The sequence below is a fragment of the Microtus pennsylvanicus genome, chromosome 7 (assembly GCF_037038515.1).
Source record: "Microtus pennsylvanicus isolate mMicPen1 chromosome 7, mMicPen1.hap1, whole genome shotgun sequence".
NCBI lineage: Eukaryota > Metazoa > Chordata > Mammalia > Rodentia > Cricetidae > Microtus > Microtus pennsylvanicus.
In genome coordinates, this window is record NC_134585.1 from 62,685,537 (window position 1) to 62,973,894 (window position 288,358).

The 288,358-nt window shown below is 40.8% G+C and overlaps 3 protein-coding genes, 1 long non-coding RNA gene and 2 pseudogenes across 7 annotated transcripts; 3 read left to right on the forward strand and 3 right to left on the reverse strand.

Annotated features, from left to right (window-relative positions):
- Window positions 1-7,410: 7,410 nt before the first annotated feature.
- On the reverse strand, window positions 7,411-8,306 carry LOC142853784 (small ribosomal subunit protein eS4, X isoform-like; annotated as a pseudogene).
- Window positions 8,307-14,382: 6,076 nt separating this feature from the next.
- On the forward strand, window positions 14,383-137,424 carry Kat2b (lysine acetyltransferase 2B). Its single transcript, XM_075980981.1, has 18 exons — window positions 14,383-14,713; window positions 54,830-54,956; window positions 66,926-67,071; window positions 70,289-70,381; window positions 72,484-72,665; window positions 81,832-82,023; window positions 87,949-88,055; window positions 91,216-91,338; window positions 102,381-102,517; window positions 119,969-120,177; window positions 120,692-120,818; window positions 126,037-126,147; window positions 126,690-126,833; window positions 129,981-130,095; window positions 131,644-131,680; window positions 131,875-131,938; window positions 132,031-132,115; window positions 135,310-137,424. The coding sequence occupies exons 1-18, from the start codon at window positions 14,465-14,467 to the stop codon at window positions 135,501-135,503; spliced, it is 2,442 nt and encodes an 813-aa protein (XP_075837096.1). The 5' UTR covers window positions 14,383-14,464; the 3' UTR covers window positions 135,504-137,424.
- Window positions 74,409-74,509, forward strand: LOC142855165 (U6 spliceosomal RNA; annotated as a pseudogene).
- Window positions 127,966-158,775, reverse strand: Sgo1 (shugoshin 1). Of its 3 annotated transcripts, XR_012911364.1 has the most exons (9): window positions 158,593-158,751; window positions 157,068-157,215; window positions 156,449-156,645; window positions 149,465-149,541; window positions 147,561-147,604; window positions 146,408-147,211; window positions 144,173-144,362; window positions 143,833-143,999; window positions 127,966-128,083 (listed from the first exon to the last, which is right to left on the reverse strand). XR_012911364.1 is itself a non-coding variant. In XM_075980982.1 (8 exons), exons 2-8 carry the CDS (start codon window positions 157,207-157,209, stop codon window positions 143,888-143,890), a joined length of 1,566 nt encoding a protein of 521 aa, XP_075837097.1. In that variant the 5' UTR covers window positions 157,210-157,215; window positions 158,593-158,775; the 3' UTR covers window positions 141,071-143,887. The 3 variants fall into 3 exon arrangements, 2 of the variants coding, with proteins under 2 accessions (XP_075837097.1, XP_075837098.1); XM_075980982.1 differs by lacking the exon at window positions 127,966-128,083 and having other exon boundaries at window positions 141,071-143,999; window positions 158,593-158,775; XM_075980983.1 differs by lacking the exon at window positions 127,966-128,083 and having other exon boundaries at window positions 143,890-143,999; window positions 144,173-144,253; window positions 158,593-158,755.
- Window positions 158,776-158,951: 176 nt separating this feature from the next.
- LOC142854763 (uncharacterized) lies at window positions 158,952-197,741 on the forward strand. The gene is made up of 3 exons (XR_012911366.1): window positions 158,952-159,333; window positions 174,265-174,327; window positions 197,456-197,741. It is a non-coding gene; the product is annotated as an uncharacterized LOC142854763 (long non-coding RNA).
- Window positions 197,742-199,154: 1,413 nt separating this feature from the next.
- LOC142854762 (uncharacterized) lies at window positions 199,155-231,730 on the reverse strand. Of its 2 annotated transcripts, XR_012911365.1 has the most exons (6): window positions 231,598-231,730; window positions 211,334-211,460; window positions 211,071-211,131; window positions 209,853-209,927; window positions 204,048-209,736; window positions 199,155-203,917 (listed from the first exon to the last, which is right to left on the reverse strand). XR_012911365.1 is itself a non-coding variant. In XM_075980984.1 (5 exons), exons 1-5 carry the CDS (start codon window positions 231,700-231,702, stop codon window positions 208,851-208,853), a joined length of 1,254 nt encoding a protein of 417 aa, XP_075837099.1. In that variant the 5' UTR covers window positions 231,703-231,730; the 3' UTR covers window positions 199,155-208,850. The 2 variants fall into 2 exon arrangements, 1 of the variants encoding a protein (XP_075837099.1); XM_075980984.1 differs by having other exon boundaries at window positions 199,155-209,736.
- Window positions 231,731-288,358: the final 56,628 nt, after the last annotated feature.

Here is a 288,358-nt window from a genome sequence, read left to right on the forward strand (position 1 = left end):
GGAAGTAATGTAAGGAGACACAGTAAAAAATTAATTTTTCTAAATTCTTTTATTAAATCAAAAGTCACACACACACACATACAAACCCAAAACAAAATACAATAAAAAAAACACTAACCAGCTTATTCCTGGATGGAATAAGGATGTTTCACCATGATTTTCCAAATGCATACTCGTGTTGAGGTTGCAGGAATTTCTGCTTTGATTCATCAGTCCCATCTCAAGAAGGCACTAGAGGACCCTGCGGATGAAGAGCCCAACCCCTAGAGGTGGGAAGTGACTGAAAAAGGACCATTAAAAATCAGACTTTCAGCCAGACGGTGGTGGCGCACGCCTTTAATCCTAGCACTCAGGAGGCAGAGGCAGGTGGATCTCCGTGAGTTCGAGACCAGCCTGGTCTACAGAGCTAGTTCCAGGACAGGCTCCAAAGCTACAGAGAAACCTGTCTCGAAAAAAAACAAAAAATAAAAAAAAATCAGACTTTCTAAGGTTTGACTGTCTAACATGACTTTAAACATTTTTCTTGCTTTTGAAATTTGTGCCAGAATTGTCCTATAGTTAAGAGATTTATTGTTTTGTTTTCAACATATGCAAACAAATCTAAATGCATCTTGACAGGGGAAATCAGAGGCACCCCTATCATACAAAAGACCCTGATATTGTCTTGTCATACAAAAGATTGCTTTTATCCACCAGGACCCATAGTTTGGACCAAAGGGGAAAAATAGTCACTAGCAAAATAGATGGAGGATACTTGGGATGTACCAATCTAACTGACCAACCCCAATGTAATAATACAGACCAACATAATCAAATATTCTTTAAAGGCTTCGGGAGTGCTAAACTAAGAAGGGGGAGGGAAGATTTATTAATTATTTTAATTGAACTTAACATACATAGAGTCTTAACATACACTCTGTCTGTAAGGAATAATATGGGGTATAATCTCTGGGTCCATCTAGCACTGAAAAGACAATGAGAAAACTCCTTCTGAGTCAGAAGAGATTCCTCTATTCCCTTTATTTCTTAAAAAGAAATTTGTATGAAATAGGGGTTTCATATGAAAATTATATAATGATAATGGGGGATAAAATGGAAACCATCCCCATGAATGTTTTAAAGTTGTGGCTGACATTCCAGGTGATAATGTCTTTCTGCCCCACTGTCTGTCTTTCTGCCCCACTGTCTGTCTTTCTTCCTCACTGTCTGTGTCTTTCTTCCTCACTGTCTGTGTCTTTCTTCCTCACTGTCTGTGTCTTTCTGCCCCACTGTCTGTCTTTCTTCCTCACTGTCTGTGTCTTTCTTCCTCACTGTCTGTCTTTCTTCCTCACTGTCTGTGTCTTTCTTCCTCACTGTCTGTGTCTTTCTTCCTCACTGTCTGTCTTTCTTCCTCACTGTCTGTGTCTTTCTTCCTCACTGTCTGTGTCTTTCTTCCTCACTGTCTGTGTCTTTCTTCCTCACTGTCTGTGTATTTCTTCCTCACTGTCTGTGTCTTTCTGCCCCACTGTCTGTGTTTTGATTGGACTAATGTCCCTTCTTACTGTAATTCTACTTCTTATCTCACCCTTCCCTTTGGTAAACAATTGCCCTTAGGCCGGGCGGTGGTGGCACACGCCTTTTATCCCAGCACTTGGGAGGCAGAGGCAGGCGGATCTCTGTGAGTTCGAGACCAGCCTGGTCTACAAGAGCTAGTTCCAGGACAGGCTCCAAAACCACAGAGAAACCCTGTCTCGAAAAACCAAAAAAAAAAAAAAAATTGCCCTTAGGATGAACTTTTTTCTATGAAAATAGTATTTATTTTGCACTCCCTGCAGGATATAAGGGCTGATATAGGATAGCATGTGTTACACCTATTTCAGTCAGCAAATCTTTACAATTGGTTAATAGAATCACAAGAAACTTCCAATGCGTTCTTACATCTGTTAGATGCCACGACGGCTGCTGCTGCAGCCTATTACCTATCCCAGGAGTTGTTGGACTACAAAGAGAGGTTTCTAAAATAGCCCATCTAATTTCAAAAACTACTAATATGACAGAAAAAATATCAGCTGAAATTAATTAAGAAATGGGAGAACTGGCTGGGCGGTGGTGGCGCACGCCTTTAATCCCAACACTCAGGAGGCAGAGGCAGGCGGATCTCTGTGAGTTCGAGGCCAACCTGATCTACAAGAGCTAGTTCCAGGACAGGAACCAAAAGCTACGGAGAAACCCTGTCTCGAAAAATAAAAAAAAAAGAAGAAGAAGAAGAAATGGGAGAACTGAGAACTGTTCTAAAAAATAGAGCTACTATAGACTACCTGTTACTTAAACATAATCTTGATTGTCAGCAACTTACTGGAATGTGCTATTTTAACATCTCTAATTTCTCTCATACTATTGGCAAGCAAATTGATTATCTATAAGAAATAAACAAAAATCTCTGAAACAAATTTTGACTAGCAAATGTGGCTTACATGGTTCTTTCCCTGCATCGGCCCTCTAGCACTGTTTCTACTGGTCATGACATCAGGTCCTGTGCCCTCCAGATAAACAACTCTAGAACCACTGACACTGGTCATCACTGATCATCTACTGGTCATCACTGGTCATCTACTGGTCATCACATCAGGTCCTGTGCCCTCCAGATAAACAATTCTAGAACCACTGACACTACTGGTCATCACTGGTCATCTACTGGTCATCACTGGTCATCTACTGGTCATCACTGGTCATCTACTGGTCATCACATCAGGTCCTGTGCCCTCCAGATAAACAACTCTAGAACCACTGACACTTGACAGCATTATTAAGGCAAAGATTTGGCAGGAAAACGGAAGTCAAGTGGGGAATGAGGAACCTGTCTGACTCCATTTTGTAGGTACAAGTCATTTTCATGTATTGTTAAAAATAAGTTTCCATTCACTGTAAGAGTGGAGCTGCTGTTTTTATATCTGTCTCCTGGAGCCTGACCTGGTCCACATGTGACCTTGACTTGTTTTTGAGAATACCCTTACTCTCCTAACCACGGATCAACCAGGTAGTGTTTCTTGTTGTTGTTTTGTTTTGACTTTTCTGCATTTCCTTATTGCCCCATTGTCTCTCTTCCTGCTTTGCAACTACTTGTGATTTTACTCCTTAAAAGGGGCCCAAGAAATGGATTCCCAACAGTCCTTAATCAGGCTTGCTTCAAATTTGTCACTATATTGTGGAAGTGCTCTCATTGTCACCTGGTGGGACTAACATCCACTCTCCACATGGTGATTCATAACTGTCTATAACTCTAGATTTAGAGAATCTGACACATTCTTCTGACATCCTTAGACACCATGCATGCATGCGGTGCACATGTATACAAGCAGGTGAAACAAACATAAAAACAAGCCTTTAAAAAGAATTATTGTTTGTTTTTGGTTTACTTTTATTACATATTAATTTAGTGTGTGTGTATGTGTGTGTGTGGTGCAGGAGAATTGTTTGTATTCTGTCAATCATGTTTTAAATAAACGCTGATTGGCCAGGCAGGAAGTATAGGTGGGAAACCAGACAGGAAGTAGAAATGATGTAATGAGAACAGGAGAATTCTGGGAAGGAGGAAGTTGATTCCTCCCAGTCCTGCCCAGACTCCAAAGAAGCAGGATGTGACCTGCCAGCTGAGAAAGGTACCAAGCCATATGGCAAAAATAAATCAGAATAATATACAAGAGCTATTATGTAGCCTGAGCTAATGGGCCAATCAGCTTTATAACTTATAGAAATCTCTGTGTGATTTTCTTTGGGGCTTGCCGGCTGTGGGGTACCGGGCAGGACAGAAAACACAAACAAGCTAGCCAGTGCCCATGTTGTGTGTGTGTGTGTGTGTGTGTGTGTGTGTGTATGAATGCCACATCACACTAGTGGGAATCACAGGACAACTTGAAGGAGTTCACCTGCTGATCCATCTTTCCTCTCCGATTTTTAAACATTTTATTTTATATGTAATTTTATGTGTATGTGTTCCAGAAGACAGCTGTCTTATTTGGGGTTATTATTGCTGTGACTATTAGTCACACGCTTTGGTCATGACCAAAGCAACTTGGTGAAGAAAGATTTATTTGACTTACACTTCAATATCACTGTTAATTATCAAAAGAAGTCAAGACAGGAACTCAAAACAGGCCAGGAACCTGGAGGCAGGAGTGGATTCAGAAGCCATAGAGGGGTACTGCTTTCCCGTTTGCTTCTCAAGGCTTGTTCAGCCTACTTTCTTCAAAACCAACAGTCCAGGGATGGCAACACCCACAATGGGTTGGGCCTGCCTCCATCAACCACTGGACAAGAAAAAGCCCTACAGACTTGCCTGCTGCCCACTCTTATGGAGGCATTTTCTTAACTGAGACTTCCTCCTGTCAAGTGACTTTAGCTTGTCTCAAGTTGGCATAAGACTATCCAGTGCAACACCATTTCCCAGTACCCCTCACCATCCTCTAGTTCCTAAATTCTTTTTGGACCACTTCCCTCTCCAGTCACGTTTCCCGAACTTCGAGGTGGAGAGCAGTTAATACAGATGCCTTGGTTAGAGCTGTGCACCCGACAATCACTTATTCTCAGCACTTTAACCAGTTATGAGTCTGCATTAACTGCTTCCCAGTGTTAGAAGGTTCCATGGCCAAGGTTGAGGGCATAAATATTTAGAATGTAAAACTGACAGCATATCTTTCTACATAGCAAAGCAACAGTGATAGAATCCTTCTTGGGGCCTAGGACATCCAAACCATGGGCTTTTGTCCAGGTTTAGAGTACTAGGTATGAATTCCCTCTTGAGATTGCTCAAATCCACAGAGGAAGTGCTTGACTCCTATAACATTCCTCCACTCTTGCACCAGTGGACAGTAGGCAAGAGCCTGGCAAGAAGGTATTAGAACATGGAGGCTTCAGCTCCAGATACCATTGATTCTTCTTTGCTCCCCCAGCAGCCTCTAATGCACCTGCATGGCACTAGGAAAACTAGTCATCATGGTAGAAGTTTCTCAGGTCAGTTCTAGCTCAGTTTCTCTGTGTCTACAATCAGAGTATGCTGTATCTTCAGCAATAGGGTATGCCTCATAGTTACAGAGGGTAACCAAGAGCTATAACAGTGGTTTGTGTTGTTTTGCGGGCCTCCCTGACCAATAATTCACAGAGAGGCATCCCATGCCTGGCACCGAGGTTTTCATTTAATAACTAATGCCTTCTTGGGGAAGACAATACCCATGCAGGGTATTTTTTTTAATTTTTATTTTTTTATTTTATTTTTGTTTATTGTTTTAAATTTATTTATTTATTAAAGATTTCTGTCTCTTCCCAGCCACCACCTCCCATTTCCCTCCCTCTCCCCCAATCAAGTCCCCCTCCCTCATCAGGCCAAAGAGCAATCAGGGTTCCCTGACCTGTGGGAAGTCCAAGGACCACCCACCTCCATCCAGGTCTAGTAAGGTGCGCATCCAAACTGCCTAGGCTCCCACAAAGCCAGTATGTGCAGTAGGATCAAAAACCCATTGCCATTGTTCTTGAGTTCTCAGTAGTCCTCATTTTCTGCTATGTTCAGCAAGTCCGGTTTTATCCCATGCTTTTTCAGACCCAGGCCAGCTGGCCTTGGTGAGTTCCCGATAGAACATCCCCATTGTCTCAGTGTGTGGGTGCACCCCTCGCGGTCCTGAGTTCCTTGGTCATGCTCTCTCTCCTTCTGCTCCTGATTTGGACCTTGAGATTTCTGTCCGGTGCTCCAATGTGGGTCTCTGTCTCCTTTCATCGCCTGATGAAGGTTAATATTCAGGAGGATGCCTATATGTTTTTCTTTGGGTTCTCCTTATTTAGCTTCTCTAGGATCGCGAATTATAGGCTCAATGTCCTTTATTTATGGCTAGAAACCAAATATGAGTGAGTACATCCCATGTTCCTCTTTTTGGGTCTGGCTTACTTCACTCGGGATAGTGTTTTCTATTTCCATCCATTTGCATGCAAAATTCAAGAAGTCCTTGTTTTTTACTGCTGAGTAGTACTCAAATATGTATATATTCCATACTTTCTTCATCCATTCTTCCATTGAAGGGCATCTAGGTTGTTTCCAGGTTCTGGCTATTACAAACAATGCTGCTATGAACATAGTAGAGCATATACTTTTGTTATATGATAAGGCCTCTCTTGGGTATATTCCCAAGAGTGGTATTGCTGGGTCCAGGGGTAGGTTGATCCCGAATTTCCTAAACAACCGCCACACTGCTTTCCAAAGTGGTTGCACAAGTTTGCATTCCCACCAGCAATGGATGAGTGTACCCCTTTCTCCATAACCTCTCCAGCAGAGGCTTTCATTGGTGTGTTTTATTTTAGCCATTCTGACAGGTGTAAGATGGTATCTTAAAGTTGTCTTGATTTGCATTTCCCTGATCGCTAAGGAAGTTGAGCATGACCTTAAGTGTCTTTTGGCCATTTGAACTTCTTCTGTTGAGAGTTCTCTGTTCAGCTCAGTTTATAATTGTGCCCCATTTTATAATTGGGTTGATTAGCCTTTTACGGTCTAGTTTCTTGAGTTCTTTATATATTTTGGAGATCAGACCTTTGTCAGTTGCGGGGTTGGTGAAGATCTTCTCCCAGTCAGTGGGTTGCCTTTTTGTCTTAGTGACAGTGTCCTTTGCTTTACAGAAGCTTCTCAGTCTCAGGAGGTCCTATTTATTCAATGAGACCCTTAATGTCTGTGCTGCTGGGGTTATACGTAGGAAGTGGTCTCCTGTGCCCATGTGTTGTAGAGTACTTCCCACTTTCTCTTCTATCAGGTTCAGTGTTTTCGGGCTGATATTGAAATCTTTAATCCATTTGGACTTGAGTTTTGTGCATGGTGATAGATATGGATCTATTTCCATTCTTCTACAGATTGACATCCAGTTATGCCAGCACAATTTGTTGTTTTTTTTAGTTGTTGAAAAAAAAAATTCCGCCTCCTCCCTGTTTCCCATTTCCCTCCCTCTCCCCCTCCCACTCCCCTCCCCCTCCCCCTTCTCCCACTCCCCTCCCCCTCTCCCCTCCTACTCCATTCCCCCTCCCTCTCGGACTGCTCTTAGTTTTTATTTTTAAAGACAGGGTTTCTCTGTGCAGCCTGGCCATCCTGGAACTCACTTTATAGACCAAGCTGGACTTGAACTCAGAGATTTGTTTGCCTTTAACTCGCCACTGCTGGGATTAAAGACATGTGCTACCACCACACAGTATGTTTTTTATTTTTTTATTTTTTTGGATTTTTCGAGACAGGGTTTCTCTGTAGCTTTTTGGTTCCTGTCCTGGAACTAGCTCTTGTAGACCAGGCTGGCCTCGAACTCACAGAGATCCGCCTGCCTCTGCCTCCCAAGTGCTGGGATTAAAGGCATGCGCTGCCACCACCCGGCTTCCAGCATGTTTTTTTTGTTTTGTTTTGGTTTTTAATTTTTTTTAGTTTTCATCATGCTGTTTAATCTAGCACATTGCCTAGAAAGGCTTGTTAGCAAAAGTACAAATACGTCTCCAGCATGTCTCTTAGAGACCGGTTCACCCACTGCTCTCTTTGGCTGCTAGCCTCTTGTCTCTCTCTTCAGCAATTGTGAGGCGGATTCCTTTTCCTCAGGGAAGAGAAATCCATGGTTTGTTGCCCTTGCCAATAACAAAAATGTTGGAAAGCTGGGTGGCAAAGCTGTTGCCATTGGCATCTTTCACATGGACCACATCAAAAGAGCCAGGATCTCTGTTGGTGATCACACCAATTCTTCCCAAGTTAGCACCCCCAGTTACCATACACAGGTTATCAAACTTGATGAAGTCGGTTATTTTGCCCGTATCCAAATCAGTCTGGATGGTGTCATTCACCTTGATGAGGGGATCAGGGTAGCGAATAGTGTGAGCATCATGGGTCACCAAATGTGGGATTCCTTTTGTGCCCACAAAGATCTTTCTCACTTTGCACAACTTGTACTTGGCTTCTTCAGGTGTAATACGATGAACAGCAAAGCGACCTTTGGTGTCATAGATCAGACGGAAGTTCTCTCCAGTCTTGTCAATGATGATGACATCCATAAACCCAGCAGGGTAGGTTATATCGGTCCTGACTTTGCCATCAATCTTAATGAAGCACTGCATGCAGATCTTTTTCACTTCATCGCCAGTCAGGGCATACTTAAGCCTGTTCCTCAGGAAATGATCAGAGGCAGACATTCCCTCAGCTTGTGAGGGCCAGTGGACAGAGAGGCGCAAACCCGCCAGTTAGTTTATCCAGCATCCAATGCTTTGGAGCTGCTACACGCTTCAGATGTTTCTTGGGACCACGAGCCATGGCTGCGCTGGGAACGGAAAGAGCCCAGCATGTTTTTTATAGGCAGGATCTTGCCATACAGTTCGGCCTAGCCTCAACCTTCCGCCCTGCTTGACTCAGCCTCCAGCACCCTAGTGCTAGAGTAAAATAATTGTAGTCAACAGAAAAAACCCTCAGGTTTTGGCGGAGACCTGACATTTCAGGTGTTCTGGTTTGTTACCCCAGGCAGGTGGGCACATTGTAAGCCATGCTAGACGGAGACGGAACAATGAGTCTTTTAATGAGATACTGTACTTTTCCTGTCCAGAATCTTCACCCCATGTGCAGTGGCTTATGCTACTGGACTATCGCTTTGCAGTTAGATAGCTTGTAAATCTGTCAGGTTTTCTGAATTAGTAAAATGTAACTTTTCTTTTACTTATATTTCTTACTTTTTTTCTTTTCTGAGACAGGGTTTCTAGCCTGGTTTGTTGTTTGTTCTGTGATGATCAGACTGGTCTTGAGTGAGGAGATCTGCCTGCCTCTGCCTCCTAGAGCCGGAATTAAAGGCACAAGCCAGTAACAACTCCAGCCTCTGTATCTCTTTTCTAAGCACACTTTCATCAACACATTGGGTCCCTGTCTCCCCAGCATACTGGGTTTCCTTGATTCTTTCTCTAAAGTTACCTTGCTGCGGACTGGCTGTTCGTCTCTGTGTCTGACTGACATGTCAGCCTCCATCACATGATCTTTCTTCCTTCTGCTTCTGTTCTCCAAGCAGGGACCTAATGTCCTTGTATCACCAGAGCTCCAGAGGAGTATTACTATGTCCATGAAGTCTTCCTTCTTTTTAAAAATTTATTTGATGAATACAATTGGCTTTAAAACAGGGTCTTGCTATGTACCTTGAGCTGTCTTGGAACTCTTTTTTTTTTTTTTTTTGGTTTTTCGAGACAGGGTTTCTCTGTGGTTTTGGAGCCTGTCCTGGAACTAGCTCTGTAGACCAGGCTGGTCTCGAACTCACAGAGAGTCTTGGAACTCTTTATGTAAGAATAGTCTGGCCTCAAACTCAAACTTTTGTTTTGTTTTTGTTTGTTTTTTTTCTTTTTTGAGACAGGGTTTCTCTGTGGTTTTGGAGCCTGTCCTGGAACTAGCTTTTTTTTTTTTTTGTTTTTCGAGACAGGGTTTCTCTGTGGCTTTGGAACCTGTCCTGGAACTAGCTCTGTAGACCAGGCTGGTCTCGAACTCACAGAGATCCGCCTGCCTCTGCCTCCCGAGTGCTGGGATTAAAGGCGTGCGCCACCACCGCCCGGCTGGAACTAGCTTTTATAGACCAGGCTGGCCTCGAATTCATAGAGATCTGCCTGCCTCTGCCCTCCTGAATGCTGGGATTAAAGGCGTGTACCACCACCGCCCAGCCTAAACTCAAACTTTTTGATTCTTTTGTTGTTATAGTTTTTTGTTTTTTCCCAGAATGGTTTCTCTGTGTAACAGCCTTGGCTGTCCTGGAAATTACTTTGTAGACCATGCTGGCCTCAAACTCACGAAGATACTCCGACTTCTGCTGGGATTAAAAGCATGCACTACCATGCCCAGCATTTTTTTTTTCCCGAGACAGGGTTTCTCTGTGTCTTTGGAGCCTGTTCTGGAACTAGCTCTGTAGACCAAGCTGGTCTTGAACTCAAAGAGATCCGTCTGCCTCTGCCTCCAGAGTGCTGGGGTAAAGGCGTGCGCCACCACCTCCTGACAATTCTTAAGAAAGCTATTCGCTACTGTTCTGAGACAGAGTCTCATTGTGTAGTGATGACTTGCCTGGGATTTACTATGTAGACAAGACTAGCCTTGAACTCAACAGGATCCACTTCCCACCTTTCTTCCTTTCTCCCCAAAGCATGTACCACTACAGCTGCTCTTTCATCTCCCCTTCCCCCTTTAGATAATATTTACATCCAGCGGCTCATACAAATGTCAAGTGGAGCATCCCATCAATGTAGTAAATGGCATAGGGTGAAACACAATACCCTATCATCCTTTGTTAATGTCATAATGTAAGACGTTGTTTGAGCTGAGAACTACAGTTACTTAGTCTTGGTAGGTAGCTGGATGGGCATCAGCAGGCCAATCCGTGAGGACAGATCTTCACCATATCCTAGACTCCAGCTCCTATTTGCAGGGTGTTTTATTAAGGTGAAGAGGCACTGTGACCACAGCTACCATTATAAAGGAAAGCATTTAATTCGGACAGTTCAGAGGTTTAGTTCCTTGTCATCATGGTGGGTGGGAAGCAGCAGCATGCTGGTATGGTGTTGGGGAATGAGCTGAGAGTTCTGCATCTGGATCTGCAGGCACAGGAAGTGACACTAGCCAGCCTTGAGCTTCTGAGCCCTCAAAGTGACACCCTTCCTCCAACAAAGGCACAAGGCCAGACCCAATAGTGCAACTCCCTATGGACATATGGGGGCCATTTTTATTAAAACCACCATATGTGGCAACACAGCTTTTAATTTAAAGACAGCACCTCATTATGTAGTCCAGCCTAGCTTTGAACTTGCTACCATATGTCTCTGCTTCCAAAATCCTGGAATTACATGTAGGCATTGTCACCCCAGCTACTACAACCATTTTGTAGAAAGGGAAGTATCCCAATTGCCCCTTCTTAGAATTTAAAATATTGTATGAAATAGAGGAAGGTGGAGTAGTAGGACTTTGTTGAAGGCCATTTGAGAAGGGCTGTTTCCTCCTCTGTAAGTCTGACTATTGAAAAGGAATTGTTTTAGATTTATTGATTTTTTTATGTACATTTGTGTTTTGCCTGCATGTAATGTGTGAATATATACCACATGCAAGCCTGGTGCCAACGGAGGTCAGGAGTGGGTGCCACAGAACTAGAGTAGGGTGTTGTGAATTGCCAGGGCTCTGAACTGCTGAGCCATCTCTCCAGCACCAGCTTGGCTGCTTCACGTGTTTATTTTTATTTTTTTGAGACAGGCTTTAACTATGTAGCCCTGGTTGATTTTGTCTCTTGAGTGCCACCATACCTTGAATAGATTTCTTTTTAAAAGTTTATCTTTAATCTACTGGGTTACATGTGGGTTTTTTTTTTTGTTGTTGTTTTTTGCTTTTTTTTTTTTGAGAAAATTGAGAATTCAGAGGTATATCTGACTCTGGGTAGATACAAGCAAAATAGTTTAAGCTGCTCAAGCCAAAACATAAAGGTTGCAAAGACAAACTATTGTTCTCTCCAACTGGGCTTGTCAAATCACTTGACCAACAGGAGGTGGGAGAGGAAACCCTGGCTCAAAAAAAAATTGGTTGGTTGGAACCTCTAGCTTGCGCCTGTAGAATCTGAGAAGCCCCATCTCTCTCTGTTTCTGTCTGTCTATCTGTCTGTCTGTCTGTCTCTCTCCAAATCTCACCCTTTCAGAGAATTTCCAACAAAAGAAAAGGCGACAGAAAGCCCAATTCTGCATTCTTGGCAACTGCAGCAGCTCCTCCCCTGACGTTGCCAGCAGCCCGAGTCTGGGTCTAAAGCATTCAGTCTTTGAACTTGGACACAAGCCCAGCTTGTGGTGGACATGCCATCACCTCTCTCCTACAGGCTATATAAGCTTCCTGCTTCAGTTCTGGCACGTGACTTTTCCTGCCTCCATCTCTGGAACTGGAGAACTCACGCAGGGGGTTCTTTGCTCAAATAATCCTGCTTTGTTTTGTTTGTTTTCTTTTACTTTTTCATTTAGGGTTGATCTGGTTTCCTGCATTAGCAGAGAAACCTATTATCACAGTACAGAAAATCTATTAAAAATCACATCTTAGGAAAGTAGATATCCCTACAACACACTAAGGAGACAGGGAAATCCTCAGCCCCTTCCAGGAGATGATGCTCTTACACACACAGAAGTCCCCTCTCTGTGCAGATATTTACCGGTCTGCAGTACATAACTTGTCTAAATTTCTGACCTTTACCTCAGAAAGTTTGTCTTTAACTTTCCACCCTTTCTATCTTCAGTTACTGGCCAAAATCAAAAGTGTATTTCCCTTGACACTCTGGGTGGGTATTTTCCACTTTTCTCTAAAGGATGCACCCTCCAAACCCACCCTTCAATACAGCTGTTTGCACCCCCACCCCACCCCAATTGCAGAACAGGCTTACTTTTCGGATTCCAACAAAAAAGAAGCCAGTCTCTCCTTTCCTCTTCTAAGTCTTCCTCTGGGCAGCGATTAACAGTCGCTATGATACAATGAACCCGGAGCTTCCCTTCTGAATTCATTTCAAAAGTCTTAGATGTGCTGGGTGGTTGTGGCCCACACCTTTAATTCCAGGACTTGGGAGGCAGAGACAGGTGGATCTTTATGACTTCGAGGCCAGCCTGATCTATAGAACTGGCTCCATAGCTACTGAGAAACTCTGTCTCGAAAAATGAGGGAGAGAGAGAGAGAGAGAGAGAGATATCCTGGACTCACCCAGTAAAGTTATTCTGGTTTAATGACATTATTGTTAAAACAAAACACCAGAGAGCAACTGTAGAAAGGAAAGTGCTGTAAAACCTGAAGTTTTCTTTGTTTGTTTATACACAGGGGCTCTCTGTGTGGCTGACCTGGAACTCACATAGTCTGACCTGTTTTTATGCTTCTGTATTTCTGGGATCAAATCTTATTAATATTTTTTGAGGCAAGAGTCTCACTGGGGCCGGGCGGTGGTGGCGCACGCCTTTAATCCCAGCACTCGGGAGGCAGAGGCAGGCGGATCTCTGTGAGTTCGAGGCCAGCCTGGTCTACAAGAGCTACAGAGAAACCCTGTCTCAAAAAACAAAACAAAACAAAAACAAACAAAAAAAACCCCAAAAAACAAAACAAAACAAACAACAAAAAAAAGAGTCTCACTGGGGATGCCCAGAATACCCTGGAACTCATGGCCAATCTCCTGCTTCAGCCTCTCAGGTACTGAAATAATAGGCATGAGGCTCCATACTGGCCTAAGGCCAAGCCTAGGAAGGGATGCTGATCAAACGCAAACTAATAAGGCGCTGCCATTTCACAGCGGCAGGCTTCGCCGCTCAGAGAAAACCACATTCACATGTGAGCCCGCGTTAAAAGAACACATGATCTGGAAAGAGGATCCCGAAAAACACAAACAGCATTGGCAAGAGAGGATTTACAAGGGAAAGCACATCCCTTATGGCTGAAGTGTGGCAGTAGCTACCAAGCTTGCCAGACAACCAATCATAAACGCATTACAACCCATGTCCCACATTATGACCATGGCTTGCTCCGCAGAATTAGGGCACTTGCCAACGGTGACACACAATGTAGGGCTTTTCAAGTCGTTTTAGGAGGGTGGACTCAAGATGAAACACTTAAACAACTTGCTTTCTGCGACAGCGACAATAGTTTTGCTTATAAAGTTTAACTAAAAAGCAGCATCTCTTTTGGACACAGTCTTGCCGGCTAACATGCACTCCGGGGCTTCACCTTTGAAAGCATAATAGACAAGAAACTAACAGCAGACTGCAATCGTGTCAACCCGGGTGAATCCTGCAGGCAGACTCATTTCAAACTTTTCCACGCACTTAGCTTTTATTTTGCCGACCCCGTAACGTTCTCTAACAAGAGAGAGAGAGAGCGCGCTCATTGAGTCTTCTCTCTTTGGGCGGATTCGGCTCAGAAACTATGAGGGAAAGAGGGATGGGGAAGAATTCTTAAAAGAAAAAGTTTTACCCAGAGTCGCTTAAAAAAAAAAAAAAAGGAACCTCTCAAGCAATGATTTCGGTGAATTAGCAACAAAGAGGAGGATTGGCCGCTGACGGATACTTCTGAAAAACATTTTTTTTTTCTGGCTCCCGCTAGGGTGGAGGAAGTTGGGTCTCCGCGCGGGAGGGTGTCAGGCCCAGCAACGCCGTAGCGTAGGGCGGCAGGTGCGTGGGCTGCAGCGGCCCGGCTTCTCGGGTCGCCGGTCACCCGCAGGCCCTGCGCGCAGGGCGGGTGGCCACGCTAGCAGCGACATGCCGGCCGCCCAGGGGAGCAGACCGCGGCCCCAGCGCTCAGGCCCGCTAGCGTTCTAGCCGCTCCGGGCGGCTCGGGGGCCTGCGATCGCCAGCGGCGGAGCGCGGCGGGGGTGGGGAGGGCTCAGGGCGGCGGCCTGGGTGGGGGGGGAGGGTCTGAGCTCCGCCACGGGCGCCCGCAGGGACCCTGGCGGCGGCGGGTGACACTCGGGGCGGCATGGCCGAAGCTGGCGGGGCCGGCTCCCCTACACTGCCGCCGGCTCCCCAGCACGGCTCTCCCCGGACCCTGGCCTCCGCCGCCGGGAGCTCTGCTTCCTGCGGGCCAGCGACCGCGGTGGCCGCGGCAGGCACAGCCGAGGGACCGGGAGGCGGCGGCTCGGCCCGGATCGCCGTGAAGAAGGCGCAACTGCGCTCGGCTCCGCGGGCGAAGAAACTGGAGAAACTCGGCGTGTACTCCGCCTGCAAGGTACCCGCCGGGACGCGCGCGACAGCGGGGTCACGGGCGGGCCCGGACCCTCCTCTCCCCTCCCCCACCCCGCTCCTGGCCTCGGGAGAGCACCGCGGAAGTGCTGCACTCGTTGCGCGCGCTCCCCGCCGCGGCTTGCACAACGTCCCGTAGGGGTAGGGTTTATCCAAATCTGCTCCTCTCCTTCTTCTGGGAATGTTGTTGAGTCTTGGCTTCCAAGTGCCGGGGCTATCCTGGGGCTTTGTTGCTCTGTAGGAGTTTGCGGGAGACCTTTCACGGGACTGTGCTTGGTGTAGCGAACCACTCTAGGCTGGAAAGCATCTTTTTGGGGGTGGGGGTGGGGGGTGGGGATCTGAGTGTGTCTCCCTGCGCTCGCCCTTCCCACCGTGCCCCGCTAGGAGGAGCTGGGTTCGGGAGTGAGCACGCCGAAGAGTCCCGGAAAACTGACGCTCTGCGGGAGCGCAGGGGCGGAGCGCGGGGTGGGAGGTGGGCACGACCCCAAGCCTGGGTCCTTTGGCGCCTGGCGCCTCGGATGGGCGGCGACAGCCCTGTCATTATTGTGTTTTTACTTCTTTAGGGATTGCGGCGCCCTTGGCCGCTTAGGCTGTAAACAAGGTCTGGCAAGGTGACGGCCCAGGCGGCGAGCACTTCACAGTTTGAGGACAGTTTTCTTGCCCTTCTCCTTCCCCGAGGGCTCTAGGCACCCTAGAGCCTCCAGCTGGAGGTGCTCCCTAGGCCGCAGGCGGCGGCTTTGTTTTGACAGGGTGACAGCAGATGGGGGCGGGGACTTGGCCTTGTCAGCTTTGGCGGCTAGTAGCTGGGTCCTGGAAGAGGCGCGCTCACTCGCACCTCCCGCGTTGCTGCTCCCGCCTACTGCAAAAGGGGTCAAGTTCCCAGCGTCAGCGTTCTCAGCCCCACCCTCCACAGCGAGGAAGGATAAACCTAGCAGGTGACGTCCCTCCGGGGGAATGCTGGCTGCAGTGTTTACTGGCTCTTCTGAGGGCCTTGAATGGTCTCCTGCAGGCCTTTTCCAAGCGGCCACCTCCTGTTTGGTCGTGCCTTTCTGAGCGGCTCCACCGCCGTGCTTTATGCACTTGGTGTACGCTGGAATTGCTGAATGAGCTGGTGGAAATGCTGATGCGGAATCAGATCTGGGGTGGGGGTTTGAGGACCTGCGTTTCTAACAAAGCCCCGGAGATGTGTGTGGTAACTGAGAATATTTTCCACGAAGCAAGTATATTGAATTCTGTAGAGGAGTTGTGAAATACTAACGTCAGTCATATATCCTAAGGAATGCAGAAAAGGTGAATCAGGAGACGTGGGAAAGGTCTGAAGTTCTACTGCAATAGCTCCAAAATAAGGATATCAGGACCCCTGGCGTTGCACGAAGGCACAAAGGAGAGTGACAGAGAGAACCCAGAGCAATCTCAAGGACTAATAAGCTTGACTTTTGAAGCCTCTCTGTGTTTATGGAAACCCAGTCAGCTACTTCAGTCCTGCCTGGGATTCAGTATGTTGCCAGAGTTCCCATCACCAGCACCCACCCTTCATACAGCCTGCTGTTGTGTAGTATCTGAAAATTTTCCTGGTGTTTCAGGCATGCATTTTTTATACTTTAAAAAATTTCCCCAGGTCTCCCTATGAAGCCCAGGATGGCCTTGAATTCCTATCTGCCTATGATTACAGTTCTACCACTTTGCTCCCATTGGCCTTGATATTTAAAATTTTCCTGAGTAGTGAAACATACCTTCAAAAGTGTGTAACTTTAGTATTTCTTGGCTATATATATATATATATATATATATATATATATATATATATATATATTTGGTTTTTCGAGACAGGGTCCATTTTTTTTTTTTGACAAACTCCTAGGAAAATCTGCTATTCAAGCCCTTTCTTCCTGCTTCTGTGAAACTTTGGACATGTGGGAGTTTAGTGTGTGTGTGGTGTGTGGGTTTGCATGTACCAGAGCACTCTGTAGAGGTCAGTTCTCCTCTGAGAGAACGGGTTCTGGGATTTGAACTCAGGTTGTCAAGTTTTTAGAATGAGCACTTTGCCGCCTGAGTCATCTCACCAGCCTGAAAGTGTATGTTCATACTTGTAGATTTATTTAGTAAGTGTTTGAGGAATTCTAATTGGGGATCAGTTACAATGGAGTCCAGCCAAGCCTTCTTTGAGGGTTAGGGGCTGGGAGTTGGGGAACTCAGGGGCTGAGGCTCCTGTGGACAACTTCCTAGAGGATGTGTCATCCTGATTACAACTTTTGGCTGGCTGGAGTTGGGTGGGGTAGGGTTTCTTCTGTGAAGAGAAACTGAAAGCAGTTTTGAAAACTTGGAATTGGGCCAGTCAGAGTCCTCACTTTGTTGGGGCCACTGGATTGGGAGAGGGGTACTCAGGGATCCAGGACTAAACTGGGAGGGACATTATCTTAGATTTAAAAAAAATAAAAGTTTATTTTATTTTCAATTATGTGCATTTGTGTGCACACAAGTGCTCAGATGATTGTGTTTGCTTTAGACTGTGTTGGTTGGGTCAGACACTCTGTGGCTTTTTATCAGCTTGTGTTTGTGCTTAATGTAAGCAACCCACAAAGGACAGAAGACTCAGCCTGGGCCAGTGGGAGAGCAAGCGAGGTGGAAAAGTTGACTCTGGGAAGATACAGTTTCCTGGGGGCCACCGGAAGAAGAGCAGGCCAGAGACCAAGACAAGATGTGGCCCAGAGAAGAGAGGGAAAAGTCTGCGTGTTACAAACAAACGTGTTTTACAGGCTCCAGCCTAGAGTTCTTTGAACTGTGCCTGGTAAAGGTTGCATCAGAGTTTCTTGACTTCTGTGACACAGCCAGAGAGATAAGGAATATATCGTGTAGACCTTGCTGACTTGGGGTCCTTTAGTTCCCCTATTCCTGAGTCCACATTCTGTGTTTGGCCTGGCCTTGTGAACAGTTCTCTTTCTATGTCAGGTCTTTGCGTGGTTCCTTTGGGATCGATCTGAAAACTCTTCCGCCCTCTTGGAAGTTAATTCTCCATTCTGGGGAGGGAAGCTTATCACAAGAGTTCAGCATTGATCTCACATGCAAACACACAACCGAGCCCTAACCAAAAACAAATAACCCCTCAAATTTGATCTCAGATATCTTGTGGTTCCTTTGTCGCTAGCCAGCATTTTCATTAGAAATTACCCAAATTCTTCCTTCTTGCAGATATGTGATTTACTTGTTTATTGAGATAGAGGCTCTCTCTGTAGCCCTCACTACCCTGAAACTCCTTTTGTAGAACAGGTTGACCTTGAATTTACAAAGATCCTCCTGTCTCAGTACTGAGATTAAAGGTGTGTGCCACCTTGGCCAGCCTTATTAATTTATTTTAATATAGGCTGATTGGGAGCTAAAGATCCCATACTCTTAGCTTGGTAAGTGCTGGAATTATAAGCCTGCCTCCAAAGTATAATTTTTTGCCCTGTTTAAGTCAACTGACTGGATTCTGTGATGAAATTAGTGAGTGAGTAAATGAACCATAGAAGAAAAGATCAAACTGCAAAATTTACCCCATTTCTCATCAGGTCCAGTCAGGGCAAGTGTACAAGGTGATTCCCTTCTGCTTGGCCCTGTGCAGATGAGTCAAACACGTGTAGGGAAGTGTAAACATAAATAATAGCCTCTCCTCAGTCAAATCCTTGACTCTGTGATGAGTACTTGTTTATATTGGTATCTAATAACCATCAGCTTCACCAAACTGAGACAGAATAATTATCTAGTTAAGGTATCAATGGTGCAAGAGTCCAATGAATAGCAGAAAGGGAACTGCCAAAGGCCCTCTGATGGCTGATATCAGAGTACTGTCTAGATAGAGACTGGAAATGGAGCTTTTTTGAGTACAGCCAGGTTATTTCTAGTGTCTAATAAAAGGTTTGTATAGCCTTATGCCTGTGTCACTGAACCCCAAATGAATCCATGGACTGAGTCTGGTGCAGAATTCATGAGGGTCTTTGTTTAACAAACCTCAAGTCTGGACCTCACTCTTGTAGCACACAACACAGTGGGTGAGTCCGGGGAAGGAGAGCTCTTAAAGGGGAATGGCCACGAGTAGGGTGGATGCATGTTTCGGGGTCGTGGGATTGGTTGGAAAGGGTGTACAGAGTAAGATGATTTCTGAGATCTTTGGTTAAACTTTGGGCACGAACTGTGAACAAAGGACTGCAAACTGCTGTCGGGATATCTGCAAGGACTAGGATGTCTGCAGAAAACATCTGGACCTCGTTAAGTTTTATGGCCCTGCTCCTTAGTTCCTTAATTGGCTATTTCTAGGGTATCCATTTAAATTTCGCTATCGCAGCACATTCCTGGAACTGAGGTCGGCCCCTGGTCACTATATGGTGTTAAGTAAAAAATAATAAGAAAGAAAGGCAGCTCCGCCAGCGCAAGAAATCCAGTTAGGTCCAATCAAACCAAATCAAATTGCCCATCGTTTTAAGAATGACACTCTCGGGCCGGGCGATGGTGGCGCACGACTTTAATCCCAGCACTCGGGAGGCAGAGGCAGGCGGATCTCTGTGAGTTCGAGACCAGCCTGGTCTACAGAGCTAGTTCCAGGACAGGCTCCAAAGCCACAGAGAAACCCTGTCTCGAAAAACCAAAAAAAAAAAAAAAAAAGAATGACACTCTCGGGTGGTCAACAAGGTTGGGGGGTGGAGACAGAACAGCAGGGAGCCCATGCAGACTCGAAAACCACGTGTTTCTCCTTTGGGATCCAACTTAAATACCCCGTGGAATGCTGGGATTTGGAGTCCAGAGCAATGCAACTCCCAGGCCAGGTTGACTGGGATGGATGCCAGGGGCTGGGGGCTGCGCTCCCAACTTAACATATGGCTTAAGATGAAGCCCCCTTCTTTAAAATGGAACCTGAAAAGTCAGATCCTCATAATAGAAGCTTTAAAAATATTATTAATATTAATTTAATAATATTGATTATTAATCGATTTCATTTTATTAATATTAATCCCAGCACTCAGAAGGCAGAGGCAGGAACTCTGTGAGTTCAAGGCTAGCCTGGTCTACAAGAGCTAGTGCCAGGACAGGCTCCAAAGCTACAGTGAAACCCTGTCTTGAAAAACCAAACCAAACCAAACTAAAAAACAACAAAAAACCCACATAATGCCTCTGTGTTCTGCATAAACTACATAAAACAGGCCAAGTTATCTATCATATTGTAGAATGATTTCAGCTAATGGATTTACCTCCTGATAGATCTGGGTTATTTGGTTTTAACGGGTACTTTTCCTGGTAGCCAATAGGCACTATGGTAGCCGTTTTGTTCCCTATGCCAGGGAGCTTCCTTTTGATCTCATATTCTGGTCTGTTGGAGCTCATGGGGTGAGATAGTGTTTTCTGAAACAGCTAACTGCTGAAACTAGAATGTCTTTGTCAGGGCTCAGTAGGGCTGGAATACTAGTCAGAGGCTGGGAGGGGATTCGAGCAGCGGGGCGTTCCTCAGAAGCATCCGGTTATCTGACCCGTCTGACTTCGGCTGGACTGGTTCACATCAGCTTCCAGCAAGTCTGGGGCTTGCGGTCATCTGGGGTAGGTTGTAGGCAGCAGCTGTTTCCTGGATGGCAGCTGTCAGTCAAGTGGAAATCTACTGAGACAGATATAGGATAGGCTAGGGACAGAAGTTAAAGTTTAGGAACTTAAAAGAAAATCTTACATTTGTAACTTCCAGGCCCACAGTCCTAGTAACTGTGGGTGGAAGGAGTCCCAAGACCAGAAGAGATATTTCACTATCAGGAACAGGCATGTGCAGAAACTTGGGCTGTACTTATCTGGAGTCCCTTTGACCTGTGAGAGGTGGATCCAAGTTTTGTGACCTCTTGGACTCCCTGAAGCTAACATAAATTTTTAGTTTACTAAAAGAGATAAAAGTCTTAGCTATCTACTGTAATCGGCACTGAAATCCACACTGGAGAGAAAGCAGCTAACAAGTGTTAGCTGAGCAGACTCACCTTTGAGTCCTCACGAAAGCGGTAACTTTGGGTTAGAAAGCATGAGCATTTTTTTCCTGTCCAGAAAGCTGGATGTATAGATTGGACAGAGATGGTTTTAGCCTGATGAGAAGCATCTTTAAGTCTAAACTTAGAAGACAACTGTTGTAGTTAGGGTTTCTATTGCTGTGAAGAGACACCATGACCATGACAACTCTTGTAATGGAAAACATTTATTGGGGCTAGCTTACAGTTTCAGAGTTTCAGTCCATTATCGTCATGGCAAGACTCATGGTGACATGCAGGCAGATACATACTAGAAAAGGCTCTGAGAGTTCTACATCTTGATCTGCTGAATAGCTTGAGCATATGAGACCTGAACGCCCTCCGCCACACACACACTCTTCCTCCAACAAGGTCACACCTCCTAATGATTGGGGGGAACATTCAGACCCAGGAGTCTGTGGAGCCTATTCCTATTCCAACCTCCACAACAACCAAAGGAAACTTAAAATCTTGAGCTTGTGACTGATAATAGGAACCAGTGCTCTGCTAGCTGACCAGAACTCCATTGATTGATGTTAAAACTGAACTTCCAAAATCGTAGTATAACAATAACAATAGATGGGGGAAATAAGCCTGAAACATTTCTTATCTTTTTTTACATATCTTGATGCATTTTTATTGGGGGCTTTGAGTACCAGCCTCAGTAACCCCTCCGGGCTCAGAATTGGATGTCTATGGCAGGCAAGGATCTGAGGGTAAAAAAAATTAACTGAAGTATGTTACCTCTGCATGTACTTTATTTTTTGTGTGAGGGGGAAAAATGAAGTAAAGGGGGCATGGAGGAGATGAAAAATAAGGAGACAAGTAAGAACAATAAGAAGAAGGAAGGAGAGCAGGGAAAGAAGGAGAATACCTAGTGAAGAGGAGGAGAGGAAGAGTAAAGGATGATCCCCAGGAGGTTTCTAGTTTTTACCGACGTAGTTGGAAAACTCCATAGGCAAAAAAATTGATAATATCCGTATTAAAATCACAAAAAAGGGCAAGTAAACCCTGACAAAGCTGTACTCTGGAACAGGTGACCCAACCATTCAAGGGGAAGCACCTGACTTTCCAAACCACTAGATGAAGTTACTAAACATCCCTGAATCCTGGATTCACCCATTCTTTTCCTCTAATCTCTTTGGTGATAACCAGTTTTGGGGATGCTCAGATTTGTTTGTTAGCAAAGATGGGGCATGCTGCCTTCCTGCTCAGTTCCTGTCTTCTGTAGAAATTTCTATGTGGTCTGTTAGCAGGTAATTCTGTGGGATTGACTATGTAAATTTGACAGAACAAAGAGTGAATGCCTTTGCTCCTATTCCTTTTGGTGTGGGGGAATGGAGCAAGGTCACTTCCTTGTCCCACAGAGGTTACCCTGCTGGGGTTCTCTGGGTACGAATCCCATTTTGAAGGGAAGAATCATGACTTCACAAGGTTTCCACAGATATGACAGCGACTTTTCCAAAGACAATCCCGCAGCTCTGCACAACGGGTTGTTCCACGTGGATGTGGATGAACAAACTTCCTGTGGATCTGCCTATTGGTTGTTAGCTGTGCATTCACTGTATGGTCTTGTGGCTCCAACACACTTTCTTTTGCAGTTACAACTTGCATTTACACACCTTAAATAATTTTCTTATTCAAGCATTCTTAGCCTCAGACCTTTACATACCTTAGAACTTATATCCTCAGACTTGCATAGGCTTTAAACCTTTTTCTTTCCACCTTCCATTTACCTGAGGCATTCCTGAGAAAAGTCATTGCAAAACATGTTTTTTTCCCTTTTTTTATTGATATTTATTGAGCTCTACATTTTTCTCTGCTCCCCTCCCTGCCTCTCCCCTCTTCCATTTCAACCTTCCCTTAAGGTCCCCATGCTCCCAGTTTACTCAGGAGATCTTGTCTTTTTCCACTTTCTACTTCCCATGTAGATTAGATCTATGTAAGTCTCTCTTAGTGTCCTCATTGTGACAAATTTCATTTCTTTGAGTACCTTTTGCGTTACTTCCTGTAGGTAATAGAGTTTGGTTAGGCAAAGAATAAGTAGAACATTTTCTTATAATTTCCTTGGCTTCTTGCCAAGTGAAATTCTGAGGCTTCTAGCGCATTTCCTATTAATAGCTAGTCAATTTCATCATTACCTTATGCCAAAGGACCTGGTATACCTATATGGGATCAGATATAACACCTATATGGGTTATATACAATGGATGATTTCTATTTCGGATTACTTGTTATAATTGAATAAATAACAAAGTTACTTCTGAATCATCTGGAATAAGTTTAGTGGTTTCAACATGTAAAATGACTTTTTTGCATATTGAGAATCAGTAACTGTATTAAGAGATTCTGGAAAATCTAATAATACCATAAGAATAGCATATAATTCTGGTTGATTTTTATTTTTATTATTTTATTTTATTGATATTTATTGAGCTCTACATTTTTTCTGCTCCCTTCCCTGCCTCACCCCTCCCACTTCCATCCTCCCACAAGGTCCCCATGTTCCCAATTTACTCAGGAGATCTTGTCTTTTTTTAGTTTTCCTGTAGATTAAATCAATGTAAGTCTCTCTTGGTGTTCTCCTTGTTGTCTAGGTTCTCTGGGATTGTGGTTTGTAGGCTGGTTTTCCTTGCTTTATGTTTAAAAACCACCTATGAGTGAGCACATGTGATAATTGTCTTTCTATGTCCGGGTTACCTCACTCAAAATAATGTTTTCTACCTCCATCCATTTTCATGCAAAATTCAAGATGTCATTATTTTTTTCTGTTGTGTAATACTCCACCACATTTTCCTTATCCATTCTTCGATTGAGGGGCATTTAGGTTGTTTCCAGGTTCTGGCTATGACAAACAAAGCTGCTATGAACATAGTTGAGCACTTGTCCTTGTGGCACAATTGAGCATCCTTTGGATATATACCCAAAAGTGGTATTACTGGGTTTTGAGGAAGGTTGTTCCCTAATTTTCTGAGAAATCGCCACACTGACATCCAAAGGGGCTGTACCAGCTTGCATTCCCACCAGCAATGCAGAAGTGTTCCTTTTTTCCCCACAACCTCTCCAGCATAAGTTGTCATCAGTGTTTTTGATCTTGGTCATTCTTACAGGTGTAAGATGGAATCTCAGAGTTGTTTTGATTTGCATTTCTCTGATGACTAAGGATGTTGAACATTTCCTTAAGTGTCTTTCAGCCATTTTAGATTCCTCTGTTGAGAGTTCTCTGTTTAGGTCTGTATTCCATTTTTTTTTATATTGGATTATGTTTTCTTTTGGTGACCAATTTCTTGAGTTCTTTGTTTATTTTGGAGATCAGACCTCTGTCTGATGTGGGGTTAGTGAAGATCTTTTCCCATTCTGTAGGCTGTCGTTTTGTTGACCATGTCCTTTGCTTTACAGAAGCTTTTCAGTTTCAGGAGGTCCCATTTATTAATTGTTTCTCTCAGTGTCTGTGCTGCTGGGGTTATATTTAAAAAGTGGTTCCCTGTGCCAATGCGTTCAAGTGTACTTCCCACTTTCTCTTCTATAAAGTTCAGTGTGGCTGACTTTATGTTGAGGTCTTTGATCCATTTGGACTTGAGTTTTGTGCATGGTGATAGATATGGCTCTGTTTTCATTTTTCTACATGTTGATATCCGGTTATGCCAGCACCACTTGTTAAATATGCTTCCTTTTTTCCATTTGATATTTTTTGTTTCTTTATCAAAGATCAGGTGTTCGAAGATGTGTGGATTGATATCCGGGTTTTCTATTCAGTTCCATTGGTCCTCCTGTATGTTCTTAGGCCAATACCAGGCTGTTTTCAGTACAGTAGTAGCTCTGTAGTAGAGTTTGAAGTCAGGGCTTGTGATGCCTCCAGAAGTTCTTTTATTGTACAGGATTGTTTTGGCTATCCTGGGTTTTTTGCTTTTCCAAATGAAGTTGAGTACCGTTCTTTCGAGGTCTTTGAAGAATTTTGTTGGGGATTTTGATGGGCATTGCGTTGAATCTGTACATGTTTTTTTTTTTTTTTGTAAAAAGTTACAGTTGAAGCCTGTTTACAAGGCAAACCTGTCTGCCTTTTCTTAACTAAAGACCTAATAGATCTTCAAAACATAAGACCCGATTTCTTCCATATGAAATGAACTAACAAGGTTAGATAAGAACTTGGTTGGCTGCTACTGCCAAGCTGACCTAACTATAGTTGATCTAGTAGGTAGCTTTCTCAGGCTCCTGTGGTCTCCATAGCTTTGTTTGAGTCAGAGGTACCAGGGCATCATTAGTCTTTGGCAGCCAGGCCCGGGAGTCCCGAGAGACGTTTCCTGTGGATGACTGACCTTAGTTTGCCTAGGCAAAGTGGGGCAATTAACTTTCCAGTGTCATGCTTGTTCACAATTTGGGTAGGGTGGTGAGGGAGGCGATGTGGCTGTCTTGCCCAGTGGTTAACATTACCACAATCCAGACTGAGCTGTCATTGCGGTATCCCATCTTCTTCTTTGGAGAACGTGGGGTCACTGCTAGCAGATCTCTGACAAATTTGAGGACCATTATCAATTAAGTATATCTGAGCTAAACAAACTTGCTTGTTTTAAGCTACTTGTTTTAGACATATCCTTGCAAACACATATAGGAGACTAAATTTTTCCTGTAATTATTACTTACCATGATTGTATGTATAGTTATGAACACATTAAAAAGAATGTGATCATTTATAAGGTGTCTTACCTTTAACTTTCATGTTTTAATTATCTTTAACAGTTTACACTAAATTAGTAGCTTTTATAAAGATTAGGATTTTTACAACTTTATCTTTTTTACGTTTGAGCCTTGAAGTTAGTAAAGATAAGGAGGCTAGGCAGACACTCTTAAGCCTGAATACACCTTAAGTAAGGAGAGACATTCTCTAAGTCAGTTGTTCTCAACCTTTGTAATATTGTGACCTTTCAAAAGGTTCCCCATGCTGTGGTGACCCCAAGCACAACTCACTCTCACTGCCATGCCGCAACCATAATTTTGCCACTGTTAAGAATTGCAATGCAAACATCCAGCATGCACGGGGCCTAGGCTACCCCTGTGAAGAGATCTTTCAGTCCCATAGGGTAAGAACTGCTCCATTCTCTTTTTCAGATTGCTTAGGTTGTTTTCTTGTGGCATCATAATTTAGGAATATTCCGGTTTTTGGGGTTAAGTGTTTGGTGCTCAAAGTTGTTGCCTTAGTTGTTAATCCTTTTATTTATTTATTTTTAAGATCATTTATTAATAGTACAAAACATTTTATGAGCTAAGAATCTCCCATGGTCTTATAAAGTTAAATATTTTAAAAGTTGTTCTTTAAAAGAATCCATTTGTTTTAACCTAAATTTCTGTAAAACTCCAAAATTTCCTCTTAAAATAGTTTATAATTGCTTAACTGTATGTTTCTTGCAATATCAAAAAATAAAGTACCTTTTTTTACTTCAGGAGAGAAGACACATGGCACAACCATAATCTGCACAAGGCAAAATCACTCTCCATTAGTACAAACAATTTGCTCAATATCTGGGATTCATTCACTGTCTTTTGGACTTTCCCAAGGGACTTGGGTCATTCCTCTGGCTCCACCCTTGGCAGCACATATAGCTTGATTTCTAGATCCTAGCCAGTCCTGTTTAGTTGCAGGTGGAATTTCTGGTGACTATCACATGGAACAGGCATCTCCAAAACTGCTATGGTCTATTGCAAATGGGCTCTCTTTAGGAACTCAAGCCCTGCCACACACTTGCAAACCTCAGCTTTTCTATATGACCCCTTCGTATCTCTAAAACCAATACTACCTGGTTTACTCTAAAGTTACAAAGTTTTACTTCCAGCAAAGTACATTTTTGCACATGAATGCTTAGAGATGCATCTTTAGTACCTTATTAAACATACATTGTTTTAAATTCTATCTTTCATAATCCTTGTTTTCAGGACAGAAATTATCATATAAAAATCCATTCGAATCCAGAATTTTGTGGAGGCCTGTTGTTGCCTCCTTGGTTGGCCCTTGCCACATGGTTACTTTTAATCAAGACATGAGATCTGCCTTCTCCACCCCTAGCAGAGATGGCTGTCAAAAGATGGTGGTGAAGTTGCTTGGCATCTGCCCATTCCTGCCCTAGCAAAGTTGGCATTCAGCCATATGACTGCCTCAAGATGGTATCAAGGCATATGTTGCTTATATTCCAAAATGGGATCATGCCATGGTGTCTTAAAGATTACATATGCATAGATTTTTAAATGTCAATCCTGTGTTACAAGTTTTTTATTTTTTCAAGACTGTTTTTTGTGTGTAATCTTGGCTGTCCTGGATCTAACTCTGTAGAACAGACTGATATCTAATTCACAGAAACCCACCTGCCTCTGTCTCTGGGATTAAAGGCATATACCACCAATGCCTGGTTCCCTATTACAAGTTTTAGGTTAAATTTTTTTTAAAACAGATTTTTAACTATACCCAATAAAACAAACTCATAAATCTTGAGCTATAGAATGTTCACATAAACCACATCTAATTTGTGGCTGTTCTGCTTTGCTTTCTTTTCCCTGTACAGTGTCAGGTGACTTGACTGACACAGGACAGCGAGGAAACATTTAAATATGCTTGAGTCTAGAGAAAGGAGAGCCATAACCCAACCCAAGGGCCAGATTTCCAGTAGCATAGAACAACTTTAATGTTATTCACATCCAAAAGACATCTGAACTCATGCTAACCCAAATCCATGACCATAAAAGCAGCCATGGCAGTTGTGGCTGGTGGCTGACAACAGCAGAGATAGCAAAAATATGACCAAGAAACACAACACAGACAACTCATATACTCAAAGAAGAGCAGTCAGAAACAAAACATGTGGTGGGTGGGGGCTGGAGAGATGGCTCAGTGGTTGAGAGCACTGCCTACTCTTCCAAAGGTCCTGAGTTCAATTCCCGGCAACCACATGGTGGCTCACAACCATCTGTAATGAGGTCTGGTGCAGACATACAGACAGAATATTGTATACATAATAAATAAATATTTAAAAAAAACATGTGGTGGGCATTCTTCATCATACATTTTGATTCATACATTTTACAACAAAACTTAGAGACACACCAGAAAAAAAAGACTTGTCCAAGTATATGAAAAAGACAGACAAAACTTTCTGCACGAAACAGATGAACAAAACCTTTCATCCAACCATAACCAGGCAGGCTGGTGATGTCTCACTATTTGCCCTGGAAGGGAGAATTTTGGAGTCCTGTTGAGGCCCTTCCATATTCCAGATAGGGATCTCACAAAACAGAACAGTCTGTGACTCACTAGGAGGCTTCCATAGATGCTTGCTGCTTTTCTTAGCACAGAAGTTTACCCTTATAGTCTGAGAACCAAAGATGGACTTGGACCCTTGGGATGCTTTAAGGCATGTGCCTCCCGAAGAGGCTCCTCAGCCTGGAGTTCAGGAGTGAAGGTCTGGTTTTAGAATTTGTGTGTAGGTGGTCCAAATCTCACTGGGGGTCTCCAGAAATTGTTAGTCCCACTGGTCAAGAATAAGGCCACTACTACAATTAAAAACCAAATTTGAAGCAAGCTTTAATTAAATACTCACCAAGTCCATACTGGGGTCCCAGGAAATGGCCATGAGTCATGTTTTGTGGGGGCTTCAATAGCAGACCCCACAATTCACTGCATTTCTCCTCACGCCCTTTCGTGGGTGTCAAGATGTATACATTCCCTGCCTATGTATACCTCCTGCCTAATATCACAACCTATTGTAATACAAAAGCCACCACTGACCCTTCTCAAATCATTGATGTATTTGTGTGTATACATCAGCATGCACACTCACGTTGAGTCACAGGACAACTTTTTTTTTCCAACACAGTTTCTCTGTGAGACAGCTCTGGCTGTCTTGGAACTAGTTCTGTTACCCAGGCTGGCCTTGAACTTACAGAGATCCATTTGTCTCTGCCTCCCAAGTGCTGGGCCACCACTGCCCTGCCAGAGGACAAGATTTTGGATCTAGTCTTCATCTTATACCTTTAGTCTTGCTCATTTTTACCAGCTGATGGTGATGGTGGTGGCAGTTGGAGAAACGATGGCACAGTGGTTAAGACCTCCAGCTTATTCACAGCTCATGTAGAATGGCTCACACCAGACTTGTAACTATGGCTCCAGAGGAGCTGGGGCAGCACTCTTCTGGCCCCCACAGGCATCTGCACACTCACATGCATACACAAATACAAATTAAAAAGTAATTATAAAGTAGTTCTCACATCTGCCCAGCAAGCATCTTATCCTGCAGACACAGTTGTAAACAGCTTTATTTCCTTATAACTTGAATCCTTGCAGGTAAGAGGATATGTTCAGTAATCCCGAGAATTGTTGCTGGTTTACAAGGTGGATCCAAATTAAAAGTATACTTTTGGATATTCTTCAAGTTGGTAACATTGTTACACTAAGATACAAAACAGGGCCTGGCGGTGGTGGTGCACACCTTTAATCCCAGCACTCAGGAGGCAGAGGCAGGCGGATCTCTGTGAGTTTGAGGCCAACCTGGTCTACAAGAGTTAGTTCCAGAACAGGCACCAAAGCTACAGAGAAACCTTGTCTCAAAAAGACCAAAAAAAAAAAAAAAATACAAAACAGGACCAAAGATAGATAAAATGACATTTAAAATATCTGTCATCTGGGTTTTGTGGCCCTGTGCCTCTGATCTATGAATTTAGGAGGCAGAAGCAGGAAGATAAAGAGTCCCAGGGCAGCATCAGTTACATACTGAGTTTGAGGCCAGCCTGGGCTACTAGAGACCCTATCTCAAAAACAAACAAAATGAAAAACCAAGACAAGATCCCCTTTCCTCTCTTGCACTGGCCTTGACCCTTACCAGCCTCAAATATTCTGAGATCCTTCTGCCTCTGCCTCCTACCAAGCCTCGCTTGAAAAATTGGTACTCAGCTGTCAAATGTATAACATACATTTTATAGGTGGTGACCCCTCCAAAGACTGGTAAGTCTCAGGGCATAGCACACAGACATTTGTGCTATTTGGCAAATTCAGAACAAAACGGTTGGTAGAAAAAAAGAGCTAAATTTAATGTTTTTATGTGTTCTCAGAAAATTTTTAAGTTTACAAAGATTTACATATTATTGTTATGATTTCATCCACAATAAGGCTGACATTTCTGGGTTCTAGGGCCACGCATGTGGGGACAAGCCATCAGGCAGAAGAGCCTAATGGCTAAAATCATAACATTGTAACTATTACTACTATTATTGTATGTGTATGTGATGTGTTTGTGTGTGCACACATGTTGAGTTCAGGGGACTTGTGGAATTGGTTCTCTCCTTCCACCATTATGTGAGTTCTGAGGTAGAACTCAAAAGAACTCTGGTGAGCCTTGTGGGTAAAGTATAATATTGCTGTTTCACAAAGGAACAATGTGAAAATAATGTTGCAAGAAATTTCCTTTTGTTAAAAAGGTGCTCCAAAATCCAAACTGTGCAGTTAGTGAGCTGAATGAGCCAAGATGGCATCTGTCTTTTTATCCCTGTGATAGGTGGTAACTGCATCTTATCCCATTGGGTTCTTGTTGTGTGTGCTTTTTCGAGACAGGGTTTGTCTGTGTAACAACAGCCTTAGCTGTCCTGGAACTAGCTTGTAGACCAGGATGGTCTTGAACTTACAGAGATCTGCCTGCCTCTGCCTCCTGAGTACTGGGATTAAAGGCATGCACCACCACCACCCGGCTCAATCCCTCCTTCCTTACCTCTCCTCCCTCTCTCTTCTTTCTCATTGTAATGGTTTAGCTAAAACACTGGTACCCGAGTAGTGGTAGTGGGCCTTTGTGGTGGTTTAGGGCCCTGGTGGGTGGGAGACCACGGCAGACCCGAGGGCACTTGGTCCCACGAGAGGCTGTATGGTGGGTGAGAAACTGAGGCCTATTAGGCACTCCATGCAGAGTGAGGTTGGATATTTATTTAGTGTCTTATGGAAGGGAAGGGGAAAGGGGTGAGGGAGGTAGGAGGGAGACGAAGAGAGAGAGGCAGAGGAGGGGGGAGAGAGAGAAGTGGGGAGAGGAGAGTAGCCATGGCAGCAGCTACCTCTTCGGGAGAGAGAAGGAAAGAAAGGAACTCAGGTTGGAAGCAGAAGGAAGATCTGTTTGTCTTAGCGGACAGGGGTAGGGGGCAGGGATGGGCGGGGCTTGTCTCTTAAAGGGACAGGCCAGACCATTACACTCATCCACCCCCCATCTCATCTCATCTCATCTCATCTCATCTCATCTCATCTCATCTCATCTCATCTCATCTCATCTCATCTCATGTAGCCCAGGTTGGCCTTAACATGGAGCTGAGAATGATCTTGAACTCCCAATCTTCTTGATTCTACCTCCAAAGTTCTGGGGTTAAAGGTGTGTGCCACCAAGACCTAATTTAAAGAAAGGGCCAGTCATGGTGGCGCACACCTTTATTTCCAGCATTCAAGAGGCAGAGACAGGCAGTTTTCTGTGAGTTTCAGGCCAGCATGCTTTATAACAGAGAGTTTAGGCCAGTGAGATCTGCACAATGAGACACAGTCTTTAAACAAATAAACAAATTAAAACTTTAAAATTTATTGTACATACAATATTGTGTTCAAAGCCAGGCAGTGGTTGCCCGCACCTTTAATCCCAGCACTTGGCAGAGGCAGGAGGTTCTCTTTGATGCTAGCCTAGTCTGAAGAATTAATTCCAGGACAGCCAGCACTACACAGAGAAACCCTGTCTTGAATAAAATCATAAAAGAAAACAAACAAGAAAAAACAATATTGTTTTTAAATCATGTTAACGGTAGACAAGCACTGTAGTGTAGTTAAAGGTAGGCGAGCACTGTACTGTAGTTAAAGGTAGGCGAGCACTGTACTGTAGTTAAAGGTAGGCGAGCACTGTACTGTAGTTAAAGGTAGGCGAGCACTGTACTGTAGTTAAAGGTAGGCGAGCACTGTACTGTAGTTAAAGGTAGGCGAGCACTGTACTGTAGTTAAAGGTAGACAAGCACTGTACTGTAGTTAAAGGTAGGCGAGCACTGTACTGTAGTTAAAGGTAGACAAGCACTGTAGTGTAGTTAAAGGTAGGCGAGCACTGTACTGTAGTTAAAGGTAGGCGAGCACTGTACTGTAGTTAAAGGTAGGCGAGCACTGTACTGTAGTTAAAGGTAGGCGAGCACTGTACTGTAGTTAAAGGTAGGCGAGCACTGTACTGTAGTTAAAGGTAGGCGAGCACTGTACTGTAGTTAAAGGTAGACGAGCACTGTACTGTAGTTAAAGGTAGGCGAGCACTGTACTGTAGTTAAAGGTAGGCGAGCACTGTACTGTAGTTAAAGGTAGACGAGCACTGTACTGTAGTTAAAGGTAGACAAGCACTGTACTGTAGTTAAAGGTAGGCGAGCACTGTACTGTAGTTAAAGGTAGGCGAGCACTGTACTGTAGTTAAAGGTAGACGAGCACTGTACTGTAGTTAAAGGTAGGCGAGCACTGTACTGTAGTTAAAGGTAGGCGAGCACTGTACTGTAGTTAAAGGTAGACGAGCACTGTACTGTAGTTAAAGGTAGGCGAGCACTGTACTGTAGTTAAAGGTAGACGAGCACTGTACTGTAGTTAAAGGTAGGCGAGCACTGTACTGTAGTTAAAGGTAGACGAGCACTGTACTGTAGTTAAAGGTAGGCGAGCACTGTACTGTAGTTAAAGGTAGGCGAGCACTGTACTGTAGTTAAAGGTAGGCGAGCACTGTACTGTAGTTAAAGGTAGGCGAGCACTGTACTGTAGTTAAAGGTAGACAAGCACTGTACTGTAGTTAAAGGTAGACAAGCACTGTACTGTAGTTAAAGGTAGGCGAGCACTGTACTGTAGTTAAAGGTAGACAAGCACTGTACTGTAGTTAAAGGTAGGCGAGCACTGTACTGTAGTTAAAGGTAGGCGAGCACTGTACTGTTGCTAACGGTAGGCGAGCACTGTACTGTAGTTAAAGGTAGACGAGCACTGTACTGTAGTTAAAGGTAGGCGAGCACTGTACTGTAGTTAAAGGTAGGCGAGCACTGTACTGTAGTTAAAGGTAGGCGAGCACTGTACTGTTGCTAACGGTAGGCGAGCACTGTACTGTTGTGCTAGCACTCCTTCCCTTTTTTTTTCTCTTTTAAAGATTTCTTTATTCTATGTATACCACATGCATGTGTGGTAATTTTGGAGGCCAAAAGAAAGCATTGAATCCCTTGGAACTGGAGTTAGAGATGTGTGCAGCCTGAAACTTGGGTCTTTTGAAACAACAGGAAGCACCCTTAACTGCTAAGCTCTCCCACAGCTCCTTTTTAAAGACATGATCTCATTGCCTCTCGCTCCAGTCGCGCACCACACTGATGTTATTGACGTAAGTGTATCACTGTGCATCTGTCCTCAGAGAAAGCTGGACTCTCAGCAGACTCCAGTCTCCCTTGTGACTCTGTTACTTGGGATTGTCCTTGTCTGTTTCTAAAATTCCCTGTGTATGATGGGATCAACTCAGAAATGGGAGATGAACCTCAGTTGGTAGAGTGCTTGCTTGTCCTGTGCATGAGCCGCTTGGATTTCATCCCCAGCACCTCAAGCTCATGTTGGTTTATGCTCATAATCCTAGCACTCAGATGCTAGAGGAAGGAATATTAGTAGTTCAGTGTTATCTATTAGTTTGAGACCAGCCTAGGACAGATAAGACCCCACCCCTCTCTTTCACACACAGAAGAATCATTAGGTCTGAATGAACTGTTGTGACTGCAGCCAAGGTTGTCATGTGTAACAGTATTTTATTTTTTAAGATTCGTTTTATTTCATGTGTGTGAGTTTTTGCCTGAATGCATATTCACCAAGTGTGCAGCCTGAAGAGGGGACCAGGTTTCCTGGTCTGAGCCTCCATGTGCCGCCCTTCGAGAGCACTGAGCACTTTTGTCTGCTGAGCCGTCAACAGAACCCCACATAACAAATTCACCAGCCTCTTTCAAAATGGAAGTAAATGGATATGGAAATGTCAGAAAACTGACTTCACTTTTTTTTTAAACTTAATTAATTTTAATTTAGTTGTTTGGTCTTTTGAGGTGGGTTTTTTTTTTTTTAAAGATTTATTTATTTATTAAGTATACAGTGTTCTGCCTGTATGCATTCCTGCAGGCCAGAAGAGGGCACCAGATCTCATTACAGATGGCTGTGAGCCACCATGTGGTTGCTGGGAATTGAACTCAGGACCTTTGGAAGAGCAGGCAGTGCTCTTAACCACTGAGCCATCTCTCCAGCCCTGAGGTGGGGTTTTGTTATGAAACTGAAGCTCACCTGGAATTCTTAGTCCTTCTGGCCCAGCCCAGTGGGTGCTGGAATGACTGTCTGAATCACCTCCACCCACTAGACTGGAATTTGATTTGGTTTCTGAAAGAACAGACGGGAATTTGACATTTAAATGTACTGAGAAGGCCTTTTGAGGCAGGAATGGAGACAAGAATTCAAGGTGTGCCTGGCCACTCTTGGCTGCTATGGTGGGTGGAAGAGGTGATGTCCCCGTTGGTGGAGTGCCAGCTACAGACTTCCTTCTGTTTGGTGTGGTTCCTGGTCTTGGCAGTGGTGAGGGCTGAAATGGGGATATCATGTGCCCCTGCTCTGGAGGACGACGAGTTTGCCACTGGTCGTTTCAGAAGCTGTGTGGACCTGGAGGTGTTGGGGAGACTGACAGAAGCCAGTACACAAAGCTCAGAGAGCAACAGTACCTCTGTAGCACTGGCCTACTGGGTAGAGATTCTAGAAAGGGAATCTCTTCTTTCTTATATTCTCTTCAACTGATGCCAAACTCCTGGATGCTGCCTTCTCCTCAGGAATGGCACCAAAAAGTGGGATTCTCTATAGTTCCTCACGGTTTTTCCATAAATGAAAATTAAGATTGAGTAAAAAAGATCTTTCTGTAAGGACTCATGTGACTATCCGTCATGTTTCCAAGCATGATTTCAGGGCAGGTATGATTTAGTGTGTGTACCGTTCTGAATTTTACTGCTATTGCTGCCATTCATTTAACTTTGTAGACCTTTTTTTTTTTTTTTGAGACAGAGTCTCACTTAACTGGCTTCTATCTATGTCCTTAATTACATATTTTTAATTTATTTTGTGTGCATGCATATATATCCATGCTACAGGTTGCCTGTGGAGGTCAGAGGAAAACTTGCTGAAACAGTTCTTTCCCTGTACCATGTGGGTCTCATGTGTCAACTCAGACCCATCAACATGCACCTTTGTCCACTGAGCCATATATGTGGTCCGGAATCCCTAATATTTTGAGTTGCTTTCATCCCTGACATCAGATTGTTCCTGGGGTACCTTTGTCTTTGCACATGAACAGGGAGACCAGTAAACACCCCCTCCTCTTCTTTCCCTCTTTCCTGTGTTTTCTGTGCTCGGAATTGAACGTGGAGGTCTTGTGCATGCTAGGCAAGCGCTCTGCCACTGAGCTATTATCTTAGTCCTTTCCCCTGGCTATCTAAAGTAGCACCATCCATCACTCTGTAACATTAATCATCTCTTGAGGTTTATGTTGGGGTTAAACCCCACTAAACCTCTCAGGATTCAGAACGATCACTTTAGCAAGTAAAAACCTGACCAGTAAGGTCTGAGGGTAAGCGAAATAAATTAGCTCACATCAGTCTTTTTATCATGTCAGAATATATTTATTCTTTCTCTGCTCTCTCTAATGCTCCTTTTTTAAAATATTTATTTATTTATTATGTATACAATATTCTGTTTGCGTGTATGTCTCCAGGCCAGAAGAGGGCACCAGACCTCATTACAGATGGTTGTGAGCCACCATGTGGTTGCTGGGAATTGAACTCAGGACCTTTGGAAGAGCAGGTGATGCTCTTAACCACTGAGCCATCTCTCAAGCCCTCTAATGCTCCTTTTTGATGTTTCTCGCTGTTCTTTTAATTTTCTTCATTGTTCTTCCTCGCTGCTCCCTTTTAATGTTCCTCGCTCTTCACCCCTTCCCACAAGGTTTCCAGTTTATATACCCACACGGACATAGTTAACAGGAGTGCACTTTTTTTTGGGGGGGGGCGCTAACAGGATGGATAAAATACTGACAAGGTAGGCTCCTTATGTCTCAGAAGGGGTATGGCTGTGAAGCTCCCAGGCAGACCAGGAAGATTAAGAGCTTGCCCTCCCCCACCCCCAACCAAGCACTGTATCTGCTGGTACCCAGTTAAGAAGGAATTTATTTCTCTGGGGCTGGTATAGTGACCCAAGCTTTTTTTCCTGTATATTTAGGGGTAAAGATACAAACAGTCAAATGAAAGGTGAAGGTAAGGACAGAATATCAATAGCTTGTTAGGGTAGAGCAAAGATTACACCTTCCTGAGTCTGCTGCTGGAAAATTCAGTGCCATCCAGACCTGTTTATCAGTAAGAGCAGACATACTGTCTCTCTGCCCAGTGCCTCCTGCTCAGGGCTTCTTGCTGGTCAAAAAGTCCTGCCAATAGGATATTTTGGGGGAATAGCTTTAGGTGGATTTGACTATTAGAACTTGACTGAGTGATTGCTTTCACATTAGGGCCCCATAGTGTGGAGGAAGGCATACAGTTGCCAGTCTAGGAAAAGGCAGGTTTAAAGAGTGCTATACAATGTTGGCATATTTTGGGATGAATCCCAATATGGAAGGGAGAAATGTCATGATTTCACAAGATTTCTACAGAATTGACCTTGACTATTCAAAAGACAAGTGTTCCCAAAGCTTTGCAAAGTGGGTTCCCCACCAGATCATATTTCTGTGGCTTTATCTATGGATCTCTCAGCTGTACTTTTATTGTATAATACTTGTGGCTTACATCAATCATCCTTTTCAATTTTTTTGCTATACTTATCAATAGTTGGAAATCATTATGTGTATGTTTTATATATAGTTACATACATATAATATATAAAAATAAATAACATAATAACATAATATTGTATGGATATTGTAGTGCTGAGGATGGAAGCCAGGACATCTCAAAGGGTAGGGAAGTGCTCTTCTAAACTACACCATTAGAAATAAAAAATTCAAAAACCATTTCTTGCCCATGTGCTAAGTAAGCCCTATGAAGCAGAGGCTTTGTTTTATTTCACATAGCAGGAAGGCCATATCTCGTACATACTAGGCAGCCTAAAAATAGCTATTGAATAAAAAAAATCCAGAGGCTTTGTGAGATTACAGGAAAAAAAAAACACTTCTTTTTTGTTTGTTTGGTTTTGTGACCTGGAACATGCTCTGTAGACCAGACTAGCTTTGAATTTACAGAGATCTACCTGGCTCTGCCTCCTGAGTGCTGGGATTGAAGTTGTGCACCGCCATACCTGGCAAGAAAACACTTTTAAGGATGGGACAAGTAGCCATATGTGGTGGCTTACACCTATAATCTTGACAACCTGGCACCGAGTCAGGGAATTGCCTAAACTTTGAGGCTACCCGGGCTTCCTAGTGAGTTCCAGGCCATTCTGAACTGCAGGGTGAGACTATCTTGAAACAGAAGAGATGAGAAACTGAGGCTCTCAAAGGCTTTGCAGCTGTGGGTCCAAAGCAGAGGGTTGGGAGCTGGAGAGAGGCGTCTCCAAATGTGCTCTCTTTATGCATAGCTGGCTTTTCTTTTTCTGATCAGGCTTTGATTATTTAGACCAGGCTGGCTCCTGGTTCTTCAATGCTGGGATTATAGACTAGAGCCACCTGTCCATCTTTTGTTGTTGTTGGTCATTAGTGAGAACAGGGTCTTCTCCTTGGGCTTCTGTTGGCCTCAAACTTGATTTTCCTGCTTTGTCATCTGGCCTCGGGGTAGATTTGATAACAAACAATGCTTTTCTTATCGCAAGGATTTCTGCTACAGGACCACTTTTTTCTGAACAAATGCTGTGGGTTTCCCCCAGGTGAGTTAGCACAGCCCTAGAATCTCATCTAGGCTGAGGCAGAGGGACCTCAAGTTTGACACAAGTGAAGGCTACAAAGGAAGGGTTTGTGTCAAAAAACCAAAACCAACAGCAACAAAAAGGTGAATTTCTGCAAGTACTCTGTCCTTGTCTGTATATTAGAATCATATTTTCATAAAGACACCATAACTGTTAGGAAAGACATGGTGGCATACACCTTTATCCTAGCACTCAGAGCCCAAGGCAGAGGGATTTCTGGGAGTTGCAGACCAGCTTGGTCTACATAGCGAGTTCCATGGAAGCCAGAACTACATAGAGAAATCCTGTCTCAAAAAGACCAAAAAAAGGTCTTTCCAGAAAGTTAAAAAATCTGTTATATTGATGAAATAGAAACATCAGTTGTATATAAAAACTATATGGCATAATTCCCATTTAAACGTTTTATCGTCCACTGCTCTTTTAAAGTAAAGTTGGCAATAGGTTGTCTTTGTTTTTTGTTCATTTGTTTAGGTGCCAGCTATTCCTCCCTCCCTTTTTCTCCTCCCCCTTCACTTTTTGAGGCAAAGTCACATGTGAACTAATCCAGGGCTCAGACTTTCGATGTAGCGAAGGTTGACTTTGAGTTCTGATCTTCTTGCCTCGACCACTGTGAGTTCTGGGATTACAGACCTATGCCACCATACCCAACTTTATTATTTTAAAATCATGAATATATTGATTTTGGGGGAAAAAAAGTGAACTGTGTCCTTGGAATGAATATCACCTAATCTCTGAAGGAGGCACTGATTCATCTCTTTGATTGCCTCAGGGTGCTAAATTCCACGTAGACCAATCCCCATTTATTCCACGCCTTGTAGTCATCTGGGACCCTTCCCCTGCTGTGTGGGAGATTCCAGGACTGTCAGCCACTGTCTCAGTGATGGATTGTGGCTGCACTAATTTGCATATCTGCTCTAACAAGCTGGTGTTGAAATAGGCTGGCAGGATGCCAAGGAAGCCAAGGGCAGCATACTTTGAAATAACAGTGAGTCATGCAACCCAGGATTGCACATCCACGAAGGACCGACTACCTGACTCTTCTTGCTTCTGAAAAGTGCTTGGCCCAGCATTGCTATCTGTGTAAAAGGACGCCAAAGGCACAGGAGCTTCTTGCTACAGAGACAATAATGCAGGAAGAAAAAAATTAAAGTGAAAATCAAATTTAAAGTCTCCACAGAGACTTTTTAAATTTAAAAACTCCACATCTTGAGTTGGAAGTGTAAACTGACTGAAAGCAAGCAAAAGAATCCAAGTGAGGAGACCCACAGCTCAGGGTGGCTAGAACAACATGGACCTCGGTTCAAATTCTACCATGCCTCTTTGCATCTGTGTGGCCCAGAAATGGGCTCCATAATGGTGGATAGTGACACCAGCTTTTCCATTCCCTCAGCATTTTTACTCAAGGTGTCAAGCACTGATGTAGAGGCTGTGGGGTGTAATGACAGATGGGTCCTTATTCTCATAGAGCTTGCTTTCTGGTAGCAGAAACAGATGGTAAGAAAGAAATGAACAGAACGCGGTAAGTGCCACACAAGGAAGACAGAGATGTTGTGACGGTGCCTGGGGACTTCCCTCCTGCCATACCCAGCAGGAACTGCGCAGAGGCCCTTTCTAAGTGAGAAATGTGCTGCGGATTGAATCGAGGGCCCCACATTCGAGGCAAGCTATGTCCCAAGCCTGAGCCAGGATGCTACTTGTGTAGCTCACACTGGCCTGTACCTTTCTAGGAAGGGTTGGTTGACCTTGAATTTGCTGCAATCTTCCTTCTCCTACCTCAGCCTTGCAAGTGTGAGTTACAGGTGTGCCTCTCCACGCGGAGGCAAGAACATTTCTGTCATTCTGGAGATTCCCCTTCTACTACTCCACCCCAAGGAGCTGCTTCTGAATGGACTCTGTCCAGTTTTATCATTTGGTGGTGTAGAACTTGTAACTCCAGTCACTCCATTAATAGAATAAAAGTTTCACGCCTTACTGGGGTCACAGGATAAATTTTAGGCCAGCCAGGACACACTTTAGGTCTGGTTTTAAAGAAAAACATTAAAAAGAAAGCTGAAGCTGTATCTTGAGAGATGGAGTGATCTGTCCTTGGTACCACTGCCATCACCATCTCCTTTAAATGCAGCGGTGGTTTTCAGATTCATACATGTAGCTGCATTTATCAATAGCCACTTTCTTTTGGTATAGGCAAATAGAGACAGGGTCTCATGTAGGCTGGTTTCTGACTGCCTGGGTAGCCAGCATAACCTAGAACTGCTGGCCCTGTTGCATCACCTCACCCTTTAAGAATGAGGCACCATAAGATATTTTCCAGTGCCAGACCTGAGTTCTGGGATTGGTTTTGGCTCCTTGCTCTTTGCCAGCTATGTAAGCTCAGGCCAGCCACACCTTTCTCTATCACTGGCCTTCCTATGGAGTTGTTGGGAAAATAAGATGACCTAGATCAAGTAGAATCAAATGTTCTACTTGATGGTAAGCAAGATTTAACAACAACAACAAAAAATGTAGATTGGAATGGTCCCATCACTTGGGAGGCAGAGGAAGGCAGATCGCTTCAGATTTATTGGAACTGATTGTGAGCTGCCATGTGGGTGCTGGGAATTGAACCTCTGTCTTTTGCAAGAACAAATGCTCTGAGCTGCTGAACCATTTTTTTCCAGTCCCTAATGAAGATTTTCCTTTTTTGTAATTACTCATCTTACAGTGCTAGGACGTGCTCTTTAATCTCCAAAATTAGGAGGCAGCAGGTAGATCTCTGTGACTTCAAGGCCAGTTCCAAGCCAGCCAGCACTACATAGTGAGACTCTGTCTAAAAAGAAAACCACTGTGTTTTAATGAACAGAAAATCATCACACAGCTGGATCATGGTAGCTACTTAACTGCTAAATCCCAAACTATGTGGATTCAGTGAATGTCTATACAGTTAGAAAGACTATTCTGGAGGATTTTAGACTTGAGCTATCAATTACATTTTTTATGGACTTAACCACCACACCACAAAAATAAAAACCAAAAAAGAAAAGAAGAGAAAGAAAGGAATCTTCTTCTTTCTTCTGGAACTTGCTCTTGTAGACCAGGCTGGACTCAAACTCACAGAGATCCGCCTGCCTCTGCCTCCCAAGTGCTGGGATTAAAGGCATGCACCACCACTGCCTAGTTTGGGAGTTATGGAGCTTTTTTTGGTCTTTCTTTCTTTCTTTTTTTTTTTTTTTGGTTTTTCAAGACAGGGTTTCTCTGTGGTTTTGGAGCCTGTCCTGGAGCTCTTGTAGACCAGGCTGGTCTCGAACTCACAGAGATCCGCCTGCCTCTGCCTCCCGAGTGCTAGGATTAAAGGCGTGTGCCACCACCGCCCGGCGGTCTTTCTTTCTTTCTTTTTTTTTTTTTAAATATTTATTTATTTATTATGTATACAATATTCTGTCTCTGTGTATACCTGCAGGCCAGAAGAGGGCACCGGACCTCATTACAGATGGTTGTGAGCCAATATGTGGTTGCCGGGAATTGAACTCAGGACCTTTGGAAGAGCAGGCAATGCTCTTAACCACTGAGCCATCTCTCCAGCCCCGGTCTTTCTTTTTTAACTTAAAAAATTAGAGATTTTTGAATAGCGTGAAATTTTCATTATTTTTTTATTAAAAATTTATTTTTCTGTGTTTTTCAAGTGAAGGATTGGGAATAGGGATTTGTGGGAAGAAAGGAGGAAGAGTCCTTGAAGAAGGCCTTGATAATGAGGTGTAAGTCCAAGAACCCAAGGTGGTGGGTGAGGCATTGAGTTAAAGTGTTAACTGAACCTTAGAAGTTGGAGAAGGGCCATAGGATGAAGGGCAGTGGGGTTTGAAAGGGGGCTGTGGTGCCGAAGACAAACCCTCTGTAGAGCTCTAGGCACAAAGCTGGTGTGGGCGGTTGGGAATGTGGGCTGCAAGATCTGCTTCACAGGTTAGGCTGGTTATGCGTCCTTCGGGAGAGCATGAGCTTCCAAAGCAACCTCATGCAAGACTTGAATTTCTCATCCCATTGCCCAACAGCAGGTGGAGGATGGAGACATTCCAGCAGTCAGCTTATGTCTAAGTGGCTGAGTGCCAACCAGGCAGCTGAGTGAGGCTGATCAGAGAGTTGAGAACTCAACTGGATGCTTCAGCATCTTCACAGATAAAAGCAGAGAGAGAGAGAGAGAGAGAGAGAAAGAGAGAGAGAGGGAGAGAGAGAGAGAGAGAGAGAGAGAGAGAGAGAGAGAGAGAGAGAGAGAACTAAAAAGAAACCCCATTGAAAACTGATACACTTAGAATCCATCTCCATCCAGAACCCCAAGGCAGGAGGATTGCTGGGTGACATAGTGGGTTCTAGGCTAGACTAGGACACAATATATGACCCTGTCAAATTTCCACCCCTTCCCCCCTGAAAAAAAAAAAAGAATTCTCATTGGGAGGCTAAGGCAGGAGGATCACAGGTTTGAGGCTAGCGTGAGACCCTGTATATGTGTTAGTGGAGGTGGGCATTGTCTCTGATTGAATTTCCAGCCTTCCAGTCACGGCTACATAAACACATGTTCATGATTACTTTAGCCATGTCATATCAGAAGACAGTGTTTTAGTGCGCTCACCTCCATGTTCCAGCCCTTCAGTTAGCCCACCCTCTTCCATGTTGCTCCCTAGCCTTGGAGGAGGTGGTATAGATGTTTGATTTAGGACTGAGCACTCAACAGTTATGTAGTCAGACTACTTTTTAACGGTTATAAGATTCTGCATTGCCAGGTAGTGGCGCACACCTTTAATCCCAGCACTTGGGATGCAGAAGCAGGCGGATCTCTGTGAGTTCGAGGTCAGCCTGGTCTACAAGAGCTAGTTCCAGGACAGGCACCAAAACTACAGGCAAACCCTGTCTCAGAAAGAAAAAAAAAGGATTCTGTATTTTTTTTAAATTTATTTATTTATTATGTATACAACATTCCTTCCATGCCTGCCTGCATGCCAGAAGAGTGCACCAGATCTCATTATAGATGGTTGTGAGCCACCATGTGGTTGCTGGGAATTGAACTCAGGACCTTTGGAAGAGCAGGCAATGCTCTTGACCTCTGAACCATCTCTTTAGCCCCCAAAAGGATTCTGTAGTAACTGTCTTCTGCACCAAGAAGCTTCTCTGTTGAGAGCAGCACTAATCTAGGAATATAAACATAATGTCCAGGAACTGATTTGGCTTCATATCCACTTAGCAAAACTTCGATAGCACTGATCTCTCCTAGGTTTTGCCAACATTAAATCAAGAAGAAAACTGGGCTTATAGCTCATACCTGTAATTTAGCAGTTGAGAGGCTAAGCTAAGAGGAACACCACAAATGTGAAGCCAGCCTGGGTTACACAGTGAGACTTTGTCTCACTATCAAAAAGAAAAGAAAAACCAAACCAACCAACCACAAACAAACAAACAAACAAGCAAACAAACAAAAAGCAAAACAGAAGTGAGAAAAGAGAAGGAAGAGGACAAAGAGTTTTCTGGGCTAAAGATGTGGCTCACTGGCAAGTGTGAGGCCTGTGTCCAGTACCCAGTGCAGACAGAGAGAGAGAGAGAGAGAGAGAGAGAGAGAGAGAGAGAGAGAGAGAGAATATGGTCACAGCACTCAATGTCACTTGTCATTGTCAACAGATTTAAAAAATGCCACTTGAGAAATCTACGGTGAAAGTGCAAGCCCGATGGCTTGACATACGACGAATGACAGAAAGCCACTCCTCAGCGTTCTGCTGACTTCCACATGTGTGCCTTGGCATGCGTGTTTCCACTCTTACATGTACATACACTCTTACATGTACACACCTAGTAATAGAGCATTACATTATTATTTTCACCCCTCCTTGTCTTTGTTGTTTTTGTTTTTTCTAGACAGGGTCTCACTGTGTTGCCCTTGCTGGCCTGAACTTTGGAAGACCAGGCTGGCTTTGAACTCACAGAGATTCCCCACTTCTATGCCTCCTGCATGATGGGATTAAAGGTGTGTGCCTGCATGCTGGGAAATACATAAAATTTAAAAACTTCTGCATAGCAAAAGAAAAGTGATTCATCTACGATAGGCAGACTTTCTACCTCTAGGCCACATCCATAGTACTATAGATTTTTTAAAAATGTTTTTAAAGATTTCTTTTGTGTTTTTGTTTTGCTTGCATGAATATATATGTACCACTTGCATGTCTAATGCCCGTGGAGGTCAGAAAGGACATCAGATCCCCTAGAACTGAAGTTACATGTGGTTGTGAATCACCATGTGGGATCTGCTGCAAGATCAACAAGTGCTTATAACCTTGGAACCTTCTCCCTAGAACCAGAGAGCAGGGCATGATAGCTTATTTCTGTATTCTCTGCAAAAAGGAGATCGAATAGGATTCATTTAATCTTACAACTTATAATTCATCATCCAGGGAAGTCAGGGCAGAATCTCTCTCTCTCTCTCTCTCTCTCTCTCTCTCTCTCTCTCTCTCTCTCTCTCTCTCTCTCTCTCCCTCCCTCCCTCCCTCCCTCCCTCCCTCTCTTCTTTCCTTTTTTCAAGCCAGGGTTTCTCAGTAGTTACGGAGCCAGTCCTGGAACTCTGTAGACCAGTCTAGTCTTGAACTCACACAGATCTGTCTTCAGCTGCCTCCTGAGTGCTGGGATTAAAGGGGCTTGCGCCACCACTCAGCTCAGCCTGCTTTCTTATAGCTAAGGACTATCTGACCAAGGTTGGCCCTACTGATAGTGTGCTGGGCTCTTCCTCAGCAGTCATTATGGAGCTGCTCCAGAAGCTTGCCTACTGTCCAATTTTATGCAGGCATTTTTTTTTTCAGTTGAGTTTCTTCTTTCTAGATAACTCTAGTTTGTGTCAAGTTGAAAAAAACAAAACAAAAACAAACAAAAACCCCAAACCAAACAATTCTAATCTAGTCTGTACTACAGAATGATACTCTCAAAAAAGTTCACTGTCTTTACCATTTTAAGTCTACAGTCTAGTAGCATTAAGAAATTTATGTAGGGAGTTGGAGAGATGGCTCAGTAATGGAACTGGCTGCTCTTGCAGAGGACCTGGGTTCAGTTCCCAACATTTATCAGGCTGATCACAACCACCTATAACTCCAGTTTTAGGGGATCTAACTGTTTCTTCAGGTCTCTTTGGGTACCTGCATGTTCATGGTACACATACATATACACTTAGGTCCACACACACATACTAAATATTTAAGAAACCAAACAGGTTTTTTTTTTTTTGTATAGTCCTGGTTGCCTTGACAGTCAGTTATAGACCAGGTTGCCTAGAACTCAGAGATCCAACTTCCACTGCCTCCCAAGTGCTTGGATTAAAGTTGTGTGCTACTACTACCTTGCTTATTTTTAATTTTTTATATTGTTGGTGTGTGTGTGTGTGTGTGTGTGTGAGAGAGAGAGAGAGAGAGAGAGAGAGGTGACTGTGGGCACATGGTTTTTGGAGGTCAGAGAACGAGTTTGTGGCATCAGCTCTCTCCCACCATGTAGGATCCTGGGATCGACTCAGACTGCCCTGCTTCCAAAGCAGTCACTTTACCCGCTTAGCCATCTTGCCAGTCCTGTTGTCCTTTCTATGAATGTTTTCATCTGTTCTTTCGTATTTCATACATGTATAAACTGTGTTTTATCATACTCCTATATTTTTATCTCTACAAATTTAACTCCGTGTAGAAGGGAAGTCATGCAGAGCTTTCCTCTTGTGACTGGCCGATTTTACTTAGCAAACTGTCCTCAAGTTCCACATTGCAGCAGGTATGTACATGTACATACAGACACATGCACACATGCATACACACCTGGATTTACACACATATACACAGGCATGCACACAGGCACATACATATGTAGAGGCACATATATACATTTTCTAAATATTCCAAAGAACATAAAATTGCTTACATATGCCAGGTTGAATTTACCTATTAATGTGTAGTGGTATATGATTTGTATTTTGATAAATAAATCTTTTTTTTTTTTTTGGTTTTTTGAGACAGGGTTTCTCTGTGGCTTTGGAGCCTGTCCTAGAACTAGCTCTATAGACCAGGCTGGTCTCGAACTCACAGAGATCCTCCTGCCTCTGCCTCCCGAGTGCTGGGATTAAAGGCGTGCGCCACCACCGCCCGGCTTGATAAATAAATCTTATCTGAAGACCAGAGGCGAAGCTAAAGCCAATAGAGGTCAGGTAGTGGTGACACACACCTTTAAACCCAGGATTTGGGAGACACGGTCAGATGAATCTCTGTGAGTTTAAGGCAAAACCTTTGGCTACACAAGATCAATGCAGAAACAAATCCAGGTGATGGTGGCTCACACTTTTAATCCCAGTCCTAGAAGGAATATAAAATGGGAGGAGAGAGGGACTTAGTCTGTTTATTTTGTGGTCACCCAGTCTTGGTAGAGGTAAGACTTCTCTAGTGGCTTGTCTGCTTTGCTTTTCTGGTTTTTGGGTCGAACCCCAATTTCTGTCTCTGGGATTTTATTATTTATGCTACATTCATTCATTGCTTTTGACTTTTGGCCATTGTGCTAAATAAATAAGGCAGCCAGAACGTGGGTGAACAAATATCTGTTCTGATTTCCTGTAATAGTTTTTTCCTAATGATTACTGAGCCTTGAACCCAAGGCCTCATGCATCTAGGCAAGCATATTATTGCTTCAATTTTTAAAAATATATGCTCATACGTGGAATTGTATTATATGGAAAATTTAAATTTCTGAGGTACTGTTCTAATGTTGCGGACAGCGACCACTCCCTACAGTCTCCACCTGAAGCATGTCCTGCATCGTTCCCAGCAGCGATCTTGTTTCTCCACTGTTGCATGCTAATGGAAGGAGAGGTACCTCAGTAGTTTGTGTTTGTATTTCTTGTATGTATATAAATGTCCGTGCAGGTGCCCAGACAGGCCAGAGACAGCATCAGATCCCCAGAGCCAGAGTTACAGATATTGATCAGGTGCTTCCTGGGAGGTACTGAACCCAAGTCCTCTGTAGGAGCAGCAAGTGCTCCTAACTGCTGAGCCAGCTCTCTAATCCTCAGCCTCCCGAGGATTGGCGTGAGTCACCATGCCCGACTTCTCCTTTTTTTTTTTTTTTGTCAGCTCTGGGTTGATCCTTAGGCCTCACACGTGCAATAATTACTCCGTCACTGAGGTGTATCGTCAACTTCCCACTTTAATTTTTTAAAAAAAGATTTATTTTTTTAAATTTTATGTGTATGGGTGTTTTACTGGCATGTCTGTGCACCATGTGTTTATAGTGCCCATGAGTCCAGAAGAAATTTTTGCATTTCCATGAACTGTAGTTACAGACATTTGTGAGCTTCTCTGTGGGTGGTTGGGAATAGAACCTGGGCTCTCTGGAAGACTAGTCAGCGCTCTTAACTTCAAAGCTGTCTCTCCAACTCCTGACTTTTATTTTTTTTTTAATGTTTATTTGCTCATTGTGTGTATATGTGTAGGTGCAAGTATACCACAGTGTACTTATGGAGAGCTGAGAATAAGTTTATGAAATCAATTCCCTCCTTCTCTACGTGGGTTCTAGGGATGAATCTAAGATCACAAGGCCTGGTGGCAAGTGCCTCCACCCACCGAGTCTTGAGTCTTCTCACTGGCCTACTTTGACTTTTAAATAAATAGTATGTCTTTTTCAAATTTCAGAGCTCAGAGGTAGGGAATGCAACGCCCACTGCCCCTTGACCTCTACTCCCAGCCCCATGCCCAGGTACCTGCCAGAACAGAAGCTGTGCATCTGCATGGTGGACAGAGCCCCACCCTCAGCTTGTCTCTAAGCAGTGTGAGTACCTCATACATTCCCCATACAGAGTGAGGGAAAGATAGAAATGCAGGTGTTTCTCCCAGTACAATGGCAAATAAACGTTAGATTCATCATTTTTCTCTACTGTTTTCCTATACTTGGTCTGAGTCAGAGGGCTGAGAAGCGATTTGCCGTCAGTGTGCTTTTCCTAAGTTTTCTTTTCCTTCTTTCTTTCTCTTTCTTTCTTTCTTTCTTTCTTTCTTTCTTTCTTTCTTTCTTTCTTTCTTTCTTTCTTTCTTTCTTTCTTTCTTTCTTTCTTTCTTTCTTTCTGGTTTTTTGAGACAGGGTTTCTCTTTGTAGCTTTGGAGCCTGTCCTGGACCTAGCACTTGTACACCAGGCTGGCCTTGAACTCACAGAGATCTGCCTGCCTCTGCCTCCCCAGTGCTGGGATTAAAGGTATGGGTCACCACTGCCCAGCTGCTTTTCCTGAGTTTTCTACCAATGTGAGTCTGTCTAGTATTTTCAGCATTACAGAATTCTGTTGGATAGGATGACTGTCTTTCTTCTATTTTCCCCATATGACTTCCAAATAACATGAATACTTACATATTAACACTAAGCAAACTGCAATCTACTGTTCCTCTTGTCTGTCGTCGGGGGTATGACCACACGTCTATCCAACTCAGTTCCCTAAAGTCCCTCCAATGTCTTCAGTTCACTCTAAGAAAGTCACTGCATTCACTGCATGCCCGGGATTCCGTTCACTGTAGAAAAGTCACTGCATTCACTGCATGCCCAGGATTCCGTTCACTGTAGGAAAGTCACTGCATGCCCAGAATTCCATTTACTGTAGGAAAGTCACTGCATTCACTGCATGCCCAGGATTCCATTTACTGTAGGAAAGTCACTGCATTCACTGCACGCCCAGGATTCCATTTACTGTAGGGAAGTCACTGCATTCATTGCATGCCCAGGATTCCATTTACTGTAGGGAAGTCACTGCATTCACTGCATGCCCAGGATTCCGTTCACTGTAGGAAAGTCTCTGCATTCACTACATGCCCAGGATCCAGTTCATTGTAAGAAAGTCACTGCATTCACTGCATGCCCAGGATCCTGTTGACTGTAGGAAAGTCTCTGCATTCACTGCATGCCCAGGATCCAGCTCATTGTAAGAAAGTCACTGCATTCACTGCATGCCCAGGATCCTTTTATGTGGCTAAAACCACTTTGTGTCTCATTTTCTGGAGCTCATTTTCTTCTTCCTTGGATATGTCCTGTTTGCATAGACTTGCTCTTGGGAAATGATGTCACCTGGACAGCTGGCTCCTCCTTGGTGCCCAGGTTGCTGGCTCCTGTGGTAGTTGAATTGGTAGAGGCTACCTGAAAGGTGTCCTTCAGCTGTTATTCAGTTAAAGCCACTAGATTAACCCTGCAAGGAGTTCTTTTAGGCAGCAGCTGTCATGCCTAATTACCAAGAGCTGTGGAAGAGGGTTTGCCAAGGGGACCACTTGTCTCTGCAAACAGTAGCCTGGCTGTAACAATTGGAAGGGGACTTGAAGGCCAAAGCGGAGGGCAGTTCAAAGCACATGTCAGAGCTGTGTTTTTGGCAGCCAGGACAATAGAGTGCACTGGTTTGTTTATTCCTGGTGCTGTGGTTGGAACTCGGTTTTGTACATTCTAGGCAAACACTGAATCACTGACCTGCACCTCCAGCTTTCACTGACTGTTTCGTAAAGGACTTATTTCCTCCTTCCAGAGTAGATAGTGCATCACACGTATCAACACTGTACACTCAGATTGACATTTTCCTGGGCATGAACAGGTGCCATAAGTGTTCTCCAAACTTGACCCAGAAAAGGAAACCTCACTAACAAGCATGACTCGGGGAAATCTATGCATCATGGAGTGTTTTTAACCACTTCAGGGTTATTGAAGTTTTCTACCCAAAACTGTAATGTCCACAGTGAAGACGAGGAGTGTGGGGAGATTTCCCTTCATTCACCAGTGCAGAAATCACTTACAGTTATAATGTGAGCAATGTACAGAATTTAATTATTTTAGAAGCTTAGGGTGTCTAAAACTTACTATGTAGTCCAGACAGGCCTCAAAGTCCTCCTGCCTCAGATTCCCAAGTGTTGAGGTATGAACCACCAGATCTTATGGTTTTGTAGTTACTTCATGTATCAGTTTCTTAGATCTATCTAACACATGATTACAAAATTGGTGGCTTAAAATAACTGTGTTGGCTCTGGGGAGCTGAAGTCAGGGACAGAGTTAAGCAAGGCTTGTTTTGTTAGAAGGCCCTCTCTCCTTAGTTCTAAAGCCCTTTCCTCTCCTTTTAAGGACCACCCCCTCTCCTCCTTCTCTTCCTTCCCAACCTTTCCTCTTCCTCCCTCCCTTCAGCAGCTGGCATCTCTTGGCAATCCTGGACAACTTGTTTGTCTGGTTTACCGCTCTAATTTTGCCTCTTTGTTCTATTGGACTTCTTCCCAGCTTGAGTCTTTGTGTGCAAATCTTTGAGCTTTGCCTGGGGGAATGGAGGAGACACTGTTCAACCTACAATATCACACTAAATCACACTAAAAAATGGTGTGGCTTGGATGTGGCCCAGTTGTATAGGATTTGTCTAATATGTTAATCACTTGGGTTGATCCCCAGCAAGAGAAGGGGGAGATGTGTGTGGACACATGTATTTATAATATGATATCTATTTATACATATGTGTCTCTGTAGACATATATATGCTAAAGTGTGTGTGTGTGTGTGTGTGTGAGAGAGAGAGAGAGAGAGAGAGAGAGAGAGAGAGAGAGACTAGAACTTAAATTTCATTAAGTTAAATGATTTTTTTTTTCTGACGGGTACTCTAAAAGTTATTATCATAATATGTAGTGAATATAAAATAATTAAGAATTATTTTAAACATTGCTCTTTTTATCTTTGTATGTGTAGGAGTGTAGCATGCATAATAAAAACCCTGAAACAGTTATTGGGGTTCTGTTGGGAAGATAGAAAAGAAAGCCTAGCTGAGTGGGATTGAAGCCTCACGTGCAGTTCTGGAATGTACCCCATTTGCTGCTATGGCCTATGCTGATGCCTAGAAAGCCAGGGACAAATCACTATTTTGTGAATTTATACCCCAAACGTTTGGTGCCAAATGTAGCACAAATATTAAAAATCCAGAGACAGATATTGGGGTTCAACTTAAAGACCAGAAAAGCAAAGCAGCCAAGCCACTAGAGAGCTCTTACCTCTAAGAAATCTTCAGACTGAAAAAGAGAGCCAGTTCCTGTCTCATCTGTAGTGCTAGGATTAAAGGCGTGCACCACCACTGCCTTTCCTCTATGGCTGACTAGTGCGGCTGCTGGGGTTGAAGGTGTGTGCCACGTCTGCTTGGCCTGTTTGACTGGCTAGTGTGGCTGTTTTGCATTTTGATCTTTAGGCAAGCTTTATTTATTAAAATACAAATAAAATATCATTACACGGGATTGTATGCATAACATAGTGCCTGTGTATAGACTGTCTTTGAGGATGGTAAGGGCCTTTACTTATTAGTCACCTTTGCTGGCCCAAAGATTTTTTGTTTGTTTTAGGGACAGAGTCTTACTGTATAGTCTAGACTGGCCTTGAACTCGTCATCACCCTTTCTCAGTCTCCTGAGTGCCAGGATTATAGGAAAGTGCTGGGATTATATGTTTGAGCTATCATACTCGATTTAATAAGTTTAAAAATTATATTTGTTTTCCAGTTAGAGTGCATGTGGATATATATATATATATATGTGTGTGTGTGTGTGTCTGTATGTGTACTGCAGCATCTCTGTGAAGGCTAGATGGCAACCTGTGTGTGTTCATTTTCTTCTACTCTGTGGGTTCTGGGGAAAAGACTGAGGTCATCAGCCTTGGTAGCAAGTACTCTTCTTACCCACTGGGCCATTTTGTTTGCCCCATATATTTTAATATTGTTTCTGGTAACATACCTCAATTTAGATCGCCATGTGAACTGCAAGGGAATTAATCCCAGTGTCTCAAGCATGCTACAAGTGCTATAAGATATAGTCCCAGCTCCTTCACTTTTTTTTCCTTTGAGACAGGGTTTCTCCGTCAAACAGTCCTGCTGTCCTGGAACTCACTCTGTAGACCAGGTTGGCCTTGAACTCACAGAGGTCCACCTGCCTTTGCCTCCCGGGTGCTGGGATTAAAGGCGTGCACCACCACGGCTCGACTTTTTTTTTTCTATTTTTAGTTTTGTTTTGAGACAGGGTCTCTCTCTATAGCCCTAGCTATTCAGAAACTTGATATGTAGAACAGGTTGTCTTTGAACTCACAAAGATCACCTGCTTCTGCCTTTCTGCCTCCCTAGTTCTGAAATTAATGACAGGCTCTCAATATGTAACCTAGGTTGGCCTTGAACTCATGAACCTCCAGTCTCAATGTTAAATTCTCAGATTATAGGGGGTACCACTATACATGCTTTTTTTTTTGTCATTGTTGTTCTAGGCATGAAAGGCAAAGCTGTACCACTGAGCTACATCCCCAGAAGGTATCTCTTTCCCTGGACATGCTGCCCCTATGACGTGCCCTTCTTGCCTTCTACTCTGGAGTGCCATGTGGCCACAAAACCATTGGACTGTCATTGTTCTGTTCCATGCCTCCTTCTTGTCTTCTCTTGCTTTTGGAGTTTTCTATTTATTTAGAAAAAAAATCACAGTTTCTGAACCAAAGAAACCAAAATTGACTTTGTAAAACCTACTGGAGTCCTGAGATTTTGTGGGAAAGTAAAATTAGCCGGTTTTTCAAGGAAAGCCATATATATTGAATCCCAGGACATGTTTAAGTATAGTATCTATTGTGTGGAAGAATAGATTCAGCATTCTATCACAGTGGCTTAAATTAGTGTGATTAATATTAAATAGAAATGTAAGACTTGATTATTATAAATCCTCCTGCTTTGAGACTTGTGACTAGGGGTTTATGAGCCCCAGGGAACAGGTCTATTATTTTACATTAGGCAGAGGCAAGTAGGGTGTGAACTTGTTTCTCTGCTGTCTGCACTAAGCCCACGTAGTAGTGAAGTTATGATCTCCAACTCAAAGTCTGCAGTTCTTACCCAGGCTTCAGAGGTGGTTATTTGTTCATCTGAATTTCAATGAGGAAGGCAAGTTTTTTAAAGTGTTTTTTTATTTTTTGGTCTGATTTTTAACTTATTTATTTTTATGTATGTGAGTGATTTGCCTGCCTACAAACCTGTCGCTGAGACCAGGAGAGAATGTCAGATTCCCCGAGAATGGTGTTACAGAGCCACCATGTTGGCTGCTGGGAATTGAACTCGAATCCCCTGGAAGAGCAACCAGTGCTCCTAACTGCTGAGCTATCTCTCCAGTCCCTTAAACATATTTTATTTGTATTTGTTATTTTTAATTTTATGCACATGGCTGTTTTGTCTGCTCATATGAATGTGCTTTGATAAGCAACCCCAGAGGGAGACAAGTTTTGGATCCTTGAATTCTCTTTATCTGCTGGTACTGGGGACTGCACATAGTGTCTTGCATGTATAAACCACTCAGGCTGGCCTTCACTTCCTGACTGCACGGCAGTTCCACGAGCAGCCGTGGATGGGCACCCCTTCGTCCCTGTCGTCCTCCTCACAGTGCTCCTCACCCGCAGTTGTCATCTTACTTCTCTCTACATAGCACTGATGCTTTGAAATACAATTTGCTCATTTTGTGTTGCCTGGCAGCTTGCTGCGCCAGAAAAGGCTCTTTGTTTTCTGTCCAATGTGCTGCCATTTTCCATCTTAACCTGGGCTTTTCCTCCCTCTGGGAACTGTGGCAACCATGATACCCAAATGAGCAGAATCAAGAAGCTTGTTCTTAGCCATGGACAGAAATGTAAGATCAACTTTAGAGTCATCCTACCTGTTCTTATAGAGACAGGGTTTGAGAAGGGGGGCTTATAAAAGGGAGAAATGTCCAAGTAGTTATAGTGGTATATTATTTGTGTTTTATAAGTAAAGTTTACCTGAAGATTAGAGAACAAAGCAGCCATACTAGTCAGCCATATAGGCCAGGGAGTGGTGGCACACACCTTTAATCCCAGGACTCAGGAGATAAGGAGTTTAGACCTCTGTGAGTTCAAGGACACCCTTGGCTACAAAGAAAGACTGTCAAAAAGAGAAACAGAGCTCACACAAAGGTGATCCCAGCAGAGGTGGTCACACATCTTTAGTTCCAGGAGCAATATGGCTGGGTGGAGAGAGGAATTTAAAGGGGAAGAATCAGGAACTCAGTGAAGTGTGGAGTCTGAGGTTTGGTAGTTTGAGGCTCACCTCTTCAGTCTGAGCATTGGTAGAGGCTGCTTTGCTTTTCTGATCTTTAGGTTGAACCCCAGTATCTGTTTCTGGGTTCTTATTATTTGTGCTACATGTAGTCTTCTGGGAATGTACAGACGTTTCCTGGGGATCTAAACTTTGCCTCTAGCCAGGTGGTGGTGTCACACGCCTTTAATCCCAGCACTTGGGAATCAGAGGCAGGTGAATCTCTGAGTTCGAGGCCAGACAGGACGTCCAAGGCTGTAACATTGAGAAACCCAGTAAAAAACAAACAAACAAAAACTCTGCTTCTTTTCCCTCTGCTTTTGGGCCTTCTCAGTTGTTGCTGTGGCAGCTGGCTTGGGGCTAGGGCATGCTAGTTTGCAGTGGTGTTATAATGGAGTTGGAGACTGTCATGTAGTTACCCCACCCATATTAGATGCGGTAGTTTTGGTCAGTTCTGAAGAGGGATTCTGGTCTTCAAGTATCCTGTCGTCGGAGATAGACAAGTGCAGCCAGGGTGCTGGGTGGAGGCCTAGGGTCAAGGTTGATTGCCTTTCCTCAGTCTCTCTCCATCTGTGTGGCAATGGAAGGAGTAACAGAATCATTCAGTCCAAGGACATTAGCTGAAGGCCTCCCAGCCACACAAGCATGGCAAGCCTGGTGTTGTGTTGTTTGCTGTTTTATAGCCCAGGTGAAATATGTCAGCTTCATTCTTTCCTACAGAGCTAAGGAGGGAAACTTGAGATTCATATCAAATATTCCAAGCTCTTTCTTGACCTCTTACTCTATGGGAGTCTGGCTTGTTTATGAAGTTAGAGGTTCAGAGTGTCTGGGAACGGCCCATTCCCTGGGGAAGGCAATAGCAAAATATCTGGGCTGCAGATACTATCAGAAGAAGCAAAACTTAACCACCACCCAAAGCATCCCGTTTGTTCTCCTTTGGTTTTAATTCTCTTACATATATAGAAATTTACATGGCATAGGTGTGAGTCCCTTTCAGATAACTGGTGTGCATGGCTCTCTTGTAAGACTGTCCATGGCTGTTCATCATAGAGCTCTGTTTCTCTCTTCATTCCCTTCTAGGCAGAAGAGTCCTGTAAATGCAATGGCTGGAAGAACCCCAACCCCTCTCCCACTCCACCAAGAGCAGACCTCCAGCAAATAATCGTTAGTCTGACTGAATCCTGCCGGAGCTGTAGCCATGCCCTTGGTAAGTCCCCATATCAGCCTCCAAAAAGGGACTGAAAACGTACTCTACCACATCTAGACAACGTGTGTCTGTGTACCATGTTTGTGTCAGAGCCTGTGGCGGACAGAAGAGGCTATCAGATTCTTTGGGACTGGAGTTATGGATGGTTGTGAGATGTCATGTGAGTGTTGGGAATCGAACCCAGGTCCTCTGCTAGAGAGCTAGTGCTCTTAACCAGCTGAACTCCACTTCAGTCTTCCTAACACTACTCTTGGGACAAATCTCCTCCACCTCTTTTTGGTGCTGACAATGAAACCAGGGCTTTGCACATATAAAGCACATGCTTTGACACTGAACTATGACACCAGCCCTAGATGAATTTATCTTTCTTTTCTTACACACGTGCGTGCGTACACACACACACACACACACACACACACACACACACACACACCCCTAGCTGCCTTTCAGGTCTCATTGTGTAGCCAACCTGGTCTCAACTTCATGATGTTGTGCTTTTTTCCTCAAGTGCCAGGATCACAGATATGTGCAGATTCTGTTTCTGATCAGCAGGGAACTGGTTGTTCTTAGATAACAGCATTTTGGTTATCTAATGGATTGCACTTGTCTGCCTGTGCTTTACTGTCCAGTATGGCAAGGACCGAGCACTGCACAACATGGCATCACCAAGTCCTCCCTTACCCCTTTATGCACCATCTGAAAAAGGGTGGCATTGTTGGCTTTGTCTTTCTCACAGTTTGCTGTTGGTTCAAATGGTGCGGCCCCACCTCTGAGGTCAGCCCCCTTTAAGCTGAGTCTGATGTTTTGTTTTGTTCTCTGCTAGAGGGTATTTCAGTATTGATATTTTACTACTTGCAAAACAAAAGAGTCAGCAATGACGATCTGCACTGGGAGTGGCTGCACTAAAGCACTCCTCGAAAGGAAGCAGAGTCTAGATCTCACAGGAAACCAGCACACTAAGAAGTGCATCCTTGTGCTGACTGACCTGGTGTCAGAAGTAATCTAAGATGTAATTAAAAGAAAAACACTTTCATTACAAAACATCTTGTTTGAAGCTGTAGGCTGTGTTAATCATTTTTAAACAGTGCAAAGGAAAGAGTCCAAAAGTACCAGAGATGTTTTAGTTTATAATATGCCAATTTTATATCCCATCTGTGGGCTAACAGACTGGGTGCGTGCTCTTTGAATTGAATCAGCTGGGAAACACAGTGCACTTGATCTATGCCTGGGCTGTGGCTGTACTGAGTGGGAAATCCTGTTATCCCAAATCAATTACCATTTGAAAAAGTTTTTTTTTCCTTCCCTAGCTGGGAATTGTGTGGTTCTGTGCATGTAATGCATGCCGGAATTGGCACGAGTGACAAACTCCAGCTGACTTTGTTTCCCTTCATGTTTCTGAACAAGTTTGGCAGCAGATATCCTTCTTTTTCAATATGTAGCGAAGAATGGAAAAATAAATATTCAATTATTTTATTCTATCTAATTTTTTTGGTCCTCGGTGCTAGAAATCTAGCTGAGGACATTCTTTCCATTAGGTAGGTACTATGCCACTGAACTGTTCTCCAGCAGTGTGTACTTGGATGCACATGCATGTATGTATGTGTGTATTTGTATAGCTCCGTGTCCTTTATACTTGCAAATTGACACCTGAAATTAACCTGTGCATAAATTAAGATGTACCTCGAAATTAAGTTAAAAGTGTTTTGTAAAATAGTTACTTATTCGAGTTTATTTTATTTACTTTCTGACAATTTCATACATGTGGACATATTTTGTCATATCCAATCTCAGCTCTACCTCCAACTCCTCTCATCTCCTCGAATACATCTCCCTCCAACTTCTATGTCTCTCCTTCTACTTTGTCATCTACTAAGTTCAGTTAGTGCTGCCTGTAGGAATGTTGAAAAGTTCTGTTTTTATAGCCTCATTTATATTTAAAGAACTAGGTGCTGGACAAAATGGCTTAGTGGTTAAAGAACTTTTGTACAAACCTAATGACTTGAGTTCAATTGGTGGATCCCATAAGGTGGAAGGAGAGAACTACTTTTCCAGAAATTGTCCCCTGACATGCATGGCCCCCACGCAGCAATAAAAACTATTGTTAAGAAAAGGGAAGGGATTTGTTGTTTGTCCGTCTTAGCTCCACCCTGAGTTCCACTTTCAGAGAATCCTCCTGGAAAGTAGCCCTCCCCAACTGCAGGGACACCATGGCCTTCCTGAGTACATCCCCATTTAATTAGTTTAGAAAACAGAACAGTGTAAAACAACCTTCCTAATGCTGCCACCCTTTAATACAGTCCTTCATGTTGTGGTGACCCCTAACCATAAAATTATTTTTGTTGGTAGTTCATAACCGTAAATTTGCTACTGTTACTAATCATAATATACATATCTGATACTTAGGATATCTGATATGTGACCTCTGTAGAAAGGTTGTTTGACCCCCAAAGAGGTCATGACCCACAGTTTGAGAACCATTGCTCTATGGAAAAGAATAAATTTTGATTTATTCCTTTTTGTCAGAGGTAGGGTACCTTCATGTAGACCTCCTGCTTTAGCCTTCCAAAGCCATTGCACTGGCAATCCCCTACCGCTCCCCTTCCTACAGAGCTTTCTTAGTGGAAACATCTGTACATTTTCAAGAACTCTTAGGATTCTTGCTGGAATGCTAGCTTTTCTCAGGGGTCTAGAAAATTGTTTGGTGAGATTACACTATCCTCCCCATGCTTACAAAATGCAATCACACAGAGTTGCTGACACACACCAACTAGTTTAACAAATACCTTGGACACATTACCCAAGTAAAGATCATTAACATTTGTTTATTTTGTTTTATCTAACTCCTACCACTCCTCCTCCATCTTGTATCCCCCTCACCTCCACATTTTGGGTATTTTAAGCAAGTTCTCTGGGCATTTAATCTCATCTTATGCATACAGATTACTTCTCTCTCTCTCTCTCTCTCTCTCTCTCTCTCTCTCTCTCTCTCTCTCTCTCTCTCTCTCTCTCTCTGTGTGTGTGTGTGTGTATGTGTGTTCATGTGGACATGGGTGAGAAGATCAACTCCAGTGTCCTTTGTCAGGAACACCGTAATCTAATTCGTTTTTTGTTTGTTTATTTAGTTTTGTTTTTTTCAGAGACAAGGTCACACTGTGTACAGCTGGCCCAGAACTTTACGTAGACCAGGCTGGCCTCGAACTTACAGAGGTCAGCCTGCTTCTACCTCCAGAGTACTGGAATTCAATGTATGCACCACCAACCTGAGCTAGGTAGCTTTCTTTTTGAGATAGGCTCTCTGTTTGACTTGGGCTACCCCCAGTTCTGAGAATATAGGCATGTGCCAGCACACTCTGATGAAGAGTGCTGTTCCTTGTTCTTCAACCACTAGCATCATCAGTTGATATTGCCATTTTCAGTGCAACTGAAGGTTCTCTGTTATGGATATTATGTCCATCTTTTTATCTATCTGCTTTCTAAGGAAAGTAGAGGTAGCTTCTAAAGTCTTGTTTTGTAATCACTATTCTCATGCATCAGCTCCTACTATTGAAATGACAGACACTAGGTGGGGGGCACCTTTTATTTTTGAAAAAAATACAACATCATAAGTCTTGTTTTGTTTGTTTGAGGTTGGGTTTACTTAACCATGGCTGGCCTTGAACTTCTCATTTTCTGCCTCCTCCCCAAGTTTAGGGTTTGAAAATGTACACAGTGACACCCAGCCACCTTTGAGTTTTAGCTGTACTGCAAGTGAATGCAGCCAGCATGCAGGTTGTGGGGCTTAGGGTCGGGGCTGGACCAGGCAGCCTGGCTTTCCATCCTCCCTTCTGCACAACACTTTTTACTGAAGATTGCTTCATGCCCTTCCCTCCCAGCTTCAGATCTGGTTGCCCATACCCTATGCCTTTTTTGTGTTCGTTTTTGCCAGGGAATTCTTATCGTCCCAAGCCTACAATGCTAACAGATAAAGGTGTCTCAGAGGTCTGCTGAACGCTCCCTGTGTATAATAACAAATACATAGCTGTTGTTTTTCTGAACTGTGATTCGGTGCTGCTGACCTTTGCTTGCAGCTCAGAATATATTTAATCCCTTGGGTAAAATTGGGTTTATTCCTCATTGACAATATCAAATTGCATAATGTTTTAAAGAAAGAGGGGGCAAGAGGGTGAAATGGCAAGAGAGAGGGTTAACTGGCTTTACTGAGTGGCATTGGCCCACAGATAAGGTCTTGTGGCTTAGACTCGGTAGGTGCGGTGTTTAAAACTGGGCCCTGAGCCGGGCGGTGGTGGCGCACGCCTTTAATCCCAGCACTCGGGAGGCAGAGGCAGGCGGATCTCTGTGAGTTCGAGGCCAGCCTGGTCTACAGAGCTAGTTCCAGGACAGGCTCCAAAGCCACAGAGAAACCCTGTCTCGAAAAAACCAAAAAATAAAAATAAAATAAAACTGGGCCCTGTGTGCCTAACAGCACTTGAAACGTGGATCATTGATAAAGTTTAAAGTGTAAAATGCATAAGTTGAAGGTGGACTACAGCAAATGAATATAAAATACATACAATTGTCTTAGTTACTTTTCTATTGCTGTGATAAAACCTTTTAATTGGGCTTACAGTTTCAGAGGGTCAGAGTCCATGAGAGTGGGGTGACGGTGGCAGGGACAGCTGGGTGCTAGCATCTAGATGTGCAAGGAGGAGGCAGAGAGTCTTTTGACCACCGCCCCCCACCCCAACTGGTGACATATCTTCTCTAACATGGTCACACCAGCTAATCTTTCCCGAGCCATATACCAACTGGGGACCAAGTATTCAAACATCTGAGCCTATTGGTGGCCATTCTCTTTCAGACACCACAGTAACTTTCAAATATGGAGTATACAACAATAGTAATTGTTTGATATATATTAAGTTAAATATATGATTAAAGTGGACTTTGTCTACATTTACTTTTTAAAATAATTTATTTGTTTTTATTTTATGTATATGGTATTTTGCCTGCATGTATGTCTGTAATGGTGTCAGATCTTGGGAGTTATAGACAGTTGTTAGCTGTCATGTGGGTGCTGGGAATTGAACCCTGGTCTTCTGGAAGAGCAGCCAGTACTCTTAATCACTGAGCCATCTCTCCAGCCCTACATTTACTTTTTTAATGTTTGGGGGCATGGCGTCAGAGTCAGGGTTGGACCATGCATCACACATGTCCTACACTGACATATCCCCAGTGATACTTTTTTATTTCAAATATTTACTTACTTTCTTACTTACTGTGTTTGCATGTTTGCATGCATGTGTAAGAAGTTAAGAGGAGAATGTTCGGAATAGGCCCTCACCTTTGCTTTATTGAGATGAGGTCTCTCTGGTTTCTGTTATTTGCTGTAGTTGCCTGAGGGCCTCAGGTCTAGGCTTGTGGACTAGTGCATGTGGACTTGAATTTTGTGCATGGGGACAGATATGGATCTATTTGCCTTCTTCTACATGCTGACATCCAGTTATGCCAACACCATTTGTTGAAGATGCTTTTTTTTTTACATTGTATAATTTTATCTTCTTTACCAAAAATCAGGTGTCCATAGGCATGTGGATTGGTATCTGGGTCTTCAATTTGATTTCATTGTCAACCTGTCTGTTTTTATGCCAGTACTAGGCTGTCTTCATTGCTGTAGATATTATAGATAGAGCTTGATGTCAGGGATGGTGATGCCTCTAGAAGTTCCTTTATTATTGAGGATTGTTTTGGCTATCCTGGGTTTTTTGTTTTTCCATATGAAGTTGAGTATTGTTCTTTTGCGGTCTGTGTAGAATTGTGCTGATTTTGGTTACATTGAATCTGTAGATTGCTTTTGGGAAGATTGCCATTTTTACTGTTTTGATCCTACCTACACAAGAGCATGGGAGATAATTTCATTCTTCAAAGATGTAAAGTTCTTCTTCAACAGTTCTTTCACTTGTTTGGTTAGTGTTACCCCAAGATATTTTACGTTTATTAACCCAACAACAGACTCTAGGTGTTATACGATTCCCCAGAAGATGCACATTCGTCAAAATTTACAATTTTAGGGGCTTGTCATTTTCCCCTGTGGATCTTATGAACCTCTTCATTGAATTACCTAAACGCATCTCTGTGTATATGTCAATAACTTCATCTGTCCTTACCAGTCTTTTATGGAAGAGAGTAACAGTATGCCGTACATGTGGGCACTGGCATTTGGACAGTCTTCTACGTTCAGGCGTACGGAAGCGGCAGAGATGTGTTTGCAGATGTGACATGAAACTGGTTCTGTAATAACTTGACACGCCTCTGTTGGCCTTGCTGGAAAGTTGCACACAGCTCATCTTCCCTGCTGCTCACAAAGAGCTTATTTAGCTGTGACAAAGTGGTGTCTCTACATTGGTAACTTTGGTAACTCCACTTGGTGACTGTGAGTACCCGAGCCTTTGTTTACTCATAGTGGCATGGATCAGGAATGAGACACACACCTTTTCTGTGTTTAGGACTGTTTTTTTTTTTCCTTTAAATATTTATTTATTATGTATACAATTTTCTGTCTGTGTGTATGTTTGCAGGCCAGAAGAGGGCACCAAACCTCATTACAGATGGTTGTGAGCCACCATGTGGTTGCTGGGAATTGAACTCATGACCTTTAGAAGAGCAGGCAATGCTCTTAACCACTGAGCCATCTCTCCAGCCCCTGTGTTTAGGACTGTTGAGAGGCATAATTTACCCTGCTTTGATGAGTTCTATTGTTTGTCTCTGCCACTGCAAGTGAGGTTGCTGTTAAAACAAGTTCAACATCATTGTCAAAGAATATGACCACCTTTTGAGCACAGACCGACATGATTTTATACATCACTCTCTAGGCTCACAATGTTACTTCTTTGCAAATATTTGCGTAGTCCTTTGATAGCATAGTATATCCATGCTAAATAAACTAGATGTGATGTCTCAGAAAAAAAAAAGATATTTTACGTTATTTGTGGTTATTGTAAATGGTGGTGTTTCTCTGATTTATTTCTCAATTTCTTTATCATTCATATATAGGAGGGCTACTGATTTTTTTTAAGTTGATCTTGTATCCTGCCACATTACTGAAGGTGTTTATCAGCTGTAGGAGGTTCCTGGTAGAATTCTTGGGGTCACTTATGTATACTATCATATCATCTGCAAATAGCAAAAGTTTGACTTCTTTCTTTCCAATTTGTATCCAGTTGATCTCCTTTTCTTATCTTATTTCTCTAGTCAGAACTTCAAGAACTATGTTGAATAGATATGGAGAAAGTGATCAGCCCAGTCTTGTTCCTGATTTTAGTAGAATCCCTTGGAGTTTCTCTCTATTTAATTTGATGTTGGCTGTCAGCTTGCTGTATATTGCTTTAATTTGTTTAGATATGTTCCTTGTATCCCTGATCTCTCCAAGACCTTTACCATGAAGGGGTGTTGGATTTTGTCAAGTGCTTTTTCAACATCTAGTGAGATGAAAATATGTTTTTTTCTTTCAGTTTATTTATATAGTGTATTACATTGATAGATTTTGATATGTTGAACCATCCCTGCATTTCTGGGATGAAGCCGACTTGATCATCGTGGATGATTTTTTTTATGTGTTTTTCTATTCAATTTGTCCCTATGTTACTGAATATTTTTGCATCACTGTTCATGAGTGAGATTGGTCTATAATTCTCTTTCTTGGTTGAGAAGTTGAGTGTAATTCTGATAGGTCTGCCTTTATATGTTACTTGGCTTTTTTTCTTTGCAGCTCTTAATATTCTTTATTTTGTATGTTTTGCATTTTCATTATATGGTGAGGGGACTTTTTTTTTGTCCAATCTATTTGGTGTTCGGCAAGCTTCTTGTACTTTCACAGGCATATTCTTCTTTAGGTTAGAATTTTTTTTCTATGATTTTGTTGAATATATTTTCTCTGCCTTTGAGTTGGAGTTCTACTTCCTCTATCCCTATTATTTTTAGATTTGGTCTTTTCATGGTATCTGAGATTTCCTGGATGTTTTGTGTTAAGAATTTTCTTTGATAGATGACTCTATTTCCTCTATAGTATCTTCAACATTTATGATTCTCTCTTCCATCTCTTGTATTCTGTTGATTGCTTGCATTGATAGTTCCTGTTTATTTACCCAGATTTTCCATTTCCAGAATTTCCTCATTTTATGTTTTCTTTATTGCCTCTTTCAGTTTTCAAATCTTGAACTGTTTTCTTCACCTGTTTGATTGCTTTTTCTTTGCTTCCTTGTCTTTCTTTAAGTTATTTATTGAGTTCTTCCAAGTTTTTGTTTGTCTTTTTCTCCAATAATTTTAGGGATTTTTTTCATTTCCTCTTTAAGGGTCTCTATCATTTTTATAAAGATATATTTAAGATAATTTTCTTCTCCTTTTTCTTGGTTAGGATCATCAGGTCTTCCTGTTGTATGACCACTGTGTTCTGACATTACTACCATGTTGCTTTTAAGATTTTTGAATGAATTTTTGCATTGGTGCCTACCCATTTCTTCCTCTGTTGGAGCTGACAGTGTTTTTGCCTCTTGCTCCAATCCTTGCAGTTGCTGTCTGTGTCTTAGGGAGCTGCACCTAGTCTGCTCTGTGCAGTCTCTGTCTGTATCTCAGGGAGCCGCTGAGGTTTCTCTTGACCCACTCTCTTTGTTTGCTCTGTGCAGTTGCAATTTGTGCTTCAGTTCCTCTGAAGTCGTAGGGGATGGGTGGGTTTGGGTGTGGAGTGGGCCTTGTAGCTTACAGGGTCTGATGGATGGGGGTGTATTGAAGCAGCCAACCTGCAGGAAGTTTGCCTGCTGGCTGGTTAGTGAAGCTGATGCAGGTGGGGCAGGGGTCTGGGATTTTGCCCTGGGACTAGAGAGTGGGGTTCCCAGTAGGCTGACTGATTTCTCACCTCTTGGTCCACTCAGTTGCAGCCTGTGCTTCAGAGTTCCTCTGAGGTTGCAGTCAATGGCACCTCAGTAATTTCTTTTTATTATGTGTGTGTGTGTTTGTGTACTTGTGTATTTGAGTGTGTGCCATAGTGTGCTTATGGAGCCAGAGGACAGTCATTTGGAGTTGTTTATCTCCTACTGTGTGAGATAAGAAGGTTGGACTAAGTTTGTCAATCTGGACAGTAAAAACCTTTATCCACTGAGCCACCTCACTGAAAGCCACCGTATTTGGTTACTTATTATTGTGTGCATGTGTGTGCATGTAGGTATGAACATGACATAGCACTTGTGAGGAGGGCAGAGGTCAGAGTCTGTTGTTTCCTTCCAGCGTGGGTTCTGGGGATTTAACTTGGGTTGTCAGACTTGTGTTCAAATGGGTGCCCTGGTGAACCATCTTGATGGCTGGCTCCACTATGATGTGTTAATCTAATTAACCTTAACAGTAAGAACCAGGAGTCAGATACGGAGTGGAAACCTGAAGGATCAGAGAAGCAGCGGAACAGCCGCCAGTTGCTTCCTACCTCTTGGGTTCCTCATTCCAAAAAAAGGCTGAGATCCTCTCTCCATCCCTCTTTATCACCTCTGGTCTTCTCTCTACACAAATCTCCAGAACTCTATGGTTAACTGGTGACTAGCTCCACCCTCTGACTCCAAGCTAGCTTTATTTGTCAGAACAAAAACAAAATATCACACAATATTACCCCTTTTTGTCTAAGCAAAAGTTTTTTTTTTTTTTTTTTTTGAGACAGGGTTGCTCTGTGTAGCTTTGATGCCTTTCCTGGAACTAGCTCTTGTAGAAAAGGCTGGTCTCGTACTCACAGAGACCCACCTGCCTCTGCCTCCCAAGTGCTGTGATTAAATGTATGTGCCACCACCACCAGGCTAAAGACAAAGATTTTAACTAACCTAGTAAAACTATATACAATAATTATATCCAAATATATACAGGTAGTAATTACATTAACAATGTCTAGTCCATATACACTAACAAAATCAGAGAAAATGCTCCATTATCTATGCTCTCTTGAGTATTCCAAAGTATAGTACCTAATTTAGTTTCTATCCTAACTTGATTTATCAACCCAGAACTATCTTTTTATGTCTTTCAACCTTACGTACTTTATACCTTCCTTGTCAGTTTCTTTTCTGAATTTGTTAACCAAAAAAAAAAAACAAAAAACAAAAAACAAAACAAAAAAAACCCACAAACTTTTAACCATAGCTATCTAGTCTTCAACTCCATCAGAGACCTGAGGAGGATATAATATTATGTGAGTAACAGTAAGTACAGAATAAGCAACTTCCAAACTTAAGAAAGGAGAGAAACGGCTGACTGCTTGGACAGTCCCCTAAAGCTCCCTTGTAATGTTGGGCCATCCATCTTTGGCCTACAGGCCTAGAATATCTGAGAGACTTTTCTGTGAAGCAGGAAATTCTGAAGGGCTGTCCTTGATAGTGTGTGGCAATCCTGTTTTTTTTTTTATATCCTCCTTGTCTAATTTGCACAGCATACTGTCAGCATTTTCCCCCCAGGGTCTTTTCCCTCATAGATAGTAAACTCCATAGGAATCTCTTCAGTGCCCATCATCTTCTCTGAAGTAGGTTGGTGCTTCCAGGAGCAGACATGTCTCATTGTCATAAAATAAAAGAACCTATGTTATTTTTTTTAAACTTTATTTAACCATTTAACCTTATTTCATGCACATTGATATAACAATGTTAGATTCTCTGGAACAGGGGTTACAGACAGCTGCGAGCTGCCATGTGGTTGCTGGGAATTGAACCCAGGTCCTCCGGAAGAGCAGTCAGTGCTCTTAGCCACTGAGCCATCTCACCAGCCCCACCTATGTTATTAAAATATCTTAAATGCCATTTTCTGTAGACCTCTGAATTGTTTGAAGACCAACTGTCTATCTAAAATATATTACTGTTTGGCCTTGCAAACTTACCTAACATGACTACAAGTTTGATTATAATAGGTGACTAATAACAACCGATAACAGTGTTTCTTATTTTTTTTTTATGTGGGAAAAAAACCACTCTTTTTTAAAACTAGTCTGTCCCCCCCTTTTAGGAATTCCCAATTGTATTACCAAATCTGCTGCTGATGGTGGTCAAGTGTGAGACTGTCTGCTGTTGTGTCGCATGTCTAAGTGGAGAACACAGGTGGTGAGCAGCCTGGCTGAGGATGGCTGCAGCTGCTGGTGTGTAGCTGTGAGTTGAGAGTGTCTGATGGTGGCAACAACAGTAAAAACCCCAGTGACTGTCAGGGCAGCCACCAAGTGTGGCAGCAGCCCAAGGAAGGGGTTCAAGATAAGCCTGCATCTCACAGGGTGTGGGGAGAGGGAGCTAGTCATCTGAAAAACTTACACAGAGGATCCTGCGGAAGAAACAAGAAACGTGTGGGAAGAGCTGTCTGAAGGCGAGCTGTGTGGTGGTGAGGGGTAACTCTGGTGGTGCTAGGAGCCCAAGTACTTATGGAAATTGCTGTAGAGAGGCTACAACAGAAAAATCTGAGACTCTCCCAGAGGGCTTGGGGCAAGGGAGAAACCAGTTGATTCTGGCATCTGTGATTGCATCTGCGGCTATGAGTTGCAGTTGTGTTAGCTGCACAGACAGCGGTAAGTGGCTATCTCTTGCATATGTGCCCCATGTTGAACACCAGGTGAGACATAAAAATAATTAATCTTAACAATAAAAATCAGGAGTCAAATATAGGGTTGCAAACCTGTCTCTCTCTGCCCTACTTTATCACTTCCTGTCTACTCTCTGTACCTCTAGAACTCTATGATTAACTAGTGACCAGCTCCACCTTCTGACTCCAAGCACATTTTATTGTCAGAACACAGACAAAATAGCATACAACACCACTGTTTTATGTTTTTTATTTGTGATCTTGTGTAGTTTATGCTTGCCTGGAATTTGTGTTCTACCTGTCTCAGCCTGCCAAGTGTCGGGATTATAGGCATGTGTGTTTTTACTGTGGATAATGTCTGTGACTATCTCTTGAGTCTTACACCTTTTGCTTGCTCTCACTTTAAGCTGCTCATGTTTCCCACTTGGAGAACGCATCAGAGGAGGAAATGAACAGACTCCTGGGAATTGTGTTGGATGTGGAGTACCTCTTTACCTGTGTCCACAAAGAAGAAGATGCAGATACCAAACAAGTTTATTTCTACCTATTCAAGGTGAGATTTTCTAACATTTTTATTATATTTAATTACTTGATTTGTAAGTGTGCATGTATACACATGTATGTACGTGTACAGGTTATGGTTCACATGTGAAGGTCAGAGAACAGTTTGTCTTTCAGGTTTCACTTGGTTTTAGATTCATTTTGAAATAGTGTCTCCTAGTTATTTCTAGACTGACTTTGAACTCACTGGTCTTCTTCCCTCAGTCACTCTAGTGCTTGGGTTATAAGCACGGGCCACCATGCTTAGTGATTTCTATAGATTTTTATGAAACCGACTTACCTCCCCACTGTGGTTGCTCTCTTTATCTTTCTCTGTAGTGTTTTTTATTCATATATGTGAGTGTTTTGCTTGCATGAATGTCTGCATGCGTGTGTCACAGGAGGGCAAGGCACATGTCAGACAATTGCTCTACCATTTAACTATATTCCCAGCCCACAAAACTTTATTCTTTTAATAAGAACAATTGTGCTTAACTTATTTTGATTTTTAATTTTAGTTTTTACCTTTTATGGTACTGGGGTTTGAAACCAGGGCCTTATATGTACCAAACAAGTGCCCTTTTGATCTGAATTCCAGCCTCTGCCCCAGCCCCTCTGAGGTGAAGGCAGAGCAGTCAGAAGGCTTAGGTCATCCTCAACTGCACAATGAATTTGAAGCTACAAGAGACTCCATCTTAAAACAAAACTTGAGTAATTATGAGTTTTAAAAACAAGCAATTCCAGTTGCCTGTGTTTATTTTCTGAGTTAAAAAAAAAAGTCTTTTTTTTTTTTTCTTAGCTCAATTCCCCACTTGGCAACTTGATCCTGTGGAATGTTCAGTTTTGAGGGAAACTGAACTGGGAGACTTTGAACCTATTTCTTCAAACATGAAGTGATGGATGTGGAAACTGGGTATAATGTCTCATGCTACCATCCCAGTACTCAGGAGGGTGAGACAGTAAGGACTGCTACAAATCCAAAGCTAGCCTATGATTCCTAGTAAGTTACAGGCTAGCCATGGCTACATAGAAAGACCCTGTTTCATAGAAAGACCTAGCCAAAAGAAAGAAAAGAGGAAAGGAGAGAAGAGAAGAGAAGAGGAGAGGAGAGAAGAGGAGAGAAGAAGAGGAGAGAAGAGGAGGAGAGAAGAAAAGGGGATGGCTGGAAGAGAAGAGGAGAGGAGAGAAGAGAAAGGGATGGCTGGAAGAGAAGAGAGCTCTGGATATCTTGGATTTGGATTGTAGAAGCAAGTATATCTGTACTGTTGTTTGCAGATGGGAGCAGGCAGAGACCACAGTGCTATGACCCAGGACAATGCTTGCTGGCTGGCTATACTGGCTGTAAGCCACATGGCCTACAGGTTGGAAAGTCTGTCAACGCCTTCACTTGGCAGGGCATTTGCTCCAAGATAAACAGTAGCTGCAGCTATGCAGTCCTTGTTTTCCCTCAACTAAGTTATTTCTCCAAAGAAGCAGTAACAACCAGAATCTGTCAGGGTTCAATCAGATGACTCTGTGATTCAATCCTCTACCCACCCACCCCATCCCATTTTAGAATATACCATTAGTACCCTAAAACTTTTTTTAAGATTTATTTATTTATGTATGAGTGCTTTATCGACTTTAGGTCAGAAGAGGGCATCAGATCCCACTATAGATGATTGTGAGCCACCATGTGGTTGTTGGGAATCGAACTCAGGACCTCTAGAAGAATAGCCAATGCTCTTAATTACTGAGCCACCTCTCCAGCCCCTCTAAAACTTTTTTTTAAAAAAATGGATTTTCCTTTTACCTTCTCTCTGCTATTTACCCTTAATCCCTTAGTTAATACAATGAAATGGAAGGAAGGGAGGATGAGAGAGAGAGAAAGAGATGGAGGGAAAGAGAGAAAAAGAAGGAGGAGGAGGAGGAGATAATAGAGGAAATTTTTAGAAGAAGACAGAAACTATGAGAATCCTGTAAAGAATCAACTGAGATTCCCAGCAGCCATGGCAAAGAGGGAATTCCTTGGCTAACTTAGCTCTCTGTTTGGCTTCAAACTCATTTTGTAACCGATGACGGCCTTGAATTCATGGCAGTCCTCTGGTCTCACCCTTCCATGTACTGGGATTATAGGTGTGAGTGACCACATTCAGCCTAAGAAAATGTTTTAAAGTAGACTTAAACATAAGCATCAAGGGGGCTGGAGAGATGGCTCAGAGGATAAGAGCACTGGCTGCTCTTCCAGAGGTCCTGAGTTCAATTCCCAGAAACCACATGGTGGCTCACAATCACCTGTACTGAGATCTGGCACCCTCCTCTGGCGTGCGGGCAGAATGTTGTATACATAATAAATAAATAAATCTTTAAAAAAAAACATAAGCATCAAGGGAGGAAGAGAAGTGTGGATTTCTCCAGAGTTCTTAGGGTTGAATTCATTTTCAGCTTAGTTCTGGGTAAAAATGGCTCTGTCCCTTTTCTGTTTGTTTGCTCTTTGGAGACTTTTGATCCTAGGACAGGAATTAAAAGCAGTATATTTGGTTTGTGGGCACCAAGAACATGCACTTGGCATCTACAGATAGAGAAGAAGTGGAAAAAGAACTAGAGAAAGTTCCCTCCCAGTTCCTGAGCCCATGTGTCTAGTACACATGAGCTACATAGCTCCTGTGGGCAGCAGTTGCCTTATTTATAGAGTGGATCCTGGCTTCAGCTACTTGTGGTGGCTTCAATAAGTATAAATGGACTTTTGGGTCCTTAGCAAGCAAAAATGGCAAAAAAGGGGAAACTGAGGGGAAGGGTAGAGTGTGGGGATCAGCGCAGGGTAGTCTGGGCTGCTCAAAATTGGAAGAGCTCCCTAAGCTCTGTTTAGACACATGAGGAAAGTTTGTGGTAGCCAGGAGTTTGTTTGAGTTGAAGATTAATTTTCATGTGGCTGAGTAGAATATAGTTGGTGACTTCACTTAAAGGTTAGGTATATGTGGGGTGGGAAATGAAGAAAAGGAATAGATGTGATGTGGTGTGTGTGTGTGTGTGTGTGTGTGTTTTAAGTGCCAGTTATGTTGGTACATACCCATAATTCCATCATTTGGGAAGGTGAGGGTGAGAAAGAAGGGCTATGAGTTTAATGCCAGTCTAGACTACATAGGGAGACTCTGTCTTAAAAAAAACCAAATGATAAATCACACACTCACAAACACACCCTAAAAAGAATTTCAAACTAAAGATTTCTTTTAAAAATGATTTCTTTGCAGCTCTTGAGAAAGTCTATTTTGCAAAGAGGAAAACCTGTAGTTGAAGGCTCCTTGGAGAAGAAGCCCCCATTTGAAAAACCCAGTATTGAACAGGTAAAATTATTTTGAACATCTCTTTTACATGAATTTAAAGCCGAAGCACTCCTGCCAGCTTTTGTTTGCTATTGCTCAAACCTAGAACCTTGTGAATAGCCAGTATATACCATTAAGCTATATTCTAGCGAACTCTTCATACTTCCTTCCACATTTCTGTATACGTTTGCATACATCCCCACTCAGCTTCAAGATGTTCACACAAAGAAAATAGGAATTACCTGGGACACTCTGGGTCCCACAAGCATGCCTGAAATAACCTGGCGCCAGTGAGAAGGAAACAAGGAACACACAACAAACCTGATTAGGAGTTTATTGGGGGGAGAGATGTACAGACCTGGTGAAGCTCGGTGTGCGTGGGGGCGGGGGGGGGGGGGGGAGAGCTGAAGATGGTGCATCCATCTTTTAAAGGCTGCCTAGCGCATGCGCACCCGGGGATGATGTGGCAGTGTCATACATAGAAGACGGAGCTCACACTTGTGCGCAAGGGCTCACGCAGCTGCGTCATACGTAGATGATGCAACCATGCTGCACGTGGGTCATGGGGGAATCTTAAGATTCCCGGGGCCATTAGGCACTTCTGCCTGAGGGCTTGTCTGCATATGCGTGGCCCTGGAACCCAGAAGTGTCAGCCATTACAATGCTCACTGTAATAAATAATCTAGCTTCTGTCTTTTAGGCGTGTTGTGCACTTAGACTCCACTCTGTATGTAGGGGAAAATGAGTAGAATGTGTAGTTGGTAAGAATTCATAAAGTGTGCTTTTTCTTGCTCTTGATGTGTTAAAATCAAATCTTTGTCTTTTTATTTGGCACTGTGGAAAAAAAATGATTGAGGAGAGAGGGAATCATTAATGATGTGGAAAACATTGTATCCTGAGGTGTGTTTAATTATAATTCTAGCTTTGTTTCTGTGATAAAATACTTGATTTTAGAAAAGCAGCTTGAAGAGAAAGGGGTTTTATTTAGCTTTCAACCTAGGTTGTAGTTTTTCATAGCAGGGAAGTCCCATGGCAGGAGCCCCTCAAAGCTGGTCAGAGCACAGTCACAGTCAAGAGCAGGGAGAAATGTATGCATGAGAATTGCTTATGTTCAGTTTGGTTTTTCCACTCTTAGGAAGATCAGGACCTCAGTCACTGGGAATGGTGTTACCTATAATGTATCTCATAAACTTGATTAAGATCATGCCCTGAAGACATTCCCAACGGCCAAGCCATTGTCAACAGTCCCTCTCTAGGTCTCCTTCCCTGAGATCCATCCTAGGTCATCCAGTTTACAGAGCTAACCATCACCAAATGATACCAGAGTCTTTTACATAAATGACTTTTGTAAGTAAGTGTTGGGAGAACACATTTTTCTTTTCTTCCACTCCTCTTTATTTATTTATTTTTTTGAGACAGGGTTCATTTGTGTAGCCCTGGCTGTCCTGGAACTCACTATGTAGACCAGGCTGGTTTCACACTCAGAGTGTCTGTCTCTGCCTCCAGAGTGCTGGGATTAAAAGCATGTGCCACCCCCACCCGGCTGAGAGTTAAGTTTCATGTTGATTCTAAACTAATAAGAGTTCAAGAATTAATAAGAGTTTTTGTTCTTTTATGTGATGAGATGGGAATATTCTATAGAAAGTTTAGATTAATCTCTAACGGTCTTGGAAAAATGCACATTTCTGAATGTTTTTTTCTTCCTCTGATATTCTTTAAAACTACAAGAGTGTTAATAAAGGTACAAATTTTAGTGTTTAGGTTGATGAAAGATAAGGTAGAAAGTTTAAAAAATTTCGCAGAGAGAATCATTTATCCAAGTCCTCACTCTTCATGCTTTTTCATTTAAAGGGTTTTGACCCTTCCCATCTGAACCCATGATTTTCTCCTTGATGCTCCAGGATTTAAAGAGGGAACAGAATTATAATTCTGTTTTTCCGTTTTGTCACCTTTCTGTGACGAGAAGGGAGTTTTCTCCTGGGCTGTAGTGTTTATTTTGAAGAAAAGGGAACATTTTTTGTGGACTGAGAATGTCTGTTCTTTTGCTACAACTAAGGTTGTGTTCGTTCAGAGTTAGTGTGGTCACATAGCTACATGAACATGCTGCCTTCCACTCTTTTCAGGGTGTAAATAACTTTGTACAGTACAAGTTTAGTCACTTGCCATCAAAAGAGAGGCAGACAACAGTTGAGCTGGCCAAGATGTTTCTGAACCGAATCAACTACTGGCACCTGGAAGCTCCGTCACAGCGGAGACTACGATCTCCCAATGATGACATCTCTGGATACAAGGAGAACTACACAAGGTAATTGAGTCGAGGTACTGCACCCTGGCTCCAAACATGAAATCGCTGTTTGCCTCTGCAGGAAAGGGTTGCCCAGTTATTATGGTGACTCCACCAATTCGTAGAACATGTCTATGTTGTTTAACTTTCAAGTTCTTAGTTTGCTTTCTAAATTCAATTTTCTATCTGTCTGTCTGTCTGTCTGTCTGTCTGTCTGTCTGTCTGTCTGTCTATCTATCTATCTATCTATCTATCTATCTATCTATCTATCTATCTATCAATCATCTATCCATCTATCATCTCTCTCTCTCTCTCTCTCTCTCTCTCTCTCTCTCTCTCTCTCTCTCTCTCTCTCTCTCTGTCTGCCACGTAACTTGTGTGGAGGTCAGAGAGAGCAGGTTGTAGGAAATCGTTCTCTCCTCTACCATGTGATACAGAGGGATGTGACTGAGTCCTCAGGTTTGCTGGCATGCACTGCTACCCAGTGAGCCATTCCACTGACTCTGTATTTTGGATATATTAAACTAAATAAGGTTAACTTGTACTTTTTTATTTCTTCAATGTTTCTACTATCTAATTTACAATAACTACATGAGCTGGTTGCATGTCTTTAATTCCAACACTTGATAGGCAGAAGCAGGTCCATCTATGAGAAGACCAGTCTGGTTTGCGTTAGTGAGTTCCAGGTCAATCAGAGCTATATAACGAGACTTTGTCTCAAAGGAAAAAGATACATGAACTAATACATAGCTTGTATTTTTTTTTAAATTTAACCTTTTTGTATTAAGTTTAATGAGAAGAGTACAAAATCACATAACAAACTGAACCAACAAGACATGAAAGATAAATTAGAAAACAAACAATTTGGCACATTCATTATACAAAATATAAAGACCTATATTTATCTTCATTTTAAACAGCAGTGGCCAATATTATCCATTTTATTTCTTTTCATGATATTCCTACTGTGTGTGTTTGACATAGGGTGCATATAGTTCATGTAACCTTGGATTCTCTGTATACCCCAGGCTGGTTTTTAACATAGGATCCTCTGCTCAGTGTCATGAATTCTGAGATTGCAGGTGTGCAATACCAAGCCTGTCTTTGTAGCTCTTAAGGAAGAAAATTATTGTTTAATCAATAAAAAAAGGACCCCCCCCAAAGCAAATAGTTAAAGGAAGAGGTTTGTGTGTGTGTACACCTGTGATTCTATGCACTCAGCAGAGGTGGAATGACTGGGAACAAAATAAAACGAGGTATGGTGGCACACAGATTTTATTACAGCACCCAGGAAGCAGAGGCAGTCAGATCTTTGAGTTCAAGGCCGGGCTTATCTATACAGTGAGTCCAGGACAGCCAGTGCTACATAGAGAAGACCTGTCTCCAAAAAATCAGTCAGTCAGTCAGTCAGTCAAACAAACAAACAAACAGAAATAAATAAAATAAAGTAATAGTATAGGGTAGCATTTGGGAACTATCATGAAACAGGTAGCGCATATTAATAGATACTTATGAAATAGCAAAAACAAAAAGTGGGTTTTGAGTGGACTCAAGGCTTATCTCTGTCTCTCTGAGCTGTTGACCAGTCTCTTCCCTGATACTCAGTTTCTTCTTCTGTGAAGTTGTATTTTGTGGGAAGTTTGCACTGCTGTCTGGCACAAAACAGATTCAGGGAAATTTTTTTAACCCCCCTGTCTAAAACACAGTCTGCTAATGTGGAGTTGTGTAGCTGAAAATAGACAAGAGTAATGAACAATTGAGCAAGAGTTCTTCGGCAGCACAAATACTTCAACTGGAATGACCCAGAGAGATGAACATGGCTGCTGCGCAAGGACACACAAATTCATGAAGCAGTCCGTGTTTTTATCTCAGTTTTCCCATGGTCTCCTAAAGATGCTATTGCTCCTAGACAGCAGTGAGTAATTTAAATAACATGATGCTCATATTCCCAAGCTGTGGGGTGGGTGGTTTTTGGTCATTTGATGGATATTGGTCATTGTTTGGGAGGGAGAAGTGGTCACAAGTTTTTATTGATTAGGGTCAGGGAGGTGCTAGGATACTAAACAAAGGAAATTAGATTCAGGGATCTCATTCTGATAAGAAAAAGGGGGATATATGGAAATGACAGGATAAAAGGGGAGGTTATTGAATCTACTTTCAAACTAAAATAAAAAACAACTACTAGTCTCAAATATTTTACATTATGGGTTTTTGTAAATTGATACAAATTTAGGGTTATTTTTGTTATACTGTATATGTTTCTACTCTTGTTTAAGATATTTCTGTATATTGATACAAATTTAAGGTTAATTTTTACAATATATGTATTTTTCTATTCTTTTTTAAAAAATATTTATTTATTATTTATTATGTATACAATAGTCTATCTGTGTGTATGCCGAAGGCCAGAAGAGGGCACCAGACCTTATTACAGATGGTTGTGAGCCACCATGTGGTTGCTGGGAATTGAACTCAGGACCTTTGGAAGAGCAGGCAATGGTCTTAACCACTGAGCCATCTCTCCAGCCCTGTATTTTTCTATTCTTGTTAAGGTATTGTACCCATGCAACTAATTTAAAAATGTAAAGTTCTAGTCCTTGAAAGCTTGTAAGGATAATAAAGAAAAGTTAACAGTTATCTATGACAGTCAAACTTGTAGGTATTTTTTCATGGTTAAACTGTTATACTTGTAGGTAGATGGTCTTCAAACATTTCAGAGACATACAGAATATGACATTTAAGATGCTTTAAAAAATCTAAGGCTTTTCATGATAGTGAGACATGTCTGGTCCTAGCAGCACCAGTCTACTTCATAGAAGGATGATGTGTATCAACGAACTGATATATGGAGGGTTTTTTTCCATTGTGACAGAGGTAGTCATTTAGGCAAGAAATCGTCCTTGCCTTGACTGCTGACAGCATACTGTACAAACTGGAGAGGCAGGACATAAAGGAATAAGACTGATGAACTTTGCCAAGACAAGGTGCGACAGTCTTTCAAAATTCCTGCTTCACAGAAAAGTCTGACAGATATTCTGTGCCTGTAAGCAGAAGTTGGATGCCCCACCATTGCAGATGAAACTTGGGTGACTGTCCAGGAAGCCAACTATTTCTATAATTTCTACCATTTTCAAAGTTGCTTGCTTTGCACTTCTTGTTTATTGAAGTAATATTACATCCTTCTTGGGTCTCTGATAGGTGAAGATGAGATAGTTGTTATAGTTACAGTTTTGTTTTTTACCAAATCAAATTCAATAAGGAAACTTACAAAAGATGTGTAAAGTATATAAATTTGAGAGACATAAATGCTTAAATTGTTTTTCTAAGAAAATGTTTTGAGGTCTAAAAAAATACAGTAGTTTTTCAGATGTTAATGCAAATTAGGATAAAAAGTGAATTTTTCAAGGTACAAAACTTTGGACTCACCAAGATAAGATAGACTTTTCTCTGAATTTTCCATATGCAGATGAACTGGACATTCTGAATGTAAGTCTTACTTGATAATTGTTTTTATTGTTTATAGTTTTATTATATTAGAGTTAAAAACCTTTCCTTTTTGTTTAGACAAAAGGGAGAAATGTTGTGAAATAAACTTTTTGTACACTGTGAAGATGTGTCTTTGCCAAGGCACTTTCTGATTGGTTTAATAAAAAGCTGAATGGCCAATAGCTATGCGGGAAGAGGTTAGGTGGGACTTCCAGACACCGGAGAAGGAGAGGAGATGAATCTAGGTGCAGGAGAGAAGTCAGAGGACAAAGAGAGGGAACAGGAGGTACAAGATGGAAGAGGCACAATGTAAATGCTAGTGGGACAAATCTAAGGTTTAGGTTGAGCTTTCATAATTAATAGTAAGTCTCAGTGTCATTTTTTTGGTAGGCTGGTGGTCCAATAAAAAAATCTGTTTACAGTGAGTGTTTGAATGAGACCTTTGAGGCTATTATGGCATCTGATAGAAACAGCAGAAGAAGGTAGATGCACTTACCGCCCTGCTTATTCTATCATGCCCTTTGATTAAGGTAGGAAGCAAGGAGAAGAACCCAGCAAAGTTGGGGGAATTAAAGTAAAGAAACCCATACTTATGGACATACCATTAACATGAAAATGAGGCAAAATAGGATTTTCTGCTGTTAATATTGGGCTTAGAGATGAAGGTACTTGTCCCAGAGCTAAACTGTAAAGCTTTATTCAATAAAAAAATTTTAAAAAAAAAACCAGCCTGAGGTAATGCACACCTATAATCTTAGTACTCAGGATTTAAAGCCAGGAAGGTCAGGAGTTCAAAGTCAGATTGAGCTACAGGAGAACCTACCACAAAATTCAAACTCAATAAAGCAGATTTAACAGTATTGCTTGTTACTATTTTGAATAAAAGGAAAAGTACTGCAAGTTTTTAATTATAATTTAGCCAGTTGTGGTGGCATGCCCCTTTAATCCCAATACTTGAGAGGTAGAGGTAAGTGGGTCTTTGAGTTTGAAGTCATTCTATTCTATATAAGTAGTTCCAGGCCAATCAGGACCACAAAGAGAAACCCTATTTCAAAAACAAACAATAAAAGCTTTTATTATATAAGTATAAACTTTTATAATTATAAATCTTTGTAGCAGAAATCCCACCTTTTTAGAATATCAGCTGCCTTTAATGTGCTGTAGACCCAAGTCAGCACCCCTCACTTTCAGACATGAACCCCAGATGGTGCATTCTTTTAACCCCAGCACTCAGGAGCCTGGAGCAGGAGGCTTCTGAGTTCAAGGACAGCCTGCAGGAGACTCTGATTCACAGAGGGGTTGAGATAAGAGATAGAATATTTAAATAAGTTTTACTCTTTATCAGAAGTATAGCCATCTAAGCCAGGCTTGGTGGAACACATCTTTAATTTCAGAATTTCAGTAGCAGAGGCAGGTGGATCTCTGTGAATTCGAGGCTAGTTTAGTCTATAATGTGAGTTCCAGAACAGGCAGGACACAGAGAAACTATGTCTCAATAAACAAACAAACAAATAAAATCAACCAAAACAAAAAAGTATTGCCATCTATCGATATGATCAATATGGAAAATTACCAGATAATGCGATTAAAATAGTGCTAGGGTTATGAAGTGCACTATCAAGCCTGGTTTATGCAGTGTTGAGGACTGAATCCTGGGCATGCATGCAAGGCAAGCACTGTCCCTACTATGTTACAACTCCAGCACTGTTTTCTTGTCTTTTAATCTTAAATCTTAAATAGTGTCAGGATAGTCAAAGTTGCATGGAGTGGGACTTCTGATTACAAAAGTTTGTGACCAGGTAGCTCCTGTGTTTATATTTTCTTAATTAATTATTGAGCTGGCTTCTTCTCATTTCCAGATACTTTTCCTGTTTTATTTATGGTTTTATTGCTGTGAAGAGACACTGTGACCACTGTAACTCTTATAAAGCAAAACATTTAATTGGTGCTGCCTTACAGTTCAGAGGTTTAGTTCATCATTATGATGGGAAACATGGCAGTGTGCAGACTGACGTGGTACTGGAGGAGCTGAGAATTCTATGAGAGAGTTCTTGATCCATAGGCATCAGGAAAGAGACTAAGCCACACTATGCCTCAAAGTCTGTCTGACAGTGCCACTCACTATGGGCCAAGTATTCAAACATAGGAATCTATGGAGGCCATTTTTAGTCAAACCACCACACTTGCCATTAAATGAGCACAATTAACGCCCAATAATATTGACTTCAAAACAGATGAATTTTGGAATTACAGAGTAAGTAATGCTTTTTTGTAACAAGGTCACTTTCAATAATAAGTAAAATTCAAAATAATATTTGCACATGAAATATTAAGAGAGAAGGTTGAAAAGAAACAGAAGTAGCATATATAAGGTTTTAAGATTGTGAATCTAGGGAGATTGTTCAGTGGTTAAGAGCACACACTGCTTTTGTAGAGGACCTGTGTTTATTTTCCAGCACTCATCTTAGGTGGTTCATAACCACCTATAACTCCAGTCCAAGTGATCTTACACCCTCTTCTGGCTTTCTCAGGCAGCCAGCACACACATAATGTAGATACCTACATGCAGGCAAAATAGCCATGCACATAAAATAAAACTGAAAAGAAGAAAAGATTGTGAATCAAAGCAGATGCAGTAACGCTAACCTGCTTCTTCCTAATGAGCGACTTATGTAGCAGGATTGCTGTGAGTTCAAGACCAGGCTAGACTATAACCAGCAACTACAACTGTCTCAAAACATGGAGGTGGGACAGGGAGCAAGCAAAAATCCTCTTCCTTCTCTTCCATCCATCTTCTCTTTTTCCATCTTTCGAAGACTAGCTTCAACAAAAATCGTACAGGGTAGGAGTGTGAGGATTAGAATTATTAAGCAAAAGGAACAGAGATATGAGAGAAATAAGAGACAGAAACACAGAACAGCATCGGGAGGAGCATTCAGTGAATACTGAATTTGCCTCATTTATTTTCCACATGCTCATGTATTTCACTCCAAAAGGGGAAGGGGAGGCAAAAGACTTTATTAGCATGATATAAGGAATAGACTTGAATTCTCTGATCTAGATGGAGCTGATCCACCTCTATACCCAAAATACTAATTAACCACACCCTAGGTCAGAATCTCTCATTAGTAGTCACACCTGTTGTCAACAACATTGAGAGAGCAAAAATAAGCTCAAACTTTTGACCTCCAGTCAAGGAGGAACAAGCTCACAACTGTGGGTCCCCACATCCGTCCATCCCTCCCTCCATTCCCACTTCCCTGTGTAGCTCAGACTGATGTTGAACCTGCCACCCTCCTGCCTTAGCCTTCCAGAAACAGGAAATTATATGTGTGTGTGTGTGTGGGGGGGAGTGTTAGGCACAAAATGATGTGAAAAAAACGAGGCCACAGGTGTGCACAGTGGTATGCGCTCATTTCTGTCCTCACTTCACCTTCCTTACCTTTGGTATCCTCGCTGAGGGAGGATGGGCTTTGATTTTTGGAAAGCAGCACTAACTTGGAAGAGGAAGGTTTGCAAAATGGCTCATTCCCATAGGATTTCCCTAGTTGAGAGCTGCCCTCTGGGACTCTCATGATTTGTGGTTTTTGCTGTTTCTGGTTCTCACTGCAAACCTGGTTCCTTGCTCATCCTACAGTACTGAAAGCAGTTTTGACTCTGACCCTAGAGGGTGTACCTAGGCGACAGATGGTCAAAGCTTATTACTTCCTGCACCCGACTGGGTTTTCAACAGTCTTAGAGCTCTTTATCTTCTCCCCACAGCTTCAGTGGTAAGAGAGTGTTGCCTAGGCAATTCATTCAATTTTTTTCATTCACTCACCCTGTATCATAAGAAAGAAGTGTATGTGTGTGTGTGTGTGTGTGTGTGTGTGTGTGTGTGTGTGTGTGTGTATTTGAAAGGAAAGAGTGTTAATATGTAGCTATCCCAAATTGGCTTCAAACTTCAGTGACATTCACCTCAGCCACTTGAGTTCTGGGATCATGAGGGCATGTACTATCATGCTTACTTGCATAGGTATTTATTTATTTTAGTGCATTTTATTTATGTAGTGTGTGTATATGCACATGTGCTCGTGTGTGTGTGTGTGTGTGTAGGTCAAAAGAAAAACTTGTAGGAATTGATTCTGGGTATCAGGGATGGAACTTTGGTTGTTAGGCTTACCAGCAAATGGCTTCCCCCTTGAGCAATCTTACAAAAGGGAATTTCTCTGTTGCTTTTCTTATTTCTTTCTCATTTATATAGTTTTTTTTCTTGTCAGTCCTGGAGATGAAACCTAGGAACTTGCTCATGTTAAGAAACCATTCGAAGGGCTGGAGAGATGGCTCAGTGGTTAAGAGCACTGACAGTTCTTCCAGAAGATCTGGGTTCAATTCTTAGCACCCACATTGCAGCTTACAACTGTCTGTAGCTCCAGTTTCAGGGCACCTGACACCTTCACAGACATATACACAGGCAAAACACCAATGCAAATAAAAATAAAAAACTTTAAAAAAGAAAGCATTCTGCCTCTGAGCTACATCCCAATCCATATTTTATATACATACTTCCTTTTTAAATTTTTTTAAAAAATTAAGTACTTTATACGATTAAAATATCTTACATCTATCAAATGGTTTATAGAAAAGAGTCATTTCCAACTCTATAATTAGGCAAGGTCATTTTGGCCATGTAGATGTGATATTATGTGCATTTTTCAGATGCCTACTCTGACTTCACATGGACAGTGAAGGAATATACCACACAACACATCCAGATATAGTGCATTTGGACTTCAGTGACTCAGGCAGCCACACTTCCCTTGTTGTTCAGTGAGTTAGGTACAGAGTCTCTGTCCTGGCCCGCAGAAGCATCCCTGCTGGCCTGCAGGAATTCTGGAGCTCAATCTTTAATACTCATCTACTTTAGCATCTAGAGTACTAGGTTTATAGGCTGTAACTCATGGACTATAATCTCAATATAAACACAGATTACAATCTGTACCTTAGAAAATCACTCCATAGAAAATCCAGTAATTAGCTGTTATTTGTCCCTGTTTTATAGGCAAAAAGGGGGCACTGAACAGTGTACTATTTCCATGTAGGTAGTCAAGTGGTAAAGTGTTGACTGAGGTTTCTGTCCTGCCCGGTTCCTGCAATCGTTAAGTCCCAAAGAAATCACGCAGAGGTCTACATTAATCATAAACTGGTTGTTATAACTTATTTTAGCCCATTATTCTTGTCTGTGTTAACCAAATGGCTCAGTACCTTTTTCAGTGAGGCAGTCACATCTTGCTTCTTCTGTGGCCGGGTCACAACTGTAGAGGAATGGGCTTCCTTCTTCCCAGAATTCTCCTGTTCTCTTTGACCTGCCTCTACTTCCTGTCTGCTTATCCCGCCTATACTTCCTGCCTGGCTACTGGCCAATCAGTGTTTATTTAAAATATGATTGACAGAATACAGATCATTGTCCCACACCAGTAAAGCAGTATTGGATTTAAGGTTCCCTGCATGATGAAAGGAGGATGCCCACATGGAATCACAGGGGATATATATATGGGCCAGCTGGTCTCATCCCAGGCTCACTACCTGGTAGTGATCTTGTTGGCTGTCATCATAGGCCTATTCAACTAAGCTTCATTGCCTAGCAGCTCTCTGTGACTGGGTGTTTTGGAAGACTGTGACTTGGTAGCCCACTGATGCCACTTGTCTCCTCTTCTTACAGGTGGTTGTGCTACTGTAATGTACCACAGTTCTGTGACAGCCTACCTCGGTATGAAACCACAAAGGTGTTTGGGAGAACATTGCTTCGCTCAGTCTTTACCATCATGAGACGACAACTCCTGGAGCAAGCCAGACAGGAAAAAGACAAGCTGCCTCTTGAGAAACGCACATTAATCCTCACACATTTCCCAAAGTAAGGGGGTCTACTTGTGGGCTTTTGCTTTATCCTGCTCTGAGGTTGTGGAGAACATGCCAAAGTCTACTTAAATCACTAAAATCATGCACATCAGGGAAAGTGTCTGGAGAGGAAGAAGGACTTTCCGTTCCCAGATTTCTCAGCTTTCCATACAGCAAGCCTGTACTTACTTTGTTTTTATTTGTTCATAGTTTTTGAGACCCTAGCTGTCTTTAAACTCACTATATGGACCAGGCTGGCATTAAACTCACAGATATCTGCCTGCCCTCCTGAATGCTGGGGTTAAAGGTATATACCACCACTTCTGTCTTAGTTAGGGTTTCTAGTGCTGTGATGAGACACTATGACCATAGAAACTCATAAAGGAAAGTGTTTAATTGGGGCTGGCTTACAGTTTCAGAGGTTTAGTCTATTATCATTGTGGTAAGAAGCATGGCAGTATGCAGGTAGATATGGTGCTGGAGAAGGAGCTGAGAGTTCTCATCTTTACCCTCAGGTAGAAGCAACTGTGTACCACAGTGAGTGTAGCTCGAACATAGGAAACCTCAAAACCTGTCCCCCTATACTTCTTCCAACAAAGTGACACCTACTCCAACAAAGCCAAGCCCCCTAATAGTGTCACTCGCTTTGGGATCCATTTTCTTTCAGAACACCCCTAACATCTGACTAGCACTTGTTAAGTTAATTAAATTTCTTTGACAATTTCTTATATGTATATGATGCATTTTTATTGCTCTGACCTCTACTCTCTTTTATTGCACACCCCTCTTCTATACTAGTTTATTTTCCATATTCACACATTCTTTGTCCTTCTATGTTCTACTCAGAGTGTCTGTGTGACCATGGGGTTGGAACTATCCGTTGTATTCTGTGGGTTCACCAGTGGACACAGCTGAAGCCAATGTCTCCTCACCCCCAGCATCTGTCAGTACCAATAGTTTTTTGTGACTGACTGGAGAGAGGGCCAGTCTTGTGCAGTCACAGCCTTTATATGGCTCTATGTATTTCAGCTACCTCAGTGTTAAAGATGGATGAGAGAGAGCATGTAGGTGCTGTTTCTGTCCATTCTGGGGGTGCAGAAGAACCTAGGTAATCCTCTCTGAGCCCTGGTGAAGTTCACCCTATGTAAAGCAAGCTGCCAGAGCTGGGGAGGAAGCTTCCTCCTCTGAACTGTTGCTTCGAGAATGCACACTCTCTGTGACTCTTGGATCTTGCTTTGCTGATATGGTATAGAAAAGGAAATTTGGGCTGGGCAGTGGTGGTGCATGCCTTTAATCCCAACACTTGGGAGGCAGAGGCAGGTGGATCTCTGTGAGTTTGAGGCCAGCCTGGTCTACAAGAGCTTTTTCCAGGACAGGCTCTAAAGCCACAGAGAAACCCTGTCTCGAAAAACAATACAAAAAAAAAAAAAAAAAAAGGAAATTTGAGTGCTACTTTCTGGATTCTGGACCTTGAGGCCATAAGAATTTTCTTTCCTCAAACCTCAGGCCTCACACATTGGGTATGTAGTCTGCCAGTGAGATCCATCCTCAGGTTAGAACCCTGAGTCTATTCTAGGAAAGAGGATGCCTACTGGAGAGGAACTAAGTGTGGCTACAGCTCATGGCTTGTTGAGCAAGGACCACACTACATGAATGACCAATACACAATACGGTTGGGTTTCAGGGGGTGGATGGAAAATTTTTTTAAAAAAAATTCTGCCGAGGTTGGTGCACAGTGGAAAAAAAGTAAAGATTCGAGAGCTACCAGGAGTGACGAGGCATTTCTTTCTTCCCTGTCCTACCAGGAGTAACATATTTCCTTCCTCTTGAACTGAAAACTCTCCATTTGGAACACACTAGGAGAGGCAGTTTTGTATTCTTTGATCAAAGATTATTGAAATTTTGCTTGTGGGAAACTAATATTTGGATTTCTTTGATTTTTTAATTATGTGTACACACATCTGTATGTGGTCTGTGTATGTAAGCACGAATAGCTGAGAAGACCAGAAGTGCTTGGTTTGGCTAGAGCTGGAATTGTAGGCAGTTGTGAGTACTTGATGTGGGTTCAGGGAATAGAATTTGACTCTTCTTTACAAGATCAATATATTTTCTTAACTGCTGAACCTTATGTTTAGCCACAGAAAAACTGAATTTTTATTATCAAGATATTGTTATTGAGTTACCCAATTTGTGTTTTAGGAAAGATGTTAACAGTTCTTGGGTTTTTTGTTTGTTTGTTTTAAATATTTATTTATTTATTATGTATACAATATTTTGTCTGTGTGTATGCCTGCAGACCAGAAGAGGGCACTAGACCCCATTAAAGATGGTTGTGAGCCACCATGTGGTTGCTGGGAATTGAACTCAGGACCTTTGGAAGAGCAGGCAATGAATGCTCTTAACCTCCGAACCATCTTTCTAGCCCAACAGTTCTTGTTTTGAGAGAAGATCTCAGTCTGTAGTCTAGGCTAGCTGTGAACTCAGAGTTTTTCTCTACATAAGCCAGCCTTCGTAGTGGTGGGATTACAGGTGTTTATCACCAAATCTGGCTCTAAACATACTTTTCTAAAATTTAAGAATAAGTTAGGTACTGAGTTGGGAGGTAGGGATCAACTAAATTGAAATGTGTCAAAACTGTATGTGGGAACCTGTTACTTTGTAAGCTGATTTGAAAAATAAAAGTAAGGGAGAAAAAAATGCACTAAGCAGAAAGGTTCAAGGACTGGGGGTGTCCCTCAATGACAGAGTTTTTGTCTCCCGGGGTTTTTATCCCCAACATTACATGTGCTTATATGCTCAAGTGCACACACACACATGCACACATACAACAACAACAACAATAGAAATCTTTTTCTGATTAAGATTACAGAACTCTCCTTGACTGCTGGATCCTAATCCAAAGGCTGACGAAGGAAATGCTGTGGCTAGTGGTCAAGGGCTTGAACCAAGTACTCAACATTTACAGTATCAACTTTTTCTAAGATGAGATGAAGGCATGCTCAGCAGGAAGCAAAATTCCAGCCATGAAATGTATAGGATTCCAGACGAACATCTAAGTTGCATGCTACCCCAGCTAGAAAGTGTGTGGTTCTGATTATGCAGCATCACAGAGGTCATGTCTCAGGCTTTGAAAGCTCCTTTCCTCCATTTTAAAGCCATCTCACACTTAATGTTTCTAATTTGCCACTTAAGGAGCGTTCTGCCTTCAGAGGGTAGCTGTCTGTCTCTGTCAAGGCACATAGAGGGAACCTGAGTCCCATACCTATTGTAGTGCTAATGGAGAAATTTAATTACTTTGTATAGTGGCAGTTTTATTAGTTTGTATAATAACAGTAAAATTATTTTTGCCCTTTGTAGACATTTGCTAATTATAGTGTGTTGTTCGCTCAGCTCACAGTTCTGGCATGTCTGTGTGCTGAACTGAGAAATCAATGCTGCTCTTTTTCCTTCTTCTGTTACTAATGATAAAAATACCACTCACGTCTTTCAAATCTCTTTTCATAGCACATGACAACATTGGAGGCGGTTTATACATATAGTTTTGGCTATTAACCCAGGTGCATTTGAACTTGGCCATATATGCCAGATGGAGATCTAGTACCTATTTCCCCTATAGAACCTATTTCTCTGGTTTGTTCCTAAATTTCATACCCTTCTTCCTATCTTTATATGTTGCTTTTTCTTTCATTACTTGCCTTTATTTATTTATTTATTTATTTAAATTTCTTTATCTCTCATGTATTACATCCTGACCCCAGCTTCCCCTCCCTCCAAACCTCCCAGTTTTCCCTTTCCTCCATATTATTTATTTCTTGAAACAGAGTCTAACTATCTAGCCTTGATTTCTTGCTGGTCTGGAACTTTCTATGTAGACCAGGCTGCCTTGAACTTACATAGATCCACCTGCCTCTGCCTCCCAAGTGTTGTGATGAAAGGCTTGTACCCAGCTCTTATTAATTTTGCAGTTCTGAGACTGAATTTAAGGCTTCTTCATACATGTTAGCCATATCCCTAGCCTTTCCCCCCTTTCCCTCCTTTTTTCTTTTGTGTGTATGGAAAAAAGTAATGTGGTAACATTGGGGTATCTTGCTTTTGACCTCCAAAACTTGAGATATATTTATAGTGGGTTGAGGAGTGAGTTAGTACTCACCATCGGTCTCAACTCACACCCTGCCGTTTGGTAGTCAAGGGTGCACCTTACATGTTTCCATGGGTGCAGTGGATTCTATTTATAGTAACTAAGCACATCAATACCTCACAACACTGTCAAGTAGTAAGAGATGTGTTCAGATGCGCTAAGGAGATATGTAACTCACAGCGTGATCCGTTATTCAGAATGAAGTTCCAGAAGCTACAGAAGCAGTGCAGGTAGGTACCTAGTCAGGACACAACAGCATTGGTGGCATCTTCTGGGAGGCTCACCGAGGATGCATCTGGTCAGTGTATTAGTACTCTGTAGCCAGTGTCCTACCAAGTGAGGCAGGAGTGAAAGGAGAGGTTTGTAGAAACACTTTCCTCTATTTCAATAGACAGAAATGGCCATCTGAAATCATCACTTGAGTCTTAATTCCAATACACATTATGGTTGAAGTAGAAACCCTGTCCTAGGGTGGTTGCTACAAGTGACTGAGGCTTTTTGATTCTGGTAACAAAGGTTTATTTTTATCTATTTAAAATGTTTTTATTTTATTTTGTTTTATTTTTTTTGTGTGTGTGGATGTTTTGCCTGAGTTTCTTTTGGTGTACCTTGTGCATGCATGGTATCCATGGAAGTTGGAAGAGGGCATCAGATCTTCTGAAACTGACATTATAGATGTTTGTGAGCCACCATGTAGGTGCTCAGAATGAACCACCCAGCCATTTTTCCTACCTATATCTTTTAATTAAATGTTGTCATTATTTCTTTGAGAATTTCATGTATTTTGATCACATCCATCCCCACCAACTCCTCCCAGATCCACCCCTACCTCTCTACTACCCTTTATGTCTTCTTTTGTCTTTAAATGACCCACGGAGTCCATTTGTCCTGCCCTTATACTTTTCTGGGGTTTTTTGTTTGTTTGTTTTTTTGATACAGGGTTTCTCTGTAACTTTGAAGCCTGTCCTGGAGCTAGCTCTTGTAGAGATCTGCCTGCCTCTGCAGGGATTAAAGGCGTGTGCCACCACGGCCCAACACCCCTTATACTTTTCATTGTGGGACTATCTACTGGAGCTTGGTTGATTTACCAGGAGACACGGCCTTAAAACTGACTTTCCCTTTCCCAGAAGCCATCAACTGTCAAATGACCTTTCAGCTGGGGTGGAGACTGTGAGAGCCCTGACCTCTCTCCAACCTGAAATCCTGACTGCCTTGATCTAGCCAGAGTGCAGTTATATTGTCATGTCCAGAAGACAGTGTCTTGCTGTATTGCCTCAGTCCTCAGTCTTTCTGACGTCTAGCCCTTACCTCCTTCTTGTTCCCTCTTCTAAGATGGTCTCTGAGCCTTGGGGAATACTTGCCAGCCCTCCTTAGCCTCATTCCCCAAGGGAAAGGTGAGTAGGCTATCTTCCATTCTGCAACCCCACAACACAGGACAATCAGGCACGATAGGGGTCAAGTCAAAGCAGGAACTCAGTTTACTACTGTGAGCGTCAGCTTATATAGGTTACGTGACATCGTGTGATGTGGGGGTTCCTCCAGCCAATAAGAGACAGCTAAGCCCTCCCTCTGACTAGAGGGGCGTCTACCTAGATTTTACTGTCTCATCCTCAGCAGCTTTGAGACTATCCCTCAAACTCAAGCCAGGCTTTTCTCTGTCCTACAGGCCTCAAAGTACAGGTCCTGAGATAATTTTGGCCCAACAAATACTTATCATTTTTAGAAGGTCACTCTTGTTTTTTGTTGTTGTTTTTTGTTTGTTTGTTTTGTTTTGATTTTTTTTTTGTGTGTGTGTGTGCCTAGGTTTCTGTCCATGTTGGAAGAAGAAGTGTATAGTCAAAACTCTCCTATCTGGGATCAGGATTTTCTGTCAGCCTCTTCCAGAACCAGCCCACTAGGAATCCAAACAGGTACCTTTCCTTTTACATAAATCGGAGAGCAACCAGGAAGATCAAGTCACAGTGTTAGCTGTTATTCCCTTTGTATTTATTCGAGTTTCTCATAAGGAAATGGATGCTTAGAGCCAATAAGTCTTGTGTATGCATTACCCTAACTCACATTATGGTGCTGTGTATTTGTTGATGAGCAGCACAAGCACAAACACAAACCAAGCAGGTACGGCCACATTAAGGACAGGAAATCTTGGTTTGCGTAGTCCAGTTAGTGGAGGATCAAATTCCAGGAAGTTCAGCTCTGTCATGAAATGCTGGCCTTTTGAAGATACTTATTCTATTAGTATTCATTTTCTTTTTGTTGATGTAATAAAATGCTCTGACAAAAAGCAATCTAGGAGATAAAGGGTTTATTTTGGCTTGTAATTCCAGAGGAATAAGTCTATCGTGACCAGGAAACGTGCAACAGGTAGGGGAAGGCATGGTGGCAGACACAGGAAGCTGGCTGATCACATTTCATCATCACACAGAAAGGCAAGAGAGAGAAAAACAGGGGTCGGGCTATAAAATATCAAAGCCTTGTTCCAGTGAGGGTACTTCCTCCATCAAAGGTCCACTTCGTAATGATTCTATCACTTCCCAAAACACCAGTCTTAACTAGAGACCAGTTGTTCAACTCCATGAGCCTATTGGGGCTATTTTACATTGTAACCACAAGAGCAGTCAGTAGTAAGCTATGCCCAGAAATCAAGCTTCAGTCTGTTTTTTTCAGCTGTGATATCTGTTTTATGAAGAATGGTGGGATGGTGGGCAGAAGAAGGTTATCCTGGTTTCAGTATGTAAAGTACTTCTCAGTGTGACCAGGTTGTTCTTGCTATTGTCTTTATCAGTGCCAAGTTCCTCTTTATAATATACTAGGAATTTTGCCAGACATATACAGTTGGGGTAAGTATTCCTACTTAGTTTTTTGGTGAAAGATCTCTGGAAAATATCTTTGTATGAAAACCCCTTTTACCTCTGTCAGATTAAATTCCTCCCCTTCTGGTCAGGTTACTGCCATATCACTAGGTAGACAAGGCAGAGGTTTTCTCTGTAGCTAAGGTTGTACCCTTAAGCTAGATCATACACTCTGGTGGAACATGAAGCCAGTCAGAAGGGAGCCATTTTCTCTTGCTGTAATTACAACGTGTTCTTTGTTGGGAAAGTGGTATGTGCTCACCTCCATTGCCATGTCTATATGCTACAGTGATAAACGGCTGTCATCATGATGGTGCTGGGGTTCTGTAGGCTGCTCCAGTATATCAGCTACTCCAGTATGTCAGCTACTCCAGTGTCTCCTGAATCTCTCCAGCCTGTGTTTACATTGCTTCTCTATATTTTGAGATCCAGAAGCCTGTCTGCAGCTTTACTCTTGAGCACATTTTATAGGTATAGAGGAAGGCATAATCTTTTCTTGTTTCTCAGACTAGCCTTAAACTCTTGGGCTCAAGCAAGTTTCTGCCAAGTATCTGGGACTGCAGTTGCTGCTGTACCCCATTTTTGTTGTGATTCAGTTGCCTACAGCTAGAAGTGTCAGGGGTTGGTGGCTTATTGTCACTAGGCTTGCTTATTCTATTGCCTGACTTGGCTACTGGGAACATCTGCAGAATGAACCACTACTCCCAGGAAACCTGATTGAATGAACTCTTTGGGTACCTGTGCTATAGAGTTACTGAAAATATTCACTACCTACCCCCTCTCACTTCTTTAGCTACAAATCAGTGGCATACCCAGGAAAGCGGCATACCACAATGTATAATGGAAACCACCAAATAAACCACAGTTTATTTGGAAATAAACCTCTGGTGTATAGAGCAGTTACCAGCTCAATACTACAAGGCATTCTAGCCTTAGGATTTGACACACTTACAATAAATAAGAATTGCTTCCCTCCAATTCACTTTTCATGTGTGTGTGCTCTCTGCCTTCACACACACACACACACACACACACACACACACATACACACACAGAGAGAGAGAGAGAGAGAGACAGACAGACAGACAGACAGACAGACACACACACCCTTCATTATATCCCTGCTGTATCCATTTTTCTGTTGTTATGATATAACACCTTGACCAAAACCAACTTATAGAGGGAAGAGTTTATTTTGGCTTATGGTTTCAGAGGGCAAGAGTCCATCATTCCTGGGATGGAATGGAAGCTGGTGGCAGGAACAGAAAGCTGACCAATCATGTTTCATTTTTATAGGAAGCAGAGAAGGCAGGAAGGGAGTGGGGTGAGACTGCAAGCTTCCAAAGCCTGCCTTCAGTGAAGTACTTTCTTCAGCAAACCCACACCTAAGTATTAAATACCCTCTCCAAACTGCACCGCCAGCCTTGGATGAGATATAAAGGAGCCCATGGGGAACTTTTCTCATTCAAACTACCACACATACTGTATTATGTATTTTCTCAAAAATCAATACACAGTTACAAATATTCCCACTTATGAACTCCTCTCAGAGCAAATCACATTTTCTTCTATGGAAACAGTGTTCTTGTTAAAGCCAATAAGTGAATCTGGATGCAGTGTTTTGTAGTGGATAGGCTGCCTATAATTTTGCCTCCTTTCTCAGTAAAATAGCATACTCCTAGTTTCAATCACTGCTGGAGGCTGGGGATAAGGCTTGTGCACTTCTGTTGGCACAGGGCTTGCTTGTTAACTTGGAGTCCCCTGGCTTTCTTCACTTTTAGGAACATTCTCACGCGAACAACTTTAGGCTCTGTCAATACCCCACCGTTCTCCCCACAAAGTTTAGCCTCCATACTCAATCTTCCTTTAATTAGTTTTATCACAATGACTACCATAGTGATTTATTTACCGAATGACTGATTAGATTTTTTTTTAAGAAAGAGCAAACATCCATCCTTCTTTACTTCCTGGTGTCCATCTGTATGAAAAGAGCTGGACATTCTTTACTCACTACTTTATCAGTGTGGGCTTGGATACATTCTAAATCTGTTCGGTGATTTCTAATCCCCGACTCTCTAGTATCTTGATGCTCTGTGGCTTTACTTTAGCATGGCTTTATGGTGCTGGGCAGTCATAGGATGGCCTCATCATCTCATGTGTACTTGGCTTCTTTTCTAAGAGAAGAATCATCTAACATCTGTTCTTTCTTCTCTTGGGGCAGTGATCAGTCCTCCTGTTACTGGGACAGCATCTTTCTGTACAAATGCCTCTTCCCATGAGCAGATCAATGGAGATAGAACAAGTCCTGGTTGCAGAGGTCCTTCTGGGCTTGAAGCAAACCCAGGTAAGCTATGGAGGGAGTAGATTGTGTAGCTCACACTGGGAACTCAGTCATCAGCAGAGTCCTGAACTACATTCAGGCCCACTCACAGTTATGTTCTTATGACTTTAATGGCTGGATGCCACTTTGCTTTAGACTTTGGGGATGTACTACTGTGTCATTAACAAACCCACAGTGCAGAACTGTTGCTATAAAAACTTGTACTGGGTGATGATAGCACACACTTTTCAACCCAGCACTCAAGTGTCAGAAGCAGGTGGATCTCTCAGAGTTGGAGGTCAGCCTGGTCTACATGTCCAGTGCTACACAGAGAATCTCTGTTTCATTAAACTTAAACAACCAACTTGTCATTACAGCACCCATGTGGTATGTCCTTTGGCAGTCATCGAATTTCATTCAGCTAGCCTCAGAACTCTGAGGTCTCATTTTGGGTTTGGCTTGGCTAAAGCACTTAATGGGAAACAACTTTCCTCCATGTGTATCTCTTCCTTCTCTGGGGACATTGCATTACACACAGCATGTTCTTCTGGCAGTGGCATCACCTCAGGTTTGTTTGAGGTACACGGTGCTGTCTTTAGGCAGCACTCCTTGTTGCTGCTCAGCCCACAGCCCTTATAGTGAGTGCACTTTTAAAAAAAAAACTGTTTTCTGTCTTGAGATGGATGATTCATTCTGGCATCAAAAGAAATCAGATAGATACACATGGAGTCACAGTGGGGGAGAAATGAAGAAATGCCATTGTCAGTTCCTTCAATGTTCACATGCAAATCATGGGTTATGATTGCTAGTCAAATATCTGAAGACAATCCTAATCTCCAGAACCAACTTTCATAGATTTGGTGGAATTGGAACCAAGGCCATGTAGTGGATTGTACATACACTATGGTACCTTTTCTATAGACTATGTGCTTTATAGTACCCTGCTTTTTAAAGTTAGTGAGCATACGGTGTGGAAGTGTGCTTACTAGACTGCATACTGAAGGAACAAATTATATTTGGACGTTGAAAAGCTACCCCTCCTTTTTTAAAACAGGTAGTTCTGTGTATCTCTGCTGTCTTAGAAATTGCTTTGTAGACCAGGCTGGCCTCAAACTCACAGAGCTATGCCTGCCTTTGCAGAGTTGAGTTTAAAGGCGTGTAGCACTGTGGCTGACTTCAAGTTACTATTCCTATTTTTCATTTAGTTACTGCACTGGGGATGCAGCTCAATGGTAGAGTGCCAGTCTGACACATATGAAGCCCTGGGATCTAGCCTCAACAAAAACACTACGCACACACACACACACACACACACACACACACACACACACACACACACACACAGTTATAAAAAATAAGTGTAGGTTATTATAGTGAAAGAAAGTAAAAGTAAAATAGTAAAAGAAAAAAGCTAGAAAAACCAAGTGTGGGAATGGAAAGGAGAAAAGGTGATGACAAGCAGGGTAGGATTGCTATAATCCAGGCATTTCGAGGCTGAAAAGGAGGTCTAGGATTTCAGGATTAATTTAGGTTACATAGTAAGTCAGCCTGCAGATGGGGTTACATGAGATGTGTTTACATGCCTTAAACAAACAAAGAAAAAGAAAAACCTTCTATGTTTCACATTCCCAGGAGGAACACTGGAGAAAGCTCTCTGTTGGGGACCAGCCTCAACAAAAATATCACTTGCCAGGGTAGGTGCATGGGGATTTAGAAAAATTAGTAAAGAATACGGAGATGCATGAAAAATAATACAACAGAAAAGATAGGATAGTATCGGAAGGGAATTCATTTAATTTCCAATTGCTTAAAATACCCCTGGTCCCAAAAGTTAGGAGTAAGATAAAAAATTGCATTAACATGATACAAGGAAATGAAAAAATGAACAGACCAGTTAAAGATTGCAGGCTACAGTCACAGTTAAACATTCTGTTGCTAGAACAAAACCAGTCACACTCACACCTTAGACCAAAATCTTCTGTAGGCAAACCACTCCCTGGGTGGAATCCAATGATATCTTCTTTAAGGAACTGGAACCTTAGTTGGATCCATAGACTTTTCTTTGAGGTAGAAACATATCTACTTTTCTATACTGGAAATACAAGGTCTGGCTATTAGCCACACCTGTTGACAAAAACCTTGAGAGAGCAGAATTCTCTGGTCTGAATCTTAGTGGGATCTGTGTTTAAGGTAGAAACACAATAACCTTGAAGAAATAGAGTTAAGTCCCAACTCTCTGACCTTTAGTCAAGGTCAATAGGCTCATATTTTTGGCCATCCACAGCTGTCTGTGCCTTTGCATATTTTCCCAGCCAGTGCTCTTGCTCTCCTTGTGAACTATCATTTTTATGATAAAATATTCCAATCCCCCCAAAGTTTACAACATTTGAGTGTTAAAATGGGCCCATTTTATAATAAGAAATTAACCATTTTAAAATTATTTATTTAAATTTTTATTATTTTTCCTGTGTATGTGTGTGTGGTGTACATGTGAGTGTATGGAATACAAATGGTATACATGTGAGTGTGTGGTGCACATGTGGTATACGTATGAGTGTGTGGTGCACATGTGGTATATGTAACGGCGTAAATGAATGCAGACAGATTGTAACAATATATATATTTTTCTGAACTTAAAGCAGTTGCCCACTGAAAGCCTGAATAAGTGTCAATGGTGTGATGAACATATTTTAATTTTCCAAATTCTGCAAAGTGGAACACATCCATCTGCCAGGTTTCATTCCTTTGGGTGCCCTTTGGATTAGCCCCTGCAGGCAGTGGCGTTTGGTTATAGAAAGAGCAAGTAGGGCATTTCTTTACAATCTCCTTAGCTTGTTGCCATGTAATTGAAAACTCTTTCTTCAAACCTTTGCTATTAACATGATGTTTTTTATGAAATTCAGAGGCTTGTAGCACACTACCAATCAATAATTGATCAATTTCTGCATTACCTTGTGCTAGAGGACCTGGTAGACCCGTATGGGATCGGGTGTGTGTTATGTACATAGGGCAAAGCCTGTTCCTGATCAAATCTTGAACCTGGAGAAACAATGAGGTTAGTTCTGTATCATCAGGTATAAATTCAGCAGTTTCAATATGTAAAATAACTCTTTCTGCGTATTGTGAATCTGTAACTATATTAATAGGTTCTTTAAAATCCCTTAGCACCATAATAATGACATATAATTCATGCCTTCTGGACAGAATTATAAGGAATCCAAGTCTTCTGATTTGTAACCTGCCTTCCCTGATTTATTGGCATCAGTATAGAATGTACGGGCTTCAGTTATTGGAGCATCTCAGATGATTCGAGGAAGAATCCAAGAAGTTCTCTTTATGAAGTTAAGCCTCTTGCTTTTTGGATAGTTGTTATTAATGTCTCCCAAAAAATTAGCACAAGCTTTTTGCCATGGTTCATTATCTTCCCATAATTTCTTTAGTTCATCAGCAGTGAAAGGCACTATAATTTCTGCTGGGTCTATGCCTGCTAGTTGACGAAGTCTCAGCTTGCCTTTTATAATTAACTCAGAGACTTTTTCCACATAAGTTTTCAGTTTCTTACTTGGTTTATGTGGTAAAAAGATCCATTCCAAAATAATATCATCTCTCTGCATTAAAATTCCTGTAGGAGAAATTTTTGATGGTAGTATGACAAGAATACAATCGAGCTCTGGATTCACCCTGTCCATACGTGCCTGTTGTAATTTTTCCTCAATCATTGTCAGTTCCTTTTCTGCTTCAGCTGTTAATTCTTTGGGACTGTTTAAATCTTTATCACCATCCAAGGTTTTGTTCAAATGAATTATTAGATCAGGTGTTATTCCAATAGCTGGTCGTAGACTGGAAATGTCTCCTAACAGTCTTTGAAAGTCATTAAGAGTCCATAGGCGATCTCTCCGAATTTGTGCCTTTTGTGTCTTGATTTTTTGCAAACCTATTTTATAACCTAAATAATTAACAGAATCTCCCTTCTGAATCTTTTCAGGAGCGATTTGCAACCCCCATTTAGGTAAAAGTATCTTTATTTCTTCAGTCTGTTCAAGGTTCATGTTTGAATCGGATAACAAAATGTCGTCCATGTAATGGTATACTATAGATTTGGGAAATTTCTTGTGTATTATTTGCAATAGTTGGTTCACAAAATATTGGCACAGGGAGGGGCTATTTAACATGCCCTGGGGGAGGACAGCCCAGTGGTACCTCCTCGAAGGTTGAGAATCGTTATAAGTAGGCACTGTTAAGGCAAATTTTTCTCTATCTTCTTTTTGCAAAGGTATAGTGAAAAAACAACCCTTAAATCAATAACTATGAGAGGCCATCCTTTTGGTAATAAAGAGGGCAAAGGAATTCCAGATTGCAGAGGGCCCATAGGTTGAATAACCTTGTTGATGGCCCTGAGATCTGTCACCATTCTCCATTTACCTGATTTTTTCTTAACCACAAATACAGGAGAATTCCAAGGGCTGGTAGATTCTTCTATATGTCCAGCATCTAATTGTTCTTGTACCAGCTGTTCTAAAGCCTGTAAGTTTTCCTCAGCTAAAGGCCATTGCTTTTTCCATATTGGTTTCTCCGCCAACCATTTTAGAGACAAGGCTGTTGGTATCTCTGAAGGGACATAAATTGCTTGTTCTTGTACAGCCCGAATGGCTGGTTTTCTCCGTTTGTAATATCTTTTAATATTATTCTCAGAAATATAGGTTCTAGAAGTAGCAGGAATGTTAATTTGGGTATTCCATTGTTGTAATAGGTCACGACCCCATAAATTCATTGCGATATTGGCTACATATGGCCTTAATTTTCCTATTTGTTCCTCTGGCCCTATACATTCAACCCATCTCGTGCTCTGCCTTACTCGAGATAGGTTCCAATTCCCAGGAGCTGAACATTTACATTCTGAAGAGGCCAATATGGATGCCAAGATTCTTGGGTAATGATACTTACATCAGCACCTGTGTCCAGCAGGCCAGTAATAAAAATGCCATTTACACACACTCTCAGTTTAGGTCTTTGATCATTTATAGAAGTTTGCCAAAACACACGTAACTTATCTTTCTGATCATTATTGCTTGTAACAGTAGGCATGGTGCTTCCTAATTGTCCTGACGAGGCACGTTCTCTGCAGAAACTGGAAATGACTGAACCATGTTTGCCATGGGGGCCTGTGAGGCCCCCCCCCCTCACGTTTCCCGACTGTATCAGGTTGCCTTGTCTATCTCTTGTAGACCTGCATTCATTCGTTCAATGTCTGCCTTTTCCACATCTTCTACATAAACCTGAAGGCTGAGTGCTCCTAGTTCTGTTATTTCTAGAAGATGCATTGTTATTATTATTTCTGAACGATGCATTATTATTATTATTATTTCTGAAAATCCGTTGTCTACAATTCCTTTTCATATGACCCATTTTGCCACAATTAAAACATTTGGTATTCTGGTGTCTCCTTTTACCATTGGAAATTGCTTCTTCTACCCATGCTTCAGTGCCATAATCAAATGTATCAACATTGAGTGTATGCAAGACCCATTCTTCCAAAGGCGCTGATCTGAGCCTTAAAGGCCCCAAAATCCTTTTACATTCCACATTTGCATTTTCATAAGCCAAAGACTTAATCATTATACGTCTTGCTTCTGGGTCAGATATCCCTATTTGTACAGCCTTAGTTAGTCTTTGTAAAAAATCATTAAAGGGTTCTCTCTGACCCTGTTTAACTCTGACAAATGATTCTATTCTCTGTCCTGTGTCTTGTACCCTGTCCCAAGCCCTTAAGGCTGCTGTTGTACACATGGAGAGTGTGTTTTCATCCAAATTAGCTTGTTCCTGAGGGTCGGAAAAGAGCCCTTCACCTAGAATTTTATCTAGGGAAATGTCAATTCCCTTAGCTTTTTCCTGCTGTTCTAAAAGTCTAGCCTTTTGCCTGAATAAGCATTTCCATTTCAATTGCAGTCCACTCTCAAGTACCGCAGAGCTCAGCTGGAGCCAGTCCGAGGGAGTTGCTCTGCTTGTTGTGGCCCAAGATCTTAACATCTCTTTAACAAAAGAGGCTTGCATCCCAAAAGTCATGACAGCCTGTTTAATTTCCTTGAGGTCATTCATACGGACAGGCTCCCATGTATCCTCCTTGATAACCCTAGGGTTTCTGGAATCAATCACCTTCTCTGTTGTTATTACTGGAAAGGCAGGTAGAGCTGTAAGTAGAGCTTTGTGGAAATTGTCCTGGAGAGATTTACCCACAGATGTAGTTAAAATTTGCCTTTCTACCCTTTGCTCTTCTTCATCAAAATTTAGAAATTCCTCAATCTTTTCAATTCGATTCACCATTGCCTTCTGCAATGTCTGAATCTCCTGTCCAGAATTATGTTCCAAAGCCTTCAATGAGGATTCTAAAGTATGAAGTTTGTCCATTAGAGATAACATCTCATCTTTGGACATAATTTTTGTGGCATAAACCGTGCCTTCTTGTATTGACAATCTTTCCGCCAATCTGTCATAAGCTTTAGGCAAAATCCGATTGTCACATTCAGCAGTTTTGATTCTCTCAGTTAATATTTCAGTTCCTACAGAAAGGGACTGAAGCTTATGATCCAAATCAGCTGTTCCCTCTTCCATAGTAATGAATTTCTCCTTAATATCAGCCACTAATGTTTCAGTTCCTACAGAAAAGGACTGAAGCTTACGATCCAAATCAGCTGTTCCCTCTTCCATAGTAATGAATTTCTCCTTAACATCAGCCTGGAGAACTTCAAACTGATTCTTGAGAAGACTGTTGTCATTCTCAATTGTTATTAAGCATTCAATCTCTGCCTTAAGAATCCTGGATTCGTCTCGTAAAGACTTTATCATATTTCTATTATCAAACCATTTAGTGTCAATGAAAAGTACAAATCCCAGAAGGATCTATAGATGTGGGGTGATAGACACCTCTTGTAAAATCTCCCACATGGTACAATTAAAAAACTGTTAAATTCTTGAATAGTGACGTGTTTAGACATTTTATTTATAAAAGAAAAAATTTTTACCTGCAATGATCGGTTCCTGCCAGTGGTGTTCTCTGTGTTTTTGGAGCCTGTCCTGGAACTAGGTCTTGTAGACCAGGCTGGCCTCAAACTCACAGAGATCTGCCTGTCTCTGCCTCCCGAGTGCTGGGATTAAAGGCGTGTACCACCACTGCCTGGCCGGCCTTGAACTCACAGAGATCTGTGAGTTCCGCCTGCCTCTGCTTCCCAAGTGCTGGGATGAAAGGCGTGTGCCACCCCCCCCCCCCCCCCCCCCCCGGGCCATGTCACTTTGTATCAGACCAAATCTGCCGCTGTGGCGGCTTTTGTTGCAAAACTGCAGGTACTTGAGTTTCTGCTAATTCAGGCAGTGGGGTTCCGCTGCAAACTTAGCCAAGGCAGGCAGGGGGGGGGGTAATTGCTCTGGCAAGCAGGCGGGGCACAATGGGCCTGTGTGGCCGAGTGTGTCTCGGACTCGGCACTGGGGCCCGAGTCACGAACTAAAAACCAGCACCCGGGAGCGTGCTGTGTTAGCTAGCGGGCTACGTGCTTGAGTCAGGGGCAAAATAGCCCAACATTGGACGCCAAAATGTAACGGAGTAAATGAATGCAGACAGATTGTAACAATATATATATATATATATATATATATATATATATATATATATATATATATATAGCTTTAATGTAGAAATAGACTTACAGAACCACCGTTCCTGCGGAGACCAGGAAAGCAGAAGCAGCAGCTGGGAGCACGCTCGCCAAATTTATAGGCAAATATTAGCCCGAGGTGAACACGCCCCCTTCGGGGCGGGACTTATCCCTACAGGTATACATATGAGTGTGTGGTGCACATGTGGTATACATGTGAGTGTGTGGTGCACATGTGGTATACATGTGAGTGTGTGGTGCACATGTGTTATACATGTGAGTGTGTGGTGCACATGTGGTATACATGTGAGTGTGTGGTGCACATGTGTTATACATGTGAGTGTGTGGTGCACATGTGGTATACATGTGAGTGTGTGGTGCACATGTGTTATACATGTGAGTGTGTGGTGCACATGTGTTATACATGTGAGTGTGTGGTGCACATGTGGTATACATGTGAGTGTGTGGTGCACATGTGTTATACATGTGAGTGTGTGGTGCACATGTGGTATACATGTGAGTGTGTGGTGCACATGTGGTATACATGTGAGTGTGTGGTGCACATGTGGTATACATGTGAGTGTGTGGTGCACATGTGGTATACATGTGAGTGTGTGGTGCACATGTGGTATACATGTGAGTGTGTGGTGCACATGTGGTATACATGTGAGTGTGTGGTGCACATGTGGTATACATGTGAGTGTGTGGTGCACATGTGGTATACATGTGAGTGTGTGGTGCACATGTGGTATACATGTGAGTGTGTGGTGCACATGTGGTATACATGTGAGTGTGTGGTGCACATGTGGTATACATGTGAGTGTGTGGTGCACATGTGGTATACATGTGAGTGTGTGGTGCACATGTGGTATACATTGAGTGTGTGGTGCACATGTGGTATACATGTGAGTGTGTGGTGCACATGTGGTATACATGTGAGTGTGTGGTGCACATGTGGTATACATGTGAGTGTGTGGTGCACATGTGGTATACATGTGAGTGTGTGGTGCACATGTGGTATACATGTGAGTGTGTGGTGCACATGTGGTATACATGTGAGTGTGTGGTGCACATGTGGTATACATGTGAGTGTGTGGTGCACATGTGGTATACATGTGAGTGTGTGGTGCACATGTGGTATACATGTGAGTGTGTGGTGCACATGTGGTATACATGTGAGTGTGTGGTGCACATGTGGTATACATGTGAGTGTGTGGTGCACATGTGGTATACATGTGAGTGTGTGGTGCACATGTGGTATACATGTGAGTGTGTGGTGCACATGTGGTATACATGTGAGTGTGTGGTGCACATGTGGTATACATTGAGTGTGTGGTGCACATGTGGTATACATTGAGTGTGTGGTGCACATGTGGTATACATGTGAGTGTGTGGTGCACATGTGGTATACATGTGAGTGTGTGGTGCACATGTGGTATACATGTGAGTGTGTGGTGCACATGTGGTATACATGTGAGTGTGTGGTGCACATGTGGTATACATGTGAGTGTGTGGTGCACATGTGGTATACATGTGAGTGTGTGGTGCACATGTGGTATACATGTGAGTGTGTGGTGCACATGTGGTATACATGTGAGTGTGTGGTGCACATGTGGTATACATGTGAGTGTGTGGTGCACATGTGAGGGTGTAAGGTATCCTTGTGAGTGGTGCACATGTGAGTGTGTGTGGTGAACATTTGATGGTGTATGGTATGCATGTGAGTGTGTGTGGTGCACATTTGAGGGTGTATGGTATACATGTGAGTGTGTATGATACACAAGTGTGTAGAGTTTCGAGGCCAGTCTGGTCTATGGAGGGAGTTCCAGGACAGACAGAGCTGTTACACAGAAATACCTTGTCTCAGAAAACAATCAATCGATACAAAAAGGTTATTCTTCCTTCATGCTCCACTTTATTCCTTGAGGCAGGGTCTCTCAGTTGACCCTAACACACACAGATAAAGGTTAGTCTAGCATTTCAGCTTGCTGTAGAGTCATTAGGTTCCTCCTCGCAAGGGCTGGAATTGCAAGTGAGTCACCATGCCTGCCTAGCTTTTGTAAGTTCTGATGATCCGAATTTTGATCCACACTTCTGTAAGGCAAGCACTTTTACCATAGCCATCTCTGCAGCCCTGTTTTGTTTATTAAAAGTAAGACAATTTACTAATATTTTTCAAATATATATGAAGATACCTAAATATAATATATATACGCATATGTACACCTATTAATTTACATACCATATGCATATTGCATATGGTATGTAAATTGAGATAAGTGGGATTATAAAGAGAAATAATCAGATCAACCAGCACTAAAGGTTTGAGAAACAACTTAGTTAATTCTTAAAAGCAAGCAGACAAAAACAGAAAAGAGAATCTAGGTATTTGAAAGACTTGTTCTCTAGGCTTGGGCTACTGGGTGCTCAGGGATTATTCTTGAAAAACAGAGATTCTTTCTATGAAGACATGCACATTTATAAAATAAAACCAAAAACAAAAGCAACAGAAACTTCTCATTTGGGGTTAATAATACATTTTTTAACAATTTTTGACATTTATGATTACAGACATTTATATTACAGCTTTGAACTCCCTGTGCAGCCAAGGATTACTTTGAGCTCTCAATCCTCCAAAAATAATGACACCAACCTCTATATCTGCAGATGAAGAAACATGTGCTTGTGGCTGGAGAGGAGGCTCAGCATTTAACAGCATTGACTGCTCTTGTAGAGGACCAATATTTGGTTCCTAGTACCCAACAGCTCACAGTTGCCTATATATAACTCCAGTTCCAGGGAATCTGATGCTTTTGTCTGTCCATTCTGGGCAACACGCACGCACACATGCACGCAAACACTCACATAAAAATACCTTTAAAAAAAGAAACATGGGTGGTTAAGAGCACTGCCCGCTCTTCCAGAGGACCCAGTTTCAATTCCCACCACCCACATATAGCTCACAACTCTCTAACTCTAGTTCAGGCCCACATACAGATAAACCAGCAGGTAAAAGAGGAAGTAATACACGTGAATAAAAATAAATTAAAAAAAGAAACATAGTAACTCATGTGCCAAGGAAACATCTTAGAAAACAGGCAGTCTTTAAAGTGTATCTGAAACCGGCAATGGTGCTGATCTCCTTTCTCTTCCACCACCAGCCTTTCTCCTACTGGAAGGCTGGGGATAGCTATAGGTGCTATCAGAAAATTAGATGGTGTACACCTATTATCCCAGCATTCAGGAGGATTGCCAGAAGTTTGAAGCCCACCTGATAGTCAGTATTAGACCAGCCAGGGATACATACATGAACCTGTCTCACCCCCAGATTCCCTCCCCCAAATAAGTTAGATTCATTAGGTCATATTTTCCATTTCAAACCATCCATTTTTTTTTTGCCTTTTATTTTGAACATCACAGGAGAAAAGAGGAAAATGAACAACTCTCATGCTCCGGAGGAAGCCAAGAGATCCCGAGTGTCGGGGGATATTCCTGTGGAATTGATCAATGAGGTCATGTCTACCATCACAGACCCTGCAGTGATGCTTGGACCAGAGGTCAGCAGGGGGAACCCGGCAGGCAGCTGAGAAGGCCTTTCTGGTCTCCCTGCCACATCAGCTGTCAGAGATGTAGGTGGAATGCTGAGGACACACTGGGGGAGGGCAGGAATGGCCAACCAAGATGTGGTCCCCCTTGACAAATATCAATTACAGGGCCACAAACCACAGTTTCGAGTAGTTGGAAACCTTTCCATCTTGATGAGTTTCAAACCTCCATGAGTAGTGCACAAAGCCTGTGATAAAATCCTTGTAGTTCACCAGGAGGTTCAGCAGTGTTCACATGCCATTTCCCTGCGTTTGCTTCCTCTTTCCTCCCCTCTGGACCTTTTAGAATCATTTCAGAGTTCCAAACAGATGAAATAATAGCTCACACCCTATGCATTCTCCTGTGTCTCATATGAAGGCAATTCTCTTGTATTATCCCACAAGTTAGCACTCAGGAAATTTAGCTTTGTTACAAGGGTCTCTGTTTTAGGGTTGGCAGACTGTAGCCTGCCAGTCAGATTTGCTATTTAACTTGTGGGTTGAAATAATTTTCCTTCCTCAGTTGCCAGCTAGCTAGAAGTAAAGGTGTACACGATCAGGCTAGGCTTGTAACTGTTCTAATGGACTGTATTATCTGTATACCACTACACATAGCAGAAAATTAAACAATTGAGGCTTGGAATGTATGTCTTCCAAAATAAAATGTTCATCACTAGACTTCTCACTGAAAAATTTGCCGACCTGTTGGCCTAATATGCAACCTATATCCAATGATCGATTATCTTACCAAATTATGCCATTCAAAACATGTATTGCTATTGTTGGAGGCTCAGTTAGGAACTGAGCATAGAATTTAGTTTTCATTTCTTCATCTCTTTAGTGTGTATTTTTTTTTTTGACAGATGTCATGTAGTAGGCTGATCTTGGACTCATTATAGAGCCAGGCTGAATGACCTTGAACCACCACATAATGTTCTGGGGATCAAATCCAGGGCTTCCTGAATGCTGGGCAAGCACCTTACCTCTGAGCTGCGTCCCATCTCTTTAGTCTGTTTTAACTGAAGCAGTTCTCCCTGGCCTTTCCCCTTCTTTTGCAATGCTGCCTTTATTGTGGAGTCTTGTTGGCTAGTTTTGCATAATTTCTCTGTTTGGATCTCTGTAATAGTTTAGGTCAATCCAGAGAAAACGTTTTTGTTGAAAGTACTGCTGACATCTTATTGTAAGACAGCCAGGAACAGGGAGGCTCAAGACATTTCCAGGAAATGAAGACATGGCCAGAGTTTATAAGCAACTTCTGTTTCTTCGGTGTGGCTCTGCTGGATTAAGTCATTAAGTTTCATACTGATCTGTTTCTGTGGTTCTTTATCAATGCCAAGGATAATTCAGAGAACTGGGGGTTGCAACAGAAGTTGTGCGAACCTAAAGCTGAGCTCCTGCTTTAGGGTTTTTGTAACTTCTCACATGAGCAGAGCTTGGTCTACTCAGATTTAAAGTGGGGAGGCAATCAACCATCTCGCAATCTGTTGCTGCAGTTAGTAGTGTACCAGCATGCCCAAGAAAGTGGCTACGTTTTCAGATGTCTTTGCAAACTAGTTGTTAATTATTTTGGTAACTTGTACCACAGTGATACCTGGTAACCTAGACAGCCAGCTGGAGCCCTCAAAGCTAGTGCTGCGCTGAGGACTTTTCTTCCAACCAGAGCTATTTGTCAAAAATCTCCTTGCCCAGCATGGGGTGGATTAAAGCATGAGGTGCTGGCACTTGGTCATACAGCCTGCTGTGAGTTAAGTCAGGATCAATAGATACTTCTGGAAAGAAAACTGCCATTCAAAAAGAGCTGTTAAGATGATAAAATATGACTACTGCTTTATGGTTTATTACAAGATTTTGGAACGTGTTACCTTAATGGACTTTAATTTTTCATTATTATTGCTACTGTTATTATGTTGTGTGAAGGAGTCATTCACATGCATGGAGGTACAGGACAACTTTTAGGGGTCAGTTATCTCCTTCAGTTGTGGATTCAGAGCATCAAACTGAGGTCATCAGGCTTGTGGAGTGATGAGCCATCTCACCAGTCCTCTTTTTAAAAATTTACATTTATTTATTTAATGTTTCTGTGCACATGTGAGAACACTTTACCATGGCATGAGTATGCAGGTTAGAGGCCCTGGGGAGAACTTTACCATGGCATGCGTGTGCAGGTCAGAGGCCCTGGGGAGAACTTTACCATGGCATGAGTGTGCAGGTCAGAGGCCCTGGGGAGAACTTTACCATGGCATTGAGTGAGTGTGCAGGTCAGAGGCCCTGGGGAGAACTTTACCATGGCAATGAGTGAGTGTGCAGGTCAGAGGCCCTGGGGAGAACTTTACCATGGCAATGAGTGAGTGTGCAGGTCAGAGGCCCTGGGGAGAACTTTACCATGGCAATGAGTGAGTGTGCAGGTCAGAGGCCCTGGGGAGAACTTTACCATGCAATGAGTGAGTGTGCAGGTCAGAGGCCCTGGGGAGAACTGCTTGTCTCCTTTACCATGGCAATGAGTGAGTGTGCAGGTCAGAGGCCCTGGGGAGAACTTTACCATGGCAATGAGTGAGTGTGCAGGTCAGAGGCCCTGGGGAGAACTTTACCATGGCAATGAGTGAGTGTGCAGGTCAGAGGCCCTGGGGAGAACTTTACCATGCAATGAGTGAGTGTGCAGGTCAGAGGCCCTGGGGAGAACTGCTTGTCTCCTTTACCATGGCATGAGTGTGCAGGTCAGAGGCCCTGGGAAGAACCGCTTGTCTCCTTCCATCACATGGGTCATGTGGGAACACTCCACCATGGCATGACTATGCAGGTTAGAGGCCCCGGGGAAGAACTGCTTGTCTCCTTCCATCATTCTTGCCATTCTTCATTGTCAGCTTGACTATATCTGGAATGAACTACAACCAGGAAATGGAGAGCACACCTGTGAGAAATTTTCTGTTGGGTTTACAGTGGGTAAACTTATTTCTATTCTAGACTTTTAAGGTAGGAAGAAACACCTCTGATATGGATCTTTAGATAGGAGGACAGCATGCCTTTGATTTGGATATTGAGGTGGGAAGGCACACCTTTAATCTGGGCTTCACTTTCTGCTGGAAGCCTGGATAAGGACATGGAAGAAGGAAGGTTTGCTCTTTGCCCATTTGCCCTCACTGTGTTAAAACATCTGTTCCTTCCATGGAGCCTACTTCTTCAGGATTCCAGTATATACAGAGGACCAGCTGAGACACCCAGCCTGGTAGTACTGAGGAACTACTAGATTCTTGGACTTTCTGTTCACAGCTGGTCATTGTTGGAGTAGTTGGACTGTAGCTTGTAAGTCATTCCAATAATTTCATACATACATACATACATAGATACATACATACACACTCATTCCATAGACTTTGTGACTCTAGAGAACCCTGACAGATACAGATTTTGGTACCAGAAGTGCTTATAGAAGAACAAGTATAATGATGAATCTTTTAACTGTCTGGGATAAACTGTTCACTTCTCTACCACTTTCGGTTACTGTAGTCTCTCCAAACACTCCCTCTCCTGGGAGCTCAGAGAGTACCAAAAGCCCATGGTGTGAACTGTATTACAAATTTACAGGGGTAAATACATTTGATTATCTTGAGTCACCAGCTGTGAATGGCACTAGATTTGATGATCCTGTATTTTAAATTTTGACATTTTGGGGAAAAATAATGAAAATGATGCTGTTGGTTGGTTGCTTTTAGTATTTCTGTATAAACTGATAAAAGATAGGAGTGAGCTCTGTGATAAAATTAAGTTATTTCAAAATATGGTGAAGGACAATAAAGAACTTAGTATAAAGTCGACCAGCTCCAGATGTTAATAAACAGTGTAAAGGTTTCTAAGTGTGCCCTAGAAAAAAATCTTCTTTCCAGCAGCCACAGAGCTCGAGTTACAGAAAAATCAAACTGAAGCCTTCATTATAAGGTCGGCTGAATTATAGGAAAAATTCAAGCCCCAGCTTCAGAGGATGTCAGCAGTTCAAGTCAGGGCATCAATTGGTAAAGATTGGACCCTATAACATGGCTTGGGGATGTGTGGAGGACCCTACTGAAGCTGAGAACTTTGAACCTTCAGATTCGCAAGGATTTTATCTTACTTGACCTCTCCCCTCTAAGTGTCTTAGTTAGGGTTTCTATTGCTGCGGTGAAACACCATATCAAAAAAAAAAAAAACAAGTTGGAGAGGGAAGGGTTTATTTGGCTTATACTTCAGTATTGCTGTTTATTACTGAAGGAAGTCAGGGCAGGAGCTCAAACAGGAAAGGATCCTGGAGGCAGGAGCAGATGCAGACCCAATAGAGGGGAGCTGCTTAGTGGCTTGTTTCCCATGACTTGCTCAACCTGTTTTCTTATCTATCCTAGAACCACCAACTCAGAGATGGCACCACCTACAATGAGCAGTTCCCTCTCACACTGATCACTAAATGAGAAAATGCCCTTCAGATGGATCTCAAGGAGGCATTTCCTCAACTGAGGCTCTTTCCTCTCTGATGACTCTAGCTTGTGTCAAGTTGACACACAAAGCCAGCCAGTACACTTTGAAATACTGCTCCTTTCACCTTTCACTGAGTTTAATCCTTAATTGTCCACTAAACCAGCAATGACTCTCTCTGAAGACAATGCCAGCAAGACAATACTGATGTCCCTCAGGACCCACCAAATCTAGTTACATCTAGATTTACAAACAAACTCAAGGCCAAAGCAGTTTTCTAGAGGGGATATAGAAAGTGTATTAGGAATGTATTACACTGTAGTGCCAGCCACTAGTTCTTACCTCTACATCAGACCAAAAAGGTGATCCTGTCTCTTTGAATCCTCAGACTGAATGCCCTGACCTCCTGTCTCCTATGTTTTTTTAAAAAAGATTTGTTTTATTTTATTTTTTTAAAGAAAAGAATGCATACTATCTGTTTTCATTTTACATACCAGTCCCAGTTCCCACTCCTTCCCCTCCTCCCATTCTTTCCACCTACACCCCACCTCCTATCCACTCCTCAGAGAGGATAAGGTACATTGCTTTGGGGAAGGTCCAAGGCCCTCCCTACTATATCCAGGCTGAGCAAGGTATCCATCCAAAGAGAATAGGTTCCCAAAAAGCCAGTACAAGCAGCGGGGTTAAATCCTGGTGCCACTGCCAGTAGTAATGGGGTGGGGGGAGCGGATCCAAGGCTAGGAGCCACAAGGTGGGTGAGAGACAGAGACCTGTCCTACGAGGTGCAGCTGCAGGTGAGAGACAGATGGATAGGCACACCATGCAGAGTGAGGTTGGATATTTATTTAGTGGGTTATGGGGGGAAATGGGGGAAGTGAAGAAGGGAGAAGAGGAGAGAGAGAAAAAAATAGAAAGAGAGAGAGAGAGAGAGAGAGGAGGGGGAAGGGGAGAAGGGAGAAAGACAGAAGCTGCCTTTTCAGGAGAGAGATGGAAAGGAAGGGAGCTCAGGCTAGAAGCAGAAGGAAGATCTGCTTGCCTCAGCTGATGGGGGGTGGAATGGGCAGGGCTTGTCTCTGAAAGGGACAGGACAGACATTATTACATCAGTGGCCCCCCACAGTCTGCCCCAGCCATACAACTGTCACACACATTTAGGGTATCAAGTTTGGTCCTATGCTGGTTCCTTTCCTGTCCAATTGGAGCTGGTGAGCTCCCATTAGCTCAGGTAAACTGTTTCAGTGCTTGTACCCATCATGGTCTTGACCTCTTTGCTCATATTCACTCCTCCCACTCTTCAAATGAGAGCTCAGCCCAGTGCTCCACTGTGGGTCTTTGCCTCTGTTTCCATTAGTTGCTGGATTAAGGTTCTATGGCGATATTTAAGATATTCATCAATCTGACTACAGGGCAAGGCCACTTTGGGCACCTTCTCTATTGCTTAGGGTCTTAGCTGGCATCGTCCTTGTGGATTCCTGGGAATTTCTCTAGTGCCAGGTTTCTTGATAGCCCCATAATGGCTCCCTCAATCAAAATATCTCTTTCCTTGCTCTAATCTCTGTCCTTCTTCCATCTTGCCTATCCAGTTCCCTCAAGTTCTCCTCCTCCCACCCCCTCCTTCTACCTTATATTCTTATCTTTGCCCTGGCAAGTCATTCCTGTCTCAACCTCCCTATTGCTGTGATTAAAGGCATGTGATTCCAAGGGCTGGGATCAAAGGTGTGAGCTCTATTTCTCTTTTAGATTGATTCAATCTCGTGTAGCACAGGGTGGCCTTGAATTCACAGAAATATATCTGCCTGTTTCTTCAAATTCCTAGGATTAAAAATGTGTGCCACCACTACCTGGCCTTCATGGCTAAGTAATGTGACTGTCTCTGCAGTGTGATCTTCAGGCAAGCTTTATTTGTTAAAGCACAAAATATCACCACACTGCACTAAGAGCTTAATGAGTTTGCCAGTACATTCAAGCAGAAGTCTAGGGAATATTTGTGGGAGTGGATTTTAAAGGTATGGGCTAATGGTGGAAGGGACATAAAACTAGATCATGTTGAGTTTATTGATATGGGCCCTCTGAGTAGAGACTCTGAGCTTAATATGAAAGCTTGAACAGTTAAAAAAAGGTGTCAAAAGTTTGAATGGTTGGCTGAAGCATTTATCAAAAGATGACTGTGGTAGTTTGAAGTAATTGACCCCTATAATCTCATAGGGAGTGGTACTATTAGGAGGTGTAGCTTTGTTGGTGTGGGCATACCTTTGTTGGAGGAAGTATGTCACTGAGGGGGGCAGACTTTGAGGTTTTCTATGCTCAGAATACCGCTTTGTTGAGAGTTCTCTGTTTAGGTCTGCACTCCATTTTTTTTATTGGATTATTTGTTCTTTTAATGATCAGTTTCTTGAGTTCTTTGTATATTTTGGAGATTAGATCTCTATCTGATGTGGGGTCTGTGAAGATATTTTCCTGTTGTCTGAGGTTTCTGTCCTGCCCGGTTCCCGCAGTTGTTAAGTCCCAAAGAAATTACATAGAAGTCTACATTAATCATAAACTGGTTGGCCCATTAGCTCAGGCTTGTTATTAACTCTTATAACTTAGATTAGCCCATTATTCTTATCTGTGTTAGCCACATGGCTCAGTACCTTTTTCAGCGGCACAGTCACATCTTTCTTCTTCTGTGTCTTGACAGGACTGTGTCCTCTTCCCAGAATTCTCCTGTTCTCCTTGACCCTCCTCTACTTCCTGTGTAGTTGTCCCACCTATACTTCCTGTCTGGCTGCTGGCCAATCAGCATTTATTTAAACATAATTGACAGAATACAGACAAATGGTGATTTTCCCATTCTGTAGGCTGTTGTTTGTTTGTTTGTTTGTTTGTTTGTCTGTTTTTTGGTTTTTCAAGACAGGGTTTCTCTGTGGTTTTGGAGCCTGTCCCGGAACTAGCTCTTGTAGACCAGGCTGGCCTCGAACTCCCAGAGATCCGCCTGCCTCTGCCTCCCGAGTGCTGAGATTAAAGGTGTGCGCCACCACCACCCAGCTAGGTTGTTGTTTTGTCTTGTTGACCATGTCCCTTGCTTTTCAAAAGCTTTTCAGTTTCAGGAGGTCTCATTTATTAATCGTTTCTCTCAGTGTCTGTGCTGCTGGGGTTATATTTAGGAAGTGGTTCCCTGTGCCATTGTGTTCAAGTGTACTTCCCACTTTCTCTTCTATAAGGTTCAGTGTGGCTGGCTTTATGTTGAGGTCTTGGATCCATTTGGACTTGAGTTTTGTGCATGGTGATAGATATGAATCTATTTTCATTCTTCTACATGTTGAAATTCAGTTATGCCAGCACCACTTGTTAAATGTGCTTTCTTTTTTTCATTTGATATTTTTAGCTTCTTTGTCAAAATTCAGGTGTTCAAAGGAGTGTGGATTAATATCCAGGTCTTCTGTTTGGTTCCATTGGTCCTCCTGTCTGTTTTTATGCGAACACCAGGCTGTTTTGAGTACTGTATCTCTGTAATAGAGTTTGAAGTCAGGGATTGTGATGCCTTTAGACTTTCTTTTATTGCCCAGGATTGTTTTGGCTATCCTGGATTTTTTGCTTTTCCATATGAAGTTGATTATTGTTCATTCGAGGTCTTTGAAGAATTTTGCTGAGATTTTGATGGGCATTACATTGAATCTGTAGATTGCTTTTGGTAAGATTGCCATTTTTATTATGTTAATGCTATCTACCCAAGAACATGGATGATCTTTCAACTTTCTGATGTCTTCTTCAATTTCTTCAAAGATTTTAAAGTTCTTGTCATACACATCTTCCACTTGTTTGGTTAGAGTTACTCTGAGATATTTTATGCTATTTGTGACTATTGTGAATGGTGATGTTTTTCTGATTTCATTCTTATCATCTGTTTACAGGAGCGCTACTGATTTTTTTTTAAGTTAATCTTGTATCCTGCTAAAATGCTGAAAGTGTTTATGTGTTGTAGATGTTCCTTGGTAGATTTTTTGGGGTCATTTATGTGAACTATCATCATCAGCAAATAGTGAGAGTTTGTCTTCTTCCCTTCTGATTTGTATCCTCTTGATCTCCTTTTGTTGTCTTAATTCTCTAGCTAGGACCTCAGAAATTATATTGAATAGATATGGAGAGAGTGGACAACCTTGTCTTGTTCTTGATTTCAGCTGGATTGCTGGAGTTTCTCTCCATTTAGCTTGATGTTGGCTGTTGGCTTGCTGTATATTGCTTTGATTATGTTTAGGCATGTTTATTGTATCTCTGCTCTCTCCAAGACCTTTATCATGAAGGGATGTTATATTTCGTTGAAAGCTTTTTCGGCGTCTAATGAGATGATCATGTGGTTTTTATTTTTCAGTTTATTTATATGGTGGATTACCTTGACAAATTTTTGTATGTTGAACCGTCCTGCATCTGTGGGATGAAGCTGACTTGATAATGGTGGATGAAGGCGCTGATGTGTTCTTGGATTCGATTTGCCAGTATTTTATTTAGTATTTTTGCATCAGTGTTCATGAGTAAGCTTGGTCTGTAATTCTGTTTCTTAGCAATATCTTTCTGTGGTTTGGGTATCAAGGTAATTTTAGCCTTATAAAGAGTTTGGCAAGGTTCCTTCTGTTTCTATTGTGTGGAATAATTTGAGGTGTATTGGCATTAGTTCTTCTTTGAAAGTCTTGTAGAATTCTGAGCTGAAACCATCTGGTTCTGGGCTTTTTTTGGTTGGGAGACTTTTGATGACTGTTTCTATTTCTTCAGCAGTTATAGGTCGGTTTAATTTGTTGATCTAGTCTTGACTTAATTTGGCAAGTGATATTTATCCAGAAAGTTGTCCATTGTCTTTAAGTTTTCCAAATTGTGGAGTACAGGCTTTTGAAATATGACCCAGTGATTCTCTGTATTTCCTCTGTGTCTATTGTTTTTTTTAAATATTTATTTATTTATTATGTATACAATATTCTGTTGGCGTGTATGCCTGAAGGCCAGAAGAGGGCACCAGACCTCATTACAGATGGTTGTGAACCACCACGTAGTTGCTGGGAATTGAACTCAGGACCTTTGGAAGAGCAGGCAATGCTCTTAACCGCTGAGCCATCTCTCCAGCCCCCCCCTCTGTGTCTATTGTTATGTCCCCCTTTTCATTTCTGATTTTGTTAATTTTGATATTCTCTCTTTTCCTTTTGGTTAGTTTGGATAAAGGTTTGTTTATTTTGTTGATTTTTTTTGAAGAACCAACTCTTTGTCTCATTGATTCTTTGTATTTTTTTTTGTTTCTATTTTGTTGATTTTAGCTCTCAATTTGATTATTTCGTGCCATCTAATTCTCTTGGGTGAGTTTGCTTCTTTTTTTTCCCTAAAGTTTTCAAATGTTCTGTTAATTCACTAGTATGGGATTTTTCCAGCTTCTTTATGTAGGCATTTTGTGCTATGACCTTTCCTTTTTACTCTGCTTTCCTTGTGTCCCATAAATTTGGTTATGTTGTGTGGTCATTTTCATTGAATTTTAGGAAGTCTTTAATTTCTTTCTATATTTTTTCCTTGACCCATTGATGATTCAGGTGTGCATTGTTTAATTTCCATGTGTTTGTGGGCTTTCTTCAGTTAGTATTGCTGTTAAATTCTAGTTTTAAACCATGGTGATCTGGCAAGATACATGCTGTTATTCCAATTAATTTTATATTAGTTGAGGTTTGCTTTGTTACCGAGTATGTGGTCAGTTTTTGAGAAGGTTCTATGATGTGCTGAGAAGAAGGTATATTCTTTTCCTTTTAAATGGAATATTCTATAGATGTCTATTAAATCCATTTGAGTTATAACATCAGTTAGTTCTCTTATTTCTCTCTTTTTTGTCTGACTGACCTGTCCAGTGGTGAAAGTGGAGTGTTGAAGTCTCCTACTATTAGTGTGTGGGGTTTAATATATGATTTAGGTTTTAGAAGTGTTTATTTTACATATGAGGGTACCCTTATATTTGGGGCATAGTTGTTCAGCATTGAGATTTCCTCTTGATGGATTTTTCTTGTGCCTAATATGAAATGCCTTTAAAAAAATTTTTTTGATTGATTTTAGTTTAAGTCTCTTGTTATTTATTAGGATAGCTACACCAGCTTGTTTCTTAGGTCCATTTAATTGAAATATTTTTTCTTAACCCTTTACTCTAAGGCAATGTCTGTCTTTGAGGTTGAGGTGTGTTTCTTGTATGCAGAAAAAGGAGGGATTCTGTTTTTGTATCCAGTCTGTTAGTCTGTGTCTTTATAGGTGACTTGAGTCTGTTTATATGAAGGGATATTAATAACCAGTGATTGCTGTCTCCTGTTAATTTAGTTTTCATTGTTGGTGATGTTAATTTGTGTGTTTTTCCTTTTTGGGGGGGAATTTTCTGCTGTGAGACCATTTATTGTCTGTGTTTTTGTTGATGTAACCAACTTCCTTGGGTTGGAGTTTTCCTCCTAGTATTTTGTGTAGGGCTGGGTTTGTGGCTAGGTATTGATAAAATCTGGTTTTGTCATGAAATATCTTGTTTTGTTCTTCTTTGGTGAATGAAAGATTTGCTGGGTGTAATAGTCTGGGCTGGCATCCATGGTCTCTTAATGTCTGCATAACGCCTTACCATGACCTTCTGGTTTTCATTGTCTCCAATGAGAAATCAGGTGTAATTCTGATAGGTCTGCCTTTATATGATACTTGGCCTTTTTTCTTTGCAGCTCTTAATATTCTTTCTTTATTCTATATGTTTTGTGTTTTGATTATTATGTGGCAAGGGGACTTTTTTCTTTTTTTTATTGATCCAGTCTGTTTGGTGTTCTGTATGCTTCTTGTATCTTCATGTGCATATCTTTATTTAGGTTGGGAAAGTTTTCTTCTATGATTTTCTTAAATGTATTTTCTGTGCTTTTGAGTTGAACTTCTCCTCCTTCTATACCTATTATTCTTAGGTTTGATCTTTCCATGGTGTCCCATATTTCCTGGATATTTTGGGTTAAGCTTTTGTTATATTTAATGTTTTCTTTGGTTGATGAGTCTATTTCCTCTATTGTATCTTCAGCGTTTGTCCATGTCTTGTATCCTGCTGTTTATGGTTGCGTTTGTGGTTCCTGATTGTTTTCTCATGATTTCTGTTTCTATAATTACCTCGGCTTGTGTTTTCTTTATCGTCTCTATTTCAGTTTCTAAGTCTTGAATAGTTTCTTCCATATGTTTGATTTCTTTTTCTTGGTTTTCTTTAAGGGATTTGCTGATGTCTTTTAATATTTTGTTTGTCTTTTACTCCATTTCTTTGAGGGAATTTTTCATTTCTTCTTTAAGAGTTTCAAACATTCTCCTGAAGTTATTTTTTAGGTCATTTTCTTCTGCTTCATCTATATTTGGTTGTTCAAGTCTTGCTTTTGTAGGACCTCCAGGTTTTCCTGGTGTCGTGTTGCTCTTTGTGGTGTTGCATGTGTTCTTACCTTGTCTACCCATCTTTTTCTCTAATTGGTGTGGTTGGGGCTGTCTGTTTTTCTAGTGATTAATCTAGGTTCCAGTTAATCCAAGGCTTAGGTGGTTGTTGTTCCTCATGGTACAATCTGTGGCATGGTTCTAGTTACTTCATTATTCACACCGTGTTCCTGGAGGTCTCTCAGCTCTCCTGGGGTTTGCTGCACTCTGGTGGCGTTTGGTATCTTAAGCCTGCTCTGGCCTAGGTTATTGACTCAGATCTGTTTCTGTAAATGGCCCTTCTCTGGATTTGCTCCTGCAGAGGTCCCTGGCTTGGGGTTGGTCCTGCAAAGGTCTCTGGCTCTGATCTACTCCTTTGGAGGTTCTAACTTGGATGTGCTCAGACCAGCAAAGGACCTGGTTCTGACTTACTCCCTCAGAGGTCCCAGACACTCACCTAGACCCACAGGGGTCCTTGCTCAGGTCTACTCCCTGGAAGGTCCCAGATTCATGCCTGAACACACAGCTGTCTCTGGCTCTGGCCCACATGCTCAGCAATTTCTCCTCTCTACCTTCTTCTGTGGAGTTTGTTGTCTCTGGTATTCTCTGGCCCAGTCCTGCCTCCACAAATGTCCCTGGTCTGAATCTGTTCCCTCTCCAGTGGAGCTTGCTGTTTCAGGCCCACTCCAGCCTAGGTCACTGGCCCAGTCCTGCTTCTGCAAATGACCCTGGGTTGGATCTGCTCCTGCTCCCATGGAGTTCACTGTCCCAGGCCCACTTTGGCCTAGGTCCCTGGCTTAGTCCTGTTCTTTTGGAGTTTGCTTTCTCAGACATTCTCTGGCCTTGGTTCCTGGCTCAGCCTTGCTCCTGTGGAGTTCACACTCCCTCAGGCCTGCTCTGGTCCAGGTCGCTGTCTCAATCCTACTCCTGTGGAATTTGTTGCTTCAGGGCTGCTCTCGTCACCCTTTTTCTTTTGCCAGACCTTAGGGTTGCTTATGGTGCTTCTCAATGGGACTCGTTAAATGCAATGGGTTTAGCTAGGTCCGGGTAGAAATGCATTGTCCCAGATAAGATGATTGTAGTTATTATAATGGGCAACATAGCCAAAGCAATGTCCATAATACCTAACCTGTAATGGTCAGCATAGGAAAGGTGAATTTTACAGTGCTATGACTCATATGGACCATTGGTACTGACATGTCAATCATGGTGTTTACAGGCATGAAATAGATAAAAAGCCTAAAACATTTTTTTGTTTAATCTGTATAAGCAGAAAAATTCTCAAACAAATGAAAGAAAGGCTACATTGGATAGTGACAAAAGGTAATCTTGGTCAGTGAATCAATTTTCAGACTTGAGCCAGTTTTCAGACCTAGAACCCCTTGAATGAAGAGATGGCCAGATTCACATTGAGGAAGGAACTTGGTAAAATACCAAGTTTTTACTGTTAGCTTTTCTCCACTTCTTCCCCAGAGGGATCTATGGCCTTGTACAAGAGTACACTGGGGAGAGGAATTAATCAGACTTTTTTGGGGACTATTGGATACTGGTTCTGAATTGAAGCCGATCCTGGGAGATCCCAAGCAACATTATGGCCATTCAGTTAAAGTAGGAGTTTATGGATGTCAGGTGATCAATGGAAATTTGGCACAAATCTGAGTCACAGCACATCCAGTGGGTCTCTGAACCATTAGTTATTTCCCCAGTTCCAGAATGTTTAATTTTGGTAGATATACTTAGAAATTGGCAGAATTCTCACATTGGTTCCCTGACCTGTGGAGGAGGGCTGTTATGGTTGGAGAGGCTAAATGGAGGCCTTTAGAGTTGCCTCTGCCAGGTACATAGTGAATCAAAAACAGAAATTAGTGCTACCATCAAGGTGCAGGGGTGCTGGTTCCCACTACGGCTCCCTTTAACTCTATCCGGCCAGTGCAGAAGACTGATGGATCGTGGAGAATGACAGTTGACTATTGAAAACACAATCAGGTAGTAACTCTGATTGCAGCTACTGTAGAGTATCCTTATTTGAGCAGATTAGCAGATTTTTTTTGGTGCATGATATCCAGTAATTGATCTAGCAAACACATTTGCTAGCTTTGTGTGGGGCCTGGAATGAGAGAAGTGCTTCAACAAATACAGGTTGCTCTACACTTGGACTATAAGATCCAGCAATGGTAGTTGAGGTGTTAGTGGCAGATAGGGATGCTGTTTGGAGCCTTTGGTATGCCCTATAGGTGAATTACAGATGAGACCTTTGGGTTTTTGGAGTGAGGCTCTGCCATCATCTGCAGACGACTATTCTCCCTTTGAAAGACAGCTCTTGGTGTGCTATTGGGCCTTGGTTGAAACTGAACATTTGACAGTGTGTTAATCAAGTACTGTGCAACCTGAGCTTCCCATCATGAGCTGGGTGTTATCTAACCCACCAAGTCTTAAAGTAGGGCATGCACAGCAGCAACCCATTATCAAATGGAAGTGATAAGATCATGTGACCAGTTGCAGAAATAAGGATTATTATTGAGAAGAGTGCTCCTGTTGAATTTTGTTAAGAATGCATTTGTACAGATATTTCTGTTTTCCTTTAATTTCTTTATTATATGTTGTAACATCAAATAAGAGAATACTAAAAAGATGTTCCCCAAGGGACAGTGCTACCTATTCTAAATTTACAACATGTTGTGGTTGTCCAAGGGATAGGTTTAGGCATTATTGTGACCTGGTTGTTTCCATTTGGAAATTAATCATGATATAAGGAGATATGATTGTGTGTCAAATTGACAAGGGGTGGATTGTGATGGCTATTCTTGATTGTCAACTTGCCTCTATCTGTAATGAACTACAACCCAGAGAAGGAGAGCACACCAGTGAAAGATTTTCTGCTTGGTTTGAAGTGGGTAAATCCACTTTTATTTTAGACCTTGGAGGTAGCAAGACACATCTCTGATCTGGATCTTTAATCAGGAAAACAGCATATCTTGAGTCTAGAAGACGCACCTTTAATCTGGGCCACACTTTCTACTGGAAGCCTATATAAGGACAAGGAAGAAGGAAGGTTTTGCTCTTTGCCTGTTGCCCTCACTTTGCTAGCACAACCATTCCTTCACTGGCATTGCAGTTTACTTCTTCAGGATTTCAGCATATACGGAGGACCAGCTGAGACACCCATCCAGCCTTGTGAGACTGAGGAACTACTAGATCCTTGGACTTTCTGTTCATAGTTAGTTATTGTTGGATTAGTTGGACTGTAGCCCGTAAATTCATTCCATAAGTTCTGTGACTCTAGAGAACCCTGACTGTCAATATTCTGTTTTTCATGGTTCTGTGGATAAGAAGATTCACTCCAGAATGAGTTTTAGATTTCGCCAAACAGCTACAGCAGAGGAGTCTGCTTCCAGTGAACTTACTGATCATTGATTTGCAAAAGGCCTTTTTTTTATTGTTATACAATTTACACATTAACACGTCAATTTCCACATTCCACAACCTCTTATCTGAAGTTCCTTGAAGAAACGAAAATACCAAAGCAATTCTCAGTCACAAGATCTCTAGGTTTTCTAAGTCCTCTCATAACTAAGTTTTTGCAAAAGCTTTGAACCCTTCAGGAAGAACTCAGATAAAATTCAGACACTTCAAACAAAGGTTGTCAGTAACTAAAGGTAACATTACAAAAGGCAGTTCAAAGCCTAGGTGCTAGTACTCTGGAATTCAAGCCAGACACAGTAGTCTGTGAGATCTCCTGCCACATGACTAGTCTGGAGTATTGAATTTAGCTTGGCAGCAAGCACACTTCTTAGCCATCTCACTGCCCCCCCCCCCCAGTTCAAAAGTTTTATATCTTTTCTTTTTATGTCTATGTGTTTGCATATAGATCAGGCATGTGTGGCTGCCCACAGAAGCAAGCAAACGGGCATTGGATCCTCTGGAACTGGAGTTGCAGGCAGTTGTGAACCTCCCAGTATGGGTGCTGGGAACCAAGCTTGGGTCCTCTGTAGAACAGCAGGCACTGTTAACTGCTGAGCCCTCTCTCTTTCTTGGGCTCCCACCATCCTTAAAGTTTTATTAGAACATCATGCCAAATATGCCTTACCAGTGATTCTGTGCAATCTTTTAAACTACAACAGCAATTGAGCAGTTAAGAAACCATATGATTCAAAATGTCTAAAATGTTTATTATTTTTTAAATTATGCATACATGTTTTTCTGTTTAGGAGTGTGTATGTGTGTGAGTGCAGTGCCAGAGAAGTGTCAGATCCTCTGGGCTGGAGTCACCTAATGTCAAGCTATGACCTACATGTGGGCCGTTTTTAAGAGCTACTAAACCTGAACCATTTTTCCAACCCCCTAAAATATTGCCTTAAAATTAATTTTTACATTAATCCATGAGTTTTTATGAGCATGGGGGCACATTAGTCCCTGTGGCAGATTCTCTCAAATAAACACATAACTTGTCTTTTGACTACTCTAAGTAGCCAGTTTGCTGTAGTGTTGGAATTGCAGGCAGGCCACCAGACCCTCCTAACTTCTGTAGGTGCTGGGGATCGAACCCTTGTTTTCACATTGTGAGCCTTCTTTCCAACTCTTCTAAAACATTTTCTATTTGTTCTCTTTTTAAAAATGTTACCTGGAGCCAGGCGGTGGTGGCACACGCCTTTAATCCCAGTACTCGGGAAGCAGAGGCAGGCGGATCTCTGTGAGTTCGAGGCCAGCCTGGTACAAGAGCTAGTTCCAGGACAGGAACCAAAAGCTACGGAGAAACCCTATCTCGAAAAATCCAAAAAATAAAAAAAATAAAAATGTTACCTGGCCCAAAGTGGTGGTATAATCTTCTTATCAGTGGAAAGCTGAGGCAGGAGGATGTTAGTTCAAGGCCAGCTTATACCACACAGCAAGACTCTGTCTCAACAAAATTTTGCTGATGCCTAATTCATGCAATGTTATCTTTTGATAATGCTTTGTCTACTTAATTTATTCATTTATTTGTGTGGGTGTGGTTTCTCATGCCTATGTACACATAAAGGCCAGAAGAGGGTATCCAGTATCTTTTTTTTTATAATTATTTGTCAAGTCTTTTTTTTTTTTTTTTTTTTTTTTGGTTTTTCGAGACAGGGTTTCTCTGTGGCTTTGGAGCCTGTCCTGGAACTAGCTCTGTAGACCAGGCTGGTCTCGAACTCACAGAGATCCTCCTGCCTCTGCCTCCTGAGTGCTGGGATTAAAGGCCTGCACCACCATTGCCCGGCTTTGTCAAGTCTTTTGAGGCATATCTGTCTTTTCCTTCTTAGTCTTACAAGTGTTCAAAGGATGCACCTGGCTTGTTATGTGAACTCTAGAATCCAAACTTCAGTTTTTCTGATTGCACAGAAAACCCTTTTAACTGCTGAATCATCTACTTCTTAATCCACTTTTCCATTTTGTCTTCAGAACTTGTGGTGTGGATGCACAGCTGCTCTCATGCACTTGTGTTTAAAACCCTGAAATTCATACCAGAGTCTTGTTAGAACAGGGAGAGTGTTTGTGTGTTCCAGTTCACTGTTTTCAAAGAAGAGCCCTTTGTAATCTCTTCTTGTCTCCTGGATCCCAGACCAATTTTCTGTCAGCACATTCAGCCAGAGATGAGGCGGCAAGACTGGAAGAGCGCAGGGGTGTCATTGAATTCCATGTGGTGGGCAATTCCTTGAGCCAGAAACCGAGCAAGAAGATGCTGATGTGGCTGGTGGGTCTGCAGAATGTGTTTTCTCACCAGCTGCCTCGAATGCCCAAAGAATACATCACACGACTCGTGTTCGACCCGTAAGTTCAACTCATTCTTCATTCCTTCTTTAATGCAAGAGAGAACTATTTAGTGACATTTAGCCCTTGGAATCCAGCTACCTCCTATCTTGATATGACTACATAGTCACAATGATATAATTTTCATGTCAAAGTCATAAAGATTAATCTATCAATAAATCTTAAATGTTCTTGTTAATAGATTGAAGCTTTATAAATTGCTGGGATTCGTGAGATGGTTTAGTGGGTAAATTCTCTTGCTGCCAAACCTTATGATCTAAGTTTTATCCTGGGACCCACATGTTAGGTGAGACCCGACTCCCATAAATTTTTCTCTGACTTCCACACCTGAGTGGCATGCATTTGTGTGCGCGCACACGCGCACACACACACACACACACACACACACACGAGGAGAGAGTGGCATGTACTCACACACTTGAACACACAAATAAGCAAACAAATGAATGAAATAAACATCTCCAAAAGTATTTTATATAACCAAGAAAGATAAAGCTTAACCTTATTCTTTCAGGAAACACAAAACCCTTGCTTTAATTAAAGATGGCCGTGTCATTGGTGGTATCTGTTTCCGGATGTTTCCATCCCAGGGATTCACGGAAATTGTTTTCTGTGCAGTAACTTCAAATGAACAAGTCAAGGTAAGAGAAACCCAGGATCTTAGCAGAAAAGCACTCGGGAAGGAGAGATGTGGGAGTCGGTCACCCAAAGGAAGTTCTTTACTTCCAACCATTATCACCTGCCAGAGTAGGACTCTGGCCCTCGATAAATTTAAATGGAGACCTGAGTCTCAGTAGTTTACCCTGAAGCAACACCTGGTTGCAGGAAGAACCACAAGCTGAGATTACCTGACCTCCACCCAAGAACAGACCATTCAAAGGAAATGCCATCAGCTGTAGACAGGATCACCTGCCTGCACACACTCACCAGAACACCCTAGACAAATGTCAGCCAAGCAGGGGTCCTGAACCTCAGAAACCCCTCATTCCCACCTTTACTACTATAAAACCCTATTCTAACTAAGCTCGGGGCTCTCCAGTTATTCCAATACATTGGACATGTGGAGAGACTGAGTTTGCAAACTTACTTAAAATAAAGGTTCTTTGCTTTTACATATGGGATTCTGTCTCCTTGTTGGCTTTCTCGGGGACTTTGTGGATTTGGGCATAATAAGAGGCAGGCAGGTGAGTTTGAGGCCAACTTGGTTAACCTATTAAGTTCCAGGACAACCAGGCAGACTCTGTCTAAAAAGAGAGAGAGGGAGGGAGAGAGAGAGACAGAGAGAAGAGATGTGAGAAATTTCCAAATAATGAAGAAAGCATTTCCGTGGATTTGGTTCAGAGCATTCCCTTGACCCCAGATGTCTATGAATGCCATTCTAGCACTTTGTCTTAGAGCGGTTGCTGTCATCCCTTATGTGGGCTATGAGCCTGCTGGAGTCCTCTCCCTGTGCCATGTTGCTATACCTGGCACAGGCCCTGTGTTCCTGGGAGCTAAGGTTGTGCTCTTTTTGGATTGTTTTGGTTTGCCTGGAATAACTTAGATGTGCCGGGCAGAAAGAGCTCTTCTGTAGAATCTGTTATACTCCACTCTGTTTCTATCAGGACAGACTAAAGCAACGGTTCTCAAGTTTCCTCATGCTGTGCCCCTTTAATAGAGTTTCTAATGTTGTGACCTCCAACCACATAAAGTTATTATACAGTTGCTACTTCAAAACTGTAATTGTGTTAGTTATGAGTTGTAATGTAAATCTCTGATATTCAGGCTATCTGATAACCAGAGGGGTCAAGACCCACAGGTTAAGAACCACTACAAAGGCTATGAAGAAACCTTGTGATGATGGAGCTGTAAGCAGCTCAGGAGTCAATGTGGCTGCAGAAAATTTGTTAGAGGGTCTGGGGCAAGTTGTCCAACATAGCTGTGTGAAAGTCGCACAAACTTTCTAGAAGGTCCATTTCAAAGCAACAAATGAAAGCAGGAGAGGTTAATTTTTCTAATGTATTTCACTTAACCTAAAATTTAATATCATGAGGAATTATCAACAGCATCTATATTCTCTGTATGTGATAAGTGTTTGAAATTGGTGTATATTTTGCACACATAACTTGTCTATCCACTGGGTGCAAGGGGCTGTGGGCTCCTGTATGGGGCAAAAGAGGCCATGGATCCTGTATGGGGCAGCAGAGGCCATGGCTCCTATGTGGGGCAGCAGAGAGCCATAATTTCTGCACTGGGCAGCAGAGGCCCGGGGTTCTGAATGAGGACTCTGTTGGTTCTTCCAGCTTCAAAGAATCACTGTCATTTGCAGAAACCAAAAATAAGTCACTGGACAAAGTAATTTTCTGTATAAAGTGTGGTTAGTTTTGTACACTCGTGCTTTCATTGGGGTCAACACCTCCCCTTTCCCCCGTTAAAGACAGAATCTGAAGGGGTTGCTGCTGGTCTCATACTTGCTTAAAGCTAAAAATAGCCTTGAGCCCTGATCCTACTAACTCTACATTTTTCCCCTCTTTCAATGGAAGCAGGGTGTCTCTGTAGCTCACGCTCTCCTGAAACTCACTAGGAAGCTCAGGCTGGCCTTGAATTCAGAATTCTTGCTTTAACTTCCAGGTGCTAGGGGTTGTGGATTTATAGGTCTACAATTTAGCTCTTTGTGATTTTGATTTTGTTTTGTTTCTTCTTTCTTTTAAACAGTCTTACTATGTAGCTCTTGTTGCCTTGGAAACTTTGTATAGACCAGGCTGTCCTGGAACTCACAGGGGTCCACCTATTTCTGCCTCCTGCTACATGTGAGCTTTTTAGCTTTGAATCCTAACACTCAGCAGCAAATTTCAGGTGCAGGGGTCTCACAGTTTGTCTGGGGGAAGGGAAAGACTCAAATTAGATACAAACTGCCCTTTAGTGCTTTTTAAAGAATTCTGACAAGATGCCTTTTGCTGCTGTTGCTATCTTTATAACCACCCATCCCCCAGCGTGAAGATGTCTCCCAAAATACAGAATTTAGGGCCTCACTCAAACTTTGTGTGACTATACATAGAGAGAAACTTTGCTTTGGAAAACACACCAGTAGCTTATAATATGAGGTAACTTGTTTTTTTTTTTAATATTTATTTATTATGTATACAATGTTCTGTCTGTGTGTATGTATGCAGGCCAGAAGAGGGCACCAGACCTCATTACAGATGGTTGTGAGCCACCATGTGGTTGCTGGGAATTGAACTCAGGACCTTTGGAAGAGCAGGCAATGCTCTTAACCGCTGAGCCATTTCTCCAGCCCCCGGTAACTTGTTTTTTTAAAGATGGTTGTACCAAGCACTTAGTTTGGAAGAACTGATTAGGGTGAACTTAGGCACTTTTATCAATAGCAGAGCGAAACTGAAGATACCTTAACACTGGTGGGAAAGTTTTCAATGGCTTCCAGAGGGCATTTCCCTCTACTGCCACAGCACAGACTGTTATTTTCTAAAATCTCGAGGAAGGTGGCCAAACATTACAGACTGAGTAGGAATAACAAGGGGAAAAATTATTCAGAGTCCTTGTAGTTACTTACAGGAGAATAAATGATTCAAAGACAGTTGCATCACGCATAGGTGGGTGAGAGAGCTCTCAAAAGCTGGGAACTTGGAGCTCACTGCACAACCTACAGGCAGCTCAAGAGGCTGGAGAGTGTCCTTTCCAGGGTTCAGTTGTTCTGAGAGTGTCTTTCAGGAGCAGGTGTCTTTCAGTAGTCTTTATTGTATATTTATGGGGGTAAATACACACACACACACACACACACACACACACACACACACACACACACACACACAGAGGAAGCCCTGAGTGCATGTGTGTTGCTGGCACAAGCCCACCATGTCAGAGAAAATGGCAAAGCCTCTCCCCCTTTTCCCAGCGCAAGGCTCAGAAGGATGGCAAAGCCTTCTTTTGGTCCTTGTACATATTTTGATAGTATATGCAGACAACGTCCACCATCGTGTTCTTCCCTTAATACAATGGTTCTCAACCTGTGGCTTGTGAACTCTTGTGGTGGGGGTCAAATAACCCTTTCACCCTTTCACAGGGGTAGCCTAAGACAACCAGAAAACACAAATATTTACAGTATGATTCATAAATGGTAGCAAAATTACAATATGAAATAGCAATGAAAATAATTACATGGGGTCACCACAATGTGAGAAGCTATATTAAAGGGTCGCAGCATTTGGAAGGTTGAGAATTGCTGCTTCAATATTTACAGGCTGAGGACCTCTCCTACAGAGCCTACCGCTATGAGATTAGTTCAGCTGTGTGCAGCAATCCAGCCTCCCTGTTCAACTCTGTGTAATAAATATGCCGAGCTTCCAAGGCATCCTGAACTTGGAGAAAGTCCTGGAAAGTGCTTAGGTTGTTTGGGGTCCCCTAGTCATGCCACACAAAGAGACTCTGGCTTATATACTGCTTGGTTTGAGGTTTGGGAGGTGGAAGTGATTCTGTGAGGTGGTATCTGTGGGTGAAGTCTTTGTGTAAGGACAGTCACCTTTGGACGCTCTGTTTCCTGTCTTTTTATGAGGTTCTGAAACGATCTTTCTCAATTCATCAGTCTTATCTGAGCTTTATACTGAAAAAGTGAACACTTGCATTTTTCCAATTTAAACTACTCAGTTTTATTCTTTTAATTTATTTTTATTTTTAAAATGCATCTTTATTAATTCTTTGAGAATTTAATACATGTGCATGGTCGCTTCCCCCCTCAGTCTTACTTTTTCTTTTTTTCTTGTTGTTGTTTTTGTTTGTTTGTTTTGTGTTTTTTTGGGGTTTTTTTTTTTTTTTTTTTTTTGGTTTTTCGAGACAGGGTTTCTCTGTGGCTTTGGAGCCTGTCCCGGAACTAGCTCTGTAGACCAGGCTGGTCTTGAACTCACAGAGATCCGCCTGCCTCTGCCTCCCGAGCGCTGGGATTAAAGGCGTGCGCCACCACCGCCCGGCTTGTTTTTGTTTTTGAGATAAGGTTTCTTTAACAGTCCTGATTGTTCTGGAACTTGCTTTGTAGACCACGTTGGGCTCAAACTCATTGCCTCTGCCTCCCAAGTGCTGGGATTAAAGGTGTGTGCCACCACTGCTTGGCCTGTGTTTTACTTTTTTTTTGAGACAGAGTTCTGATATATAGCCCAAGATTATATACCAGATATAGACCCTCTCACCTCAGCATCCTGAGTGCTAGCATCACAAATGTGTACCAGAACACGGATCCTGTTTTCATATTTCATAAACTATTCATTTATTCAGTATTGTCCATAGTTTTTGTTTCCACTGTTTTATTTGCTGATTCAGACTGTGACCTTCTCAGATTTTTCTTGGTCTGATAAACAAAGGTAAGTTGGGTGTCTGTGATGCAGTGGCTAGAAGGGTTGTTGGTATCTGAAACAGGTAAATGTTTAGATCAGTACACACCCCAGTGAAGGTCTGCATGGCTCATTTACTTACCTCGGATATGGTAATAACGGTCAGCCCATTCCTCTACCCACTGCCTTTCATCTCAGTTTCGCAAATATGGTCAAGATTAAACTCAACCTTGACATCAACTCTAAAAGCATCTAGAAACATCAAGGATTTTAGGACTGAGTTTGGAGTCTCTGTGTGTTATTTTCAAAGAACCAGGAATTAGTATTTGCCAGTGATGATTTTTGTCTTGAGCCATAGATTTTGAATGTCTGTCTTGTGATTCCTTTTCAAAATTTAGACACCCAAGAAAGGTTTGTTAACATAATAGTTCCTTCTAGAAAGCATCCTGGTTGATAAAATATTTAAAACTATGAACTAAATGCTATAATTTTCTGTCATGTTTTTAGGAATTTCTTTTCTTGAGTATGTTTAATTCCACAGGGCTATGGAACACACCTGATGAACCATCTCAAAGAATACCACATAAAGCATGATGTTCTGAACTTCCTCACATATGCGGATGAGTACGCCATTGGCTACTTCAAGAAGCAGGTCAGTTCCCAGTGAAGCCTTACTCTTCAGCCTACATCTGTGCACATGTTCAGGCATGAGTGTGCCCGGGTGGACACACCTATTGTGCACACTTGGCAGCCAACGCAAGACATTGGGTGTCTTCCTCTATTGTGCTCTGGCTTATTGCTTTGAGACAGGATCCCTCACTGAATATGAATCTCTTTTAAAAATTAAAAATTAAAGGAAAATTGATTCAACAGAGGATTGAATCTCCAGAGGATTCCAGTCCTAGGAACTTGGATGTCATCCCACTCTTGAGTTTACAATCCTTCTGGGATTAGTGGTATGATCACTGCCACCTCCAGATACTTTAATTAATTTAGATTTGTTTCCTGTTGGCACTGTTTGGTTTTTGATCATTTTGTTTGTCATGGGTCACTCTCTGTGGCTGCTGTTCATAGCAGTGCAGTGATATTGGGAAGAGTGTGCATCTTAATCCTTGGCCCAGAGCCAGCACTTAGCAGCCAGTTGAACAGCTTTGTTGCACAGCATCCTGATAACTCAACTGATTTGCCTTGTAGGGTTTCTCCAAAGAAATCAAAATACCTAAAACCAAATATGTCGGATACATCAAGGATTATGAAGGTGCCACTTTGATGGGATGTGAGTTGAATCCTCAGATCCCATACACAGAGTTCTCTGTCATCATTAAAAAGCAGAAGGAGGTGAGTGTGTGTGTGTTTTGTGAAATACAGCCTGTATATAGTACCATGACATCTTAACTTCATTGGGTCCTTTTGCCTTCTGGCCCCTTTGTAGTCATAGCTCTTTGCTTTCATTCCCCAGAGGGTCCTCAAAGACCATTGCTGATGGCTTTCTGGCTCACATTACCCTGTTCCCTCTCGCTCAAGCAAGTGACATTCTTTCAGGTTCTGTTCCAGGCTGCCTTTGAACTTCTGCAGCATTAGTCTGACCCACACACTTGCATTTAATTATTAGTAATTCAGAGACATTTCTTCTAGTGTCTGTTATTTTCCCCTTTACACTGCAAGCTCTGTCTGAAGTCTTTCCAGATTTTTATATTTTCCTTCCAGATAATAGTTTGTTATGTGTATTGGTATGACATCCTTTATGCTCACAAATGATAAATAATAACAGAAAAGGCTCCAGATGTGAGTGTACAGTGATTTAACACTTCAGTTCCTTCCAGTTCTCTTGTTACTTAATCTGCTGTTTTTCCATGACAGGTTACTAAAAAAAACACATCTGCCTTAAAACCATCTGCTTTCTATCCTTAGTTCCAATTCTTTTACTTACTAAATGTGACCCAGAACAACACCCAAAAAATTTATTCTGTACCTAGTGGCAGCAGTCACTCACTGAGTATTTTCTTTAAAGTTGGGTAAGGTATGTTCTGCTGTAAAGTGAACAAAAGGCATTTTAAATTAGAAAATCAAAATATCTTTGTTGCATACTCAAAGATGTCTGCCTCATGGGGAGTTCCAATAGGGCTGTGGAAGGATTCCTAGTGCAGCACTTGCCTCTGATACATCTTTTTTTTTTTATTTTTTTATTTTTTATTTTTGGATTTATTTATTATGTGTACAGCCTTCCATGTGTGCCCGCATGCCAGAAGGGGGCGCCAGGTCTCATTATAGATGGCTGTGAGCCACCATGTGGTTGCTGGGAATTGAACTCAGGACCTCTGGAAGAGCAGTCGGTGCTCTTAACCACTGAGCCATCTCTCCAGCCCCCTCTGATACATCTTTTTGAAGAGTTGTCTTCCCGCACTGTTTTCTAGATCCTAACAAACAGGTCTGGACTTGGCAGTTCTTTAGTGCATTGGTGGCTGCTTGCCAGATGTCAGCTGCTTGTTCTGTAGTTTTCCACCAGTCACAAGGCTTCATTCCCTGGTAGCAGAGTTCCTTGGAAATCTGCAGATTCCCACCGAAGCTGATCTGTTAGCTTCTAATACCTAAGGAAAAGCCAGAAGCAGAGCTGTTTCAGATGGCAAAAACAAACAAACAAACACAGTTCACTTTTTAAAAGACAAGGCTTTCTCCCTCTCTCCTCTCTTCTGTTCCCTCTCGGCTCCCTCCTTTTTTCTCTTTTACGCCCCCCCCCGCCCCATCTCTAGTCTTTTCTCACACATACCATTAAATGGGAGTGTTTGGAAGGTAAACCTATTTTTTTTCATACAATGTATCTTGGTCGTATCTATTCTCTACTCACTCCTTCCAGCCTCGCCCCAATATATCTTCCACCTGACTCCCAGGTTTATAACTTAGTAAGCTACGTCAAATTATTGTTGCCCATGTGCACATGAGCTGGGGTCATCCATCGAGGCATTGACAACCTATCAGTGGCCACACCCACAAAGAAAAGCTACGCTTCCTCCCTCAGAAGTCATCAGTTGCCCTTTGCTCTTCATCTAAGGGTGGGGTATTTGGAGCTCTTACCCCTTCATGATGCAATTTTTAACTCTTGTGCAGACAACCACAGCTGCTAACTTCATGTGTGTATGCAGCAGCCCAATGGTGTGTAGTCCTTCCTTTCAAATGAGGTCATGTGTGTATGCACCAGGCCATAAGTGTTCAGAGGCCTTCCTTTCACATGAGGTCATGTGTGTATGCACCAGGCCATAGGTGTTTCACATGTGTGTATGCACCAGGCCATAGGTGTTCAGAGGCCTTCCTTTCACACATTCCTCCCTGCCTACTGCCTCTTACATCTTTCTGCCCCTTCTTCCTTGATGTTTTCTGAGTCATTGTGAAGGGAGAGATGTGTTGATAAAGATGTTCAATCTGTGTCTTTACCCTCATAGCCTTATTCTCAGTGTTTTGAACTAGATTTTTAAGACAGCTGCAATCACACCATAATAAAATAATTATTTTCTTATAGAGACTGGATAACTATCTCTTATCACAAATGCTCCTGGTATTTTAGAATGTTTTTTTCTTCTCCAATACTTCTTTTGTCTTATGACTGAGCATCTTTAATGAGATAATCCAAAATCTGAAATACTCTAAAATGCTAAACTCTCCTTCAGTAATAAAAGCAGTGAGTAAGCTGTGTAAACTGAGAACTTTTCTAGTCCTGGAATGTACACTTGATCAGAATGAGCTGAAGGCAGAGAGCGAAATCTCTACTGCCCCACAAGTGAGATGGCTTCATCAAATACCTGTATGTTTTGGGGGTGGCATGAACAAAGGCTGGGTCACTGTCCAATAAATAAGATGTTGGACACAAGAATAGGTAGGACCATGTATCCTTGAGCAAGAGAAAAGGTGATAGGCAGGGAGCTGAAAGGCCGCCTGTGTGCATGCATTTGTTTACGTTGGTATGGAGGGTGACTCCAATATCTCAGTTCACATGTAAGACGTCAAGAGACTGAACCTGGAGGACCCCTACTCACCTCTGGAGGCAGCTCCTCTCTTTCCTTCTCTCTGATGATCCTTTCCTTAGTAAAGGGTTTGTGTGAATGTCACTAATGAGTGTGGTATAAAAGGATACTTCTTTTAAAATATATATTTCAAAATTTTGCACCTATCTATGTAAGGTGCACACACACACACACACACACACACACACACACACACACACACTCCATAACATGAAGAACTTGTTAGGGTTGACTCTCTCCTTCTATCATGTGGAAACCCAGGATTAAATTCAGGTCTTCGGGCTTGGTGGTGGGTACTTTTACCCATTGAGCCATGTCGTAGGACCCAGAGTGCTTCTGCCTCTTCATATGTATTTAGCCTTTCTTCTTTATGTCTCATGAGCATGCATTGTCTCCTTCGTTTATCTGACTTGCCCTGGTTCATGTATGGCCTCTTTTCCTAAACACACTTTTCCCTCGTGCTTTTCAGATCATTAAAAAGCTGATAGAAAGAAAACAAGCCCAGATTCGAAAAGTCTACCCTGGACTTTCGTGTTTCAAAGCTGGAGTTCGGCAGATCCCTATAGAAAGCATTCCTGGAATCAGTATGTATAGATACTTTTACAAAGCAAAATCTTCTGTCGATCATGTAAGATATATTTGAAATGATTTCCAGCATGCAGTCATTTGAAAAGCTTTCAACTGTCCCCTTTCTGTGTCTGTGTGCTCTGTGTAGTGGGCAGCAAACTAGTTGTGGGGCTTGCCTATAATCCCAGCACTGAGAGAGTAAGGCAGGAGGATCTAGAATTTGAGGTCAACTGAGGCTAGAGTGAGAGAGACACTGTGTGGGGATGGGAAGGGCAGTAATAAAGATTTTCTAATGTCCTTTTCTTCCTAACTCAGCCTAGAGTACCTTTAAAAGAGTTATTAATATTACATAATTTATTAAGGCTTATTCACAATGCTTGGCAACAGGAGTATATATTAAATAGTATGGGAACTTTGGATTTTTATATTTACAAATGGAGAAACTGGTCTTCAAATGGTTGTATATTAGCATGCAGAAGTTCAGAACAAGATGTGGACAACCTGCCTTGATGTCATTGTCACCTGCATGAACCTGTTGCCTGACTTCTCTTCTTCCCTCCTCTCCATGTGTGATAGAAGTCACTTCAGTTGTTTCAAGATTTTATTTTACAGTAACTTTCTTAAGAATTCTTTTTAATATGCTAAAAATGAACTGTAATCGGATTTGTAGATTGAAAGCTACTAATTATCATTTGGCAATCTTATTTAGTTTGAATCTCTAAGTTCTTATAATTACTACCCCCCACCCCAGCACACAGGCACAAAACTAAAATTCTCCATGAAAGAGACAGGATTCTGTCTCATTGCATCTGTCCTGCCCTAGGACTCTTGATCCTGAATCCCGGGTCTCATTTCCGTGTGTTGTCTCTGTTAATAGCCAAGTAGCTGCCCCATTGTTGAATGCCTCATGGTGCCAGGTCCCAATCCACTACTTTTTCCTCTTTTGTCAAATGTTTAGCTATTTGGACTTTTTTTTTTTTTAAATCAACTAATGTCACAGTGGCTAATCCCACCTAGTTTCTGTAGTTGTGTTTTGTAGGCAGGTAAACTGAAGGAAAGGTAAATGACTTTTTAAGAGAGAACAGAAGAATCAAATCCAGATCCCTCAGACACCAGGAGCTCGACCACACAAAACAGAGAACAGACACTCTTTTGAGATAAAATAACAGCAGCACTTCATTGTGAGATAATCAAAGATTTCCAACTTGCAGTTTCTCGTCCCCTTTCTCTGTGTTGAAGAGTTGGAGCTCCTGCCTTAGACACTAACCAGCTGAGACTGCAGCTCAGGGGTGATGTGAGGTGTTGACTTCAGTCACCAGCACTACAAAAGAAATTAATAACTCAATGAAATGAACAAAACTTATTAATAGAGCTGCCAGTCTGGGAAAGCGTTTTATGCTTTAAGCTGTATGAGAAGGAAGATAAATGCCGTTAGTTTCAGTGTTTTTCCCCAAATAGACGTTTATTGAGACATGGCTTTCATGTATGGTGCTTCTAATAAGTAGTATGTTATTCTCTTGACCCAAAGCAGTTCTCATTTAGTGTTCAATTTTGTTGACATATAGGAGAGACAGGCTGGAAACCAAGTGGAAAAGAGAAAAGGTAAGCAAGCTGGGCTAGAGGATGTTAATGCAAGTGATCTCCCCTTTCCAGCACTTTCTAGGAAGAGGGCCAAGTGATGGAATTGGTATATAGCAGATAGTGGGCTTCAGTTCTAGGCTGGGACCTGTGAGGCTGAGTGGTGATGAGGCCTGGAACATGAGCACTAATCCTTCTTTACTCTCGGTTATTTCAAGTAAAGAGCCCAGAGACCCAGAGCAGCTTTACAGCACCCTCAAGACCATCCTGCAGCAGGTGAAGGTGGGTGTGTCCTTCATTCATGCTCTTCTTTGAAAGGCTTTCCCACAGGACATTTCCATATGAGATACCTTATTTTATTTCTTTTATTCAAGAGCCATCAAAGCGCTTGGCCTTTCATGGAACCTGTGAAGAGAACAGAAGCTCCAGGATATTATGAAGTTATAAGGTTCCCTATGGGTAATGCTATTACAGTTTTCTCAGATATAAAACTGGGTGGTGATGTGAGAGGCAAATGCTGGCTAGGGTGGACTCTCTGTGCTAATGAGGGTGTGATGAGTAGACCCGGGAGAGTGATGCTGGACTAGAGGGAAAATGGCGCATTGTATGCACTTTCAATCCACAGCTGTGGAGTGCAGGTAGGAACCTTACTGTGGGCAGTCCTGGATGAAGCCACCTGTAATAAATAGCAGTAGTAATATGATTTTTTTTTACTGTTCTGGGTTTTTTGGAAGACCCACCACCCAGCTCCCAAATAAATCACAAAGAGGCTTATTCTTTGTTGCTTGCCAACTTTTGCTTATTTTGCCTATCTTTTGCCTCTAGGCTTTTCCCATTCTCTTCTTCTGTAAATCTTATTCTTACTCCATGAATTGCTGTGGCCCCTGGTGTCCTCCTTCTCTGGTTACCTCTCCGTACCTCTTTTCTCCAGATTTCTCCTTCTATATTTTTGCCTGCCAGCCCTGCCTATCCTTTCTCCTGTCTTGCTATTGGCCATTCAGATCTTTATTCGACCATCAGGTGTTCTAGACAGGGCAAGTATCACAGTTTCATAGAGTTAAACAAATGCAACATAAATGAAAGTAACACACCTTAATGTAAGAGTCCTAACAGTTGCCTTCTGGGTTACAGATGAAAAGAACAGATTTTGTCTTTTTTCTATGACTTGAGTCAGCCAAAAGTGGTTCTTATTTTTAAGAATTGTTCAAGATAGATGACTCAGTAGCTAATAGTACTGGCTGCTCTTGCAGAGGATTGAGTTAAATTCCCAGCACCTACATGGCGGTTCACAACTGTTTATAACTCCAGTCCAAGGGGATCTGACTTCCTTAAGCATTGCATGCAATCAGAATACCCATATGTCTTAGTACTGTTTTGTTATTGTGAAAAGACACACGGCCATGCAACTCCTATGGAAGAAAGCATTTAACTGGGATTTGCTTACAGTTTCAGAGGTTTAGTCTGTTATTATCACAGTGGGGAGCATGGTGCCATGTAGGCAGGTTTTAGAGCAGTAGCTGAGAGCTACATGATCCATAGAAGAGGGAAACACTGGGACTGGCATTTTAGTGGGTTCTAAAAGCCCACCCCCAGTGATACATTTCTTCCAACAAGGCCACACCTCCTAATACTTCTAAACTTTTCAAATAGCACCACTCTCAGTGACTAAGCATTCAACTATATGAGCCTTTGAAAGCCATTCCTAGTCAAACCGCCATTACATATACATAAAGTTTTTTGCCCTCCCTCCCTCCCTCCCTCCCTCCCTCCCTCCCTCCCTCCCTCCCTCCCTCCTTCCCTCCCTTAAGTCAGGATCTCTCTATGTAGCTCTGACTGACCTGGAGCTCACTAGAGCAGTCTGGCCTCAACCAGAGAGCCACCTGGCTCAGTTTTCCAATGCTGGGATTAAGGGTGTGTGCTATCATGCTTGGCTACATAATTTTTATATAAAGAACCTTCCAAGGTAACTTGAGGATACATTAAGCTCCTCTATGGCTGTTCTTTCAGATGGAAAAACTCTAGTAAATGATTTTTTTCCCATACTGTGAATGTCACTATATATATTTCCTTAAAAACAACCCAACTTTTTCTTGACTATATTTCCGTGTGTGCATGAGCACAGGGGCCACAGCACACAGTGAAGGAGAAATGACAGCTTCGTGGAGTCGTCAGGCTTGTCCTGCATCTTACCAGCTTCTGTATATTTCTAATTCAATCTTTTTCCAAATCCAAAAAATACCAAATAGGCTTCAGGAATAGAGAATAAATATTTCACCTATACTGTGGTAACAGGAACAATTGATTGAGAATCCCTAAATTTAATCAGTTTGTCAGTGTGTACATGGGTGTATGAGCACCACGGGACATGTGTACTTTATTTCTGGTTTGATCATGCCGTACATGATTATTTTTCTAAAGCATTATAAACATTGTATTGGCAGCATATCAGAAACAGTAGGCGTTAAGAAGGACTGTCCATAGCCACTCCCACCCAGAGGCCCAGCTTCTTTCCTCCTTCCTTATTGAGAACTGCCCCAGAAAGTTACTGGGAATTGAACTCAGGTCCTCTGAAAGAACAATGTATGTTATTAATTTGTGTGTGTGTATGTGTGTGTGTGTGTGTGTGTGTGTGTGTGTGTGTGTGTGTGTAGGGGGTAAATCATTTTGGACTAGAACAATGGTTCAGCACTTAGGACCACTGATTGCTCTTTCAGAGGACCTGGTTTGATTCCAACCACCCATATGGCCACTTGCAACACTCTGTAACTCTAGTTCTAGGGAATCTATGTCCTGTTCTGACTTCAAAGAGCACCAGGCATGCACATGCACACTGACATACATGGAAATGAAACATCTATACAATTAAAATAAAAATAGATTATTTGGTAAGTTTAAAAGTCAAAAGTTAAAGTTTGATCATTGATGGAACCTTGCTCAAAATTCATTTATTTTACTTTTAGTATTTTATGTGCAGGTCACTGATGTATTTGTAAACCAGATGCTAGTTTCTTTCTTTGTATCACACCAATAAAACTATGAATTTACTAAAACGAGTTCAGCCTGATAAGTTTTAGCAATCAAAGATTCTGTGCCAGTGTTCTATCTGCCCCACTCAGCATCTGTGGATCCTCTACTTACTGTCCCTTAGTCTCCTGGTGCACAGTAAGAGATGGGAGCAGACAAGAACTCACAGTCCTTTGAATATTAGTGTGTCTGCAGTGTTATATACAAATCCGTTTTAGAAGAATAGACTTAAGAATTATTTTGTGGGGGCTGGAGAGATGGCTCAGAGGTTAAGATCACTGGCTGCTCTTCTAGAGGTCCTAAGTTCAATTCCCAGCACCTCAGGGTGGCTCACAGACATCTTATAATGGGATATGGTGCCCTCTTCTGTTGTGTGTATATAATAGATAAATCTTTTTTTTTTGTTTTGTTTTTTGTTTTTTTTTGTTTTTTCGAGACAGGGTTTAACACACACACACACACACACACACACACACACACACACACACACACACACAATTATTTTGCTTAATCCCAAGAATTTCTCTTAAGCATGGCATTGGAATGAGAAAAATATAAGCAAATCAACAGCATAGATTTCTTCCTGTAGGAGGAGTCAAGAGTTGCTAATGTTGTTGTTTCCTGTTCAGATCTGAAGACCATGAGCGAACGCCTCAGGAACAGGTACTATGTTTCTAAGAAATTATTCATGGCGGACTTGCAGCGAGTGTTCACCAACTGCAAGGAGTACAACCCTCCTGAGAGCGAGTACTACAAATGTGCCAGCATCCTGGAGAAGTTCTTCTTCAGTAAAATTAAAGAAGCCGGGTTGATTGATAAGTGATTTCTTTTACTTAGACACTCAACAGCAGTGTGCCTAAAGCAGGTGGTTTAGGTTTTGGGCTTTTTTTTTTTGGTTTGTTTTTGTTTTTTGTTATTGTTATTTGTTTTTAAGAATTGTATATCATGTGTTGAAGAGACTTGTAATAATTAGCACTTTTGAAAAACAAACAAAACCTCCTTTAGCTTTTCAGAGACTTATTTAAATGGAAGTCATAGAAAAAATTATTTTGTGGGATAGATTTTACTATTTCCTACTATCATGTAAATTTTCTTTGGCATATCCAGTAGCTAACAGATGATCAGGGGCTTCCTCAAAACCTGTATGCGAGGAAATTGCACACAGTGTCAATATTTAGGGGATCTAGAGAAAATTCTGACCATGAATGTCTCCATTTTTTTTCTAATGGAACACGAGAGTTTATTTTATTCTGAAGGACTTTAAGGGTCCACAATATGCCTGTCAAGGGGAACTATGTGATATTTGAAGTCTCATTGTAGACCTTTTACAAATATATATTTTTAAAACACTCATCTGGAAGAGGTGCTCAGAGCAGTTCTGAAAAATGCAGCTTCCCCAACAGCAGCTGCCTGGACTCTTTGAAAGTGCCCAGGGCTTTGTTGTCCTGTCTGCCTATCACAGGCTTGAGTGCACAACCACTATGGAATAATTCTCGGCAGATATGTATCAATAGCATATTTGCCTTTGCTTGTGCAGGCTTTAAGTTCTAAAAGATCCTTTACCAGGTCACAAAGGTGTCAACTTGAAAACATTGGAGGTTTTGCCAATGTTAAGACATATAGCCTAAATATTTATGAATGCTGGGGAGTCTTACTACAAATGAGTAAGGATTCTTTGTATTTTTCTGGTACAATTAACCTTATTAGCAATGTCTATGTGAACATTTCCCATTTGCGCTTCCAGATTTATGTTTGTCTGACGTGAACTGAATTCTCACCAAAGTTTATGCCAGTTTAAACCCCTGAGTCGTTTCAATGGTCCCTGATAAAATCTCACTAACATCCACCCACTATAAAACAAACCCTATATCTGGAGCTGGAGAGAAGGCTCAGGGTTAAGAGCACCTCCCATTTTCCCAGAGGACATCAGGTTGATTCCCAGCAGCAACATCCAAAATGGTATAATCTTATTAACCAGTTTGACTGGGGACTCAAGCTTAGTGCTTGGATTTATTTCCTGATTACACTACATAGAAAAGTGGGACTCCTGCCACCCCAACTCTGGGAAAAACCAACTAATATACAACCATTTTAATCTCAATGGTGTCGACACTAATTTTTATGATGCAAATTTATAAACTGATTTTTTTGGTAAAGGCTGATGTTTTAAAAATGTATTTAATGTATGTTTTCTATCAGCATAAATTATAATAGGTCACTAATGTCATTAAAACAGCTTGCAGAGGTAGTGTGCTTGAAGGAAAACGCCCTGGCAATGCTACTGAGCGCTGCTTCTGACACGGAGGTATTCTATATACGTTCAGAGTGTCCACTGAGAACCACACTGAAGATGCCTCAGCTTTTGAATTGCAAGGAACACTCTAAGTGGTGTCTAGACTTTTAATGAAGAATGATAATACAGATTGCATTAAGTATCGCAGACTGTTTTTAAAACCAGATTTTGCTGAAGCATCTGTCCAGCTTGGTATCCTGTGAAAGTTTGTTTCCTGGGTAGACATTCTTATAGAGTATTGTCTTTAAAATCAGATGGTCTCTTCTATATTGAAAGCATTTTTATGTTTTCTAATTTAAAAATTAATATTTTCTTATAGATATTGTGCAATAAAGCTGAAGTAGAATGTGTGGTTTTTGCAAATGCTTTAACAGCTGATAAAATTTTACATTTGTAAAATTAATATATTGTACTGGTACAAAATAATTTTAAATTATATTTTAAAAAATTCTGTGTGGTGTTCTGTTTTGTTCCACTAAGAGTCTGAGGTTAAACAGGGCAATGTGTCAGCTGGTATGAGCATGGACTGTACCCTAAGTCCTGAGCTCGTAAGCTTTTGTGAACATGTATGGAATTGCTGCAGTCATAGGAAGTTTTATAAGCAAAACAAACCCTATATCTGGAGCTGGAGAGAAGGCTCAGGGTCAAGAGCACCTCCCATTTTCCCAGAGGACATCAGGTTGATTCCTAGCAGCAACATCTAATGGCTCATAATTAACTGCCTATAATTCAAGCTCAAGATCTGATGCCATCTTCTGTTCTCCAAAGGCACCCATAGTCACGTGCAAATAGATGGTTATAAACACATGCACACACACACACACACACACACACACACACACACACACACACACCCTGTTCTCCACAAGCACCCATACTCACATGCAAATATATGGATATTCACACAGGCATGTGTGATGGGGGAGTGTCATATATCAATCTGTTGATTTCCTTGGTTAAGCAATAAAGAAACTGCTAGGCCCATTGGATAGGCCCACCCTTAGGTGGGTGGAGTAAACAGAACAGAATGCCGGGAGGAAGAGGAAGTGAGGTCAGACTCCACTGCTCCGCTCTCCGGAGCAGACGCAGGAGAGACGCCATGCTACCTGCTCCAGGGAAGACGCACACCATGCCCCAGCTCCGACCCAGGATGGACTTAGGCTAGAATCTTCCCGGTAAGCGCACCTAGGGGCGCTACATAGATTATTAGAAATGGGCCAGAGCAGTGTTTAAAAGAATACAGTGTCCGTGTAATTATTTGGGGCATAAACTAGCCGAGCCAGGCGGCTGGGGATTTGGGGACGCAACCCTGCCGCCGCCCATATTACTACACATGTGCACATCCTGTTCTCCACAGGCACTCATACTCTTGCAGATATATGGATATATACACATGCACACACATATACACATTCTGTTCTCCACATACTCACATGCAAATATCCATACACACATACATATAACTACAAAGTTAGAAACATTCCAGTCTGCTGGAATGTCAGGAGAAAGACACTTCTCTGCCTTTTGTGTCACTCACTAAAACACCACCACTGAAGAAAAATTCATTCACAGAGTGTTGTTAGAAATTAAATATAGTTTGTAACATTTCACTTTATATCTGCCAGAGTAACGAGGAAAGAGCAAAGTGCATGTGATTTCAAAACATCTCCCATCCTCAAAACTCTAGGAATTATAGTCTATCTGGGTTTGAGAACCCAGTAGTAGTTGTGATGTTGGATGACTTCCTGAGCCAGGAGCAGGGCTTTGGCCTTTAAGCTCTTTTTAGTATCAAAAGCAATGGTGTGAAAGGCAGGCCTGGCAGCACAGGTAGGAGAGAAGTGTGCACCACATATTGGGCTCAAAACCCTGGGTTCACCTCCGCCAGTGCCAGTGAGGGAGAGGGGGCAGATGGTCATGCCAACTCATGTCCAGCCTACAAGTATGCTTAGTTGAGTCTCTCCCAAGTGAGGAATGGATGAGGTGCACGGGGGAGACAGATGCTGAATGTCCTTCCCCACACGAGCTAACTTCTCCATCCTATATAGTGTAAAGAATTCTCCACTTTTGTCCATTTATTCAGTGTGTGTGTCTGTGTGTGTGTGTGTGTCTGTGTGTGTGTCTGTGTATAGGCCAGAGGGCGATGGCTGTCTTCTTATGTTTTGAGGCAAAGTATCTCCCTAAACCTAGGCTTACCAATTAGGCTAAATTGGTTAACCAATGAACCAACTCCAGGTGCCCAGCTGCATCCTGTTTCCAGTACAAGGGGTGGAGGTGGGGAATCCACACTCAGTCCCTCATCGTTTGCATGTCAAATTCTTTACCATCTGAATCATTTCCCTAAAGGTTATTTGTTTTGTATGTGCACATGAGTCTAAGATCTGCGTTGTGAACTCTGGTTGTCATATGTGGCAGCAAGTACACAGGCCTTTAATCTCCGTGTTTGGGAGTGCAGATCTTCCAGGCAATTACACTCCTTCCCCTTAACTCCTTTCCCATGCTCAGTAAGTAGGCCTAATAAACTTATGGTTCATCAGGATGAACTGTATGTTCTAACAGGGACCCACTTTCTGCCAGATCTTACAGAATGAATCAGGCCAACCCTCATTGTTAAGAAGCAGTCTGTGCTGTAATTTGACAAGTCTCTGTTCTGTCACACATCCCTTTCTCTTGGTGCCTATCTTGTATTCATACTCTTGATATTCCTCTACAGGCATTAAATGGAAGCTGCATTTTGCAGTGGTTCTCAACCCCTAAGGACCATCGTAAAGCAGATATTTACATTATGATTCATAACCATAGCAAAATTACAGTTATAGAGTAGCAATAGAAATAGTTTTTGTTTGGGGGGGGGTCACCACATTAGGAAGGTTGAGAACCACTGTTCTAGAGGCTCAAACTCATGTCATCGGGTTTGGTAGCAAGCACCTCCCCGTTATGCCATCTCATTGCTGTGATAACTTTAACAGCTGGATCCAGCCCAGTACCACTGTTCTGAAGGAGGCTGATGAAAAGTCCCTCATTGGTCCTTTCTAGTCCAAAGATGAGTCCTTCCTGCCCTATTTGATGAGACCATGAAATTTGTACTCTCTGGCTCATGCTTCTGCATACTGGGATTAAGACATGAACTGAACCACCAAGCCTGTGGCTCCTGGTGAAATTAAAAAAAAAAAAACTATTTATTTTATATGCAGCAGAAGACATCTTTGTAGAGTTGGTCTTCTCCTACCATATGGGTTCTGTGGATCAAATGTAAGCTAATCAGTCATTGTGGCAAGTGCTGTTACCAAGTCATCTCACTGGCCTGAGTCCTTTCATCTCCAGGTCTCGGCTTTATTTATTATTTTTATAAATTACACAGTTCATCTCCATGTTAGTTTTACTCTTTTGCTGTGGTGTTGGGTTTTGAAGCCCAGGCTCCCACACATACTCATTCTACATCTCTGGAAGATACTTCTTATTCATTAATTGACCATTACTGAACAGGATTGAATGCCAGGAGCCAGTGAATGCTGTCGTGTGGTTGTGGCACACCAAATGAATCCTTCAAGCCGCAGCTCTCCATCTTGTCTAGAAACATAAAGCTGGAATATATATTTTAGTTCCTTCCACCTATTAATAATAAATACATGCCCCCTTGTAGGATTGCTACTTTTTTATTTCTCTTTCACAATCTCTCTCTTTTTGGGGGATGGGTTTCAAAGACAGGGTTTGTCTGTGTAGCACTGACTGTCCTGGAACTTGCTCTGCAGACCAGGCTGGCCTCAAACTTAGAGATCCCTTTGCCTGTTTCCTTGAGCACCAGCACACCCAGCTAGACTTGATCCTCTTAACACCTTTTACAAAGGTAATGAAGTACGACAGTTGAATGTCAGCTTTTAGGACATTATTGGAGAAGGGCATTCAGAGGTAAGGGATTAATGTGAGGCTGGGTGTAAGCAGATGTGTCAGAAAACCTGGCTGAACATCATGAAACACTCTGCTGAGAAGCCTGGTCTTTACAGAAGGCCCTGGAGAGGTAAAGAATATTAATTGCAGTTGCAATTTTTAAAATAACAAGTGATAACTATTTCTCAAAGAGGCGCTAAGTCTGGTTTATTTCTAAGATATTAAATAACAGAAATAATCTATATCTACCAACATGGTAAGTCTCAAACACTTAAGTCAATTATAAATCAGTATATACAATATATATACAGTGCCTATCAGATAAAAATGTTGACACAAGACCTTTAACAGCCTATAAACACATACTACATGGAATACAAAAACATGACAAAGACTAAAAGTCTAATAGCAATTTTAAGGTAACAGTGACCGGTGCTTGTACTAAAAAGGAAAGATAACAGTGATCGTATAGAGTAAGAGTCAAGGCTGACACAACACAAAGATCTTTGCAATAAACATTTAGGTGTCTACAGAAGAAAGTAGAAAAATGGTTTTTGCCTTTTTGAGATTATGTAGTGATGCGCCTGCATGGCCTGAAACCAAAACCCAAGCGAAGGACGTCAGGATTAAACACACACACACACACACACACCCCTCTAGTCCATGGTAAAAGAAGCCCTTTATTGAATAGCACCAAGGAGGCTTTTATACCCAACACAATCAGATAGGCCAACAGGTGAAAACCTCATCCCCTGACCCGCAATCAAGGACAAGGCAACACCTGCTCAGGAAGCAGAGCTGGACACAGCTTTCAGAAGGTCAAGAAAAGGTCACTAGCAGGGGAGAGCAGCTGGAGGCCAGGGCTCCAAATGGTCCCAACAATGTAGCACAGTTTGTGTAAAACAGGATCCTCCTGCCTCAACCTCTACAGTGCTGAGATTATAGGTATGGACCATCATAACAGGCCATGAAAAAAATTTTGAAAATGAACCAGGATATAAATAGCTGGGGTTCCGCAGGCTAAGTAGCAAATTTCATTCAAATGCTAATGTTTGTTTTTGACGTTTTTTTTGTTCTGCTTTTTTTTTTTTTTTTTTTGGATTTTTATTGAGCTCTACATTTTTCTCTGCCTTCAACCCTCCCCCAAGGTCCCTATGCTCCCAATTTACTCAGGAGATCTTGTCTTTTTCTACTTTCTACTTCCCATGTAGATTAGAGCTATGTAAGGGTCCTCATTGTTCTCTGGGGTTGTGTTTTGTAGGCTGGTTTTCTTTGCTTTATGTTTAAAAACCACCTATGAGTGAGAGTTCCTGTGATGATCGTCTTTCTGTGTCTGGATTACCTCACTCAAAATAATGTTTTCTACCTCCATCCACTTTCATGCAAATTCAAGATGCCATTATTTTTTCTGCTGTGTAGTACTCCATTGTGTAAATGTACCACATTTTCCTTATCCATTCTTGGGTTGAGGGGCATTTAGGTTGTTTCCAGGTTCTGGCTATGACAAACAATACTGCTATGAACATAGTTGAGCACATGTCCTTGTGGCAAGGTTGAGTATCCTTTGTATATACCCAAAAGTGGTATTACTAAGTCTTGAGGAAGGTTGTTTCCTAATTTTCTGAGAAATCGCCACACTGAAATCCAAAGGGGTTGTACCAGCTTGCATTCTCCCCAGCAATGCAGACGTGTTCCCCTTTCCCAACAACCTCTCCAGCGTAAGTTGTCATCAGTGTTTTTGATCTTGGCCATTCTTAAGGTGTAAGATGGAATCTCATGTTTATGACTTTTTAAATACATAAAAACTAAACTTAGCTTGTATGAAGCATGGCCCACAAGCCAGCTTGCTTGGTGTGGACCAGGATACAGTCTACCTCTGGGTAGGCAGCACTGTGGTAATCGTAGCCACATGAGGCCCACTGAGATGAAAGTGGACTTGTATTTATTCTGAGGTAAAATGGTTGCCCTGGAGGTACTATGACATTACAAAAGATAAACAGCGAGGCTGTAGCCTGCTGTGGCCGTGCTCCTGTCACACACAGGACCTTCGGCGCTGAAATAGAAGAGTGGCTGGAAATAAGACTGGAACGGGAGAGTGGGGTGCACACGAGCAACAGAGAAGAGCTCTCAGCGTGACTGAACGTACTGCAGGAAGTCATGGTGGACAGTCTGAGATGAACACTAGGCCCTTCTGTTGTTTGCAGTGGGATTTACTCCTAGGCCTTGCCCAAATGACACAAGTGTTCATTACTGAGCCACAAACCGAAATGTCTTGGTTTGGGGCCTGAAGGCTGCAGGTAACTTGATTAAGACAATCTAATGTGAAGAGAAGGGGAGAGTTGACAGGACAACAGATGAGGAAACAAGATGGGAGTGGTTAAGGCCAGAAAGGAAGATAGTCAAGGTTACTTGACAGTTAAGAGCAAAAGCTAAACACAATGGCCACCATTATGTAGAGCCAGACTTTATATTATATTGTGGCCACCACAATGGCCACACTTCAGTGTTCTAGTGATTTCAGTTTAAAGAAATATATACACACCTGCAGAAGTTCAGTTATTTCATTAAATACATATATCAAACCCAGAAACTTACTAGTCACATATTTATACTTGTAGACTTCTGACAACATGAAGGGCTAACCTGAGGTTCATGATATGTTGATTCTGATGTTGAAGAATGATGTCACACACAGAGTTCACAACCTTGTCCCAGAACCAAAACTACCAATTCTCTTAATTGTGATTCCACATATAGTTTACCCAAAGATTCGTTAGTAGAATAAGGGATTCTCAGCAACTTATGGTATGTCTTATGGTCAAGGATTCACAAAAGATCCACATCCTATCTTTATAAAACTTCAACTCTGAAATTCCCCTGCTGGAGAAATTTTAGATTGGTAGCAATCCACACAACTACAAAGTATAGGTCCTGACCCAGAGCTTGATAAGGGATGGTTCTGCCCACTGCTCACAGACTCTATCAGGTAACAGAGAAGGATCCTCTTTGATAGCATCCAACCAAAGGAGTTACTGTGTGTACTTTGTACTTCTTTTAGGACGTCTCATAGCCTTTTTTTGCTTGAAAATAGGAGAATCCAAGAAACACAAGTCTGTGAAAGGGTCCCCTCTTCTCAGTTTCCTATAAATAAAAAAGATTTCAGGTATGATTACACATACAGCAGTATTATATTCAGCACAGGATTAGTATAACAATAGGCCAGTCCTAGTCCTCAAAAACAATCCATTCATGACTAAAGCCCTTCTTCAGCCCTCCCATAAGAGTCATTACAGATGACTCCACACAGTACTTACGAAGTGAGTTTTGGCTCCTTATAGCTTGTGATGGTGGAGCACTTGCGCTTAGGCAGAGGCATGGCTGGGCTATCTTCACGCCTTTTTGGAGACAGAGAAAGTTTCCTGATTTTCACTACAGGAGACAGCAGGATATTGGTGACATCCTTTAGGCTACAACCAGATAAGTCTTGATTCTTGCATGGCATACCTACAATATAGTGTTTATTGAATATGAATCCAAGGGATACAAACCACAGAAATAAAACTATGGTCAATTACATATTTTTAAACACACAAAATATCTGGCACTTCATGATCTATGCTTTAATAACTTTGCTGTGGGATACTAGTCTTGTATCCTTTAAAGATTTGTCACTTTTATTGATTTAATAAAATGCTGACTGGCAACCAGGCAGGAAGTATATGAGGGGCAACCAGACTAGGAGAATTCTGGGAAGAGGAAAGGCTCAGCTTGCAGTCACCATCCAGAGGCAAAGAAAGCAGGATAAGAATGCCTCACTGAGTAAGGTACCGTGTCACATGACTAAACATAGATAAGAATTATGGGTTAATTTAAGTTGAAAGATTTAGTTAATAATAAGCCTGTATTGTATAATAATAATAATAATAATAATAATAATAGTAAGACAACCAGTTTACAATTACAAGCCTCTGTGTGTTTGGTTGAGACTGAATGGCTGTGGGACTGGGTGGGACCCAATAGCTTAGATGTTATGAGTTGGTTTAAAGTATGAAACTGTATTTTAGTTACACTTTAATCCTTAGAAACACCAAAGTTTGTGACACTGTTAGAGCCCACTGACCACAAAGTCATTCCATTAAACATACAAGAACTCTCCATCAGACCATGAAGACCAGGATAAAACGTGTTCCCCGCTGGTGCTAATGTTACAAAAATTCAGATGTCTTTCCCATCATTAACACCCAGGTCCTCTATCATTTCAAAGCTACATCTATTTGGGAGGCAGGTACCACACACAAAGTGAGAATACAGAAAGACAATCTTCTCCAACAGAGGTTCTGAACTACAGAGTATCTGGGTGTCAGATACTTTCCTGCCACCACAAACATACAACCAATCCAGTATTAATGTAGACAACAGGGTTAGACCAGTTGTTCTAGTCTAGAATAATGCTTCCCACACCATGTGTGTTTATAAACCCCCAGGGGAACTTGTAAAGACACTCAAATTCTAATTCAAGGGACAGGATAGAACCTGGGATTATGGCTGTTTCCAGGTAATGATGCTGATAGAAGTCTGGGATCAAACTATTTAAGTGTTTTTGTTCTTTGTGAAACCTTATTGTTGTCAAAAGAACACAGAAGAGGCAACAAACAGTTCAACTATGCCCCATGTTACTCGACTTCAATAATTATCAAGTTTGCCAACCCTGCTCAACTTATTCTATCATTAAAGCATTTTTATTTAAAGTAGAGCAAACATTTATTAAGAAAAAGACAAACAGTTACTGAGAGCGGATTCTCATGATACATAGTTTTAAAACACATTTTTACAAGCTATACTGTTCAGCTGCTTAACTAGGAAAGTTAATTCATTGTTTTAGACTTTAATATCCCAGTAAAGCAAATCAAACATGCCAACTGAGCTGTTACAATGTGACAACATTCTGAAGATGATAGGACCTGACAGCATGGAGCTATTGCCACAGGAATCAAAACTCTCAACGAAGTCTTTGTGAGTAGGTGTAGGCTAATGACTAACACTGAACCACTTTGATAAAATAAATGCATGGGTTTCTGAGCTAAAGTTTTCAGCAGATGAGAAAAGAACTTCTTTCTCTCATAAGCTCACCTTCAACTAGAAAAATAAGTCGTTTCCTGTTAAATTAAATATATAAGTCCATTAAAATGAGTTTTTTCTTTTTCATTTTCTAGGAGATCACAAGTGTAAAGATCTTTTAATTCAATCCAACCACAACCTGTCCTCTTTATCCTGCTCAAAAGCCTCCTCTCCAATAGGAATCAGACCCCGAGAAGTAATACTCCTGTAAGATTCCTATTTGCTTCAAGTAAGCTAGAATAACAGAGCCATGTTTCCATTTTCTACCCCTACTGTTTAATCAGACTATAACTTCCCTTATGGAGAACACATATGGAAAGTCTCTAGACTCCCCAGAGAAACAGATGGCGGTATAGTATCTAAGAATCATCAGCATTGGGCAACATTTAGCAGAAACATTCAAAACTCAGACAAATAAGCCCACTGCTTACCGGTAGGAGATCTGGTTGGCAGAGTCTTCTCCTTATCTTTTTCATCCGTGTACTTGAGTTCCCTTTTAGGCCGAGGCCTGGGGACTGGTCTGTCTGATTCTCTGGTGTGGTCTATCAAGTGCTTGCGAGGAGGCAGGTAGATGTCACTGGATTCATCCTCAGAGGCACTCAGATCGGAAGCATTCCCTTCCTGGTCACCACTGTTAATTTCTTCACTGGAACCATTGCTTATTCTTTGTCGGAAAGGAGTAAGATGAACACGCTCTTCCACATTAAAATCATAAGCATCGCCGGAACCAATAGACCTATCCAATTTTGTGGGTGGTAAAGTGTGCTTATCTTTGCTTTTCTTGCCCTTACACCTCAGTGAGGATTTTGATTTGCATTTCTGGTTGGCTCTTCTCCGCTTTGCTCTTTTCTGTGCACGTTGGTGCTTACGTTCTGTTTGTTCAGATTCAGATGGTAAAATGACTTTTGTTTTAGCATTCGTTCCTGGGTAAGTCAGTCTAGGGGATAAGTTAATTTGGTCCTTGTTCCACAGGCAAACATTTTGTTCTACATTTTCAAGTTCATGCAGAGTTATAGTTGGGTCTTTACATCCACTTCTTCTAACTTCCAAAGACTGTCCCACCCAGTGACTGGCTTCACAGTCGTCCAAAACAGTGGAGCAACTTACATTACTAAAATCTTTCTTTAAGTGGCGACGGAAAGACACAGTCTTGGGTAAGATGTCATCAGAAGGCTCGACTTTACTTGAATCAAAATCACTCCCCAGTGTGTCTGGAGGAACAGTAGAACTCGGTTCTGAATATTCAAGAAACAAATGAGTAAAACAATGTTATGCTTTAATTTTTTTAAAGTCTAATAACAATCTGGTTACCCTCCAAGCTGCTTTTGGTATTTCATCACAGTAATAGTGACCCTAAGTAGGATACTCACCCTCCCGAGTGCTGAGATTATAGGTATAAGCCACCACTCAGGCTTTGAAGGGATTCTTTTAATCCCCTACCAGTCTATGTAAGATCAAGGTTCTTTGAGCAGAATAACAGATAAACAGACTTAAAAGTTAAAAATAAGGAAGAAAATGGAAAAACAAAGTATTAAGTTACTTATTCACAAAGATCAGTATTTTTAGATTTTCTAACCAACTTACCTTTGGTATGGAAAGGCCAGTCATTTTCTTCAAGAGCAGTTTGCCTTAAAGAATAAGAAACAGAAATCTTAGCAATTATATAAAAAGAAAACCCCAAATTCAACATTTTCCCAGGCTATAAGCTAGTGATATCATTTCACAATTCCAGTCCAAATCTACAAATCCTTGTTCCCTATCACAGAAAACCAAACGCTGCTCACATGACACCTGATATTTAATCCAACATCAGGTCACAGAAGGAGCAGTCAATCCAAACTGCCTCAAAGTTTTTAAGAATGAAGTTTGGTCACTCAGCTCTTCAGGACCTATGGGAGCTATCGTTTGGTGATGGTACATGCTTTAATGGTATCAACTCTAGATTCTTCTGAAACTGTAGCCCCCTTTGTTTTCTTTGAAACCTGAATTCTAGTTTGCTTCATTAACCAAATTTTCTTCTACTCAAAACTTGTATTGACAATTTGTAATTTAAATTTGTAAAAATTTCCCACTTTATAATATTAAAATATAGGTTTTGTAATAGAGCAGAGGGAACTACTAATTTTTTTGAAGTCTAATAACAATCTGGTTACCTCACCTCCGCTAACTTCATTTATTGAGTCTTAAAGTCCAACAGTTTTAAAACTCTGGAAGTTTAATAGTGATGTGTGCAACTAGGACTTTATAGTGAGGATGACAAAGCCCCATCTATGGCAGGCAGTCCACCCTTGGGGCTAAGAGCCACCATCTGGAAGCACTGTTTGTCCTCCCGACATAGTGGTGCAGGCCAAGAACACGGCCACATCCTCAGCACATGGGCAACCCCAATGTGCTAGCACCGCCCAGACTGAGGCCACATTCGGTAGCTTTTCTAGTTTTTTGTTTGTTATGAGCCAAGGTTTAGCCACGTAGCCCAGGGCATCTTGAATAACTATTCTCCTGCATCAGCCTCCCAAGTTTTGGATCTATAGCTATATATGTTAGTTGAACTCACAAAATGGTATAATTAAGAGCTGAAGAGTTCATGCTGGCAAAGAGAAAATCAGTTTTCTCCAATGAAGTCTCACTGGGTCTGTCAACTACACTCCAGAACAGGCCAATACAAAACAGACTCCGTGGCATTTTCTTTTTCTTTTTTTGTCTTTCTTTTGACTATTCTGCTTTTCATTTTTGTTTTGCTTTTTGTCCCCTCTTGAGAGAATGGACATAAAGTCATTTGGGAAGGGAGGATCTAGGAGCTGGATGAGAGGTAAATGATTAAAATATATTGCATGAAAACAATTTTAATAAGAAAGAGCTGTGTATTTTGGTATACATAATTAAATCTCACTAGCTCACAAAAGAACACAAAACATACATAATTGAAGAGAAGGGAAAGAGGGCATCTGAATCAGAACTGAACAACCAGACAGAGGTATTAAAAAGTGATAATTCACTCTACCCACCCCACGTCCCAATAAATAGGACAGTTTTTAGGCCTGAAAAAAATATTAGTTTTAATAATGACTGTTTACAAAATAATAAAACAAAAAACAAACAAAACAACTGAAAGAAAACAGTTTAAAGCTTTGTTGAGTTTCTAACTTAGCCAACTAAACAGTTGGAAAAGGGGCTGGAGAGATGGCTCAGTGGTTAAGAGCATTGCCTGCTCTTCCAAAGGTCCTGAGTTCAATTCCCAGCAACCACATGGTGGCTCACAACCATCTGTAATGAGGTCTGGTGCCCTCTTCTGGCCTGCAGACATACATGTAGACAGAACATTGTATACATAATAAATAAATAAACAGTAAAAAAGAAGCTCTAACTCTCCACATAGAACAATATTTTAATATCAAATTCTCTTAAGTATACTTCTAATAGAAAAAGCCTCAGACTGTAAAGACAAATGATGTCAATTTCCTAGAAACAATAATGAACTTGGTACTAACCGTAAGGTCTTCACAGATAAGTCTCCGATGGTGTTGTCACTACTGGAGACCACTTCTGAGATACATCCTTTCCGGTTCTGTTAATATATTAAATCAAAAGAAAACACCATTATAATTGTTTACTGCTATGAAGTATGTATGTGCATTCTGCATTATGAATGTATTGCTGAATAAACACATATGTCTGCAACTATAGTATATACTTGCTGACAGTGTGCAGCACTGCCATGCAGTGTCAGGGGCTAGGATTCCCTAGCTGAAACATCACACACTGCCCTCTTGTAGCTCACATTCTAGTGTATAGAAAGAAATTGTAAAAAGGGTCTACAAGTTAGCCCACAGATAAGAGCTCTTGCCATGCAGGCCTCATAATCTCAGCTGGTCTGTGGAATCATGGTTGAAGGAAAGAGTCACACCTGTAAGCTGTCCTCTGACCTTCACAAGCCCACACGTGCCCCTTCTCCCAGTGAAAAGAGACATGTGTGTTGTGTGAGGTTTTACTCTTTTTGCTTTTTGCGGGGCCCATCACCCAGCTTTCAAATAAATCACAAATAATTATGAATTCTGGGCTTTATCTTGGCTTGTTTTTTGCCAGCTTTTCTTAAATTAACCCATCTACCTTTTCCCTTTGGGCTTTTATCTTTCTCTATTTCTGTATACCTTACTTTCACTCTTAATCCATGGCTGGCTGTGTAGCTGGGTGGCTGGCCTCTCACATTTTCCTCTTCTTGTTCTCTCCTTCCTGGTTTCTGCCTCTATTTATTTTCTCTGCTGCCGGCCCCCTACCCTTGCTCCTGCCTCACTATTGGCTGTTCAGCTCTCTATTAGACCATCCAATGTTTTAGACAGGCGCAGTTAAACAAATGCAGTGTAAACAAAATCACATACCTGAAAATAATATTCCCCAACACACACATCTGATTTCTACAGTGAAAAGCGCTCTGAAGGCAAGGGACGAGTGAATCTAGAGCTCTACTACAAAGGGACTCTGACTGAAATGTAAGGACTCAGCAGTTACTGAGCAGGAGGAAGAAAAAGCAGTGTAAAGAGCAAATGCAAAAGTTGTAAAATAGGAACAGTCAGGGTGTGTTTAAGAGAACAGGTCAGTGTAGTGAAACACAGCAACTGAGAGCATGGGAGGTGTGCATACAATGACAGCTAGCACAGCAGCTGGACAGCTGTGACTGATGGGAAGGTTAAGGGTCACTGAAACCCACTTAACTACTAAGTAAAGCAGTACAAAGATCAGTCTGGCCAACACAAAGCATGGCTTAAAAGGGTCCTAGAGTGGAAAAAGTTAGGATATCATCATAGCAAATGAAGATGTGAGACTAGGTAGGACTGGCACTGAAGCTCGTGGGATGGCCCCATTAATAAAAACATGCATAACCCAAGGGGTCTAAGGTACATTCAGTATTAAGCAACTTGCCACAGAGTTTCTGTCAAGGGTTCTATCATTCTTAACACAGATGAGAACACGTGCAAGGACTGAATGTGGATGGGGGAGAAGGCATTGATGGAGCAGGTTTGGCCAGAGTAAGTGAGCAGGCTGCTTTACTGAGATGAGCAGCAGTTAACTGGACAAAGATCTGGGCACAGCAGTGCGTGAATCTCAACACTCTGGTGCTGAGGCAGAGGGAAAATCTATGTGAGGTTAGCCAGGTTTCAGACTGAGTTCTGGGCTAGCCTGGGCTGTAGTGAGAGACTGTGACCCAAACAACAATGAATGAATGAATGAATGAATGAATAAATAAATAAATAAGTAAAAAATAGAAAGGGGATTACAGAAGAAGGCAGAGGTATACAATATTCTTGAGAATTGGAAGAGTTATGCTTTGTTTTGTTTTGTTTTTCAAGACAGGGTTTCTGTGTCCTGGAACTAGACCAGGTCTCAAACTCCCAGAGATCTGCCTGCCTCCACCTCCTGAGTGCTGGGATTAAAGGCATGTACCACCCAGCAAGAGTTGTGATTTGTATAAAAGTTTGCCTGAGATGCTTCCTAAAATCAAGTAGAAGCTGTGAGTGTATACATCTGCATCTGTGTTTAAGCTTTGATTTATGAATTCAAAAGTTACCAGAAAACAATTATACAACCATGGGAGGATTTCACATGTGTCTAGAGCAACTGGCATTTACCAAAATAGAAGCTGCCAACACAGGAGACTAACATGGAACAGCAAGGCAGTAGGAAGAAAACTCAGGGTGAGTATGATGGCATGAAAATTAAGAGATCAATGATTTCAAGTAAAGAGACTTCTCTCGCAATCACTGCAAAGCTAAGAAACAAGGGCAAGCCAAACTTGGCAGCATGCAAGCTTTGGTGATCTTGATACACAGCCGCAGAAAACGGCAATGACAGAAGCTATGTACATGGTTTAAATGAGACTAGGTTTTACTATACAGACCAGGCTGGCCTTGAACTCACAGAGATGTGCCTCTGTCTCTCCAATGCAAGGATTTAAGGTGTGAACACCACATCTGTCCCCTCCACCCCCCCCTTTTCTCTCTTCTTTTAAAAGTTGTGTTGTGAGGGGGAAAGGAAGAAATAAGGGATGGAAATCTGACCAGGAATGATTTCATATTTCATCTTGAAGGCACAAGATAGTGCAGATACTACACCTCTGACTGTGCTAATCCAGTAGGGAGAAAAACAGATAATAAGGATCCAAATTCTCACGGGGGTGAGATGAGAAGAACATGATGCTGTGGGGGAGAATAAGAAAAAATAGAAGAAGCCTGCACATTTCTGCTGGAAAGATGAGCCCCAGATGGAACACTAAGAAGAGCTCCTAATCAAATTTAATGAACTTTTGAATTTAATGAACACATACTAGCTTTATCTTTATCTCACATTTTTTATTTATTCTATGTGTCTACATATCTGTTGAATGTATGCTCATGTAGCCAGAAGAGGGCAACAGATTCCTGCCAGCTGATTTGGGGAGGGATCCTAACTCAACAGATATTGATTCAATAACAAATTGCCCAAAACTATCTATAAGAATGAGTTCTTAGCCGGGCAGTGGTGGCACATGCCTTTAATCCCAGCACTCGGGAGGCATAGGCAGGCGGATCTCTGTGTGTTCGAGGCCAACCTGGTCTACAAGAGCTAGTTCCAGGACAGGCTCCAAAGCTCCCTGTCTCGAAAATAAAAAAAATAAAAAAATGAGTTCTTATGTAAGTTTTCAGTTTGATATCAAAATAGCTAACTTTTAAAGTAGTAACATTTGCCCATCAAAATCCCAGCAAAATTCTTCAAAGACCTAAAAAGAACGGTACTCAACTTCATTTGGAAAAGCAAAAAACCCAGGATAGCCAAAACAATCCTGGGCAATAAAAGAACTTCTGGAGGCATCACAATCCCTGACTTCAAACTCTACTACAGAGCTACAGTACTGAAAACAGCCTGGTATTGGCATAAGAACAATCAGGAGGACCAATGGAACCGAATAGAAGACCCGGATATCAATCCACATATCTTCGAACACCTGATCTTTGATAAAGAAACAAAAAATATCAAATGGAAAAAAGAAAGCATATTTAACAAGTTGTGCTGGCATAACTGGATATCAACATATAGAAGAATTAAAATAGACCCATATCTATCACCATGCACAAAACTCAAGTCCAAATGGATCCAGGACCTCAAAATAAAGCCAGCCACATTAAACCTTAAAGAAGAGAAAGTGGGAAGTACACTTGAACACATTGGCACAGGGAACCATTTCCTAAATATAGACCCAGGAGCACAGACACTGAGAGAAACAATTAATAAATGGGACCTCCTGAAACTGAAAAGCTTCTGTAAAGCAAAGGACATGGTCAACAAGACAAAAAGACAGCCTGGAGATCCTGTCACAGACTCACAGAGATGTGTGAGTCGGCCTTTGCCTCCCTGGGAAAAGATCCTCACTAACCCCAAATCAGACAGAGGTCTGATCTCCAAAATATACAAAGAACTCAAGAAATTGGACACCAAAAGATCACATAATCCAATAAAAAAATGGAATACAGACCTAAACAGAGAACTCTCAACAGAGGAATCTAAAATGACTGAAAGACACTTAAGGAAAGTTCAACATCCTTAGTCATCAGAGAAATGCAAATCAAAACAACTCTGAGATTCCATCTTACACCTGTAAGAATGGCCAAGATCAAAACCACTGATGACAACTTATGCTGGAGAGGTTGTGGGGAAAAGGGAGCACTCCTGCATCGCTAGTAGGGATGCAAGCTGGTACAGCCCCTTTGAATGTCAGTGTGGCAATTTCTCAGAAAATTAGGAAACAACCTTCCTCAAGACCCAGCAATGCCACTTTTGGGTATATATCCAAAGGATGCTCAATCTTGCCACAATGACATGTGCTCAACTATGTTCATAGCAGCTTTGTTTGTCATAGCCAGAACCTGGAAACAACTTAAATGCCCCTCAACCAAAGAATGAATAAGGAAAATGTGGTACATTTACACAATGGAGTAATACACAGCAGGAAAAAAAAACACGACAGCTTAAATTTTGCATGAAAATAGATGGAGGTAGAAAACATTATTTTGAGTGAGGTAACCCAGACACAGAAAGACAATTATCACATGTACTCACTCATAGGTGGTTTTTAAACATAAAGCAAAGAAAGCCAGCCTACAAACCATAATCCCAGAGAATTTAGACAACAATGAGGACACTAAGAAAGACTTACATAGCTCTATTCTACATGGGAAGTAGAGAAAGACAAGATCTCCTGAGTAAATTGGGAGCATGGGGACCTTGGGGGAGGGCTGAAGTGGGGAAGGGAGAAGCAGGGAGGGGAGCAGAGAAAAATGTAGAGCTCAATAAATATCAATAAAATATAATTTTTACTACCAGTTAAATAACTAGAGGGGATAGGGATGTGGCTCAGTGATAGAACACTTGCCTAGCATATGCAAAACCATGGATCCCATTTCAGGGAATAAGAAAATAAAAGTTAAGAAATTTGCTCACAAAAGAAAGAAAGAAAGAAAGAAAGTAGTAACATTATTCAAGATAATGGAGAAATGAATATTTAATTGTATAGTAGCAGTATAATAGAAGAGATAAATTATAGGACTAGAGAAAGCTCAGTGCTAGGACCCTAGCACTCACTCCTATGCCTCTAGCATATGTTGGATAACTGCCTATAATTCCAGCCCTGGGTGGGAGGAGGTCTGAAGTTTCTGAGCTGTGTGGGCACCTGCATGCATGTGCACAATCCCCCCCATAAATAATTAAAATAAATCTTAAAAATATAAAGACATTATAAAACTGTTAGTGAGCAAGTTAAGTAAAGACAGGAAGGAAACATGTCTTAAAACTCCCCTTCTTTTGTCTCTACATTTTAAAGTATTATTTATTGATTTGGTGGGAAGGCGTGCTATGCCATGTGTGGATGTCAGAGGACAGCTTTCTGGGGAGTCAGGTCTCTCTTTCTACCACGTGTGTCCCATCAACAAGGGGCAAACATCTTTACCCTAGAATGTCTTTGCTCCAAATCTTCCCTTTTTTTCCCCCACAATTTCTTCTGCAGCATTGAGGATGAACGAACTCAGGACTTTATGCATTCTGGACAAGTATTCTACTCTTGAGCTATAGACCCAACCAAAGAAAACCTTCTTAGACTAAAGGCACACACATTTAACCCTACCACTTGGATGGCTGAGGCAGGTACATCTCTGTCTACATATTGATATCCTGTCACAAACAAACAAAAGAGCTCTCTACTACTGAGAAATCAACCTTGAACACTGAAGAACAAGTACAGAGTGGTTCAGAACAAGTGACACACATAGATCTACAACAGAAAAAAAAATTATTTTAAATGCTAAGAATATATAGCAACTAGTAACAACACACTTAGCTGGGAACATTGAGAGCTGGCACTAAGCGTGCAATAGCAGAATTTTCTCCCTACTGTTCTGGCATTTATGCCATTGCGTAGACACTGAAGAGTAGTCCTTGGAATTTCAGCCAAACTCTGGAAAGGAGGGGGCTGACGATCTGGCTCAGCAGTAAGGATGTGTAGTGGCAGAAAACTGCCTGTAACTACAGCTCTGATGCCTCTGGCCCATGTGCATCCATACTAGCACACACATGCCCAGATGCACATATATATATATATATACACACACATATACATACACACACACACACACATATATATACACACACACACACACACACACACACACATATATATATATACACACACACACACACACACACATATATATATACATACACACACACAATTAAAAACAAACAAAAATAATCGTTTATAAATTCTGGAAAGCATCAGGGAGATTCAGATGCCGATAGGCTGGTCCCTTGTAATTTACTGAATAAGGGGAAAAAGATTAAAATGTTGAAAGAACACAATCTTTAAAATGTAATCCAAGCTGGGCGGTGGTGGCGCAAGCCTTTGAGGCAGGTGGATCTCCAAGTTTGAGGCTAGGCCAGGTTCCAAAGCTACAGAAAAACCCTGTCTCGAAAAATCAAATAACAACAACAACAACAACTACTACTACTACTACTACTACAGAAACCAAAAAACAAAACAAAAACAAAATCTTAGAAGTCTCTTTTCAGAGATAAGAACTCACTGTACAACTCAGATTATTCAATAACTTGAATCTTCCTGACTTAGCATGTCGAGTTCTGGAGTCACAAGTCACAGGTGTGAACGGCACCCAGGAAGAAATAGCATCTGCTAGAAAGCAATTATTTTCTACACTGTCTACTATGCACATATTATATGTGAAGGTACGCGAATGTATGTCCCATGTTATATAACACCTGGAAGTTGTATTCTGAACTTCACATACACACCTAAATAAATAAACATAATAAATTATTTTTAAGTGATTCTCCAAATAGTATTTAGAATACTTTCCATATCTCAAATAAAGAGCTTTATAAAGCTGCACTTCATACAGCAAAAACTATATAAGAAAGTTTTGTAATGAACATACCTGATCAATGTCTTCACTTTGTTGGGAAGTTAGCTTCTCTTTCACTGTATATAGCTGGCATGCAAGATAGTAACATTCTCTTCTCAGCTGTAGGATGATATCTTGGGCTTCTCTCACTTTGGATTTTTCATTTTCCAAAGCCAAAACTAACAACCTGTTATTATCTTGGTAATTTTTCAGCAGTGTAGCAGTGTTAGCTATAAGATAAGAATTTCAATTAAACTTACACCTAGAAGGTGAAACGGGCTGAAGAGATGGCTCAGTGGTTAAGAGCAATCAATCAATGAAGCCCAGAGGACATAAGGAGCTAGATGTGGTCATACACACAAGTAACCCCATCACTGTGTGTCAGAGCAGGAAAGGAACTAAGGTGTTGGAGGGTTATGGACACAGGAGGATCTCTGGAGCTTGGCTGGTTGCCAGTCTAATTCTGGTTCAGTAAGAGAACGTTTGCAGGGGAATACAACAGAGAGAAATAGCAGGGCTCCAGAACTTCTCCTCTAGCACAGCCCCGCTCCCCGCCACACACACACACACACACATACACACACACACACACACACACACGCCACACTAGCGCACAAGAATGGTATATAAAGACATCATAGAAGTCTCTTACTGGGTACTTGGCATGGTGCAACGATAAAGGACTTGCGTCTGCCAACCTCTGCTAAGTTTTTATTCCTTTTCTCTTTCATTCGCTTCTTAATATCTTCAAGACTATCTTGAAAGGACTTTTTCTGACACCTTTCCTTAACCATCTTTGTCTATGAATCAAAAAAAAAAAAATTAACATTTCTCAGATACTTTCAAATATAAAATTTAGGAAAAAGGAATTAAGGAAATACTAAATTGTTGTAAACTTACTTCAAAAAAAGGCAGCAATTTTGTTTTTTAGCTTTAAAATATTACTAAGTCAGGTGCTGTGCCATAATCCAAGCTACTAAGATGGTTATGGCACCCAGATCATGAATTCAGGCTTCGGCTACATAGTAAAACTCATTTCAAAAACAATTCAACAAAAGCAGATGTTAGAATCAAGCTCATGATAAGAAAAAAAATCCTGTAAAATGTCATTCATGTTTCTGAAATAATCTTCTGCCATTTCATAAGAAAGTAGTAGTAAGTGTTAACTATTCATTTTCTAGTAGATACTCATTGGAGGCATACAATATTCTAAGCACTATGGGATCTGCTTATTGAATATGTTACACAGTCTGGTTTTGAACTTAAGAGCGCTGATATTCGCAGCCTCCTGAGTATCTGGAACCACATATGCGAGTCACACACTTTGCCTTACTTTTCTTACAATGTTTATGACCAACCTTTAGTGTTTAGGATTACAGTATTAGTTCAGAAGCAATTATATGGATATCTGGGGCTGTTTAGCAATTATTACTAAATATTTATTTGGGGGGCAGAGAACACATGCATTCATATTAAAACAAATGTGATTAAAGCAAAGTGACATGCTTCAACATGCCAGGCTACTTTTCATTAAGTTTGTATCCTTGACTACAACTTCCAGATCTCCAAAATGCAAACTGTTGCCACATACAATTTCACCACAACGGATTCTCTTCTCTTGGTTTTTTGAATCTGTTCCTTTCTTGGGTAATTTCCCCAGGACTTATTTTTCCTCCGTGCATATCTGGGGCCTTAAATAGTTACTCCATATCTCATCTAAAGGTATTTCTACCAGTGTATATGTACGATAGATTGGAGGGAGTATCTAACAGAATAAATGCAACTACTCTTTTAAAGTACGAATAGGTTGCGTAAGACAGCCACCCTAACACCACCAAGTTTTTAAAATTTGCACTAGAGATGTCTGAGATTGAATAACTGGTGGAGTTGAAATTGATTACAGATTGTTTACGTGCGCGCGCGCAGGAAATTGAACCAGGGTCTTGTGCATGCTAGGCAAAAATCTATCAGCAAGGCACATCCTCAGCCCCTATTAGATACTTTAAAAGCAAAGTCCTATCTAAGGAGTTTTTGCTAGCATAAACTAAGCAAGCTAACGTCCTACAAGATGTGTGCTACAGCAAAAGCCCTGCCAAGCGCGGGGCGCACAATCCCGCGAGCTGAAGGCCTAGCCCCGTCGGGTGCCCCCGGTGCTCACCACCCGTCCCGCCCCGTACCTCGGCGGCTCACAGCCGCTCACTGCCGCTCACAGCCCCTCACAGAACCGCGAGCTTGTCTGTCCTCCCGCTCCGCCAGGCAGGATACACTACTGCCGCCACATTTGAAATCCTCCGTCGCGATCGTCCATTGGCTGCCCGAAGGCCGTCGCGCGCAGCGCCTCACCCACCCCCGAGTCGCAGCCTGTGACCTGCACGCACGCGCAGTGAGGTGGGGCGGAGGGGAAGGGTGGAGCCTCGCTGGAGACGAGGCTTTGGCGCCCCGCGGCCGTTCGAGGGGCGGAGTCACCCGGAGCTTGGAGGCTGGATTCTGGGTGCGTTCATAACTTCCTATTTTAGGCCGGGGTGTTGGACACACGCCGGAGAGCCCAGCTCTCTGGAGGCTACGGAGGAGAACGATGAATGACGAGTTCGAAGCAAACCTGAATTGGAGAACTAAAGATTGAGACAGACTCGTGCTCGGGGGCGCCCTCTTGTGGCAGACGTCCAGTCAGTTTGCTGCACGCCCGGGAGGGCCCAGGGTAAGGGCTGACGTGAGAGATTATAGCTTCAACCTCTGGAAAACACAAGAGCATTCTGCAGGTGGGCCTGGTTGATTCATGGAAGAAACTCCAAGTGACAGCCTGATCCCTTCCCAAGCATTTACTGAGGAGATTTACAATCAACTGCAGCCTATCCCCAGGACAGACTTTCGAGGTGCAGCAGCCTTGCCTGGAGCAGAGGGTTGAGTTTACATAAAAGGTTGGGGTCCTCATTTATGATACCTAGTTTCTAGGTATTAAATTGCTAGCAAATGACAAAAGTAGAGTTAGTAAACTACACCTTCTGTGTACTCAGTGTTAAAATTCACAGCAAGGTTGTCTTCTGAAGAGTTGTGAAAGTATCGTCCAAGTGACAGGTGCCTGTGTCTTGTGATACAGGGGAGGGGCTGAAGAAAAAGGTCGGAGACCAGAATGCTCTCAGCAGAAGACACTTTGAGATCTAACCATTGTTACATGTGTGTGGTTTCCACACTACTGTGTATATAGGGGACAAATTTATGTCCTCATCTGAAACATCTAGTCCTTCTAGGTGTTTAGAAGTGCACAAAGTATGTTAAAGGTAGATGTAGTAAATAATACATGTTGTAGATTCTCCTGTTTAAACTCGTGGTGAAATGCCGTCTTTTGGAAATGGAATGAAAAGATCATTTCTGAGCAATACAGACTTGTGCTGGATTGGCAGGGAGGAAGAAAGAAAACGTATGAAGGCCTAATACTAATGTAAGTTTTGGTGATGCAAGATTAGCCATTGTCCCTTTTCTCTGTGCTTATTTTGCAGTATATCATGTGTACAGAAGACGGACGAGTCAGATATGCAGCGCCTAGTCTTCTAGAAGGGAAAGAGGCTGCCAGTATGTGACAGAGTAGAGTAGTGTTTGAAAGCTGTGTTAAAATTCATAGGAAAGAACTCTTAAAACCATGTAGGAAGTGAGGTTGTTATCCCCACGAAACCATGACAGATTCATAAACCTGACCCTTGGGTTAAAGAGAGGTGGGGAGGTTCTAGACCAGAGCAATGCTCTCGGGTCTGTTAGGGATGCGCGGTCTATTCTCTGCCCCGCACTATACATATGCTGGGGAAACGGAAGTGTTACTGGAAACATCTTGTCTTTAAGCTTTTCAGTGCATAATAACTTGGTGTAGTATGCACGCTTTTAATCCTAGGCTGAGGCAGGTGGATCTTGTGAGTCCCAGGCCAGCCAGGGCTTTGTCTCACACAGTAAGAAAATGTGCATAATGGACTGGTAGGTGGCTCACAGGTAAAGGCACTTGCCACAAACTGGTGACCCGAATGTGATCTCCAGGATCCACGTAAGAGGAAACTGATCCACAAATTGTCTTCTAGCCTCCATACAAAGTGGCATGCATGTGCCTACACACATGCACTAATCCATAAATGTAAAAATTGCACACACGGTGAAAATAGAGGGTTAACAGCACCTTTTAAGGATTGTTATTTCATAGGAATGGTTACACTGGAATGGAACTTTTAGACATGGAATTGAGCTGTGTCTGGACATATTGCTAGGTTGACTGGAGGGACAGGGAGGCTCACAGGGCGAGGTCTGCAGCACTGCGCTGTTGAGATTGACATCCTGAGAACCCCTGACGTAGGTGCATCTTCAGTGCTCATAGGAACTTCACATTTTAGTGTTAGATCTGAAGATAAACTTAGGAATGCTGTGCTTAGTGTGCTCTGTTGCTTTGTGTTTCCCTGTAAGCTGAGCATTGAGGGAATGCAGAATTTTAATTGTAACTTCGCCAGTACTTCTATCTAGAGGCCTGCTGCCATTTTTGTCTTCTATGAAATTTTTGTTGCCAAGGAAGACAGGATTACAGCTTTGTCTGACAGATTGAGATGGCGTGGTGTATTCTTGGTTATCAACATACTCATGTAGCGTGGGGTTTTAGATGGTGAATAATCACAATGTGGGGGCAAGCATGGTGCATACTGTGTAACCTCAGTTACCTGATGTGTGTACACTTGCAGCTGCATGTGGCTGGGTGACTGTTCTTGGCTTCTTGTGTTTTGTTTCCTGTAATGCACATGCTACACAATAAATAAAAGCAAGTTTAACATGGAAAAAAAAAAAAGGTTAAGGAATGTTGGTTCAGGACCAGGATGGATTTTAAAAGGACTTTCTGGGGAACAACCTAAACGTCTTTATTAGTTCCTGAGAATCGTTAAGGAATTGGGTTTAGGCATGCTGGGAAAAGTGCAGCATAGTCACACATCAGTAGATGTAGTGTGGGATTTGGTCAGGACATACACACACACACACAAAAAAAAAATGGGAGGGAAGAGGAGGGTGGCAGCAGGGAACTCCATAACAAGAAATTTGAAGCCTCAACAGTTGGATAATCTGCTTCTTAAGTCATATCCTTGGTAAACATTAGTAGCCAAACAGAACTCTTGTTAAACCAAGAGGAGCCACCGTAATTTTGAACGAAGTATGGGTAATGTGAATAGTTAGCATTGACATCTGGTCACATTCATCCGTCATATCCCTTCTGAGTTCCCTTGCTTCCATAGGAAATGTAGTGCGTGTGTGTGTGTGTGTGTGTGTGTGTGTGTGTGTGTGTGTGTTGAAGTAGCCTGACTGCACCGACTGGGAAGCTATGCCCTTTAAATGTGTTTAGATCTATCTACTCAGTCATTTCCAATAGTCAGCAAACTTCTATTGTCATAGGAAGTTACCAGGATGTCTGAAACACATTAGAGCTGAACTTGACCTGATAATGCCTGGCACATGGACGACAATAAGTAAGCAAGTATCGAGGGGTTGAGATGAAGGAACTCATCTGTGACAAACAGAAGATGACTATGTAGGTACTCTTAGTGTGGGGCATCTTAAACTGTAAGAGTCACCTAGGGAGCACATTCCTGGGATGTTGCCTTAGGAGAGTCTGATTCACCTTTTCTGCTGTTTCATATAGCTTGTTGGTGTTGGTGTCTAACATTGGGCTTTGAGTATGTGAGGCAAACACTCCATTATTGTTTGATCTTGGGTCATAGGTGCCGCAGCAGAGACAGATCGCCAAGATGCTAAGCCTTCACTTTCCATAGGAGCAGAGGGGTCCAGCCTTCTTGGAAAAGACTGGTACCTGGCTAGCTCCCTCTAGTTACTTTATTCAAACAATTTTACAAGCTTAAATTGGGGCTGAAAAAGTTTCCAGTTACCGAAGTCATCTTGCTCTTTCTGCCCATCAGAGCAGATAAGCCACACACATAATCAAAAAAAGTTCCTTTTGATTGTGGCTTTCCAGGTCTGCCAGGAGTGTTTTAGGACCAAATGCATCTGCAAGCTCTCGTGTAGCACCACGTGCAGACTCCAGAGAAACAATGCTCTACTTATTAACCCACACATAGCAAGGGCTTTGCTGAATCATTTCTCTCAAAGCCAGACACAAAGGCTTTACTATACCTGTCATTTAAAGCCAGATATACAGGCTTTACTCTACATATCACTGCACCCCACCATTGAGCAATATTTTAAATCAAGGTATCTGGTATTTTCAAATAGGTAATTCCTCTGTCAGTCATTGCCACCCTCCATCAGAATTGCTGTTTAATCAAAGCTAGAATCAAGAACTAGCTACTATAGGGACAAGGGCTTATCTGCCTTCTTTTTAATAGTGATTAACTTTATATTAGTCTCAGGGCTTTGTATATGCTAGATAAGCACTCTATGGCTAGTTTACATTTGCAGCTATTGTTTTGATTATTTCCTTTTCTGATATTAGTGATCGAGCCTAGGGTCTCACACAAACTGGGTGGGCCCTCTACCACTGAACTACATCCCAGCTAAACTATTGTGTTGTGTAAAATGCTTCATTACTGCTCCATGCTTCAGTTCCCTTATCTGTGAATTGGAGGCAGAAATGAAAGTATTCCAACTTCTGGGCCCACGGATTTGTCAGTGTGAGCTGCCTAGTCTGCCACTGGCACAGAGACAAGCTTTGTCTTTCCTCAGGAACTTCTGTTTACTCTCCTTGGTAGAAATGAGTTTGGGTTATATTTGACTCACTCTTAGCCCTTGGGTTTTTGAGGCAGGACTTTAACATAAGTGAGTCTGGTTTTGAACTTGTGGTTCTCTTGCCTTCATCTTGCAAGCAAATGTCACCAAACCTACCATCTCTCACACGCAACATTTAACACAATTTATTTGAGCAAGAAAAGGTAGGTCCTAGAGTCAGGCAGCATTCTGCATCAAAGACAGTTCAGAATGCCCCTCTTTAGTCTTTTTGTTTTGAGACCGCATTTGATTAAGTAGTCCTGTAGCCCAAGTTGACACTCAGTGCACTGTGTACCTGTTTTAACTTGCTAAGTGTTGGGATTACAGTCCTTTGCCACAAGAAATGGGCTAACCCCATGCTTAATGTTGACGCAGAATTTTTACACAGTCCAAGCCAATTTCAAACTCATTATCTTCCTGCTTCTGCTTCCTGAGTCATGACATATGGGTATGAATCATCATTCTTGGCTTAAAAGGGTTTTTTTTGTTTTTTGTTTTTTTTGCTTTTTTCTTTTAGACAGAGTCTCTTTGTGTCACCTTGGCAGTCCTGGAACTAGCTCTGTAGACCAGGCTGACCTGGAACTCACAGAGATCCACCTGCTTCTGTTCTGCCTCCCGAGTGCTAGAACTCTAAGGGATTATGCCACTACAGCCAAGAATTAAAGTGTGTTTTTGTTTGTTTGTTAGTTTGTTTTTAGAAAGATTCATTTAGAAATGTGGATGTGATCAGGAGATTTGATGCCCTCTTCATGGGCTCCTGTCTATACCTCTGCATGGCAGGTAGAATGCACTCAGACAGAATGTGTATATATATATGCATAAATAAAAAGAGTAAAAATAAACCTTAAAATATTCTTCAATAGTTATCAGGTAGTGTGGTATACATTCCTTTGAATAGCATACATATGTTAGAAACTTGGTGAGTAAAAGTTTAAAGAGATATGCAAAACCAAACTGCAGCCAAGTTTCAAAGCATTTTGCAATTATGTTTTGGTACTCACTTACATTGGCTTAGTCCTTTCTTTCACTCAGCAGTAGCAAGCTATGGAGAACCTACTCAAGTGTACAGTAGGTAGACAGGCTGCAGGAAGGTACCACTTTCAGATTGCTTCTAGGTTTCATTTGTGTGTTTTAGAAATGTATATAAATCCCTTCAAACTCTCACTTATTAGTCCTCAGGATCCTTGTTTTATACTTTTGTTTTAGATGTTTGCATTTTTCAGCCTCATGCCAAGAATGTAAACATTTAGTTGAATTATGTGGACTGATGCTGACTTTTTTTTTTTTGAGACAGGTTCTCATTATGTAGTCTTGACTGGCCTAGAACTAGCTATGTAGATTTAGTTGGCCTGAAACTCATAGAGATCTTACTGCCTCTGCCTCTGAGCATTGGAATTAAAGATTTCAACAACCATACTGGACTCCTATTTTGGCTTAACTGTGAAATATCCCCCGTAACCTTGAATACTTTGTCTCTACACGGTAATGCTGTTTTAAAAGGTTGTGAAGCCTTAGGAGGTGGAGCCTAGCTGGAGGAAGTGGGACAGGGGGATGGCTGTGTGAGTGACAGTCCAGTACTGCTTCAGGCCTGAGGTCTCTGTGCTTTCTGGTCAGTGTCATGTACAAGCAATTACAGCATGCTCACACCGCCACAGACCCAGTCTGTCACCATACCTTTCCTGCCATGATGAACTGATAGCTTCTGAACTATACACTGAAATAAATCTTTCCTCCTTAAGTTGCTTCTGCCATGTACTCTACACAGCAACATAAAAATACACAATGTACTGATAAGAGCATGCTCTGCACCAGGCTTTGCTTGTGCCTTCTATGTATTAACTTTTTTATCCTCATGTTATATCTATGATGTTCATTGTTAAGAAACTAGTTTTTGTTTTTAGATGAAGGGACTGATATGTAGTATGATCAGTATGCTAAGTGTGAAGACTTTGACAGGCTAACTATAGGTCTGTGTACTTACTCAACATGATATAGATATATTTATACATACATGGGTGTGTTTGTGTGTTTATTTAATTGGGATGGTGCTTTGCTTGCAAGTATGTATGTGTAACATGTCTGGTTCCTGCAAAGTCAGAAGAAGGCATCAGTCCCCATGGAACTGGATTTATTAATGGTTGTAAGCCAACATGTGGCTCCTGGGAGCTGAACTTGGGTTCTTTACAAGAACAAGTACTCTTTACTATGGTTCATCTCTCTAGACCCAGTAGGTGTTCTTTTTTTAAATGTGGTATTTCTTTTGGGGAGATGGCTGGGTGGATAAGGAGGTAGAAAGTGTGTAGAAGGATGTGAGGGAGGGGAAACCATTTTTATATTGTATGAAAAATATATTGTATTATTGAATCAAAAGAGCTCTGCTTACGAGCCTAAGGAAAGCTTGCATGTAAAACCAAGGGAAATACATGTACTTTTACATGACAAAGAACTTTGAGTTTGTTCTTTAGAAAACACTTGCACAGGCAAAGGAAACATGTTCAGTGCCTTACTAGAGAAAATAATACATATTATTTTTATTGGGTTAGGGTTACAGTTATGGTTCATGTTACTAGAGATGGTGTAAGTTTTAGTGTTTTATTGTAGGGATAAGGCTAGGGCTAGTGTTAGGGCTAATGCTACTGTCAGAATTAGGGGTAGGGTTAGGATTAGGAGTCTATAGGCATTGCTGAATTAAGTTTAGGACGAAGTGGTTTGTTTTCCTAAGAAAGATATTTAGTGATTTGCATCAAAACAACTCTGCATGCTTGTCCAAGGTAGCAACTTTGTTAAAAATCTACTGGAAACTGCAGTATTCCTTGGGAGCAAGAAGTCTGAGTTTCCTATTTAGAATACACGTGCACAAGTTAAGGAACTATGCTCAGATGTCTATTAGAGAAAACCTTAGTGTTGTTGTGTAGAGCTCACTAAATGTTGTTGGGAGTGAAATATACTATAGGAATAGTATTTAAAGATGCATTACATTTTTTTATGCTGTGGAGCATTTGTTTTAATGGTGCAAAGATGTGTTGCATTCTTTTATGTTGCATTTGTTTAACTTTGTGAAGTTTGTCTTATGTTGCTTGTCTAAAACAACTGATTGGTCTAGTAAAGAGCTGAATGGCCAATAGCTTGTCAGGAAAGAATATCCAGGATTGACAGGAAGAGAGAATAAATCTGGGAAGAAAAAGAAAGAAGGAACAAGAAGAAAGTGTGAGGACACCAGGGTCCAGCCACCCATCTACACAGTCAGCCATGGAGTTACATGTAAAGAAATGTATATAGAATAGAATCCCAGAGGCAAAGGGTAGATGGACTAACTTAAGAAAAATGGGCTAAACACAAGCTAAACTAAGGCTGAACATTCATAAGTAAGAATAATCCTCTGTGTGTTTATTTGGGAGTTGGGTGGTAGGCCCCCAAAAGAGTAAAGTATAAAGACCAAAGAGTTAAAACAACAACAGTGTCCTGTATTGCCCTGCTTGGGTGCTTAAGGAAATCAGGTCTGTTACAACCAAGTGAAAAAACAAATAACTCTTAGAAGAACAAGAATTTTGGGTTTCCTATTTTAGAAATCAGACACACATGTAGCACGAATTCTAATTGATCTTAATAATAAAAACTTGGAGTCAGCTATTGGGGGTGCAAGCTGAAGGGTCAGAGAAGCAGAGCAGCCAGTCACTAGAGTTCTTACATCTGCCAATGCTCAGACTAAAAGGAAGATTCGGTCTCTATGAAAACTCAGACTGCATGCTTGGACTACCTCCTCTGACTGCACTGAGCTCTTGTCTCCTCCTGCCTTATCTTCTCTTCTCTGCCCATCTGTATCACCCCTGTCTCCATCTCTCTAGTGCTGGGATTAAAAGCGTGTGGTCCCAAGTACTGGGATCACTTTTGTGTGAGCTTTGTTTCTCTTCTAGATTGGATCAATTTTGTGTAGCCCATGTTAGCCTTGAACTAACAGAGATCTGCTTGCCTGTCTCCCAAGTGCTGGGATTAAAGGTGTGTGCCACCACTGCCTGGCCTCTATGACGAACTAGTGTGGCTAGTTCTGCACTCTAATCTTCAGGCAAGCATTATTTGTTTGATCATAAACAAAATATTACCACGTGCACAAGTGTAGGAAATATGCTCATTTGGCTAATAGGGAAAAACATACTTGTAGTTCTACAGTGGTTACTAAATCCAGTGAGATATCACATTACTAGCATCAAAACAGTTCAGCCTACCTGCCTACAGAAAGCATGTGTGATAAAACCTGGGGGGACAACCATGTATTCTTCGACAAGGAAGAACTTTGAGTTTGCTCTTTAGAAAAACACAGGTAAAGGAAACATGCTCAGCAACTCACTAGAGAAAAGCATACATAGTATTTTTGTTGGCTTGGTGTTACTCTTATGGTTCCTGTCGTTAGGGATAATGTAAGTGTTAGTGTTTTACTGCAGAGCTAGGGTCAGGGTCAGGGTGGGGGTTATGGTCAGGGTCAGGCTTAGGGTCAGGGTTATGGTCAGGGTCGGGGTTAGGGTCAGGGTTAGGGTTAGGGCTAGAGTCAGGTTCAGAATTATGGTCAGGGTTGGGTTTAGTTTTAGGGGTATGGTTCTATAAGCATTGCTAAATTTTTTTAGGAAGAAGTGCCCCATTTTTCTACAAAAGATATTAGATGACTTCCATCAAAACAATTTCATATTTGTCTAAAGTAGCAGGTTTGTTAAAATATACTGAACATGCAGTATTCTTTTAAGAGTAAGAAGTTTGATTTTCTGTTTTAGAATGCATAGGCACACATTAAAGAACTGTGCTCAGGATCTGACTAGGGAAAACCATAGTTTTGTTGTATAGTGATTACTAAATACAACATGCAGAGAAGTGACTTGTTTACCTTCAATAGCTATTGAGTTGCATGCATCAAACAGCTATGCTTATATGCTTAAGGAAATAAGGTCTGTTACAACCAAATGAAAAATGTTTTTAAGTCTTAGTTGAGCAAGAACTTTAAGTTTCCTTTTCAGAAATCAGACATGTAAGTGCAGGAAATATGACTAGTTTCTAATAGAGAAAAATCATACTTCTAGTTCTACAGTGATTACTAAATCCAGTTTAGAACTAAGGGGGCTGTTTTGGTGTGAAAGATTATGTGTTGCTAGTATTAAAACTGTTCTGCATACATGGCTACAGAATGCTTGCTTGTTAAAACCAAAGTAAAAAGCATGTGCTCTTAGACGAGAAAGAACTTGGAGTTTGCTCTTTAGAAAATATGCTCACAGGTAAAGGAAACATGCTCAGGGACTTCTTAGAGAAAACTATACATAGTAATTTTGTTAGGGTAGGGATATAGTTATGGTTGGTATTGCTAGGAATAGTGTAACTGTTAGTGTTTTACTGTAGGAATAAGGCTAGGGTTAGGGTTTGGGGCTATGGATAGTGTTAGGTATAAGGTGGGCTTTCATAGGCATTGCTGAGTTCAGTTTAGAAATAACTGGATAATTTTACTTAAAAGATATTAAGCAGTTTCCATCAAAACAACTCTGCATGGGTACTTAAGGTAGCAAGTTTGTTAAAAATCTACTGAAAAACAGTATTCTTTGAAGAGCAAGTAGTTTGAGTTCTCTCTTTAGAATATGCATGCATAAGTGAAGGAACTCATGAATTTGCTGACATTTAATTATTGTCTGTGGCCCCATGGCACCTCAGTCAGTGTCTTCCAGCCATGCAGGCCGTAGCCTGTTGAGGCTTCTGGGACCATGGCCCCAGCTTTGCTTTGGAAAGTATATGTAGGTTTAAATTTAAGTTTGAGGCCAACCTCATCTACAGAGTAAGTTTCAGGTCAGCCAAGGCTGTTATGCAGAGAAACCCTGTTACAAGGAGAGGGGGGCCTTTGTTTGTCTTGGCCACCAGCTAGCTTACACCCGAAATAATCACACAGAAATTGTATTGATTAAAATACTGCTTGGCCATTAGCTCTAGCCTCCTATTGGCTAACTCTCACATCTTGATTTAACCCATTTCTACTAATTTGTGTTCACAACGAGGTTGTGGCTTACCGGGAAAGATTTAGCCATGTCTGACCTGGCATCTCCATGGCAGCTCTCTGACTCTGCTTTTTTCCTCCCAAAATTCAGTTCTGTCTTCTCTGCCTACCTAAGTTCTGCCCTATCAAACCAAGCAGTTTCTTTATTGATTAACCAATTAAAGCAACATATAAACAGAAGGACCTCCTACAAAACCCTTTCTTGAAAGAAACAAAAGAAAAAGCCTATTGTTTTATTTATCGATAAGACTCCATGGAGCCACCACTGGAGATGAGATAAACGTGCTTTAATTTTAGCTGGTAAGCCACAGCCATGTGGCTAAATAGATTAATAGAAATGGGATAAATTAATATGTAAGAGTTAGCCAATAAGAAACTAGAGCTAATGGGTCAAGCAGTGTTTTAAATAATACAGGTTCTGTGTGATTATTTTAGCTCTAAGATAACTGGGTAGCTGGGAACCAACAAGTGGCCCCCTGCAACATTGGGGAACCCGTATTTTGTCTACAGGCTTAGAATATCTAGCAGGCTTTTCTGTGAAGCAGGAATTTTGAAGGACTTTCCTATCTTGTCTTGGCAAAGTTCAGCAATGACTTTCTTTTGTGTCCTGATTTTCCAGTTTGGACAACATGCTGTCAGTAGTCAAGGCTATGGCAGTTTCTTCCAAGTGGCTAACTTTGTGTGGTTGTTTGAAAGAAAATGGTCCCCAAAGAGAGTGGCACTATTAGGAGGTGCCACCTTGTTGGATGGAGTAGGTGAAGCCTTATTGGAGGAAGTGTGTCCCTGTGGGGTTGGCTTTGAGGTGTTTTTCAAGCCTCACTCAGAGAGATAGCTAATTCTCTGCTGCTTTCTGGCCAAAAGGTAGCCAGCAACACATCTGCTCACATGAATTTCCTTTTTCAGTTTGAGTAAAAAAGGTTTTAACTTTAACATACTAAAATTACATTTAACAAAACAGATATCAAGCAAGAATTACAGTTATTTTATCATAACTAAAGAAAACTATATCTATTCTTTAACTCCATCAAAGAATCCAGAGGATATAATATTACCAAAGTAAACAGGAAGTACATTGTAAGCAACTTCCAACACTCTAAAAATGACAGAGACAATTGGTTACCTGGGCAATCACCCAAAATCTCATTTTCAATGTTGGAGAAACCAACTTTGGCTAAGGCCTGGAGTAACTGACAGACCATTGTCAGAGGCAAGAAGTTTTTTAAAACCATTTTACCCTGTCTTGGCAAGATTTGACAGTCTTTTTGATGTGGGATTTCCCTTTGTATGCTGTGATTACCATTAATGAGCAAAGAACTGCTTTGTGCCTATAGCAGAGCAGGGCAAGGTGGAGCAGAGCTAGGTGGGGAGGACTGGGCTGAATGCTGGGAGAAAGAAAGGTGAAGTCAGAGAGAAACCATGAAGCCACTGGAGACAGACACTGGGAACTTTAGCCTGTAAGCCACAGCCATGTGTCAATACACAGATTACTAGAAATGAGTTCAATTAATATGTAAGAGTTAGTCAATAAGAAGCTAGCACTAATGGGCCAAGCAGTGTTTTTAAATAATATAGTTTCTGTTTGATTATTTTGGACCCAGGAAGAACAAGTGGCTCCTTGCAACATCTCTTCACTTGTCTCATTTGTCCAGTGGTCTTCAGACTCCTTAGCTGGATATCTTCATTCTCCTGAAAAGACAAAAAGAAACCCTGCACCGGCTCTAACTCCTTTTTTGGCAAGTTATATCTGATCAGATGAGAAACATTTGTTATGGAGGCCCAAAAAGCCTATTTCCACACTGACCAAAGGTCAGAGAGTAGGGACTTATTTCTAGTTCCTTCAAGATTATTGTGCTTCTACCTCAGACAAAGGTCCAACATACTTGTAAATCAAATAAATATGTTCTTTCAATGTTATTGCCAGCAGATGTGGCTAATTGCCAGAACTTGTCCTCCTGGAATAGGGAAGTAGTTTTCTCCTACCTCAAACAAAAGATTAAGGAACTAAGTTCCAATTCCCTTGGGATTCCACCCAGGGAGTGGTTTGCCTACAAAGTGTTTTGATTTAGGGTGTAAGCATGACTTGTTTTGTTCTGGCAACCGAATGTTTAATTGTGAATGTAGCCTGTGACTTTCAATTGGTATGTTCATTTCCTTGTATCATGTTAATGCAGTTTTTGTCTCCTACCTTTTGGGGTCAGGGGTATTTTAAGCAGTTGGAAATTAAACACAAATTTTTAGTACTCACTGAAAAATTCCCTCCCCATACTATCCTATATATTTCTCCATTTTATTATTTTCATTTGTGTCTTCATATTCTTTACTATATTTCTAATACCCATGCCCTTACCCTGGCAATAAATATTTTTGTCGAGGCTGATCCCCGACAATTTGTTAGTCATATAAGTTAGTGTAGATTGAATGGTCATGCTGTTGGATTACCTCTTCTAATCAAAAGGTCTCTCTTTTTCAAATCTAATCTTTTAGTTGCTTTGGGGAAGAGTTTTTTCAACAGTGACAGGAAATGACAGAACCAAATTTGACATGGGGTTCTCTGAGAGATCCCTCAAGGCCTTTCCCAGCAACAAAGGGTTACCTTGACTGTCTCTTGTTGATCTACACTCATTAGTCCAATGCCTGCCTGTACCAGACCTTCTTCATAATCCAGAAGGGAAGGATATTCTGTTTGGACAATGCTTAGAAAAACCATTGTTTCTAGAAATGTCCTGTTTATAATCTCTTTTTAGATGACTTTGTTTACTATAATTGAGACATTTGACATTTTGACTTTTCTTCAAACCTCTGGAAATCACCTCTCATATCCAAGCATCATCATATTTATGGTATTCAATATTGGTTGTATCTCAGATCTATCCCTCCAAGGGTGTTAATCTTGCTTTTAATGGCCTAATTGCCCTTTTGCATTGTGCACTAGCACTTTCAAAAGCCAGAAATTCAATTATTATTTGTCTAGCTTCTAAAGTTTGAATCATTGTATTTATTCATGAAGTCAGTCTTTGTACAATTTAAATAGGTGGGAGTGGTTTTGAACATCTCTGGGGAGGGGTCATTGTTTGGGTGGCTTTCTTGGAGGAGTCTGGACTGAGGCAACTCCCAGGGGAGGAGGCTTGGGAAGAAACTTTCACCCAAACAACTTGTGGTTCACATCAACCAAACAATAAAAAACAATAAAACCCTACAAACCCAGAACCTTATAAATATGCAAATTTGCCTATAATTTAAAATGGATTTCATATTGCTTGGGGAAAAAAACCTAGAAGGTGGGGAGTAGGTTCCCAGGGAGTGTTCTTGAGGGTCTATTTTCCCTAGGTGTTTCCTGTCTCACTCGCTGATCCTCTCTGCCTTAGCATTGAACTGTTCTGCTCTGTGCCCTACTCACCATGATTGACTAGAACTTTCAAAACCATGAGCCCAGGTAAAATCTTCCTCTTTTAATTTGTCACAGCTGTGATAGGAGTGGGTGATGGGAGAAGAGGGGAGAATGCAGTACTGTTGGTACTGTCTTCCTTGCCCATGGTCAAGCAGACTCAGGGTCTAGCATCTCTGAAGTCCTTGGACTACTTGTTCTGCTTGCAGGGAGTTGTGCTCCATGAAGGCCCAGTTGAAAGTCTACTTATATTGCAGGCAGAATTCTTTGAGAAAGAGAAACCGTAACTGTAGGAAGAACAGGCGTTCTTTCACAACTCTGCAGTCTACTCATGGGTCTGTTATAGCACCTGCCAGGTTTAGCTGACGTCTGGGCTGCATACACTCAACTCCATCCTTTGGTAATCCTCCTTTTATGTTGCTACTGCTGCAGCAGTTGCTCATTGTGAGCAAGAATGGGGCCAAAAACTGAACAAGAGTGTGATTAATACATGAATTCATTCTGTTTGTATCTTTGGTGTGTATGCCAAGATTTCATGTTTTATACTTGTGAACTCAGTAAGATCAGATTTCTTTCAGCTAGGTTGTGGTATAGCTCAATGAGAAAGATTCTAATGTACTGGAACTGTTGAGCATATGTGAAGGCATAAGTCACAACCCCACACCAGTTTGGAATTATGATTAATAGAATGGTTATTTATTTAAAGGGGAAAAACTTACAGATTACCGTCCCAGACAACAGCCCTCTGTGCAATCAGGAAAGGAGCCTAGTAGCCAGAAGCAGACCCGGAAGCAAGAGAGTGAGCAGAGGGCAGTCACTGCTTTTTAAAAAGGGAGAGACGTTTTTTTAAAGAGAGAGAGACCCAATGGGCTGGTATCTCAGCGGCTATTGGCTAAAGGAGTGGAAGGAGCTCCCGCAACACCTCCCCCTTTTAAGTAAGAGAGTTCTAAACCTACTACGAAATTATATACAATAAGTACAAATATCCTATTCTAACTAGCTTAAGTTAGTTAAGCTGCCTTCCTTTCTTCTTTGTGTTAGTTTTACACACACCCCACATGCACACACACCCCACATGCACACGCACACGCACATGCACACGCACACACTCCAATTTCTTCTGCTCCTAACACCTATTGCTGCAGTGCAGTTCCTGATGATATCCAATATGGGATTAACCTAAACTATTGGCCAAATGATGTTGTAATTAATATAGTTTCTGTGTGACTATTTGGGTCTGAGCAGTTGGGAAATGAATGAGCAGTCTTTGTTTACAGATATGGAAACATCTGTTTTTTTTTCCTGCTTTGCTTCATCTTTTCCTTAGGTTGTTAGGGAGGTTTCCTGCACTCCTGACCTTCCAAGAGAATTAATTCCTTTAAAGTCAAAGTACAGGTCTCCCAGGGAAGAGACTTTGTATTGAGTCTGAGAGATGAGAGGATTTTCTCTTTTCCCTGTATGTAAAACACCCAATTCTGATAAACCAGGGCAAGTTAAAAATTATACACCCATTTCATTTAAGACTTCTTAGGATCTGAAACAGGCTTTTGCTCATCTTTTTTCCATGATTGGTTTCTTGTTTTGATTGTGTACAGCCTGAACTCATAAGAACTTTACTTATATGACCTTTCTTAACCCTCAGAGCATAAATTGTTGACTATTGCATCAGACTTCAGTCCGCCTCATTTAGTGACTTCACTCTCCCAGGTTCTACTGCTTCTGAAGTGGTGACAAGTGACACCCGGAAAGGAGCCTGAGGTCAGCTATGAGGTAAGAATATGGAGACCCTCACAGAAGGAAATGAGTGAGAATGACAGGCAGAAACCAGGGAAGGCTTTGCCTTGCATTGAGCTATATTTTTTAAAGGAGGAGGAACACAATTATTAAGACCACAACTCTTAGATTGCTTGCAAGTTGTTCATGATTAGAACCCCTGGTTTCCAGAAGAGACTTTAGATGAAGAAGTGTGGGACAGAGTCCAAAAGAATATTAAAAAGGGATTCAAATTGAGGAAAATTGATCCTTGTTCAATTTTTGGGGGTCTTGGGCATTAATCCTGACTGTTATCAAAATACATAAGGAATATAAATGATTATTAATTATGAGAAAGAGGTGGCTAATTTCTTGCATGAATATAAAGAGGATATTCAAACTTTAAGATTAGAAAAAGACAAACCGGCTGTGGTGGCACACCTCTTTAATATTCCAAACCTCAGAAGGCAGAGAGACAGGCGGATCTCTGAGTTCGAGGCCAGTCTGGTCTACAAAGTGAGTTTCAGAACCGTCAAGGCTACACAGAGACATCCTGTATCAAAACAACAACAAAAAACCCAATCCCCCCCCAAAAAAACCCAAAAACTTAAAATAAAATAGTCAAAAGGGGTTTTTCCATAATCAGGCAAAATCAAAAGTAACCACAAAAAACACCATAAACCGACAGCTATGCTGGCAACAGCTCTTCTGTTCCCTTGCTGTCTCCTCTACATGTTTATCCTCCATTGCTGGAAGATGATCCTGAAGAATGGGGTGAAGAATTTAATAATCACTACAATCATGAGTTCTTACAATTTTTTGTTGAAGACTTAGGACAGCCTATGAAAAAGCTAACTGTATAACCTAGACAATCTATGGCATGGCAGAGAAAAGGAATTTGTTTTCAAATTCTTCCCCAACTTCATGAGCTTCACTTAGTATTTCCAGTGCAATTTCAACAAAACCAGGATGTATGTTAGAGATATGACATGCATATAATGAAAGATTTAAAAAGACTTGGGTTTCCCATGGACCTAATAATGCTCCATATTGTTAGGAGTATCTTTTTGGTTATATAGCAATAATGCACAGTAATTGCCATATGATTTTCATATAATTGCTAAAATATTTCTTCCCCATTTCTTTAGTGCAAATGTGCCTTATAAATAAAGGCCATGAACAACTTCAACAACAAGGATGAGAGGTAATTCTAGAAATGTCTTATATAAAATGCTGCCAGGGACTGGCAGATGGGTATCAATAGATTCATGAAAAAGAAAGTTAGCATGTAGGCTTTAAGTCAGACAAATCAGTTCTACTTAGTTGGTGTTACATTTGGGAAGGTTTAGGAAATGCTGCCCTGCTGAAGGAGACCCAGATATTAATCCACACACCTACAAACACCTGATTTTTGACCAAGAAGTGAAAAATATCAAATAGAAAAAAAGCATATTTAACAAATGGTGCTGGAAAAACTGAATATCAACATGTAGAAGAATGAAAATAGATCCATATCTATCACCATTCACAAAACTCAAGACCAAATGGATGAAAGACCTCAACATAAAACCAACCACACTAAATCTCTTAGAAGAGAAAGTGGGAAGTACACTTGAATGCATTGGCACAGGAGACCACTTTCTAAATCTAACCCCAGTAGCACAGACACTGAGAGAAACAATTAAAAATGGGACCTCCTGAAACTTAAAAACTTCTGTAAAGCAAAGGACATGGTCAAAAACAAAAACGACAGCCTGCAGAATGGGAAAAGATCTTCACCAACCCCACAACAAACAAAGGATTGATCTCCAAAATATACAAAGAACTCAAGAGATTGGTCATCAAAGGAATGAATCAATAAAAAAATGGAGTATAGACCTAACCAGAGAACTCTCAACAGAGGAATCTAAAATGTTTGAGAGACACTTAAGGAAATATTCAATATCCTTAGCCATCATAGAAACGCAAATCAAAACAACTCTGAGATTCCATTTTCTATCTTTAAGAATGGCCAAGATCAAAAACACTGATGACAACTTATGCTGGAGAAGATGTGGGGTATAAGAAACATTCCTGCATTGCTGGTGGTAGTACAAATTGGTACAGCCCCTTTGGATGTCAGTATGGTGATTTCTCATAAAATTAGGAAATAACCTTCCTCAAGACCCAGCAATATCACATTTGGGTATATACCCAAAGGATTCTCAATCATACCACAAGGACATGTGCTCAACTATGTTCATAGCAGCATTGTTTGTCATAGCCAGAACCTGGAAACAACCTAAATTCCCCTCAACTGAAGAATGAATAAGGAAAATGTGGTACATTTACACAATGGAGTACTACACATAAGAAAAAAACAGTGACATCTTGAAATTTGCCTTGAAAAAGGCAAATGGATGTGTCTAGAAAACATCATATTGAGTGAGGTAACCCAGATCCAAAAAGAAATTTCATATGTATTCACTCATAAGTTGCTTTTAAACATAAGCAAAGAAAACTAGCCTACAATTCACAATCCCAGAGAACCTAGACAATAATGAGGACATATACAGATCTAATCTACAGGGGAAGTAGAAAAAGACAAGATCCCCTGAGTAAATTGGGAGCATGGGGACCATGGGAGAGGGTTGAAGGGGAGGGGAGAGAAAGGAAGGACAACAGAGGAAAATGTATAGCTCCATGAAAATCAATAAAAAGGAAAGAAAAGTTTTGAATTTAAAAGACTTATTTTATTCTGTATTTATTCATCGTAATGATAAGGCAAAGTTTCCCATGTTTTGTTCTGTCACTCAGTCATACAGAACCTCAGGTGTAATATCAATGGACACTCTACTGGTGATAACTTCTCTCAGCTGAGATTTTCATAGGCACCTGTATATAATAGAAAATGACCACATTTTCCAATGTTTCTGGCAATTAAAACTGGTTACCATGATACTAATGTTCACATGATCTTCTGAGCTATGAAACTAAATGTATATAATGGTTAATTTCCATTTTCCACAAGGAGGAGATTCAAGTTCATTCCTTTGTTTAAAGGATAAACCCATTTTCTCTGTTTCCCATTTAGTTTCTATAGAAATAATGCTGCTATGTACATAGCTGAACAAATGGGCTTGTAGTATGATTGAGCAACTTTTGAGTACATGCCCAAGAGTGGTATTGCTGCTTCCTGAAGTCGGTGGATTCCTAATTTTCTGAGAATCTGCCAAACTTATTTCCAAAGTGGTTGTACAAGTTTGCATTCTCTCCATCAATGGAGGAGTGTCCCACTTACTCCACATCTTCTCCAGAATAAGCTATTGTTGGTGTTTTTGATCTCAGTCATTTTGACTGGTGTAGAATGGTATCTCAGAGTTGTTTTGATTTGCATTTCCCTGATGTCTAAGGATGGTGACCACTTCCTTATGTGTCTCTTTGTCATTTGAGATTTTCCTGTTGAGAATTCTCTGTTTAGTTATGTATCCCATTTTTTAAATTGGGTTATTTGGAATTTTGATATCTAATTTCTTGAGTTTTTTTAATATATATTTTGGAGATCAGTCCTCTGTCTGACATTGGGTTAGTGAAGATCTTTTCCCATTCAGTAGGCTGCCTTTTTTTCTTATTGACTGTGTCCTTTGCTTTACAGAAGCTTCTCAGTTTCAGGAGGTCCCATTTATTTATTGTTGCTCTCAGTGTCTGTGCTACTGGTGTTATATTTAGGAAGTAGTGTCTTGTGCCCATGCATTGAAGGCTACTTCCCACTTTCTCTCCTATCAGGTTCAATGTGGTCAGATTTATATTGAGGTCTTTAATCCATTTAGACTTGAGCTTTGTGCATGGTGATAGATATGGATCTATTTTCATTCTTCTACAGGTTGACATCCAGTTATGCCAGCATCATTTGTTGAAGATGCTTTCTTTTTTCCATTGTATAATTTTATCTTTTTTTGTAAAAATCATGTGTTCATAGGTATGTGGATTAATAGCCAGATCTTGGATTCGATTTTATTGATCAACTTGTCTGTTTTTATGCCAATACCAAGCTGTTTTCATTGCTGTAGCTCTATAATAGAGCTTGATATCAGGGATGGTGATGACTCCAGAAATTCCTTTTCTATACATATTATTGTCTCTGTGTCTTACTTAGCTTTGGCTGTCAGCATTTCAGAGCCTATATTCATTTGAAGGAACATCGATTAAGGATGTGCTCCTATCAGAATGGTTGGTTGCTTTATCTGTGAGTGATGATTGATGTAGAAAGGTCCTTCCATTGAGGGTGACTATATCCCTAAGGAAGTGAGTATGGACTGAATAAGAGGGCCAGACAAGCATGAGATAGTGACCAAGCAAGAAAGAAAGCCAGGAAACAAAGTTTTCCTTCAGTTGCTAGCTTGAGTTTCTATTTTAAGCTCCTAAAATAATGGATTATGATCTGACAGAATTATCCAAATAAACCCATTCATTACCTGGGATACTTTTGGCTAGAGGATTTATTCAAAGCAATAAAGAGTTGGTTAGAACAAAAATGTTACACCAAAAGTGAATTTCTGACAGTGCAGAACTTGGGAATGTCATTTTCTGGAAGAATGTGGAAGATACTAGGACTTTAAATGGAAAAAGCCACAGAAAGCTGTAGACAGAGCTTAAATGGATGCTCTTGAAGGACCTTGGAAATAGGAGTATTGAGATTAATGCAGACAATGGAAGTTGAAGTCATCTGATTTCAGTGGGAAATAGAGTCCATGAAAAATTAAGCTAGAGGTAATTTGTATGCTATTTTGGCCCCAAACCTTTTATACTAGGTAGTTTCAGCTGACTGTAAAGTATTGAAACAGAGGCAGGAATTTTCAAGATTTCAAGAATTAGACATCATAGTTTCTTCAGTTTTAAGAAAAACATCTTGTGTCATCTCTTTTTCATCAGGCTTGTAAATCACTTATCATGTTCACTCAAGACTGTTGATGGGAATCATTGCATGTGGATCCTATTTTGAAACATTTGGATTCGGTATTAAAGTGTGTTGTATATGTGGCAAATACATTTAGTAAAGCTTATTTCATGATGCTTATATTCCTTCTGTGACATTTGTTCATTTTCTATTGTACTTTCACTTAGTGACAGACATTTTTTCCTGATGTAATATATATAATGGAATGCCTCTCTAAGTGGTTTAAATATCGGGCAGTGTGGGATACACTTTTCTAATAAGAGTGTCTGTGAAAGGGTGGTTCATTGTTTTTCTTGCTTTGGTTTCTTATATTTTTGCAAATTCCTTTGAGATGTTGTTGGACATCCAGCCTGGCTTGCAAAAGTTGAGGCTTTATATGTGAACTAATGATCTTAAAGTGTGAGCCTCCTGAGTAGAAGTTCAAGTATAGAATAGATACCCCAAATGTGTCTAGTTTTGTAGGCACATTTTTCTTTCTCTGTTTTTTTTCCAAGACAAGATTTCTCTGTGAAACAGTCCTGCTGTCCTGGAACTCTCTGTGTAGAATAGGTTGCCTTTGAACTCACAGAGAACTTTGTTACGAGGTTCAGAACAGAAATTCTCTCAAGAAATGTAAAGTGTTTAAGGTTGAGCGATATAGTTTTTGACAATTCAACTTAGAATAAAAAGTGATTTAGGTACGACCTTTTTGATTCACCAAAATAGGATAGAGAATGGAGTATTTTTTCTGAATTTGTCAAATGTTTATTGTAATTATTGTTTATAGTTTTTCTTATATTAGCTATAACCATTTTTTATTTTAGACAAAAGAGAGGAGATGATGATATTTTGTTTCTGCTCTAAGAAATAAAGCTTACCTGAATATCAGAGGGTGGAACTAGCTACTAACTAAGCATAGAGGCCAGGTAGTGGTGGCATACACCTTTAGTCCCAGCACTTGGGAGGTGGTGCTGTGGAACAATCGTCCTGCATCCTGTAAAGATTTGTCATTTGTATTGGTTTAGTAAAATGCTGATTGCCAACAAATGGTGCCAACGTGAACAACTACATCCACATAAAACCTGAGAGAGTTTGGGAATCAATTCTAGACACAAAAGAACATGATTAAGCATGGCTTCTTGATAGCAGCATTTTATCAGGTGGGCTCTGTTTGCTATAGGCAAGCATGTCTCATTTAAAAGAGGCTTCCTGATTCAGCTTCAGCTGCAAAAAGCTTGTAACTCTTTTAAGAGGCCTTGCCACAAAACACTTAACTGATGTAATGAATAGCTGACAGCATGCTTCTTGGTGGAGGCAGGGACCTTGAAATTCCATAGACATAACATAAACATGGCTGCTGACAGTACCTCTGCCATGAAACTAGACTCTCAGAAAGTTAAGAAATGGGGTGGTTCAGCTGTCAAAGCCACAGCTTTAATCCCAGGCATATTGCATAGAAAATTAAAGACTCATGTGGTCAGACAAAGAGAGATACACAGTAACGACAAACTCAGACAAAGAAAACCTCTAAGCAGTTTACAGTATATTTAAAAATATATATTTTTCTCTTGGGTGAGAAAAGAAAAAGAACAAAATCCAGAAAGAAAGAAAGAAAGAAAGAAAGAAAGAAAGAAAGAAAGAAAGAAAGAAAGAAAGGGAGTTGTTGGGTGTCATGGCACACATCTTTAATCCCAGCAATTGGGAGGCAGAGGCAAGTGGATTTCTGTGAGTTCAAGGACAGCCTGGTCTACAGAGTGAGTTCCAAGAAAGTCAAAGATACACAGAGAAACTTTGTTTCAAAAAACAAAAAATTAAAAAGAAAAAAATAGAGTTTTAAATAAAGCCACATAAAGATGGAAAATACACAAAGAATTTGGCTACTGTATGTTATTGTGTTTTCTTTGAATTGTGTGATGGCTGAGGAAGGAGCAACAGCTGCTAAAAGACATTTGATTATAAATTCTGCTGGATTAATTTAACATATATATTTTGAAAATGACATCAAAATTTAAGACAAAAGATATGGTACATTAGAGAAGAGGTTTTGCTCTTGTTTCCACAGGAAATAAGAGGCCATGGATTCATTCTGGGTTAAGAAAAATCAGGTTTGTCCAAGGATGATCACCTGAAAAATTTCCAAAAAGAGTGGATGATCCAGATAATCCGATGTTTCAGTGGACCTCAGTTTGAGTTTCCTCTGAGATCTACATCCAGAACAGACTCAAGACTGCTGGCTGAAATGATCAAGTTTCACAGAATATTCCTGTCAGGGTTTGACCATAATCCTAAATTTTCTTTAGGTCTCCATAAGATTACCAGTGCCCCCAATCAGCAGGAAATAGCCTGGAAAACTATGCCCATATTCCCAAAAAATGGATTATGGATGTTTATTTTTTTTTTAGAGTGTTGGTTACAAGTTATTATGTGTAATGGTCAGGAAAAAAGCTAAACAAAGGAGTTTAGATTCAGAGTTTTTGTTATGAAAAAAAAAGAGGGGGGAAGTGCTGTGGGACAATGGTTGTGTACCCTGTAAAGATTTGTCAATTGTATTGGTTTAATAAAATGTTGATTAGCCAGTAGCCAGGCAGAGTGATAAAAATGGAGAATTCTGGGAAAAGGAAAGGGTCAATCTACAATCATCACCCAGGCACAGAGGGCAGAAGATGAGAGTGCCTCACTAATAAAAGCTACCAAGCCACATGGCTAACACAGACAAGAATTATGGGTTAATGTAGGATGTAAGAGTTAATAAGAAGCCTGAGCTAATAGGACAAGCAGTTTATAACTAATGTAGACCTCTGTGTATTTTTTTGGGACTAAATGGCTGTGGGACCTGATGGGACAATAACCTCTGCCAATGAGGTGGAAGAAACAAAATTGGAAAATGTAAAAGAAATGGACCTTTTTTTATATAAGTATCATATACCAAAGTTAAACCACGACCAGGTGAACAATCTAAATAAATCTATTAGTTGCGAAGAATTAGAAGCTGTTATCAAAAACCTTCCTACCAAAAAAGCCCAGGTACAGATGGTTTGGATGCAGAATTCTACCAGATCTTCCAAGAAGGCCTAATACCAATATAGAAACAGAAGAGTCATTGCCAAATTCCTTTTATGAAGCTACAGTTACCCTGATACCAAAACCAAACAAAGACTCAACCAAGAAAGAGAATTACAGGCCAATCTCACTCATGAACATCGACGCAAAGATCCTTAATAAAATACTGGCAAACCAAATCCAAGAACACATTAGAAAAATTATCCATTATGATCAAGTAGGCTTCATTCCAGAGATGCAGGGCTGGTTCAACATATGCAAATCTATCAATGTAATCCATCATATAAATAAACTGAAAGAAAAAAAACCCATATGATCATTTCATTAGATGCTAAAAAAGCATATGACAAAATTCAACATCCCTTTATAATGATAAAGGTCTTGGAGAGATTAGGGATACAAAGGTCATACCTAAATATAATAAAAGCTATTTACAGCGAGCCAACAGCTAACATCAAATTAAACGGAGAGAAACTCAAAGCTATCCCACTAAAATCAGGAACACCACAAGGCTGTCCACTCTCTTCATACCTCTTCAATATAGTGCTTGTAGTTTTAGCAATAGCAATAAGACAACATAAGGGGATCAAGGGGATTCGAATTGGAAAGGAAGAAGTTAAACTTTTGTTATTTGAAGATGATATGATAGTGTACATAAGCAACCACAAAAACTCCACCAAAGAACTCCTACAGTTGATAAACACCTTTAGTAACATGGCAGGATACAAGATCAACTCCAAAAAATCAGTTGCCCTCCTATACACAAAGTATAAGGAAGCAGAGAGGGAAATCAGAGAAGCATCACTTTTCACAATAGCCACAAATAGCATAAAATATCTTGGGGTAACTCTGACCGAGGAAGTGAAAGATCTATTTGACAAGAACTTTAAGTCTTTGAAGAAAGAAATTGAAGAGGATACCAGAAAATGGAAGGACCTCCCTTGCTCTTGGATTGGGAGGATCAACATAGTAAAAATGGCAATTCTACCAAAGGCAATTTATAGATTCAATGCAATCCCCATCAAAATCCCATCAAAATTCTTCACAGATCTTGAGAGGACAATAATCAACTTTATATGGAAAAACAAAGAAAAACCCAGGATAGCCAAAACAAGCTTATGCAATAAAGGATCATCTGGAGGCATTACCATCCCTGACTTCAAACTCTATTACAGAGCTTCAGTATTGAAAACAGCTTGGTATTGGCATAAAAACAGAGAAGTCGACCAATGGAATCGAATAGAAGACCCAGATTTTAACCCTCAATCCTATGAACACCTGATATTTGATAAAGGAGCTAAAAGTATACAATGGAAGAAAGAAAGAATCTTCAACAAATGGTGCTGGCATAACTGGATGTCAACCTGTAGAAGAATGGAAATAGATCCATATCTATCACCATGCACAAAACTCAAGTCCAAATGAATCAAAGGCCTCAATATCAGTCTGAACACACTGAACCTGATAGAAGAGAAAGTGGGAAGTACTCTACAACTTATGGGCACAGGAGATTGCTTCCTACGTATAACCACAGCAGCAGAGGCATTAAGGGCAACATTGAATAAATGAGACCTCCTAAAACTGAGAAGCTTCTGTAAAGCAAAGGACACTGTCACTAAGACAAAAAGGCAACCTACTGACTGGGAGAATATCTTCACGAACCCCACAACAGACAAAGGTCTGATCTCCAAAATATATAGAGAACTCAAGAAACTAGACTTTAAAATGCTAATTAACCCAATTAAAAAATGGGGCACTGAACTGAACAGAAAATTCTCAACAGAAGAAGTTCAAATTGCCAAAAGACATTTAAGGTCATGCTCAACCTCCTTAGTGATCAGGGAAATGCAAATCAAAACAACTTTGAGATACCATCTTACACCTGTCAGAATGGCTAAAATCAAAAACACCAATGATAGCCTTTGCTGGAGAGGTTGTGGAGTGAGGGGAACATTCATCCATAGCTGGTGGGAATGCAAACTTGTGCAACCACTTTGGAAATCAGTGTGGCAGTTTCTCAGGAAATTCGGGATCAACCTACCCCAGGACCCAGAAATACCACTCTTGAGAATATACCCAAGAGATGCCCTGTCATATTACAAAAGCATTTGTCCAACTATGTTCATAGCAGCATTATTTGTAATCGCCAGAACCTGGAAACAACCTAGATGCCCTTCAATGGAAGAATGGATGAAGAAAGTGTGGAATATATACATATTAGAGTACTACTCAGCAATAAAAAACAACGACATCTTGAATTTTCCATGCAAATGGATGGAAATAGAAAACTCTATCCTGAGTGAGGTAACCCACATCCAAAAAGATGAACATGGGATGTACTCACTCATAATTGGTTTCTAGCCATAAATAAAGGACATTGAGTCTATAATTTGTGATCCTAGAGAAGCTAAATAAGAAGGTGAGCCCAAAGAAAAACATATAGTTATCCTCCTGGATATTGGAAGTGGACAAGATTGCCGGGCAAAAATTGGTAACTTGGGGGTGGGGTGGGATGGGGGTAAGGGGAAATGGGGAGAGAAAAGTGAGAAGGGGAGGATGGGGGGAGCTTGGAGTAATGGGATGGTTGGGATAAAGGAAGGGTGCATATGGAAGCAGGGAAGTATATATCCTAATTAAGGGAGCCATCTTAGGGTTGGCAAGAGACTTGACTCTAGAGGGGCTCCCAGGTGTCCAGGGAGATGTCCCCAGTTCCTTGGGCAGCTGAAGAGAGGGAACCTGAAATGGCCCTATCCTATAGCCATACTGATCATATGGTGATATGATCTTGCATATCACCATAGAACCTTCATCTGGCGATGGGTGGAGATAGAGACAGAGACTCACATTGGAGCACCGGACTGAGCTCCCAAGGTCCAAATGAGGAGCAGAAGGAGGGAGAACATGAGCAAGGAAGTCAGGACCGTGAGGGGTGCACCCACCCACTGAGACAGTGGGGCTGATCTATTGGGAGCTCACCAAGGCCAGCTGGACTGGGAATGAAAAGCATGGGGATAAAACTGGACTCTCTGAACATGGCAGACAAAGAGGGCTGATGAGAAGCCAAGGACAATGACACTGGGTTTTGATCCTACTTCATGAACTGGCTTTGTGGGAGCCTAGCCTGTTTGGATGCTCACCTTCCTAGAGCTGGATGGAAGGGGGAAGGACCTTGTACTTCCCACAGGGCAGGGAACACTGACTGCTCTTCGGACTGGAGAAGGAGGGGGAAAGGTGTGGGGGGGAGGGGGAGAGGAGTAGGAGGAGGGGGAGAGGAGTGGGGGAGGGGGAAAATGGAAGGCGGGGAGGAGGCGGAAATTTTTTCAATAAAAAAAAAGAAAGGAGTTTAGCTATAAAACTTTGAACCCATCAAGATAGTATAGATAATAGTTTGTTGACTACAAATGGACTGGACATTGTGAATGTAATCCTAACTTGATAATTGTTCTTATTGTATATTGTTTTACTGTGTTAGAGTTACAGTCCTTTCCTTTTTATTTAGAAAAAATTGAGGAAATGTTATGGAATATTTTTTACACTGTATGAAGATGTGTAACTGTAATTGCTTTAATAAAAAGCAGAATGGCCAATAGCTAGTTGAAGAGAATAGGCAGGACTTACAGGACGAGAAAGTCAGAGAGAAGTAATAAGGAAACTAAGTACATGGATTTTGCCAGCAGACTTGGTGCAGTATGGACATGCCATACTGAGGAAAAGTAAAGATTACATAGCAAAGCATAGATTACTAGGAGTTAATAAATTTGTGTTTTAAGAGCTCATTGAGAAAAAGCTAAGCTAAGGCATGTTTTCATAATAATAATTCTCCACATTTTTACTTGTGGACTGGTGGTCCTGATAAGAAATTATTGCTATATTATGAAGTCTTTTTTTACTTAATTTCTATGCATATAGATACATAAGTAGTAAGATAACATCTGTCAAGATCATACATATCCTGGCTTAGTTTCTTTTTGTCCTTTGTCTAAAACTTTTTTGTCCTTTTTTCTTGGCTTTTGTCTCCATCAGTTTATTTTTTCACAAATATATAACCTCTCTTGATTGTTGTAGTTTTGTGCTTAATATAGAGGACAGACTATGTGAATGTGTGTAGTATTTCTTCAGAATCCTATTGATCATTCTGAGTTTTTCTGCTTTCCATATAGCTTTAGAATCAGTTTTTCTTTTATAAATTGTTAGGCATTTTCCTTGGGTGTGTTGATTTATGCTGCAAATTTTTTATGTTCAACATCATAATACTGATTCATCTTGTTCACAAGGATCATTGACCTCACATTTTATTTAGTTCTTTTATGTTTTCATAGTATGTAAAAGATTTTATTTAATTCTTTTTTATTTTCACAATATATGAAAGATATACTAATATTGTATAAATATTACTTTGGGGTCACACAGGTGGTTTAGCACATATTTTTCTTGGGGATGGCCTGTGATCAGATCCCAATGCCCAAATCAGGAGGCTCATAACTACCTGGAACTGTAGATCCAGAGGATCTAACACACTCTTCTATGTGGTGTCATAGATACATAGACGACATTCTCTTTCTGACACACAAACACATATAAAAAATGGAATATTTTAACTTGCCAAAAGCACTTATAGCTTGTAAAGGAAACAGAGCAAAATACATTGCTTTATGTGTATAATAAAAATCACACAACTTGGTAGCCTTAAAATGAGGGTTTTGCTATAAGAATGAACCTGAGAATATTGTATTTTGGAGGAAGGCAGATGATAACAGGACTGAGGATATCAAAAGCCATTGTAAACTACACAGATCTTAACAGACCATTCCAGGAAAAACTGGAATATGAGAGTGCTGAGAATAATTCAGTCAAGGTCATGTGGATTCAGTGGGAAATAAACTCCATGAAATTTAGGCTAGAGTTCATATGGTAGTTTGAATGAAAATGGTCCTCATAGAGTTATATATTTGAGTGTTTGCTCCTGATTTGTGGAACTAATTAGTAAAAATTAGGGGATACGGTATGGTAGGAGATGGTGTGTCACTGGAAATGGGCTCTCCCTTTCTGCCTGTAGAGCAGTGTGTAAACTTTCAGTTCCATGCTTGCCTACTGCTATCTTTCCTGTCATGGCAATTCCCTCTCTGCTTCCTTATCCTTAGTGTATAGGAAGGCAACTGATTTTTTGGAGTTGATCTTGTATCTTGCCCCATTACTAAAGGTGTTTATCAGCTCTAGGAGTTCTTTGGTAGAGTTTTTGGGGTCGCTTATGTATACTATCATATCATCTGCAAATATTGAAAGCTCAACTTCTTTCTTTCCAATATGAATCCCCTTGATCCCCTTATGTTGTCTTATTGCTAGAACTTCAAGCACTATATTGAAGAGGTATGGAGAGAGTGGATATCCTTGTCTTGTTTCTGATTTTAGTGGGATGGCTTTGAGTTTTTCTCCATTTAATTTAATGTTAGCTGTTAGCTTGCTGTAAATAGCTTTTATTATATTTAGGTATGACCCTTGTATCCCTAATCTCTCCAAGACCTTTATCATAAAGGGGTGTTAAATTTTGTCGAATGCTTTTCAGCATCTAATGAAATGTTCATATGGTTTTTTCTTTCAGTTTGTTTATATGGTGGATTGCATTGATAGATTTGTGTATGTTGAACTAGCCCTGCATCTCTGGAATGAAGCCTACTTGATCATAATGGATAACTTTTCTAATGTGTTCTTGGATTTGGTTTGCCAGTATTTTTGCTTCGATATTCATGAGTGAGATAGGCCTGTAATTCTTTTTCTTGGTTGGGTCTTTGGGTGGTTTTGGTATCACGGTAACTGTAGCTTCATAAAAGGAATTTGGCAATGACTCTTCTGTTTCTATATTGTGAAATACATTAAGGAGTATAGGAATTAGCTCTTCTTGGAAGTTCTGGTAGAATTCTGCATTGAAACCATCTGGTTCTGGGCTTTTTGTGGAAGGGAGGTCAAGTACCTTATAAAGGTAAACCCATCAGACTTACCCGGACTTCTCTATGGAAACCATGAAAGCCAGAAGGTCCTGGATAGAGGTACTGCAGAAACTAAGAGACCATGGATGCAAATCCAAACTACTATACCCAGCCAAGCTATTGTTCACTATCAATGGAGAAAACAAGACATTCCAAGATAATAACAAAATTAAACAATACGTAGCCACAAATACAGCCCTACAGAAAGTAATAGAACCAATATCGCAACCCAAGGAATCCAACATTGCCAATACTGCCTACAATAACTCAGGCATCTAGCGACTCTTCACCAGCACAACTTAAAGAAGGGAGACACACAAAATCTACTACCAAAACCAATAAGAATAATCGGAGTAAACAACCACTGGTCATTAATTTCACTTAATATTAATGGTCTCAATTCACCCATAAAAAGGCACAGGCTAAGGGATTGGATATGAAAACAGGATCCAACATTATGCTGTTTGCAAGAAACACATCTGAACCACAAAGACAGGCATCGACTCAGAGTAAAGGGTTGGGAAAAGGTGCTTCAAGCAAATGGTCCTAAGAAAAAAGCAGGTGTGGCCATACTAATTTCTAACAAAACTGACTTCAAACTAGAATCAATCAGAAGAGATCGAGATGGACACTTTATACTCATAACAGGAACAATTCATCAGGATGACGTCTCAATCCTGAATATCTACGCCCCTAATATAAAAGCACCCACTTATGTAAAAGAAATATTACTAGAACTCAAGGCAGACATCAAACCACACACACTAGTAGTAGGAGACTTCAACACACCTCTCTCTCCAATGTACAGGTCAATCAGACAGAAACCTAATAGAGAATTAAGAGAATTATTGGAGGTAATGAAGCAAATGGGCTTAACAGACATCTATAGAACACTCCACCCAAAAAGGAAAGAATATACCTTCTTCTCTGCAGCTCATGTAACCTTCTTGAAAATTGACCACATGCTCAGAAACAAAGGAAACCTCCACAGATACAAAAAAATATCAGTGTCCACCTGTGTCTTATCAGATCACCATGGATTAAAGTTAGAAGGCAACAACAATGCTATCCCCAGAAAGCTGACAAACTCATGGAAACTGAGCAGTCAACTACTGAACCACACCTAGGTCAAGGAAGAAATCAAGAAAGAAATTAAAGTCTTCCTTGAATTTAATGAAAATAAAGAGACAACATACTCAAACCTATGGGACATGATGAAAGCAGTGCTAAGAGGAAAGTTCATAGCACTAAATGCCCACTTAAAGAAAACGGAGAAAGCATACATTGGGGACTTAACAGCCTACCTGAAAGCTTTAGAAAAAAAAGAAGCCGACGCGCCCAGGAGGAGCAGAAGACTGGAAATAATCAAACTGAGGGCAGAAATCAACAAAATAGAAACACAGAAAACAATCCAAAGAATCAATGAAACAGAAAGTTGGTTCTTGGAGAAAATCAACAAGATCGACAAACCTCTATCCAAACTGATTAAACAAGAGAGAGAGAACACACAAATAAATAAGATCAGAAATGAAAGGGGGAACATAACCACAGACACAGAGGAAATTCAGAGAATCATTAGATCTTACTACAAAAGGCTGTATGCCACAAAACTGGAAAATGCAAAAGAAATGGACATTTTTTTGTGCTAATTTTTTGGGAGAAATTAATAGCAACTATCCCAGAAGTGGTAGACTTAACCTCATAAAGAGAACTTCTTGGATTCTTCCTAGAATTGTACATGATCCTCCAATAACTGGAGCCCGTACGTTCTATACTGATGCAAATAAATCAGGGAAAGCAGGTTACAAGTCAGATGAATTGAGTAAGGTGGAACAAAGCCCTTATAATTCTGTCCAGAAGGCAGAATTATATGCCATTCTCATGGTGCTAAGGGATTTTAAAGAACCTCTTAATATAGTTACAGATTCACAATATGCAGCAAGAGTTATCTTGCATATTGAAACTGCTGAATTTATACCAGATGACACAGAGTTGACTTCATTGTTTATCCAGGTACAAGACATAAGCAGGAACAGGCTTTGTCCTATATACATAACATACATCTGGTCCCATACAGGTCTGCCTGGTCCTCTAGCACAAGGCAACATTGAGATTGATCAATTATTGATTGGAAGCGTGTTGCAGGCCTCAGAATTTTATAAGAAGCATCATATCAATAGTAAAGGCCTAAAGAAAGAATTTTCCATTACATTGCAACAAGCTAAGGACATTATAAAGATATGTCCTACTTCTTCTTTCTATAATCAAACACCGTTGCCTGCAGGCTATTTCTCCCACTTGAAGGAGATTCCACTCTTTGGTGATGAATAGGAATCTTATTTCCTAATCACCTAGACTGCCTTGGACAGAAAACATAGTCAAAACCAGAAAACAGGGGCTGAAGAAATAGCTCAGCAGTTTGAAGTACTGAAGAGTCTTGCAGAGCATTCAGGATGCATTCCAGTATACACACGGTGGTTCATCTATCTGTCAGTTCATTTCCAGGAGATTTTGATACTTTCTTTCTGCCTCCCTCACCACTACTGTGGGAGCACATTTTTCTCCTTCAGCCAAAAGCCTTTAAGATACCATCCCACTTGGGCATAGTCTCCTATACTGTAAAAGCAGCTGTAAATGTGTGCCCACTCTCTTGCTTCCAGCTCCCGCTTCCGGCTGCTAGACTCTGTTCCTGTTTACACATAGGACTGTTGTCTAAGACAGTGATCTGTAAGTTTTCCCCTTAAATAAATAACCCTTTTGTTATTTATAATTCTGAACTGGTGTGGGATTGTTTTGTGTCTTATGTCACCATCTGGCACCCAACGTTTGGTTTTAGAACAGTTCCACCAGCTCTGCTACCCACTGCCAGCTTGAAGTACACCCAGCTAGGCATGTCAGCTGGCCATGGCCTGTGCATGGAGCCAGCAGTTCATTTGGATATAGAATTCTCATGAAGTGGCAGCTTTCTTGCTGTAGATCAGCCGGAGTTCTTTATATTATCTCATTACTTGCCTCAGAGTAGCTTCCAGTCCCCACATGCTAGCTCCAGTGTCTGCATCCCACCATACACACACACCATGCAGATATTCAGATGGGATGCGGGATTTCCTAGGTGCCTGCTGTTATCTTGTTATCCCAGTGCTCCTGTGGCTGCTGACTGATCAGTGCTCACCACAGTACACCCGGTCTGTAATTTCTATTAATAACTATCTTTTGATCTAAGCATATATTTCAGCATTTCACACTAAAACTAGATTCGACTGTGTTACCAGGCTCAGCTGGGTTAGTTTCGTATGTGGCAGGTGCCACCTACTGGCAGGTAACAGTTATTGCACCTAATCCAGCTAATTAAACGACAGGTAAGATTTATTTATTTTAATTTTTTTTTCGAGACGGGGTTTCTCGGTGGCTTTGGAGCCTGTCCTGGAACTAGCTCTTGTAGACCAGGCTGGTCTCAAACTCACAGAGATCCGCCTGCCTCTGCCTCCTGAGTGCTGGGATTAAAGGCTTGCGACACCACCGCACGGCTTTATTTTAATTTTTCAAAACATGGTTTCTCCATAGCTTTTGGTTCCTGTCCTAGAACTAGCTCTTGTAGACCAGGCTGGCCTCGAACTCACAGAGATCTGCCTGTCTCTGCCTCCCAAGTGCTGGGATTAAAGGCATGCACCACCATCGCCTGGCCACAGGTAAGATTTAATATCCTAAATATAGATCATAAATTGCTAATTTAAAAGGGCAATATGTCAGACAACCTAACTGTCCAAGGTTTCAATAGCCTCTTTACTTACACCATGTTCAAGGCTTTACAAGACTTATATGATGTCCCTTCTATATCACTATTTTTGATTCTGGGGATTACTCTTGTCCTCAATATTTTTTTTTAAAGATATGGTTTGACAATAGTGATAAGAATGAGGTATTCCTAGGAATGGTACAGTCTTTATAGACTGAATCCACACTTTTAAGAAAGAGTTTGGAAATCTGAAGAAGTATATGACTAATTTAACTAACAAAACTCAGTCAACTGAGATACTTTTGGAAATAGTACATACTGATACCAAGCTTCTTGAAAAAGAGGTTGGAAATCTGAAGGAGGATACAAACAATTTAATTAACAAAACTTGGTCAACTGAGGTACTTTTGGAAATGGTACATACTGATAGTAATTTATTTAAAGAAAGATTCAGCACTTTGGAGAAGGAAATGGCCAATTTGGCACATAAAACCCAATCAATGACAGTGGGTGTTGAAACATTATTTGAGAGAATTCACACTGTTGAATGTATTTATCCGACTCTGTCAAAGGGATATGACAGATTGACTGATAGAATGTCTCTCCAGGAAGGTAATATGCATGCTATAAAGATTATGTCCAAGGATGAGACATTATCTCTACCGGACAGACTTCATACCTTGGAATCCTCAATGAGGACATTAGAGCAGAACACTAGATAAGAGATCCAAACATTACAAAAGATTTGAAAAGATTGAGGAAATTATCAAATTTGATGACCAGGAACAAAAGGTAAAAAGGCAAAATTTAACCTCATTGGTATATAAAAATCTCTGGGATGGCTTCCCCAGAGTTCTAGTAATAACATCAGAAAAAGTATCTGGCCCCAAGCACCTTGAATTTGTCAAAGAATGTACATAAGAGCCCATATGTAGGGGCTGGAGAGATGGCTCAGTGGTTAAGAACATTGCCTGCTCTTCCAAAGGTCCTGAGTTCAATTCTCAGCAACCACATGGTGGCTCACAACAACCTGTAATGAGGTCTGGTGCCCTCTTCTGGCTAGCTGTATACATAATAAATAAATATTCTTTAAAAAAAGATCCTATATGTATGACCGATCTGAAGGAAATTAAACAAGCAATTGTAGCTTATGGACTACATTTGTCCTTTGTTAGGGAAATGGTCAAAATATGGACTTTTCAGTAGCAAAGCAATGGCTCAAGATTGGACTCGGTTAATCTCAGCTGTTCAAGAAGGTGGACCACAACTACTTTGGAGGTGCTTTTTTAAAGAGGAGGTGAGAATTTTAGAGTAAAAAGAAAAAGAAAAAAAAAACTTGAGATTTCCCTAGATCAAATTCTAGGTGAAGGACTTTACTCTGATCGTCAGGATCAAGCTCTTTATGATGACCACACCTTGTCCCTATGTAGCACAGCAGCTTTAAAGGCTTGGGACAGGAGTCAGGAACCAGAAAAGATAGTTGAATCATATCTTAGGGTTAAACAGGGTTAGAGAGAACCATTTAGTGACTTTGTAAGGACTAACTAGGGTTGTACGAATAGGGGTAACTGACCCAGAAGCTAGACGTATAATGATGAATCTTTGGCCTATGAGAATGCCAACGTAGAGTGATAAAAGGATCTTTGGGCCTTTAAATATCAGATCAGCACCCATGGATGAATGGGTCTTGCATACAATGAATGTCAAGACACTTGACTATGGTACTGAAGCTTGGTTAGGAGAAGCAATTTCCAATGGTAAGACATCAAAATACTAAATGCTTTAATTGTGGTAGAACGGGACATCTGAGAAGGGATTGTAGACAATGGATTCCTAGAAATAATGTCTCCTCTGGGAATGTCAGAAATAGGAGGACTCAGCCTTCATGTATATGTAGCAGGCAAGGCAAAGGCTGACATTGGACCAATGAATGTTGGTCAGTGATAGAGAGGACAACCCGATACCATCAGAAAAATGTCACGGGGGGGGGGCTTCTCGCAAGCCCCCATGGCGAATGTGATCCAGTCATTCCCAGTTATTGTGGAGGATGTGTCTCGCGAGGAAAATTTAAAAATCCAATGCCTGCTGTAAAAAGTGACACTGGTCTGAATGATGGGTTAAATGTGGAGGATGAGTAAAAATCTCAAGTAGGACAGAGAAAACATATATTCTTACAGACTTCTATAAATGATCAAAGACCAAAGCTAAGAGTTTGTATAAATGGCATTTTTATTGAAGGCTTATTAAACATGGGTGCGGATGGATCATTACTCCAGAATCTTGGCATCCAAATTGGCCTCTTCAGGAGGTAAGATATTCAGTTCTTGGGAGTTGGAACCTATCTCAGCTAAAATAAAGCACGAGATGGGTTGAATGCATATGGCCAGAAGGGCAAATAGAAAGACTAAGGGCATATGTAGCCAATAGTGCAGTGAACTTGTAGGGTCATGACCTATTGCAGCAATGGAATACACAGTTTAACTCTCCTGCAGCCCCTAAAACTTATGTTTCTGAGGAAAATATTAGAAGATATTATAGACAATGGACACCAGCCATTCAGGATGTACAAGAACACAAGGCAATTGATAAATCTTCAGAGGTACCAACAGCCCTGCATTTAAAATGGTTAACTGAGAAACCAATATGGGTTAAGCAGTGGCCTCTAGCTGAGGAAAAATTGCAGGCTTTAAAACAGCTGGTACAAGTGTGACTAGATGCTCTAAATATAGAAGAATCTACCAGCCCTTGGAATTTTCCTGTATTTGTTGTTATAAAAGAAATCTGGAAAAAAGACAATGGTGACAGATCTAAGCGCTATCAACAAAATTATTCAACCCATGGGCCCTTTACAATCTGGAATTCCTTTGCCTTCTCTGGTACTAAAGGGATGGCCTCTCATAGTTATTGATTTAAAGGATTGTTTCTTCACTATACCTTTACAAGAAAAGGATAGAGAAAAATTTGTCTTCACAGTACCTACTTATAATAATTCTCAGCCTACTAGGAAATATAAATGGACCATCCTCCCACAGGAAATGCTCAATAGCCCCACCAATGGGGCCAATAGTTTGTCAGCCAGCCATTGGAAATGATACATAAGCAATTTCCTAAGTCTACCATTAAGTGGATGATATTTTGTTATCTCTTTCAAATACAGATACTTTAGAAAGGATGTTTGAGGAAGTAAAGAAAGTCTTGCCTCAATGGGGATTACAAATTGCTTCTGAAAAGATTCAAAAAGGAGATTCTGTTACTTACCTAGGTTACAGAATAGGTTTACAAAAAGTTAGAACACAAAAGTCACAAATTAGGAGAGACCGCATATGGACTCTTAATGACTTTCAAAGATTATTAGGAGACATTTCCAGTCTACAACCAGCTGTTGGGATAACACCTGATCTAAAAATTCATTTAAACAAAACTTTAGATGGTAACAAAGACTTGAAGTGTCCCTGAGATTTAACAGCTGAAGCAGAAAAGGAATTGATGATTGTTGAGGAGAAATTACGGGAGGTACATGTGGATAAGGTGAATTCAAATCTTAATTGTATTCTAGTCATATTGCCTTCTGGAATTTCTCCTACAGAAATTTTAATGCAGAGGGATGATATTATCATAGAATGGAACTTTTTACCGCATAAACCAAGTGAAAAATTAAAAACTTATATGGGAAAGGTCTCTGAATTAATTATAAAAGGTAAATTGAGACTTCGTCAATTAGCAGGTATAGACTCAACAGAGATTATTAGTGCCTTCTACTGCTGAAGAAATAAAAAAGTTATAGGAAGACAATGAACCCTGGCAAAGGGCTTGTGCTAATTTTGGGAGAGAAATTAGTAGCAATTATCCCAAAAGTGATAGACTTAACCTTATAAAGAGAACTTCTAAGATTCTTCCCCAAATTGTACATGATGCACCAATAACTAGAGCCTGTGCATTTTCACTGATGCAAATAAATCAGGGAAGGCTGGTTACAAACCAGAAGAATTAAGTAAGGTGGAACAAAGCCTTTATAATTCTGTCCAGAAGGCAGAATTATATGCTATTCTTATAGTGCTAAGGGATTTTAATGAACCTCTTAATATAGTTACTGATTTACAATATATAGAAAGAGTTGTCTTGCACATTGAAACTGATTAATTTATATCAGATGAAATGGAATTGACTTCATTATTCATCCAGGTGCAAGACATAATCAGGAATAGGCTTTGTCCTATATACATAACACACATCCAATCCCATACAGGTCTGCCAGGTCCTTTAGCACAAGATAATGCAGAAATTGATCAATTATTGATTGGAAGTGTATTGCAGGCCTCTGAATTTTAATAAAAAACACCATGTCAACGGCAAATGTTTAAAGAAAGGGTTTTCTATTACATGGCAACAAGCCAAGGAGATTATAAAGAGGTGTCCTATTTGGTCTTTCTATAATCAAGCACCATTGCCTGCAGGGAGTAACCCAAAAGGTATTCAAAGGGAATGAGATCTGGCAGATGGATATGTTCCACTTTATGAAATTTGATAAATTAAAATATGTACACCACACCATAGACACATACTCAGGTTTTCAATGGGGAACTTCCTTGAGCTCAGAAATGACTGATTCAATAATCACACAATTATTGGAAGTATGGCCATCATGGGTATACTTGCACAAATAAAGACAGACAATGGTCTGGCATAGGAAAATGAAGTAATTTTTTTTCCTTTGCTTATTATAATATAAAGCACATTACAGGTATACCAAATAATCCTGTAGGTCAGGCAGTTATAGAAGGGTCAAATCATACTATAAAGGACAAACAGAAAGAACAAACAGGAAGGGACTGAAAATACCCCCAGAAATAGATTTCATAATGCTTTATTAACCTTGAATTTTCTTAACGCTAACGAGAAAGGAACAACAGCAGCAGAGAGGCATTGGATAATGCAAAAAAAAAAAACTTCTGAATTGAATCAAGCAGTATATTTCAAGGATGTGTTAACCTCACAATGGAAACCAGGAGATGTACTGCATTCGGGAAGGGATTTCACTGGTGTGGGACAATTCTATATTCTGTCAATTATGTTTTAAATAAATGCTGATTGGCCAGTAGCCAGGCAGAAAGTATAGGTGGGACAACCAGACAGGAAGTAGAGGCGGGTAAAGGAGAATTCAGGGAAGGAGGAAGCCCATTTTTCTGTAGTCCTGTCCAGACATCAAAGAAACAGGATGCGACCTACCCTGCTAAAAAAGGTACTGAGCCATGTGGCTAACATAGATAAGAATAATGGGTTAATATAAGTTATATTAGCTAATACAAAGCCTGAGCTAATGGGCCAATAAGTTTTATAACTTATGGAGACCTCTGTGTGATTTTCTTTGTGGCTTACTGTCTGTGGAAACTGGGAAGGACAGAAACCCCAACAAGCAGCCCCTCATGTTACATTTCCCTCTTGTTTCCACAGGAGAAGAAAAATTATGTATACCATCAAAATTAATAAAGACTCACTTGAAAAAGAAGAAAACTCTTGAGAGAAATGACAGCTCAGCTCATCCACAACAGTGACAACCATACTGGTGGTGAGAAAAACTCGTAACTGTTAGGGCAGGGTTCTGCTCTTATCTTTGCAGAAAACATCAAAAATTCAAGACACCCTGGATGTTTGAATGCTGATAGAAGGAAAAATAACTATCCACTAAGGAGCATCTAGAAAACAGAATATGGATTATGAATCCAGGTACTGGTTAGACTTACATTCACACACACACACACACACAAACACACACACACACACTCAGCTGGCTTTGGAGTTAGACAATGGCTCTCTACTTCTCTAAATCCAAGCATGCTGTTAAAAGAAACCTTCAGAGTTTCTGCTTCATATTGGGAGTCCATCTGGTATTAGACAGAAGGAAGACTTTAGGAAAAATTTTACTTTTTCCATGCCTATTTTGTCTATATCATATTCTTCACTGAATGTATGTTTATATGAATGATGTTAAAGTTTTCCACAATCAACAATAGATTTTCCTACAGATTCTTTTCTTGCAGTAATCTCTTGAAATTTCAAGGAAGAAGGGGCCCCCCAACAACAACTCCAGATAGTTCAGATGACATAATGATGCTGACAGCGTTACGTAAGACCACTCTTTTTGGTTACCAGCTGCTGAAATGGTGTACCTTCTCATGGCATTCTGGCCAGAACTCCAAATAAGAACTTTAAAAAAAATTATTGACTGCTCAGAAATTGTTTGCAACTATACTAGACAGTGACTTTGAAACTTAATCATCACTTTACTTTCGCAGGATACCATTAAGAGACCATCAACCCTATGACAGCGGGAAGCAATTTTAGAAGATGACATCCCCTACCCTAAAAAAGTTTGTCCATAGGGTTGAGAACACTGTTTAGGGGTTGTTGATTATCACTTGTACTAGATGGAGGGTTGGGGTGAAAACTATGTTTGTTAAAAAAAAAAAGAGGGGGATAGTAATAAAGGGTAATAAAATGAATACTTATGAGCTATTATTTATGGGTAATTTACATTGGTATAGTTTTTTATATTGCTACAAGTTCAAATTATATTTGTTATTTTTGTTTATATTATTTGTACACCTATACAAAGTTATTCTGTCAGATTGTATATATGCATGTTTTTTATCTCTGTTTAGGAATTTTGTATATTGATACAACTTTTAGGATATATTTTAATATTGTATTATAACTCCTACCTCTGATCAAGATACTTATAGAACTGGGTACACAGACAAACTTACAGGCAAAATGCCCAATGACTAAAACCAATGGTTGTGTGTGTGTGTGTTTAGAGAGACAACTCTCAGAATAAAACACATTTCTCATTTTTCTAGCCAGGCACGGTTGATGGGGGAGTGTCATATATCAATCTGTTGATTTCATTGGTTAAGCAATAAAGAAACTGCTAGGCCCATTTCTATCTAGCCTCTTCTAGGCTAATTCTCACATATTAATTTAGCCCATTTCTAATCATCTGTGTAGCGCCCCTAGGTGCGCTTACCGGGAAGATTCTAGCCTATGTCCATCCTGGGTCGGAGCTTCATAGCGTGCATCTTCCCTGGAGCGGGCAGCATGGTGTCTCTCTGAAGGCGTCTGCTCTGGAGAGGAGAGCTGTCGAGTCTGCCCGGGAGCTGGGCATGGCGTCTCTGCTGAGGTGTCTGCTCCGGAGAGCAGAGCTGTGGAGTCTGACCTCACTTCCTTTTCCTCCCGGCATTCTGTTCTGTTTACTCCTCCCACCTATCTCCTAACCAATGAGAGCCAAGCAGCTTCTTTTTATTTAAACAATGACCTTCCTCCATCACACGGTGATGCATGCCTTAAATCACAGCACTCAGGATGCAGAAGCAGAAAGATCATTGTCAGTGTAGGAAAGGTTGTACAACATCAATACACACACACACACAAAACAACAGAGAAAAAGGACCATTGGAAAAATGGGACAACACCTCTTGAAGTCTTTTTTATTCTCAGCCACTGGTTTCCATATAATCCATCATTTTCAAAAACAAACATTGTTTAGCATGTTAGCTCACTCCACAATCCTAGTACCTGGGAAACAGAGGCAGACTAATCACCATGAACTCAAGGTCAGACTGGTCTAAATAGTCATTTCCATAGTAAAAGCAATCTCAAAACACAAAGACTAAAAGAGGAACACAATTTTGACTTGTGTCTTAGGCAATGTTCTATTGCTGTGCAGAACCATGAACATGAACACAGAAATTCTTGGTGGTTTTTTTTTTTTTTTTTTTTTTTTTTTTTTTTTTTTTTGCTTTTTTGAGACAGGGTTTCTCTGTGGCTTTGGAGCCTGTCCTGGAAGACCAGGCCGAACTCACAGAGATCCACCTGCCTCTTCCTCCCTAGTGCTGGGATTAAAGGTGTGCACCACTCTGGCCCTGATCTTGGCGTTATCAGCACCACGCTCTAACCAACTGAGTTAAAAGAAACTATTTAACTGGGCAATTCTTACATTTTTTTTGGAGGTTTAGTCCATTATTATTGTCTTAGTTGATACTTCTTCTTTATAATATAAAAGAGGGGGATGATGGGGAATCTCTGTCAGCCAATGAACTTTAAGAGGTGAGACCAGGTTAGGGTGTGACCTTTTGGATACTCAGAGAAAAGCACAGGGCTATCAAAGGTCTCTCTCTCTCTGTGGTTCCCCTGCTACACAGCTGAGCTTGGACTTCTCCTTACTCTTCTGTTAGTTTGCCCCTTATATTAAAGAAAATTATAATTGATTTTGTCTTGGAGTTAGCCTGTATTTTACAACTCACGTTAATTCAACAGGGGAGATATTGGTCAGAGGTAGCAGTCAAAATGGCCTGGTGGCTTTTTCCAAGCTCAGCAACATGAAGAGCTCTCTACCTGCCCTTGACATCTGGACTCTTGTCTCTATACCCAGATGCCTGATTTATCTCAAGAATTACCCTTGACACAGTTCACTGCAAATGCTCCTTCCTTCCTGCCCACATAGTAATTAGGCAAATGTTCTAGCCATCTTGATAGGGCGATGCTTACTGCTATACAATAGGAGTGTGCCATTTAGTCCAATTTAGGATTTGTCCCTAGGCTTCACAAGCCTGTGTAATACTCTGGAATGAAATTGAGTTGTGTCTCTGAAGTTAGCTCCTGGAGGGCTACTGTCCAAGTATCTCTGTCACAACTTTTGCTCCTTTGACCCTGTGGATTGAAGGCTAAAGATAAGGGGAAACCTCATCCTAGTGCCATGAACACGGACTTCTGGAATCCTCAGGAAATGGTGAGCACAGCGGCTCTCCAAAATGTGGCACTTTTGGCCTGGCTGTCCCTCAGAAGACAGGCAATTATTCTATCTTCCTCTCTCCTTTCTATAATGGAAAATTCTGCTTCTCACCAGGTACTCTCTATGTTTGCTCATAGAGGGCACAGCCTGTCTCACCACTGTATATGCATGCAGGACGTGTAGTGGATGAGACTGCCACTTCTAACACCCGAGAGCAGCGAAGCAGTAGACCATATCCCAACATCTGCTTCCAGGCAACCTGTCTACTGCAGAGTAAAGCCTTTGTCTCTACCGCAGTACCCCCTCCCATCCACCGCCAGACAGATCCCGTGACAGATCCTGTGAGGGCGGAAGTAGGGGTGGGTTCTGACCAGTCCACCCAAAGGATTCATCTCTGCTGAACATATCTGCCTATGCCAGTGGCCCTGGAGAATCCTTCCCACTTCTCACAAATCCCAACCCCTCCACCTCTGCATCATTTCCCTCCCTGTGTCCTGCTGCTACCCCCCCCCCTCCAAGGGTGGCAGGCACTCCAGTGTTGGGTAAAGGATGGTGGTCAGGGAGCATGTGAACCTGGCCAGGGGTGGATTCTGCAGGGAACCGCATCCTGTTCAGCAACCTGCCACCTGGCACACTTTAACCATGGCAGTACGCTGCAAAGGATTCCAGGACAGCTGGGAACACCCAGCAGGGAAGGAGACTGGGACGGGGGCAACTGCACCTGTGGGGTGAAAACACTCTGCCCCAGATGTTACAGCTCCCTGGCCACAGTGCTTGCTAAAGCTTGTGCCACATATCCGCTGCCATGCTCTCCTCTCCTAGGAGCTACAATCCTGTTTGCAGAAGACTAAAAGACCCTCTAAAAATCTTTTCTCTATGCCTTAAAATTATTAAAATTATTCTAACTCTTCTCTCAACATTTATAAGTTGCCCATTAGGCAAGATTCAAAATCTATAAAATTTATAACAAAATGTCTCTCCCAACAAAGTTTTTGTCTATTTCTCGAGCAAACTGTGTCATTAGAAAGCTAAATGCTATTTAAATATGGCATGAAGAAATAAATGGGTTGGTATCTTTGCCTTTGGCGCCTTTGTCACTGCAGTCACTATGGGGTACCTTATGGACGCACCTCAGAATATGCCTCTGAAATCTCTAGTCATTGGATTCGGGTTTTTGGTGTAGATAACATTAAAGATTCTTCTTCCTGTTCAATTTTATTAAAAAGCTGTTTCTAAAGTTGGGGTCTGGCTCTCTCCTCTAGATTAAAACATGTTTAAAAGTTTCCTCTGTGCCCTGTGTCAGGTTGATTCTACTGGTACAGAGAGCAAAGTTGAACAGCCAAAAAAAAAAAAAAAAAAGACAGACATGGTTATGTAAACATTCTACACCTCAAGATTTATAAATTAATTGGATTGGGTTTGGTTGACAATCTATTAAATATAGACAAAAGGTCAACTTAAAACTAGTAACATAGCAACATGTGGTCTGTTGCCATCCTTGCTAGGGTTGGAGAAGACGGATGTGACTTCACCACCATATAATTAAAGGTAGCCACACGCAGTGTGCTTACGAAGGAGACAATAGGTCTCCAATATATTTTATATTAAGATGGATTTTTGTGTAATAATTCCTGTCTTGTTCTTAAACCAAGGTTTATAAATTAATCCTAGATATTAAACATTAAATAATCTATACTATTAGAGCTTGCTTTTTACCTCATGTGGATTATGGTTGTGCCCTGTTTTTTCTGACTTGAAGTAAAGAAAGGGTACCTTGTTTTTTGAGAGATCATAAATCTTTTTAAGAAGAAATTTTACATTTAAATTACAAAATACTCAATATATATTAAATACTACATATAAATGCTAAAATAATTAAATACTAAATATAAATACTATATATATGCTAAAAATAACTTTTGGATATATTTAGTATTTTTAAGGCTATAAAACATCTTAAGTCCATAAAAAGTTTTATTACAATATAATCTTTGTAAATAGGTAGATTTAACAATAAACAACCATTTTTTTTTTTAAATCAAGGTCTCAGCTAACTTCTTAGTTCTCCTCATGTATAGTTTAGGCCACATGACTCATTTTCCTCATGCTACTACTAGGTCTAGATAGTTTTCCTTGTTACCAGACTCAGAAAGATAAACTCACAAGACACACTTCTGTTGCACAAGTTCTAATTAGTATTGATAATCAAAACCCAGAGCTAGATATTGGGGCCAATGCTGAGAGATCTGAGAAAGAGAGGAAACAGCCACAGCCAACTCTTACCTTGCTAACTCTTCAGTTGAAAAGAGAGTGAGTTCCTATCTCCTCCTGATTATACTCATCTCTCCACCCAGTCACATCACTAGTAGCTAGCTCTGCCCTGAGATTCAGGCAAGCTTTATTTGTAGAGTACAAATAAGATATCACATAGTTCTTTTTTTTGTCTAAAATAAAAAGGGTTATAACTAATATAAGAAAAACTATATACAATAAGCACAACTGTATAAGGCAACAAATACATCAAAAATTTATAGTCCATTAGCAATTAACAAATTCAGAGAAAATACTTCATATCTATCCTACTGTGATAAGTCCAAAAGGTTGTACCTAGTTCATTTTCTATTCTAACTTGTATTACCAAAGCTATCTTTTTTTTTTTTTTTTTTGGTTTTTAAGACAGAGTTTCAGGGGCTGGAGAGATGGCTCAGCAGTTAAGAGCATTGCCTGCTCTTCCAAAGGTCCTGAGTTCAATTCCCGGCAACCACATGGTGGCTCACAACCATCTGTAATGAGGTCTGGTGCCCTCTTCTGGCCTGCAGGCATACACACAGACAGAACATTGTATACATAATAAATAAATAAATATTTTTAAGAAAAGATAGAGTTTCTCTGTGTAGCTTTAAGCTTGTACTACCTAAGGGGACCATTTTCTTTCAAATCACCGCAATTGCCATATAAAAGGGCCAAAAAAAAAAATCCCCACGAGATTTTCTTCCAGTTGCAACACATCTGTCATGGCATGGAAACCCATAAACATATTACACACACACACATACACAATGGTAATCTTTTTTAAAAAGGAAATCTCATTGCTTTTAGATTATCTAGAATTTCTAGATAATTCCCTTAGAAGGCAAAACTTCAAGATGGAATGCCACATAAAAACTGAATCATAAATAAGGAGGAATGTCAAATTATATATATATATATATATATATATATATATATATATATATATATATATATCCATAGTACACCAAACTGTTATACAATGTACAATTGGTTGCTGATTATTCTACATTATTATATCACAATGCTATATGAAAATGCTGTTTAGGGTACACAGATAATATATTCAATGGTTCTTATATCCTCTTCTATTAAGCATTTTAACATTAACATTTTTAAAATGTATTGACAAAACTGTAGACATTGGGAGTGTATCTTCTATCCTTGAATTTGTACTCAGGAGGCTGACACATGAAAATCATGAGTTCAAATGCAGCCTTGACTATTTAGTGACGCCCAGGCCTGGCTGGAACACAAACAACATCTAAAGGAAATTTGTGAAAACATAAAAAAAGAATAGTAAAAACCCACCACCTTTTCAAATGTATGATCACATACTGTCTGATATTTAAATAAACAATGAGCCACTTAGATGATGGGCACCCCATTCTATACATTTCAGCAGAATAAAATTATCACCAACTGAAAGCATAACAGAAAAACAGAAATCAGAGAATATATGAACTACCAAATAAACTTCTATAAATAGATTTGCCTCATATACAGAACACTTCAATACCAATTACAAATGCAAAATACAAGCAACACTGTGATCTCCACCATCAGACTTGAGTGAATATGGTAATGTATTTGCTTAAAGAATACAATAAATTTTTTTTCTTGAAATTAGAGATAACTGTGATGCTTAAAGTCATTATTATACTGAATTATTGTACATGAATAGGGCTAGTCTCATGTATGAGTTCTTCCCTCTTTCCTAATGTCAAGACTATATATAAAGGTTGTAAAATATTTATAGGGTTAGAGACAACCGAGTAGTTAAGACAAGTTTGTACCCAGGAACCAGGTGATTTTTTTTTTGACAACTTCCTATATATTTCCTGCTAGAAATGTAGAAAGACCACAGGGTCTCACTGTTAATAAGAGGGTGGCTCCACGAGCGCAAAGAAGTCTAATTGGGTAAGATCAAACCAAATTAAAATGCCTATCATTTTCTTAAGTATGACGCTTTTGGGTGGCCGAGCGCATGGCGGGAAGACAGGAAAGCAGGGAGCACATGCAAACCCAGAACCATGTGTTCCTCCTCTGGGAGCCCACTTAAATACCCGGTGGGAGTGGCAAATGCTGGGACTGGGAGTCCAGACCAATGCAACTTTCAGGCCAGGGGGGCTGGGATGGATGTCAGGGAGGGGCTGGGGCTATGCTCCATACTTAACACTAATCTTCTTGGGAACCATCAAGCACATGGATGTACCCAAAGACACACTGACATCATATAATAAAAATTAGAACAAATTGTTAAAAAACATTTTCATTCATAACTATTTTTCTATGTAAACATTCATTCCTGTAACCCAGATGTTGAGGCGTTGAAATGCTTACATAAAGTTTTTTTTATTTTTACTTGGTTCATCTGATAGAAAGCAAGCATGTAGGCTTTAAAATCAGAGAATACTTCTCAGTTGTTGGTATCATTTGGAATGTTTATAGAATGCCAGTCTGTAGAGGAAATATTTCACTGGTGGTAGAATTTGAGATTTTTAAATCCTCACATCAGTTGAACTTTCTGCTCCATGCTTCAGGTTAAAAATATGAGCTCTTAGCTTCCTGCTTTCGCTGTCATGGTTGGCACAAGTTGTCTCTCATGATAATCTTGTATCCCACTAGAACCATGTGCCAAACTAACATTTTATAAGTTTCCTTAGATGTTGTGTTTCATCACAGCAATAGAAAAGGCCTTACCACACATTCATAGTTTTATACTTGGATGAGTTATTTCATGTAATTGAAAAGTGTGATATTCAAAGTTTACCTTTGTCCAAATTAACAGTCCATGAAAGACAAATAAAATTTATTTTTCTCCAGAAAAATATTTTTTGTAATAAAATGTAAATTTGTTGGTTAAAGACTTTAACAAATCTCTTATATTCATGGATTCTCCCTCAGTATGAGGTCTTTAAAATCCTCAAATTCTACTGTGATATACAAAGGCTTTAACTATTAACACACTGTAAGATTTAATTTTGGATAAATTCTTTTAGGGTCAAAGACTAAGGTAATGGGTAATCACAACACTGCTTACTTACATAGGGTTACTCTCCATTATGAATTCTTTCATGACTTTGAGGATAATTGTGACATGCAAAGGTTTTTATTACATTGCTTACATTTATAGGGTTTCTCCAATATGAGATTTTTTTTTAAATTTAACAATTTCTTTATTGAATCCTTGGGAATTTCTCATCATACATCCCCAATTCTGCTCACCTTCCAGTCCAGTTGTAGCTTCACCTTATCCCTGCACAATCCTCCCACCAAAAGAAAATTAAACAATCAAACCAAAACAAAACAGGTAAGCAAAAAACAACAAAACAAAAATACCTCTTTGCTCCTTCATTTTTTCCACCTTTCCAACACCTCATTTGTCTTGGTGGTGTTTGGAGCCTTGGTGTTTCAAAGTATACCCTTTTGTCCAATCAGGTTTACTTGCAAATATTCATTGCAATGGGTCATTGGTTTTGTTCAAGGCCTCTGGGTTCTGGTATATCATCATCATTGAATCTTCACCAAAACTCCTCTTGGATATCCTACAGTTATCCCAAGTCATGGAGATCCTGAGGTATTGCTCCACAGGACCAGTCCCTTCATTAGTTCCAGTAGGTCCTAAATAGGGTAGATATTAGAGTGGGCCAACTCCAGGCCCAGCTGTGTCTGAGTAGTAGTTGAACTGGTCAGTCCAGGCAACTGGGGCTTCCTCCCTTAGGCAAGGGGTGGGTGGAACCAGCTCCCTTATGGCCAAGTTATCAGGGTAAATCCTCTTTCACCAATGGTGAGGGGTGGGGCCATCTCCCCAGAGTGCAGGTATAGGGGTAGTTCTCTTGTAATGTCCAATGAGAGACAGGACCTTCCTGGGGCAAGCCAAGTAAGTGTAGGGATGGCTCAGCATGGCCCTCTGATTTCATGACACAGTTCCTATCATCCCTTGAGATGACATGGGACAATCAACACAGAGCCCTGCTGCAGCAGGACCACAGATATTGCCCCCAGCAGGGGCTTGAGCCTAAATGACATCCTGGCTCTGGGCAGAAGCAGAGGCCACTCAAGCAAGTATGGCTCTGGTCGCGGCATGGCGACCAGACACCAGAGTCACAGATTTTGGCTTTATCCCCAGGTTTCCAAGTTGTTGGTGGCAACATAGGCCTGGGACTTTAACACAGACTCCAGCTGGGGTAGAACCACAAACCCACATATAGTCCGCAGTAGCAGCCAGGTCTGGATGTCACTATTGTTCCAGGTGGCAGTGCCACTCAGATTGGTACTTGGCACTGGGATCCTAACATAACAGATCTTTGGCATTCATATGGTCTTCCATGGTAACAGGAACCTCGGACATCAACACAGACTGTTGCTGCCGTAGGGCTGCAAATCCAGACAAGGTCCTTAGCTTCAGCTCTGGCCCAGATATCACCTGGCATTGGGTAACAGCATGAGCTGCTCAGATCTGCATGGCCCCAGCTTCAACATGAACTTAGGTGGCTGATCTGACCCTGCGAATCTACCTGGACCTTCATGGCTTCATGGGTTACGGGCTTCAACACAGACTGAGGCTATAGTAGGACCATGAAGCCAGATATAGTCCTTGGCAGCAACCTGGGTCCATATGTCACCATGTTTTCTAGTGGCAGCACAGGCCACACAGGCCAGAATGGTTGTGGCAGCAATGAAGTTCTCAAACAACATGGCTCCAGGTGGCAACCCAGACCCCAGGAATTCACATGGTCTTCCTGGCAACCAGATCCACAGAACCAGACTTGGCCCCCAGCTGTAGCCCAGGCCCAGATTTCACCAGAGATCAGTATATAACATATATATATATATATATATATATATATATATATATATATATATATATATATAACATTATAGTCCAGATGCAGCATGGCCCATGGGTACCAATATGGTTGCAGGTGGCAAACCAGACAGCAGGAAATCACACATCCTTCAGCTGCAACAGGAACAACAGTTGTCAGCTCAGATCCTGGCTGTTGTAGTGCTACGGACCCATACATGGCCCTCAGCAGCAGCTCGGGACTGGAACACACAATGGCCCCATAGGGCAGCGTAGGCCACCTAGATCAGCATGACTCTGGTGGCAGAATGGATCTTAGACACCTAGATGGCCACCAGTGGCACCGCAGATATTTGGCATTCTTGTGCCATTTTCTGGCAACAGACCCTTGCTGTGGTACTCTCCTGGGACCCAGAGATGGTCCTTGGCAGTAGCCCAAAACTGGATATCATAATGGCCCTGAGTGGTAAGAAAGCCTCCAACATCAGCCTACACCTTACCACCTTTACTTCTGTTCTTCCTTGTTTCCATAGCATATGAACCATTCACTTCTTTCTCTACCATATACTTGTTCAACATATTGGAGCCAACTGTGTGGTGCCAGGTGGGCCCTTGAATGTCTTCCTGCCACCCCAGCTCATGAGGACACAGAATGGTCTGTGGGTGGCTTGATACAACCTGCATTGAGTGGCATGAGATGGGCCCTGGATGTCTTCTGTCCAGTCAAGGTCTTAAGGACTCAAGTTGGCATGCTGGTGGTTTGTGCCCACCTGAGTCAAGTGGTATCACATGGGCACGGACATATCTTTCTGCCATGGCACAATTTGAGGAACCAGGCTGGCTTGTGTCTGCTTGAGCAGAGAGGGGTCAGATGAGCCCTGTATGTCTTTCTGCCACCCCAGGTCTTGAGGACCCAGGTTGGCCTGTGGGTGGCTTGTGCCCACCTGAACAAAGTAGCATCAGATGGGCCGTGGATGTCTTCCCCTAGTATGAGTTCTTTGATGAATCTGGAGATGAGCAGGCTGTGAAAAGGTTTTCCCACATTGCTTACATTCATAAGGTTTCTCTCCAGTATGAGTTCTTTTATGTGTTCGGAGAGCACTATGTTTTGCAAAGGCTTTCCCACATTCATTACATTCATAGGGTTTCTCTCCTGTATGAGTTCTGTTATGTGTTTGGAGACTACAGAGGTACGAAAATGCTTTCCCACATTGATTACATTTATAGGGCTTTTCTCCAGTATGAGTTCTTTCATGCATTTTAAGAGAACTACAAATTGAAAATGCTTTACCACATTGTTTACATTCATAGGGTTTTTCTCCAGTATGAGTTCTTTTATGAATCTGGAGATGAGCAGGTTGTGAAAAGGCTTTCCCACATTGCTTACACTCATAGGGTTTCTCTCCAGTATGGATTCTTTCATGTATTTTAAGATAACTATAATCTGCAAAAGCTTTCCCACATTGATTACATTGATATGGTTTCTCTCCAGTGTGAGTTCTTCTATGTATTTGGAGACTACCATGTTTTGAAAAGGCTTTACCACACTGATTACACTTATAGGGTTTCACTCCTGTATGAATTCTTTCATGTCTTTTAAGATGACTGTAATCTGCAAATGTTTTACCACACTGTTTACATTCACAGGGTTTCTCTCCAGTATGGGTTCTTTTATGAGTGTGGAGATGACTCTGTTGTGAAAACGTTTTTCCACATTCCTTACATTCATAGGGCTTTTCTCCAGTATGGACTCTTTTATGAATGTGGAGGTAACTCCGCTGTGAAAAGGTTTTACCACATTGACTACATGCATAGGGCTTCTCTTCAGTATGACTTCCTTTATGCCTGTGAAGATAATTGACATACGTAAATGCTTTACAACATTCATTACGTTGATGCATGTTTTTCTATCTGTATGACTTAATTTGACAGTTTGGTACAATGGTAAAGAAGAGTCAGACCTTAAGATTTTACCAGGTTGTTTACATTCATAGGGCTCCTCTTCATTGTGGGTTCCTTTGTGTGCTTCAAGATACCTGTGATATTAAGAGCACTTAGTACATGGCTCACATTAATAGCATTTTTATGTGAGTTTTTTCACGTAATTGAAGAGAACTGGAAGAACTCAGAGTTACACACTGATTACATTAATAACAGTGAATCACACATTTGCAAACTGAACCAGGACAAACAGAAGAATTCCCACTTTTTGTATTCAGAATTTTCCGTGGTATGAGTTAATATATTTCAGATGAAGTTTGAAAAAAATAATTGTAAACTTATTTCACATTCATAAAGTCTACTCAAAGTGGGGACTATTGCATATCTTCTAATTGTTAAAGGGGGGGAAGTACATTGCTATTCTTTCTTTATTCTTTAGGCATACATGGCTTCTTTCAAGAGTGACATATAATATACCAATAAAGACAGAGCAAACTAAAGTTTCCATATTGCACCATGACAGCTAAATTTTTTGTTCCTCATGGAGAAATGCTATTAAAGTTTCTCCACAATAACCTTCTTAACTCTCATAAATTGCCACACTCACAATAATTTGGTAACTCACCACAAGAACATGAGTAGCACTAACTTTACTAGGGATTATTTGCTTATTAGATGACTTTAACATGTACTTATGATCAGGTATGTGTTTTGCTATATCACCATGGTACGGAACTAAATTGATTGATAGACCTATAGCCTAGCTTTCATGGAGCTATAATTAAAATGGTGATATTTGTTAATGCATTGTTTCTTTCCTTTCTTCTTCTTTTTTTCTTTTTCTTTTCTTTTTTTCAGACAAGCCCAGTAGTGTTTTCTTTCTTAGAAGAATGCCTTGTAAACTTGACGTTTAGGTACATAGTGTTGTCAGAATTTAATAATCATCAATACACTTAAAGGTGTGCTTATTTAGAAGTTGCTTTTCTTTAAAATTTCTAAGGCACATTAAAATTCTTCTGTAGGACATCTGTTTTAGCGTGCACATGAAAATTACCTTTCATGCCGGGCGATGGTGGCGCACGCCTTTAATCCCAGCACTCGGGAGGCAGAGGTAGGCGGATCTCTGTGAGTTCGAGACCAGCCTGGTCTACAGAGCTAGTTCCAGGACAGGCTCCAAAGCCACAGAGAAACCCTGTCTCGAAAAACCAAAAAAAAAAAAAAAAGAAAAAGAAAATTACCTTTCATGTCTTCTAAATCTTTGACAATGTTCTTCAATATTACGGTCTTCCCATTTATAGCCTAAAATTTAGAACCAGAAAATGCATGATGTATTACTGGAAATTATGCAAACTTTAAGTTACTATATTCAGTGACCATAAGAATCATGCCTGATTTATTCACCTCATTCTTCAGCTTTTTCAGACTCAGTTATAGAAGAGCATAAATAACCAAGACATAGTTGTCTCCTTATTTTAAATGTTTAAGGGAAAATCGGTCTTACCTAGAGCAGTAAGGTTACTGTAGGTCTCCAGCATCACATCTTTGTAGAGAATTTTCTGGGAAGGTTGCAGCAAAGCCCATTCTTCGCAAGAGAAGTGGATGTGCACATCATCATAGGTTATTGCATTCTGAAATATCCCATACATATGTACAACAGAAAGTGTGATACTGATCACAATGTCAATGTATACATCTTTGACAATAGCATAATTATTGTGTTTCATACTTATTCCATTACAGAGAGGATTTTTTCCTAGAAAGAAACTGAAAAGGAGGTTCAGATATGTCATTTCTTTGCCCTTTGAAAAGGATTTACCCTTCCAAGAGAAATGACTATTAACAGACATATAGAGACAAGGAGAAAAAAAAAGATTAGGTATGCATCAGAGAAACTGAATGAACAATTGCTAGCTACAAAAAGATGTTTACTCATTTTGGTATATACTGTCTCATGCCTTTAATCCTACCACTCAGGAGGCAAGGGCAGATGAGTCTCATTAGTTAGAGGCCTGTCTGTTCTATGTAATGACAAGACAGCCAAAGGTTCCTACAAAGAGATATGCATTCATTTCAGTTCTGCACTCATTTCCAGAAACCTGAACTGTCATAGTTTAAATTGTAAGATGAATAAGATTTTACTAAAAGGGAATGAATGTTTAAAACCATTAGAGATGGACAAGCATTGTAAACAGAAATAATGAAAAAAAGGAAAAAAGAAAAAAAAAACAGGGCAGGATAGGTGGCTCAGGAGTGAACAACATTTTCTGATCTTGTAGAGGAGATGGGTTCAATTTCCAATACTTATAGGAGGGCTTACAACTATCCATAACTCCAAGTTCAGAGTTTCTGGAGTTCATGTTCTGACTACTGGGTTCACCAGGCACATATGCGGTACATATCCATGTAGACAGGCAAAATACTTACATTTGTCCTTGACCCCTCTGACTCCTACAGTCCTTACCCACTCTTTTTTAGGGTTCCCAGAGTTATCACTCAAGGAGGTTGGTTGGTAGTGGAAAGTTAAAAGAGTTGTAATTGGGTATTATCACTAAAGGAAGATTCCCAACAACTGCTTTCTACCAGTTTTTAAACTATTTGTAATATTTAGAAGATAAACCTGAAAGATGAAGAGAACCTTCAGAATTTCTAGGAATCAGACCTTCAATTTCCCAATCTCTCTTCCAATCAAACAACAAAAGAAATGCCTGCTTAGGCACACTGGTCACAGCTGACATAACAAGCATCGCCAGGCCTGAAGAAACTCCTGCTCCCCAGGAAAATTCACACACAGGGAGGCTCAGAGTCCAAGAGCCACTGTCCAGGCCACCACATGGACCAAATAATAATAATAATTAAAAAATCCACAACCTGGTCCACCCCAGTCCTAACAGCTTTGATAGTTCAGCAGACTGTGCTTCTCCTGGACTAAGGACATTGGCCTTCACACTCATCCTGGCATGAATGAGTCTCCCTCACAACTCCTTAAAGCAGAATCAAAAGAGAATCCTGGAAAGAATCTGCAGGCTTCTGGCACTAGTACTCCTGATTGCCGTCCTTCCCCGAGACAGACCAGTATCTAGGGCCACCCCCGCTGAGCCTCAGGTTATTAGCAGCTCCCCTACTGGGTGAGCAGAGATCAGATTACTGCCTTCCACCCAGACAGACAGGTCCCTAGTGTGAGAAGTTTCTATTTTAGTAGAAATTCTTCCAGTCTCCTAAAGCACTTCCTGTTCCTCTCCTAAGGCAGAGTCCTTGTGTGCACATTCCATTACACACCCAATGTCCAGTGCAGCCAACCCATTGCTTCACTGCTGGGAAGTCCTGCAGTCAAACAGTAACTACTGTTACCATGTAACTTTTGTTAAAGAAAAACAGGACACAAATTAGAAAACAATGAGGAGTCATGGTAGGGCTTGGAAGCAGGAAAGAGACTATATATATGATGTAGTTATATTATTAAAGAATTATTTTGTAGAGTCGAAACAGGTTTTATAGCCATGTCCTCCAGAGATTAGGGATTTGTATGTGAGCACAAGGATTACTCACAACTTTTCTCTTAGGTTGTACATCTTTTTTTTTTCTTTGGTTTTTCGAGACAGGGTTTCTCTGTAGCTTTGGTGCCTGTCCCGGAACTAGCTCTTGTAGACCAGGCTGGCCTCGAACTCCCAGAGATCCGCCTGCCTCTGCCTCCCGAGTGCTGGGATTAAAGGTGTGCGCTACCACCGCCCGGCTATGTTGTACATCTTAAATCAGGAAAATAACAGTCCTGTTAGGCAGGACCACACTACTTTATCCAGATATTCTAATTTGGTTGAACTAATATTAACAACAGTAATTTGGTTTCATGAGGTCAGTCCTTTATTCTTGACTAACCTGGTCTGTGGACCCCAAGAAATCACCAGTTGGTAAACTTATTGATCATCTAAAATTATTGATTCCATCCCAAGTTCCAGGACAGCCAGAGCAACATAGAGACCCTGTCTCAAAATAAATAAAATTTCAACTCTGATTTGTATTGACCAGCCTTGAAATCCTTTTCCAAAGTGCACTGAAAAGACCCAGCTTAATCTCAACAGAAGTCCGTATAAATAACTGGTTTGTTACAAGACAACACTACACACATAACAGGAGGCTGTGACTCTGATGTTTTCATCTTTCCACAGAACTGTATCTTTGTCTAACCATTCTCCAGTCTCACTAAATAATTTTAGAAGCACCCCATTGGGCAGAAATAAGGTTGCAATCATGTAATAGTAGACACAAGCAAGAAGACCACTGTTAATTTGAGGAAAGTCATGCTGCATAGTCTCTCTCTCTCTCTCTTTTACACACACTCACATACACACATACACAGAGAGAAAAAGAGGGAGGGAGAGGGAAATAGGGGGAGAGAGAGGGGGGGAGGGAGGAGGGAGGAAGGGAGAGAGAGAGAAAGAGATGGAGAAACAGGGAGGGAGGGAGAGGGAGAGAGAGAGAGAGAAAGGGAAGGAGGGAGGAAGGGAGAGAGAGACAGAGAGAAAGGGAAAGAGGGAGGAGGAAGAAGGGAGGGAGGAAGAGGGAGGGAGGAAGGGGGAGAGAGAAAGAGATGGAGGGACAGGGAGGGAGTGTATATTGAATCTTTTAAAACAATTTCAGTAAATCTTTCATTCTATACCATTGGCTCATTATTCAAAGTATGATAGTTTTCTAAACAAATGGGAAATTCCAAGCAATTTTCTTTATATTTATATTTGAAGAGGAACTAGAAGTGAGAGAAATTTACTGTTTACACTCCTATGTTGTTTACCTTTGAAGGACCAGGAAGAATAGAGCCAAAAAATCTAGCAGGAAGAGTAGAGCCAAAAATCTAGGTTAGCCAGTTCAGTGACTCTGTTCCAGGAACTAGCTGACAATAAAGTTAGATTGTAATCTTGAAACAATCTAATCTTGAAACAATCTTGAGAAACAGGGAGTTACCCCTTGTGATTATCACTGGTATTTTGGGAATTTTCCAATGATGCCTTCCCTACCCCCTTGGGGTTATGTTTTTTTCCCTTAAATACCCCTTCTCCCAGCTTCTCTACCCCTGTGTGGGACGTGAGTCTCAGTCCCAGGGTGCTGGTTCCTGTCAAACCTCAAGTGATTGCAGCACAGATGGTCTCTTGTGAGTTCTGGGGAGGGAGGGGGGGCTTGTTATCCTGAGACTTGAGTGAGAGTCTCCCCACTCCTGGGGTCTTTCACCTTCACCTAATCACTTTATGAAGTCAATATCAATCTTTTCTTATTTTAGAAACATTTCAATAGTTTGTAAATTGAGTCATTTGCACATTTTGTTTTATTGTTAAGATTCCAACTATGAAAGCTAAAACAATGCCTATTAAAGTAAATATTCTAGCTAATAGTAACCCAATGAATTTTTAAGAAAGTTTTTTTTTGGAAAATAGTTAGAAATTTTTTAACAATTGGATTGAAATTTTAGGAAAACCAGTATTTTTCTAATTTTACTGGGAACCAGAAAAAGAAATGGAGGTTGTTGAAACACAATTATACTATCATTTGTAGTGCTATCAATACATTGAGTTAAATAGGAGCTATTGTATGTTACAGGAAATAAAGATGACTCTATTGGATTACTATATTTTCTAGTAAAAACACACGAGGAACAACTACAAAAGCCTGTGCACAACAGGATTTATTGTTCATTGTATCAAAGTAAAATTAGCAGTGTTTCTCATATTTCCTTTCTAAAGGGTAATGAATAAAGTACTAAGTATCAATGTTCACAAGGAAGTATAATATGTTCTCCTATATTGTGAGCTAAGTAAAGAAATAGTAAATCCGTATTATTGAAAAAAAAGAGTAAAAGTAAGTTCGTTTCCACATCATACCTTGTTAGATGACGAAATATTTGGTGGAGCCCAACTCATGATAGAGTACATGAAATACTCTGCTTATATTTAACTCAATGTGGAAATAATGACAAGGTCGCTCCTTGTCCTCCAATTGGACAGGTAGGTAAGTGAAGCACTTCTTTAATAACAGGTAAGTGTTTTGAGATCCCGATTTTTAATAACTTGTTTCTAATAATTTGTATTATTTTTCCCATTTTTTTTTCAGTTGCCCAAAGGAAAGCCCTACCATCATCATTTTCAAGGCATTCTAGTGCATTATTTATTAATCATGGGCAAACATATATGAATCAGAAACCTTCCTACAATGAGCACAATAAAAACAATCCCCTTAGACATGCACCTGAGGCTACAGCTGAAAACCAGAATCCAGTGACATCACTAATTCAAGATAACCAAACACAGTCCTAGAACCCCAAGATGCCCACTGGACAGTATAAAAGCAGAGACCAACAGCAATGCTGTGGTATGCACATCCAGGGACACCACCTTGATCTGCCTTGCAGCTAGAGAGTCTCAAATAGGAGACTTCTGTTAGAGACCTTCAGCTAAGATATTTCAAACAGGTGAACAGCCTTGGGGAGATAGGCTTAAGACCATAGTGAGGAATTCAGAGTGTGAACCTTGTGTGCTGACCATCAGCATAGTAAAATATAGCTTATATTCTACTAACTACAAATATTTACCTTCTTCCTCACCTCCAGCATTTGTTGTCAGTTGTTTGGTGGGTTTTTGCCATTCTAACTACAATTACCATGATTCTTACCAACAAATCAATACCATAATCTGTAGAAACAGGAAACAATTTATAACATCAAACAACCTCCACAATTCTGATAATAGCCACCACAATCATTTTTTAAAAATAGAAAATAGCAAATGCCTCAAAACAACAGTATATGAGTTTGCATGCCTTCTATTTCTAGTTTTACTGAGGAGCTTAACAATATCAGGCTATTGCAAAAATATTCAAAGTCTCTAGTATTTTCTGATGGCTAAGAAGGCAGTATGGGACCCATGGAAAACTTTATAAAGCAGCTGGGTTCCAGGAAGAATTTGGAAGTCCTTTGGGCTCAAAGTAGGATCTAGAGAGTGGTTTAGAGGCTAAGGAATTAGAAGGCTACCTGTGTGTGGGAGGGTCCTTAAAAGGGGAAGGTAGATGCCTGCCTCAGTTTCCCAGCACCAGGGGCTCACCTGTGTGACCATGGCAAGCTGTTTCTGTGCTGAAGTGGCAGCGGCATGGCCTCATCTTTCTGGGTTTCATCATCAGCCCTTGTTGACCCGTTTCTCAGCAAGACTCAGCAAGGCTCTCCATGACTGACTCCCAAGGATAAAACTGATCAAGCAGGGTGATGCTCCAGAAACACCTTCTTCAGCTCCACAGATATTGGCAGACAGGCAAGACAAGACCTGGGCTGGTAAGCATAGCTTGTGATCTATGCAGGACTATCTTCCTGTCTCCTTGAGCCAGCCTTGCCAAATGCCTACTAGCAAGACCTCTTGTAGAGGCAAATAGTGAAGAAATCGCCACCCCCTTACAAGCACAAGTAAAACAATCTCCAGAAGGTCCTCTAGGCAAGTCCTTCACAGACACACCTAAAAAAAACCTGCTCACACACCTGCCCCTAGGAAATGTCCTTTAAGAATTATTTTAAGATGACTCAGGTGACCTCAGTCCTGAGAAAAGAGGCAGAATGGTAAGAGCTTGGCAGCTACACTGGAGAGCTGCTCTAAGATCAAGGCCAGTGCAGACACCAGGGTAGATCATACACTGTAACCACTGGGCCCTGATAGTGCAGGGCAGGACTCATACAGGAACTGGGAACACAGAGCCACAGCTGGCAGGGTAGACAGATCATGAGCCCCAAGATCTCAGGTGAAGGAGAAAACATGACCAAACAACATATTAACATAGAAGGTGGAATGGGGGATAAAATGAGACCCCCAGATATGGATAATGATTGACATAGGGAGAATAATGTTTTCCCAGGGAAAAGCCCCCTAGTTGGTTATCCAATACAAAGTAGTCTGCCCTGAAATCATATAAATACAAGAAATACTAAATGGACTCAGGAGCATATATATATATATATATATATATATATATATATATATATATATATAGTCAAGTGAACACATATATATTCAATAATAATAAAAGAAAAAGAGGTAATCAATTTGAGACAGTGAGTGAGGGGCATAAGGTAACTGGAGAAAGGAAAGTGAGCTGATATGTATTTATATTTTAAGAAGAATTTTAAATGCTAATCTTGAGACGCAGTATTAAATAGAGAGCTATGAGAAAATGAAATACAAATGGTTGACAAACACGTAAAAATGTTCAACATTTGCAGCCACTGGGGAAATGCAAATTATAATATCTCTCTGCTTTCATATTACCCCAGTCAGTGTGGATAACATTAAAAATCCAAAGAGGAAATGACAAGTGCTGGCATAGACCTGTGGAAAAGGAAACTCCATTTCTGTGCTTGAGGGAATGCAAATGAGTGAAAACAGTTTAAAACTTAGTAATGGAGGCTCCTCAAAATGCTAACTGTAGATATTCTATTTGACCCAGTAGCACCACTCCCATATACAAATATAAAATAGGGAGTCCATATCCTTTTCTAGAGACTTCTGTCAATTTACAGTACATTTAGATTGAGATTACATTTACAGTAGCCAGGAAATAAAAGCATCCTGGATTTGCACCAACTAATAAATAATGAAAACTGCTACAGTTATACTGCAAAATATCATTCAGATATTGAGAAAATGAAACTAATAGAATTCACAACTAAATTGTATAGGGTCCACAGGTCTACCCCTCCTCCCAAGGTTCATCTTTAGGACAGTTTCTGGCTAGACATCTTGTTGCAATTTCCAGCTAAACATCCTGTTTGTTCCTGTGCTCCCTCTGCCCCCCTGGTGGATAACTATAGGGCCATTGTTTACTCCATCTTGGGCCTGGTGGGGGGGGGTTCATTATGCCCCAGTTAGGTATATAAGGGTTTTCCTAAGCTTGTCTCTTAAAGGGACATGACAGAAACACAGAAAATAAGTAATCTCATACCAGAAAGCCAAAAGAAGGGAATCAATCTCTCTCTCTCATATACACACACCAACAATAACAACAATAACAGGAATCAATAATCATTGGTCATTGCTATGGTTCAATAGAAATGGTGTGAATTATCCAATAAGAAGACACAGACTAGGTCCATATTTTGCTGCATATAAGAAACACACTTCAACATCAAGGATAGACATTAGCTCGGGTAAAATGTTGAAAAAGCTATTGCAAGAAAATGAAGGAGCATGCTGATGTAGTCATTTAAAAATCTATCCAAACGTGCTACCACCCATTAAATTCCCCTAAATATCCTAAAGGCGGACTAAAATACAGAATTGTATTTTGCTCTTCATTCTGGGAGTCTGGGTTCACAATGATGGACTAGGTATATACTTTGACTGAACCATCCCTCCACTTCCCACTCCTACCCTGTCAAAGCAGGTCAGGAACCAGAGTGTTCTAGTTTAAGGGTTGCTCAGTTCTTGACACTCTGAGGTTTTAGAGTTTTTTCAGGGACTTGAAATTTTTAGGCCTGTTCTTACTATTCTGAATGGAATTTTGTTAATGTTGTTTTGATATCTAGCCCAAGGTAGTCACTGATTCATGGTAGTTTTCCTCCCAGCTTCTGAGTGCTGGGTTAAGTGCCACGTACCTCCTCTTAACAGTTAAGTTAATGGGTGGGGAAAGAGACAAAAGACTTACCCTTTCTTTAAACTTTGAGGTGAGGGGCTGTGAGCTGGGGTGTGGCTTGAGATTAGAGGTTGAGGGACCTAGCACTGACCTTGACAATTGACAGTGGTCCGTAAAAAGTAAAAGTAGGAAGGGTTATAAATTCCTCTTGCTGGAGATAACACTGTCTCCTTTTAGAAAACAGAACTATCCTCAAGTCCCTGGAGGGACTGGAGACCCTTTATCCAAATGTCTGACTTCTACTGGTGAGCAGAAACTTACTACAGTTTCTTAGTCTTTAACTATAAAAGCCTGTTGCTCTGATAATGATCAAAACAAGGGAAGGTCCTGATGTCTTTTTCCCTTTATACCATACCATTCTAATTTCTCTGTATTTATTAACTGCACTCTTGACTTAAAAGGCCTCAGGCTGTGGATCTGAATTGTAGGCATTTCATCCTTGGTATGAGGTGTGTCTAGGAAATCTCCAACAATCCTGTTCATGGTGTAATTAGGAGGAAAAAACAGAATCCCTGGTTCCCTGGATTTTTTTTCCCAAAGAATTATTTTGTTTAGAAAGGATGCCATTATACACATTTTTATCCTTTATCAAAGCCCACACAAAATTTTCCAAAAGAACGGCATTAAAATTTATCATTAGGGGCTGGAGAGATGGCTCAGAGGTTAAGAGCATTGCCTGCTCTTCCAAAGGTCCTGAGTTCAATTCCCGGCAACCACATGGTGGCTCACACCCATCTGTAAAGAGCTCTGGTGCCCTCTTCTGGCCTGCAGACATGCACACAGACAGAATATTGTATACATAATAAATAAATATTAAAAAAGTAAAATTTATCATTAAAAATGAAAGTAAAAAGGTGCCTGAGAAGTGTGGTCTGCAATGTTAAAATGCTGGAACTTTGTCAAGCAGCAGTGGTCACCTTGCAGTCCATGCTATCTCTCCCTTTATTTTTCTAAACTAGACATTTTGAAATCATGTTGAAGAGAGCTAATAGGGCTTGTCAGTCATCAGAGGATTACTAGGACGCAAAGGATGAGAATGGGCACAACAGCTAGAATAATGCCCAAATCGGTAATAAATAACCAAAAGGTTTTTTCTGCCACTATAATTAGATTACTCTGGTTTCTATATGGAAAATAACTATGTGGCAAAAAGGAAAACACCACTCGAGGGTGTTGCAGAATCACTACAGGAGGTGGCACTGAGGATGAAAAGCCTCAATTCTCGGTTCTAGGAAGGTTTCCTCCACCTTAAGTATAATCTGAAGGCAGAAATAAAGTTGGCCAACATAAGAAATAGCGTCTATCATGTACTCCAAATAAACTTGTACACACCAATTCCTGAAGGACTGAAGTTCTATGAATAGTTTCATGGAATCCCTAAAAAGATACCACAGCTTTTTCTCCTGTGCTGTTTGTACCATTCTTAAGTTTCTTAAATGTTTAAGTTTCTTAAAATTGTTAAGATACTCTCAAGACTTTCTTTTCTTTATTTTTTAACACAATGAAAATAAAAACAGATCCAGAAACTATGAATCATTCCTCTAATCCCATAACTCAGGAGGCTGAGGCAGTGGGGTAATCACATAGTAAGAACTTGTCTCAAAGAAAAAGTATACATTACATACATGTGTATAATGAACTTCAGAGATGTACTCTGAATTCTAGAATAAAGAGGGATTTATGAGACTAATGTGGTTTTATGTGGGTTTGGGCCAGCCTGGTCTATAATATCAATATCCATTCCAGACAGTTCTAGAGTAAGAATCAAAATATGAATAACAAAAAGATAAAGATTATTTTATGGTATATTTCATTCATGTTGTAAAGGACTATGAGAGAATGGAGTTCTGGTATCTGTTTCGATCCAGGAGAAGACATGCATTGTGTAAGTAAATTACAAAGAGAGGTATAATTTACCAAATAACTAAGTGAGAAAAATAACTGTCAAACTGCCAGCAAATGAAACTAATCAATAAGGACATACAAGAAATAGCCAACAAGTAGTTATGAGTTCACTTATGAAAATAAAAATTAAGAAAAACCCATATTCACTCTAAAATTGTAAGGAAAGTTTCCAAGCAAAGATCACAATGTAGCTTGACCTCCAAGAGGATCACACAGTTCTTGGCACATGATGCATGTCCAATACTTGTTAAATAAGATTAAGCAACAGAATTTGATGAAGAATAATTTCAACGGCAAAGAAAGTCACTGCCTCACTATAAATCAATGAAATCATTTATAGATGCTTTCTTGAGTGACCATTAAGGTAGAAGAGGTGATGTGGACCACATGGTAACCACTGTTGTTTGACAAACTTTGTACACCACAATTCTCCAATACCCTATTGCTTTCCTTTTTAATCATCCACAGTATGTGTTTTGGGAGTTCCCTTATGCTTTTTCTTCTGGGAAATTTTGTGTGGGCTTTGAAGGATGAAAATGTATATAATGGCAGTCTCTTCAAACAAAATAATTTTTTGGAAAAACTTCCCACCACTTTGCAATCATATAGAGTGATGACTGCACAGAGGAATCCCTATTGTATCTTCCTGATTACACCAAGAACAGAAAACTTAGAGATTTACTAACTGGACACACCTGACCCCAAGGATGGAAAGCGTACAATTCAGATCCAGAGCCCAAGGCCATTAAAACAAAAGTTTAGTTAATAAGTATGGAGAAATCAGAATGGTAGCGTATAATGGAAAAAGGGTAAGAAATCAGACCCTTCCATTTGGGAGCATATGGGGGGAACAGGTCCATATAGTAAGACTAAGACACAAAGGAACACAATCACGGCTCAGTGCTTACACTATATCATGCCCCTTGAGGAATAAAAATTGCTCTTAAACTGTAGTAGAGAGTCTGATTTCCAAGGACATCCTTTTCCCAGGTCAGTCTGGCAAGAGGAACTTGTGGCCTTTTCACTGATGTAAGAGGATTCTTAGTGGAGTTACTGAGTCTTTGAGAACAAAAGGCATTTAGATACTTGCTCACCGATATATTGGCTCTACTTGAAGGCAAAAGTCCTTTTCGGGCTTAGCCACAGAAAGAAAGGTATCACAGAGAAAACAATATCTGAATTCGCTCATGACCTGGATGTGGTAGCAAGGGGATCTGTGTCTTCCTGCACTGAGGAAATAGCTCTGTCGCCTATAGTCCCCTCACCTAAAAGAGGCACCCATTGGACTTTGGGGACTGAAGGGTCACAGCAATAGAAGCACTGCTATTAAGACAAGCAACTAAAGGAAGGCAAAAGGAAAATCTGTATCTTTCTTCAATTCATGATATGTATGCAATGGTATAGCCATATGGTCATCAAATTGGAAAACCACTAACTGACAGATAGATGACAAAAGACATTTGTTCAAGGGAGGCATGGATGGAAATGACAAAACATAGCAAAGACATCAAAATTTATGTAACCGATGTAAACATGCACACAGGCAAGACAGACAATGACACCTAAAACTAATGAAATAGCAGACAAATTGACATCATGCTAAATTAAGACTGAAATATTAAAACTTTTTAAGGGAACAAATTCAGAATAAATTATCAAGGAAGATATATTATACAGTTGGTAGACTTGAGAGTTTACCAATAACACTAAAAAAAAGAGGGTAAATGGAGAACCAAATTAAATTATGACAACGTTATAAGAATAACTTAAAATGAACCCAGACTGAAAAATTAAAAAACCTGAGCATATTAGCATAATTAGAAAATGAAATCCTAAAATTACATACACATTGGGATACACACATGATTTGATAAAAGGAACCTTAAGATATCGTGGGAGCCACTGAAGACTGCCGCCTTTGCCCAGCACTTAAAACTAGATCCAGACATCAAGTACCAGTTATAACATGGTATCCTGAACAATTTAATTATAAACTACAAATAGATTTCATTGGAGCTTTGAATACTCACAGGGCCTATCTGCCTGCATAGCCCTTGGATTAGCTATAGAAAGTCATAGTTCAGTATTGGGAAGCCAGAAACAGCTGCCCAATGATTATTGAGTCACATCAAGAAACACAAATTTACACATTCTAAAGTCCACAGGTAGTCCCAGACTATTGATATACTGTGTGTCTTCCATTTAGCATATAACCCAACTGCAGCTGTCAATACAGAAAGATGGAATGGACATCTTAAAACCAAGTTATTACAATTCAAAGATACCCCTTGAAAAGGCTATTGCAATTGCATGCTGTGAGTTAAATGGTAGACAAAGATTCAACAGAGTTTCTCCCTTAGAAGAAGCTATTAACTCAGGGACAGAACAACAACCAGATATTTCCTGAATATATAGAATAATTCCCCATAAATGTGTTTACAGGGACAGAAATATTTAAAGGAGATAGAAGTTGTGGTACTAGTTGTGGAGCTAGCTCTGTAGACCAGACTGGCCTCAAACTCACAGAGATCCTTCTGCCTCTGCCTCCCAAGTGCTGGGATTAAAGGTGTGCACCACCATTGTCTAGCTTGATAGAAATATCTTTTAAATCATCCTTCCACCTTATAATGGAGAACTAGGAGAGAATGAGATTCAAGATGTCAGATATGGCAGCACACATTCCTCTCAGTACTTTTGCCCTCATAAATATGGCAGACAAATCCTGTGTTTTCTACCAGTACAATAAAACTATAGGGGTTTTAAATAATAAAGTATACAATTATCCAGATTCAGACCAGAATGAGGAGCCAGGTTACTCGACTAAGGAGACATCAACAACAAACTCATGAGACACTGTTAGGAAAACACCATGGAAGCATTTTCCCTCTTGGAATACAATACCACTACCATATGGATTCAAATGCTCAAATTCACTTTTTGGACTACAAACACAACTGAATAGGACAAACATGACCACAGTGTTTCTGGCCTACCTACCCTACTAAGGTAAGATGGACATGTGGAATAACCACCTGAGAGGAAAGGCAGAAATGTTGGAAGTTACCACATTGCGGACACAACAATTAGAAATTTCCACTGATCTTGACCTACCCACTGCCATAACCCTTTGTATCTACCACCTGAGGAGAACCCATGTAGACATCCAGTCACTTTGTAACTGCATGGTGTTTTCTGGAACTCAGATTATACCTTAGCACACATAGTCAGACATGTTTTACACAGATATAACCTATATACCACCACCAATTTTTAATGTAAAAGGTCTCAACCCCCATAAAAGACTCTCTGGGATGTGTACGAACTTATGCAAACAGGACTAATGTACTGACTAATGTCACCTCTTGCATATGGGACAAACTCTCTTCAAAGTGCCATGTCATCCATCAATGGCTCCAGGTTCAACTGGACCAGCACTATACAAGGTTTAGTACACTGCCAAAAAACAAATTTAAGTGGTAGAAGAGACAATGGAGTAACCTAACTGATCCACTGGTATTTTTCATACACCATCCTCAGAAGATTTACAACTTGACAACTACATTTACTGATGTATTTTTAAGGAAAATTATGAAACCATAAGAACAATGGATTCTACTAATTATCAATGGTACACTGGAACCATTCAATGAGAAACAATTTTTGTAGCTATAATATCGTGCATACACTCCACAATAAGAAAACAATAGACTTCCCAATTCCTATGAATATACATGCCAGGAACATCACATATTGGCTCCTTCCAGAATATGGAACACTAGTTCCTAGTCTGTTAAAATTCCAGCCTGAACTTACACTGGTTCCCAAAGTGCTTTTTGGGCATATAAATTCCTTGTGATTATTTTGGCCTTGTTTAATAAACTTCATTTTAGAAGAAACTATGACAATAAACTCCAGAGACTACTATCACCACAGAAGGAACAAACCAGGTGTATGATTCCATCAGACACATTTGTGTAAGCCATTGATTGAAGAAACTTCTTCAGGAAATGTTTCATCCCCATGAGGAAACCTCAGGCTACATTTATTGTATACCATATTCTTAGTTCTGCCCCATAATGCCATTGCCCTTTTTGCCAAAAGAGGGGATCTATATACATTGGTCATAGACCAGAGGTGGACGCCTCTGGAGACTCAAACTTCCAAATGCTTTACATTCATAGTTTGTTTTTTCTTATTAACATACAAAATAACCCCTGAGAAACAACATTGGAATCTAATTATGAAGGTTACTGGACTCCTAGATGCTCTTTTCATTAATAAAAGAAACACTACCTGCCCCACAGCCATGACCCCCATGCTCTTACTTGACACTGATCAAGTTAGGATGAAGCTGTACTATGGTTGCCTTAGCTCAGAGTCCTAGAGCTCCAACCCTGCTATACTCTCCTTTACAACATTTTCCTTTGAAAATGATTACATTTAAGCCAGGCGGTGGTGGCGCACGCCTTTAATCCCAGCACTCGGGAGGCAGAGGCAGGCGGATCTCTGTGAGTTCGAGACCAGCCTGGTCTACAAGAGCTAGTTCCAGGACAGGCTCCAAAACCACAGAGAAACCCTGTCTCGAAAAACCAAAAAAAAAAAAAAAAATTCTAAATGTGTTTTCAACTTGGTGCATACTAAACCTGGAGAAATATAAATTTGGGAAAATACATCTATGCTAGAGGAATCACAACAATATCCTGTGACCTACATAGTTTTGGCCATTTTGCTTAATAGCTGTATGTTTTAGTCCCTGAAATTCATTTTCTTGCATTTATTTTTCTATTAGTAGTTGGAATATGTAGTATATGCTTTCTCCTTTTCCTGCTGTGGTCCGAATTTGCAAACTGCTGTGAAAGAATTGATGATTCTTACGTGTGGTCCCCATCAGCACTATTTATGCCTCAAGGACCAGGGAAAAGAATGAGCATAGTTTTTTTTTTAGAGCCTTTTAGATATGTAAAAGTAGTTTAATCAGGAACCCTACAACACCCAAGGCTGTACCTGACAACCAGAACCAAGTGGTATCACTAGATATAGCCCAAGATCCCCATGATGTCCAAAGTAAATAAGCAGATATCAAGAGCAATGCTCTGCTCTGCACATCTGGAGAGACATCATCATCTAGATTGGCCCAGTGACTAAAGCATCTCCCCCCAGTATCATGTCCCTGAATCAGAGACTTTTGTTAGAGTCTGAACTTTAGCTAAGATACATGACACAGTCGAGTAGCCTTGGGGAACTAGGCTTAGGAACACACCCAATTTAGAGTGTGAACTTTTGTGATGACTGGCAACATAATAAGATACAACTTTTGTTATACTATGTTCATAAAAGTTAGACTCACTTTCCTGATTGATGATTAGATATTTAGATGTAAGTCTGCATCAGAGTGAAGATAGGAAAACTTTGCTAAACCAGAGGCAAGATAACATATTTTTAAAGAAACATTGTATGTTTCTTTAAAACCAGAAACACCAGATCCCCTGGACTTTGAGTAGTATGCTGTTATGAGCCTCCTGACTTGGGTGTTAAGATAGGAACTCAGGTCATCCCGAAGAAGAACATGTGCTGAACCATCTACCAAGCTTCATAATATTTTATCTAAGAGTCTAAAAGTCTTTTACAGATTAACAACAAGTGAAATAAATACAGTAAATAAATCATCCTTGGAAACACAATGCATCAATGTTAAGATGTTGTATACGGGGCTGGAGAGATGGCTCAGTGGTTAAGAGCATTGCCTGCTCTTCCAAAGGTCCTGAGTTCAATTCCCGGCAACCACATGGTGGCTCACAACCATCTGTAATGAGATCTGGTGCCCTCTTCTGGCCCGCAGACATACACACAGACAGAATATTGTATACATAATAAATAAATAAAAATAATTCACAAACAGTTTAAAAAAAAAAAAGATGTTGTATACGGTCAATTTGCACCACAAACTGAATACAATCCAAAGACGATGACCCAAAATTTATAACAGAAAAGGTAATTTCAGAGTCACATGCAAAGCTGAAAAACTTTCAGAATGCTATATGGGATTATCAAAAAAAAAAGTACACATACTGACATAATGTAACTTCTATATTTACCACAATAATCAAGAATACATACAATATTTGTGAAAGAAAAAAGAAGATAGAAAAAGTCGAAAACAAAATCAGGTAAATATAGTAAACTTTTATCTAAATACCAAAGGAGACTCAGCCAGAAAAACTGTGATTTTAATTAATGCTACCTAGCTAACTATGATTTTATGTGTACAGAAATTTAATAAATACAAACTTCCCACAAAATTAACTCAAAGTGTTACGCTTCTGACTCTCTAGCTACTGATAGTTCTTCCAGAAAGGCTCCATGCTCTAGAATTCCCTTTGCAAACAAAGGTGATCTCTTCTAGAACTTACTATGGCTCTATAGTCCCTCATGTTCCTTTGTGGTTTCAGGCAAACTGAGCCCTAGTGAAGGTCAATCAAAATGTAACGTAGAAGAATAATTTAATGTCTGTCGTATGGATTATGGCACAAGATGTGGCATCTGCCCAACACCATGCAAACCTGAGATACCTCTGCAGCCCAGAAATTCCTTTTATCCTCTTGAACTGGACTTCACTAATCCACACCATGGTGGCTGACAGTAGTAGACAGTTAACAGCATTCTTAACATGTATTGCTGAAGAATGATGCTCATTATCTCCTTTCTACCATTTTCTAAACTCTCTGTAACATTTATAAGACAAACCTGCACATGGAATGCAACATTCAGAATTTCTAGAAACCAGGCCTTCAGCTTTCCAATCTGTCTTTTCACTGTACACCAAAATTAATGCCTGTGTGTGTACACTTGACAGTGATATTACAAGCATCCTAGCCTCCAATACCAGGGTGGTGGAGCCTTTCCCTCCCCAGGGAATCCACACTCAGTGAGTCACAGAGGCCAAGGGACACTGACCAGGTCAACACAGAGACCAACAGAACCAGTATGGTTCATGGTCCATCCCAGTTCCAGCAGCTCTGATAGTTCATTCAACCTGTTCATCCTGGACTGGGGATAGTGGCCTGTACACTCACCACGGCATAGCTTGTGGTCTTTACAGCTTCCTATAGCAGAACCAGAGGAGAATTCTAGAAAGAACCTGTAAGCTACTTCTCATAGGTACTCCTTACTGCTAAACCTTCTCAGGGTCCCTCATAAGCTAGAACCACCTAGTTGGGCCCCCCAAAATTAGCAGTTACCCTACTGGGTAAGCTGATATTAAATGACTCAGACAGCCGAGGCCTTCTTAGTTCTCTCCTTCCACCCTAGGGTCAGATAGGGCCCTAGTCTGGGAAACTGTAGTTTAGTAGAATCTTCCATTTTCCCAGAGCACGTTCTGTTGCTCTTACAAGGCACAGGGTCCATTGTGCACACTCCATTTCACAATCAATGTCTAGTGTAGTCAAACACAGGTCACATTCAAACAGATACTGTAGTGAAAGCAAAAGGAGGTCACAGATTAGAAAATAATGAAGGGCATAAGGGAGGACTTAGACACAGGAAAGAGACGGTAAAAATGATGTAATCAGAATTCCCAAATGTTATATTAAAAAGTTGAAACAAGCTTTATGGCCATGTGCTCCAAAAACAGTGAACAGGCATTAGAGCACACCAAGTACTACTCATGTCTTTTCTCCCAGGCTGCACGTCTTAAACTTGGAAAACACATTCATGTTAGGCAGGGCCACACAATTTTATTCAGTTCTTCTATTTTGGAAGAACTAGTGTAACTACAGTAATTTGGTTTCATTAAAGTTCAGTTCTTTATCTGGATTCTTGGGTTTTTTTTGTTTGTTTGTTTGTTTGTTTTTTTGAGACAGGGTTTCTCTGTGGCTTTGGAGCCTGTCCTGGAACTAGCTCTGTTGTAGACCAGGCTGGCCTTGAACTCTCAGAGTTCTGCCTGCCTCCGAGCGCTGGGATTAAAGGTGTGCGCCACCAGCGCCCGGCCTTTATCTGGATTCTTAACTGCCTGGTCTGTGAACACAAGATGTGGTCAGTCAGGACAGTTTTTGATCACCTAATACTTATCACCTTACTACTCATTGCCAATGTCAATTACTGTCAAAGCAGGAAAGCTTTCACCTTCTTGCCAATCCCTTTCTGTGCTGTGACAATACCTGCTTTACAGTTGGTCAGTTAACTCAATTCTTACACAGGTCCTGCTTCATTTGTAAATTCACAATAAAAATCTAAAGAAGTTGGAGGACACTAATTCACTGGTCTAATTTTCCTTTTCACTGACTAGTCAAGACCCAGCCTGAAAGGACTTGCAGGACAGTCTTCCCAGCCCTAGGCAGCAGAGGCAGGATTAGGTGTTCTAAGCAATTCTCAGTTACATAGGGAGAGGCAAGCCTGAGCTACAGGTGACATTCATCTAAACTCGTAATTCTCAAACTTCCTAAGGCTGTGACTCTGTAAAATAGTTCCTGTTGTGGTGATGAGCCACCAACTATAAAATTATTTTTACGGCTACTTCATAACTATAATTTTGCTGCTGTTATGAACTGTAATATAAATATCTGTCTTTTCTGATGGTCTTAGGCCACTTTTGTGATAGGGTCATTTGATCCCCCACTCTAAACTGATTAAATAAATAAAGAGCACTTAAGAAAAAGATGGAATGAAATTCTTAATGACTGGGAAACATTGGAAAATAGAAACAAATAGAGATTAGAGCAGTGATGTATTTAAAGAAAATGAAACTTAAAAAATAATACCAATAATTGACTTTTTAAAATGATTAAAAATAATTGAAAGAGCACACAGCTATACTGACTTTGAAACAAAGTAAGTGCTTCCCTGGTACCGAGAATACCATTAATAAGACATTGTATGACTTTGTCCCCTGTAAAGTCTTAGTTGCTGAGTGTGTTTTAAGCTGACAAAGATTTACAGCCAATGGTCTGCACTTTAAATCTCTGAGCTGACTTAACTGAGTCAATCAGGATTGCATATATCTGCATGGAAGAGTTCCCCAACTGGAAACTGAATACTTAGTAGCTCAAGCTATCCTCCCTAAACTACACAAACTCATTAATTCTGTCTGTCTTCATTTACATGAAAGGAATTCATACACGCTGGTTAATTACACAGTAAGTCACTCACATGTCCCATCAAGTCCTTCTTTATGATGGGAACATGTGCAGTGCACTTCAGTCATTGATCTAGCTATTGCCTAATCTTATTTCCCTACACAGTTTGTGTAACACAAACTGGTAATTTTAGAACTGTGGTGCTGCAGAGCTGTAATCCAAGAATTTAGGGTGGTTAGTCTACAGGCAGGGTTCAACTCCACCTCAGTCTACATAGGATATCTTGGCTCAAAACCACTTTTCTGAGACGAGATGCAGCTGTTCTAGAATTAATATACCTTTATGGCACATCAGGACCTAATGTTGTTTGTGACTCTGTAACAGCCCCTTGAGCAGCACCTGAGAGGCCATTCTTTGATGGGAGGTGGGCTTTTGGCTGGTTGTAAATTAGGGTTGTCTCCTTTGTTATGGGAATATAGTTTAATGGCCAGTTAATCCTGGTAAACAGACACTTGCATTTTATCAGACTAATCTCTAGCAGGCTCGTGATTAGCAAACTACTTATCTTTGGAACCTTTGGCTGGCAACCGTGCCCTACCTAAATTCTACTTTGTGTGACTTAAAGTATCCTATTGGTTTATCTTATACCATCAATTCTTTTATCACCAATTCTACGCTTCTACGTCACGGTTTAGCAGCGGAGAGCTATCCTCAACAGGAGAAACAGTTTTACAAGCTCTACAGAATAAACTCCATCCAGATCCTAAACGTAAATGCTAAAAATGGGAACATCTGGAAGACACTAGGGCGACTAGGGCTCTCCGAATTTGGCAAATCTGCCCTCGATAGTGACAATTCAAGGACCACAGGTGCCGGCATTTCACAGCGGCGTCCAAAACAAGGATATATCTAAGCGCAGCCACACTCCCAGTGATCTGCCAGACGCAGCCCACGGAGTGAAGTTATTCAGAGGCTGCCGCCCTAGCCCAGGGAGTTGCAAGGATTACCAGGCAGGGACAGAAAGGACATGCAGTAACACGCGAAACTCTGTGTCTGCCCGCTGATTAAACTCAGGCTGGGGAGGCCCCACCACACCGTTTCCCCAGGCTCAGTCTGGGCACCGCAGCCCCTCGCTCACCATGGCGGGCCACTCCTTCCCGTCTGGGGATCGCAGTCTCTTGTTTACCATGGCGCGGTTGCCAGGTGAGTCCACGGTCTCTCCACAGCAGAACGAGGACGACATCCGACTTCCTCAGCAGAGGCACGGAGCAGAAGCCTGGCCCCGGAAGAACCCTATCTGACAGGCGGGTCCACTCGAGGTTCTGATTGGCTAGTGAGATCTGAGTGACAGGACCGTGGTTCACAGCCCTGGCTTCCTACCAAAACACAGATCTGTCCCAGATTGGCTGGAAATCTGTGCCAAATGACTTAGCAAGGCTCTTGTTAATGTAAACCGATGGACTGATTCATTTTTAAAAGGAAGTGTACATTTTCAGAAGAAGGCTAATCAGACATTGTTGTACAAGAGGAACACAGGGTTGTTCAAGAACATTATAAACAAAGTTAACAGTGGTGTGAAAGACTGATAACCATAGCCACATGTGTGGAAAGAGTTGGGTTCTCAGGATCTGAAGAAACAAACCCCTTCCCAATGGCCCTGTCCCCAGACCTTTACCAGTTGTCCCAAGCATAGCTATGGTTTTTGGGAAGGAGCTAGCTCTATTTTCGCTCTATACATCAGGGCCTTAGAGAAACCTCCCAAGACCTACGCAGGTTGCCAAACTCGGAGAGGTCTAGTTTCTCAAGTATCTTTTAGAAGTTGTGCACTTCCCATTTGACAATTAAGTGTAAGATCCATTTGGAGTCATCTTTGTGAAGGTTATAAATGGCATCTCACGTACTGGGTAACACTCCATTACTAAGCTGTGCTGTAGAAAAACAAAATTGGTAGTATAAAGAATTTACCAATGCCTAGGAGATAGAAAGTCACACAAAGCAGAATTTAGCTACAGGAGGGCTGACTGTAAAATACCCCAAAGATGAGTAGTATGCTAACCAGGCTGTTAGAAATTATGGTGCTAGGATTTAAATGTTTGCTTACGTTTTGTGTATGTTGTTATTGGTCACACATCTGTGGTAAAAACAGCGAATGGGATGCTCATCCATGGAGAGGGGAGAGGGACTGTATAGATCTCTCTGTAGTAAGCTGGGGCATCAGAGTTTTAAGAAAGAGTTCTTAGTAGTGTTGTCCTGGATGCTGTACACATCAATTTGATGATGTTTTGTTATGTGTTTGCTGTTTTTTGTATTGACTACATACACCTATTAAAAACCAAAAGCATAGTTACAGCAGCGATGCCGTGTTTTATATAAAGGCTTCCTTGTGTTTTCTGGTTAAAAACTGTTTAACAGATTGTACCTAGGAAATATTAATTTATTACATTATGTTTTTCACAGCTTTTATTCAACTTTTTTTTTACTTAATTGTTGTTGCTCAGCACTGTCTTAAGACAAACAATTGTCACCTTACTATGATCAGCTGTACCTGCTTAAAAAGGATGACCACCATCAGGTTTGGTGACTGTTGATATTCCATCACAAAAGGAGGTATCCCCTCCTTCTGAGTATACAGCCTCCTTCCCTGACAACTATATGCAATTCAGCCTTAAATGCGTGTGAACTAGTGGTTTTTGGGAGAAGCCTGGAAAAGACTTGTGTGGAGGTGGATTCTGCATATGGACCTATGAGAAAGCTGTTTTTTAAAATATGAATTTACCTGGAGTTCTATCAGGCTTACCTTCTATGTACACTGTGAAATGTAATGCAATAAAGAGTAGTATATGGGCTTTGGAAAAGAAGAAAGAAGGTGAACTCCACATATGCAATAATGTGCAAACCACCGCAGTTATGTGAAGACATTTCTGTGTGGCTGCTTTTGAGTATCTGTCTTAGAGTTTCTATTACTGTGAAAAGAAACTATGACTATGGCAACTCTTACAAAGGAGAACATTTCACTGGGTCTCGCATGCAGTTTAAGAGGGCTTGTTCCATTGTAGTTACAGTGGGAAGCATGTTGATCTGCAGGCAGACATCATGGTGCTAGAGAAAAAGTTGAGAGGTCTATATTCAGATCAGAAGGCAGAAGAAAATGACTGAGACACTCTTCCTCAATAAGGCCACACCTACTCCAACAAAGCCACTCCTCCTAATACTTCCACTCCTTATGGGACTATGGGGCTCCTGTGAATGGAGACTGCCTTTGCTTTCCCAGTCACCCAGACCTGAATAATCACAAAAACTATATTAATTACAACACTGTTTGGCCAATGGCTCAGGCGTATACTCTAGCTAGTTCTTATATCTTATATTAGCCCATTTTTATTATTTTGTATTTTACGATGAGGCTCGTGGTTTGTGTCCTCACATCTTGCTTCTTGAGGTGCTACATGGCTTCTGCTGGACTCTGCCTTCTTTCTTCCTGCATTCAGTTTAATTTTTCCACCTAACCATATTCTGCCATTCCACAGATCAAATAGCTTATTTATTAACCAATGGCAATAAAACATATCCATAGGATACAGACAGAAATTCCACATCAGGCTACCTCTATTCAAACCATCACAGTATCTAAACTTCTGTATCTCCTTAACCATGTTCAGTAAATTAACTCAATAAACTTATTGGGGGAACTTTTTGTTTGCAATGTCATTGGAACTTCTGTGGGTGGGAAAGACATTGCTTTGTTCCCCTCTGAAGGCATAAGTCACAAACAATCCCACACCAGTTTGGAATTATGATTAAATAGAATGGTTATTTATTTAAAGGAAAAAAACTTACAGATCACTGTCCCAGATAACAGCCCTCTGCGTGATCAGGAAAGGAGTCTAGTAGCCGGAAGCAAGAGAGCACAAGGAGAGCTGCCGCTGCTGAAAAGGGAAATAATGTTACCTGAGTATATTAGGAAGTACAATTAAACAACTTCCAAAACATGCAACAAATCACAGAGACAACTGGCTACCTGGGCAATCACCCAAAGTCACATTTGCAGTGTTGAAGCAACCAACTTTGGCTAAGGCCTTAATGTAACTGACATACTATTTTCAAAGGCAAAAAACTTTTCAAAACTTCTTACCCTGTCTTGGCAGGATATGACAGTCCTGTTTTATCCATTTACGGATACTCTGTATCTCTGTCAGTGGTTGAAGTATGGGCATTTCTTTGCCCAATGGCCAGTTCTGCCAAGAAGAAAGGCTTTAGGTGGAGTGTCTTTGGTGCTCAACATTCTCTCGGGAATAGATCGGAGTTGCCAGGAGCAATTGTGTCTCACTACCATGGAACTCTGAGTTATATTAAAGGCCATTTTCTACAGCTCTTTGAAGAGATTGAAAATTATCTATCTATACTGAATATAATCTCTATGTATCTAAAGAACCTGATTAGTCTAATTATAAATGACAAACATAGATGACTAGTGATCTATATAATTCTCAATACCTATCTAACTTAAAGACTAAGACAATAAGCAACTGTGCAATAAATGAGGACAATGACCTCCAAACGTAAACAATGTACAAGTATACATTGCAATATGTTAAACATATATATCAATACATATCCTGACCAGCGGGATGCGAACTGGTGTCCCTGATAAACCTAGGGGAGAGTAATGAAGGGACAAGAGACATGAGAAATGACGGCAAGACAGGATTTCTGATCAAGCTGTCCCATTTATTATTTCCTCAGAAGCTGTTATATAGCAAATGGGCAAAGGGAGGGAAGGGAAGGGTGTCAGAGGGGAGGGAAAGGTGTCAGGAAACTCTGGTCTGCTGGAATTCAGGTCCAGAGACATCCCTAGCTGATAAGTAAATACTGAAGGTTTGTGATTGTTGATTAATAAAGGAAAATGCTAATTGATTCCGGAGCCTGGTGCCTGTAGGTCTCTGCTAGGAGATAAGATGCCAGGTTAACTTTCTAGACCCTGCACAGGGGATAGAGGTAAATATTTTTCTTGATGTGTGAGCTTAAGATTGCTGTAAACAAAATGCTGATCTCAAAATACAGGTCTTTGCTTCCTGCACGTCTGCCCTTTTTAAGTATTAGAATGAGGCGAGTTAAAGGTCATCTGGTAGATGAGCGGGCATTAACCCGTGAGTGTGGGGAAACAGAGGCCCGATCCTCCCGTGTTTAATTGGTGGGGAAAAATTTAGTGAGCCTATTAAGGGCCCACGGTCCAAAAGCCATCAAAAATAAAAATCCTAAGGTAAGAGAGTGGTGACCCAGGGGGAGGTGGAGAACCAGTTTTTGAGCCACCCTTCCTCTTGCTCTCTCTGCTTTCTTCTATGCTCTAATTCCTCTCTGACCTTAGCCATTTTAGGGCAGCCCAAAGGCCTCCCTGCTGGAGAAGTAGGAGATCTAGTCCTCATCGGTTCTGCAACACTACCTCAGACAAGGAAACAAGTGATTTTTCTAAATTAGAGATGCCTCTTTCTAGGTTTTGGATATCCTCGTCAATAGTGAGGCATAGTTCAGAGTAGTGTTTGTTGGAGAGAATTAAGGAGGATATACCTGTTCCAGCACCAGCAGCACCGAGGCCCAAAAGAACAGCCAGGGTTACTGCAGTCACAGGCTCTCGCCTAACTCTGGTCAAGGAATAGCTATTGTCAGGATCCCAAGTCTGAGAAAATTGTTCTGAGGCATAATAGATTAATCTTGGAACAATCTAAATAAAAATGCAAAAACCCTTAGGTTGTTTAAGGTGGGGTACATAGATACAGGGTGTCAGCCCATTGTTACAGGCCCACCAGATCTCTATATCAGGAAGTAAATAAAGGAAAGTACTGTTGGCTGGGGCAGTCTGGTAACAAAGATGCTTGTGAGAGGAGGGTATGTTATTTCCTATACATGATCCTGAGCCAACAACCTGAGTCAGGGTAATTTTACTTGTAGGGGCTTGGCTCCATCTGCATTTTGGGGGTCGTTGGAGTAGCTATAGTTTCCATAGGTGGCTACACCTTCATAAAAAGGTTGGCTATGATAACATAGCCAACAGGAATTTGTTAGGGTAAGATTAGTTGCATTAACGCTAAAAAGGTTTGATTAATTATTTTTAAAACAAAATAATAAGTGCCAGGGTCATAAAGAGGTAAAACAGGAGATACAGAGTAATCAGAGTGATTCTGGGGTGATGGAGTTGTCCCAAGGTCGTTAGGCAATGGCTATTGTTCATTAAACAATGGCCATCATTCTTCAGAAGGACCAAGCATGGGTGGGAGATGTGGACCTTGGGACCTATTTGGATAATTTAATTGTAAAGAAGACTCCATCATCATCTTTCTCCTTGTAGAGCCTTAAGCCCCAGGTGTACCCAGACAAGCAGGAGGTGGCCTGCTTTCTTTTAGAGGTAAATTGACTCTTAAGAGGATGGCACCATCTCTTGGTCTGAGGGTTGGCAGCTTTGCATGCATCCAGGATGGAGAGTTGTGTGGAGGGGTGCAAGTAATTTGCCTGAAGAGTGATATAATCCCAGGAGGAGGATGGCTTCCAGTAAGTATCACCAGTAGTCTCACATCCCCAGGATCTACAGTAAAAATCACTCTTCCCTCCGCACTGGTGAAGTAATGAACAATCTCTATGGTATCCTGGGCATACATACATAGAGTAAGCCGTAAGGACAGATCTAGCAATTTGGTTGGAGCACCTGGGCTTGCCTGTTCTTAGGACAAGTATCCCTAATTCTATGGCTCCAGATGACCCTCCCCCCAGAGCTTGACCAGAGGAAGGCATGTCTATCTCTGGAGCTGCACTTTGATCAAAAACATGTTCTATTTCCCAGGGGACTCCAGCTCCCGTGTCTAGTTTGCAGAGATCGGGATATAAGATAGGCCACCGGTCCTCATGCAAAACCTGGGAGGCACTCCAAACAATGTCACCTCATTCATTGATTACCATTTAGGTATAATTAATTAAGCAGCTGGTGGGGGTTGGAGGCAGAGGTGGAGCTCCGGGGTGGGGTAAGCAGAATCCCAGCTTTAGGAGCAAGAAATGCATCTTGACAATTATCTATAGAGAGAAAAGAAGAGAAACTTGTCTCAGGGGGAGGTTTTTCTCCATTTCTGGACTAAGATGTTATATTAACTTGCCTTATTAGCCTTTTGGGGGAGTCAACGAGGGCCTCCTCTGTCTGATCATAGACACAAGCAGATCCTAGGACTGGGTCGGGTCCTTTCCATTGAGCTGTTAAAGGGTCACGTCACTTTACCATGGCCTGATATTTTTGTGTCTCAGGGTGCCACAGATGATCTGCTGCAGATTTTTCATTTTTGTCCAAAGTAAGAAAAGTAAGGACAAAAAGAGCATGATGTAAAAGATTCCATGGGTCATAGAGGTCCCCTCTCCTTAATTTATGGAGCATAGACTTTAAGGTCTGGTTGGCATGTTCAACAATTCCTTGACCCTGAGGATTATAAGGTATACCAGTAGTGTGCTTTATTTGAAGGCGTTGACAAAATGACTGGAAGTTTTTTCCAGTGTATCCTGGACCATTGCCAGTTTTGATTACCTTAGGCTTGCCCAAGACAGAGAAACATTGCAGGGTGTGAACAATAACATTTTTTGAGTCTTCCCCTGCCTGGAGTGAGGCAAATATAAAGCCACTAAAGGTGTCAGTGTGACATGTATGTATTTGAGTTTGCCAAATTCATTTAAATGGGTGACATCCATTTGCCAAACCTCATTGGGGACTAGTTCCCGTGGATTAACCTCCTATATGTGGTACTGAAAGGAAAATTGAGCAGTCAGGACAATTTTTAACAATTTCTCGAGATTGATCTTTGGTAATTTTAAACATTAGGTGGAGGGTATGAGCATTAAGATGATGAAGCGAATGGGCCTGAGCTGCCTGGGTGACAGAACCTAGGAGAACAGGAAAAACTAGCTGAGTAGCTGCATCAGCCAGGGCATTAGCTGCAGATAAGGGACCAGGCAAGTCTAAGTGAGCCCAGAGGTGGCCGATAAAAAAAAGGGTGTGACCTTGCAACAATCAGGGAATGCAATTGGGAAAACAGGGGAGATGCATTGGTAGTGGGTTTTATTAAAGGAACTGTTTCCAAAATTGGAACAGAGTGGACAACATAAGCACTATCAATATACAAATTAAACGACTGGGAACAAGATGCCTGGAAAATCTTAACAACTGTAAGAGGTCAACAAGTTGTGCTGAAGTATACGGCGAGGGGTGAGGGGTGGCAATCCCATCTACCACATAGGCAGCCGTTCCATTGGCAGAGTCATCAGTAAACACTGAAGGGGTTCCTTTTATGGGCTGCAAGGCTGTTACTTTTGGAAACGCAAAAGAATGTATCGTAGCAAATTGTAACAGAGGGTCACTGGGGTAGTGATTGTCAATTGTGCAAGGAAGGAGGAGCAAGTGACAGGCCAATTGTCATCAGTTTGGAGCAGCCAATTAAGCTGGTCCCGTGTATAAGGTATAACCAGAAAATTAGGGTCTTTTCCAAAGTATTGGCGACTCATTTCCCTTCCTTTTATGATCATCTGAGCAACTAGGGATGGATAGGTGGCTAACACCTTTGGAGGAGAAGTAGGCAAATGGACCCAAAGCAATGGGTGGCCTCTTTTTATGTTTTTAAGGATGCATGCTGCCAAAAAAAAAAAAAAAAAAAAACACTTGTAGGGGCATGGGGTATGGCACAAATAACAAACGGCAAGGGCTGAGAATAGTAGACCTAAAAAACAGTTTGGCTTTGAATGGCCTTGTTAATTAAGGCAAGAGAAGTCTGAGCTTCAGGGGTGAGCTTCCTGGGGGACAAAGGGTCTGAGTCCCCCTTTAGGACATCATTGAGGGGAAGTAATTCACGAGTGGTAAGTCTTAGGTATGGTCTGAGCCACTGAATATCTCCCAACAGCTTTTGAAAATCATTTAAAGTACTCAAGTGGGAGGTGCGTAATTGAATTCATGGTGTCAAGACACACTGTTGAAAAAGCTCATATCCCAGATAGGTAAAGGGATCAGCAATCTGGACCTTATCAGGTGCTATCTGAAGGCCTTTTTGCGGTAGGCTATGGGTCAAGTCTTGAAGACAATCAAAAAGTTGGTCTTGACAAGCGGCAGCTAAAAGAATATCATCCATGTAATGAAGACTATAAACAGGAGGCCACTTGGTTCTTATCGGGTCAATGGCATGTGCTACAAACTTTTGATTTAAGGTAGGACTATTTGACATGCCTTGTAGTAATACCCTCCATTGATAATGGGACATAGGTCCCTGGGAATTAATCTGAGGGACACTGAATGCTAAGTGAGGTTTATCCTCAGGATGCAGAAGGATGGTAAAAGAGCAGTCCTTAAGGTCTATGACAATTTAAAAATGTCCAGAGGGAATAGCTACAGGGGATGGGAGGCTTGGTTGAAGGGCATCCATGGGAAACACAGCTTTATTTATTGCTCTTAAATCCTGTAGCAGCCCCCATTTGCCAGATTTTTTCTTATTAACAAAAATGGGTGAATTCCATGGGGAATTAGTGGGCTCTATATGTCCTGCAGCAAGCTGTTCCTGCACTAACTCCATTGGTGCCATTGTTTTTTCTCTGGTTAGAGGCCATTGATCAACCCAGACAGGATCACTCATTTTCCAGGTGATCTTATCTGCATGGGGTGCAGGAATATCAATGACCATTAGGAAAAAGGCAAAGGAGATGGAGCTCCCAGTCCCACTTTATCCAATTTCTGTGGCACAGAAATGGGTTCCTTAATACCCTGGGAGTGTTTGCCCAGTCCCCTTCCTGGGAGAAATCCCTGTTTAAGCATCTGCTTAGTAACTACCTCATTGGGGCTGCACATTATAACATTCATCTGTGTAAGGATATCATGACCCCAAAGATTAACATGTAGTCCAGGGACCACAAAGGGTGTCACTGAACCGGAATTGCCTTCTTTTTTGCTTCTGGCAAATACATAAACAATATATAAGTGTCTTAATCAGAGGTAGAAATGTACACTGCAATATGGTAAATATATATATATATATCAATACAATATATATATAAATACATAAAAAATGTTTTAAACAGGTAGAAGAATGCATGAATGCATACAATAATTTTGTACCCATATAAAAATCTATGCCAATGTAAAAATTATCTATAAAAAATAGCTCACAAATACCAACCTATTATCCTATTATCCCATCATTCCAATTTTCCCTTTCTTTTTCTTTTTTTTTAAATATTTATTTATTTATTATGTACACGATATTCTGTCTGTGTGTATGACTGCAGGCCAGAAGAGGGCACCAGACCTCATTACAGATGGTTGTGAGCCACCATGTGGTTGCTGGGAATTGAACTCAGGACCTTTGGAAGAGCAGGCAATGCTCTTAACCTCTGAGCCATCTCCCCAGCCCTTTCCTTTCTTTTTCAAAAATATCCCTGAGCTTATAAAATTCCTCCCCCAACCCTCAACCGTATACTAATTATAATCAACCCCTAAATAATGTCCCTAAACCCAAGGACAAACATTACTGGGAGAGGGAATGTTGTCCTCTAGAATTACTTCCAGCTGTCATGGAGGTGATGTTCTTTCTGGGGGATCCTGTGAAAGTAAAATGATGGTGAAATTTCAAGATTAATGTCTGGTAAGATTGCAAATAGTCTCTGAGTATTTTGTGGAGGTCTGGCCAGAATGTTGTAAAAGATGTGCACCATTTCAGCTAACCAAATTGGAACCATCTTGTGCAACTGGTACCCCAAAGAGGTCTTATAGTAGCGCTATCAGTATCATGACATCATATTAACCAGGTAGAGCTGTTGTTATGGGGCCCCATCTTCTTCCTGGAAACTTCAAAATTACTGCCGGAAAATTCATTGTTCATTGTGGAAAACTTAAATATTATTTATATAGACATATACAGACATATATATTCAGTGAAGGTATGATAAAGACAAAAATAGATATGAAGAAAAACAAAGATGCTTTCTAAATTCTTTTTTCTTTCTGTCCCACATCAAATGGCTCTTGACATGTGTCATGCCACACCTCGTCCAGCAAGGAAGTTGCGACCACAGGAGCTCTTCTTGCAGCAGTTTTTAGGACTTTATTCACAGCAATTTATCTCCTTCTCCTCCTCTTTCTCTCTCTCTCTCTCTCTCTCTCTCTCTCTCTCTCTCTCTCTCTCTTCTCTCTCCCCCCTCTCTTTCTCTGTGCAAACCTCTCCTAGCCCTTAAGTAGGCATGGGCTGCCAATCCCGGATTGCCAGGTGGGCACTGCCCATAGGCCCACGCATATGCAAGCAGCTGATGATCATTGAGTGATCAGGAATAAGTCAGACTTTAGCCATAGGAGTTGATTATACATCTCCATCAGGTGTGGCTCTATGCTGCTCACTACAGACATGAGATAGAATCTCTGGGTTTTTTCTTTTAACAACATGCTTGGATTTAAAGAAGGACAGAGCAGTTGTCCAACTCTAAAACCAGCTCTATGTATTCATAAACATATACATACCTATACATATACATAAATGTATACATTGTATCATTTGTACTTACGAACCATATTTGATTTTCTTGATGATCCTTATTGGGTAGTTATTTTTCTACCTGTCATCATTCAAACATCAGGGGTTTCTTGAATTTTTGAAGATAAGGATTTTCCTGCAATGACAAGAGCAGAACCCTGCCCCCATCCTAAATGCTTTTCTTACCACCTGTATGGTTATCACCAGTGTAGATGAGCTGTCATTTCTCTGTTTCAATAGGTTTCTCCTTTTCAAAGTGAATCTTTATTAATTTTGATGGTATCCATATTTTTTCATCTCCTGTGGAAACAAAAAGAAAACCCCTTTCCAATGTAGTACATCTCCTGGTTTCCATTGTGAAATCAACACATCCTTGAAATACACTGGTTGATTCAATTCAGAAGTTTTTTCTATTACCAATGCCTCTCCGCTGATGTTGTTCCTTTCTCATTAGCGTTAAGAAAATTCAAGGTTAATAAAGCATTATGTAATCTATTTCTGGGGGTATTTTCCATCCCTTTCTGTTTGTTCAGCATATCCTTTATAGTATGATTTGATCTTTCTATAACTGCCTGACCTGTAGGATTATTTGGTATACCTGTAATGTGTTTTATATTATAATAAGCAAAAAACGCATTTCATTTTCTTAGATACATATGCTGGACTATTGTCTGTCTTTATTTGTGCAAGTATACCCATGATGGCCATAACATCCAATAAATGTGTGATTACTGAATCAGCCTTTTCTGAGCTCAGGGCAGTTGCCCATTGAAAACCTGAAACGTGTCTATGGTGTGGAATAAATATTTTAATTTACCAAATTCCATAAAGTGGAACACATCATCTGCCAGAGTTCATTCCTTTGAGTACCATTTGGGTTTCTCCCTACAGGCGATGGTGTTTGATTATAGAAAGAACAGGTAGGACACCTCTTTATAGTCTCCTTACCTTGTTGCCATGTAATAGATAACTTTCTTTAAACCTTTACTATTGATGTGATTTTTTTATGAGATTCTGAGGCCTCCAACATGCTTCCAATCAATAATTGATTGATTTCAGCATTACCTTGTGCTAGAGGACCAGGCATGAAGGAAGCAGTGAGACCTCAGATCGTGAATTTCTTGTAATTCCCTGATCTGAGTGCCTACAGCTGCTCTGAGCATGAGACCTTCAGGAGTTCCTGATGGCAAGAGAGTGGTTTCTGGTGGGTTTGGCTGGGGTGTGACTATCTCTATATAATCTGCTCCTGAACACAATAAAGGGGGTATTCCTGGGGAATTCAAGGATTACCTGTGTCTCTGTCTCTCTGTCTCTGTGTGTCTGTGTATTTTAACCTCCAGCTCCCTTGCCTGAAGCTCGCGAATGGCATATAATTCTGCCTTCTGGACAGAATTATAAGGGCTTTGTTCCACCTTACTCAATTCTTCTGAGTTGTAATCTGCTTTCCCTGATTTATTTGCATCAGTATAAAATGTATGGGCTCCAGTTATTGGTGCATCATGTACAATTCAGGGAAGAATCCAAGAAGTTCTCTTTATGAGGTTAAGTCTATCATTTTTGGGATAGTTGCTATTAATTTCTCCCCCAAAATAGCACAAGCTCTTTGCCATAGTTCATTGTCTTCCAATAACTTTTTTATTTCATCAGTAGTAAAAGGCATTATAATTTCTGCTGGGTCTATCCCTGCTTGTTGATGAGGTCTCAGTTTACCTTTTATAAATAATACAGAGACCTTTTCCACATAAGTTTTTAATTTTTTATTTGGTTTATGTGGTATAAATATCCATTCTAAAATAATATCTTCCCTCTGCATTAAAATCTCTGTAGGAGAAATTCTGGAAGGCAATATGACTAGGATGCAGCTAAGATTTGGGTTCACCCTATCCACATGTGCCTCCTGTAATTTTCCCTCAATCATTGTCAGTTCCTTTTTTGCATCAGCTGTTAATTTTCTGGGACTATTCAAATCTTTATCACCATCTAAGGTTTTATTTAAATGAATTATTAGATCAGGTGTTAGCCCAACAGCTGGTCATAGACTGGAAATGTCTCCGAACAATCTCTGAAAATCATTAAGAGTCCATAACCAGTCTCTCCTAATCTGTGCCTTTTGTGTCCTAATTTTCTGTAAACCTATTCTGTAACCTAGGTAATTAACAGAACCTCCTCTTAAACTCTTTTCAGGAATAATTTGTAATCCCCATTAGGCAAGACTTTTTTTTTTTACCTCTTTGAACATCATTTCTAAAGTATCTTTATATGAATCAGATATCAAAATGTCATCCACATAATGGTAAATTACAGACTTAGGAAATTGTTTATAAATTATTTCCAATGGCTGACTTACAAAATATTGGCACAATGTAGGACTATTGAGCATCCACTGTGGGAGGATAGTCCATTGATATCTCCTAGTAGACTGAGAAGTGTTATAAGTAGGCACTGTGAAGGCATTTTTTTTCTATCCTTTTCTTGTAAAGGTATAGTGAAAAAAAAGTCTTTCAAATCAATAACTATAAGAGGCCATCCTTTTGGTAATAGAGAAGGCAAAAGAATTCCAGATTGTATAGGACCCATAGGTTGAATTACCTTGTTGACAGCTCTTAGATCTGTCACCATTCTCCATTTACCAGATTTCTTTTTTTACAATAAACACAGGAGAATTCCAAGGGCTGGTTGATTCTACAATATGTTGAGCATCTAGTAGCTCTGGTACCAGCTGTTCCAATGTCTGCAATTTATCTTCAGCTAGAGGTCACTGTTTGGTCCATATTGGCTTCTCAGTTAATCATTTTAAAGGTAGGGTTGTTGGTACCTCTAAATGTTTGCTATTTGCTGTATGTTCTTGTATAGCCTGAATGCCTGGTGACCTTTTTCTGTAATACCTCATTATATCTTTCCCAGAATTATGAGTTCCTGGGACTATAGGAATGTTGATCTGGGTATTCCATTGCTGTAGCAGGTCATGGCCCCATAAATTTATTGCAACATTGGCTATATATGGCCTTAATCTTCCTATTTGCCCTTCAGGCCCTATACACTCAACCCATTTTGTGCTTTGTTTTACACGAGATAGGGTTCCAATTCCCAAGAACTGAATATCTACCTCTTGAAGAGGCCAATTCAGGTGCCAAGATTCTGGAGTAATGATACTTACATCCACACCTGTTTCTAATAAGTCTTCAATAAAAATGCCATTTATACAGACTCTTAGCTTTGGTCTTTGATCGTTAATAGGAGTCTGCCAAAATATACGTTTACTCTGTCCTACTGGATTTTTTGACTCATCCTCCACATGTAACCTATCATTTAGACCAGTATTGCTTTTTATAGCAGACATTAGAGTTTTTAATTTTTTTGGTGAGACACGTTCTCCACTGTGACTGGGAATGACTGGGCCACTTTTGACTTGGGGGCCTGCAAGAGGCCCCTCAAGGGTTTTCCTGATGGTATTGGGTTGCCTTGTCTGTTGTTGGCACAATATTGGCCTTTACTGCACCTTCTAAATATACCTAAAGGCCAAGATCTTCTATTTTTGTAGTTCCCAGAGGAGATATTCCTAGAAATTCTTTGCCTGCAATCCCTTGTCCTAATTTACCATAAAATGCCTGGCAGTTTGATGTCTCCCCATTGCTTTGGAAACTCTCCTATCCTAGATTTATCATTATAGCCAAACATCTCAACATTCATCATATGCTGAATCCATTCATCCATAGGTGCTGATCTAGACCTTAAAGTCCCAATTATCTTTTTACATTCTATGTTTGCATTTTCAAAAGTCAGAGATTTAAGAATTATTTGTCTAGCTTCTGGGTCTGTTACTACTATTTGCAGAGCCATAATTAATCTGTGCAAAAAGGCAGTAAAGGGCTCTCTCTGTCCCTGCTTAACCCTGGTATATGATTCAACCCTTTTCCTTGGATCTTGTATTCTATTTCAAGCATTCAAGGCTGTTTTGTGACATAAGGATAGTACTTCTTTGTCGCAAAGAGCTTCGACCTGTAGATAAGCATATGCTCCTACACCAAGAATTTGATCTTGGGAAATCTCCACACCCTTTGCTCTTCCTTGCTGTTCCATATCAAACATCAAGGAAGGTTTATCATCTAATACTGCAAACACTAACTGAGAGAAATCATAGGGGGTAGCTTTGACATTAGAAGCCCAAGTCCTTATCATTTCCTCAACAAATGCAGAGTGCAAGCCATAATTAACGACAGCTTGCTTAATTTCTTTTGATCATTCATTCCTATTGGCGTCCATCTACCTTTTTTGACTTCCTTTGAGCCTTTAGAAGTTGACACTTTGTCAGAGTAAATTACAGGGTATGACACTAAAACCCTGGGTAAACCAGTTATGACAGCTGGTGGTGATGTTGTATCCTGTCCTTGTGCCTTCTTACTCTGTTCACCAGCTCTGATAATTTCTTCAATCATTTTAAATCTTTTTTATCATTGTCTCTCTTAAAGCCTGAATCTCCTGACCTGCATGTGTTTCTAGTGATTTCACTAAGGTGTCAATTTTTTGGTCCCCATTCTGCACCTGTGACTCAAAGGTTTTATTTTTTCCTTCAAAAATAACATGTCCTCATGAACTTTTCTTGGATATCACATAGATTCCCATCCTGGAGGTACATTCTTTCTGTTTCCTTATCAAAACTTTGTGATAACGTCTGAACGTCAAATTCAACAGCCTGAACCCTTTCAGGTAACTTTCTAGTATCATTGGATATGAAGTCAATTTTGCCTATTATAGTATCCACTTGTTAAGATAACCTCTGATTTTCAATAATTTTAATCCTTTCAACTAGTCGTTGATTATTAGTCCATAAAGTTTGTATCGTTCTTAGGAGTGCCATATTCCTCCTTAATGATAGAATATGGAAAAGAAAACTGAAACCTAGTAACCAGTAAATTGAGGTATCCCCATAGTCATATGAACCTTGCATGATATAATCCATTGTATTAGTAAAGAAAGCAGTAAAATTTGTGTTGGAAATGAAAACTGCCATATTACCTATTATCCAGCAGGTGGCGCCGTTGCTGTGTCATGACTAGAACCACTGCAAAGGTGATGGATACAGGGTCCTGTTTCAGTATCCACCTTAGTATTTGTTAAAAACTGGGAAATATGAGTTGCTCAGCAAAGTAAATGTAATTAAATCAATTCTATATATGGAACCAGAAACCCAGAATCCAGGGGTAGAGAAGAACAACTGGGAAGCAGTGCATGCCTGCACATGACAAAGCCACCTGAAGGGGTTTCATCTTTTAGCAACCGCTTGTGCTCTGATTCTCGTCACATAAGTGTTGAGCTTGCAAGGGGGATTTAAAGATGATGCAGAAAAGAGCAAACCAGGTGGGCAGAGACTGTCAAGGCCTGTGGATCCCGGGAGGCAAGGAGTTTAGATCCACATAGGGAGGTAAATGATAGGGTACGTCGTGACTTGAAGCCAATCTGAGGCATGTAAAGAGAAAATATATAGAATTGCAGCAAGAAAAGCCACTGTGTGATAATTTATATTGAACTGCTGGCTCCACAATAGGGCACAGGCCACAGCTGAGGGAGGGCTCTGCCAAGCCAAGCTGGCAGCAGGCAGCTGAGCCGGGGGGTGGGGTGGGAAGGGGATTCTAAAACCAAACGTTTGGGTGTCAGATGGAGGCGTAAGTCACAAACATTCCCACACCAGTTTGGAATTATGATTAATAGAATGGTTATTTAAAGCGGAAAAACTTACAGGTCACTGTCCCAGAAAACATCCCTCTGCGCAATCAGAAAAAGGAGCCTAGTAGCCAGAAGTGGAGCTGGGAACAAGAGAGCATGAGAGGAAGGCTGCCGATGCTTTTTAAGGAGAGGGAGACCATGCCCCAATGGTCTGGTATCTCAGCAGCTATTGGCTGGAGGAGTGGAAGGAGCTCCCATAGCACCCCTCCACTGGGGAGAAAATTCTCACAACAGATCATAAGTGTATTTGTTAATGTTCCTATGTCTCACAGTATTAGAAAAAGAAAGTAGCACATAAAAGAGTATGTTAGAAGAATATAAACATGGAAGTGGCTTTAGTAAAAATGAACTTTGATACATCAAGATGATAGTGACTAGACGGTCCCATAATAATAATTTAAAATAAAGACCAGAGACTAAGCCTGCAGGCAGCAAGCTAGTCCTTTGTCTGCGAGGTCCCTGGCAAGCAAGGGGCCCTGATCCTCTACCAGAAGATCTATTGGGGAGCATTTGAAGGAAGACATGGGTAGGCACCAATGCAAGAATTCCTCCAACAATCTGAAAAACAACATGATAACACCAGAACCCAGTGAACATACAACAGGAAGAGTTGAACACCTAGTCCAGAAAAAGTAGGAAAAAAAAGACATTATGAAAGTGATAGAGTTCCTTAAATAGGATATGAAAAACTCCCTTAAAGAAATAAATGAGAAGAATAACAAAAAGTTTGAAGAAATGAATAAATCCCTAAAAGATACCCTAGGAAAACAAGAAAAAAACAATAAAACAGATAATGGAAACAGTTCAAGACTTGAAAACTGAAATGGAGGCAATGAAGAAAACACAAACTGAGGGCCGACTGAATATGGAAAATCTTGGTAAATGAACAGAGACTACAGAGACAAGCATAAGCAACAGAATATAAGACATAGAATAAAGAATCTCCGATGCTGAAGACACTATAGAGAAAATAAATGCACTGATCAAAGAAACCAGCTAATCCAACAAATTCTCATCACAAAACATCCAGGAAATCTGGGACACAATAAAAAGACAAAACCTAAGAATAATAGAGGTAGAAGAAGGAGAAGAATTACAGCTCAAAGGCCCAGAAAATATATTCAACAAAATTATAGAAGAAAACTTTCCCAACCTAAAGAAAGATATTCCTATGAAGGTTCAAGAAGCATACAGAACATCAAATAGACTGAATCCAAAAAAAAAATCCCCTCACCATATAATAATCAAAACACAAAACATACAGAATAAAGAAAGAACATTAAGAGTTGCAAAGGAAAAAGGTCAAGTAAGTTATAAAGCTAAACCTATCAGACTTACACCTGACTTCTCTATGGAAACCATGAAAGCCAGAAAGTCTTGGATAGATGTGCTGCAGAAACTAAGAGACCATGGATGCAAGCCCAGACTACTATTCCCAGCCAAGCTTTCATTCACCTTCAATGGAGAAAAAAAAATTTCCAGGATAAAAACAAATTTAAACAATACATAGCCACAAATCCAGCCCTACAGAAAGTAATAGAAGGAAAATCACAACCCAAGGAATCCAACTATGCCCATAATAACTCAGACATCTAGTGACCCTTCACCAGCACAAGTCAAAGAAGAGAAACACACAAACTCTACTGCCAAAAAAAAAACCCACCGGAGTAAACAACCATTGTTCATTAAAATCACTTAAAATCAATGGACTTAATTCACATATAAAAAGGCACAGGTGAAGAGAATGGATAGAAAAACAGGATCCAGTATTCTGTTGTTTACAAGAAACACACCTCAACCTCAAAGACAGACACTACATCTGAGTAAAATGTTGGCAAAAGCTTTTCCAATCAAACGGACGTAAGAAACAAGCAATTGCGGCTATCCAAATATCTAACAAAATTGATTTCAAACTAAAATCAATCAGAAGTGATGGAGAAGGATACTTTATACTCATAACAGAAACAAATCATCAAGATGAAGTCTCAATTCTGAATATCTATGCCCTAATATAAAAGCACCCACATATGTAAAAGAACATTACTAAAACTCAAATCTCACATCAATCCCCACACACTAATAGTAGAAGATTTCAACATTCCTCTCTCCCCAGTGGACAGATCAAACAGACAGAAACATAACAGAAAAATAAGAGAGCTAACAGATGTGATGAATCAAATAAACTTAACAGACATCTATAGAGCATTCCACCCAAAGAGGAAAGAATATACCTTCTCCTCAGCACCTCATGGAACCTTCTTGAAAATTGATCACATACTCGATAACAAAGCAAACTTCCATAGATACGAAAAAAAAATTGGAGTAACCACCTGTGTCTTATCAGATCACCATGGAGTAAAACTAGAATTTATCAACAATACTAGCCCCAGAAAGCCTACAAACTCATGGAAACTGAACAGTCAACTACTGAACCACCCCTGGGACAAGGAAGAAATAGAGAAAGAAATTAAAACCTTCCTTGAATTCAATGAAAATGGAGACACAACAAACCCAAACCTATGGGACACTATGAAAGCAGTGCTAAGAGGAAAGTTCATAGCACTAAGTACCCACATAAAGAAAACGAAGAAAGCTCACATTAGTGACTTAACAGCACACCTGAAAACCCTAGAAAAAAAAAGAAGCAGACTCACCCAGGATGAGTATAAGACTGGAAATAAACAAAATGAGACCGGAAATCAAATAAATGGAAACACAGAAAACAATTCAAAGAATCAATGAAACAAAGAATTAGTTCTTTGAGAAAATCAACAAGATTGACAACCTCTATCAAAACTAACCAAAAGGCAGAGAGAGAAAACCCAAATTAACAAGATCAGAAATGAAAAGGGGGACATATCAGTAGACACTGAGGAAATTCAGAGAAAGATTAGGTCTTACTACAAAGCCTATATGCCACAAAATTGGAAAATGTGAAAAAAATGGACATTTTTTTTACATAAATACCATATACCAAAGTTAAATCAAGACCAGGTGAGCTATTTAAGTAGACCTGTAAGTTGCATGGAAATAGAAGTTGTCATCATAAACCTCTCAACAAACAATGACCAGGGCTGGATGGTTTTGGTGCAGAATTCTACCAGAACTTCCAAGAATAGCTAACACTTATACTCCTCAAAGTGTTACACATAATAGAAACAGAAGAAACATTGCCAAACCCTTTTTATGAAGCTATACTTACCCTGATACCAAAACCCCACAAAGACTCAATCAAGAAAAAAAATTACAGACCAATCTCACTCATGAACATCGGTGAAAAAATTCTCAATAAAATACTGGCAAACTGAATCCAAGAACACATCAAAAAAAAAACATCCATTAAGACTAAGTAGGCTTCATCCCTGAGATGCAGGGCTGGTTTATCATATGAAAATCTATCAATGTAATCCATCATATAAATAAACTGAAAGAAAAGACCATATGATCATTTCATTAGTTGCCAAAAAAGCATTTGACAAAATTCAACACTCCTTCATGATAAAAAGTCTTGGAGAGATTAGGGATACACGAAACAAATCTAAATATAATAAAAATACAGCAAGCCAACAGCTAACATCAAAATAAATGGAAAGAAACCCAAAACAATTCTGCCTAAATCAGGAACAAGATAATGCTCTCCACTTTCTCCGTATCTCTTCAAAATAGTGCTTAAAGTTCTAGTAACAGCAATAACACAACATAAGGAGATTAAGGGAATTCAAATTGGAAAGGCAGAAGTCAAACTTTCATTATTTGCAGATGGTATGATTGTGTACATAAGTGACCCTGAAAACTCTACTAGAGAACTCCTACATCTGATAAATACCTTCAGTGATGTGGCAGGTTACAAGATCAATTCAAAAAATCAGTAGCCCTCCTATACACAAAGGATAAAGAAGCAGAGAGGGAAATGAGAGAAACTTCACATTTCACGGTAGCCACAAATAGCATAAAGTATCTTGGGGTAACACTAACCAAGGAAATGAAAGACATATTTGACAAGAACTTTACGGCTTTGAAGAAAGAAATTAAAGAGGATACCAGAAAATGGAAAGATCTCCTATGCTCTTGGATGGGTAGGATCAACATAGTAAAAATGGCAGTTCTACCAAAGGCAGTCTATAAATTCAATGCAATCCCCATCAAAATCCCAACAAAATTCTTCATAGACCTTGAGAGAACAATAATAAACTTTATATGAAAAAAAAACAGGATAGCTGAAACAATCCTATACAATAAAGGTACTTTGGAGGCATTACTATCTCTGACTTCAAACTCTATTATAGAGCTACAGTAATGAAAATGGCTTGGTGTTGGCATAAAAACAGAGGCGTGACCAAGGGAATCAAATTTCCTGGATATTTATCTACATGCCTATGAACACCTGATTTTTGATAAAGAAGCTAAAATTTTACAATGGAAGAAAGAAAGCATCTTTAACAAGTGGTGCTAGCATAACTTGATGTCAACCTATAGAAGGATGAAAATCTATCCATATCTATCATCATGCACAAAACTCAAGTCCAAATGGATTAAAGACCTTAATATAAATCTGACCACACTGAACCTGATAGAAGAAAAAGTCAGAAGTAGCCTGCAATGCATGGGCACAGGAGGCTACTTCCTATGTAAAACCCCAATAGCACAGACAATAAGAGCAACAGTGAATAAGTGGGACCTCCTAAAACTGAGAAGCTTCTGTAAAGCAAAGGACACAGTTATTAAGACAAAAGGCAACCTATTGAATGGGAGAAGATCTTCACCAACCCCACATCAGACAAAGATCTGATCTCCAAAATATATAAAGAACTCAAGAAACTAGACTTTAAAGTTCAAAATAACCTAATTGAAAAATGGGGCAATGAACTAAACAGAATTCTCAAGAGAAGAATTTCAAATGGCCAAAAGATACTTAAGGATATGTTCAACTTCCTTAGCTATTCAGGAAATGCAAATCATAAAACTTTGAGATACCATCTTATACCTGTCAGAATGACTAAAATCAAAAACACCAATGATAACTTATGCTGGAGAAAATGTGGAGTATGTGGAACACTCGTCCATTGCTGGTGGGAATACAAACTTGTGCAACCATTTTGAAATCTGTGGCAGTGTCTCAGAAAATTGGGGTTCAACCTACCTCAGGATCCAGCAAAACCTCTCTTAGGAATACACCCAAAAGATGCCCAATCATACTACAAAAAAATATGTTCAACTATGTTCATAATAGCATTATTTGTAATAGCCAGAACCTGGAAACAACCTAGATGCCCTTCAGTGGAAGAATGAATAAAGTGTGGAATATATTCACATTAGAGTACTACTCAGCAGTAAAACACATTGGCATCTTGAATTTTGCATGCAAATAGATGGAATTGGAAAATACTATCCTGAGTGAGATAACTCAGATCCAAATATATGAATATGGTATGTACTCATATTGGATTCTAGTCATCACAAAGGACATTGAGCCTATAGTTCATGATCCTAGAGAAGCTAAGTATTAAGGTGAACCCAATGAAAAACATATATAGAGCCTCATGGAAATTGGAAGACGACAAGATGGCCACGCAAAAGTTGGGAGCATAGGGGTGGGGGAAGGGGAGAGAGGCAGAGATAAGGGAGAAGGGGAGGGTTGGGGAGAGCTTGGGGGAGTGGGATGGTTGAGATGGTGGAAGGACAGATATGTGATGGGGAAACTCTGTTAACCAATCATAGCTAATTGGGGCATAGTGACCTGGACCCCAGAAAGAAAAATCGGGAGATCCAGGTATGCTCCTCTCTGAGCTGTGCCTGCTGGACCTATTGCATTTCAGACATCCCACTCTTGTAGCGTGAGTTTCCTCCTTTCAACTATTAAAATATAACTCTTTTTTCTTGAGCTGGTCTGGTTATTTATCATACCAACCTAATTTATCAACACTTGGCACCTGGTACATGGGGCTTTTAGAGCCCTTTATGGTTCTGGCCAGTTGGGGCCTCGCTGCGTTTATTTGTGGGTATAGATAGCCACGTCTCTGACCGCTCCCTGCTTTGTGTCCCGCCCATGTGCACTACAGCTCCCCTTGGCTCAGCGCCTTGCTGCTGCACACTTTGGCTCCCCTCCAGCCTGTGCGCTTGCATCCAGCCCAGATACCCTCCCTCCATGGGCTACTTCCGAGATCTGTTGCTGTGGCTGCCTCCACCGCTGGGCAAAGGCCATTCCTGTGAGCTTTCCTGGTACACTTCCATGGCTGCGCACCTGGCCCACCTCCACAGTTGTGGGAGCAGAAGACCTGTTTAGCGTGGTTAAGACAATCACAGAACACACGGTCTGTGATTTTAACTTCTTGATTTGAGTATATTTTTCACTATTTCGTTTACATTCAGCCATCTAAAACCAAGCACATGGATTCAGGTGCACTCTGCCACCTACTGGCAGGCAACGGTTATTGCACTTACTCCAGCTGATTGAACCACAGGTAAGATTTATTATTTTGAATTTAAAAAGGATAATATGTCAGACAATCTAACCACCCAAAGTTTCCATAGCCTTTTCACTTACACCATGTGTGAGGTCTTACAAGACGCATATGATGGCTTTCTAGGATTCACCTTTTTTTGTATTCTATAGTTTTTCCATAAAAATATAAATATGGTTTTACAATAAGAAAATGATGCAGTCGTTGCAGACTGAATCCAGGCTTCTTAGAAAAGAAGTTGGAAATCTAAGGAAGGACATGACCATCTTAACTAACAATTTTCAGTCAGCTGAGGTACTTTTACATACAACACAGACTAATGCCAAACTCTTCAAGAAAGAGATTACAGTTCTCAAGGAGGATACTAGGTCTTTGTTTAATATGACTCGGTCAACTGAGCTATTTTTGGAAAAGGTACAATCTAATAGTAACTCATTTAAGGAGAGATTCAGCACTCTGGAGAAGGAAACAGCTGATTTGGCACATAAAATCCAGTCCATGACAGTGGGTGCTAGAACATTGTTTGAGAGGATTTGCACTGTTGAATGTATTAAGCAGACTCTGTCGAAGGGATATGGTAGATTGACTGATAGAATGTCTCTCCAAGAAGGTAATATACATGCCATGAAGGTTATGTCCAAGGATGAGATATTATCTCTAATGGACAGATTTCATACCTTAGAATCCTCAATCAGGGCATTAGAGCAGAATACTGGACAGGAGATCCAGATCTTGCAAAAGGCAATGGCAGCCAGAGTTGAAAAGTCTAAGGAAACTATCAATGCTGATGACCAGGAGAAAAAGGTAAGAAGGCAAAATTTAACTTTGTCAGTATGTAAAACTCTCCGGATAGCTTCCCCAGAGATCCACCTGCCTTTCCAGTAATAACATCAGAAAAAGTAGCTGGTTCCAAATACCCTAAGGTTATCAAGAAATATACATGGGAGCCCATATGTATTAGTGATTTAAAAGAAATTAAACAAACAATTGTGACTTACGGACTACATTTGTCCTTTGTTAAAGAGATGGTCAAAACCTGGGCTTTCAGTGACAAAGCCACACCTCACAATTGGGCTTAGTTAGTCTCAGCTGTCCTAGAAAGTGGGCCACAATTGCCTTTTTAAAGAGGAAGCAAGAATTTTAGAGCAACAGGAAAGAGCAAAAGGAACTGAGATTTCCCTAGATCTATTTCTAGTTGACAGACTTTACTCTGATCCTCAGGACCAAGCCCTTTATGATGACCACACCTTGTCTATATGTGCCACAGCAGCTTTAAAGGCTTGGGACAGGGTTCAGGAACCAGGATTGAGAGTGGAATCATATCGTAGGGTTAAACAGGGTCAGAGAGAACCCTTTAGTGACTTTTTGCAAAGACTAACTAGGGCCATACAAATAGGGATAACTGACCCAGAAGCTAGAAGTATAATAATTGAATATTTAGCTTATGAGAATGCCAACATAGAGTGCAAATCGATCCTGCGGCCATTAAATATCAGATCAGCACCCTTGGATGAATGGGTCTTGTATACAATGAATATTGAGACATTTGACTATGGTACTGAAGCATGGGTAGGAGAAGCAATTTTTTTTTATCAGAAACTGTCTGACTTTATTGGAAATGCTGAATTCATCAGAAACAGTTGGCACTGAGCATCTGTGTCGTTCACAAACAATTCCCATCATTTTAGATTTGCAATTTCTTTTTTTTTAAATTTATTTATTTATTAAAGATTTCTGCCTCCTCCCCGCAACCGCCTCCCATTTCCCTCCCCCTCCCCCGATCAAGTCCCCCTCCCTCATCTGCTCGAAGAGCAATCAGGGTTCCCTGACCTGTGGGAAGCCCAAGGACCGCCCACCTCTATCCAGGTCTAGTAAGGTGAGCATCCAAACTGCCTAGGCTCCCCCAAAGGCAGTAAGTGCAGTAGGATCAAAAACCCACTGTGATTGTTCTTGAGTTCTCAGTATTCCTCATTGTCCGCTATGTTCAACTAGTCCGGATTTATCCCATGCTTTTTCAGACCCAGGCCAGCTGGTCTTGGTGAGTTCCCGATAGAACATCCCCATTGTCTCAGTGTGTGGTTGCACCCCTCCCGGTCCTGAGTTCCTTGCTCGTGCTCCGTCTCTTTCTGCTCCTGATTTGGATCTTGAGATTTCTGTCCGGTGCTCCCATGTGGGTCTCTGTCTCTGAGGAGAAGCAATTTTTAATGGTAAGAGAAGACATCAAAATACCAAATGTTTTAATCGTGGTAGAATGGGACATATGAGAAGGAATTGTAGACAACGGATTTCCAAGAATAATGCCTCTTCTGGGAATAACATGAACAGGAGGACTCAGCCTTCAGGTTTATGTAGGAGATGTGGCAAAGGCCAACATTGGACCAATGAATGTAGAACAACAAGAGATAGACTAGTCAACCCGATACCATAAGGAAATGCCACAGGGGGGGTCTCTCGCAGGCCCCCATGACAAATGTGGTCCAGTGATTCCCAGTTACTGTGGAGAACATGTCTTCTCAGGAAAATTAGAAGGTCCCATGTCTGCTGTTAAAAGCAATAACGGTCTGAATGATGAGATAAATTTGGAGAATGAGTCAAGAAATTTGGTGGGACAGAGGAAACATATATTCTGGCAGACTTCTATAAATGAACGAAGATCAAACCTAAGAGTGTGTATAAATGGCATTTTTATTAAAGACTTATTGGACATGGGTGCGGATGTAAATATCATTACATCCAGAATCTTGGCATCTGAATTGGCCTCCTCAGGAGGTAGATGTTCAGTTCATTGGAATTGTCTCCTGTAAGACAAAGCATGATATGGGTTGAATGTATATGGCCAGAAGGGAAAATAAGAAAACTAAGGCCATATATAACCAACATTACAGTGAATTTATGGGGTAATGACCTATTGCAGCAATGGGATATCCAGATTAACATTGCTGTTACCCCTAAAGCTTATATTTCTGAGGAAAATATTAGAAAATATTACAAATGACAAACACCAGCCATTCGGGCTGTGCAAGAACACAAAGCAATTGATAACCCTTCAGATGTACCAACAGCTCTGCCTTTAAAATGGTTGACTGAGAAGCCAATATGGGTCAAGCAATGGTCTTTAGCTGAGGAAAAGTTGCAGGCTTTAGAACAGCTGGTCCAAGAGCAATTAGATGCTCGACATATAGAGGAAGCTACCAGCCCTTGGAATTCTCCTGTATTTGTTTTTAAGAAAAAAAAAATCTGGAAAATGGAGAATGGTGACAGATCTTAGAGCTATCAACAAGGCTATTCAACCTATGGGCCCTCTGCAATCTGGAATTCCTCTGCCCTGTCTGTTATTTCTTCGCTATACCTTTACAAGAATAAGATAGAGAAAAGTTTGCATTCACGGTGCCTACTTGTAATAATTCTCAGGCTACTAGGAGGTACCAGTGGACTATCCTCCCACAGAGAATGCTCAATAGCACCACCTTGTGTCAATATTTTTTAAGTCAACCATTGGAAATAATACATAAGCGATTTCCTAAGTCTATAAATTACCATTGCATGGATGATATTTTGCTATCTGATTCAAACATAGATACCTTAGAAAGACTGAAGAAGTAAAGATAGTTTTACCTAAATGGGGATTGCAGATTGTTCCTGAAAAATACAGAGAGATTCTGTCAGTTATCTAGGTTATAAAATAGGTTTACAAAAAATTAAGACACAAAAGGCACAAATTAGGACAGATTGGTTACAGACTCTTAATGACGTTCATAGATTGTTAGGAGACATCTCCAGCCTACAACCAGCTGTTGGGATAACACCTGATCTAATAATTCATTTAAACAAAATCTTAGATCGTGATAAAGACTTGAACAGTCCCAGAGAATTAACAGCGATGCAGAAAAGGAACTGACAATGGTTGAGGAAAAATTACAGGAGGCACATGTGGATAGGGTGAATCCAAAGCTTAGTTGTATTCTTGTCATATTGTCTTCCAGAATTTCTCCTACAAGAATTTTAATGCAGAGAGATGATATTATCTTTGAATGGATCTTTTTACCACATAAACTAAGTAAAACATTAAAAACTTATGTGGAAAAGTCTATGAAATAATTATAAAAGGTAAATTGAGACTTTGTCAACTAGCATGCATAGACCCAGCAGAAATTATAGTGAATTTCACTACTGATGAGACAAGAAAGTTATGGGAAGACAATGAACCATGGCAAAGAGCTTGTGCTAATTTTTTGGGAGAAATTAATAGCAACTATCCCAAAAGTGATAGACTTAACCTTATAAAGAGAACTTCTTGGATTCTTCCTTAAATTGTATGTGATGCTCCAATAACTGGAGCTCATACATTTTATACTGATGCCAATAAATCAGGGTAGGCAGATTACAAATCAGACTAATTGAGTAAGGTGGAACAAAGTCCTTAATATGGGAGCAGGGAAGGAGATATCTTAATTGAGGGAGCCATTTTGGGGTTGGCATGAGTCTTGGCTCTGGATGGGTTCCCAGAGTCCATGGGGATGACCCCAGCTAGGCCTCTGGGCAGTGGAGGAGAGGGTGACTGAAATAGCCTTGTCCCATAGTCAGACTGATGACTATCTTGAATATCACCATAGAACCTTAGTCTGGCGATGGATGGAGACAGAGACAGAGACCCATGTGATGTTAAGAGATATCAAAGGAAGAATCTCTCAGAAAGATTGTAGGAGACATTGCCTATCTATAGCCCACGATTTGGATAAAATTTGATTAATTTAAATAAAACCTTAGATGGTGACAAGGATTTAAATAGTCCCAGGAAATTATCTACTGAAGCTGAGAGAGAATTGGTTTTGGTGGAAGGGAGATTACACATTTTACATGTGGATCATGTGGATCTGAAACTCAACTGCATTAAGTATAACCCTCTAAGTATTCCCCTACAGGAATTTTATTGCAAAGGGAAGATATTATCTTAGAATGGATCTTTTCACCACATAAACTGAGCAAAAAATTAAAAATTCTTGTGGAAAATGCAAATGAGAAAAGAACAATAGTTGTGGAGCATCATTGGATAGTAGTAAAAGCTATGGAATTAAATCAAACCATGTACTTTAAAGATGTACTGATTTAAAAATGGAAAAAAGTACATGTGCTACATTAGGGAAATGTTTTTGCTTTTGTTTCCATGGGAGCAGAAAAGCTATGGATACCATCAAAATTGATAACGATTCAATTTGAACAGAAGATACCCCTTGATTAAAGAAGATAATATGTAATCAAATATTATGACTGTTCAATCTAAATTAACTTTAAATATAATGGATTCTTTTCATTTGATCAGCTATAATTTACCATAAGACAACCTCTCAAAAATTAGGATCAGAGAAGGTTTTTATTTTTGTCTTTTGAGGAGAATAAAAGTATCCAGCTAAGGAATCTAAAGACTACTGGACAAATGAGATATCTGAAGAAAAAGGACAAATCGTCCAGATAAAATGTCTCAAGAAAAATAATAAATTGACCTATTGGTATATAACATTTCCAATAGGATAAAATTTCATAAATATTTCCAAATGTTTGTTTCACATAATGCAAATGGATTTTTTGTAGTCCAAGTTCCATTAAAAATTAAGGCTGGCTTTGGAGTTGGAGTGTAGCTCTCCCCTTTCTAAAGCTAATCATACTTGTCAAAGTAAAATCCAAAATCTTTGTTACCTGATATGGGATAAAAGAAAAACAAAATTAAAGGGCTATTTTATTATCACTAATCTGATAATACTTTGTTTCCATTTTGAGTCTTTGAAGCTTTTCTTGAGGCAAAATTTTATCTAAAAATTTATAAGATTAATATAAATATTTTAAAGTTTTTTCATGGTATTAGTTGTCACATAGAATACTAACTAATTACAGAAAAAGCTTCATGTAGCTTGCTCTACATAATTTAACGTTTGAGTCTCTATCATATAACTAGCAACTAAGTTTTGTACTCTGGGTATATTCAACAAATATTCATCCTTTCACCTCTTTGAGATCTGCTGCACATGATATTTAAAATGTTTAAATTTTCTACAGTGAACCACGACCATGTCTAACAATGAACTTTGAAGTCTCCAAAAGGAGATTAGGGCTCCACAATGGTGATCCCACCAGGATTATGATAACACCATTTAACTAAAAGATACCACTTAAAGATTGGCTTTGGACTACAAACTACTCAGGACAATTTTGAGGTGGCTAGCTGAGATGATTCAACCTAGCCAGGACCTGAGGCAAGACCTGCACTTTCTCTTTATACAGAGACTGGTCTGGGCAACAAATGATATAGCTACCTCTTCCAGAAATTGACAATTAACTCATATTTTTCTTTTTATGATCTCTTAAAGATGCCGCTGCCCCTGAAAGTATAAAGTAAATTTAAGAATACAGCACCCACATACCCAAGAGGTGGGTAGGTGGGTTTTGATTATCCAATGGGTTATGGATATTTGTCATTGTTTAGGAGGTTGATTACAAGGTGCTACTGGTTATGGTCAGAAATAAAACTCTCTCCCTAAATCTAAGCTCATACGGTATGTGGATGACAGTTTGCTTTGCAGCCCATCATTGGAGATTGGCAAAACTGAAACCTCCGCCCTTTCAAATTTCCTGTCCAAAAGGGGCTATAGAGTCTTACCAACTCTCTACCACTCAGGTCATTTATTTGGGATTAACTATAACCCCAATGCAAAGGCTATCACTCTAGACAGAAAAAACTCATTTAATCTCTTGCAGTTCCTTCCACCAAAGAAGAGGTTTTATCGTTCCTAGAAGTAGCTGGCTTCTTGTGTTCCTGGATCCCCTCTTTTTCTCTCCTTGCCCGCTCCTTATATGAGGCAGCTCTCGGGTCTCTTCATGAGCCCCTTCTCCATCCTGTTACTAAACCCTTCTAGAGACTCCTGCAGGCCCTTATCCAGGCTCCAATTCTTCATCTTCCAGATTTAACTCGACCCTTTTCTCTTTATGTAGCAGAGAAGGAGGAATATGCCTTTGGGGTCTTAGGACATCAACTGGAACCTTCTTTTGCACCTGTAGCATACCTGTCAAAGAAGATGGACCTCACCACTTGGGGCTGGGGACCCTGCATATATGCCTTAGTGGCTGCTGAGCTTCTTATTCCTGAGTCAAATAAACTAACATTTGGGTCACCCACCACTGACTTCTCCCACCATAATCTGTCCTACCTCTTAACTTACAAAGGCTTACAAAAACTTTACCACCTTCCTGAGTTCTTTCCCTCCAGGTGGTACTATTAGAAGATGCCACACTCACTTTCCAATGCTGCCCACCCCTTAATATCTCAAATCTCATACCTCAACCTAATGTTAATGGTTCCCCATCTCACTCCTGCATAGAGATCTTAGAGGATCTACTGCCCCACCCCTCACATATACAGGAAAGCAAACTATCCAAGGTCACTTATACCTGCTATACAGATGGTAGCTCCTTTCTATGTGATGGGACCCGAAGAGCAGGCTATGCCATAGTATCCGATACTGAGATAGTGGAGGCACGGGCACTCCCTGCCCATACCACTAATTGGTAGCTGAGTTGATAGCTCTCACCCATGCCTTTCAGTTAGCAAAGGGACAATCTTTAAATGTTTATACAGACTCCGAATATGCCTTTCATATCCTCCTGTCCCACATGGCTATCTGGAAGGAGCGCAGGCTTCTTACAACAAAAAGAGGAGCCATAACTAACTCAGGTTACATTATAGACCTGTTAAAAGCCTCCCATCTCCCCAAAGCTATAGGAATTATTCACTCTCAGTCTTATCATACCAACAGTTCCATTATTTCCAAAGGAAATAATTGGGCTCACGTAAAACAGCAGCATTCCAAAGGCCAAACTTACCTCAATCACCTCAGGGGGTTCATACAGTACAGCCCACACTCCCACTGACACTCCCTGACACTCAACAAATTCTGTCCTACCTACATCAGCTCTTTCATCCTAATGACAAAGTTCTGCTTCATTTTGTTAAGGCTCACCTCCAACCCACTCCTGAGGACATAAAGTTCCTAAAAGCTGTCACTGCCTCTAGTCAAATTTGTCAAAAGTCAGATTCCAAGACCAAATATCATAGTTTTCTTTTCAAACCCACCAGGCCAGGGGCTCCCTTCCAGGAACTGACTGGTAGCTGCATTTTTCTCATATGCCCACAGTCAAAAGAGTTAAATATCTCCTGGTTTTGGTAAATACAATATCTGGGTGGATTGAAGGGTTTGCCACCACTAATAAGAGGGCCCAGACAGTCTCTGATGTTCTCCGAGAAATAATTCCCTGGTTTGGAATTCTCCCTTCAGTGAGATAATGGCCCTGAGTTCACTTTCCAGATTTCCCAAAACTTGTCTAAAGCTCTTAACATCTCTTGACATTTTCAAATTCCATACCATCCTCAGTCTTCAGGGAAGGTAGAATGAACTAATCATTCCTTTAAAAATGTTCTTGTTAAAATGTCACAAGAACTTCACTTCGACTGGGTGAAACTCTTGCTTCTGGCCCTCCTTATGCTTAGGGCCCTTCCCAAAAGCCCCCTTTTCATCTCACCCTTTGAACTCATGTATGGGCAACCAGTTTTAACCCCCAGCCTCTCACCTAAAACTTCTCCCCTTCCTGATCACCTGCTTACTCCCCTGTTATCTCATATATGCTTCCTATTATGGGATTTTACCGACCACTTATTATCTCAACCATGTGCAAACTCATGGCCACCACCCATTAAAATAGGAGATCAGGTATTATTTTTCCCCCAGGCCAATGTTTCTCACCCCTTTCCCCTAAATGGCAGGGTCCCCTCAGAATAATTCTTTTGACTCCCACAGCTGTCAAGCTCAAGGGTATTCCTCATTGGATTCACCTGTTGCATCTTAAACTGTTTACTCTTCCGGCTCAAGATAACCCCTATATACAGTAACTCAGACAGGACCCTGTTCCCTTAGGTTCCAGAGGACATTAAGATCAGCCTCTCTTGCTCCAGTTAAAAAAAAAAACCAAAGGTCCCATCCTTATTCAACTCTCTTGCGCCAATATACTCTACCTTCTCCTCTTTTTCCTATATACAACTTCTCCATATACCTCCAATGTCATGCTTAAATTTCCAAATAAGCACTCAGCTGTTATTACAGGAACCATCATCAAACATAGAGCTGGAGGTACAAGGATTGTCAAAAGCCCAGGTGGTAATAAACAATAATGATTTTGTAGCCCCAAACCCCCCAAAATCTCACAAAACAAACCTCAACATAACAGGCTCATCACTGACTGCAGAGTATCTCCTGGATGTTGAAGTAATGCCATGATGCACTGTAGATGGAGCGGTGGGAATGCAGCTCCTGGCTGCCTGGCTAGCTTATGCCCCAAAATAACAACACACAAACTGTATTCATATAAATACTACCTGGCCCATTATATCTAGCCTTTTCTTGGCTAACTCTCATATCTTGCTTAACCTATTTCTAATAATCTGTGTAGTACCACAAGGTGGTGTCTTAACAGGAAAGATTCTGCATGTCTGACCTGCGTCCATCTTGGGCTGGAGCTTCATCACATCTGACCTCACTTCCTTCTACCCAGCATTCTGTTCTGTCTACTCCACCCACCTAATTTTCTGCCCTATCAAAATCCAAGGCAGTTTCTTTATTAACTAATGAAATTAACTCAAAACAGAAGACCATCCCACATCAATGCACTCTACTGTTATAATCATAAACTGTTAATATGTCTAAAATTTATTTATTTTCAAACACTTTTATGAGCTCCAGGGAGCCAATTTGACCCACCTAAACTGACCAGACTCGCCCAGAATAAGTATCATTTAATTCTTTCTTTGTCATTCCTGGTGTTAGAAACCCCCTAAATTCCCTGTGTATCTTCCATCTTAAATCTCTCCTCTATCAATCATTCAGGAACCCCTAACCCCCTCTATCTTCCATCTTAAACCTTTCCTCTATTAATCACTAGGATCTAAATTTTTTTCTTCCAAACATAATTTTTGTCATTCCAGCATCTTGAGAGGTTCAAGCTACCAGATGACCCAGTTCCTCAGAGCCCAGAAAGTACAGCCAGCCCAGGATGTGGTCAGACACCCCACAGTTCTCAACATCCACAAAGTCTGCATGAATCAGTTATGAGAGACCTTGCTGCACCCCATTCGCACCCATTAAGATCCTCACTCCCCAAATTTTTATAATAAATGAAAGGGTAAAATGCAATTATTTTAGCTACCCATAAGGCTGCACTTCTGGGTTCTAAGGCAGGTGCATGTGGGTGGATCCTTGAGAACAGGGCCCGTGTGACCCATGTCTGCACATGCGTGGTTACCTCCACCCGCAACTCAACTAACCCTCTGTGTGCATATGCGTGGGTCACCCACCATCTGCATCATCAGCGTCTGACATGCTCACGCAAAGTACCTGTATGCAGGTGCAAGGGGTAGAGTCGCCCGTCATCAGCGTCTGATGTAGGCATTTCTCCGCCCCCCCCCCACACATGTGCTAGGAAGCCTTTAAAAGCTGGACACGCCATCTTCCCATTCTCTTCTCTTCCCTGCTCTGTACACTGTTTCCCGGGCCCGTGAGCAAATCCCTCTCTCTTAATAAACTCCTAAGTGGGTTCGTTTGCATCTCGTGTCTTCTTCTCATTCCTGCCGGACATTTTCAATATGGATAGGGGAGGTGATTTCCAGAAGTTTGAGGAAAATTGAAATGTCAAGTTTTATAACTGGGGCAAGAAAGGTCACTTTACAAGGGACTGTCGACAGTATTCCTAGAAACAATGTTTTTTTCCTTAGACTAATACATTCAGAATGGCCCTCCTTCTGGATTATGTGAAAGGTGTGGCAAGAACAGGCACTGGACTAATAAATGTAGGACAGTGAGAAACATTCATGGCAATCCTTTGCTGTCAGGAAACCCCAAGAGGTGCCTCTCACAGGATCATATGCCAAATTTGGCCCTTATGCCAAGTCCAGTTCAGTTGTTTCCTGTTATAGTAGAGGAAACTCCTTCCCAGAGCATTTAAAGACTTGAATGCCTATTATAAGAAACCATACTACTCTGGATAATAAAACAGGTATAAAAGAGAGAAAAAAAAATTCAGAAGAAACCATAAAGTGAGTATTTTGGCAAACTTCTACAAATAAACAAAGACCAAAATTAAAAATACAAATAAATGACTTTGTCAAGAGGTCTGGTAAGCACACTGCTGTGGATATAATAATAATTTTGTTAGTATCATGGCATCCAAATTGGCCTACCCAGGTTGTAAATGTTTAGTATTTAGGGAATGGATCTCAGATATAGTAGAGCATGAAATGGGTTGGATGTATAGAAACAGAAAGGCATAGAGGAATAGTAAAACCATATTTAACAAACATAGCAACGAATCTGTGGGGATTTGATTTGTTACAGCAATGAAATACTCAGATTAACATTCCTCCAATTTAAGAAAGAAACCATAGATTAATGTATGTTTCTGGGGAAAATATTTGAAGATTTTATAAAGAACAGTTATTGACCATTCAGTATGTACAAAAACAGGGCACAACAGATGCTGATATTTCAAAGGCACAAACAGCCCTACCTTTAAAATAATTGACAGATAAACTTCTTGAGCAATGGCCTTTAATAAGAGAGAAATTGCAGGTTTTAAAACAGTTGGTGCAGGAGCAACTAGACGCTAAGCATATTGAAGAATCAACCAGCTCTTGTAATTCTCCTATATTTGTTGTTAAAAAGAAATCCAGAAAATGGAGAATCATAGCAAATCTAAGAGCTGTTAATAAGGTGACTTAGCCAACGGTCTCTACAGTCTGGAATTCCTTTGCCTTTTGTTTTGACTAAAGCTGAAGGTGAAGCTGAGAGAAAATTGTCTTTGATTGAAATGAAATTACAGAAGACACTTGTGAAACACCTGCATCTGAATCTGAACTGCATTCTGATTGTATTAGACTTCAAACATTCCCCTGAAAAAGGTTTTAATGCAGAAAGAATATATTTTTTTTGCAAAATAAAAACTGAGTAAAAAAATTAAAACTTATGTGGAAAACATCTCTGAGTTAATTGTGAAAAGAAAATTGAGACTTCATCATTTAGCATAAAGAGACCCAGCAGAAAAAATTGTACCTTTTACTAATAGTGAAATTAACAAATTATGGGAAGAAAATGAACCCTGGCAAAGAACTTGCAGTAACTTTTTTGGGGAGAGATTGACAACAGCTGTCTCTAAAGTGGAAGAATTTTACTTAAAAAAAAGAGTTAATTGGATCCTTCCTCACATTGTACAGAGAACACCAATAACTGGAGCCTCTACATTAAATACTGATGCACATAACTCAGGGAAGGAAGGTTACAAATCAGAAAATTTAATTAAACTTGTGATGTGGAATGTCCTGTATATGTTTTGCTTTTATTGGTTAATTAATGAAGCTACTTTGGTCTATGGCAAGGCAGAATATAGCCAGGCTGTATGATATATATAAAGAGTAGGTAGAGTCAGGGAGACTCCATGTAGCTGCCAAAAGAGAAAGACACAATAAAACCTTACTAGTAGGTCACAGTCTTGTGGTGATACATAGAATGATAGAAATGGATGAGTTTAAGATATTAGAGTTAGCCAGGAATATGGCTAAGCTACTGACAAAGCAGAGTTGTAATTAATATAGTTTTTGTGTGATTCTTCAAATCTGGGTGGCAGGGAACAAAAAAACAGTTTCTGTTTACAAAATGGCACCAAAACATTCAGCAATGTGCATCCACATAAAATCAGAATGCTTAAATAAAAGGCTTCTTTCTAGATCCACAAAAATCATAGTCAATTGGAGCTTCTTGGTAGCCCCATTTTTTTTTTCAGATAGACTCTGTTTCCTGGCTTCAAGCAGAGGCATAGCTCCTTTAAGAAATGACTTCTTGGTTTCTACTAGCAAGACAAACACCTCTGGCTCTTTCCTGAGGTTCAGCTATGGAGCCCTTAAATGGGATTTGTGAGTTGAGTGCTAAAACTTTCTTAATGGCAACAAAGACCCTCTGCATCCCTGCAGCTGGGGCAGTAAGCTTGGCTCTCAGTGGTGGTGAACATACCTCTGCCATATTGAAAAGCAAAGAGAAGTTGAGCCAGCATCCAGGGCTGCCACAACCACAATGCTTAGCGTTTTAAAAGGCTCCTTGTCAGAAAAGGATTAAAGATACAAAATATGACAGATTCAGACATAAAAGACACAGTCTCTTTAAAAAATATATCATAGGCTTGGGAGAGAGAGGAAAAAGAATATAGACAGTTATAAAAAAGTAAATGGTTTTAAAAAATTTAAAGTTTTCAAAGAGACAGTAAAAGTAATATAAAAGAGTACAGAAAGTCACAGATTAAAGGAGTAAAGAAAAATAAGCCACATAAAGATGGAATATACACAGAGAGTCTGGATTATGCATATTGTTGTATTTTCTTTGAGTATTTTGATTGCAGAGAGACATTTGATTCTGAAGGCTGCTAAGTTAAATCAATATACATATTTTAGAGGTATCTTGACTTCAGAATTTGAGGTTAAGGCTATGTTACTTTGAAAAAGAGGTTCTGCTTTTGTTTCCACAGGAAAAAAATAAGAACCTGTGGATTTCTTCCAGGCTAATGTGGTTTGATGGAAAAAAAACCCTTGAAAGTTCTCCATGAACCCAGAAAATACTTCCTCCAACAGACATCAGGAAGAAGTTTTGGAGAAAACAACACCCAAATTCCCAAAATGATTGTTTATTAATCTTTGTTTAGAAGGTTAGTTACAAATTATTGATAATGGTCAGAAAAAAAAGCTAAACAAAGGAAAATAGATTCAAGGTTCTTGTTTTAAAGAGGAAAAAAAGGCAATATAGATATTATAGGTTAAAGGGTAGATTATTGAATCTAATCTGAAAAGGAAAAAGGGAGGATATATGTATGATAAGATAAAAGGTATCTTATTCGATCTACTTTTAGAAACCAACTACTAGATTTACATATTTTATATTAGATTGGAATTTTATATATTAAATAAAAATTTTGTATATTGAGCTCAATTTTGTTAAAACATACTGTATATAGATTTCTGCTATAAAACTCATTTTAAAATGTAATGCTAATTTCTAGTCCTTGAAAGTTATTATTAACAACTGTTTAGGTTAATAAGAAAATACAGGTTAGTATTTAGTCACCCATTACAGTCAAACTTGTAGTCACATTATGTATGTTTTCAATGTCAAATAAAGATATATTTTAGATAAACAAGCCATCTTCAAACACTTGAGAGATCTACATAATAGATGTTTTAATAACAGAGGCTCTTTTTTATGAAAATGAGGCATGTATACTCCAGGGAGCACCAATCTACTTCAGAAAAGATAATGGGCATCAAAGAAACTCCACATGGAGTTTACTTTCTTTGTGGCAAATGTAAACCAGTAGGCAAGAAAATGCCCTTCCCTCAACTACAGACATTATGCTGTTCTAATTGGACAATCAGGACACAGAAGAATGTGACTGTCAAACATTTTCAAGATAAGGATGGACAGCCCTTCAGAATATCCTGCTTCACAGAAAAGTCTGTCAGTTATGGTAGGCCTGTAGGCCAAATAAGGATGCCCCATCACTGCAGAGGAACCTTGAGTGACTGTCCAGGCAGACAATTGTTTCTGTCATTTCTCACATTTTTTAGAATTCTTTTGCCTGCACTTCCTGCTTACTCAGTTAATATTATTTCCTCCTTGGGACTCTGAGGGAGCTGAAGATTAGTTACAGTTGTCCTTGTTTACCAGTGGCAAAAAGCATGTTATGATACAGAGTAAATTATGTGCAAAATTTTGAATTCACCTAGAAAAGATAGAGATGGCATATTTTCTCTGAATTTGTCAATGCAAATGGACTAGACATTGTTGATGTAGTTATTATCTGTATATATCATACATAGTTATTATATTTACTGTATATGACTTTTTTATTTTATTATATATCTTTTTTATTTTAGACAAAAGGGGGAAATTCAGTGATATTTTATTCATATTTTAATAAATAAAGCTTGCCAAAAGTTCAGAAGGGCAAAGATAACCTTCTAGAGGTCAGGCAGTGGTGGCACACAACTTTAATCCCAGGAATTGGGAGGGAGACAGAGGCAGATGGATATCTGTGAGTTCAAGGTTACCCTGGGCTACAGAAGACCAATACAGAAACAAATCCAGGTGCTGGTGCCTCACACTTTAATCCAAGTACTGGGGAGTCAAACACCTTTAATTCCAGCCCTAGAGGAAATATAAAATTGGAAGAGAGGCTCTCTCTGCTTAGTCTGCCTAGAGTGCTTAGTCTATAGTCACCCAGTTTTGCTAGAGGTAAGACTACTCTATTGGCTTGGCTGTTTTTCTTTTCTGGTTTTCAGGTTGAACCTCAATATGGGTCTCTCTTTTCTTATTTGTACTACAAGGACCTATTTGGGACTTTAATCTGTTCAACAGATTAAAATGAAGCAGAGAAAAACTGTAATATGAAATATAGATAATATGCCCCCTGTAAAGTGGAAACAGAGAAAAAATATCTGCATTACAGAACCTCTTATTTAATATTTCTCTGACAATAAATAAAAGAACCTCAGCCTTTCATCTCAATTAAAGAAGCAAAAATGGTCTGGAGAGAAGGCTCAGTCCATTAAGTACCTGCCAAATAGCTGTAAAGACCTTATCTCATCTGTAACATTTGAGAAGTGGGCACAGCAGCACATGTCTGTAATTTCCATCCTGAACTTGGCAGAGATGGGCACTTAACCAAACTCTTCTGCCAAACAACCCAACTGAATCAATGAGTTCCAGTTTTGATGAAAAATTCTGTTTCAAGAAAATCAGGAAGAGACCTATCATAGTTAGGGTTTCTATTGCTTCAACAAACACCGTGACCAAAAAGCAAGGGTTTATTTGGCTTACACTTCCAGATCATAGGCCTTCACTGGAGGAAATTGGGACAGGAATTTAAACATAGCAGGAACCTAGAGTCAGTAGCTGAAGCAAAAGCCATAACGTTGTTTACTAACTTGATCTCTATAGCTTGTTCAGCCTGCTTTCTTATAGAATTAAAGACCACCATTTCAGGGATGGTACCACACACAACGGTTATGATGGTGGTCAAATATGTCTTTCATATGAGGTCCCTTGCTTTTGCTCTCACCCTACTCTCTAGTATTGTAAAACACTATAAGTTTTAGCTTTAATTTAAGATTTTCAACTTAATAATTACAGGAGGCAATAAGTGACAGAGTCTTCAGGAAAAACAGAATAATTCACTGAGCTCTTTGAGATGTTACTAACTTACAAGTGAGGGAGAATTTTATCTCTAATACCTTGTTAGTGCCTTATGACAATATACTGCATTTTAATGCCACTTTTAAATTTTTTGAAGACTTCTCTTGATTTATGTGTATGTGTCTGTGTGTGGGTACATGTCTATTAATGTTCAAAAGAGGCTATCAGATTTCTACAGGGAGTTCTGAGTTGCCTGATGTGAGCTGCTGGGAAGTGAAACTGCAAAACCAGCAAGTGCTCTTAATTGCTGACCCATCTCTTTAGACCATCTAAAAATTTTTGAGACAGGGTCTCAAGTAGCCCAGGCTATTCTCAAAATGCAGCCAAGAAAAACCTTGAACTCTCAATCCTACTTACCTGAAGCAGCTTCTGAGCAAATTCCCCAATGATCCTGCTAGAAAGAAACCTCCACAGATTTGTAAAAGGAACTCTTTGACTCTTTCCTCAACTGTAAATACCCATGGCCAACCACCGATTTAAGGGATTTTTGTCAACACTCCCAGAAGCTTTCTCCCTTCAGATGGGGGACTTTGGATAAGTTGGTTCTGTGTGATATTGGAATTGTTTGAAATGGAAAGTTTAGGAGCAGGAAAGTGATGAGGGATGTGTACATCAGTCTGGGTAGAGTCAGTTGAAGGGGAAAGGACAGTTAGAGAAAGTTTTCTTCTCACATCTCTAGGCAATTTTTTGTCATCTTCATTCATTTTATAAGATTTTTTCTTTTTTGGTCTTTTTTCTTTTGAGACAGAATCTCACTATGTTTTCTGCCTGTCCTGGAACTCACTATGTAGACCATGCCAGCCTCAAACTCACAGAGATTTGTCTAGCTGTCTCTGAGTGCTGGGATTAAAGACCTGAGCAACCACATTCAAAAAAGAAAAAGGCTTTAGTAAGTTTAACTGAGATAATTTATTTCATTTCTGGTTCCAGCTGATCATAGGCTAAACTCTTAACATATCATGAAAACAAAAAAATTCTGGGACAATGAAGGTGTGCTGACCTTGTGTTTATAGGATGACAAGTATCTTGAAGACGTTGGAAGATAAATTAGGAAAGTATTTTGTAGTGTGACTTCTAATTGGCCATAATAATAAAATCTAGGGTAAGATTATTTGGGGGTAAAACCTGAGAGATCAGAGAAGCAGAGCAGCCTGTCACTAGAGTTTTTATCTGTATGACTTTCAGAACAAAAAGAGGATGAACTGAACTTCTATTTCTACCCTGCACTATCACTTTCTTCACCCAGCTATATCACTCTATATCTGCCTATACAGACCTCCAGTTCTCTATGGTTAACTTATGGTTAGGTCCTAGCCCTGATCTTAAGAAAAGCTTTATTTGTTAGAGCGTAAACAACATATTACTACATTTCCCCTTTCTGTTTAGCATTAAATGGTTTTAACTAATGTAAGAAAAGCTATATACAATAGTAACAATAAATATATACAATATGTACAGGCAATGAATAAAGCAACAGTGTCTATTCCATTTGTATTTGACAAATTCAGAGAAAATACTCTATTATCTATTCTATCTTGGTGAGTCCAAAATGTTGTACCTCTTTCTATCATAACTTGCATTACCATCCATCTAAAACTATCATTTTATATCTCTCAACCTTACATACTTTACACTACTTTAGTGAGTGAGAGTTTTTCTGAGTCTGGTAAGTAAGGAAAACAATAACTGTCTAGTCTTCAACTCTCTCAGAGACCCAAGAAGAAAATGATGTTAACTGAGTAAGCAAAGAGTACAAGTAAGTGACTTCCAAAAAATGTGAAAAATGACAAAAAGAGTTGGCTGACTAGAGAGTCAGCAAGGTTACTGTGTAACAGTAGGGCATCTGCCATCAATCTAAAGGCCTAAAATGTTTGACAGACTTTTATATGAAGCAGGCTTCTTGAAGGATTGGCCTGCCTTTTTTTTTTTTTTTGGCAAAGTTTAGCAGTCACTCTCTTTTGTGTCCTGTTTTTCCAATTAGGATGCATGTTGTCAGCAGTTGAGGGAAAGGTATTTTCTTGCCCAGCAGCTAATTTTGCCGAAAAGGATGTAAACTCCATGTGGAGTTTCTTCTCTGAGGTAGATTGGTGCTGCCAGGAGCATACATGCCTCATTGTCATAGAAAAAATAGCCTATGCTATTAAAATTTTTTAAATGTCATGTTATTTATATCTCTGAAGTGTTTGAGGATGGCCTATCTAAAATATATCTTTTTACCTTGAAAACATACCCAATATGATGACAAGTTTAATTGTAATAGGTGACTAATTACTAACCTGATTTTCCCTATTATTCTAAACAGTTATATAAGAATGGTAATAATAACTTTCAAGGACTAGAAATTTTCATTACATTGTAGAAAGAGCTGTATAAGTACAATGACTTGAACAAGAGTAGAAATGTATGTATAGTATGTTATAACAAAATTAATCCCATATTTGTATCAGCATACAAAATCCAATCCAATGTAAAATATAAAACTAGTAGTTGTTTTTTAGAAGTAGACTCAATAATTTTCTGTTTTGTCTTATCATATCAATATCATTCGCTTTTTCTCCTCATATTAATTTCAATAATCTACCTTCATATGCTATCCTATCTGTATCCCCTTCTTTTCTTTCACAGCAAGAACTCTGAATCTAATCTTCTTTGTTTAGTTTATTTCATGACCATTATCGACAACAATTTGTAATCAATTTCCCTAATCAATAAAAATATCCATAAACAAATAAAAGATCAAAAATCACCATCCCATCTCTTGGGAATGTGGGCATCATATTTTTAAATATTTTTCCTGCTGTCTGGGGGCAAGAGAATCTTTAAGGAATCTTGAAAAGAAAATTTTGGGTTACTTGTCAAGTTCAGAGAGAGGTAGATTTATCATTTCTTGTCCACTCTCTGCATAATGAGAAATTACAGGGCTTGTCTCAAATCCTGGCTAGAGGAGCCAGTGTGGCTGGGTCACCTCAGCTAACCAGCTCAAAATTGTTCTGAGCAGATTGTAGTTGAAAACCAATTTTCAGGAGGTGCTTTTTAGCTTAGTGATGTGATCATAGTCTTGTTGGAATTGTAGTTATAGGGCACAATTATTTTGGAGACTTGAAAGATCAGTTAGGTGTGAACTTGGTTCACTGCAAAAAAACTATACTAAAAAGACTCAAACCCCAAATCATGTACAGGAATGTAGGTGAAATTTTTTTCTAGAATTAGTTTGTATTCTATATGACCATTAATATCATGACAAATATATATATATACATATATATATATACATACACACACACACATATATATATATATATAACTTTAAATTTTGAGCTGTTAAGGAGTCATTATAAAACCAAAAGATTATGATATTGGGAGAAATAAAATAATTTTTAAAATTCTGTTTTTCTTCTATTCCATATGAGGTGGCTTTTCTGACATGAGACAGGGATATTGAATTTTTCTTTAACAAACATGCTTGGGTTTAGAGAAGGTGAGACCCACATTCAATTTCAAAGCCAGCTTTAATATTTAATTGGATTGGGACAGTTTGCATTATATGTCTGTAGAAACATTATATGTCAGCAGAAACAAGAATTTGAGAAGAGTTATAAAATTTTATCTAATTGGAAATGTGATATATTAAGAGTCCAATTTATTCTTTTTTTTGGGAAATAATTTCTAGATGATTTGTCCTTTTTTTCACATGTCTCATTTGTTTAGTAGTCTCCAGATTCTTCAGCTGGATGCCTTCATTCTCCTATAAAGACAAAAACAAAAACCTTCGTCAATGATATCTCTGGGGAGATTCCCTTTTGGCAAGTTATAACTGATCAAATGAAAAGCATTTGTTAGTTTTATAGGCTACTTTAGATTAAATGGCCATGCTGTTTGATGGCATATCATCTATTCTAATTAAGAGGATTCTCTTATTCAAATCAGATCTTTAATAATTTTGATGGTTATTCATAGCATTTTTTTCTCCCTTGGAAACAAAAGCAAAACCTTTTCCCCAATATAACACATATCCTGCTTTCCATTCTAAGGTCAAAACATCTTTAAAGTATACAGGCTGGTTTAATTCTACAGTTTTTCTATTATTCAATGTCTCTTGAAAGCTCTAGTTCATTTCTCATTAGCATCTAGAAAATTCAGTTAACAAAGAATTAAGCAATCTATTTCCAGGGGTCTTTATTACCCCTTTCTATTTATTTAACATGTCCTTTAGAGCTCTATTTGATTTTTCTATGCGCTGTTGCACTGTAGGATTGTATGGTATACCCGTAATGTTCTTTATATTATAATGATCAAAAATTAGTTTCATTTTCTTAGATATTGCTGGAGTAGTGTCTGTCTTTATTTTTACAAGTATACCCATGATTGCCATAACTTCTAAAAAATGTGATTACTGAATTGGTGTTTTCCCAAATCAAAGAAGTTGGCCATTGAAAACCTGAATAGTTATCAATGGTGTGGTGTACATATTTTAGTTTTCTAAATTATACACAATGAAAACATCCATCTGGCAGATCACATTATTTTGAATACCCTTTGTGTTACTTCCTGCAGGTAGTGGAGATTGGTTGTATAAAGAACAAGTAGGACATTTCCCTTTTAATTTTCTTGGCTTGTTCCAAGTGATGGAAAAGTCTTTTTTTTTAAACTTTTGCTATTGACATGATGCTTTTTATGAAATTCTGAGGGCTTCAGTCCATTTACAATCAACAGTTGATCAATTTCTTGATTCCCTTCTGTTAGCTGGCCCGGCAGGTCCATATGAAATCAGATGTGTGTTATATATATGGGGTGATACTATTCATGATTATTTCTTGTAATGTAATGAATAATAAATTCAAATATGTATTATCTGGTATGAATTTAGCAGTTTCAATATGCAGAACAACTCCTTCTACATATTGCAAATTAGTAAATTTGTTGAGAATTTCCATAAAATCCATTAATAACGTGAGAACAGCATGTAATTCTGACTTTTCTGCAGAAAATTGGGGCTTTAGATCCACTTGACTCAAATTTTCTGATTTATAACCTGCCTTTCCTGATTTATTTGCATCAGTGTAGAATTAGGGGTTTCAGATATTGGTGTGAGGACAGAATCAGTTAGTTCTCTTTATAGGTTAAATTATTTTGCTTTTGGAGTATTTGTTGTTAACGCAAACTCTTTGACAGGGTTAATTTTCTTCCCATAATTTGTCAATTTTATCATCTATTCCTGTTAATTGACAAAGTCATCATTTTTCTTTTAGAATTAACTCAGAGACCTTTCCCATATAAGCTTTTAATTTTTCACTCAGTTTATATGGTAAAAAAGATCCATTCTAAGATATATCTTTCATATATATTGCAATAAAATTCTTGTATGGGTATGTTTAGAAAGTAATATGAGCAAAACGCAGTTAAGCTTCAGATCCACATGATCCACATGAGCATTCTGTAATTTCTCTTCTACCATTGCCAATTCTATTTCAGCATCAACTGATAATTCTTGGGACTATTTAAGTACTTGTCATCCTTAAAGGTTTGACCAATTACTCACTTTATCGGGATTTACCCCAATAGGGGTTTGTAAATAGGAAATGTCTCCTAGCAATTTTTGAAAGTAAAAGTCTGCAATTAATCTCTCCTAATTTGTACTAACTGGTATAATTTTTTGTAAACCTATTTTATAACCTAAATAGTTATTAGAATTTCCTCTTTGTATTTTTTTAAGAACAATTTGAAATTCCTGATGAGGCAAAATATTCTGTACCTCTTCAAACATTCTTTCTGAAGTATTTATATTTGAATTTGCTAATAAAAATTTATCCATGGAATGGTTAATTATGGATTAAAAAAATTGTTTACATATCATTTTTAATGACTGACTTACAAAATATTGGCACAGAGTTAGACTGTTTAACATTCCCTGTGGGAGAATCTTCCGTTGATATCTCTTAGCAGACTGAGAATTATTATAAGTAGGCACAGTAAGTAAAAAGAATTTCTATATTTTTCTTGTAAAGGTATAGTAAATAAACAATGTTTTAAATCTGTAAGAGGACATTCTTTAGGCAAAAGAGAAGGCAACGAAATGCCAGACTCTAGGAAGCCCATTGGCTATATCACCTTATTAACAGCTCTAGATCTGTTACCATTCTACCTTTTTCCAGATTTCTATTTAGTAACAAATACAGGAGAATTCCAAGATCTGGTAGAGTCTTCAATATGCTTAGCATCTAGTTGCTCCTGTACCAGCTGTTCTAAAGACTGTAGTTTCTTTATTGTTAAATGTCACTGCTTAACCAATACTGGTTTGTTTGTTAACTATTTTAAAGGTAGGGCTGTTGGTGCCTTTGAAATATCAGCAGTTGTTGTGCCCTGACCTTGTACAACCTGCATGGTTCCTTATAAAACCATTTCCCAGAAAAATACATTAACTTAAGGTTTGTTTCTAAGATGGTGGGAATAACCATCTGATTATTCCACTGCTATAACAAATCACATACTGTTGTAATAGGAGCAAAGGGGCTGCGTCCCCAGCACCCCGGTCGCCTGGCTAGCTTATACCCCGAAATAATTACACAGACACTGTATTCTTTTTTTTTTTTTTTTTTTTGGTTTTTTGAGACAGGGTTTCTCTGTGGCTTTGGAGCCTGTCCTGGAACTAGCTCTGTAGACCAGGCTGGTCTCGAACTCACAGAGATCCGCCTGCCTCTGCCTCCCCAGTGCCGGGATTAAAGGCATGTGCCACCATCGCCCGGCCAGACACTGTATTCTTTTAAACACTGCTTGGCCCGTTTCTATCTAGCCTCTTCTAGGCTAATTCTCACATATTAATTTAGCCCATTTCTAATCATCTGCATAGCACGGCTAGGTGCGCTTACTGGGAAGATTCTAGCCTACGTCCATCCTGGGTCGGAGCTTCATTACGTGTGCTCCCGAGAGCTGAGCTATGGCATCTCTCTGAGGCGTCTGACCCCGAGAGGAGAGCTGTCGAGTCTGAGCTCATTTCCTCTTCCTCCCAGCATTCTGCTCTGTTTACTCCTCCCACCTATGTTTTAACCTGTGAGGCCAAGCAGTTTCTTTATTACTTAACCAATGACCTTCCTCCATCAACATCCCCCAAAATTCATTGCTATGTTAGCCATATAGGGCTTTAATTTTCCTCTCTGTTATGGTCCCATACATTTAATCCCTCTCAGACTCTGTTTTACCTGAGATAAAGTTCCAGTGCCTAAAAACTAAATATTTACATCCTGAAGAGGCCAATTTGGAAACCAAGATTCTGCTGAAATAACTGTTACATCTGTGTCTATTAAACCTTCAATGACAATGTCATTTATTCATATTTTTAATTTTGGACTTTCTTCACTTATATACATTTTTCAAAGATACTCACTTTATTGTTTTTCCTGAATTTTTTATTCCCTCTTTTACAGCTATTCTACTATCTAGAGCAGTATGGTTTATTACTGAATTTCAAAAAGAAGGCTGTGAGAGGCCCCTCAAGGTGTTTCCTGATAGCACCAGGTTACCTTGAATGTCCTTTGTATCTACATTCATTAGTCCAATACCTGCCTTTGCCACACCTTCTGCATAATCCAGAAGGGAGGGTCATTCTCTTTGGATTTTGCTTAGAAAAATATTGTTTCTAGGAATTCCCTGTTTGCAATCCCTTTTAATATGACCTTGTTTGTCACAATTAAAACATTTGATGTTTAGATTTTTTTCTGTAAACCTCTGGAAATCACCTCTACTATCCAAGCAACATCATGGTCATGAGATTCAATATTGATTTATTTCAGATTCATTCTTCCAAGGGTGCTGATCTTACCTTTAACAGCCTAATTATCCTTTTACTTTGTGCATTACTATTTTTAAAAGTCACAGGTTCAATTATCATTTGTCTAGCTTTTGAATTTGGTATCATTCTATTTACTGTTGATGTCAGTCTTTGTAAGAAATCAGTGAAGGTTCTTTTCTGGGCCTTGTATGACTTTTGTAAATGACTCAATCTTCTTTCCCACTCTTCAGCTCTGTCCCAAACATTCAAAGTTGCCATATAGCTCAAAGCCAGGATATGACCACCATATAGGTATTATCTTTCTATATCAGCATAATCTCCACTTCTAAGAAGTTAATCGTGGGAGATTTTTTTTTTGTACCTTTAGATCTACTCCACTCTTTAATGGTTCTAGCCTCTTCTTTATACCAGGTCCTCCATGGTAATTGTGGACCATGCTCCATGATTGCTGCAACCAAGTCTCTCTAGTCTTGAGGGATAATTCTATTACAAATTGACCATGAATTTAACATATGCATCACAAATGGTGAATGCCGCAGGGCAGTGGTGGTGTAGCCAGGCGGTGGTGGTGCACGCCTTTAATCCCAGCACTCGGGAGGCAGAGGCAGGAGGATCTCTGTGAGTTCAAGGCCAGCCTGGTCTACAGAGGGAGTTCCAGGACAGGCCCCAAAGCTACAGAGAAACCCCATCTCGAAAAACCAACCAACCAAACAAAAACCAAAAAAAAAAAAAAATAAATGGTGAATGCCATGATTATGGTGTGAGGTAGAACTTTTAGTGGGTCCCACAGCAGGTGAAGGACAAATACACCATGCAGACAGAGCTTGAGTGCAGAGTTTATTGAGAGAAGAGTAAAGGTAAGCAAAGAGGGAAAGACAGAGAGAGAAAGAGAGAGAGGGGGGAGAGGAAGTAAGAGAGGCAGACACATGCTTGCTTTTTCAGAAGAACAGCAGGAAGAGAGTGGGAGTAGTTGGGGCTTGTCTCTAAAAGTGACCTTTGCACCTGCATATGGTCAGGGAACTGTTTACCATGCACAGAGAAATGACACACTGTGCCAGGTTCCTAAAGGGCAGGGCCAAGGTGTACCTGGATACTAACACTCCTCCCGTTTTTGTTTTGCTTTGCTTTTTGCTTTTTGAGAAAGGGTTTCACTGTAGCTTTGGAGACTGTCCAACTAGCTTTTATAGATCAGGTTGGCCTTGAACTCTGCCTCCTGAATGCTGTTTAATCCCAGCATTTAAAGGCATGTATTTCCAATGCTAGCCAGACCCCCTAAAGTCTCCCCCACCCCAAATATCCCCTTTAATTTTTCAACCCCCCACTCCCCTTTAATTTTTTCTTTCTCTCTACTAATGCAGCTTTTGTTTTCCAGCATCTTAACGATGACCCAGCTATTCAAGAGCCAGACAGATGCGATTTCTTCAATCAGCCACCTCAAAACACCAGTGGACAGGACATGATCAACAAGATATCATCAGGACAATCAGACACTCCGTGGGTTCCTTGACGCCCAAAGCCAGCAGGAAGCAGTCATGAGAGACCAGGCTATGCCCCCATTCCCTACCAGTTAAGACCCTCAATCCCCCTGCCCCCAATTTTTTAAAATAAAACCAAAAGGGTGAAATGTTGTTCCTTTTGGAGACAGAAAGGTTGCATATGCGCAGGAGAATCATTGGACAACAATTCCCAGAAGCGGTAGAGGACACAGCATCCCATTGGACTACAATTCCCAGTTCGATGGAAAGCCACGCATGCGCAGGACATTTTTTCCCATCCACCTGGATCCCCTTAAAAACGGGAAACGCCATAACTCGCCCCCTTTTCGTCTCTTCACCCTGTCCCTCATCTGTCGTCACCCCCCCCCCATTAAAGTTTACCCACGTGGGACCGCTGTGCATCTCGTGTTTTCTCTCCAACCCCGCAGAAAAGAATAACTCTTTCTTTCTTTCTTCCTTCCTTCCTTTCTTTCTTTCTTTCTTTCTTTCTTTCTTTCTGTCTGTCTGTCTGTCTTTCTTTCTTGCTATTAAAACCACGAGGAGTTAGGCATGGCAGCTTTAGGGAATGAGAACATTGAGTTCTCAAGACTGTTTCCTGCTGACCTGGGTGGCATCAACCATCTTTGGGGGAACCTGAGAAAGCTGGGGTGCTGTCATGTTCTGGAGTAGCTTGTTGTTTCACTACTATGCAGGCTATGTGGAACTTTCCGGTGTCTCTTGTCTCTGGCAAGTTGTTGCCAGACAGAAGACAAGGTTAAGTTTAGGAAAAAAAATTTTCCTTAAGTCTTCCAGGGAAAAGTGGGGAGAGTTGGGCTGCTTAGGGCCTGATAATTGAGGGAGGGGTGCATCTGAGCAGTTAGACCTAAATCCTCCAAGTTGATTCCCTGGAACTTACAAGAATTCTTTGAGTTTGTGAAAACATAAGGTTTAGAAACATTAGCATTTATATTGTTTATAATCTATACTGAAATTTGCATTGTAGAAATGGCAGTATACTCATGTCAGAAATGATTTTGGTTGAAAGCATTCACACTCTTCTTCCCATTTGGAAAACTATGATAGATATTTTTAGCACAATAAAAAGCACCTGTTAAATCTATAGTTAGAAAGCAACCAAAGGAAATTTAAAACTTGAGCTTACAGTTATGATAGTGGTAGTACTTTGCTAGAGCTAGACTAATAACTTATCACAATTTTATAGATTACTATGAACAGTAGCATGAGAGAGAAATCTGGTATCTTGCATTTGCACAGCGTAAGTTACTTCCTTGTACCCTGAAACATTCTTAAATTACTTGCATGTACACACATTAATAACTTGCATTTGCATACTTTAAAACACTTTCTTACACACTGAAACACTTTTAGATCCTCACACCTTAAGTTTTATATCCTAAATTACCTTTTACTTAAACAAAGAAATGATAAAAAGTTATGTTGAAATCTGTTTTGTGAGTTTGTCCCTTTTAAACTCTCAAGCCTACCAGCTGTCAAACTGCATCAGAGTTGTTAGAAAGCATAAATTTTACCTGAGTTATTGACTAAAAAAATAAAAGAGGTCTACTTGACTGGATACCAAGACAGTTACCCCAGGAACCTCCATGATCAAGGATGGCAGGACCTTCAGGGCAACATCTGTTTTATGATTGGTAGCATGGGACCTGCCAAGCTTCAGAAGATCCTGTGGATTAGAAGTTTGTAAGAAGACTAGCCTACTATTGGTGTAGGCAACTCGAGGCAGTCAATTCCTCGGTGTACTGTTGTCCATGGTCTGAAGAGGTCTTGCAGCAGTTGAGGTGAAAAGCAGGTTTGGTCAAATGCTAGTGCTTTCACTTGTGAAACAACTTACAGGTGGAAGTTCTTCTGTTCCCACCCATCTTCTTTGGAGGAAACAGAGGTTATTACCTGCAGAAGCAAAGACCTGTATTTTGAGATCTGCATTTTGTTTACAGCCATCTTAAGTTCACAAGTAACCTTAAGTTAAGTTAAATTACCTTTGCAGGCAAGTTCCAGACCTAGAACATTAGCCTAGTGAGACTTGCAGGCACCAGGCTTTTAGAAAACATTAGCATTTTCCTTTGTTAGTCAACAATCACAGACCCTCAGTATTTACCTATCAGCTAGGGATGTCTCCAGGCCTGAATTCCAGCAGACCTGACACCACTTACCTCCCCCCCCCCCCCCCCCCCCCCCCCCCCCCCGTTGTCTGTTTGCTATATAACAGCCTCTGAGAATATAATAAACTGGGTGGGTTGATCAGAAACACTGTCTTGCCATCATTTCTTGTGTCTCTTGTACCCTCCATTCCTCTCCCCTAGGTTTACCAGGGACCACCGTTTGTATCCTGCTGGCCGGGATAGTTACCAGAAGCTTACCCATGTCTCTGCTATGAAAAGCCTTTTTAATAATTAAAAATTTAAATGGCACATTCTCTAGAACTCTGAGCATTTGAGGACTTTTTATTAGAAAGTACAGCTTTAAGATGTGTTGGGTAGTGTAAATCTCTAAGTTAGCTTTTGTTAATCTGAAATAGATCTTTATAACCTTAAATTTTTATCATTATGGGCTGAAGAGATGGGTCAGTGGTTAAGAGGACTGGGTGTTCAACTAGATGACCTGGGTTCAATTCCCGCCACCCACATGGCAGTTCACAGCTGTCTGTAACTTCAGTTCCAGTGGATCCAACACCCTCACACAGACATACATGCAAGAAAACACCAAAGCACATAAAATAAAATAAAATTTTATCATTATATGGAATATATTTTAAAGCAATGAAATCACATTAACCATATATTTTTATCATCTTTAAAAATACATATCAATTTAAAGTATTTGAGACTTTTTTTCTTAGTCTAGAAAGAGGTACAATGAACAGTGCTCATTAGGACTGTTTAAACATTTTAAAACAGTAATTATATTAACATATGCGCAGTTGATTTAAGTTGCATACACACAGAGTTAAAGCTAGCTTACATTCACACATAAAGTTAAATCAAAAGTCACATGCATAAATGCACAATTAAACAGGAGTTGACTAAAATAAGAAGAAAATGTGGAGTCCCACATGGCAGGCCCAGCAGTTGGCACTGAAAGGCAAGGCAGATTTGTTACAGGTAGGGGAGAGCAGATCTGTTATAGACAGATAGGATCCCTGCATAAAGGGCTCTGTATGGAGGACTCTGGCAGGCCCTGCCAAAAAGCATGTTGCTGCACAAACACACATTATGCAACAGTCAGTAAGAGGAATTTACAGAAAAAAACATAAGGAAAAGGTGGGACATGCAAAAAGTACTCTTAGCAAAGATGATGACTAGGTCACCTATCTTGTCCTTCTTGCCCTTAGTCAAGATGGTGGTGAAGCATCTCCTTTAACCTTAAGCAAAATTACAGCAGTCATGTGGTTGTCCTTAGTAAAGATGGCACCTTCCAATTGTCTTCCATTTACCTGTTCATTGGCAGTAGTTGGAAAGGTTCCATTCGGTGTTAGTATTACAGAGGTGAGTGAGTCTAGGAACCTTTACACACGACATTACACATGCCATTAAGTGAAAAGGTTTTAGGTTTTTTTTAAAGGGCATCCCAGAGGAGTGGATGGGTTTATACTTTTTGCTGGTTTGTTTCTCACAAGTGAGGTAGAAAGAGAGGTCACTCCATGGTTCATCAACCAAAAGAATGAGGGCTGGAGCACTAAGCTCAAAGGCATGAAGCAAAAGGCACAAAGCTGAAATAGGGCCATAGCCCAAAGGCATGAAGCCAAAGAAATGCAGTATCCTGAAAGACCCATAGGGCCAAGGAATAAAGGGACCACCCAATGAGGGGATGCTAGGACACAGAATGCTCACTTGTGGAAAATGCCAAAGGTGATTGTGGGACCAGTCATAGCCCTATTGGCAGTAGCCAGTGCTGTGTGGGATCCCAGGAGATGGGGAGTTTGAAAATGGGCTATTCATCCATGTCTAGGATACCTGCATGCCTCAGGCAACCTGCCCTTGGGCAGAGGGAACACAGAGAGAGCCTGGTAAAGTCAGACACCAGTGCTATAATTACAGAATGAGGAAGGACCATTAGCAGGTCCCATGTGGGTAAAAGACAAATACACCATGCAGACAAAGCCTGAGTGCAGTTTAATGAGAGAAGGGAAAGGGGTGGGGAGAGGAAGAGAAAGAGAAAGAAGCTGAGACCTGCTTGCCTCTTCAGAAAAACAGCAAGAAGAGAGCAGGAGTAGGTGGGGCTTGTCTCTTACCGGGACTTTTGCACCTGCAGACAGTCTGGGAACAGTTTGACATGCACAGAAGGGTGACACACTGTGCCAGGTTCCCAAGGGACAGGGCCAAGGTGTGCCTGAATGCTAACAGTGAATGCATGCCATGTGAAACTATCACTTCCTTGAATCTCCTTAAATCTAAAATGGCCATGGGAGTCCAACCAGCTCTTACAAAGCCTCTATCCACAGGACACCAACCAGCTCTTACAAAGTCTCTATCATTTGTCAATTCTTACAAGGTTATTGCATATATTAAGGCTGGTTGTTTGAAAACCTTAGGCTGTTCCTCTCTAAACTTAAATGCAATGCTGAAATTGATTCTTTAAATTTGTCTGTCTGGAATTAAATATCTATAATCTATTTTATTAATTATTTTAAGGGCTGTATCTTGGCACTCACATCAAGCAACTTTTTAAGAGATAAACCAAGAATTATCAAAAAGACAAGGATTATCAAAATAATAATTCACATTATACCAATCCCAGTTAAATTGATTATCCCTTCATTTAATTGATTTAATTGTTCCAATTTTAAATCATGCATTGCATAATCATACACAGACCTACCTTTGTCTGTCATAATTGTGTTTCCCATATTTTAACTTGTGAAAACTCTCTTTTAGCTAATTCTTCCCTTTAGAAATTCCCAGTTTTCTCACCAAATCCTGCTGCTGCTGCTGTTGATAAAGATGTGAGGCTTGTTGCTGCTGCACAGAACAATAAAAGCCTGACCAGATTTCAAGGCAGCTACCTTGAAGTTTGGCAGCAGCCCAAGAAGGGGGACCAGGGAAAGCCCACCAGGAGAGAGGGAAGGAAAACCTAGCAGACGGTGGTGACTCTGGTCATGTGTATTTCCAGCCTATTTCAGTAGCTATAAAGTCACAGACCAGTGGATTTTTTTGTGAATCATTACCCCCAAAGATGAGCACCAGATGTAGCAGATGTAGTCTGAATTTTAATTGTACTTAATAAAAACAAGTGGGGTCCTTGGGGTTCCAACTAAGGCATTATAGCTGCTGAAGGAAAAATTGCTAAAGAAATCTGAGGGGATAAATGAAATAACTCATATGTGATTCTTCTTCAGCATGTCTTTTTAAATGTTCTTTTTTGTTAAAAATGTTCACAGTTTATACACCCTTATTATCATCAATTACCCAGCCTTAGTCGGGATCAGGACTGGAATTCTTTAGTGCTATAAAAGATAGATGAGGATTACAAACCAAAAGATAGATGAGGTTTACAAACAGAAATCTGTGGTTCTTGGCTCAAAGGTAGGAGTGGCTTAGTGTACATCCAGTGAACTCCTTAAGATAGAGGAAAGGTAATTAAGAAAGACATTAAATCACCAGGGAATTGTAGAAGGGGAGACTGGTGTGCTACACTACATCTTCAACGGTTAAAGGGTTAAAAAGTTAATTTTCGGTTCAGTTACAAATAAGTCAAGGATTGTTTTTTTTACTCAGTGTGTCCCTTTTTTCTTCCAGCATGAATAGATAGTATTGGGTTACCAGGCAACATATGTAACAAACAGGGGAAGTTATGACCCTTGCTCTATTAGCGCATTCACCAAATGCTGCAAGTTCTAAGGGCCTTTTAGATCTGAAGTTTACACCTTTGCTCTAAGCAGTAAAAACAAAGAGAAAACCAAGCACTCAAAATTATCAGATCTTGGGTATGATGTTTATCAGCTACTCTGATTGCCAGTGTCTTACCAGTGGGAAGGATGTCTTTCTCTGGGGTGTGGGCAAATAGTTAATTATTTCTTTTGCTGTCTCTGAGAGTAGAACACAAGCAGCACATTTCCTGAAATAAAATCATCAGTAAACTGAGATGAAGGCGAGGGTATGCTTATTTTTTTCTAAATTTCTGAGCAGCTATGAATGAACAACTTTGAGTAAGAGGTAATTCTATGTGCTTGGATATCTGGGAATATCTTAAATGAATGCTTTTGCCTGCACCCTAAACACTGACCAATTGCCTGTCAATAAAAGTAATTGCAGGAAGGCAGATCCCTGCATTTACATAGGAGAAAGAAAAGCCTGGCAGTGGGAAGCTGTCTTCACACATAGCCAGGGAAGTGTAATCAGTAAACCCCAAAGTATAGGAAAGTCAGTATTCAGTAAATGATCAAATAGGTCTGAAATGTGGGAATCCCCAAATTTGTAACAGAAGGGAATCAGCTATAGGGAAAAATCTACAGCAAAAAATAACCACTTAATTTAGAAGACAATAATGTCAATTTGACCTGCATCTTGGTTTAAATATCCATATTGGCTCTGATTAGTTGCCTTGTGAAATGAAAGTGGTTTTTAATTACTGAATGATTCTTCTGTTTGTAGCAGGGGTGGGACCTCCAAGGATCTTCCTACTCTCCCTCCCTATGTGAGGCCTTGAACTGTAGGCTGGGCCTCCCAGGTTCTACTTCCTCTGTGTGTGTGGGGGGCATGGTCTGCTGGTAGGGGTGTGGCCTACAAGATCCTACCTACTCCCCCACTATGTGTGAAGGCATTAGGGGGCAGGCCATCTGTGAACTTCCTGGTCACCCAGAGTGGACATACCCACAGTCTAAGTGGACCACGTGGAAGGGCATGGCCTGCATTATGGAACAGCACCCCCTTTGAACTTTCTGTCCACCAAGCAGAGACACACCCCTGGTCCCCATGGAAAATGTGAGAGGGCATGGTTGACTGTGGCACCTCTTACAGAATATGGTGCTGCTGGAAGAAAAGCCTGACATCACCCAACTGACCAATTTCTTTTCCTAAGAGCACTTCTACGTCAACTACTGCAAGTTCTGGAAACACTACAGAGGTCATGACCTGTTCTTTGATGCGCTTGACCTGGAAAGGCTTCAGTAGGGACGTAGGTGGAACCTCAGGTGAGGGTGGGGCTCAAAAGTATAGGGACTTGGATGCTGCACAAAGACCACAGTGAGCTTTGGTGGGGTGGAGCCTGGGGTGAGGACTGTGCCTCCAGTGGGGCAGAGGGTGGGGTTGTAGGGCTGTGAGGTGTAAGGTGGGGCTTGAGCTGGCGAGGGTGGGGTCTGGGGTGGAGTTGCCAGTTGAGGGGCAGAGTCTTAGGCAGAGAAAGGGATTGTGGGATGGAGAGGTGGGGCCTGGGGTAGAGTGCAGGCTTCAGGGATGGAGAGGGCAGAGCTAATGGATGAAGAGGTGGGGCTGTCAGATCAAGGGGCGGAACTGTGGGGTGGAGGGCAGAGCTATTGGAAGAGAGCAGGGTTCAGGTAGTACTTTGATAGAGAGGTGGGGCCTGGGATAGAGGGGCTATGCTCAGGGATGAAGGGGCAGGCCCTGGGGTGGAGGCCAGGGGAATGACAGGGAGAGGTGGGGCAGAGCCAGGTCCCAGCCATCAGGTGTAAACACCACCCTGACTGGCTCTTTGTGTTGCCATCTCCTCCAAGATGATTGACAGGATCTTCTCAGGTACCATGATGTGGTAGGTGCTTCTGTGCTGCATCATGTGAGGTCCAGTAAGTGGCGGGGGTGGGGGTGGGGTGTTCACGCAGAGTCAGTGTCAGTGTCATGGTCTCTGGTCTCCATCACGTGACCAAGGCCATAGAAAATGTGATACCTTCTGCCCCGTTGCTGCTGTTTGGGTTACACGTCCCATGTCAATGTTGGTGGTGGGCGGTCACGTTACTGTCAGTGGGTGGTTTCGTCACTATGAGTGATAAGTGGGGCTTCTCTATTAGCAGTTATCCAAACCCCATGAGAGGCCTCATGTTCCCTGACCTCTACACAGGCTAGAAGGTGCAGCAGGATGGGAAAATCAGCTACATAGACTTGGTGTGGTTCCTGATCTCAGAGGAGGAAAAAAAGACACAGAACAAGTGGGCAGGTCCTGGTTCCACTGTCTATGACCATCTGTGGCCCGTGTGTGTCACTCCATATTCTGTCAGATGTTCGCAGTTAGAAGCTCATGTGTGACATGGGGCAGCACACAGTCAAACGCTCATATGTAACATGTGCAACACAGTCAGGAGATGGGTCAGCGTCTCCGCAGCTAAATGCACACGGTCAACCGTCACCCGAGTTCTGTGCCAGGAACCCATTTGAGGGACGTGACTGAGCCCCACACAAAAGGCCCAGAGCGACACACACACACACACACACACACACACACACACACACACACACACACACACATCACTTCGCTCAGCCCCAAGTGCACACACACATACCACACATACCCACATATATACATCGCACATACACGCGCATGCACACACACACACACACACACACACACACACACACACACACACACACACACACACACACACGTCACCTCAG

Bases quoted from the DNA above. Each gene is read 5' to 3' on its own strand.
- Kat2b (XM_075980981.1), top strand. From the start codon at position 14,465: ATGGCCGAAGCTGGCGGGGCCGGCTCCCCTACACTGCCGCCGGCTCCC. The intron at 14,714-54,829 runs GTACCCGCCGGG...ATTCCCTTCTAG, and splicing joins GCGTGTACTCCGCCTGCAAG to GCAGAAGAGTCCTGTAAATG. The intron at 102,518-119,968 runs GTCAGCAGGGGG...CCTGGATCCCAG, and splicing joins CAGTGATGCTTGGACCAGAG to ACCAATTTTCTGTCAGCACA.
- Sgo1 (XM_075980982.1), bottom strand. From the start codon at position 157,209: ATGGTTAAGGAAAGGTGTCAGAAAAAGTCCTTTCAAGATAGTCTTGAA. The intron at 156,646-157,067 runs GTAAGAGACTTC...CTTATCTTATAG, and splicing joins TGCACCATGCCAAGTACCCA to CTAACACTGCTACACTGCTG. The intron at 147,605-149,464 runs GTTAGTACCAAG...TTATTCTTTAAG, and splicing joins TTATCTGTGAAGACCTTACG to GCAAACTGCTCTTGAAGAAA.
- LOC142854762 (XM_075980984.1), bottom strand. From the start codon at position 231,702: ATGTCGTCCTCGTTCTGCTGTGGAGAGACCGTGGACTCACCTGGCAAC. The intron at 209,928-211,070 runs GTAATTTTCTTT...TTAATATCACAG, and splicing joins AGATTTAGAAGACATGAAAG to GTATCTTGAAGCACACAAAG. The intron at 209,737-209,852 runs GTCTGACTCTTC...TTATCTTCACAG, and splicing joins CAACCTGGTAAAATCTTAAG to GCATAAAGGAAGTCATACTG.